The following is a 260,695-nucleotide window of genomic DNA, read 5'->3' as shown; positions in this document are numbered from 1 at the left end:
TGCTCTGTATCTGTCATCATCATAAAAAGTGATTTTTATCACATTTCTGGGTTACCATTCACATCAGAGCTATTTATAGCCCCATTTCATGTCAGAAATAAAGCTTCTACATTTAGGACTTTGTAGTTTAAACAGAGAATGGATTTATTTCCCCTAACAGCCTGTAAATTACCACTGTTACTTCCTTGTAGATACAGTGGACATAAAAAGTCTACACTGCGCTATATCCTATGGTTTAGTGAAATATAAAACAGACCATGATTAATTATTTCAACCATATTCTCATCTTAATTTTGAAATGTACAAAGTAATACATGGTATATATATATATATATATATATATATATATATATATATATGGATATACACACTGTAAAGTGTTTAGAAAAGGGTAAAAGGCTGCTATAGCCTGGTTGCAAAGGTGTAGACACCATTTTTGATTAGATTTCAACATTCAATCTTCTTTGTTAGTCTGACAGCGTCCCACATCTTGATTTGGCAATATTTGCTCACCCTGCCTTGCAGACATTGTTCAGATCGATTAGACTGAGAGTCTCTTTGAGTGACCCCGTCAGCTTTTGGTCTGAAATTTGGGGAGGTAATGCCGATACATTGGTTTTCTACTGGTAAAATCATCCTTTTGTTGGTTTTAACAAATGCTTTGACACACAGCACAGCTGAAAACTAAAATACGTCTTTATCTATGGCTTACTAACAGGGAACTGAAGGTTTTGGATCAGAAATGGACACGACTTTGAACCATCTATGATTTCATCCATCTTACAAAAAGTCTTGCTCTATCTCTGGAGAAGTAACCCCAGGGCATGATGCTGCCACCACCATGTTGCACTGGTGATCTTTTGGTGTGGTGTTTTTTTAAAAAAAAAAAAAACATTTCCACATTGTTCCATAACGTTTAGGTGGAATTTAGCCCGACCCGGATGTTTTCTTTGGAGGAAACTGATTCCGTTTTTCAATCCTACTCCCTAGTCCAGATAAATGTAGTAAGACGGAGGACTTTTGTCTCATGTGGAACACAACCAACCAGAATTTCCTGCAGCTTCTTCAGCGTTGCTATCTGGTTCCTAGCTACCTCACTGACCCGTTTCAGTCGTGTCTTTTTATCAGGTATGGAGAAACGGCCAGTTTTATCAGACTGCCACCGTTGTTCCATGTTTTCATTTCACTGTGCTGTGGTATATATATACTGTACAGAATGCTGTGGAGGTTCTTTGCACTCTTCTCCTGACTGATACCATCGTACAATCAGATCCCTTTAAGCTTTTGTGTCCTCACCGCAAACTATGGATTTAGCTAAAGGACAAAAATGAGCAATGTCCAAAAGGGTCGACTGGGACTGCTAACTTTATTAACGATTAATGAGATATACTATCACTGATGGCAGGCGAAGAGGACTGAACGATGAAAGAGAAAAGTATCAGAAAGTATCAGTTGAAATGTGTGCACACTTACACAACCAGATTCCTGCAGCTTTTTCATGTTTACACCCCCCCCCTCCCAAATTGGTTAGTTTGTTTTTCGTTTAAACAAAACAGAATATATGCCAGATTAAAGGCGGACAAAGCTCTGATGTGATTTGTTATGATCCTTTTTGATATGTCAAAAAAAAAAGCTGCCACTTTAGCAGTGGTGTGTAGACTTTTCTCACCAATATTCTTTATATGTCTGCCTTGGGGGAAAGGTTGCTCTACTCTCCAGAGACTGACCACCCTCCATAAATCAAAGGTCTGTAGACACATTTCATCTGCCCCCTGACCACTGGGGTCACCACCTGTGGGATTACATGAGTTGTAAGCTATTGATCAGCCGTTAGCGGCACTCCATAGATAACACCGAGAGCGCTGCCTCGTTGTTGCGTTAGCAGAGTTTTCTTGAAATCCGTTTCACTGTAATGAGAGAAGGTGGAAAAAGAGGTTATGGAAAGGTGTTTGAAGAGTCTGCAGGTAAAATCAGTATAAATATACTGTTGCGTGCATTAAACACCGCTGATAAAATGACAAAACCGTGCTGTGTAATGTTAACAGCAGTTCTGAGGGTCCCTTGGGGCCTTTTAGCAGATAAACGCGGAAAGCTTTTGATCCGTATCAGCAGCCTGAACAAAGCCACCCAAAGGCCAACTCGCCTGACCGTAGAGACGTAAGCCAAGTGGAAAAGGGTCAGAGTCTTCGCAGTCAATATCCTGTGCATACTTTATGAATCATCCCAATCATTATTGGAATCGTTTTGCCCCCCCATCAACGCCTGTGTCTTTCCTGACACCGATAAGATCTTGTCTCAGCCCCAAGCGCGGCTACGTGCAGTGATGGCAACATTTGCAAAGCAGAGTGCTCTGCTCTTCGCTCTGACAGCTTTCTCATCTGCTGCTGTTAATTAAAAAGGTCAATTTAGAGCAGCTGGCACAGCTGAGAGATGCCTCATAATCCTCTTTCAGGAAGATGGTTCAGCAACATGAGGCCCGACTTATTTCACCTCTACATTAAAAACAAACAACATCAATAAAACACACACACACATACATATACATATATATATATATATATATATATATATATATATATATAGAGAGAGAGAGAGAGAGAGAGAGAGAGAGAGAGAGAGAGAGAGAGAGAGAGAATACCAAGTATTTAATAAAATTAAACAGTTTTCTCTCTTTTTGCCAAAGCCAAAGAGTTCAGGTCATAAAGAAAGTTTTAATATCAGACAAGGACAGCCTGAGTATAGGCAGTTTTAAACTTCATTTATCAAGGGAAGAAAGATGAACAATGCTGAGGGAGAATGCAATGCACCGAGACAATGATCTGAATCACACTGGAAATACCAGCTTTAAATAGCCTTACAAAGTCTAAGTGAAAGTATTTGAGTGGCCTAATGAAGCTCTGGACTTAAATCTGATGGAGACAGTATAGTATGACCTTTGAAACTAGCTTAAAATTCTCCAATAATTCTCCCTTGCTATTTTTCCATAACACCTGGTTGTTTATGATAACCTGCTGAAATTTAAAAATCACATCAAATAAAATATGTAATTTTTCAATCTTTTAATCTCCATGTGAGATGATGCTACTTCTAAAAAAAAAAAAAAAAACGCGTAATTACTTTAAGGTTTTCCACATCTTTGCTAAAGTGCTGCCAAACAGGTAGCAGGCACTGCAAGTCTAGGATTGACCAGAAAGTAACGCGGCACACGTTTGACTACACTGAGCATCAGATTTCCTTCTTTGTTTTGGTTTATCTCAGACAACTAAAGCTAATCAGAGGTTATCCTAAAACTCTGAGTGAATCTCATCATTATCATCACCATCAGTACCCAGTCACATGTCAGCATTTACTAACGCCACAAGAGCAGCAAACAGTAAGTGATCCTGGCCTCTTGAGCTGACACACTTCTCACACTAATCCTTTTAGTGAGTTTAAATAGTCGCCTGCTCAGAGACCAATCACAGCTTGATGCATTCATCAACGGGACCAATCAGGATCTTTGAGGAAGACCCTAATCTCCGCCTTCATCAAAGCCATATGACTTTAGTTCTCCTTTATTATCTCCAGACCTGTTTACCACCGTCTGGTTTCAGGCTCTGTGTTGTTGCCCAACTGCATGCATGTGCTTCATACAGTCCCTTACTGTGGCCCGTCTGATTGGGGGATGTTTTTCTCACAGTTATGCAATGTTTCTGCTGGCACCCAGCTTCAATGCTTCATCAGCTATTGCTGTAGGCTAATCAGAAATATGAGAATAAAAGCAATCCAGCTGCCACGAACAAATAGATGTCTGTATTTTACCCTTATTGCTGGCACCCTTCCCATTCTCATTTATTGGAACATGTTACTGGGGTCATGCTCTGGCTTGCAAAAAAAAAAAAGAACTGGAATAGTTCTGCATTGCACTGAAGGCCCAATTTAACACTAGAAATGTGTCTTGTGTTACAACGGTCAGTGCAGGAGAGATAGTTTATTCTACAACTTCTTGTCTCACAGAAGTTAGTATTTCATAACATTTTTGGTTGGTCATTTGCAATTTTGACACAGACAATCTGGCTCCAGTAAAAAGGTAGCCGGGATCAAAACTGAAATAGTCGAACAGGGACAACAAACACGCGGCTTTATGCTGTTAATAAATAGTATCCTGGTTTCACGTGCAAAAAAAAAAAAGAAGTCAGCGGATGCCACAAGTTCTACAAAAAGCAGACATGAAACTCCCAAAACACTGAAAAGTAAGAAGGGAAAAAAATACAAAACCATTATGTAAAATAAAAACAACATTTGGCCGTTATAATTCTAAAGCTTTATGAAATCCAAAAATAAATTGCCAATGGCATTTTTTAACACTGTCATGTTTGTACTCAAAGCAACAAGATAAAAAGCAGAACCGAGCATTTCAGACCAACCAAACTGGGACTATATGTGTTTCGCTGTAGTACGTTGGTGGAGAAGTCTAAAGCAGGACTAGTTTATAAAACAGCCTCCCAAACGTTAAACACCTACCAAGATAAAGCCGTCCATCTAAACTGACAGGCACAGGAAGGGAAGCAGCCAAGAAGCCCTCTGCAACTCTGGGGGAGCTGCGGGGATCCAGAGTTTGGAAAGCAACTATTTGTTGTGTATTTCACAAATCTGGCCTTTATTCAAGAGTGGAAACAAAAAAAAAAGTCTTTATTGAAAAAAAAGCCATCAGAAGTCTGCCAAAAGCCATGCAGCAGACACCATAAACATGTGGAAGAAGCCACTCTGGTCGGCTGAAACCAAAACTGATCTTTTTCTGGCCTTTGTGTTAAAACGCTTGGTGGGGACACACTAAACCGTCAGCCTGATGGCTGCATCACGCTGTGGAGATCACGTTTGAGGTCGTAGTGTAACCAAACGTCAACACTCAAAGAGTTGGAATACTTTTGAAAGGCACGGCACATGTTTTTGGTCTGACCCCCAGTGACATGAAAACAAAAATAGCACATGGAGGTTTTAACCAAGCGTGTTTCTTTCTCTAACCAGCTGTCGCTTCGCGGGCCCCTTCTATTCTTCACCTAGGTGGTTTCTGTAACACTACTACCAGTTGTTTTAACTGTGAGTCGGTCATCCTGTGATTAAAAACACGTTTGTTTAGGATTGCCTTCGACTGTTCTAGTTAAACTGTTTTACTGAAACATTAGTTCCGCTTTGTGGTCCAACTGTTTTTAATGTTTGCTTTTAGTTTCTATTTATCCATGTTCTATTTCGTTTCTACATTTTATTCCTACTTGCTTTTATTCTGTTTTTTCCTGTATTTTAATCATGTAAAGCACTTTGCATTGTCTCTGTACTGAAATGTGCTATACAGATAAATTTGCCTTGCCTTGCCTTGCCTTGCCTTGCCTTGCCCTTACCAGCAGTGAAGCTTCCTTCTTTCACTAACAGCACATACTTGCACAGGTCACTGAGTTCTTTCTATAGTGGGTCTATGACCATTTGGGGCCAGACATGTTCTTTTTCTGCTCACAATTGGGAAATTCTGATTTTGATTCCTGAAGACATACACTGCCTCACATTTTGTCACGTTACAGCCACAATCTGCAATACATTTTAATAGTATTTATTGTGGATATGCCAACACAAAGTCCCACCCATTTGTGAAGTGAGGAGAAGAATGCTATATCCTCCTTAGTTGATGTAAAAATGATGAAAAATAAAAAATGAGAAAACTGTGCAATGGGTTTTCATTCAGCTCCCTTCACCCTGATAGACACTAAACAAACTCCACTGCACCCTACAGATGTCCCCATATCATTTAATCTGATGTAAGCATTTTAGTCCAAGTATAAATCTAGCTGTTCTGTGAAGGCCTCAGAGGCTTGTTAGGGATTAATGAGCAAACAGCATCGTGAAGACCAAGGAACACAGCAGACAGGTCTGGGATAAAGCGTAAAGCAGAGTTAGGCTCTAAAACAATAAACCACGCTTTGAACATGCCAGATAGCTCCGATCAAGCTATCATCCAAAACAGAAAAGGCTAATTCTGTCAAGACACCTAAACAGACATTTGGGGAAGTAGAGTTTTAAGAAGAGAAGCAGCAAAGAGACCTAGAGTAAACTTTGAGGAGATTCAGAGAACAACAGCAGGCCAACGGCCCAAATCTGTCCTGTTGCAAGAGGAAAGCTTTTCTTGAAGGAAAGCCATGGGATGGCATGAACATAGAGGTCTAAAATCTAACATAAATGAGTATAAAGGTTCAATAGGGTGAAACTCAGATATTATATAGATTTTTTATGCGTGGACTGGACTATTTGGGGCCTTCGTTTCTTGTCATTGTGATGATTATAGCTCACAGAAAATGAAAACCTAACATTCTCTGTCTCAGAAACTGTGACTAATAAATGACATCAATAAAAAGGATGCATCTAACTAATCCAGGAAGAAAAAGAAAAAAGAAGAAAGAATTTGGGTTGGTCCTCTGTACGGGTTCTTCTTTGTTGAAACCTTTCGTCTCTTCTCCAAAGAGACGTCGTCAATCTGAAACTCAGCCTTTTACAGTAAGCAGTACCTTTGCATAGTGGATGAACAAGTTTAACTGTAACAATCAAAACGTAATGTAAAAGTACGCCTCCACCAGTGTTGAACAACCAGTTCTGATTATTAAGCTGAGTTTACCTACAACTCTACAGACTGAAGAAGTTTCTATGAGAAGAAATGTTTCAACGAACGAAAACCCCCTCCAGAGGATCTACCCAATTTATTTCTATTTTGAATAAAATGCATACTTTATTTTAAGAATATATGATTTATTTAACGCCTGATATAGATTTACTAAATTAATTTATATGCACTCGGTTCTTGGTTGGGGCTCCTGTTGCATGACTTGTTGCATCGATGCGGCGTAGCATGGATGCAATCAGCCTGTGGTTCTGCTGAGGTGTTCAGGAAGCCCAGGTATTTTTCACTGCTGCCTTCAGGTCATCTTAACTGTTGGGTCTGGTGTCTCATCTTCCGGCTGACAATACTCCAGAAATCCTCTACAGGGTTCAGGTCAGAGCAGTTTGCTGGTGGATCAAGCACAGTAACACCATGATCACTGAACCCACTTCTGGTACCTTTGGAAGTGTGGCCTTCAGACTTCATTATCGTCTGAAAGAGGACTTTGGACCATGAGAAACAGTCCGGTTCTTTTTCTCCTCGACCCAGGTAAAACTTCTGACATCTCTAGTTCAGCAGTTTTTTTTAACAAGAGGAATGCGAGATTTGTAGCCCATGAGTAGGATTCATCTGTGCGTGGTCCACTCCTTGCAAAGCTCCCTCAAAAACTTGAACGGCCCTTTTCCTACAACACCTTTTCCTTCTGCTCAATTTTCTATGAAATGACTTGGATCCCACGCTCTGTGAACAATCAGCGTCTTCAGCAGGGACCTCCTGCGGCTTCCCCTCCTTGTGGAGGGAGTCAGCGACTGTCGTCTGGACATCTGTCCAGTCAGCGGTGTTCCCCATCATGAGGCCCTTTGGAGGCTCAGGACACTTTCTAAGGTGGTTCTGAGTTAATTAGCTGTTTGGAGTGTGACGCCATGAGTTTTCAATATTTAAGATTTTCACGATATTCTAATCTCTGAGACACAGTTTTCATTATCTGTGAACCACAATCATCAGGCTTACAAGAATCGAAGGCTTGAAATAGTTCACATAGTTCCTAGAATGAGTGACAAAAATAGTCAGCTTCTTTTCACAATATGCAACTTTTGTTTAGATGCACTGCACAGACAAGAACTACACTGGAATGGTCTGGATCAGAGCAAAGTTGATGGAGCCGAGTTAAATGATGTAGATCTAAATCCACCCAGTCACACTCACAAACCCACACACATTCATACACGGATGTGTAGGTTAAGTGCCTTGCCCTGAGGCACACTGACATGATGAAGGAGGAATCGATCCTTCCCGTTTCAGATAGAAAGAAGGCTACGCTTCCCACTGAGCCACAGTCAGTCACCGTTATGTCTCAGAATGGCCCGGTCAAGGTCCAGATCCTGATCCAACAGGGAATCTGTTAAAAAGGCCTGGAAACAGAAATCAATCGACTCTCAGAAATCCGATCTCTGTACGTTCACTGCTGGTAGAGGCATGCCCCGAAATTCTTGCCGCTGCAGTCGCAGAGAAACAGGTGTAACTATTTATTTGGGTGGGGTTGTACATTAACGTTGGTTGCTGCAGCGTGAAAGATGAAAGGGTCTAAAAACCCTTGCAAAAACACTCTTATTTCTACCAAGAAGCACCTAAACAGGAAACTCTCATCACTATTCCTTTATGGGCGACATCACGGTGAACATCGGGTGTCTAGCGGGTGATGAAGAAGCCTTTCTGCCGAGAGCTCTGCGCAGAAAACAGTTTTTGCTCTGGCAACTGGTGAGGTAACGCAGAGAAGCCTGACAATGTGTGAATTCATCTGAGGCGGACGAGCCTTCGCTCAGCGCTCGAGATAAAGAAGAACAGAGTCCCGTTGTCGTGTGTTTGGCTTCATGCGTGTGTGTGCGGAGGGTGGCTGTTTGTTGAGCGCCTAGCGGAGACAGCTAGCAGGCCCCATCTGAGCCGGGAGGACACGGCACAAGCCACGCTGGTTTCAATTACATCACAGGCAAGAGGCGGTGGTGGCAGAGAAACGGGGATTACGCCACTGGGTCACAGTCTGTCCACAGAGAGAGTCTGCTATCAGGGCTCTGCAGGCGTGATTGTGCTCTCTAAGCAAACAACGCGTCCTCACAAGCCTCTGTAAAGCCGTCCGCTGTTTGCGGCTGACAGCCTGCAGATAGCCGCCTCAACAGGTCTGCGACGGGCAGCGGTTTACACGCGGTTTGGTGTTCGCTTTGAAGTTTTATTTGAACAAAATGGCTCAGCCTCGACTAAAAGCACGACGTCGAATAGTCGGGGAACAATAATCACAGCAGCATTGCTGATGGGACGTACAGGAGAGCGTTCATCAGGGCTTTTAACACGGCTACTGTGTCACTACTAGTTTGTCTGTGGGGTTTTTTATAGTCACCCAGTGACTACAAAATTATTCTACTTTTTTTGTATTTGTTAATATTACCTTTATTTTTTCTTTTCTTTGAAGTGGGTTTACAAAATTCACCATTATTTCAGTTCAAAGAAACAAAGAGGAAGTTTTATCAGCGTGTCAAGCTAAGGGCGACTCAGCAAGATTAATATATAATTTTAGGAAATAAAGATTTTTAACAAAAACACTGGTGGCATAAACGTGGCTATGTAACTAAAACAAAATTAAAATTTGTTATTTACTAATTTATTTTACGTTTCTGGGAACTCTTGAACTTTGACATGATATCAGCAGTGAGCAGGTATCCAAACACTTACTGGTTTTGTGATCTATGCCAGGAGAACATCTTTTCTCTCCTATCATCATTATAACCAGGCGGCTTATGCCTAAACTGCTGGAAATGTCTGCTTTTGTGCAAATAAATAAAAACTGAACTCCTGCATCAAAAGCTTGAAGTGCGTTTGGCATGGAGCCAAGGATGAATCTGTGAGAAAAAAAAAAAACATCTGATGTTCACTGTGTAGCAGGGTACAGGATACAGGATGTTGAATCAAAAAAAAGAATTAATGAAAAGGCCTGTTTCTCTTCCAAAGGGCCTGGGGACTTTTTTGGGTTGCATGGCATCAAAAGCTTTTTAAAATACCAGCCGTGATATAAAATACAAATCCGGTGGACTCTACCAGGAAACTGAAAATAGGTTGTCAGGGGGTCTTTCAGCGGGATAATAATCCAAAGATATGACCAAATGAAAATAGAAATAGCTCACCGGATACAAGCTCTATCTTCTATGATCATCCCAGTCCTCAGGCCTAAAGCCAAGAGAGAACCTGTGGGGGGAGCTGAAGAGAAGAGAGCGTGATGGAGGATGTTTTCAATAATCTACTTTATAGAGGTTATAGTTTTTCAGCCTCATTATACCAAGCAGGCTCTGTCTTACGACTCGGTGCTGCATCCAGAATGTTTTGCAATGTTAAGCAGATCCTGTTGCTGCATTTCCAGTTTTCAGTGTAAATACCAACCTGATGCCAATTTCTGTAAGTCATACAATTAAACGTTTTTCCTCGTTTCGTTTGCCTTCAGATGTGTCCTGCTCTGAGAGGCGGTTAGCCAGACTCTGCCATGAAAATCCTCCTTTGACTGACTGAAATGACGCTCTCACTGTTCTGTGCCACCTGTGACGGAATGTCCACCGGTCCAGGGTGTACCCCGGCTTTCGCCGGTGTCCGCTGTAGATAGGCACCAGCCCCATCGGTGACCCCGCAAGGACAAGCAGGTGTAAGACAAAGGATGGATGTTGTGTGCTAGAGGTAACATACATACTACTGGTGTCCTCCCTTCAGACTCAGTTCCCAAAAATGACTGTAGAAACCAAGCTGTGGCCTCAAGACAAGCTAGGATGTTTCCCTGAATCTAGCTACTTACTGTTTATGTCTAAACATTGTTAAACACTTTTATGATTGTTGGTGCGTGTTTCTAGTAGTACATTATTGGTCCATGAGAGCGGCAAAGAAAAACCTGCGGCTCAGCACACAAATCCAGCGCACCTGTTCCACGACGGCTTCTAGACGCTCTGTTCTAGCAGCAGAATGTTCTGTTCTCTCGTCTTTAAACCAGTTTAGAGGGACCTGTTACATCCCGGCCTAACATGAGGGGGGGGGGGGGGTCAAAGGTGACACTGCCGACGGCAAGGGCTGTTTTGTCTTTGCTTCCTTTAATTATCGTACAATTTGGTTAAGCCGACAAAGATAAGACAGCTCGTCTGCAGGCGGGGGCAGACCGGCGCTGGCGCGGCTGATTTCATAAATAAGCACGCTGTAAGACAGGCAGGGCGTTTAGCCTAGAGAGCAGACAGATACCAGCAGCCTGTTTGACAGTAACGTCCTCTGTGACACCCAGCTGAAAGGAATGCTCGGTATGGGAGGAACTCAGCGGCGTGCCGTCTGAACCCTGTGCTGTCGGTCAGGCCGAGCTCAGACCTGAAGCCTGTGCACGGAGCCGGCGGGTCAGTTTCTGAAGACAGGTTTGCTGTGAAGGAAATGAAACGCCCATTAATATGACCTTCTGTTTAAACAAAGGCGAAGGCATGATCTCCTCCTGTTTTGCAAGGCAAATGGATCATATGCGTCATCACATGGGACGCGCTCAGCAACTATTACGGGATTAAAATACTTCTCATGGTTTGGGCCGACCGCTAAAAGAAGAGTCTCCCTTAAGGTTAGAGGACCAACTTGAGACAGAATTATTTTCCTTTGATAAATTGTGTTGCTTTAAGTATTCAGCCTCTGTAATCCTGACAATGTCACTTTGATGAAACAGAGGGCCTCTTTTGTCGCGCATTCCTCTTTACTTTCAGTCTGAACCACTTTCAGGGAATACAGGTCCGACCAGTAGGGTGGAAAGGTGCATTTTTTTCCCTTTAAGACTGACGTGACTAAGATCTTACTAACGTTCACTCGACTTACATAAGACCCGGTGACCTGCGGCAGGAATGGTGGTGTCACGTCTTGTCTCAACTTCTCTAAAGAATCTCTTTCATGGAAACGGTCTGATGTCAGTAAAGGAAGATATTTCCTGTTGGAGTGAAGTCTGTTCCACGGAGCGCCCTCTAGTTACTGACAGCAACAGATTTTATTGAAAGACATCTATACGAGCCACTAATAGGAAGATAAACTCTTTACGCTCGACGCCCTCCTATCTATGTTTGGTCTTTTATTTTGAAGATAGAATGGAAAAAGTATTTTTAGGTGCCCTATTGTGATGATGGACCAAACTTAGAATTATTACAGATACTACGCATTTCACCCCATTGCCATTTTGTACCTTGGTCGTTATGATGGATTCCTATCAAACTTCTTCCAGGTATAAAATTGAGCTTTCCTACCCTGGATGTTTCCCACTGCCCACGTATCATTTCTTGTCAGTATGGGGGATGTCTTGTGCCGGCTTTGACAACTGACAAGTTAATAAAGCACTTTTCTACGATTTGCTTACAGTATACAGGGTTACAGCCTGGCTCAAGGACTGTAACGAACAGAAGGAGACAACATGGTAGGGTTTTAAGAAAATAATTTACCTGAAGAATATGGTGCAAAACCAAAACCGAACATCAGAGGTGGCCACGTTGAAGAGCAGGGTGGGGCAGCTATTACGGGGCAGGAGCACACCAGGCCCGGGTACCTCTCATGCCACTGAGGGCAGCTCCAGACCTGGAAGGGGGAAAAAAAGAGCCTCCCAAGTGGCTGGGTCGCCGTATAAGATATATATCTGCAGGCTTTCCTCTCGCGGATATTTTGGTTTCCATCAAAGGTCGTAAAATTACTAATATAAGATGTCATATTTGATGACATTCAAACTAGATAATTTCCAAACACCTGCGAGATCTGGAAAACAGAAACATACCGTCTTTGATGCTGCTAAATTAAACACAAAATCCAGAAGTACTTTATTTTTTACGGTGAATGACGCGTGACGGTGGATCTGGTGGTTTGATACAATGCAAAAAACGGATCTAAAAATAAGTAAAATATTCTTAAAGTTAATGTATTTGTCCTTGATTTGAGCAGGTAAATATGATTATCTGCCAATGGTATGAATATTTTCGCCACCTGAAATAAGATAATTAGACATCCTGCACTTGAAATAAGATGATGGAGATGAGTTGTTCCTATTTTAAGGGCAAAACTCTTATTCCATTGGCAGATCATCTTATTTACCTGCTCAAAGGACAAATACACTCATTTTAAGAACATTTTACTTATTTTTAGTGCATTGTACAGGCCCAGCTAACATAACTTCACACAGAAACACAACATTGTGTTCAGCACCTAACTTTACACCAGTTCCCTGGGAAAATAGACGACCATTAGTTTCATTTATGAACATTTTCAGACTGAGTTGTTTTAAATTGGCGAGGAGACGGAGTACACCTGACCAGCTTGTTAGCTCCTAAAACCCTGAAAATGAAAACTTTTTCAACAAGCTTAAGTTGATGTGAGCTCTTTCTACGACTGATTAGCAAACTATTACACAGAATAACTTTCCATGAACCGCACTTGAATAAAAATGCACAGACGTATACAAAAGAGGGAAATTGACCTGGTGACAAAATTGCTCTTCAGCCTTGTTGGCTGAGAAAAACTGTTGAAAAAAAACCCGACAAAGCCCACAGCTTTGTTCAATAGTTTCTTTGGCGGCATCTGGCAGATAAAATGTGAATGATTTGTATGAACTTTAAGAATCTCCTTTCCTCCTCTCATGCTAGCTACCAATACAGAGGTTACACCTTCTGGATAATGGTCATTTTTCTCTGCAAGCTAAAATAAAAAGGACGGTATGCTTGAAATTTGAAGAACGATATACACTGCTCAAAAAAATAGAGGGAACACTAAAATGACACATCCTAGATCTGAATGAATGAAATGTTCTTGTTAAATACCTTGTTCTTTACATAGATGAATGTGCTGACCACAAAATCACAGAACAATCACCAATGGAAATCAAATGTATTAACCCATGGAGGGGTCAAGACCTCTCTCATTTCAGTCAGCTCTTTATTACCCACACAGGTTATGTCATCCACATGGAAGCAACTCTCCAGTAAAACCAGTCTGTTGGGTTTTTACGTCTGTCAGAAGTCCCAGAATTACCGAGGCCCATCGGTCGAGAGCAAATGACGCTGCATCTACAAGTAAACAGAGTCGTTTGCAGTCCCGACACAAAGCAGCGTGCTCACCAACATGTTTCTCCTCCGGCTGGAAGTCGGGCCACGAGACGTGCCGGGACACCCTGGCGGATCATATGACCTGAGATGTGTGGCTTTAAAACAGAATGACTTATTCATGACTGCCTGTCTGTCTCCTCACATGGACCGCGTTCAGCACCGCGCAGTGACCGTGTGCCTGTATCTCTGTGCGTCTTTGGTCAAAAGCTCTGACCACAAAACCCTCTATAAGCGTCTAGCTAGCGGGAAAGGCTTTATTGAAAGGCTCTCAAGAAATGTAATATTGATATTTATTCAAAATATTATGCAGTTATTGATCTCAGCTCAACAATAGTGCTAAACTAAGCACATTTTGGAGGAACTTAAAATGATAGAGTAAATTTGTTCTTGTGTGGTGATTCTACCAAATGTCTTCCTGCAGCACATAAAATCTAAAACAAAGAGCAGTAAAACACAGCCATCAGCTAAAGCGTAGCTAAAACTAGGCAGATTTCCTGCTCCACCATGACTCAAAGTCCATGAAAAGAACCATGTGTCGGCACAGATCGTCATGATCTCCATGTGCTTGCCTGTTGCTGTTACAGTGGCTTGCAAAAGCATTCGCGCCCCGTGAACGCTTCCACATTTTATCACATCACAGCCACAAAGATATGTTTTATTGGAATCTTATGTGAAAGAGCAACACACCGTGGTATACTAGTGTGAAGTAGAAAGAAAATATATGCATGATTACATTTATTTATTTATTTATTACAAATAAAAAGCTGAAAAGTGTGCAAAAGTATTCAGCCCCCTTTTCTCTGAGTGCAACCGGTTGCCTTCACTGGTGGCCCGATGACTGAATAGAGTCAACCTGTGTGTAATCTAATCTCAGCACAGATACAGATGCTCTGTGACGGCCTCACAGGTTGGTTAAGACAGAATTGGGGAGCAAACAGCAGCATGAAGTCCAAGGAACACACCAGACAGGTCAGGGATAAAGATGTATAGAAGTTTAAAGCAGGCTTAGGCATTCAAAAGATTTCCCAAGCGTTGAACATCTCACAGAGCGCTCACCCATCATCCGCAAATAAAAAGAGTTTGGCACAACCGTGAACCTACCAGGACAAGGCCGTCCACCTAAACTTACAGGCTGAACAAGGAGAGCACTGATCACAGATCCAGACCACGGTTACTCTGGACTAACTGCAGAGATCCACAGCTCAGGTGGGGGAATCTGTCCACAGGACAACTATTAGTCGTGCACAACTGTGGTCTTTATAGGCGAGTGGCAAAAAGAAAGCTGTAGTTAAAAGAAAGCCATAAGGAGTCCTGTTTGTAATTTGACCGAAGCCATGTTGGGGACACAGCAAACATGTGGAAGAAGGGGATTTGGTCCGAGGAGACCGAAATTGAACTTTTTTTGGCCAAAATGCAAAACACTGTGTGTGGCAGAGATCTGCCACGGCACATCACTGTGAACACACCATCCCCACGGTCAGACACGGTGGTGGCAGCATCATGCTCTGGGCGGGCTTCTCTTCAGCAGGGGCAGGGAAGATGGTCAGAGCTGATGGGAAGATGGATGGAGCCAAATACAGAGCAATGTGTTAAAAAAAGAAATCATGTGTGATTTTTCTTTCTTTTTCAAAATACTACTTTGTGTTGGTCTTTCACATCAAATCCCAATAATATACATTTATGTTTGTGGTTGTAATGAGACAAAATGTGGAACAGTCCAAGCCACTGTGTGTCTTTGAGGCATGCTTCCTTTATTTATTTGTTCATGCTTAGTATTCTTAGGTGTTTGAGTTTTTGGATTCCTCTAGGATTTTGCTTATTGCAGTTTTTATTATCCAGTTGCTCCCATTTTAGTTATTTCTATTACCATTTTGTAATAGTTCCTGTTAGATTTATTCTCTTTGTTTGGCTTCTGTTTATTACACTCATCACCTAAAGCTCCTCTGCTCTCATTAGTTTGAGCTGTTCCTCATTACGCTTGATTAGCTCTTTCTTTTGCCTCTTCATTTTCCCGCCGTATATGTTCTCTCTGATTCTCTTTGTCCCCCACTGGTTTCTTCATTGTCCTGCTTCTTTCTGAAGTTTTGAAATCTTTGCCTATTGTATGTTTGTCTGCATTTTGGTCCTGCAAAAAAGCTCCCAATTCATGACACAGATTTAAATCAATGCATATTGTTTCATGCAAAAATGTAGTTGTTCTCTTTGCTTTTGTTTTCCTGTAAAGCACTAACATTGTGTTTGGGACTTTGTGTTTCGATCCTTTTCTCGTTGTTTATTTATGTGCTAATGGATGTGCCATCTTCCTGTACTCTTTAACGGCAGAAAGGTTTTCTCATATTAGTTCATCCATCTGTGTTTAGTTTCTTAGTTCATTCCTGTGTTCTTTGTACGTTTTGATTTATTTCACTTAGATCTGCATCCCAGTCTCCAGTTATCTTTAGTCTGTCAGAAGCTTTCTTCCAGAATTCCCCGGTACTCAGCTCCATCCATCTTTGTCCAGCTTCCCTGTCTTTGCAGAAGACAAGCATCCCCACAGCATTATGCTGCCATCACCATGTTCACACATTAAAGTCTACACATTGCCCATATAAGTTGAATGTTTGGTCTCATCAGAGCAGAACACATTCTTCCCAGTGTTTCCTTTCCCCCCCTACATGGCTTGTGGCAAACTGGAAAAAACTGGGTGCTTTATGGCTCTCTTTTAAACCTGACCGTCTCATTTTCACTCTTGCATCCCTGACCTGTCTGGTTAGTTGCTTCACCTTTACAGTTCGATCAGTTTACTAATGTTCTCTAACAAGCCTCTGGGGCCTTCCCGGAACAGCTGGATTTACACACAGGTTATATTTTACATGCGAGGACTGTGATTTTTAATCAGACTTTCATCTAGAAGTATCAGTATCTGAAGGTGGGTATGTGTTATTGTGGCCCTCTCAACCTACTTCTCTCCTAACTGTCTCTCCTGACTCCAGGGCCACATCCTCCTCCTCGTCTCTGGACACATAATCCCCATAAGCCTCTGTAATGGACCCTGCACAGGGTGAGGAAGCGGTGAGGGGAAAGTTTGTACTTAATGACCTTGCGAGCTGATTATTACAGGCCAGCCGAGTTTAACGAGCAGCGCGGCGAGGCCTCGGTCTCAGCCTGGACAGGCAGATTGTGGCAGAAACTCGAGGCCATCATCAAGGTGCCTCTAGCCCAGGCTGAGAGTTGACACTGAAAAGGCTCCAGAGCAAGCCGCAAGTCCTCTTCTTTTCTTTTTCTCTAAAGAGATGTAAGACTTTTGCCACTAGAGGGCAGCACCGACATTTGGTAATTACACAACCGCCTGCAGGAGAAAGTGTGTTACTTGGCCGGTCCTCCCTGATGGGCTGAGAGGGCAATGACCTCACAGCAGAAAGCATCACATAGGTGGATTAGAAGGGAGCATTGCAAAGGATTAACAAAGGAGGTGTTCAGTCCAAGATCCGGCATCTTAGAATAATCAGGTGTCAAAAAAAAGTACAGCTCAGATTTTACCGCCTGTCAGGGCCAGGTTCATCTGTTTTTCCTTTATGACTAGATTCCAGCTCCAGCCACGATGAAGATCATTAGGTGTTTGTGTGTCGACTTTGAACTCCTGCTCAAGTTTAAAAAACAATCCTGCTTGTGTCGGCTAAGAAACTGCTTGAGTGGAGGGAAGGCTGCGGCTGAGACTGCTGCATCAGACGAGAAACCACAGCTCCACCACTCGCTTGAGACGCTCGCAATGGTCCGTTTCCCCCACGGCGCAGCTGGTGAGGCGAGCTGGGGAGATTCAGAGATAAAGCATGGCGACGTGTTGAGAGCTTCACGCCTCTGAAGAGAAATGCACATAGAAGTTTGATCGACCCTACGATCATGATTCCCAAATCCCTTTGGTCAAAGGAAAGCTCAAGCAGCAGACGTGGCCTGGTCCGGCCTGGTCCGGCCTGGTCCGGCCTGGTCCGGCCTGGTCCGGCCTGGCTGCGACACAGACGCATCTGACAGAGGAGTTTCTCAACACGGCCCCTTCTCAATTGGGGAACTCTGGATTTCTAAATGAAGAAGCTTTTAATCAGGACTAATCTCATGGCTGACTGAGAACGTCATGTACGGGTCTGAGCTCGCTCTCATTACGGTCCAGACAGAGTTTACCGTCTGCGGCTTTGAAAAGACAAGATGTAATGACAGGCTGGAGACGAGCCGCGTCTGAAAGAGAATGAAGAAACCGCTAAATGCCTTTAGTTTTTCTATTACCAAATGTTAGTAATAAAATATTTCAAATACTTTAAATGCAGCTTACATTTCATTTCATTTTGTACTGCAAAAACGTGTGATTTATACCTTTATTTGGCTTTTTTTTTTTAAATAGGCTACTAGAAGAAAACAACAAATCCATCTCCATGATGGGCATTAAAGCATTTTCAATTCAGTATAATTTGATCTGTCTTTCAACAATACCTCTGTGTTTTGTGTGAAGACATTTCAATGTAATTTTTATTTAATTTTTTGTCAGTTGTAGCGTTGCGTGAGTCGGATGCTCAGTTCTTGTGAAAAAAAAACCTGTGAGGAAGTTCAGTTTAGGGAACTTTTACTGTGAGTTCATGTCCTGTTTCTAACTACGTTTTCAGTTTCTGTCTCCCAAGAAGTTGCTCAACAGCAGAGACCAGACGACGAGACTTCCCTTGGTTTCTTGGATATTTCTCCCTGTCGTACTTCTATTTAATGCCAGTATCCTCCTACTAAATAAATACCAGTTTTTGCTGCAACAAAAAAAAAAAAAAACGCTTCATCAACATGATACATGTACTATAGGATTTTCACTTTATTAGTCACAAAGTAATGAAATCACGGGTATTTTTGGGCCTTGTGGACGCCCCGCTCAGTTCTTTTTGCAAATGCGGTTGTGGGCAGTACAGGCCAGGGTGGCGACCAGGAACACGAACTCCTGGAAGTCGACCTCGGCGTCCCCGTTGCTGTCCAGACTTTTCATCAACTTATCCACCGCCTCGGGGTTCTTTTCTGCCTGCACAACAGGGAAACCAAATGAGGCCTTCAGTGGCAAGTGGGCTTTCATCAAGCTCCTTTTAGAACCACATTTTGCATAGAAATTGGGTTCATTTGACATAAATTCAAGGTTTTTGGACACAGGAATCAACATGAGATGTAATCATTTTTACACAGTCCTGAACACGGTTCCATCAACTCAAAATGACATTTAGAAACAAGGTTGAGAATTAATAACACAAGATTTTACAGTGCTAGAGGAGCATCTTTCTGACTCTTTCCACCCCAATAAGCCCAGAAACTCCTCCCCTGGTGAGTGCCGTACCTTCAGCAGCCCGGGCAGCTCCTTCTCCATCAAAGTCTTCACCTCAGCTTTGCTCAGCGTGGCCTTCTTCCCATCAGCGCCGGCGTATTTATCGAAGGTCTGTATCAGGGTGGCCATGGCTATCTCCAGATGACTCATGGTCGCTGCTCGTGTCGGGCTTCGTTCGATTCGGAGGAGAATGGGAGAGGAGCACGGGTCCACAGGGGCGGTAGAGGCACAGGGTGTGGCCCTAAAATGAGATGGCCGCATTTATACCTTGTGGAGCATCGGATCCGGAGCGTTGATGCGGCTAGACTTAAACGGTTACGTAATGATGCTTGTGTACAATAGGTGGTGGCTCCTGCTGGGCAGACAAATCTATACTCCTACTCCACCCAATGTACATATCCACTAAAAGGCTGCTTCTGTGGTGTTCTAGTTGATTTAGGGAGAGGCCCTCTCATTAACCTAACCGCAAGGTGTATTGACAAGGGCGGGTTACGCCGGAGTTTAATTATTTTGTCATGCCAGCTTGAATCCAAACACAGTAGGTTGTTGTCTATTTCAGGATCAGCGTTTTAAAAACAGGTTTTAATCCACAATACCTACATTTACTGAGGTTAGCATACAGTTCTGCTGAGCGGCGGACACAAACAAATTTCGTGTACATACTGCCTGAGCTCGCTTGTGCTTCTTTTCTCTCTTCTGCTTCCCATTTCCTGTGAACAATCTTTATTTTTAGAGTTTCTGAAGTGATCCTACCAACCTGTCAGTCTCTTGCCGGCTCTTGTTGGACCGATTACATTAGATACAGGCTTGAAGAACCCAGGCTTTTGAACTTACTTCAGTGTAATACTGGATGACTGTAGAAAGTAAGCGCAGACTATACATTATTGCAGTGATGCGCAGTAAAATTACAGGTTGCTACCACTGATCTCCATTTATTCACTGGAGTGCTGATTCGCCGTTGGTAGTTCTAACACTATCAAGTACTGAGAACGTCAGGTGCTAAAATATTTTACATGTTATTTATATATATACAAACACACACACACACACACACACACATATATATATATATATATATATATATATATATATATATATATATATATATATATATATATATATATATATATATATATATATATATATGACATGCAAAAATATTAAGCACATTACTTTCTCAGTACTTGATAGTATTAGTACATCCACTGACTGTAGAATTACCTGTGAAACGTTTTCCCACTGCCAGAAAACTGCTTTGTTGTTGCAGCCTAATCCTATGGGATGCTGTGAGAGTAGGGAGTAGCAAGATGGCGGCCAGTGACTACACGTTTTCGGGCGAAGCAGCAATCCAGTGAATAAATAGAGATCATTGGCTGCTGCAATCCTATACATTGTTAACAAAGTGCAACACAAAATGGCCCAAAAAGCAAAGAAGTAGAAGTTGTATGCTGGCCGTATCATGAATGCTGTGGTTATTTCTGCACTTTTGTCAGTTGTTTCATTAGGATTTATTTATTCATTGCAGGCTACAAAATAAATTGCTCCTGGAGGAAAAATAACGCTTATCTTCTTGGACTGCATGATTCCCTCTGCTGGTGTTCCTTCTTTGTCACTCATTTTAAAATAATCAAACACATTTTTATATCAGCCAAAGATAATCTGAGTAAAAACAAAAGGCAGTTTTTAAGGAACGATTTCATTTATGAAAGGAAGAGGACACCTGAATCGGCCCTGTTTGAAAATGCAGCTGCCCCATAAACCCAATAATTGGCATCAAGCATTTGCAATATATGGCAATGCATCGTTCACAGCACTTTGGAGGAGTTTTGATTTATTCTTTTTTGCCCAATTGTTTAATTTCAGCCACATTGAAATCTTTTTCATGCCACAGCATCTCAGATGAATTTAAGTCAGGACTTTGACGAGGCCAATCCTAAACAAACTGGAAACCAGACAATCTCCTTCAGGATTTTCTCATACAGAGCCGAATTTATGGTTCCATCGGTGAAAGCAATTTGTCTGGGTCCTGAAGCAACAAATCAGCTCCACGCTCACCCTACCACCACTATGCTTCACTGTCAGTATGATCTTCTGGTTCTGAAGCATTATGTTTGTTTTGAGTCAGAAGTAGTCTTCAACTTCTACAATCTACTTTTGTCTTGGCAGTGCACAATATATTTTTATCATTAAGATGTTTTTTTTTTATGTTTATGCCTTTATGTTCATTTGAACAGCAGTAGTTTCATCTTGCTGTTTCTGCCCAGCTCTATTCTAATAGTTGAATCATGACCTGAGACTGTGAGGCCTGATGGGTTTTAGATTATTATTATTATTATTATTATTATTATTATTATTATTATTATTATTATTATTATTATTATTATTATTATTATTATTATTGTTATTTTAGTTTACATTTTTGTGACTACCTGGATGAGGTAATTAATCTCTTGGAGTAAAATTGGGAGGTGCTTGACAATCTGATTTAAGCATGAAAAAACTGAAGAAATATGTCAGGGGAGATTCTTTTTTTTTTTTTCACAACACCGTACTGTATGTGTAACTTGTTAAAAACAACCTACAGGGACACGGTGGAGGCCCAGGGGGAGAACACGGCACCCATGTGCTCAGTCCTCGGCACTGCTGTTCCAGTGCGAGCCTGTGGACCTTTGCTGCATGTCTTCCCTCTCTATCAGCCTACTGTCAAATAAAGGCCGCTAGAACCGCAAAAAAAAAAAAAAAGAGTTAGAGTTCAAGATGTGGTGAGTATGTTTGCAGTTGCTAAATGAAATAGTAAAGGGTTTTTGCACACAGAATAAACCAGGCCACAGTGAAGAGACGCTACAGTAGATGGTTAACACCTCATGCGGGTCCTTGCAGGGAGTAGTGGCTTAATGGTGAGCTGTTTTTATTCTGATGGGTGAAGGTGGGTTTCTTTGCTGCAGCTGACCCGAATTTTTAACCAGGTGAGAGACAACTGATCGGGTCAATTATATATACACATATAGAGAGATCTTTTTATTGGTTTACTTTCACTTTATCATGGACATGAACTTCCTGCATGAATTGGTTGGCTATACTGATTATATAGTATATAGCTGCAGTTTTGGCTTCAAAACAAAAACTGGATTCAACATTTTGAAATCAACATAGATTTTCTACACAGGGTCTAAATTGTACATATGGGCTCAACAAGAAACATAAACCACAACTAAAAGTTGGGTGGGTCTACTATAGGAAATTGCACCCTGACCACACACACAATCTCTATTTACTGTACACCAAATCCACCACCCTGGTGTACATAACGCCGTATACAATGCTAATTTATTCCAGCATTCTCATTCTCTGTACTCATCCCACTGTGGACATATATGTTTGTATGGTTATGTGCACCGGTACAGCACTCCCACCTTCCACATTTGCATGATAATAACAACAATGGAAATAATATTTACTCTTGCATTCTTTGCCCTCTGCTCATTGCACCATTGCATTATTGTCTGCCTGCTTGTTTCTAATGTGTTCATATGTGTTTTCTGTACGGCAGACTGTTTTGGATTTTTATTACATGCATTATTGTATTATTGTATAAGTAAACATATTGTGAACATTGTAAACTCCAGAGTCAAATTCCTGGTACGTGGACACTTACCTGTAAAATGAAGCCGATTCTGATTCTGATCAACAAGCTTCTAACAAAATTCTGGCAGGATGTCTGAGCACTCTTGTTGACGGTGTTGGTTTGTTTTGAGGTTTTGTTTTTACCAGAAATGGGCTACAGGGTTGAGCTCTGGGCTTTGGACACAGTGACAAGAAGCATATTTGAAAGAGTAAACGTGAGGCTTTCAAAACTTACACCACTGAACTGGTTTTCGAGTCCGGTGGTGGTAGCGTCATGCCGTGGGGCTGTTGTGCTGCTTGAGTTATTTGTGCATTGCACGCAAAGGATGCAATAAAGAATACATCTATGCTCTTCAGCTTGGAAACAACTGCTAGATGGTTGAGACACGGACACAGACCTGATGTTTCAATCCACAATGATACTGACGTCAAACCGTGTTTTGAAATAAATAAAGAAGGATCATCTCAACCTTTCTAGAACCCCAACCACAGTCCTGTGGGGAAAGTTGTTCACAAGTCCTGGAAGCCAGTTTACACCAGTTTTCTTTTGTATGATCATATCATTAGTAGGTCAAACCAATAATGGAAACTCCAAAATTAAAAGAACAATTTTGCCAAAAAGAAGATTAAGTAATGTTTCACTGCAACTGTAGGTCCGAAACCGTTTCTGAGCAGAATTGATTTCTGACCGATACAATAACTACAATTTATACCACCCTGGTTATTTCACATTCACTTTTCTCACTTACAAGATCAATTTTACATTTCTGTCATCTGAAAACAGTTTGTTTGCTATAATTCTGAAAAAGCAGGGAAATTACAGGAAAAGGCACAAAAAGACCCTGACCTTATATATATATATATATATATATATATATATATATATATATTTTTTTTTTATTTACTTTTTTTACTTTAAATGATTTTAAAGGCAGTTAGAATAAATTGTTTCACAGTATCATTTGGATTAGATAGAGCTGTAAATGCCTTTTTCTCATAGTCTTGAAATCTTTCTTTGTAGATCTGCGCTCAGACATTTGCTGCATTTCTTCATCAGCTTCTGCAGATTACCATCATCAAAGCACGTCCAAATGTAATTAGCAGAAGACTTTGTCTCCTATTCTGGGTCACCTTGTTCTTTGTGTTGATAATATTTCTATCTTGTACGTTGTACTCACACACAGGATGCTCGTTCCGGCACTTCGCTGCCTCTTCTTGGTCCACCATCGCAGATTAAACCGAACGCAGCTCTTTTTTTATGTTCAAAAAGTTCCTTGGGATTCTCCTCCAGAACCTCTGGAATCTGTTTTGCTCATCGCACTAATATCACCACTTGCAGATATACAGATGTTTCAAACATATCCATAGATTTATTTCTTTATATTAACAAATTACTTGAAGTTTGAGTGTTAGGGAAGAGGAAGAAAACCCTTCTTCTAAGCATCACCTATTAAAAGTTTTGTTTTTAAATATGGGAAACTTAGTGTGTTTAGTACAAATATTTAGTGGCAGAAGTTATGTTGGAGTAACAATAACTGAGCAGAGATCTCTACACAGGAGAGACACAGAGCTTTTAGTAGGAACAAGAAGGTTCACAGAAAGTACTTTCATTTTATCTATTTTTTTGTTTGTTTGTAACATTCTTCCATGTGACCTCTTAATTTGGCATGTAAACAATATTAAATTACCATTTAAGGCCAGAACACTTGTATGATACTAATGTTGCTGCTGGAACCATGAGCTTTTCAGCTCATTTCTCATCCATCCATCCATCCATCCATCCATCCATCCATCCATCCATCCACTTACCCAAGATAGGGTTGCTGGGGCAACAGGTCCAGGAGAGAAACCCAGACGTATCCTCCAGCTCATCCTAGGGGATCCCAAGGTGTTCCCTGACTAGATGAGATATATACAGTAGTCCTTCCAGTTTTGGGTTTTCCCCCGGGGTCTTCTTCCCGGGGGGATGTGCCCAGAAAACCCCCATAGGGAGGCACCTAAGGTACATCCTGATCAGATGCCCACACCACCTCAACCGACTCCTTTTGATGCGGAGAAGCAGTGACTCTACTTTGAGCTCCCTCCTTTGATAACCCCTCATCGTGTCTTTAAGGCTGAGGAAGCTCCTTTCTGCTGCTTGTATCCAGGATCTCGTTCTTTATGTCATAATGCATACCTCATCATTATAGGTGAGGTTCAGAACATAAACTGACCGGTAAATCAGGAACTTTGCTTGTTGGCTCAGCTCTTTCTTCAACACACCAGACTTGAACAGCGTCCTCTTTACTGCAGAAGTAGCCCCAATCTGTCTGTCCATCTCTCGTTCCATACCCCCGGGGCATTCCACCTTTTTACCATGGACTCACATTTAACTCGTAACAAAAAAATTAGCATTACCATCCGAAGTCCTTGATCCCTCTACTCTATCTCCCAATCTGCATTTTGTACTTCTGCTGTGAAGCATATGTAAATCTGGCCAATATAGCAGGATATATTATATATATTCATAGAGTATATTATTCATGTCAATCTTACATATACAGTATAAACACAGAGCAAAATATGCCCTGTTTTGATGACCGTGCCTAAGTGGTTTCACATACACCTACAACACCAGGGTAAGAAACAGTCCTTAACATTTAAACAAAAGTTTTCTTTATATAAAGCGTTGGTATGCACAGATGTTTGAATTGGTAATAAGGTAGAATTGAATCGTGGATCTGAGAATCTCTACAGATAAAGAAGCCACAAAAACTGTAAAACAAAACACAAAGACATTTCTAATTATCTGTAAGCTGCATTTAAAGGCTCTTTCCAATCCATTTTTTTTTTTTTATCAAGTGTCCACTAGCATCTTGATTCGGATAGCTAACTAGCTTGAAGAAGAAGCTTTAACTTCTTAGGAATCTATTTGTATAAAAGTATTTAACCTATAATTAGCTAACATTTTATGAAGAGGCTAGTCACTTTGTATAAACCTTTAGTTATGCTGTTTCAGAAAATAAGAACAAGCTGCAATTTCCTTACTACAGTATTTATATTGGTATATAGTATTAGGAATGCCTCTGCTAATCTGAATAGTAATTCAGAGTTCAGCAGGGCTGCGAGTGTTTTACTGGTAGGTGCATGGAAGTTCCAGTCAGTGATCATGCAATCAGCATTTAGCGTCGCCTGCATTTATTACTGAGAGTTTCAGACGATAACATCACTAAGACAACGATCAGAGCAAATCAATTCAAAGATGTATTTGTTTGGAGGACTCTAAAGGCTCATAGCCAGACTTTGACCGTCACTCGCGCTCTTTCCACTTCCTGCCTTTGACCTACTATGCTACAACGTGACAACACCACACTTTCCATTCGGGGTCCTCATTGTGAAACCACCCCCTCGGCTGTAGCGTTAGCATGTTTTAGCAGTGTGGACCACTGTGAGCAGTGTGGTTAAGTCACAATAAAGGTACATTTGATGCGTCTATCCTCATAAAAGTACATGCGTCATGTTTGTACATTTACACTCACCTTCAGTGAACTATAATCTGAGTTCTCATGAGGCTCGTTTGTCAGATTAAAAGCACCTTTTGAAAATAACACCCGTATGCAGATATCAAAGATACTTTTCTCTAAGCCCACATTTCTGTATTAAAATGTTTTAATATTCTAATCTTAAATGTTGTGTTTTCATTAGCTGTTAGTGGCAAGTCCTCACAACTAACAGCAATAAAGACTTGAACATTTCTACATAAGTTTCACACATGAGTTGAGTTACTGAAATAAATGACATTTTAAGTAATATTCAAATTTATTAAATATAACTGCATGCTTAACGGCAAAGTGAATACATGAAAAAGTCACGATGATTGATGAAGACACGGTCTATACAAAATATGTAATACTTACACACATCAAACGAGTAAATTTAGATAAAGGAACATATTATTTACAAAATGACAAGAAGGAATATATGGCAGGAGATCTTATCCACTCTTTTTGGTCTCCACTCGCTCAAAGTAATCCAAGGAATCGTACGTGGCCACGTCGCACTAAACGATGCAGAGAGAAACAAGATGTCAACACAACAAAGTTTAAGACGTTTAACAAAGACGTTTTCTTTCTTTTCTATTTGCGTATAAATAACTGATTAGATGCGAGTGACAGACACAAAATAGTTAAGTCAAATTTGGATGCTAAATTTAGTCTACATGCAGAAAGGCCAACCTGGTTAAAAGTAACAATTTTGGATGTTTTTTCAGAAACTAAAACAACTTCCACTCACCCACTGAATTGAGCCCTTGGAAGAATTGGTGCTGTGTATGTCCGTTTCTGAGTCGATGGAGTTGGTGTGGGGAACTTCATAGATCACTCTGACTGCTTGTCCTGACAGACACAAAGAGACAAATTAAAATTTTAAGCTTTGTGGAGATAGGGACAACACAACCAGCCCAAGAACCTGCACGGATAAGCGGTTATAGAAAATGGTGCTTTGGTGCCCTTTTTTACTAAAATTTAAACTTGTCATAAATGTACTTAAGCAACCTCAATGAAAATAATTCTTCTTATTTAAATATTGTTACCCCTGAATGGACTTTTAAGATATGAAGCAAATTGTTTTATGTGTGTCAAACTGAATCTTAGGAAAATGTGGCTGATTCCGAATGGTCCATTTAAGGTTTTTTTCTCAACATGTTTTGCCGTTTCTGAACGTTCATGCATGATAAATGCCACATAAATGCCCACTATTGATAGCTACAAAATATATCATGGTTCATAAAAACCGGGCGGACTTATATGCATTGGCGCCACATTAGTTGATGTTCAAAACTTGTTGACTACCATTGATATAACAACCACAATTTATCCCACCCTGGTTATTTCACATTCACTTATCTCACTTACAAGATCAATTTTACATTTGCGTCATCTGAAAACAGTTTTGTTTGCTAAAAATCTGAAACATTTTAACACTTTTCAGGTAATTTTTTTTATGTATTGGTGTCAGGTAAAACATTAATGGCAAAAACACTTGCAGTGATCACATTATTTTTAATACTGTTTTTGGCATACATTTTTCTAGTTGTTGCATTAATAATTAATAACTCAACTCTAAACGAGATAGTTGTAATAAGTAACTAACTAAATAAATAAAGGTTTTAGAAGAAGTGCTTTACCGAGTTTGGCTACACTAGCAAAACGGACATCTTCAGGTTCCCAACAAATACTTATCAGTCTTTTATTTCCTACCATTCTCAGAATTTCATACAGTCATTGTACTAGTGCACAATAAAAATCAGTGCATTCTGTGTAGCTCATTAAACACACAATCAAATAATAACAATCAAACTGCATACAATGCAATTTGCCATGTTAGGTATACCTGGTTGCAGGCATGTTATTGTTGCTTTATAAGTTAAATGGCACTTGGACCAAAACAGCAATAATTCATGAAAAAATTCCTTGCAGAAAGTTTTGATTATTCTCTGTCACAAAAAGGAAAATTAAGTTTAAAAAGGTTTAGGTTTTTGAAGCGTATACAACAATAGTACCACCTTCCATTTTGCACTACAGACCTCAGAACAATCTCTTTGTGTGAAAAGAATAATTGCAAACCTCTTTCGCACAATTGCTCCTCCAAAAACCCACAGAGATAAGCCCCTCTCTCAGCTTCCTCTGCGGATTCACAGATCGACAGTATACCGCACAAATGTGAGCCTTCGGAAACTAACCTAGCAAACTCGTACCAATAAGTCATGAAGTGGAACTCACATCAAATAGGATCAGTAAACTCATAAAGGGTTAAACACATCTGTGACCTGTCATGTCTTTTTGGTTCTGTTCTGTTTTTCAGACATAACTGTTACTGAGGGAGCTGTGCATGGCTGGAGTTTAGTTACGTGTTGTATTTCACCGCACATTAACCTGTCCAATGTGTGTTAATGGTGCATTAAAACAAATAGCACTGTGATAGTAACCTAACATTAGTGACCTAAATGTTCTATCTATTTAATTGTACATGCTGTTGATAATCACTTGGCAGCATTTAAACCAAAACGCCTGATTCATGCTTACACAGGTCTGCAGTGACTACCTTGTTTGGTGAGTCAGTGGAGGGACGACTTCAACCCCTCTAATTTTACCCCTCCTAAAACACACAACTGCTAAAAAAGGTGACATAATATCACTGCAAAGTGTTTTGGTGAAGGTGCTACAGACTTCTATGTTGAGTTATGGAGGGAAGTTTCTGCATGTCCATCTTCTGCAAATGTTATGCAAATTAAATGTCCTGGAAATTTTAGGCTTCAAATTATTTGTCTGAACCCTTCTTTAACCATTGGGGACTGGCTGTACAACACAGAAGTCCAATATATTTTAAAAACAGCAACAAGGTGCACTAAGTTGATATATATATATATATATATATATATATATATATATATATATATATATATATATATATATATATATATATATATAGATAGATAGATAGATAGATAGATAGATAGATAGATAGATAGATAGATAGATAGATGCAAAGAATCTATCTGATGCTTGGGTAAATGTGCCTTACCAAAGGGGCACTTCCAACATACTATTTTAGCAATGAATTCCATAATTTTGGCTGGATATTTAACTTCTTCTTGTTAACATTATAAAATTTGTAGAATTTATTTAAACTGGTTGGTTTCCTGGCTCTGACCTAACTTTAGTCTTTTGTCCATAAAGATGAATCAGAGTGGAGGTTACAGCTTTGAGAAGTTGATTTATCAATTCCAAAACAGGTTTTGATGTTGCAGCCAACATGTAACTTGCTAAGAAAAGTTGAATTATGTATTGGAGAAGAAATTGTAAAAAAAATAATGGTGGTAGTTTGTTGTACATAATTCTTTATATGAGTAAAAATTAAAATACGACATTCAAACAGATGATGAGTGTAAAAAAAACCTTGAACTGCAAACTATAAAAACAAGCAGGATAGTGAAATTGAATAGCACTTCAAGGTGATTAGCGGCAACCTAGTTTAGTTCTGGCCCTGAGCAAGAGGGTTGTTTTATTAAAGGGAAGGGAGTTGTCTCCTACAAGGGCAATAAGACACTGTCCTCTCATAACTTCTGAAAAAAAATTATTCAAAAAGAAAATCTGAACCAATCTGTTTCTAGTTTTACCTATTAAAAAACAGGACTTATTTTAAAATCTGTTCTTTGAAAGGTTATTGCAGGGTGACAAGAATAAGACAGGTTTACGTATTTGTTAGGCTATGGCTCACTCCTCGAAAACTCTGTAAATAAGAAGTTTTTATTCTGTACTTTGTATGGCCTCTGACAGTAAAAAGCCAGTTTTATAAAGTCAAAAAACAATTTTTTCCTTTAAAACAGATCATCTGCTCTTCATGTCTGTGATGAAGAGCAGGTAGAATCAATATCTATATGCTATAATCTATATTTAGATAGATTAGTTCCCATAACTATGCAGATGATACACAGTTCTACATCACTATGGTAAATGATTTGTACTTGTACAGCGCTTTAACTAGTCTTGACGACCTCCAAAGCTCTTTACACTACAGTCTTAGTCATTCACCCATTTTCACACACATTCACACCCTGACGGTGGTGAGCTATGTTAGTAGCCACAGCTGCCCTGGGGCAGGCTGACAGAGGCGAGGCTGCCATACACCGGTGCCACAGGGCCGTCTACCACACCCAGCAGGCAATGCGGGTGAAGTGTCTTGCCCAAGGACACAACGACAGAGACAGGATTGAACCAGCAACACGCCAATTGCAGGACAAACTCCCTAACTCTGCACCACTGTCGCCACTAGGTGATTCTGAACCCATCCATGCACTAAACGGCTGCTTAGAACAAATCGATGCATGGATGAACTAAAACTCTCTCCAGCTGGACAGAATCAAGACAGAAATTATTATCTTTGGACCTAAAGAGGAACAAACTTGGGTGAGTACGCAGCTCCAGTTATTACAACTACAAACTAGTGACCAGGCCTTAAATCTGGGTGTGGTGATGGACTCAGACCTGAAACTTAAAGGCCACATAAAGGCAGTTACAAAGTCGGTCTTCTGTCACCTGAAGAACATTTCTAGAATTAAAGGACTGATGTCCCAACGATATCTAGAGAAACTCATCCGTGCATTTATCTTTAGTCAAATTGATTACCACAACAATATCTGGTGCTCGCGTTCTCACTAAAATCAGGACTATAGAGCACATCACCCCAGTTCTAAAGTCCTTATAATGGCTACCTGTAGCTCAGAGAATATACTTTAAAATACTTCTGGTACTTCATAAATCACTGAACAGCTTAGCACCAAAATACATTAAAGACCTTTTGTTGATGCGTCAACCCTCCAGACCACCACATGTTGATTTTAAAGAGTAAACTATGGTTACAGATGTGTGGATGCAGAGCTGAATTCCTGTTATCTAAAGGCTGGTTGAAAAGAGTCACAGTGGTGATTAACCAAAAAAAAATATGAATAAATAAATAAATTAAGTTATAATATCTTGGAACTTTCTGAACCTCCTTGCATCTTTTTGTAGCTCTTAAAAACAAAACAGCTGTTGTTTTGACTGTGAACACGACTTTAACATAATTGTCAATACAGAAAAATAATTAGTGCATATCTATTAACTTCCGTTAAAATAAATTTGCAGTGGAAAATGAGCTCTTTCTGCAAAGTAAAAGTAAAATATATTTTTTCTTTGTCTGAGGGAACATTTTGCCTGTCTTCTTCTTACCTTCTTTCCTTCGCAGGGAGCAGAAGCAGACGACAGCGATGAGGAAGAGAGGGACCAGAACAGCCACGGCAATAATCACAGGAAGCGGTAGACTTGCACGTGTATTTGAATGATTTTCTTAATGTATAAAAAACAATAAGTACATATTTTATTAACAAGAATAAAAACTTTTTTTTCATAAAATTTTTCCGTTAAACACATCAAATATCTGATTTGATATTTGATGATTTTCTTTTATTTGTCTATGTGGTATATAGGCTTTACATTCAAAACAATGCACACAGTTGATCTATTAATGTAACACAGGTAGCTGCAATGTGAGTAGCAGCTATATAGTTACCTACTTTCTGTTGTGCCGTTAGTTGAGTTCTCTCCAGTTGTAACTCTGATGGCCGTACCATTTCCTTTAACTTCAGTTAAAGTTGGTATCTCCACAGCAACCTTGCAGATGTATTTTCCTGAATCTTTGGTTGTGAACTTTGGAAAGGTCAGAACTGAACATCTATTAACCTGCTCAGTCTGAGAAGCTGTTGGCTGGTTTATGACAGTCTCATTCTCTATTAATGTTTGGTTTTTAAACCATTTAATGCCAACTCTTTCTGCCTTCCCCTTCCAGCAGCAGGAGATGTTTCCTGTCTCTCCTTCTTTGAAAGAAACATCAGGACTCTGAGTAACAACAAGAAGGTCTGAAGAAACACCTGGAAAGAGAAATGATGGAGAATAATGTAAGATCACACAGCGCATTGATTTCAGAACTGAACCCAGAAACTGAGAGTGTTTTGGACTTAACCTTCAATAATTAAGTTGGCATGTAATAAGTTTACTGTGTTTTTCTTTTTTCAAGCTGTATGCAAACGAAATTTTGTTCTGTATGCACTTTGTGCTTACAAAATTACAAATAAAGTTGTCTAAGTCTAATAAAAGAAATTATGTAACAAAAACATACAGTACTGATCACAGCACTAATATCATATTAATGTTTGGTTTTGATTGAAAATCTAATCCATGCATTTAGTCGAATTGATTACTGCAACAGTTTTTTCACAGGTCTGCCTAAAAAGTGTATCGACAGCTGCAGCTGATCCAGAACGCTGCTGCCCGCGTCCTCACTAAGACTAAGAAAGTAGAGCACATAACCCCAGTTCTAAAGTCCTTACACTGGCTCCCTGTATCTCAGAGAATAGACTTTAAAATATTTCTGTTAGTCTATAAATCCCTGAATGGCTTAGCACCTAAATACATCACAGACTTGTTATCAGTGTATCAACCCTCCAGACCACTAAGGTCTTCTGGCTCCAGCCTGCTCTGCATACCTTGAACCAGAACTAAACAAGGAGAAGCAGCATTTAGTTCCTATGCTCCACTTATCTGGAACAAACTTCCAGAAAACTGTAAAAGTGTGGAAAGCCTGAGTTCTTTTAAATCAGGATTAAAAAACGTTTTCAATACAGTTGCCGTTGAATGTTAATGTTGAAGTTTGAGTCCATACTGTCTGCTGCTGCTACTATTATGTAATATTTTCCCTCTGTCTCTGTAAGATTTTCATTCTTCTATTTTTTTTGTTTTGTTTATGTACAGCACTTTGAATCGTCATGTTACTGAAAAGGTCTGTAATAAACTTGCCTTGCCTTGCCTTGTAGCACCATTATGTGTAATAAATGCACCCTAAGAAACATCTGTAAAATGACACACTGCAAATATAAGTTCATAAACAAGACCTTAATATTGCATCATGTACAAAGTTATGTCTGGAAATAAAAGTATTTAAAACTTTCAAATAAATGTAAAGGTCCTATGCTATATGGTTAAAAGACTTGAACCATAAAATAATCCAAACCATTGTATTCTGGTTGATATCATGCCATTAAAATGCCACCATTTACAGTAGGTTACAAGAGTAATGTAACCTGGTGTTGTCCCAAATTTAAACAGCTATATGCTCAAACGTGGAACTAAATGATAAGTCATGTTTTTTACTTACTCCAGGATGAGAGAGTGCAGAGAGAGCTAAGAAGCAAACTTCTCAGCAGGACCTTCATCTTTCCACTTCGATTCATTGCTGAAGACTGATATTCATCTGCTGTTGCTGCTCTAAGTACCACCCACCAACTTCTACACCCAACACGCACGCAACAGAAACGAAAAGATCTCTTTTTTTCAAACGGTCTGAACCCACAGATTGTGTTCCTTCCGTCTTCAGACAGACGGCAGTGTGAGAGATCGGTCACAGAAACTGCCACTAAGATTTACACCTCCTTTGTTTAGAACACAAGCACCGAAGATCCCTGAGTAAGAAATGCTGGGGACAGAAAACGTAAAAACAGGAAGTCGCAAAAGTAAAAAGAAATATGACAGGTCGGTCTTTGCGTAAAAGTCTGTCCAGTTATCAGTGTTAGTTGTGTACATGTATCCTTTGCAACAGTAGCATATCTGAAAGTTAACACAAAATGCAGATACAAACTCTTCACTAAACAGACTGAAAATAGTCTCTAATTTTTATATACTTTTTAAAGTGAAAAGCAGCCCAGTAGTCAGTAGTCAGTGAAAGCTTCACTCTTCAAAGAATGCCAGTCGCTTTATAGACGTCTGTAGCATACAGAGCCTTCCTGTCCATTTGGATTAGCTACACCAAAAAAAAGGGATATTTTCACTTTGTTTAAATAAAGTTTGAAAACCAAACCGCCTAAAGTTTTCAAGCTCTGTGGGGTTTGGTCGGGATCAAGGTACTCTAAATATTTAAAAAGTTATGAATTCAAAACCACTAAACATTTTTATCATACTGTTCCCACAGTATTAAAGCCCTGGATATTTCTTCCGCACTATGGAACATAGACTACATCTGAAGTGCCCCTCCCACACGTGTTTCTGCACACTGCTGGTCGGCTGGCTAAAACAAGGCTCCCACACCTTTAGCTAGTTTATAAAGACAGTTTAGAACATTTGGGAATGTTTCCAATTGCTAAAGAACTTGGATAGTCACAATTTGGGAATTTGAGGAGCTATTATCAATATACCCTCACTGTTGCTCTATAAATATTCAGATTGTCTATATCCTGCATCATAACAATCTGAAACCCTATACTAAATTTGGTGGGTGTTTATTCTATATGTAGACATTTTCTGAACAAATGAAATGCAATAATTATTATATTCGATTATTTCAGCACCAGTATGAATAATTGATGCCTTTCTTCTGTTAAATAAAAGCAATTAGGTCAGGGCCCCGTGTGGAACAGCTGTAGAGCAGGTTTACAGTATATAGTGCCTACAGTCCTCCTTGCTACTGTCCCTGTTTTGATAACATGCTTCTTATATTGTCCAGTCATCTATTATTTATGTCCACTTATCCGTGTATGGGTGTCAGGGGGGCTGGTGCCTTTCTTCAGTGGTCAGTGGGCAAGAGGAGGGTACACTCTGAACAGGTCGCCAGTCTAGCACAGGGTGACATAGAGACAAACAAATGATAAATGACCTGTACTTGTACAGTGCTTTATCAAGTCTGATGATCCCAAAGCGCTTCACACTACAGTCAGTCATTCACACATTCACACCCTGACGGAGGTGAGGAAGGTTAATAGCGCACTGACAGAAGACAGGCCCTACAATTGGCACCACCGGACCCTCTGACCACCGCCGGCAGGCAATGTGGGTAAAGCGTGTTGCCCAAGGGCACAATCACTGAGATGGTCAGAGCGAGGGATTGAACTGGCGGTTACAGGACAAGCTCCATAACTCTTGCGCCACCATCGCCCCAAATGCATTAATATATAATTATATAAGTGGAAGAAAAAGTCAGACTACCAGGCACACAATCACACACCTAAAAGCTATTTAGATACACCAATTAACCTAAAAGTCTTTTGTTTTATATTTTATATATATGTAGATTGATAGAGAGAGAGAGAGAGAGAGAGAGAGAGAGAGAGAGAGAGAGAGAGAGAGAGAGAGAGAGAGAGAGAGAGAGAGAGAGAGAGAGAGAGAGAGGTATTTCCTATGTGCTGAGTTAGTTTTCCTTAATGCTAGCTTACTCCTGTGGTTATCTGCCCTAGCTTCCTAGTGACCCTTCAGTCGATGAGAATACGGCTAACAGCATTACGTGTAGAAAGAGCTCCTGGATTTCAGTCTCACAGGACTTATCTAATGGCTCTGATAGTAGATTTAAATTGATAAATTGATTGTTTACTATATTCATTCTTGTTCAGCTCCTCTCTGTTCAACCCTTGTCTTGTTTACCTTCTTCTGTACCACCATATTTTTTCTGAATCATGTTTTCAAGTGAAGCTCATGGGAAGGAAGTCATTGGGGCCTAGATCAGAGGTGTGAATAGAAGGTCGCATCTAGGGAGTTTAGTTAATTCTTAGAAGATTGGTATGGTGACCAAGCAGACAATGAACTCTGTCCTTACTTCTACTAGACCTACATCTGATTAACCACACCTAATATTCTAGTGCAGTTTTATTTTAATTGAAAAGCCTTAAAACGTTTAGACCAAGGGCCACAATGTAGAAATACTGATCTAATATAGCTGACAAAGGGGGAAAAATAAGAGTTTATGTGAGTGTTGAAAGTAGCCGTTCACACAATTTTGGATTTGTTTTGGGTGTAAGCTCAGAAAATGGGTGATGGCTCAGGAAAGCTACAGACAGCTTTTGTCCAAGAGAGGGGAACTCTTTTGAGTGTGTATGGTTGCAAAAGCAGAGAAGGGATCATCTTTGTACAGCCCAAAAGAGAACTAAGAAACCCAGAGAATTCAGATAGGATTCAACACTAACATTTAGAGATAACGGAGTTCATTAGCACTTTTTGAACAGTTCCAAAAAGCTTTAACAAAACTCAAAGGTACAGAAAATCAGACCGTTGCAATTCTCTGGCAGAAGCCTTCCTGTAGCTCACGGATTCCTCACGTATCTAAACATGTACTGTCCGTGTGCAAAAGTAGCTCAGAGTGTGAGTAAGTGTGTGAACGACTCAATTTGTTATGCAGTGGTTTTGGGTCCTTGGACCTGATAAAGTGCTATACGATTCTAGGTCATTTTCATAGTGTTGCGACATCAAACAGAAGCTTTAAACCCAGAAACCCCATTAAACTCAGTCTTGCTACACAGCATGCTATCTTTTACGTTTCTTAAAGCACATTTATTGGGGTAACAATGAGCTGTGATTCTTGTTTTATTGAAAAGGGAAAGAGGAGGAGCCTACTGGTGCACCAGCGATTCTTACAGTTCTGCTTAGGTCATGATCAGACCCCGATAAAGCTTTCACTGGTACTGGGTGGGCCGTGTTAACCACATCCTCAGTTTGCTACCTCCCTCTAAAGGGCCCAGCTGTTCGTGAAACCTTCTTTCTCATCATGCTCTGTCTACTATTATTTAAGGCTTTCTCATGATTTTATTTCCCTGTGTGAGAGGCTCTATGGTCAATCATTGTCACAAGCCTTAATAACCCTCACTTTCAAACTATTGTTAGTTTGCTGAACTCCAGTAGGAATCATCTCCCCATTATGAACTGTTTGAATCTTTCTATCAATGTGGTCTATCAACCTTTCATATAATTATACATAATACATAAATAAATACATATACATAAATTATGTTGTCTGTTTGATCTACAGCGGTATGTGACAGCATTTTACATATCCACACATGTGGGATGTTGAGGGGACTTTAGCGTTTCCTGCTGGTCATAGGCTGTAACTACAAAACAATTACCACCAGTTATTCAAACATTGGCCATTTGTAAAGCACAAATAAAATTAAATATAATTTGCCACTTTTGAAAAATGTTTGTGCTAAAACAGAGACCAGTAAAGATACCTATAGACTTATACATTTAGCCCTGTATGACCCCAATTTTCTTCCTTAATTGTTTGAGATAGCAAAAGGGTTTTAACATGTTTCCTGCTGCTTTGTCAAGGTAGTGTGACTACCTTAATGTGATTGGGTTGTGTTTTTTTTTCTATTTTATTATTCAAGCAAGATCATTGTTTCTTACGGCCTTTACTAGAATAAAATGGTCTATTGCTGTTTAGTGGTGTTGGCAGCTTCTAGCAGGACTCTCTGACCTTGGTTCTTTTGTATAGTAAGACTTTTTACCTCTCAATTTAGCACAAGTTTCTTTAAAATATAGAAACAAGTTTTAGATGTTCTTGTGACTTTACATCTGACATTTCTTCTTCACAGACACGGGGACCTTCCAACTTCCTGCACCAGGAACACACAGCCCATTAGGAATGCCAGGAACTCTGCTACCATTCTCGTCTATTGTGTCAGCAGTATTTCAGGAATGGTCACATATGAAGAATTGTACATGTTGTTCAAGTTGGTTAGATGACTTTAAACAAACTGGCCAGACTAACAGGGAAAATCAATAAAACTCACATAACCCTCAGCAAAACAAAATGCAAGTCTGCTTTTCACTACGTTTTGCTTTTATCTTGTATAGCGTTATTTAATGATGACATTTACTCCAATAACAAATCAACTTCTGTATCCTCTGCTTGTGACTAAGAGACAGCATAACAGCTGCTAGCAATGCTGTGTTCAGTAGAACATTTTTAGTCTGATTAATATGCACAAAGAATGATGTGTTGTTCTTTTTTCAGTGTTTTTAATTCCTATTTGTTCTTCAAATGGGCCTTTACTTTTATTCTGTATGGCTCCAGAACATTTCCTAAACAATGTGTGGAGAACATAGGATTTCTGAAAGGTCAGCAACTAAAAACCACATGGAAGTGGTAGAGGACGACTGCAATGTGCAGATTTATTGCTTAACCTCCCACGCTATTGGGCCAGAATCTGCAAAATGGACACATCTAGTTTTGCTACTTGTGTCTGAGCTGACAATCCATTTATGTGACTATTTGTAAATACTGCCACATTTCAATAAATCTGAACACATTTCAGTAATTTGCATAAATAATTACTTGTCACAAATAATTTTTACAGAGTGATACATTTTGTGTTCATGTTTCTTAAAATTTGGATTTTGACAGTTTAAAATTAAAAAAATATTTGAAATAAAAATTCACGTCAATCAATATGATTTTTATAGATACGTGTCATGGCCATATTTTTGCCCACTGCTGACGTGACAGTTTAGCTGTTTGCTAAACAGCAGACAGCCACCCTCCAAAGCGATGGTGAGCATGGAATAAACAGCTGATCGTTCACAGAGTGCTGTGTGGAAGTAACCTGACTCTCGCCAGAGGGATTTCGTTCCAGAGAGCTCCACAGATGTTGACCCACGTGGAGCTCGGCAGAACTACATCCATGTGGCGAGAGTCAGCTTAGTGCAGTCACTTTATCACATATTTTATAATATGTGATACATTTTTTACATATTTTATAATATGTAAAAACATGTTTTATGTCTTTATGTTTTTTCTATTATAGTTTTTTTCTCCTTAACTCTACTTGATACATATGCACCTGACCTGACTGTGGCAGTTACCGGGATTTCTTCATGTAACTGTGGGATGACAATAAAAGCGTTTTGACTCTAATTATGAGATCATTGAACAAATGAAGGTGCTTATTATGAAGGGGAATAAAATCCAAACCCCCATAATAACATCATTTATGTCATGTTGTGACATGACATAAATGTCACAACATGACATAGCCACACCCACACCTCTCAATCAAGAAAACCCTTAAACAGGACCTACCTCACAAACTAGAGGAAACCAAGAGATCGACTAAAGCCAGACGTGATGCTGAAAAAGTAAGTGAGATCCATCAGTCTGGAAAAAGCTAAATTTCTAAAGATGTGGGGGGAGCGAACCGCAGCGTGAGCCGTTATACACATATGGATAAAACATGGAAACATGGTGAAGCTTACTGGGTGTTGCCAAACAAACCAATTACACCAAGATTGCCACAACAACTCATCCATTAAGGCCCCAGAACAACATACAAAGAGCTGCAGGTCCTACTTGTCTCAATAAAGTGAAAGCTCCTGACTCCACCATAAGGAGGCCGGGAAAAATACATTACAGAGCTCAAAGACAAAAACAAAGTCTGAGAAAAGGAACATAAAGGCCTTTTTTTTTCTTTTTTTTTGCCAGAAGACAACTTTATGAATGGCAAGACTTTGGGGGAATTGTCCTGTGGACTGTGGACAAAAGCAGAACTTTTTGGAAGCTCGTTACATCTGGCATTTAAGTAACCCAACATTTCAGAAACGGAGCATTACTACCAACAGCAAAATATGGTGGTGGTAAGAAATCCTCCTGAAGGTGAATGTCCAGTCATCTGTTCTTCACCTCATGCTGAACCACACTTTGGTTTTACAGCAGGACAAATATTCAAAACACACCAGCAAGTCCTCCTCTGAAGCCAAAGTCCTGACCTGAATCCAATAGAGACTCTGTGGTGTGACCTTAAAAGGTTCTATATGCTAGAAAACCTTCCAGCATGGCTGGATTACAGCTATTCTGCAGAGATCAGTGATATTCCTCCACAGCGCTGCAGAAGACTCATTGCCAGTTTTCACAAATGCTCAATTGCAGTTGTTGCTGCTAAGGGCGGCCAAAGCAGCACTAAGGTTTATGAAGCAAACACTTTTTGACAGAGGGCCATGCAGGTTTGGACTTATTTCTCCTTCACAAAAAACATATTTATTTAAATGCTGTGTTTTGTGTTGACTTCTGTTATTTTTATCCTATATTTAAAAACAAACATTCAAAAAAGAAAAATCTTTTTCACCACTACATCTGTTACTGCCGCTTTTCCTTTTTTTATCATATTCCAGCACTTTACTTGGCATAACAGTAATTGAGGGACATTAAACAAGTTGTTTAGACTAAAGACAAAGTCACATTTATGATTAAAATACATGTTTATCCCACCTGTAAACGTGCCTACACCAAGCTGGCATGGCAACATTCTGCCACCCTGAAATCATAATGAAATGATATTAAGAAAACAAATAAAAGAGTGGCTTTCAGGTTTAGAAGAACAACTTAACAGTAACTTTGAACATCTGATTCAGTAGGGCCTGTGTTAATAGAATGAGCTGCATGTAACAATCACTGATATGTGTAGCAAGAAATACATGTTTTATCATTAAAATGTAAAGAAAGATAGAAGGACATGGCTTACGTTTTAATTATTGAAGACAAGAGTTTGTGTGCCACCATCTCATCTGGAGGATGGAACAATATGTGCTTTTACACATTTGTTGTAAAATATCAAAACCCTCCCAATTGAGACCTGTCTGCATCTATTAACTGTGTTAGATGTCACAGACTGCGAGGACAGAGGTGTCAGTTCTCAGCGGTAAACCAAAGAGTAATGACGAAGTTTCTGCTGAGCTGTCTGCTGCTCTTTTGTGCCCACTTGTCTTGGAGTAAGTCACAATAAATTTTTTATTGCATTTATTTAGCAGAATGAAACTTTATAAAGAGTTTTTACTAACTTGGGTTTTTAAAATATATAAGTTATAGGCATACAGTAATTGATTTATACAAAGATTATTTGTGGGGAAAAATTAAAAAAGCCGTTTTCATACATAATGGCAGTCTATCCTGGAAGAAAATCACGCAGCTTTAAAGATACCAGTATTAAAAAGTCCAACATTTTTGAATACTGGAAAAAATTAAAAAAAAGTCCAACATTTGGTTGATTTCTTATCTCACACTGTAGTTAGATTACATACATGATATTACATCTTTTATTGTTGTGGATGTGTACAGAAACAGGTACAACTAACATTTACTATATTTCTACAAAAATTAGCAACAGAGATAAATAAAAAGGCACATTTCTGTGAACATTCTTACAGTTCATGAAATTTAAAACATTTTCAGGAAATAAACAATAAAATATGATTTGGACATTTATCAAAGTTACTTATTTGTCTGTTTTGTCTATCCGGCATCTTTCTTTGATTTTTAGGAAGTGAAAACGCTAAGTTTAAATCTTGGAGAATTTTTGTGATGTAAAAAATAAATTCTGTAAAATGAATTGGCGGCAAAGTTCAGCTGCAACACTTTAACAAACCACCTGCAACAGGAAGTGTTTGCGGGTGAAAAGCTGAACATTTGGTCTCGGTGTGCTCTTGCTGACCAGCAGGTTCTCAAAAAAACAACTAATCAGACCATTTTGACTTGACAGGCAGCGATGTTGTCTTCCAGTTATCATTTTGATAAATTTGCTTTAGTGGCTTTGTTTTATTTTTCCTCCTTAGCCTTTGGAAAGGGTTATTTTTTTATTGATCTGATCCAAATTATGTTTGAGTCAAAATCAGGATCGCTGTGAAAAGCTATCATAAGCCAGGCTACACTAATTTATTTTTTGTTGCTTTTTTGCTTCCTCATAGTCCTTATACATATGTATAAAATGATTGAAAAACGCATCATGACTTCTCTCTGACTGACAGTCTCACACATAATTTCTCTTTCCAGGTGTTTCTTCAGACCTTCTTGTTGTTACTCAGAGTCCTGATGTTTCTTTCCAAGAAGGAGAGACAGGAAACATCTCCTGCTGCTGGAAGTGGAAGGCAGGAAGAACTGGCATTAAATGGTTTAAAAACCAAACATTAATAGAGAATAAGACTGTCATAAATATGCCAACAGGCTCTCAGACTGAGCAGGTTAATAGCTGTTCAGTTCTGAACTTTCCAAAGTTCACAACCAAAGATTCAGGAAAATACATCTGCAAGGTTGCTGTGGAGATACCAACTTTAACTCTAGTTGAAGGAAACGGTACGACCATCAGAGTTACAGCGGCAGAGACCCCAGCTGTCACCACAGATCATCACGGTTTAAACGGTACGTAAGATATTCATGTTGTTTCTTTTTTCTATACGGTTGAAAACTAGATTTAATAGAAACACCACCTTTTTTCCTCAATCTGACCTTAAATTAGATGAAACTTTTCCTGTTTTAGGTCAGCTAGGATTATCAACATATTTTCTATTGGTCCAATAAAATATGATTTGGACCCTTCCTCCTGATAGAATTGATGTAACAGAGTCAAGTCCGAGGGCCGTCTTGCTTGCTGAAACATTTTAGCACTGAACACAATTTTTCAATAAAACTCCTATTGACTTTGTTGTCCTTAAGCTACTTTGTAGCTATAACGTGGATTTATACTTAGAGCCACTTTCTGTTTGGTAGACCCATCTTGATCCAAACTCTAACTTCCCGACTAATTTCGTTAAGATGGTGCAGTAAAATTTCCACTAAGGTTCTTTAATCCTGATGTCAGCTGATCTGAGAAGGGCACCTTGTCCCTCAGCAGAGAGAACACCAACACAGCATGATGCTGCCACTCCCGTACTTCACTGCTGGGAAGGTGTTGTCAAACTGGTCAAGCAGCCATGGAAGTGGGACCCAAACGGCAGTCAAAAACAAAACCAAAAAAGCAATGTGACATCTATGGAAGCTTCTTTTTATTTTGTAGCCAGCAGTGTAACCAACAGAACCACCAACACGTAACAATGAACAACAAATGACAAACGGCTTAAATACAAATGAACCTAAATTGGGAGAAATTATTAGGGTTACATTAAATGAAAATAGAAAATACAACACTATTCACACTAGACAAAGAACAAAAAAACATTTACAAACTAATACAAACTTAAAATATCTTAAACACATTCCAATTATTACTCAAAAATCTGTATCAACAGAAAAATCTGTTCTGACCAGTATCACCCCTCTTTAACCAATAAATTGTGTGCCAATCCCTGGGTACTGTTTTGTCTGCACAGAGTGACATACCAAGATGAGATCCCTCCACTGCAGGTGAAGACATGCCCAGAAAACAAACAAAAAGGAAAAACTGTTAATGTGTTGTTTAACTGTTTATCATTAATGCATCTCTAAAACAACTCTATTCAACATAACACGTAACATTGGCTCATCGTTACAGGAAGGTGTTGTCAGGCAAGAAAATAATTTAATGGATATGTGACCTGTTTTATTTGTAACTACCTCTCATTTTCTCAGCCCAGTTTAAATTACATGAATATTTATGTTATTACCTTTCCCAGAAAAAAAAAAAAAAAACGACAACTATTGAATGACCGCTAAACATTATTTAAAAGCAAGCAGGTCACTCAGAGGTGTTTTAGTTTTATCAGTGGCCATAATCTGAAGTCTTTCGAAAGTATTATACAACCAGGGAATATGTCAGAATCTGTTATTATTTTATGATTATCTCTGTCGTTCATCAAAAAACAAACTGCAAGGAAAGTAAAAGGATTTAAAATGGTTGAGAATATGGGTATGATTGTTTTTCAGTATGAAAAGGTACTCAAGGGTCCAAAATGGCTGTACAAAGTAGTGAAGAGGCAAACTGACCTGGGGCCATCTCACATTGTGAAATGTTAACTTTTCAGATGTGATGCAGATTGAATTATCGTTTCCACCCACAGCTTCTTGATAATCTGCTAAATTATGTAGCTGAGATGAGCAGAGGCCAGGCGTTTTACTGGTAATGTGCTAAAAACAATCATTGTACTGACTTTTTCAGAGTGTTTTTAATGAAGCTGCCTGAAACACTATGTGGTTGTTAAGTGAATAAAATTGAACTTATCAGATAAGTAGGAGCAATACATGCTGTGACCTTGTATCATTGAAGAAATGCAGCACGTTCAGGTTTTCTGTATCTGTAAAGATCAGGAAGGAAGAGTAGCAGCACAGGTTACACTCCTTATATGTGTGATTCACATCCGTTACAGACTTTAATGCACTACAGGGTCGCTAACAACCACTATTAATTTATTTATTTTTTTACTATTTACTATTTTCGGGACAAACAACACAATGACATTTTAATTGAATTCCCCTTTTGAAGTATTGATTTTTTATTTAAACTTTCTCTTTGTTTGGGCTGACTCATAAGCAGTGGCTGTGAATGCAAGTTTGTGTAGAACTGTTAAACTGAGAAAATAGATGAAAGATCTCTTATATATTTAATCTAGCATTAATAAATGTCAGTTAAGCATGGCAGTTCAGCAGCAGTACTTCTTGCAAAGGTTCTGGTGGTCTGTCCGTCCCCCATTTCATACCCAGTCGTCGCCATTTAGTCCCTTTTTGTGTTCCTGAGAACACACCATAAACCACATGTGTACTTACCCACTGTTAGAACTTCATTTCTCATGATAGCTGGGTGTTTTAAGTGAGTTTGAGATAATTGATAATAATTGATCAAACTGATAAAATCAATTTTGATAAAATCTTGCATCTAATTTAGTTTTGTTGTTATTTTTTTAGGAACTTGGCACGCTGTTTCCATTCATTGTGGTTCAACTCCTCTTTGGACCCGTTGATTCTTATGAAACATGACAGATCATGTCTAGCCTCTCGTGCTGAGACGTATTCATCTGTGACACATTGCGACATTTTAATAGAAATTATGAAGATGTTGTAAAAATTACCTAACTTAAACCCCCTGGTTGGTGAGAATTGACAGGTGGTCAGTCTGAAAACTCCAACAGCAGACAACTCCTTTTAGAACCTGATGTGTTGAGTTTAAAAAGTCTAAGAAACAAAATGACCAACAAGCTGTTCAGACATTTCCTTCCTCATATCTGATCTTCTGTCTCCATGAATCGAATCCAGATGTTCCCCAACAAGACGTTCTCCCCATGGTTCTGAGATGCCTGCCCATCTTGGCCCTCATCACAGCTTTCTTTGTTATTCACTGCTTATGGACTAAAGCTCAGAAGGACACAAGAGGTATTCCACAGCGTAGTAGCAGGATGTGTTCAGCACCACATTAGTTGCCATGAATCTGACTGCTGTTATGTTTCAGTTTCAGCTGCATCTGAACATGGAGCCACTTTGTCAGAAAGCAGAGATGAACAGCAGGAAACAGTGGAAGGACGTGATGGAATGAGAGAAGCGGCTGGAGAATGATGGAGAGACAATGGGATTAGAAAGGATGCAGAGCATGGTGCTCTGATCCTGGGATATTAGTTAATTTATTTCATACACAACTTAGAAAGAAAACAATGTAAAGTTGAAAGGTTGGTATGAAAAACTGATATTGTGTCCTGGGAAAGAGTTAAAACAAAACAGTCATAAAAAAGTCTAAAATTAAATGTTCAATGAGAGCACAGATTATAATGCAATGGCAATGACAAAGGACAAAGCAACCAGAACATCAACATACCCACTTTCAGATAGGTTCTTATTTGGTGTTTGTTGTGATTTTAGCTGCATTTTGTCTTTGATCCAGTTACATGTATGTTATTGGTTCTGGGTTTAAGGAAAGATTATCTTGGTTCTGTTTGGTTCTGTATGTTCAGTCTTCCATTCATTCTTTATAAACACAGAACGTATAGTGCAGAGAGGATGTCAGAAACTAGTAAGGCTACTTATAGGGTTATATATTTAGCCCTGTATGATCCCCATTTTGTTTCCAAAATTGTGCAACATTGTTTGAGATGGCAAAAGTGTTTTTCATTTGTTTCTTGCAGCTTTTTTTTAATTTATTTTTTTTTATAAATTTTGACTTTTTCAGCTGGTAGTTCTTTATCACGGGTCGACACTAGGAGCTATCAACTTCCTGTATCAGGAACATGCTCCCTGTTGGAAATGCTAAGAGCTCTGCTACCACTCTGTTCTTCAGGCTTTTCAGGAATGTTCATGGAAAGCTACTAAAGTAGCTGGTGATGTCATCAGGTGTTTACTTTCATCTCACATAGAAAGTATTCCTGGATTACTGCTTTTTTTTTTTTTTTTTTGCTCTGTCTTGTCTGGTCCCCGGTGGATCGTAGCAGATGTCTGCTCAGTCTGAGTCTGGTACTGCTGGAGTTTTCCTCTCCACTGTCGCATCATACATGCTCTAAAAGAGGGATAGCTGTAAAGTCAACGAAACATTGCAAGCGACTGTCTAATGTGGCAAGGTTAGGAGGAGTGAATGCTGCTAGTCAATGACACAATGAAATTTGCTGAGTTTCCTTAGAAAACTTTTCAACGTGTCTGTATGATTTGATAAAAATGACTTAGTTAAGTGCCTTTAGATGACATGTGTTGTGACTTTGCGCTATATAAATAAACTGAATTAAACTGAATTGAATTCAATTAATGCAGATAAAAAACAGACAGATTGTATTTGTCACTCCCAACTTTATCACACTGACACTCCAAAAAGCATTGTGGGTCAGTTTTTACTGCAAAGGGAACTAAACTACAGTTGCTTATAACTAACTTAAAACCAACAGGAAATTCTAATTATTAACAATCCTGACTGTGCAAGGAAGGCTGTGATTGAAAGCAATGCAGGAATGTCTAAAAAGGTGTGCAATACCACAGTGATGAGAAATATTTCTGTCCCGTTTGTAATTTCTTGTTCTTTTGTATTTTAGTCATGTATAAATATTTGACCAATGTAACACAAGTAAAGATAAAATAAAGTTTGTAAATGAAGGCCGTTTAACTGTTTGTTACTCAAACTTCTGTTATTTGAGTTGGGTCACTGCCGCCCAGCTCTTTATGCTGTTCTTTACAGAGTTCCGAAATATGAAAAACATTTTATCAGCGATTTTTCAGACCTCTTGGTTGGGATTATACCAAAGTACGATCATGTTTTAATTATTGGTGATATTAACATTGTGTGTGTGCTTCTCCTACCAAGCCATTGGGTAAATGTTTTCTTATTCTTTTAGACTCTTTTAATCTTGTTCAGTCTGTCCAACACCAGAACATAGTCACACCCTGGACCTTGTGTTGTGTTTTGGCTTACTGGTTTTAAACATTGAAGAATGTGAGGTTGTTTTCTGATCACTGTCCTTTTGTGTTTGAAACCTTTTTTCACATTTGTGATGTTAAACCCTTGATTCCGATACATTGTCGTGTTTTTCATATATATGCTGTTGAATAGGCTAATGCTACTTTTAATGAGGTTTTAGAGTCTCCTGCTGGACGTGCTGATGAAGAAATCGCCTCTAAGTTTTATCATAAATGTCAAATGGTTCTTGGTGTGGTTGCTCCTTTTAAGACTAAGACCTAAACCAAAGTCTGAACCTTGGTTAAATGATACTACTCGCTCCGCCAGACAAAAATGTAGGAAAGCTGAATGGAAATGGAGAAAAGATAAATAAAGTGTCTCTTGTTATATTATTATAGAGCCTGTGGACATATGAAAATATTAAGGCTGAAAATGCCCAAAAATTTTTTTGGTATAACTGTGAATAATTTTCACAATCCATGGGTTCTTTTTTCCACCATTAACTCTCTTCTAAACACTCCATCTTTATGTCTGACATAAAGATGGAGTGGGTCTGTTGGGTCTGACATCTTAGAGATTTTTAATAGCAGTCTCAACTCAGGCGTTGTTCTAGTTTGTTTTAAAGGTATATAACCACATTATATGCTTTAAACAAAGACCAAAAACCGTTTGATCATGATAAAATAAGGTTGTATACACCAAGCCTCCATCCTAATAATGTTTGATGGTCCTTCTTGTGGATAAATATGGCCCAAGCACCGGGTGTGATTAGCAGATGTAAACAGACAGTATCGCAGAACTATCATAACGCTGGTTTGCTTAATTGATAGATAAAAATTAAACAATACCAGTCTAAGCCTGACACAGTAAAGCGGAAGCTCAGGGTGATCGAAGACCAACCGTTATTAATTAAATAAAACGATCTGACAGCAACTTTAAGAGACTCATACCAGAACATACGTCAATCAACTCTGTGGTGACATCTGAGCAATCAGCAGGTTTAGCGTTCGCTTGAGCAAACACCAACAGTCATACTGTATTCCCAGCGACATTACAGTCTTTTCCATCTTGGATTCATATATATATATATATTTTTATTAGATCTTGGAATATTCTTAATCGTTTCACCTGGAGACGCTAATAGTCATTAGCCACCTCCTTGTTTTAACACCTGCTGCGCAATAAATAGGTGCGTAAATAAACATGCAGGGCTTTATTTAATAACAAATTGAGCAAAAACCTGAGTCCGAAGTCCGAGAGCAGCTCCAGAGCAGGGTGATCAGAGTCAGGGCACAGAAACAAATCAGAGATCCAGACAGCACAACAATCAGGTCCAACAGGGTTTAGGCAGGCTCAGAGAATCAGGAGGCAGAAACAGGTCAGGTAACAGGCAGGCAGGAATGCTGGATTAAACTCACCAGTGGTTCATAATAATCTGGCACCAATGACTGGTCTGAAAGCTGGTTATATAGTCAGATTGCAGGTGGATCTGCTGAAGGCTGATGAGAACGGGGCGAAGCAGCAGGCGTGTCAAATGGTGAATCAGACCAGCACTAGTGCCAAGATCATGACAGAAACTTGACAGGAATGGCAGGTTTATTGCTGTGTTGTAGGTTTTCGAACGTGGAAACCTGAGCCCCCCTCCTTTGTTTAAAATAGTTTTTTTCTTGCTGTACATAAATGGCTTCCTTTATCCCTCTCTCAAACCATGTGTCTTCTCTGTCCAAAAAGTGAACATTTTTGGTCCTCAAAACCCCCATTCGAATATGCAAAGCCCAGGAGCTGTTGTAGATGTCTTGCCTCAACCTGTAGAGGCACTATATAAACAACATTACTTTTTTTGTTAATTTACAACAGTAATGCTGTTTACTATATTTCAACAAAATTGAGCAAAAGGAAGATTAAACCACACATTTCAATGAATATATATTTATAAACGACAATGACATTTCTAATAATTTCAGCAATTTTCATTGTCTGTAATTCAAAATCAACTAAATTAAAAGAAACAAAGGCTTGGAATATATCAGTCTATGTGTAATAATTTTATATAGAATACAAGTATAATTTTTCTGAGATAACTGGCAAAAAATGTTGCATTGTTACGCAATATTCAAATTTTTTGAGATGTACTAGTATAAAATGATAAAATAGGACATTGTGAATATTCTCTGACTGAATAACACACATTATTTCTCTTTTCAGGCATTTCTTCAGACCTTCCTGTAGTCACTCAGAGTCCTGATGTTTCAGGAAACATCTCCTGCTGCTGGATTTGCTGAATTAATAAAAAGCTGTTTAGTATATAAAATGAAAATTAAATAACTTTTATATACTTACACACATACATATCACAAACACTTCAATAGACATACACGCATATATAACCATGAAAAAGTGAGAGGGCCCTTCAATCAGGGGGTAGAGACTGAAGAAAAATAGAAGAATGTTAGGAAGGAAGGCAAAATGTTCGGCAAATGTGAACTTTATTGGAGTTAGCGTTTAGTGAATATCTAATCTTCTCTAATTCTAAAAAAAGAGACGGTGTCATTGGGCCACTCAGTGCTGGAGGGAGCTTTAGTTGCCATCCAGAGAAAAAGAAGATGGTATCTTGAAAGTAAGTAAGTGAAAACATCTAATTGATTAGAAGTAAACTGGTTGTGGTCAGCTGGGAGTCCAAATATAGCAACATGGGGGGAGGGGGAGGGCTTTAACAATAACTGAAGGCCTCTCTGACATTGTATCAAAATAATTCTGCCAAAAGCAAATGAGTAGCCAACAACAGTAAAACAAATTGGTTAAATTGCCGAATGGAGCATCACATTTGTTGTAATTGTCAGTGACACTGGAACAGATTTGTAACGGTCAAGTCTTCGAGAAACGGACTCTGAACAGAGTTAAAGCCAAGCGCAGATTGAACACACTGTCCCACCAGTCCTCTCCCCAGTTTAGACCCAATTTACATTCTTAAAATGCCTTGACCTTAATACTGAGTGAGGAAGGACATAACGCAGAAGCTGAGGCAAATTTGAAGTGCCTCCTAAACCGATACCAAATTTTCTATGTAAAGTGAACTACTGGGTTATACGTGAAGTCAGAGGGTTGCATGGACTGAAAGAAGCGAGTAACATGTTCAGAGGGAATGAGAAACAAGACAGTGCCTCTAGAATGCATCATGAACATCCATCCATCCATCCATTTTCTGACCCGCTTAATCCCTCCTGGGGTCGCGGGGGGTTGCTGGTGCCTATCTCCAGCGTTCACTGGGCGAGAGGCAGGGTACACCCTGAACAGGTCACCAGTCTGTCGCAGTGCATCATGACCAATTAAACCAAAATTAGGTTTTGTCTGGGCTGTCTGACAGCGCAGACGTGTAGTGGATGCCTTCCTGGTATTTTTACTGATTTGCATACATTTTTAGGGGTGGGGACAGGGTGGCCCAAAATACACATGAACATAAACATTATTTAACACGCATCCGGAATTATCACGTCAACTTTGCTGTGAGACATCTGAGCACTGTTTTATACATCTGATGGTCTTTGTGCGTCGCAAGTTTAAAAATGTTTCATCACAAACAACGCTTTATGTGAAAGCTACGCTCTCTTTTATGCACCGATTCTTTATGCACTATTTTCGTGGTAAGTCAAAATTTTGCACTCTTTCATGCAACATTTGTTTTTATACATCCTGAGTTGTGTGTTAAACAGTGTACCTCAAGTTGTTTGCTGATTGGTAATTTTCTCTATTTTTTGGATTTTCTGTTGTGCTACCCTGTGTTGTCTGTTCCCTGCATTTTGTAAGTTATCTTTTGATTAATCTTCTCTCGAATTCCTGTCTGCATTTTAGCCCAGAAATTGATTCATTGAACATGACAGCCACCCTATAATGATAATGGTAAGAAAACAAACAAAAGAGTATGGATGGAACAATCTGTGCTTTTATATATCTGTTGTAAAATATCAAAACCCCCCCAATGGAGAACCCTCTGCATTTTTAACTGTGTTAGATGTCACAGGTGGTGAAGACAGAGGTGTCAGTTCTCAGTGGTAAACCAAAGCGTAATGACGAAGTTTCTGCTGAGCTGTCTGCTGCTGCTCTGTGCCCGCTTGTCTTGGAGTGAGTAGGAATAAATTAATATATTACATTTACTTTGCAGAATGAAACTTTATAAAGTGGTACAAATTTCAACTGTTTACACTAACTTGGATTTTTTTAACTACATAATTTACATGCATACAATACTTCATTTACAAAATGTACATTTGTGTGAAAAAATTAAGAAAGATATGTTTTAATAAATAACGGCAGTCTGTCCTGGAAGAAAATCACAGTTTTAAAGATAAAACTAATCAAAAGCCCAACATTTTGTTATCTCACACTGTAGCTGGATTATATAATCGATACAAAATTATACTTGTTGTTGACATGTAAGAAAACAGGTACAACATAAATCCTGTGTTTACTATATTTCTACAAAATTAGCAAGGGGTAAACGTTGAAAAAAAATGTAAGTATACTTATAAACAATGACATTTCACATCCATCCATCCATCCATCCATTTTCTGTCACGCTCATCCCTCATGGGGTCGCGAGGATTACCGGTGCCTATCTCCAGCATTTAATAGGCGAGAGGCATGGAACACCCTGGACAGGTCGCCGGTCTGTCGCAGGGTGAAATTTCACATATTTTATCAAATAAACAATTGGAAATGATTTTGACATTCTTCAAACTTATTTGTCTGTTTTATCTACCAGACACTTTTTCACACTCTTTGATCTTTAGGAAGTGAAAACGCAAAGTATAAATCTTGAAGACTTTATGTGACATAAAAAAAATAAATTCTGTTAACTGAATTGGCAGCAAAGTTCAGCTGCAACGCTTCATTTACACCACCTGCAGCAGGAAGTTTGTGTGGGTGAGAATCTGAACATTTGTCTCGGTGTGCTCTTGCTGACCAGCAGGTTCTCAACAAACAATCTAATCTGACCTCCTTGTCTTGACAGGCAGCGATGTTGTCTTCCATTTATCACTTTGACAAATCTGTGTTAGTGGCTTTGTTTCATCATTTCTACCTCCTCAGCCGTTTAAAACTGTGCCAGATAGTTTTTTTTATTTTATTTGGTCTGAAGTAAATGATGAACCAAAGTCAGGAACACAGTGAAAGGCTATCATGAGCCAAGTTAATTCAATGCAATTCAATTTTATTTATATAGCGGCAATTCATGAAACATGTCATCTCGAGGCACTTTACAAAGTCAGAATTAGTTAGAAGTTAGACTTTTTGATTTGCTTCCTCAGAGTCCTTTTATATGTATATAAAAATTATAAAATAGGACATTGTTAAAGTTTTCTGACTGCCGGTCTAACACACATAATTTCTCTTTCCAGGTGTTTCTTCAGACCTTCTTGTTGTTACTCAGAGTCCTGATGTTTCTTTCCAAGAAGGAGAGACAGGAAACATCTCCTGCTGCTGGAAGGGAAAGGCCATAAGAGTTGGCATTCAATGGCTGAAAAACCAAATATCAATAAATCATGAGACTTTCATACATCAGTCAACAGTTTCTCAGACTGAGCAGGTAAATCACTGTTCGGTTCTGACCTTTCCAAACTTCACAACCAAAGATTCAGGAAAATACATCTGCAGGGTTACTGTGGAGATACCAACTTTAGCTGTAGTTGAAGGAAACGGTACGACCATCAGAGTTACAGCGGCACAGACCCCAGCTGTCACCACAGATCATCACGGTTTAAACGGTACGTAAGATACTCATGTTGTTTCTTTCTCTATACGGTTGAAATTAATTGTTTACATACACTGGAAAAAAAAGACACACACTTTTTTCTCAATCTGACCTTGCTTGTTTTAGGTCAGTAAGGATTACCAACATATTTTCTATTGATCCAATGCAAGAATAAAAGGAGACACATTTTTCAAATCTTTCTTTACATTTAAAAGTTTATATACATTTCTTTAGTATTTGGTAAAATAGCTTTTTAATCTGAATACCTTGGGTAAAATATTCCAGGTTTCTTTCTACAAGTTTCTAACAACAGCTGGAATAAGCTGGAGTTTTGTCTCCTACCTCCTGAGAGAAATGTTGTAACTGAGTCAGAATTGAGGGCCATTTTGCTTACTGAAACATTTTAGTTATGCACAAACATTTTCTATAAAACTCAGCTCAGGGTTCTGTTATGACCTCTAAAACATTTTGACTTTCTCGTCCTTAAGCCACTTTGTAACTAATGTGGCTTTATGCTTAGAGCCGTTTTCTGTTTGGTAGACCCATCTGGTTCCAAACTCTAACTTCCTGGCTGATGTGTTGAGATGGTGCAGCAAAATTTCCACTAAGGTTCTTTAATCCTGATGCCGCCTGATCTGAGAAGGGCACCTGTCCCTCAGCAGAGAGAACACCAACACAGCATGATGCTGCCACTCCCGTACTTCACTGCTGGGAAGGTGTTGTCAGGCAAGAAGTTAGATTGATGGATAACTATTTTTATTATTAAATTGTAGTATAAAACAATTTTGTACAATTTGGTAAGATTATCAAACAATTGATAAACATAATATACAAGCAAGGAGGTCACTTGCGGAGATAGATGATGAAATGCTCAAACCTTTTTTTAAATTCAGTTTTACTGTATTTCATATTCTAAGGACGTAGTGTAAAGTACTGCTGGTGGACCCGATATTAAGGCAGACTCAATTTTACGATTTAAAAAGTTTATTGAAGGGAATTAGTTTTGCCAGCTGCTGTAGGCAAGCAGAACCAGACTTGACAGAATGAATAATGGCAGATGGAGCAGGCAGGCAGCGATGAGCAGGAGACCAGAAGATGCAGGTAGTGACAGACCAGAACAGCGAAGTGGACCAAGGGGAACCACCAGAAGGGGCAGAGTAAGCGGCTGGAGAAACAGGCAGAATTGCAGCATGCAGACACAGTCAACTAATAACAGAAGAGTCCAGCTGGCTGAGAACAAAGGAACTGATAAAAGCAGGGCACATCACACTAGATAAGATAAGATGAGATGTTCTGGTAGGGACGAGTTGGCTGAAGCAGGTATATATGAACAGGAAAACAGGTGAGCAGAGTTGGAAGTAATTACTGGCAGCAGGGAGAGCTGATCTGGGCCAATTGACAGGTGACTGAGTGGCTGATTCAAGAAAAGTCCAAAACAAAACAAACAAAAACATAAATCATGACAGGAAAGTCTGAAAACTCAAACAGTAGACCACTTTTTTAAAATCTGATGAGGTTGAGTTTGGGTTAAACGTCTAAGGAACAAAATTCCCTGAGACCTGGTCAGACATGTTGTCACAATAACCTGACTAATAAAGCCAACTTCCTCATTTCTGATCTTCTATCTCTGTGAAGGGATTTCAGATGTTCCCCAACAAGACGTTCTCACTATGGTCCTAAGATGCCTGCCCATCCTGGTCCTCATCACAGCTTTCTTTTGGATCCACTGGTTAGGAACTAAAGCTCAGAGAGATACAAGAGGTATTCTGAAAGCTCTTCCACAGTGTAACAGCAGGCTTTGTACAGCACCATATTAGCTGTTGTGAATCTGATTGCTGTTATGTTTCAGTTTCAGCTGCATCTGAAAATGAAGCCGACTCATCGAAAAGTAGAGAGGAACAGCAGGACACAAAGGAAGGACATGATGGAATGAGAGAAGCAGCAGGAGATTGATGAAGAGAGAATGGGATCAGAAAGGACACATATAAATGAAATGTTCATTGAGAACACTGATTAGATGGCAGTGGCAATGACACAGGACAAAGCAACCAGACACCTGTCCTGTGACACCTGAGGACAGGTGTCACAGGAGACTTACTCCAATAGGGGAAACCAGGTTTTTGGAGTTTCTGTATTCCCCAACAAGATGCTTTGTATGTTGACTTGCTGCTGACCTAAAACACAGTGATGGGTGATGAGGTTATGAAGCCAATGAGCTTCATTGAAACTCTTCTGTAGTTTGAGACAGTTCTAACTGCTCAAATCTTTCTATACATATTTTAACTCACCTCACTCCTCTCTAAATACTTGCAGACTCAAGGTATGAACATTTTGTCAGCTCAAAGGCTTGTGGAGGGGACAGAGCTGAACCGTATAAGAGACATTGAGCCAGTAAAAACAGCAGCTGTCATGTTTCTCAACTTGACTGATGAAAAGCTTCAGGAAGTGGAAATTTGTGAGCCTGTGGTACAGGATGTGCTTCCAGAGAGGCAGGTGAGAAAACAGGAAAGGGTGTCAGGAGAACTTTTAGAGGATGAGCCAGTAGCCTCACCTGAGGCTAGTTTTTGGGTGAATGTCTATGATGTCCTTCTAGACACTGTGGCAAGTAGCATACATTTGAGATTTGCAGGACAGAGCCATATTGTCCATCATCCGAGTGAGATAGGCTAAGGCAGTCCTCTACGGAAGATTTCACTGTCGGGAAAAGTACTGAGATTGCTTGGAGGGCTCAGATGAACCTGAGACAGAACTTGAGAGCAAGGCTTTCTCTACTTGCAGAAACTGTTTTTTCTGTGTTTACCATATACTGACTTAATAACATTATCACTGTTACCTACCTGGTTATTGGGCTGGCATGCAACCCTTTTATTGTCTCAGGTCACATGTGAGATAGATTTCTGTAGTCTCAAGCTCATCAAGAATAAGCTACAAAGCACACTCCATCAATAGAATTTGGAGGCATTTATATCTCCACCTCTCCATCCTCCATAGCCACCACCCAAGCGCTATGGCAGGAATGATTCATACACCGGCTTGGTTGAACATCCGCCTTCATGTACACCAAATTCCCATGTTTGTGTACCAGCACACATCCGACTTTGTTCATAGCATTCCCGTCTACGGACTTAACAAAGTATAACGTGGAAAAATATTTTTCCTTGTTGTAACATCAGGCCATTTCATCATATTACCCTCCCAATTCAATATTGTAGCAGGGTGAGGAATTGATAATCCACCTTTTATGAGACCTAAATGAGAACGCACCAATTTTATAGCCATCGCCAGCAAATGTAAATAAACGCTGACCTTACTCAACCGGAAATAACTAGCAGAAATAGCTGAATTGCGGAAGTGAACTGGAAATGTTTACTTCTATGTTTACTTCATTATGTAAAAAAGGGATACTTGGAGAGTGTGGTATATCAATTCTAGTTTCTTTAATCTATCAATATAGTCCCCAAATCTCTATCCATTTGCAATTAAACATTCTTTTGAATCATTAACATTTGGTTTATTTACCAGACATCCCTGATCTTCCATCTATCTCCATCCTCTTCACAATCTTTTCCCAAGTTACTTCTTTGAGTCCTAACATTTTTTCAGGTCCACTTATTATTTTCTCCATCTTATGCTTGGCTCGGTCGGTGCAGTTGAGGACATACACTATGAATAAAATGAGTTTATCCAGTGTTGGAGTGAGGTTTTCTCCTGTTTCTACTTTGTTTTGGAACTTGATTCTCAACCTGATTTATTTATCTTGTCCTTTGTCCTTGAACTCTCCTTACTGCTTCTGCATAGTATATATTTTTTGTAATTTTAATTTTTTGTATTTCCACTGCTTTTTTTCTCACCTTACATCCTCCATAGTTAACTCTATGCTGGCCTACACAGTTGAAACACCTTTCTTTTGCTTCTTCCTTGTGGCACCCCACACAATTTTATGTAATTATTTGCTTCACATAAAGTCAACTCAAAATGAGTTAACATGGTATCATGCTTGCTACCAGAGGGCGCACAGTATGCAACTGATAGAAAGTAGAGCTGTGCACCAGAAGAATAAATCCTCTCATTGTGACCTTCTCATTAGCTCAACATATGTGCTGTCTTTATGTCTTTATTCTTTATCACAGATCATATATGCCCTCTGAGTTGAGCCTTGGAGGAGCAACAATTTGGGGGCTCGTCCGGGATTAGCGCCACCTGCTGGTTCGACATTAATCATCCAAGAACCAAGGAAGTCTGATCACCTGTTCCTGAGCCAATGACCCAAGCCCCTTTGGACAACTAGAGATGTCTGATCTACCCAACCTGCTGTGAGAGATCCAGCAACAGCTTTACTTGCTCACCAGTGCCAGCAAACGAGACCTGCTCTTCAAGCTTGTGGAATCCGTGGAAGATACATCAGCAGAAGAAATGCCAGGAGTTGAATCAACCAAAGTGGAACTCTTCGACTTTGTTGTTTACTATCTCAGAAATCCACAACTAAAGATCCTGGACCAAGGGATGTCTCGCCTTCTTGCTCTTCATCACCTCATCAATGAACTTCAATCAGCATCAGTAGCTGAGGAGAAGGATGCTGTACCGTCACCAGATAGCGAATCGGTCATAGTAGCGCTTGTAACCATGGAGACTGCTGTGTTCTCAGTGGAAGAGCAAAGTGAGGACAGTCTAAAATTGACACCAGTGAGTGTGTACCTGTCACGACCCCCCGTTGGTCTAGGGAAGTGGGGTCATAAACATATAGGAAGAAACCGGTATGTTCTTATAAAATGATAATATATTTGGTAACAAGAGGTGCAAGCAATAAACAAACAAAAGGAGGGTGGATGAGGGTGCTTAGAAAATAACAAACCAAATTAAATATAAGAGATCCTCAAAAGGAGGATTGTGCCTAACTATACATTTAAACAGAGGAGATTCTTACTAAAAAACACGGAGAGCACAGCACCCACTACACCTAATGAGACTAATATAGAAAAACTCAGTGTGGCAGTCAGTGAGAACTCTGGCTCTAATTCCACCATCTTACTGGCCTCAAGGTAATAAATGCACATAAATCAAACACAACAAAAGATACTGGCACAGGCTACTAAACACAAACCAAAATGGTTAACCATAAACTTAAATGAGCCACTCCACTAAGCACAAATACATCAGCTAACTAACAATTTCTCATTCACACGAGGCACACAAGTCAACTGGCTGTGACAAGCTGCCCCAATCAACTGGTGGGCTCTCCTTATGAGCAGGAGGTGATTGTAGGTGGTGACGAGCCACTGGTTAAGGTGGAAATGAGGGAACCACTGGACGGGATTGAGGTCAGCACTCTAGAAAGCAGGAAGTAGGCGGGTCTTTCCACAGGAACATGCAGCCTACTTAGAAGTGAGAAAGAAAGAAAAAGGGAAACACAAATATGACGGCGACAGCCGTGACACTCCCCCCCATAAACACAAACTCCCCAGTTTGTAAATTTGAGAAGTCTAGACTTAACCACCCCTTTTTTTTATTCATGAGTGCAGTCTAGATAAGGCATCTGCAATAATGTTTTCTGAACCTTTCTTATGATGCATCTCTAGATTGTATTCTTGTACAATTAACACCCACCTCATGAGCCTCTGATTATGTTTATACATTCGAGATAAAAACACAAGTGGGCTGTGGTCTGTGTAAACTACCACTGGCAAAGAACTGGAACCGACATAGACCTCAAAATGCTGTAAGGCCACCAACAGCGCAAGGGTTTCTTTTTCGATGGTCGAATAGTTAAGCTAATGGTGGTTATACTTCTTTGAGAAGTAACATACAGGATGGTCTATACCCTCTACATCTTCCTGCAAAAGCACGGCACCAGCTCCTACGGCACTGGCATCCACTTCCAGCTTAAAGTGCTTGGAAAGGTCTGGGGCAGCCAGGACAGAAGCGTGACAGAGGAGAGACTTAGCACTATCGAATGCGATTTGACATTCCGGGGTCCACACAAAGTTGGTTTTATGGCTAAGCAACCTGGTTAACGGTTCGACCACAGACGAGAAGTTCCTACAAAACGCTCTGTAGTAACCTGCCAGACCGAGAAATGAGCACAATGCTTTACAAGTGGTTGGAACTGGACTTGAAGTAATAGCTTCTACTTTTGCCTCAACTGGACGAACTTGACCTTGACCGACTTGACTGCCTAGATAGGTCAAAGTGGCTTTCCCAAACTTACATTTAGCTAGGTTTATAGTAAGGTTGGCTTGATCAAGGCAAGAAAATACTTCAGAGAGGGAAGACATGTGACTCTCCCAAGTATCTTAGTAAACAATGAGGTCATCTAGGTAAGCATTACAGTTTTTAACACCAGCAAATATTGTGTTAACTAACCTCTGGAAAGTAGCCGGAGGGTTGCACATTCCAAAGGGCATTACAGTGTACTGCAAGAAATCATCAGAAGTCACAAAGGCTGAGACTTCAGAAGCACGCTCAGTAAGAGCGACTTGCTAGTACCCTTTTAAGAGCTCTAGTTTGCTCACAAACACTGCTGTACCGAGGGTATCAACGCAATCTTCCATCCGCAGCAGAGGATATGAATCACGCACAGTGACAGCATTAACTTTTCTAGAGTCTGTGATAAATCTTGGTGAACCGTCAGTCTTGCTTTCTACAAGACATGGTGAACTCCATGGACTAGAGCTATGTTTGGCAAGGCCATGTTGAAGGAGGTACTCTACTTCTCCTTTCATTACCTCACGCTTCATTGAATTTGCGTGGTAAGGGTGCTGCTTAATGGGTCGAGGGTTGGTAAGTTCAACATCGTGTTTTTAAACTTTGGTTCTCCTTGGAACATCACTGAATAAACTCGGGAACTGAGTAACTAAACCTATCACTTCTTGCCTTTGAGCAGGGGATAGATGTGGTAAGCAGGTAGGTATCGCCTCTGAGTTAGGAGAGACGAGTACCTGGGTAGATGGGGCAACGCGACCGCAAGTCATCGGCATCTGATACAGGCAGAGTCTCAGTTGCAACTGCCGCTACTATTCCGGACCGAGGCTTTGCACCAATTGGGTCCGGTTTGAACCCCACAACAGAACCCTGGGAGTTTGAGTCATTACAGTTACAGTTACATTGGATTCTGATTTGAGTTACAGCAATTTGTGTAAACAGATTGAGGAAGGTGTCAATGAAGGATTTAAAGAGGCTGAGGTTGTTATAACAGTGTTAAAGATTATCAAACCTGGCACCTTTAAAGACATGCTTGTTACCAGCCATACTTTAGCTGAACTGAAAGGTTTCTTAAAAGTACACCTGCAAGACAAGAGCTGTACTGAATTATTTCAGGAACTGAGCAATGCCAAACCACATGATAAAGAAACACCACAACAGTTCATTTATAGTCGAATGGGGCTAAAACAACATGTGTTATTTGCATCCAAACAAACAAGTGGTTTGTATTACGACAGGAAACTTGTGTAGAGTCTTTGAATAAAAGTTTGTAGAAAGCACTTTTACCTGTTGTGAACACAGTAACTGAAAATCCTTGTCCAACCTTACCCCTTTCCAAACAAGCAATTTTGAAAAACGAGGTTAAAGGGAAGTGCCAACAATGTGTATCACAAGGAACTGAGCATTGCACACTCCCATTGTGGGAAAGAAGGACACAGAGCTATAGGCTGCCTGCAGAAAACCAATATGTTGGGAAACAGGAGGAGGACATTGGGGAGGGACCACCAGTGACCGAACTGCCTGCAAGGTGTCACACCACAAAAAGACTTCATCAAGAGAAAACTTGAACTACAGAAAGCGAGTAGCACAGCTAATTGGGGGTGGGTGTATGATCACTTGTCATCTAAATGGAACAAAACTACAAATGTTACTGGACAGTGGAGCACAGGTGAGTATTGTGGAAAAGTCATGGGTACAAACAGCTTTGCCTTATGTAAAAATACAGCCACTCAAAAGCCTATTCCCAGATCACCCACTTAATTTTACTGCAGCTAGCAGGACAGCTGTTTCCTTTGAGGGGTGGATAGAGGTTTTACTCGAGATCACCAGTTAACAACATGGTTCTCTATTTCTGTATGTCCCAATGCTTATCAGTCAACAGAGTTTAAGCAGTCAACTGTTAGGGTTTAATATTATCCAAGAGAGTATCATGGGAAACAAAGACCAATTTAAGTTTTGCAGATTTGCTCGCAGAAATGCTATGTTGAAACTCCTATTTCTGTAGTCAGTGCAAAGTTACCTGATCATGAAACAGGACGTCCGACTGTGAGAGTTGGAAAAAAAAAGGACTGACAGTACTGTTTATCCCAATATGCATCAGAGCTTTTGAGGGAACAACGTTGTTTAAACCATCTTTAATATGTAACCTGCCCAATGGATTGGAGTTATTCCCAGCTGCTGTGCAATCGCCATGTGGGATAAAGCAGACTGAGTTCAATCCACATGAAGCATGAGACTTTTACAGGCCCTCAGGGGACTGCCTCTCACATCAGGGGGCTCTCTGTATAAAGACTACCTAGGTTTATCACCCTTTTCTTCCTCTGTGGAGTGGAGGATCCGGCTGGAGTTCAGAGAACCGCAGGCCGGATTGAAACTAAGTCTGTCTAACCAGACGCCGGAGTAAATAATCTGTCGATGCCAACACCAGCCTTGTGATTTTTCTCAACTGTTGCAGGAAAGCTGAGTACACTTCAGCCTGCAGCGAACGAACACAGCCACGACAGGAAAGGCTGTTCAGAGGTCCAACGCTAGAAAAGCCCAGGCAGGGAAAGTCAAATGGTTTATTTAAAATGGTTGTACTGTTTTGTTTGTAGGTCTTACTTAGTAAAAAGCCCTGAAGCTTACAGGCTAGCTTCTGCTAGCATTATGGAAACCAAGCTTTGCTGATGTGTTTTTACGGTTATGACAGACTTTATTTCCATAAGGGTTTTATACACAGATGGCATGTTAATGTTTGTGTTGTCTGGTTTGCTTATTACGATCAAATGGAGCTTAAGGTCTTTTTTAATTAGTGGAAAATTTCCACTAGCATAACACCATTAACTTCCCGGATAACGGTAGTGTTACCACCGAGTCAAAGCAACTACGGTTAATTTTAAACATAATTCTTGTATTCATTTCACTCCGCCATCGTTCGTTATTAGAGCATTAATATGGAACATTAACATACCTCTCAACTTTTGACGACAGTTGAGAGTGAGATTGTGGTCCGGGGGGGGGGAGATGCTGTTGGTGGATTCAAGACGGTCCGACGGCGGGGGGGGGGGGGGGGGGGGGGCGTTTCAAGAGTGCGATTTTGATTGCAAGATTGAGATTTTCAAAGTAATGCGTGTGAGCGTGTGCAATTGATGAAATGCGTGTGTCACACGGTCAATGCGTGAGAGTTGAGAGCTATGAACATTAATGTCGATTTAAGGGTGTGTTGCCCTGCGACAGACTGGCGACCTGTCAGGGTGTACCCCGCCTCTCGCCCGGTGAACGCTGGAGATAGGCACCAGCAACCTCCGCGACCCCATGAGGGATTAAGCGGGTCAGAAAATGGATGGATGGATGGATGGATGGATGTGTAACGTTAGGATTAAGCGCAAGCTAATGTAAACATTGCCCACAGGAAGTGATTTTCACTGAGCATTTCATTCTTTAAAATATTATTTTCTTAAATAATGTTTTGTTAGACTCAGTATTTGTATTGCGGCTGGTGGCTTCAAAGCAACTCGTTCTAACAGCGGGCGATTAGCACTCCAGTGTATTATATAGCTCAGTGGTTGAAACACATATCAAATGTTGTTCTAAATTAGTTAAGCTAATTTGATCTCATTTCATGTTTTTTAGATGAACTTTAGTTCTCTAATTTGGATCTGCAGTGAATCAGCTCATTCATCCAAGATTTTTCCCAACTAGCAAGACCCTTGGTTTGAACTTCTTCAGACCCCTACTGAAAAAAACAGCACCACTATATCAGTCACTAAAAACAGAAAAGTTGGTCAAACTGAAAAAGAGACAAGAAAAACAACACTCTTCTTGTAAACCCATAATATGGACTAGTGAGCATCAGGAGGTCAAAAGTTTGTGGACATCCTAACAAACCCTTCCATCCTAGCTTATACCCATTCTGACCTCCCATTTGTACTGCATACAGATGTGCCAAACAAAGGCCGGGGAGCTGTACTATATCAAAGACTAGACAACAAACTACAAGTGATTGGCTATGGATCCAAGGCTCTCACACCTGCTGAAAAAAATACCAGATATATTCTGCTAAACTTGAGTTCTTGGCATTCAAATGGGCCACTTGTGACAAATTTCACAGTTATCTGTACTACGCTCCTACCTTTACGTCTATACAGATGACAACCCCCTAACCTATGTACTGAGTTCAGCCAGATTAAATGCAATGGGTAATAGGTGGGTTGGGGAGTTAGCTGACTTCCATTTTTATATAAAGTATAGGCCGGGTAGGAGAAACACAGATGCAGACATGTTGTCAAGACAACCATTAGATCTACAAAAACAAATGGACGAGTAAAAAGATACAATGTCAACAGAAGTAGTGTTTGCAGTGTAGCAAGGGAGTAAGGCCGCTCAAAACAATGATGTGCCTTGGATAGCTGCATTACAGCTAATCCTCCAAGATTATAATTTCCCCACAGACAATGTTTTGAGCATGACACCAAAGAACATTAGGGATCCTCAACAGAAAGACCAATCTATCAAAGACTTGGTGTCACTGAAGCAAAAAGCTTGGATGCCAAAAGGAAAAGATAAATGAACAACGTAAAAAAAAAAAAAAAGAAAAACATTACTCTATAACGTTGGAGATTGACAATGGACTGTTGTACAGAAAAAACTAATACAATAAACAACTGGTCTTTCCTGAACAGTTAAGGCCCATGGTGCTAAAGTGTTTATATGATGACTTAGTGTCATGGTGCGGCTTTGGCTGCTGCACATTGGACATTTTCCAGCACTTTCCTCCTCCCACAGACTCCAGTCTCCACTCTACCCTTGATCAGTTCCACCCGTCATCCCTAAGCAAGCCCAGACTCAGCACACCTGTCATCACTCCTACATAAACCTCCCTCAGTCTGTTCTTCCCCGCCAAATCGGCTGCTCATTATTGCTCACGTCTGCCCACGTCAACTCACGACTGCTATCGGCTGCTCTCTACACTTTCCGTCCTGCTGCTGCTCTGCATGCACCAGTCTTCATCCCTCGTCGCCTTCCTCGTGCCTGCCTGCAACTCTCCCTGCTGTGCTGCTGGCTCATCCTCTACCCCAGGGCTCTCCCGCCTTCTCAGGAGGTTACCTGCCTCCCAGCTTCTGCCCGGCTCCACAGCACTGCACCCGCAGGTCTCCAGCTCCCGTCCGTCCTCCTGCTCCTACCATCACCACCCTCCTGCTCCAGCCTGGTATAAACTATTGGTCACATCCTCCACAACCCTCAACCTTCAATAAAAGCTCTTGAACTAACCTCTGTGTGTGGCTGTGTTCAGGTTCGTCACACAACTCATGACACTTAGGCCATGTAGGTTGTGAAAAAGTGACTCAACTGGCCCCTGAGCATTTTTATTGGCCATATGTGCAACAAGACATTGAAAGTTAGGCAACTATGAAATGATCCTTGGAGGAGCAACACTTGCACTCCTAGAGTCTGTGTTCCTCACCACATTTTCAGCACCTTTGCTGTCCTCTCCAAACGCCACATACCCATAGCGCTGACACTGAGCATCTGAGTGGAGGCAGAATGAAAGGCCTGACTGGGAAACTCATGTATCCGATTTTAACTTTCAGTTTTGCAAATAACCAAAAAATGTCCATCTCTCAACACTTTTACCATTTCAGCTACTCCAATCTTCTTTTTTATTTCTCTGGAAATCATAATGGAGGTCATGTTACCCTATTCCTCCTAATTTCTGAATCCATTATTTCAAAAATCCTTCTCTCACTACCTTCCTACGAACAACTCTTTTTTTATCATCCGAACTGCTTTCCTCTTATTCCCGTTTACTTCCTTGACTGTCAAACCAACTCCTATCCTTTTATCTCCTCCTCAAGCTCTACCTCTTCCTTTCTCATTCAAAACTGTTGTCAATTCCTACTCTTCCTCATCTACCAGAGTTGCCACTCTGTTCCATTCACATATCCCAGGAAAGTTGTTGCTTTTGGGGAAATTCATTAATTTACTCTGCACGGCTTCTCTGCTGTCTCAACTCCCTCAGTCTCCAAGCGGACCGACCGCGCAATGCTGCCCTTCCTCTCTGTAATTATTCCTTGCTCAATCCGAATAACCTTATGGAACAAGGACTGTTTTGACAAAGCAGAAGTGCATCAACAGTCGCCATAATAAGTGCTGTCCGAATAGTGCAGTCAGTAAGGAAGGAGGTAGGAAAAGTAGCCTGTATGCTCCTTGGTGCATTGGTCCATACACAGCTAGTTTTGCTAAGGAACCCCGCAGAGTCCCTTAACGGTGCTAAGAACCCTTTAGGTATCCCATAATTCTTTGCTTGACGTGACGTATCAGCACAGCCCCTTCACGGAAATCAACAAAAATGTCAAGAGAGAAGAGATTGCACACTTTGTAGTTCGTGTTTGGAAGGCTGTCAGCCCAGATTTGACACGGATCATGCATTTGCGTCACGTCACGTAATGACATCGGAGTTGAAAACTGTCCGAATTTAGCACAGCAGTCCGAATCCGAATAACAAAGAACCCCCCAATCTTATCCTAATCCAAGCAACCCATGAGCCCATCCACCCAGACAGGCCAGAAGCATAGGCTGGTTCGATCCCTAGCTCTGACTTTCTCAGTAGTTGTGTCCTTGGGCAAGACACTTCACCTAAATTGCCTGATGGTGGTGGTGCAGACGTATGGCTGCCTTCCCTCTGTCAGCCTGCCCCAGGGCTGCTGTGGCTCACCACCATCAGGGTGTGAATGTGTGTGTGAATGATTGTAGTGTAAAGCGCTTTGGGGTTGAAAGGACTAGATAAAGCGCCATACAAGTACCTTTGTATCAATTCATCATCGGCAACAAAATACTTTTCTGTTACAATGTGTTACTGCTGCTTTTCCTTCTTTTATCATATTCCAGCATTTAATTTGGCTTAAAAATAATTTGGTAGACATGAAAAAAAGTTGGTTAAGCTGAAGAAAAAAATCTGAATAATGATTAAAATACATTTATACCACACCCGTAAACATGCCTTCACCAAGTTGGCATGGCAACATTCTGCCACCCTATACTGATAATGTTAAAAAACAAAAACAAAATAGTTGCTTTCAGATTTAGAAGAACAGCATAATAGTAAATGATTCAGCAGGGCCTGTGTTAATAGAATGAGCTGCATGCAACAATCGCTGATGAGTAGAGAGAAATACACATTTTATTATTAAAATGTAAAGAAAGGAGCTTAGTTCCAGGTACTTAGAGATTCACTTCCATACAGCAAACATCTATTTTTATCTTCAGCTGCCACACTATGCCTGTTGTATTAAATAATACTGCATATACTTCAGTGATGGTATCAAGGTGTTACTTTATTGTCTCTGTAATACTGTATATGTTGGTTGTACTGTTCTTTTTACATCTCTCTTTGCAGGTGATGAAGCAGACTGAAGACGCTTTATGATTCTCTCCCTTTTATCTCCTCTTTCATTCACCTTTTCTCCCTTTTTTATTTTATTGTTCTTTTCCTCTTCTACTTTCTCATTGTGGTGTCCATATAACATGAAATACTCCCTGCATGAATTATAATAAAATTATTTACATGATATTTACATAGAATATCAAAAGCCTCCCAATGGAGAACCATTTGTATCTATTAACTGTGTTAGATGTCACAGGCGTTGAAGACTGAGTATCAGTTCTCAGCGGTAAACCAAAGAGTAATGACGAAGTTTCTACTGAGCTGTCTGCTGCTGCTCTGTGCCCGCTTGTCTTTGAGTAAGTAATAATACATTTATATATTACATTTACTTTGCAGAATGAAACTTTATAAAGTGGTAGAAATATCAGGTGTTACTGCAAACTTGGATTTTTTTAAACACATAATTTCATGCATGCAATAGTTCATTTACAAAAAGTACTTTTAGTGAGAAAATTTAAAAAGCTATGTTTTAATAAATAATGACAGTCCTGGAAGAAAAATCGCACAAACCTAAATATTAAAGTGATCAAAAGTCCAACATGTTGTTGATTTCTTAACTGACTCTGTAGTTGGAATACATAAATCATATTACATTTTACTTTTTGTTGATGTGTACGGGAACAGGCACAACAGAAAACCTACATTTACTATGTTTCTACAGAAATAACAATAGAGAAAAATGGAAACAAATTTAAACTTTTTTATAATGAGTATAAGTATTACTTACTAATTACTTACACTGTGAAAACCTACCATAGGGCAGGTTAATAAAATATTTAGATTTGCTTCCTCACAGTTCTTACATAGAAATGTAAAAAAGGATTAAATAAGACATCGTGTCTTCTCTCTGACTGCCGGTCTAACACACATAATTTTTCGTTCCAGGTGTTTCTTCAGACCTTCTTGTTGTTACTCAGAGTCCTGATGTTTCTTTCCAAGAAGGAGAGACAGGAAACATCTCCTGCTGCTGGAAGGGGAAGGCAGAAAGAGTTGGCATTAAATGGTTTAAAAACCAAACATTAATAGAGAATAAGACTTTCATGCATCAATCAACAGGCTCTCAGACTAAGCAGGTTAATAGCTGTTCAGTTCTTAACTTTCCAAAGTTCACAACCAAAGATTCAGGAAAATACATCTGCAAGGTTATTGTGGAGATACCAACTTTAAATGTAGTTGAAGGAAACGGTACGACCATCAGAGTTACAGCGGCAGAGACCCCAGCTGTCACCACAGATCATCACGGTACGTAAGATACTCATGTTGTTTCTTTTTTCTATACGGTTGAAAACAAACGTTTACATACACTTGAGAAAAAGACACACAACCATTTTTTCCACAATCTGACATTAAATTAGACCAAACATTTCCTGTTAGAATTACCAGCATATTTTTTATTGATGCAATGCAAGAATAAACAAAGAGACATTTTTCCAAACTTTCTTCATATTCCAAAGTTTATGCGGATTTCCTTAGTTTTTGGTAGAATCATCTTTTGTAACTGAGTCAGGTTTGACAGCCATTTAGCTTGCTAAACCATTTTATTTCTGCACACATTTTCTATGAAACTCAGCTCAGGGTTCTGTTATGACCTCTAAAACATTTTGACTTTCTCGTCCTTAAGCCACTTTGTAGCTAATGTGGCTTTATGCTTAGAGCCATTTTCTCTTTGATAGACGCATCTGGTTCCAAACTCTAACTTCCTGGCTGATGTGTTGAGATGGTCAGTAAAATTTCCACTAAGGTTATTTAATCCTGATGACGCCTGATCTGAGAAGGGCACCTGTCCCTCAGCAGAGAGAACACCAACACAGCCTGATGCTGCCACTCCCGTAGGTCACTGCTGGGAAGGTGTTGTCAGGCAAGAAGATAGATTGATGTAAAACTGGCTGATTTCATTTGTAGCTGTGTTTTATTTAATCAGACAAAACGCTTTAAGTAAATAAAAATTTCTGATAAATGTAGCTATGAATTTATAAAACACTTTATAAATTTGTATAAAGTTTACAAAACCATTATTACGTACTCATAAACATTATATACCAGCCAGGATGTCACTAAAAGGTATTTTAGTTTGATCAGTGGTTATGATCACTATTATCAGGTATTCAAAAAATAATATATATTTAATATATTTAAAAATAATATTTAGTTTTTTATGGTTATCTCCATAGTTTATGGAAACTGCACGGACAATAAAAGAGTCTAAAAGATTTTAGAACATGGGTATGAAATGGTTTGTAGTCAGACAAGAAGAGGTACGCAAGGGTCCAGAAGGGCTGTTCATGGCATTAAAGAGGCAACATTAGGCTAGTCTTACATTGTAAAATGCTAACTCTTCAGACAAGATGTAGGTTGAATTATGGTTTCCACACATATATTCTTGGTCTGTGTGGATCTATCTAGTGAACAGCATGTTCATGTTTAGTGAATCTATAAAGATCAGGAAGGAAGGAGCAGCAGCACAGCCTCCACCATGCATATATGTGATTCACATCCGTTACAGAGTCTATGGTCTGTGATGTGGTCGCTAACAGCCAGCGTAGAGACTTTTTGTTTTTTATTAATTTACTATTTTTCAGGACAAACAGCAACATTTATTCTAAATTGAAATCCCTGGTCGAAATTATGATTTTGTTGAACTTTTTCTTCTTCTTTTTTCCCTTACTTATAAGCAATGAACCTTTAAACTTCAAAAATAGACAAGAAATATCTCAATATTGAACTTTTTAGATATATTTTCCCATTCATCTAGTATAGAGAAACTTCAGTTATACATGGCAGTACAGCAGCAACACTTCTTGTAAAGGTTCTGGTGGTCTGTCCATCCCACTGCCAATGCGTAGCCCCCCATTTCATACCCAGTTGTCGCCATTTTGTTCCTTCTGTCTCGTTCCTGAGAACACACCATAAACCACTTGTGTCATGATTTGAGTTTGGTTATGTTTTTTGTTTGTTATTTGATCAATTACTTCATTCTCCTGCCTTAAGTTCAGTTTCTATTTTAGGTTCTGTCTTAGTGTTTTGATTTTGTTTTAGGTTATAAGTTTATCCGGCCTGCTCAGACCATTTCTGTCACCAGTCTAAGCTCAGTTCACCTGCCAGCATTCTTTTGTCTTCCTGTCACTCCCCTTCACCAGTCACCATCCAATCGGCTTCAGTTTACTCCCAAGCACTTCCCTGTTCCTGATTAGCTCCACCCATGTCAGTAATTAGTTTCACTCCATTCACCTGATCACTCCCTTACTTATACCTGCCTCTGCCCCCTGCAATCTGCCACATCATTGTTTGTTTTTGCCATGTCCATGGGTGAGTTTTGCCAGCATTCCCTGCCTTATCTGATTGCCTGTTTTTTTGCCTTGGACTGTTTTTTACCACAAGCTTTGTTTTTGTCCTGCCCTTCATTTTTGCCTGCCTGTCTTGGTTTCTGCTCACATCTGTTTTTGAAAAATAAACCTTCTTAAAACGTACCTCTGCTTGTCTGGTTGAATACTGGGTCCATCTGTCTCTGGTTCATGACAACTTGTGTACTTACCCACTGTTAGAACTTCACTTCTTTTTCTCCTGCATTGTTAACATTTCAATTAATTATTTTTTAATAACTGCTGCACTTTATACTGTAATTTACAAGCTGTATGCAACAAAATTTAGTTCTGTATGCACTCTGTACATACAAAATGACAAATAAAGTTGTCTAAGTCTTAGTCTAAAGCTAAGTCAAAGTCTTCTTTTGACGGCTTGGTATTTTCAATAAGTTACGGAGATAAATTATGCAAATTTTCAAATCTGGTATAAAATTCAACTCAATTGCATCTTATTTTCTAAGGATTCTCTTCACACCCTGTTTTCATCGATTGTAGTTCTACCCCTCATTGGACGCGTTGATTCTTATGAAACATGACGACTATTTAAAACCTCTCCAGCTGAGATGTATTTATTTGTGAAACATGATCATATTTTAATAGAAATTATGAGCATATCATAAGAAATTACTTAGAACAATACATTTTAATGTGGGTGTGAAAATCCCCCTGGTTGGTGAGAATTGACAGATGGTCAGTCTGAAATGTCCAACAGCAAACAACTCCTTTTATAATCACCAACGTGGTCAAACATTTTTCTACAATAACATTGATTAAAAAAGCTAACTTTTGCATATCTTATCTTCTATCTATGTGAAGGGAATCCAGATGTTCCCCAACATGATGTTCTCACCATGGTTCTGAGATGCCTGCCCATCCTGGTCCTCATCACAGCTTTCTTTTGGCTCTACTGGTTGGGAACTAAAGCTCAGAGAGACACAAGAGGTATTCTGAAAGCTCTTCCACAGTGTAATAGCAGGTTATGCACAGCACCATATTAGCTGTTGTGAATCTGATTGTTGTTATGTTTCAGTTTCAGCTGCATCTGAAAAAGAAGCCGATTCATCTCAAAGCGGAGATGAACAGCAAGACACAAAGGAAGAACATGATGGAATGAGAGAAGCAGCAGGAGAATGATGGAGAGACAATGGGGTTGGAAAGGATGCAGAGCATGGTGGTCTGATCCTGCAATATTAGTTTATTTCATACACAACTAAGAAGGAAAACCATGTTAAGTTCAAAGACTGGAAGAAAAACTGAAAAAAAAACATGATCATGATAAAATAAGGTTATATACACCAAGCCTCCATCCTGATAATGTTTTGATGGTCGGTCTTGTGAATAAATATGACCCCAGCACCAGACGCGATGACCAGATATAAACAGACATGGTGTCATCTACCGGCAGTATCGCAGAACTATCTTATTGCCGGGTGCTTAATAATATAACAGTATTAAATAATGCCGGACAGAGGCTGACCCTTTGTAAATGCCTCGCAATACAGCAGCAGCTTAGCGTGATCAAAGACCAACCATAATTATTTAAGTACATCACTCTACAACAATTTTAAGAGCCTAATTTATTCACGCCATTCAACTCTGCTGTCACATCAGCTTTAGCGTCCGCTTCAGTGAACACCAACATTCATACTGTATTCCCAACGACATTTCAGTTTTTTCCTCTTGGAATCGTTTTCTTTTTTTTCTGCTGTCTCTTGGACCATTCTGCATTGTTTCGCTGGCATATGCTAATAGCTGCTAGCCGCTAGCTGCGCACTCAGTGTTGTACTTCCTCTGTTATTAAAAATAAACACGTAAGGCTTTATTTACTAACAGACTGAGCAAAAACAAAGCGTAAAACACCAAACATAACTAATAACATGGCAATGCACCTTTAAGCTCTTTCACCCAGTTACATTGATGTATGTTATTGGTTCTGGGTTTAGTTTTGGGAAGATTATCTTCTTTGTGTTTGGTTTGCTTTTTGTTTTTCACTAATAGGACATTTCTAAAATTACATCAAATTACTAGATTTAGAACAGTGCAGTGTGCATGCATCGCGGCCATCTTTGGGTCGTACAAACAGAGTGATAGTAATAGTGAAAAGTTTACTTGTATGAGTCAAATAGTGAACAGATCTGTCTTATATATCTCTTGAATAGACATAACATGGCAACAACAAAACACCACTGTGTTGGTATCTGCCACAGTGACTCACAATATGACGATCGCGACCATATGAAGGGAGTTTTTTCATTGATTTTCCAAAACCCAGAAGAATTTCAGAGAAAGATAGAGTTAGATAGATTGTAACTGAGAGGACTTTACTGTGTAATCTGACAAAAGACACCTATGTGCTTTCTACATTTCCTCAGAGGTTAAGAGCCAACATTTGAATGTCCAAACCTGATAATGGCAACTGCAACATCTGTGCAGGTGGGCTACGTTTATTTGGCTTTTTCTCAGCGGAAAAAAAACATCATCATACAACGCATGAGTGGTGTTCATGTGAGCTCTGACTGAACGCTTTTTTTATGGTTGTCCCGCCGTGCAATAAGAGCTAAATGTTTTTAAGTCTATTTTTTCATACTAGCTCTTGTTGCTCTGCATGATAACCAGAAAAAGACGTTCCATCAGAAAAAAGCAAAGCCCAGAAAAACAACTTTGTGTTCAAAAACAAACCCAAGAAACCACAACTGCCACTTTATGGAAGTTACAAGTGACCTTAGAGGGAAAAAAAGCCCAAAGTCTCTAATAATCAATGGATTATGCCACTCTGAAATTCACATAGACACCCTCATGGATTGTATAATGTCTTCATTTCACTGAGAAAAGACCAAATAGATGTGATCAACAGTGGTGCATGAGTTAGGGAGTTCGTCCAGGAATTGGTGGGTTAATGGTTTGATCTCCAGCTCCAACTGTCTAAGTTGTTGTGTCCTTGGGCAAGACCCCCGAATTGCCAGCTGATGTATGGCAGCCTCGCCTCTGTCAGTCTGCTCCAGGGCAGCTGCGGCTACTAACATAGCTCACCACCGTCAGGGTGTGACTGTGTGTGAATGGGTGAACATGGCCGCAATAGTAATTTGATGTGAATGGAGAAATGTCCTATTCCACACTGTATGTTCAGCTCTTTTTCTGGTTCTCTTCTCGTCTAATTCACTAGGTCTTTGGGTGAATATTGGTGGATTATAGGATACATGATCAACTCTACAGAATAGCAAGTATTCTGGTAGTTTTATTCTATCAGTAATGTGTAAGCAGTTTATAAAAATCCATGATCTGTTCCAAAATTAAAATAATTTTAGATGCGATTTGTATCTCCATTCGTGATAGTGCAGGATTTCTGTGATGCAGACATGTCACACTCTGACAAAGACTGTTGAAAAGGCCTCCATGGTGTCATTACAACAAGCTGAAATTATCTTTTATTGCACAGACTATGGAATAAAGTCCAAATGTAAAATATTTAGTCAAAAATAGTTTTTTATGTAGAACAAACTAATATGTTATACTGTTTATTTTTTATGAAAATACTCACTCAAGCCATTACGTAGCGAGAAGCAGGCTGAACCTTTGAGTCTTTGAGGTGAGCAACACCACGAGCTAGCTTGATGCTGGTCACAGCAGGATGATGAAACACCGTGACAGGCAATAAGGAGGTGACCAAAGCAGAGCACAGTTCAGAAATAGTGAGTAGTTTGGTCGTGTCTGACTTTATGCACGGAGTGAGAAGCGGCAAACAAAACGTGGCAGTGTCCTCTCACTACCGGAAGTCCATAATTGTGACTATCAATAATAGTAACAAAAAGTAAAAACATTATAGTGACCCTGTGATAGACTGGTGACCTGTCCAGGGTGTACCCGCCACTCACCTATTGACAGCTGGAGATAGGCACCAGCACCCCTCGAGACCCCAACAGGGATTAGCATGACAGAAAATGGATGGATGGATTATAGTGACCGTAGATTTTACATAATTATTATTGTTAATACAATGAGCTGGATGTCACAATTGCTGATAAGAGTAGAAAGAAATACACGTTCTATCATTAAAATGTAAAGACAGATAGGACATGCTTATGTTTTAATTATTTAAGAGTTTGTATGCCTCCAACTCATCTGGAGGATAATCTGTGCTTTTACACATTTGTTGTTCAATATCAAAACCCTCCCAATGGAGACCCGTCTGCATCTATTAGCCGTGTTAGATGTCACAGGCTGTGAAGACAAAGGTATCAGTCCTCAGCGGTAAACCAAAGAGTAATGAGGAAGTTTCTGCTGAGCTGTCTGCTGCTGCTCTGTGCTCGCTTGTCTTGGAGTAAGTAAGAATAAATTAATATATTACATTTACTTTGCAGAATAAAACTTTATAAAGTGGTACACATTTCAGGTATTATTACTAACATGGATTTTTTAAATACTTATTTTACATGCATACAATACCTAATTACAAAAAGTACTTTTAAGGGAGAAAATTTAAAATCATGAGTCAGGTTAATTAAATGTTTTGGTTTGCTTCCTCACAGTTCTAATATAGAAATATAAAAAATTATTAAATAAGACATTGTGACTTCTCTCTGACTAACACAGATCATTTCTCTTTCCAGGTGTTTCTTCAGACCTTCTTGTTGTTATTCAGAGTCCCGATGTTTCTTTCCAAGAAGGAGAGACAGGAAACATCTCCTGCTGCTGGAAGGGGAAGGCAGAAAGGGTTGGCATTAAATGGTTTAAAAACCAAACATTAATAGAGCATGAGACTGTCATAAATATGCCAACAGGCTCTCAGACTGAGCAGGTTAATAGCTGTTCAGTTCTGAACTTTCCAAAGTTCACAACCAAAGATTCAGGAAAATACATCTGCAAGGCTGCTGTGGAGATACCAACTTTAACTGTAGTTAAAGGACACGGTACGACCATCAGAGTTACAGCGGCAGAGACCCCAGCTGTCACCACAGATCATCACGGTACGTAAGATATTCATGTTGTTTCTTTTTTTCTATACGGTTGAAAACAAAAATTTACATACACTTGAGAAAAAGACACACAACTGTTTTTTTTCCTCAATCTGACATTAAATCAGACAAAACATTTCCTATTAGAATTACCAGCATATTTTTTATTGGTCCAATGCAAGAATAAACAAAGACACATTTTCCAAACCTTCCTTATCTTCAAAGGTTTATGTAGATTTCCTTAGTTTTTGGTAGAATAGTCTTTTGTAACCGAGTCAGGTTTGAGGGCCATTTTGCTTGCTAAACCATTTTAGTTCTGCACACATTTTCTATGAAAGTGAGCTCAGGGTTCTGTTATGACCTCTAAAACATTTTGACTTTCTCGTCCTTAAGCCACTTTGTAGCTAATGTGGCTTTATGCTTAGAGCCGTTTTCTGTTTAGTAGACCCATCTGGTTCCAAACTCTAACTTCCTGGCTGATGTGTTGAGATGGTGCAGCAAAGTTTCCACTAAGGTTCTTTAATCCTGATGCTGCCTGATCTGAGAAGGGCACCTGTCCCTCAGCAGAGAGAACACCAACACAGCCTGATGCTGCCACTCCCGTACTTCACTGCTGGGAAGGTGTTGTCAGGCAATAAGATAGATTGATAGATAACTGGCTGATTTCATTTGTAGCTGTCTTTTATTTAATCAGACAAAATGACCAAGCAATTAAATTAAAATTTTAATTTAAAAGTAAATGAAAATTTCTGATAAATGTAGCTATAAATTTATAAAACACTTTCTACCATTATTACGTACTCATAAACATTATATACTAGCAAGGATGTCACTAAAAGGTATTATAGTTTGATCAGTGGTCATGATCACCATTATCAAGTATTCAGAAAATAAAATACAATCATGTTACATGTGAGATTATTTTTAATTTCATTTTATGGTTATCTCCACAGTTTATGGAAACTGCACGAACAATAAAAGAGTCTAAAAGATTTTAGAACATGGGTATGAAATGGTTTGTTTTCAGACAAGAAGAGGTACGCAATGGTCCAGAAGGGCTGTATATGGTATTAAAGAGGCAAACTATCATCTATCTATCTATCTCTCTCTCTCTCTCTATACCTATCTATCTATCTATCTATCTATCTATCTATCGAACAGCATGTTCATGTTTTCTGAACCTGTAAAGATCAGGAAGGAAGGAGTAGCAGCACAGCCTCCACCATGCATATATGTGATTCACATCCGTTACAGAGTTTATGGTCTGTGATGTGGTCGCTAACAGCCAGCGTAGAGCCTTTTTGTTTTTTATTAATTTACAATTTTTCAGGACAAACAGCAACATTTATTCTAAATTGAAATACCTGGTCAAAATTATCATGTTGTTGAACTTTTTCTTTTTTTCCTTACTTATCAGCAGTGAGTCTGAAGGCAGGTTTGCACAGAACCTTTAAACTTCAAAAATACACAAAAGTCTCTCACTTAATTGTTTGTTTTGTCCTTTATTGATGTCCATCATCATGTTCACCAGGGTCTTCATTCTGTAGTCCAATGTCTCGATCATCAGCATAGATTTACCCATTCCCAACCACGAGAACAGTGAAAGTCCTATTTTATTCGTAGTGCTCCAGTGCTTATATTCGGAGGGAACGTTGGAATCCCATATGGGATCATGGGGTTGGAACACTGAGCTGGAGCTGAGTTCTCTTTTCCTCCTATTAGAGAAATGATGGTCCTTCACAGCCTGAGCTGAGATGACGGTGTGGTCAGAAACAAACACAGGTGCACAGGTGCCTGACCAGTTTACAGGCAATGACGGATAGATGCTGTCTCCTCCACACAGGAACCAGCCACACTCTGTAGGAAAGTTGACCCTTGCATACGTTTCCCATAGGTTGTCAACATGGTGGTTTGGGATATAACCCAGCCAAATCTTTACTGCATTTGAATGGATGAATCTTTTTCCTCTCTCACTCAGTGGGTAACATTTTAACGGGTATTTTTTTATCCGCGGCCTGTATTGTGATTTAAGAACAATTTTGACTGGTTCTACAGTTGTCAATGGTCCTACATCAGTTGGTCCTGTGGACCACAGGGCATTTGGGACATCTCTTTAATCATTTTCATCACATTGTGACAGCAAAGAATGCTGGGTTATTTTGTCTCATGGTAAATATTGGACGTAGGGTTCTGCATCGAACAGAATTTTGTAAGGCTGTTTCCATAGTTCTGTGCTAGGGCTACAGAGCCAGTCTGTTTTGTGTAGACTGGAAATCAGACACACTTTCTGCAGCTTTTAAACACGGGCCTGTGTCTCGCCACTGTGCTTCACTGGTCTTTAACAATGACAAATAGGGACTTTTCGGGCTCTTTTTTATTTTTTTTTATTTCCTGTTTTTGTACTCGCGCTTGTTTCTAGCCAGCACACACCGTTTTTCCACTGATCTACTTTTAAACGTACCATCTACTTTATACTTTTCCTTTCACTTCTGCAAGTATTTTAAATTACTTGGATCAATCTGATAAATAAACTTTTCATCCCCTCTGGGATCTCCCTTTTAAAGGTATACTATGCAACCGGGGTTGATTTTCCAGCCAGGCTCCCCCCAGAGGGCGAAAGTAAAGTGCACTGTTGTAAAGATGCTCAGCTGTTCTGGTTTCTCCGTCAAGCCAGGCGCGGTTGTTTTGAGCTTAGCAGACAGGCGAACGCAACGAAAAGTGGAAAAAACGGCAGTACAAACAATGACTAACAGTGAAGGTATGAACATCAGGGTTTCCCGCAGCGCTATCTTGGCGAGGCGGCCGCCGTCGCCGCCTCGCCAAGCTGCCGCCGCCGCCTTGCCAGTTTTATTATTATTATTATTATTTTTTTTATTTTTTTTATGTTGGCGAGACGCTTCCGCCACCGTCTCGCCAAGCCGCTGCCGCCTCTCCGCGGCCGCCGCGGTAGCGTCTCGCCAACATAAAAAAAAAAAAATAATAATAATAATAATAATAAAACTCGATATGCTTGCATGTTTATTTGAGGTTAACACGCGGTTCTTTGTTGCTTTCGCGCGTGCATATAGTGAATGGCAGGGCAAAAATACATGGAGTTCTCGCCGTAAAGCAAGACTTCTCTGTGTGCGGGCCGTGAGCTCTTGCAATTGCAAGTACGGTATTTCCCCCACAGACCCCCAGTGTGGCCGAGAAAACCTTTGTTCGACCTGAAATGACTCATTTAATCATCCAAAAGGGTATGGAACACATTAATTAACTGAAAAATGTTGCATAGTATGCCTTTAACTTTGTCCTAAACCCATCCTGCTTACTTTTGCATCTACCTTTTTTTTTTAACACGTGCGCGGAGGACTTTTAACCATCCGTCTACCTTTGCAGTGGACTTTAACCACCCGTCTTAACAATTACTTTTGGTTGGTTGGTTCTGTTCTGTCACATCCGGAACCCGTCAATCCCTCGTTGGCGAAAGGAGGTAACCTATGACGCTGACCCAGAGAGGAAATTACTTTCCCGTCAGGTCCTAGACTCTGACCACCGGTGGTTTTCAGCGCATTGCTTCTCTCGTCAGCGAGGGGGTATATTGGGATCCAAGTCACGGCACCAGGCTCTTAGGGTTATAATAATAACCCCTTATTGTCCTAGGAAGAAACCAACTGTTACGCCCCAACTCGTCTAGGGGAGGGGGAAGTAGCATTTAAATATCACAACCAGCAGGTTTTTTTTAAAAAAAAAAAGGTAATTTATTGTCCAGTTTGGGGTATGAACAAAAAAGGTTGAAACGATAAATACACCCCCAAGGGACACAACACAAATGACAAAAGAAAAACCCACAATGACTTAAGGCCACAAAACCTAGTCCTGATGCTGCAAACAGCATCAAGGCTTAAGCAAAATAAAAAAGGGCAAAAGCCAAAATAAACAAAGCCTACACAAAGCCTTCAAGAGACAGCTACGAATAAGACCTTGTAGCACAACCGTCAGCAGGTTCACAAAGTATCACATACAAACAATATTGTTCTGACAGTCAACAGGCTAAACCACCCAGCAAAGAGGCAAGCTGCTCTAAAACACAGCTGCCCTGTCTGTGTGGGAGAGCTGGGTTTAAATAAAAAGGTCTCTCCACAGATTGGTGGGGCAATCAGGTCACGTCCAATCCAGATGAGGATATTTGCAATAGGGAGTGGCTGAAGGCAGACCAGGAAGCGACACATGAAGGTTGGAGGTCTGAAGGTTCCCACAGTGGCACCAGCTGGCAGGAAGATGCACCTACACCTGCAAACTTGCACCAAGAAAGAAACACAAAACAAAACAGACAAAGGCCACTGGCCGTAACACCAACACAGAACACAAGTTTAGACTTTTCTGCAGAGAAGGGCAGAAGAACCAGACGGAGAATAGCACTCCCTGAACGTCTGGGCTCATCTCTGCCTTTCTGCTTTTATTAAAGAAGGGTCAGGAATTTATAAGGAGGGGTCTGGAGTTAACACAAGGATGTCAACCAACTTCAACCACACAGCGGCATAAGCAATAAATTCCTTATCTGGGAGAACCATTTGTTCTCCCTGTTTGAAGCTGAAACAACAGAACATTCCTACAAGCCAGGGGCGCGCTTGTGACGCAGCGGGTAGGGCGACCTATATATGGAGGCCTTAGTCCTTGACGCGGTTGAATCCGACCCGTGGTCCTCCATAAAATGATGAGATTTAAATTTTTCTAACACTATGTATAACCTATCCTGCTGAGATGTATTTATTTGTGATACATGATCATATTTTAATAGAAATTATGAGCATATCATAAAAAATGGGGGGGGGGGGGGCAAACTTGGTCAAACATTTTTCTACAATAGCCATGGTTAAAAAAGCTAACTTTTACATATCTTATCTTCTATCTCTGTGAAGGGAATCCAGATGTTCCCCAACAAGATGTTCTCACCATGGTTCTGAGATGCCTGCCCATCCTGGTCCTCATCACAGCTTTCTTTTGGCTCTACTGGTTAGGAACTAAAGCTCAGAGAGACACTACAGGTATTCTGAAAGCTCTTCCACAGTGTAATAGCAGGCTGTGTACAGCACCATATTAGCTGTTGTGAATCTGATTGCTGTTATGTTTCAGTTTCAGCTGCATCTGAAAATGAAGCCGATTCATCTCAAAGCAGAGATGAACAGCAGGACACAAAGGAAGAACACGATGGAATGAGAGAAGCAGCAGGAGAATGATGAAGAGACAATGGGGTTAGAAACGATGCAGAGCATGGTGCTCTGATCCTGCAATATTAGTTTATTTCATACACAACTAAGAAGGAAAACCATGTTAAGTTCAAAGACTGGTAGAAAACTGAATAAAAGTTCTGGGACAGACTTAATGAAAAACTCAAAAATGTCAGAAAATGATACTCTCACTGAGAACACAGTTTTTAATGCAATTGCAAAGGACAATGCAACCAGAACATCAAAATCCTTCAGATAGGTTCTTGTTTTATATGGAGTTTATTTTGGTGTTTGTTTGTTGTTTTAAAGGTATATGGCCAAAAAAAAGGAAAAAAAAGGCATATGGCCACATTATATGTTTATAAAAAAGACCAAAAACCATGATCATGATAAAATAAGGTTATATACTACAAGCCTCCATCCTGATAATGTTTTGATGGTCCTTCTTGTGAATAAATATGACCCCAGCACCAGACGCCATGACCAGATATAAACAGACGTGGTGTCATCTACCGGCAGTATCGCAGAACTATCATATTGCCGGGTGCTTAAATAATAAAACAGTATTAAATAATGCCGAACGAGGCTGACCCTCTGCAAACGCCTCGCAATACAGCAGCAGCTTAGCGTGATCAAAGACCAACCATTATTAATTAGGTACACCACTCTACAACAATTTAAAGGAGCCTCATATCAGAACATTTATTCACGTCAATCACCTCAGCGGTCACATCTGCGCTCGGCAGGTTTAGCGTCTGCTTCAGTGAACACCAACATTCATACTATATTCCCAGCAACATTTCAGTTTTTTCCTCTTGGAATCTTTTTTTTTCCTACTGTCTGTTGGACCATTCTGCATTGTTTTGTTGGGAGATGCTACTAGCTGTTAGCCGCTTCCTTGTTTTATCCCCTGCTGCGCACGCATTGTTGTACTTCCTCTGTTTTTAAAAATAAACAGGCTTTATTTACTAACAAATTGAGCAAAAACAAAGCCAAAAACAAGAACATAACAACTAATACGCCAGCAGGGTGTGATAATCATTCATAAAAACTTTGTATGCAACCATAGTGATCTACTGACATATGAATAAAAGAAAAAATGTCAAATAACGTGGCAATGCACCTTTAAGCTCTTTCACCCAGTTACATTGACGTATGTTATTGATTCTGGGTTTAGTTTTGGGAAGATTATCTTCTTTGTGTTTGGTTTGCTTTTTGTTTTTCACTAATAGGACATTTCTAAAATTACATCAAATTACTAGATTTAGAACAGTGCAGTGCACATGCATCGCGGCCATCTTTGGGTCGAACAAACAGAGTGATAGTAATAGTGAAAAGTTTACTTGTATGAGTCAAATAGTGAACAGATCTGTCTTATACATCTCCTGAATAGACATATCATGGCAACAACAAAACACCACTGTGTTGGTATCTGCCACAGTGACTCACAATATGAAGGGAGTTTTTTTCATTGATTTTCCACTCTGAAACTCACATAAACACCCTCATGGATTGTATGATGTGTTCATTTCACTGAGAAAAGACCAAATAAACGTGATCAACAGTGGTGCATGAGTTAGGGAGTTCGTCCAGGAATTGGTGGGTTAATGGTTTGATCTCCAGCTCCAACTGTCTAAGTTGTTGTGTCCTTGGGCAAGACCCCCGAATTGCCAGCTGATGTATGGCAGCCTCGCCTCTGTCAGTCTGCTCCAGGGCAGCTGTGGCTACTAACATAGCTCACCACCGTCAGGGTGTGACAGTGTATGAATGGGTGAACATGGCCGCAATAGTAATTTGAGAAATGTCCTATTCCACACTGTATGTCCAACTCTTTTTCTGGTTCTCTTCTAGTCTAATTCACTAGGTCTTTGGGTAAATATTGGTGGATTATAAGATATTTGATTTACTCTACAGAAAAGCAAGTATTCTAGTAGTTTTATTCTATCAGAAATGCGTGAGCAGTTTATAAAAATCCATGATCTGTTCCAAAATCTAAATAATTTTAGGGGTGACTTGTATCTCCATTCATGATAGTGCAGGATTTCTGTGATGCAGACATGTCACACTCTGACAAAGACTGTTGAAAAGGCCTCCATGGTGTCATTACATCAAGCTGAAATTATATTTTATCGCACAGACTATGGAATAAAGTCTAAATGTAAAATATTTAGTCAAAAATAGTTTTTTATGTAGAACAAACTACTGTTATACTGTTTATTTTTTATGAAAATACTTACTCAAGCCATTATGTAGCGAGAAGCAGGCTGAAGCTTTGAGTCTTTGAGGTGAGCAACACCACGAGCTAGCTTGATGCTGGTCACAGCAGCATGATGAAACACCGTGACAAGCAACAGCCAAAACGTGGCAGTGTCCTCTCACTACAGGAAGTCCATAATTGTGACTATCAATAATAGTAACAAAAAGTAAAAACATTATAGTGACCCTGTGATAGACTGGTGACCTGTCCAGGGTGTACCCGCCACTCACCCACTGACAGCTAGAGATAGACACCAGCACCCCTTGAGACCCCACAAGGGATAAGCATGACAGAAAATGGATGGATGGATTATAGTGACCATAGATTTTACATAATTTATATTGTTAATACAATGAGCTGCATGTCACAATTGCTGATAAGAGTAGAAAGAAATACACGTTCTATCATTAAAATGTAAAGACAGATAGGACATGCTTATGTTTTAATTATTTAAGAGTTTGTATGCCTCCAACTCATCTGGAGGATAATCTGTGCTTTTACACATTTGTTGTACAATATCAAAACCCTCCCAATGGAGACCCGTCTGCATCTATTGAACCCACAAGGGATAGACGTGTTAGAAAATGGATGGATGGATTATAGTGATCGTAGATCTCCAGTGGTAGGGATAAAATAGATATTTGATCAAAGAAACTTCAGTAATATATAGAACTGTTTTTTGAATAGAAGAAAGACCTGGTTTTAAAAATTAGACATTATATAACGTGTTGCAAATTGTAAAGTGTAACATTGTTTCATAAAATATTGGTCATTCTAAAATGAAGCACCCTCACTGAAAGATATACCTCAAAGATAAGAGGCTTAGTATGTGTTGATATAAATCACCAGTCGTTGAGACCAGTATGCTAAAGTATGTTTGCTATATGTAATAAAGGATTGGTTGGATCTTATGGTTGCATTTTCACTTATATTAATTATATGGTTTTGTGATCAAAATGATTCCAATGTTATTAAGAATGTTTCTACTGTTACTGTGTTAAATTCAGCTGATCCAACTATCACTCAGGCTTTTAAGACACCTCATTTGCATCGAGTGGTAAAACGACATGTTATTGATCATTATGGCGTGACTGGCAATCTTGGGTGGCAATTGGCAGCTACTACTGCTAAAGGCTACAAATAGTAGTTGTTATGTTTGCACCCGCTTGCCTCATGCAACTCACAGGTCAACTTTATTCCAACCATGGCCAGTTAACATGTTATCATTTTTTTCTTTCTGTACAGCAGCGCCCCGTAACAGGTCCCGTACCCTTGAGGATTCTAGACCCCTGAAAGATTTTCCCTGGGCAATTCAGTTCTCTCATCATTCTGTGCAGTTTCCTTATGGTTTCTCAAATGCTACAAATGTTAGTGTTGCAGGTTCTGTTATGACCCATTCAGTGTCGTCACATATGCGGTCAGCACCCCTGTGTTTTGGTCTTCCCTGCGCCGGATCCAGCTTCAATTTGGGGAACGCAGCTAACTGTGATAATACTATGCCAGCATCTTGTGCGCTTGGAGATGATAGACCTTTTTGTGCAAACGACCTATTGAAATCATGGCTAAGAGTGTTTAATTTGACCAAATGTGGTTAAAGGGGTGGTGTTTTTTCTTCCCTCCAGGTGTATACTCCATCTCCTGATGGCTATCCGTGTCCTACTAATATGTTATGGGTTTGTGGTCATCGTTCCTACATGTATCTCCCACGTAATTGGTACGGTTCCTGTTATTTGGCTTATCTCATTCCTTCTGTTAGGATTGTGGCATCTATACCAGTGGGTGCCCAGCATCGCAGAAAGAGGGGGACCAGGCTATCAGTGGGACGAGAGGTTGCCTTAGGAATTCTTCCCTGGTATGGTGCTGTTAATAATGTTGAGGCCATTAACAGGTTAGCTGCAGATCTAGAGAACTTGACAGCTTTAGTAGATAAGGGATTTCAAAGCTACACCCCGGAATTGAAGGCTTTAAGATTAACTTGCTTAAGATTAATGCTGATCATTAGTAAAAGTTCCAGCACACTGGGACACTTTTGGAGTCCCACATCATGATTTGTAACTGTTATGGGTCCTTTGTGTTGTATTCGCATTTTCATGTGACGAGTCATCTTGTTTTTCCTGTTTTTGGGTGATTGCATAGATAAAACATCATCTATATGATCAAAAGGGTGGAGTGTTGTGAGATTCTTATCCCACAGTCACTGTGACCGGCTGCCTCTCAGACACAGGGTTCTGGAGACATGATGGCTGTGTATGTAACCCACTGTTTGCTGATTGCAAGGTCAATGCTTGCTTGTTACTATGCAGAATACTGAATGTCTAGGATAGACTGGCTCTGGGCTGCTGTGGGGTATTGAGAAGGGATGCTAGAATGAAGATATTCAGAGACAGGGCAGACGGGAGGCTGCAGACGGGAGGCTGCAGCCGTGAGGTGCGATTACTTTCATCCATGTAATCTCTGCTCTGTTTCTCAATAAAGTGCTGGAACTTCATCACTCCACCGTCTCCTTATTCAATATCTCTGGGAAGTCCGTTATTGTTTAGAATTCCAACCACACGCCTCCACAACCTCATATGTCTCTGTTACTATGCAGTTTCCTTCAAATCATCGCACTCCGCAGTTATTTCGAATGAACTGTAGCAACTTTGTACAGTCTCTATTTTCGAGCTGGTAACTTTATGATCAATCTTATCTTGTAGGTAGTTTCCCAAAGTGTCTACATCTAGCTCAGGTGTAAGATTTGTGGCGAAAACACTCACCAGCTTTGTCTTTATAGTCTGAATACTGCTTCTAGGGCCGTTATCCAACAATCCCACTGAGTTGCCCTCTCCGTCCTGGGCTTGGGTCTGACGGGGACTGCAGTTGCCAGGAACCCTCGCCTTCCACGCTTAGCCACACCCCTTCACACCTGCAGAGGTATGGCAGTAAGTGATCCAGGGTATCCAGAGCTTTGTAGACTGGTGCCAGCAGAACCACATCTTGACTAATCCAGGGAAAACAAAGGAGCTGGTGGTGGTTAACACTGGTTAACATCAAGTGAACTGTACTCTTCTAATAACCTGTGTGTTCACCTGAACAATAAACTGGACTGATAACATTGATGCCCTTCAGAGAGAGGGTCAGAGCAGAGTCTACCTGCTGAGGACAATGAGGTCTTTTGGAGTACAAGAGGCACTCCTGAAGATCTTCTTTGACTTTTTGGTGGTATCAGCCGTCTTCAATGGTGTGTTTTGTTGGAGAATCAGCTTATCTGTAGCTAAGAGGAAATGGCTGGATAAATTCATTAGGAGGACCAGCTCTGTCCTGGGATGCCCCCTGGACTCAGTGCAGGTGGTGGGAGACAGAAGGACTGTGAGGAAAATAACTTCCCTGGACAATGTTTCCCACCCCATGCATGGAGCTGCTGCAGAGCTGGAGAGCTCCTTTAGTGATAGACTGCTGCTTCCTAGATGCTCAAAGGAGCACCTCCACAGGTCCTTCTTTGCTTTAGAATCTGTGTTGCTCCCAACAAACTCAATAAGTGTCTACAAACATGTTAATGGTTGCACAGGTTCTTGATCTGATTAAGAACTACAGTATTTTCATTGTCTCAGATGCTAATGTGCATTTGCACACATTTTAGATTCTCTGAGAGTGTCTGTTTCTACAGTCATGAATAGTGCAAAGGTTTCTTACATCATTCTGTAAATCAGCTGCTGTCTTTGTCCTATTTTAACTTGAACACTGCATTTTACCTCTCTTTGCCGTATGATGAATTATAATTGCAAAAAAATGTTTCCTCTTTCGGAGGGTTTTATTCTCTTTTGCTTTACAACTTAACATTAATTGAGATTTTTTTAATCTATATTACTTAATGACAAGTAACAGTGTGGTGAATCCTGTCATGCCAGAGTTGCCCCACTGTGGGACAATAAAGGTATTTATATTATATTATATTATATTATATTATTGTAACGTTCTGTTGTGGTTCAGGTTATTTTCTTTCAGTTCAGCCACTTTTCTGTCTTAGGTTTTATTTCTGTTTTCTTGTTTTGTATTGGATTTATCCTTAGTCGGTTTTAGTCTTTATTAGTTTTTATTTCAGCTAGTGTCTGTTCAGTCTTTGTCTTGCTTTGTACCTTAGGTTTATTAGTCTGTGTGCTCCTTTTATCATTTCCACCTGTTTTGGTTAATTAGTCCCGCCCTGCTCTCCTGTTCCGTTTATTTAAGCCCGCTTTAGTTTTCTGTTTGTTGCCAGGACGTCTCGTGTTATCCTCACGTGCAAGTTCCCCGGTAAGAGTACTTCACCCTTGACTGTTTTAGTTTAGCCTGCCTGCCCGTTTTGCCCGTTTAGCTTTCTGCTCGTCTGTTTTTGGAGTTTGCTCTTTTGTTTTGCCTGAAGCCAGTTCTTTTGTCTCCTGGACCTTTTTGTTAATAAACCCCTTTTTTTTAAGCTTCAGCTCTGTGTCCGGCTAACATTTGGGTTCTCCATATACAAATCATTACATTACGTCCTGGCCAGACATGAACCCAAAGTCGACACGTTCTCTCCTTTCTGGAGGAGCTAAGCTCACTCAGACTGGCGCACCACTCACCTCCCACACTCTAAGCAGTTGTTTACTGGACTTACGCAGTCAGTCCACCTCATCGCCGTTCATCCCGGATCCGGGCTTTTTTCTGGAGGTCGATGCCGAGATGATCTGGGAGCTCCGTCCCGACTTATTCCCAGAGTCGGTCCCGTTTCCCCCTCCTGACGCGGAGGCGAATGAATCTTCGCTGGCGGTTCCGTCCCGTCGGGAGGAATCGGCATCCCTGCTAGGCCCGCCGTCCCGCCGCCGGAGAAGAAGACGGCGGCTTGTTGACAAGTCCTCCAGCTGTTCTGAGCAGCGATCAGCCGAGCCAGTTCAGCCTCGATCGGCCGTTTTGCCTCAGTCCTCTTCCTGGTCGGCCGCTCCCACCCTTCCTATTGCTACTTCCTGTTCAGTAGATCGGGGTTCTCCACTTCCTGCTTCTGACTCACCTATAGCTCCACCTACTGACGCCTCAGATGCTGGCTATAAGTCACTGGAAGATAAGTTGAAGACTTATGCTCCCTTAATTAAACGTCTTAGGGAGGCCCTTTTCAGCCACTATTCGGCTGATCTGGAGGCCAAATTAAAGGAGGTGGAGGGTCATTATAGAACTGCACTACAGGCTTTCTACAGCCGACCCGAGTCTGTCCCCGAGGGTCTGGCCGACGCCTCGGCTCCTGAGTCTGTCTCCGAGGGTCCGGCCAACGCCTCGGCTCCTGAGTCTGTCTCCGAGGGTCCGGCCGACGCCTCGGTTCCTGAGTCTGTCCCCGAGGGTCTGGCCGACGCCTCGGCTTCCGTCAAGCCCAAGTCCAGAGAGTTGGTCCAGGAGGACTTGGCTTCACCCAAGTCACAGGAGGGGGTCCAGGAAGACCTGCTGCCGCCGACGTCCGACGTGGGAACCCAGAAGGGCCCGTCGCAGACGTCCGACGTGGGAACCCAGAGGGGCCCGTCGCAGACGTCCGACGTGGGAACCCAGAGGGGTCCGTCGCAGACGTCCGACGTGGGAACCCAGAGGGGTCCATCGTTGACCTGTGAAGAGGGGACTCAGGTGGATCCTTCGTTCTTCGGACACCCCGGGCCTCCGAAGAGGATGCAACAACTGTGGTCCCCTGGAGACTTTGAGCCTCTCGATGTCGTGTTTAAGCCCAGACCCCTTATTGCCCTCATGGACAGCCAACTCTGGGAGAGACTTTATTGGATGTCTCTTTCTGAGACCCTCCAGGAGCTGATCCTGAGACTCCTGGTGGCTAAGGGTCTGACTTTGGCTCCTGAAGCCTGTAGCCCAGGGCCTCCTGAAACCTGTAGCCCGGGGCCTCCTGAAGCCTGTAGCCCGGGGCCTCCTGAAGCCTGTAGCCCGGGGCCTCCTGAAACCTGTAGCCCGGTGCCTCCTGAAACCTGTAGCCCGGGGTCTCCTGAAGCCTGCAGCCCGGGGTCTCCTGTAGTCTGTAGCCCTGTGGCCTCTGTAGCCCTGTGGCCTCTGTAGTCTGTAGCCCTGTGGCCTCTGTAGTCTGTAGTCCTGTGGCCTCTGTAGTCAGTAGTCCTGTGGCCTCTGTAGTCTGTAGTCCTGTGGCCTTTGTAGTCTGTAGTCCTGTGGCCTCTGTAGCCTGTAGCCAGGCTCCCTCTTTAGTTGTCTGTAGCCAGGCTCCCGCCTTAGCAGCCTGTTGCCAGGCTCCCACCTTAGCTGCCTGTAGCCAGGCTCCCCCTTCAGTCGTCTGTAGCCAGGCTCCTTCGTTAGTCGCCTGTACCCAGCCTCCTTCGTTAGTCACCTGTAGCCAGGCTCCTTCGTTAGTCACCTGTAGCCAGGCTTCCCCTTCAGTCGCCTGTAGCCAGGCTCCCCCTTCAGTCGCCTGTAGCCAGGCTCCTTCGTTAGTCGCCTGTAGCCAGGCTCCTTCGTTAGTCGCCTGTAGCCAGGCTCCTTCGTCAGTCGCCTGTAGCCAGGCTCCCCCTTCAGTCGCCTGTGGCCAGGTTCCCCCTTCAGTCGCCTGTGGCCAGGCTCCCCCTTCAGTCGCCTGTAGCCAGGCTCCCCCTTCAGTCGCCTGTAGCCAGGCTCCCTCTTCAGTCGCCTGTAGCCAGGCTCCCTCTTTAGTCGCCTGCAGCCAGGCTCCCTCTTTAGTCGCCTGCAGCCAGGCTCCTTCTTTAGTCCCCTGTAGCCAGGCTCCTTCTTCGGTCGCCTGTAGCCAGGCTCCATTTTCAGTCGCCTGTAGCCAGGCTCCTTCTTTAGTCGCCGGTAGCCAGGCTCCCTCTTCGGTCGCCTGTAGCCAGGCGCCGCCGTCTGTAGCCAGTGACCAGGCGCCGCCGCCTGTAGTCAGTAACCAGGCGCCGCCTCCCCCAGCCGGTAGTCCGGCGTCTTCCTTGGCCTGTAGTCCGGCGTCCTCCTCAGCCTGTAGTCCGGCGCCTTCCGTACCCTGTAGTCTGGCGCCTTCCGTACACTGTAGTCCGCCGCCAGGTTCTATTCTCTCCCTCTTCAGGCCCCGCCAATGGTCTCTGAGGGTCCTGCCGTGCCGCCGGCCTCCGAGATTCCTGCTCCTCCGCCGGCCTCCGGTCGCCCTGCTCCGCCGCCGGCCTCCTGTCGCCCAGTTCCACCAACGGCCTCCGGAGAACCTGTCACGCCGGGGCCGTCCGCCGGAGAACCTGTCACGCCGGGGCCGTCCGCCGGAGAACCTGTCACGCCGGGGCCGTCCGCCGGAGAACCTGTCACGCCGGGGCCGTCCGCCGGAGAACCTGTCACGCCGGGGCCGTCCGCCGGAGAACCTGTCACGTCTGGTCTGTCCGCCGGGACGACCGCCGGAGAACCTGTCACGTCTGGGCCGTCCGCCGGGATGTCCGCTGGAGAACCTGTCACGCCGGTGCCGCCCTCCGGGAAGTCCATCAGACTCTTGTTTTTTGCTGAGAGACTGTTTGTTATGATCCGCCCTTTGAGGGTTGTTTTCTGTTGTGGGACTTGTATTTTTGATATTGCTTTTCTTTTTCAGATTCTGACCCTCCAGCCTGTAGCCCCCTCCACCCACCCAGTCGGACTTTCCTTTTGTTTTCTTTGTACTTTTAGATGGTTAAGGGCGTCTAGAATCCGCCCTTGAGGGAGGGGCTCTGTAACGTTCTGTTGTGGTTCAGGTTATTTTCTTCAAGTTCAGCCACTTTTCTGTCTTAGGTTTTATTTCTGTTTTCTTGTTTTGTATTGGATTTATCCTTAGTCGGTTTTAGTCTTTATTAGTTTTTATTTCAGCTAGTGTCTGTTCAGTCTTTGTCTTGCTTTGTACCTTAGGTTTATTAGTCTGTGTGCTCCTTTTATCATTTCCACCTGTTTTGGTTAATTAGTCCCGCCCTGCTCTCCTGTTCCGTTTATTTAAGCCCGCTTTAGTTTTCTGTTTGTTGCCAGGACGTCTCGTGTTATCCTCACGTGCAAGTTCCCCGGTAAGAGTACTTCACCCTTGACTGTTTTAGTTTAGCCTGCCTGCCCGTTTTGCCCGTTTAGCTTTCTGCTCGTCTGTTTTTGGAGTTTGCTCTTTTGTTTTGCCTGAAGCCAGTTCTTTTGTCTCCTGGACCTTTTTGTTAATAAACCCATTTTTTTTTAAGCTTCAGCTCTGTGTCCGGCTAACATTTGGGTTCTCCATATACAAATCATTACAATTATATTATATTATATTATATTATATTATATTATATTATATTATATTATATTATATTATATTATATTTAAATTTGTTTGATGATCTGAAGCATAGGCCGGTTCGATCCCTAGCTCCGACTTTCTCAGTAGTTGTGTCCTTGGGCAAGACACTTCACCTAAATTGCCTGCTGGTGGTGGTGCAGATGTATGGCTGCCTTCCCTCTGTCTGCTGCTGTGGCTCACCACCATCAGGGTGTGAATGTGTGTGTGTGTGAATGATTGTAGTGTAAAGCGCTTTGGGGTTGAAAGGACTATATAAAGCGCTATATAAGTACTTTTGTATCAATTCATCATCTGCAACAAAATACATTTCTATTACAATGTGTTACTGCTGCTTTTCATTCTTTCATCATATTCCAAAATACATTTCAATCGCACCTGTAAACATGCCTTCACCAAGTTGGCATGGCAACATTGTGCCACCCTATAATGATAATGTTAAAAAACAAAAACAAAATTGTGGCTTTCAGATTTAGAAGAACAGCATAACAGTAACTTTAAATGTATTGTTCAGTAGGGCCTTTGTTAATAAAATGAGCAGCATGTAACAATCACTAATAAGAGTAGAAAGAAAGAAATGTTTTTAATCATTAAAATGTAAAGAAAGACAGAAGGACATGGCTTATGTTTTATTTACTGAAGACAAGAGTTTGTGCAGCTCCAACTCATCTGAACGATGGAACAATATGTGGTTTTACACATTTGTTTGTAAGCTATCAAAACCCTCCTAGTGGAGAACCGTCTGCATCTATTAAAAGTGTTAGTTCTCACAGGCGGTGAAGACAAAGTTATCAGTTCTCAGAAGTAAACCAAAGCGTAATGAGGATGTTTGTACTGTGTGTTCTGCTGCTTTTTGTCCGCTTGTGTTGGGGTAAGTAACAATAAATTTATATATTACATTTACTTTGCAGACTGAAACTTCATAAAGTGGTACAAATTTCAGGTGTTTTGTTTATGTGTATGGAAACAGGTGCAACAGAATTCCTGCATTTAGTATGCTTCTACAAAAATTTGCAATAAGTAACAGTAGAAACAAATTTAAATGAGTATACTTATTACTTACTAATTACTTACACTGGGAAAACCTATCATGAGGCAGGTTAAGCCAATGTTTTGGTTTGCTTCCTCTCAGTTCTAAAAAATTATTAAATAGGACATTGTGTCTTCTCTCTGACTGACAGTCTAAAACAGATAATTTCCCTTCTCAGGTGTTTCTTCAGACCTTCTTGTTGTTACTCAGAGTCCTGATGTTTCTTTCCAAGAAGGAGAGACAGGAAACATCTCCTGCTGCTGGAAGGGAGAGGCAGAAAGAGTTCGTATTCAATGGCTGAAAAACCAAACATTAATACAGCTTAAGACTGTCATACATCAGTCAACAGGCTCTCAGACCGAGCAGGTTAATCGATGTTCAGTTCTGAACTTTCCAAACTTCACAATCAGTGATTCAGGAAAATACATCTGCAGGGTTATTGTGGAGATACCAGTGTTAGCTCTAATTGAAGGAAACGGTACGACCATCAGAGTTACAGCGGCAGAGACCCCAGCTGTCACCACAGATCATCACGGTACGTAAGATACTCATGTTGTTTCTTTTTTCTATACGGTTGAAACCAAAGGTTTACATACATAGGAAAAAAAGACCCACAACCCGTTTTTCATTAATTTGACACTAAATCAGACCAAAACGTTCCTGTTCTTAACTCAGGTAGGATTACCAACATATTTTCCGCACTTCACTGTTGCGAAGGTGTGGTCAGACAAGAAAATTGTTATTGACAAATAACTGGCTGATTTTATCTGTAGGTGTCTTTCGTTTCATCAGCCAAAACAGTTTAAGTAAATTGAAAATTATGTTATTAAATTTTGCTCTAAAGTAATAAAACATTCATAAAAACTATATACCAACAAGGTTGTCACTAAGAGGTATTAAAGTTTGATCAGTGGTCATGATCACTATTATCAAGTATTCAGAAAATAATATACAATCATGTTACATGTGTATACATACATACATACAGACAGACAGACAGACAGACAGACAGACAGACAGACATACATACATATAAATAAATAAAATCACTGAGTGAACAAACAAGCATGCAGCATGTTCATGTTTTCAAGATGAGGAAGGAAGGAGTAGCAGCACAGCCTCCATCATGCATATATGTGATTCACATCCGTTACAGAGTTTATGGTCTGTGATGTGGTTGCTAACAGCCAGCGTAGAGACTTTTCAGGACAAACAGCAAATTCTATTTTAAATTGAAATCCCCGGTGATCATTATCATTTTGTGGAAAAAAACATTTTTTTCCTTACTTATAATCAGCGAGTCTGAAGTTTGCACAGAACCTTTCAACTTCAGAAATAGCTCTCAATAATGAACTGCTAATTTCCATTCAGTTATACATGGCAGTCCAGCAGCAACACTTCTTGTGAAGGTTCTGGTGGTCTGTCCGTCCCACTGCCAATGCGTAGCCCCCCATTTCATACCTAGTTGTCGCCATTTTGTTCCTTCTGTGTCTTCTGTCCTGAGAACACACCATAAACCACTTGTGTACTTACCCACTGTTACAACTTCGCTTCTTTTGATGGCTGGGTATTTTCAATAAGTTATCCAGATAAATGATTAAAAAAATTTCAAATCTTGCATAAAATTCGGTTGAATTGTATCTTATTTTCTAAAGACATTCTACGACACCCCGTTTCCATCGATTGTAGGTCTACCCCTCTTTGGACCCGTTGATTCTTATGAAACAGGATGTATAACCTTTTCTGCTGAGATGTATTTATTTGTGACACATGACCACATTTTAATAGAGATTATTAGCATATTATAAAAAAATTACCTTGAAAAGTACATTTTTGAAAGTTGTTGGGGGTGTGCAAAAAAAAAAAAGCAACCTGGCCAGACATGTTGCTACAATAACCTGACTAATAAAGCTAGCTTCCTTATTTCTGATCTTCTATCTCTGTGAAGGGAATCCAGATGTTCCTCAACAAGATGTTCTCACCATGGTTCTGAGATGCCTGCCCATCCTGGTCTTCATCGCAGCTTTCTTTTGACTATACTGGTTTGGGACTAAAGCCCAGAGAGACACTACAGGTATTCCAGAAGCTTTTCTACACTGTTGGTGTACTGGCTGTGTACAACTCCACATTAGTTGCTGTGAATCTGATTGCTGTTATGTTTCAGTTTCAGCTGCATCTGAAAATGAAGCCAATTCATCGCAAAGCAGAGATGAACAGCAGGACACAAAGGAAGAACATGATGGAATGAGAGAAGCAGCAGGAGAATGATGGAGAGACAATGGGGTTGGAAAGGATGCAGAGTATGGTGCTCTGATCCTGCAATATTAGTTTATTTCATATACAACCTATAAGGAAAACAATGTTAATTTGAAAATAAGTGAAAATGTGTCCTGGGGCTGAAATTCAAAAGAAAACATTAAAATGTCAGAAAATTATACCGTCACTGAGAACACAGTTTATAATACAAAGGATAATGCAACCAGAACATAAAAATTCAGATAGGTTCTTGTTTTATATGGAGTCTTCTTTTGTGCTTGATATGTTTTAAGCTCTTTGACCCAGTGACTTATGTTATTGGTTTTTGTTAGATTATTTTGGTTCTGTTTGTTTTTTTGTATTTCACTAATAGAACATTTCTCAAATGATGTCAAATTACTAGATTAAGAACAACACAGTGCGCATGCATCGCAGCCATCTTGGGGTCGTACAGAGCGGTAACGCTTGAATAGTTTAATATTTATTCAAATAGTGAACAGATCTGTCCTGAATATCTCCTCAACAGACATAACAACAAAACACTGCTGCGTTGGTACTGTATGTGTCAGAGTAACTCCCGATATGATGATCGTGACCATATGAAGGGAGTTTGTTCATTGATTTTCCAAAACCCAGAATGATTGCCGAGAAATGTCAGTGTTGAATACTGTCATGGTTTTGAGGCTTTTGGCCCACATGCAGTACACACCCAGGAGATCGGAAACAGGTTTAACAACGTTTATTGAAGGAAAGCAGAACGTGAGGGCTGCGGAGGTTGACGGGGTCGACAGAGTAGGAAGACCCCCGAGGACCGCAGGAGACGTGGAAACGCAGGCTGACTGCGGAGCAGAGAGCGAGAGTTTAGACACCAAGAACACGGAGGTAAGATATCTACGGGACGAGGAGCTTACCATGGGAACGTAAAGAATCTGCCAGGGGGGAAGGAGGCGAGAGGATCCAGCTGGGCGGACAGCATGAGGTGGTTAGGCGGGGCAGCGGCGGAGAAGGTGGCCAGAAGGCAGGGAGACCGGGCGATGGAGGGTGAGCGGGATCCGATGGTGAGGCTTGGGAAGAGGGACCGGTCGGCTGCCAACTGGAGAACTGAGGGAGCTTTCGACGGGACAGGGCTTGGGTCTTGCTTGGAGACGAGGAAGTGCTACGGAGCGGGATCCGGAGCAAAGTAACCTGGTGCACAGGAGAAAACAGTTAGACGAGGGAGTGAGGGAGTCGTAAAGACGAAGGCCGACAGAGTCATACCACATAAGGTTAACACTCTGGCGGTGTTGTGCTGGCAGCCTTCCGCTTATGTGCTCCCCACCAGAGCCGTGTAATGCGGATCACCTGCAGGCCCACGCATCATCATACAATGCATGAGAGGTGTTCATGTGAGCTCTGACTGGTTTCCTGGTTATCACGCCGCCAACAAGAGCGAATAGTAATATTTTTTAAGAAAATAAAAGACTTAAAAACAAATTTTCTAAGGTTGCAAAGTCAATCGTAATCAGACACTCAGATCCCATCTCACCTTGACACACATACATACACCCCTACACAGACACACACATAGAAGAATGCTGTGAGAGAAACAATCGACTTGATCCATGAAAACCACCACACATGGGGGGTGTGGGATGGGTGGCTTAGCCCTTTTTGTGCATCACAATAACCAGAAAAAAGTAGAGTACAGAAAAACTACTTCACGTTCAAAAAACAAGCCCAAAAAACCAAAAGAGCCACGTCACAAAAGTTACAAGTGACTTTGGACAAAAACAAGCCCAATGTTGCTTATAATTAGAGGACTATGCAACTCTGAAGCTCATGGATGGTATGATGTTTTCATCCTGCTGAGAAAAAGCTACATAAATGTAGCCTACCTGCACAGACATTGGAGTGACATTAAAGTGTTGGCTCCTTACCACAGAGGAAACGTAGAAAGCAGATAGGTGTATTTCATCAGATTCCACAGTAAACGCATCTCAGTTACAAGGTCGTATCCAACACTGACATTTCTCGGCAATCCTTCTGGGTTTTGAAAAAAAAAAAAACTCCATATGGTCACGATCATCATATCAAGAGTCACTCTGGCAGACACCAATGCAGCAGTATTTTGTTGTTGCCATATTATGTCTGTTAACGATATTCAAGACGGATCTGTTCAGTATTTGACTTACAATTAAACTATTCAAGCGTTACCACTCTGTACGACTCCAAGATGGCTGCGATGCATGCGCACTGTGCTGTTCTAAGTCTAGTAATTTGACATCATTGTCACTGTCTGTTTGTACAACCACAAAACGACCACGATGCAGGCGCACTACACTGTAATAAATTTGACGTCATTTGAGAAATGTCATATACCACACTGTGTCCAACTCTGTTTCTTGTTCTCTTCTAGTCTAATTCATTAGGTCCTTGGGTGAATGTTGGTGGATTGTAGGATACTTGATTAACTCTACAGAAGGGCAAATGTTCTGGTTGTTTTATTTTGTCAGTACTGCGTGAGTAATTTTAAAAACCAATGGACTGTTCCACAATTTAAATAATTTTAGGGGCGACTTGTATCTCCATTCATGATAGTGCAGGATTTCTGTAAAGCAGACATGTCACACTCTGACAAAGACTGTTGGCGAAGCCTCCATGGTGTCATTACATCAAGCTGAAATTATCTTTTATCGCACAGACTGTGGAATAAAGTTAAAATGTAAAATATTTTGTCTAAAATAGTTTTTATGTGTAATATTCTGAGTTCTGTTATGGTTTGTTAGTGTTAGTTTTCCTTCTCTTTCATGTCTTTTGTTATCTGGCTGTTTTGAGTTCTGTCTGGTTTGGATTCTTGTTTAGGTTTGTGCTTACTGTTTTAGTTATGTCTTCAGATGCGTCTTAGTTTAGGTTTTGTATTTGTGATCTGTTCCTGTGTTGAGCCTCGGCACTGATGTCTGGTCTAATTACTTACTCTGCACACCTGCCTAACTCCACCCCTGCTGCAATCACCTCTCACCGGTTTCACCTGATTCCACCTTCATATAAACTGCTGAGACCAGACATCAGTGCCAGGTTGTCCTGTTGAGTATGGGTGAGTCTCCTGCAATTCTGTATGTTAGTTTGTGTTTTGGATTTTTGACCCCTTTTCCTACAGAACAACCTGGCCAGTTTTAGGACCTATCGCCAGATCAGCACGTTTCATTTTTTTTTGCTTTTTCCCTCCTCTATTTTTTATTTTTTCTCAACATGAGCCTGCTGCGACCCCGGAGCTCTGTCCCCGGCCGAGCTGAAGACCAGGGGGCATCCTTTGAGGGTTCCAGGCTGGTGCTCTGCCCCCCCGGGTACGGTACAGGACGCCACCTCCTACGGCGGAGCGCATTGCCGCAGCTGTCCCGCCGCCGCAGACGTCGTCGAGTGGTTGAAGCCTCTATCCCTGAGGGTCCGCCGCCAGCAAGCGACGTGGAGACCCCAGAGGTTTTACCGCCAGCGGGCGATGTGGAGGTCCAGGAGGGTCCGCCGTCAGCGGGTGACCAGGGGGAGTATGTGGCCCTGGAGAATAAAATAAGAACTTTTGCCCCCATAATTAAGCGTCTCAGGGAGGCCCTATTCGCCCAATTTTCGGAGGATCTGGAGCAGAAATTAAAGGAGGTGGAGGAGCATTACAGGTCAGCCCTCCAAGCATTCTACAGCCGACCGAAATCTGCTCCTGAGGGTCCGGCCGACGCCTCGGCCCCTGAATCTGTGCCCGAGGGTCCGGCCGACGCCTCGGCCCCCGAATCTGTCCCCGAGGGTCTGATTGACGCCTCGGCCCCCGAATCTGTCCCCGAGGGTCCGGCCGACGCCTCGGCCCCCGAATCTGTCCCCGAGGGTCCGGCCGACGCCTCGGCCCCCGAATCTGTGCCCGAGGGTCCGGCCGACGCCTCGGCCCCTGAATCTGTCCCCGAGGGTCCGGCCGACGCCTCGGCCCCTGAATCTGTCCCCGAGGGTCCGGCCGACGCCTCGGCCCCTGAATCTGTCCCCGAGGGTCCGGTCGACGCCTCGGCTCCTGACAAGCCCAACGAGGGGGTCCAGGAGGACCTGCCTCTGCTCAAGCCCAACGAGGGGGTCCAGGAGGACCTGCCTCTGCTCAAGCCCAACGAGGGGGTCCAGGAGGACCTGCCTCTGCTCAAGCCCAACGAGGGGGTCCAGGAGGACCGGCCTCTGCTCAAGCCCCGAGGGGGGGCCCAGAAGGACACATCTCCGTCTGAGCCCCAAGAAGGGGTCTTGGAGACTTGCAACGCGGAGACCCAGGAGGGTCCGTCGCCGTCCCGCGATGCTGGAACCCAGGAGGGTCCGTCGCCGTCCTGCGACGTTGGAACCCAGGTGGGTCCGTTGCCGTCCTGCGACGTTGGAACCCAGGAGGGTCCGTTGCCGTCCTGCGACGTTGGAACCCAGGAGGGTCCGTTGCCGTCCTGCGACGTTGGAACCCAGGAGGGTCCGTTGCCGTCCTGCGACGTTGGAACCCAGAGGGGTCCGTCGCCGAACTGTGAAGTGGGAACCCAGGGGGGGTTACCACTGGTCCAGGAGGTGGAAACCCAGGTGGACGCTTCATCCTTCGGGTACCCCGGGCCTTGGGAGAGGGCCCAACACCCGGGCCCCCCTAGAGATTTTGATCCTCTCAACGCCTTTCTGAAGCCTCAGTCCCTGGTTGCTCTGGTTGACAGCCAGCTCTGCGAGAGGCGTTACTGGCTGTCACTCCCGGACCCTCTCCAAAGACTAATCACAAGACTCTTTTTGTTCAAGGGACTGACAGCAGCCTGCAGCCAGGCCTCATCAGCAGCCTGCAGCCAGGCCTCATCAGCAGCCTGCAGCCAGGCCTCATCAGCAGCCTGCAGCCAGGCCTCATCAGCAGCCTGCAGCCAGGCCTCATCAGCAGCCTGCAGCCAGGCCTCATCAGCAGCCTGCAGCCAGGCTCCCACCATAGCAGCCTGCAGCCAGGCTCCCACCATAGCAGCCTGTAGCCAGGCTCCCACCATAGCAGCCTGTAGCCAGGCTCCCACCATAGCAGCCTGTAGCCAGGCTCCCACCATAGCAGCCTGTAGCCAGGCTCCCACCATAGCAGCCTGTAGCCAGGCTCCCACCATAGCAGTCTGTAGCCAGGCTCCCACCATAGCAGCCTGTAGCCAGGCTCTTTCTGTAGTCGCCTGTAGCCAGGCTCTTTCTGTAGTCGCCTGTAGCCAGGCTCTTTCTGTAGTCGCCGGTAGCCAGGCACCGCTGTCCTTAGTCTGTAGCCCGGCGCCTCCCTTAGTCGGTAACCAGGCGCCGACTCTCTTAGCCTGTAGTCCGGCGCCTCTCTTAGCCTGTAGTTTGGCGCCGGGTTCTGTTTTCTCCCTCTGCAGGAGTTGGGGTCCGAGGTTCCTGCTCCGCCGATGGCCTCCTGTCACCCTGCTCCGCCGGCGGCCACCTGAAATCCTGTCTCACCTGGGTCATCTGCCGGGCCGCCCGCCGGAGAACCTGTCACGCCGGGGCCGCCCGCCGGAGAACCTGTCACGCCGGGGCCTCCCGCCGGAGAACCTGTCACGCCGGGGCCGCCCGCCGGAGAACCTGTCACGCCGGGGCCGCCCGCCGGAGAACCTGTCACGCCGGGGCCGCCCGCCGGAGAACCTGTCACGCCGGGGCCGCCCGCCGGAGAACCTGTCACGCCGGGGCCGCCCGCCGGAGAACCTGTCACGCCGGGGCCGCCCGCCAGGACGACCGCCGGACGTCCTGATTCACTGGGGTCGTCCGCCGGGACGCCCACTAGACTCTGTGTTTAGGAACCTGTTTTTGAAATTTTTCAGTTAGTCTGGATTCGCCCTATATGGGTTGTTTTTTGTTTGGACTTTTTTTTTTGGACTTTATTAACCGTTTTTTGTTTCAGACCCTGACCCTCCGTCCTGGAACCCCCTCCTCCCACCCGGGCTTATTTATTTTTGTTCTGTTTTGGACTTTCATACACGTGGAGGGCGTCTGGAATCCGCCCTTGAGGGGGGGGGCTCTGTAATATTCTGAGTTCTGTTATGGTTTGTTAGTGTTAGTTTTCCTTCTCTTTCATGTCTTTTGTTATCTGGCTGTTTTGAGTTCTGTCTGGTTTGGATTCTTGTTTAGGTTTGTGCTTACTGTTTTAGTTATGTCTTCAGATGCTTCTTAGTTTAGGTTTTGTATTTGTGATCTGTTCCTGTGTTGAGCCTCGGCACTGATGTCTGGTCTAATTACTTACTCTGCACACCTGCCTAACTCCACCCCTGCTGCAATCACCTCTCACCGGTTTCACCTGATTCCACCTTCATATAAACTGCTGAGACCAGACATCAGTGCCAGGTTGTCCTGTTGAGTATGGGTGAGTCTCCTGCAATTCTGTATGTTAGTTTGTGTTTTGGATTTTTGACCCCTTTTCCTCCAGAAACCTGTGCCAGTCTGTCCGGTCTGTTCCTGCCTTGTCTGCCCTGCTTGTTAGTTTATTTTTTGTCATCTTTTTGTTCTACAATCTGTTTGGATTTTTCCCCATTTTTTGAGTTGGTAATTAAAGAGCTTTTTTTAAGAAACCTCTGCTGGTCTGGCTGAATTCTGGGTCCTTTTCCTCAATCATTACATTATGTGGAGGAAAATACTATGTTATACTGTTTATTTTCTATGAAAATACCCCCTCAAGCTGTTACGCAACAAGAAGCGGGCTAAAGCTTTGAGTCTTTGAGGTGAGCAACACCACGAGCTAGCTTGATGCTGGTCACAGCATCAAGACTCTATAACAACAGGCCATCATCAAGAGTGATGGCCTGTTGCTACCAAGCTCCATTACAGCGAGAGTGAACCCTAGTCCTAGGCTGCTGTCAAAGCTGGAGCTGAAGCTGTTGAAGCCAAGAACTAGTAGCATAGGGATAGCTAGAGGAACCAGGTTGCCAGGAGTCATGTCCCCTAGCCCTCTGCTTTGTTCCCAAAAAGGCTGACAACTTTTGCATCTTACCCCACAGTAATGGTGATAGGGAACACATCAACAACAATTCATCCTATTCCAGTTAATAAAATGTTATGTTGTAGCCCACCTGAGCCATTATAAGGAATGGTTATCTGATAGAAGGCAACCATCAGACTGCAATGTCCTCACTTTTTTTTTTTGCAAGTTTCCATTCTTTATGTAAAAAATAAATAAATAAATAAATAACAATCAAGAATAAACTTCTTGTCACTGGTGGCCTTCATTTCACAGAAATCTGACAGGAAATGGGGTAAAGCAGAATACATGCAGCTAAAGTCTAGGGGCCAGGACTCAAACTCGGGACGGCTGCGTCGAGAGATGAGGCCTTTGATCCTGGGTGGCGTGGTCTACCCCTGTACCACAGCAGCGGCCAAAAAAAAGCACCAGAAACTGACTGAAATGATTGTTGTGTGACTAGACTAGCAGTGTTTGCTGGAGGTTCTCCTCCCTGTTAAAGGGGAGTTTTCCTCTCCACTGTCGCTTCATGCATGCCCAGTATGAGGGATTGCTGCAAAGCCATGGACAATGCAGACGACTGTCACTGTGGCTCTACGCTCTTTCAGGAGGACTGAATGCTGCTTGTTAAGACTTGATGCAACCTGCTGGGTTTCCTTAGATATGAAACTTTTTGTCCAATCTGTCTCTAGGATTTGATTGAATTTGACTTTGTAAAGTGCCTTGACATGACGTGTGTTGGGAATTGGCGCTATATAAATAAAATTAAAATTGAATTGAAATAAAATTTAAATGGTTTGGAGTTTGTGAGCAGTTTCAACTTTGACCAAAAGTCGGCTTACAAGGACAAAAAAACACTTTGTTCAAATGATTATTTTCAGGACTGAAACTTGTGGCTTGGTTCCATCATGTTTTCACAGGGTCAAAAGTTCTAAATAGTGACACAAGTGTTGTTGTGCGAATTCACAGGTTTTTATTTTTGACTGAATATGAAAGGTGTTAAAAAGCACCTTCTCTAAGACAGCGCTGAGGCAGGCTTCACTGTACCAGTAATCGTCTTCAAGATTGTAAGCACTAATTTTAGGTCCGGTTTCAAAGAAGAACAACCGTTCCATTTTGAGATTCGCAAAGCAGATTACGATAGAGACCCAGTTGTTCACAAGCTATGTACAGTCCACCCAGTCCCTTGTTCTACTTTATTAGGTCTGCTTAACGGAAATGGCCTCATGCTCTGCTTTGGACTGTCAGTGAGATGATAGAGACAAACAGGAAGACAAACCACAAACCTCATAAACACACAGCTGCCACAGCCCTGCACGACAAGATACACTAAGCCTCAATAGATGACAGCTATGTAACTTAACAAAAAGGCTACAAGGATCTCCACTTGACCTTGTCCCTTTGGTTACTTTCCATCATCACATCATAGTTGGGTATAAACAGATTTTTAATGCCATCATTAGATTAGATCAGAACAGTGTCTCTGTGTTGTCTGCACATCTTCATATTTACACAATACAATGTTAATGTGTCACATCAGATAAAAAATTTCTATGCATCGTGCTGCAATTTTAAACCTAAAGATTGTACAAATGAAATAAAAATGTTCATTTGCATGTCTATTAACTGCTCCACAGATATGTTGGCCTTTATCTCTGCATATTAGGCCGAAATACTGGTTTAATAATTTAATAACTCAGCTGATTTACCCTGACGAAGGCCACAAGCCTAAATGGTCTGTTAACACAGTGGGCTCCTTTTACACTACCAGTCCAAAGTTTGGGCTCACCTTCTAATTTAGCAGTGTGTCTTTATTTTTATCACTACCTCTGGGAACGCCTTCAAGACGGTTGGAAAACCATTCGACCAACCTCATGAAGCTCATCGGGAGATTTCTGAATCTCTTTGCTTCATTTGAATTATCTGGTGGTGCTGGTGACTCACTTTGCTGAACAAAAAGATGTAGACGTGACCTTTCCAGCTGCTGCTCTCAACAGATATTAGCTGTGGAAAAAAGTGCTATAAGAGATGATCCGTTATTTTAATGACTCAGACCTCAGGATAAATGATGACACTTCCCCTCCTACCACTTCCTTCAGTGCTTCTCACGCTCAGGCTGCTCTGCTGGAAGACGGTGCTAGAGGAAGAAACTCTCTTGCATTCTGTAATGTCAGAAGGATTTTATTTTGGATGACGTTTTGGGGTGTTTTGATCTCCTTTTTGCATTGTAATTCCTAATGTTGGTTTACTGTTAAACTGGAGATCTTCAATCTTCAGGGTGCTGTGTAACCAAGGGGTGCACAGCAGCGCCCCCTGCTGTCTATCAGCTACTATCTGAAACAGTGTAAGCGTTCTCCACGATATCTCTGAATATGTAGTACGGTATCAACTATGAAACCGCAAAGTCCACATTAAAGTCTGTTTGTCTAAATCATGTCAAACCGAGAACAGTGTGGGAAATTAATATTCGCTCCTCTGCTGGTTTTCATAGTCTGGTCAGTTACAAACAAAACCGCTGTCTTTAATTTTGATGATAGTTTCTCTTTAATGACGTTACCAAGTTCAAAGTCAGGCTTTGATCAAATGCTTCATTACCTCAATCATTATGCAACCCAATCTACTTTCCTTTGTGTTGATATTCTATCCCTTTACATTAAAATGACTACCTTCTGTGTGTAAAACAGTTTACGTCTTTGTCAATAAAAACTGGATGCAAATGCTACAGCTGTTGAAACAGTGAGTGTTTGAAGGAACGACTGAGACAGGCGCCGTTTAAAGAACCAAGGTTGAAAATTAGCCTTTGCCTGGGACCACCCATTAGAAGCAGCATAAAGAAAAAGATTTTAAAAATTAGGACATTCTGAAGGCCCTTTGCTGCTGATAAGACGCTGACACCTCAGAATCCCTCCATGGAACCCCACAGTGTTTTTGTCTGAGATAAAATGTGAACTTCGAGTCACAAGTAGAGCAAGACCTTGATTGGAAAAACATCTTTTGCTGCCACCTGGTGCAGATTTGAACTTTCTGCCCATGTTTCCGAGCACCCAAGCAGTTAAGAGTCACAACAGCAGCTTTGACCACTTGTCATGACAACACCGGGTGCTGCCATGCCCCCTGGCTGCGGTTGAGCTCTCACTGCTTCACTCGCTAACAGCGCTTGTAGTGGCTCTTCATACTTTCCGTGAACACAGCACCTAAAAAAAAAACACTGTGTTTTGTTGGGGTTTTTTCACTGAAGAGGAAATGGTTGCATCAATCAAAAGGCCAAACCTGAGAGTCAAAAAGAAAAGAGGCAGGAATACAAACCGAAAGCTGTCAGCAAGGAAGAATGAAAAGTATCCCTTGCTTTATCTGGTGATGCATCACAACGGGATGGTGCAAAGGCTCCGGTTTTGTGTTTTGACTTCAGAGATCTGAATCAGCAGCTAACTGTCTGACGGAGCATAGCTTGAAAGACTGAAGTGTGGCATGTCAAACCAGGTTGTCAGCGGCACATTTACATCACAGGGGACTTTACTCTCCCCGGTCGTTTTCACTTTGTTCACCTCAGATATCTAGAAAACAGTCCTGTCGTCTGCAGAAACACTCAGACGACTCTGCAGCCGCCTTGTGCATCCGAGATAGACAATGAGTTGAGTACAGAAAGCGGGTTGATCACTTTGTGTCACATTTCATTTTAACAAAACAAGTTAGATGATTCTAGCTTTCTGCAGAAACAGGACAATTTCACACAGGGTAGCCGTCTTGGGCGTAAAAAGCAGAGATGGTTGAGGCATATTACGTAAATATCTCTGCGTTCACCTGGACGCAGCAGCGAAGTTGACTACAAGCAGCTTCTTCAGGAAGCTTAGCTCTTTCGGTGGTTCCAGCGAGATGCAGCATATCTTGTGTAAATCTGTAGCGGAGAGTGTTATCTCCTCTGTCATCTTCAGTCGAGGTAGCAGCAACAGAGCAAGTGACCTGAAAGAGCTCAACAAGATGACGGAGAAGGCTCTGTTCTGCAAAGATCTATGTTCTGGAGCCTCTAGAGTTGATGTGCATCACAGACATGGATTATTCAGTCAGAGGCTTCTTCCGATCTGCTGCAATACTGACCGCTGCAGGACATCTTTCCTGCCGACAGCCATCAGCATCTAGAAAGACTCTTTGTGGAAATTTGGATAGTTTGGGTTTTTAGTGACATTCATTTTCCCTTTGTGAATAATTAAATATTTTTCATTGAATTTAAATAATTGAAAGATATTAACTCTAAAGTGAAATGTCAAGTCAATATCACCTATGTATTAAAGAGTTTAGGAGACCAAACGTAAAAAAAAAAATAAAAAACACCATGAGAGCCACATGTGAATGTGTTCAACAAAAACATATGGAGCCTTATCACCTACTCCTTCAGAGTCAGCTTCAGCACTGCAACAAAGACAAAGCAACGGGTCCAAGTAACCTAAGGGATAGCTAGCAGGATCAGCAAGAACAGAAATCAGCCGTCACATCCAGACTGTACTGGTCTGTTTCCCCTGTTTCCAACAGGGGGCGCAGAACACCTCTAGTCTGAGCAACACTGAAGGACAAAGCTTGATTCAAATATCTGAAAAAATAGTTGAAGCCTCCAGGGCTTGTTTTTCTAGCCATCACTGAAAAAAAAAAAAAATAGGAATATATTTATAAATGAACAATCAGTTTTTAATCCGAGGCCAATGCAATTATCAGATAAACACTAATGTTGTAATTTAACGTCAGAAACCATGCAGTATGTTTTAAAATTAATCAAATACAAATTTAAAAGAAGCACTTTATAGTTTCAGTATGCTCCATATAAGGCTAGAGGTAAACCTTAAAGTGGTTCACCACTCAGAGTGGATGACGCAGAACTGCTGTCAGTTTCCTGGACATGACCTTTCCCTCTTTAGAACAGGGCTGAAAGGTCTGGAGGAAGGTTTGTGCACCTCTTGTATTAGTTTTTAAAATACAGTTAGCACTAGAATACTTCTGGCTTAAACTATTTTATGATCATTATCTTGTAGAAACAAAGAGAAACCGTCATACATGGCAAACAAACAAGAGCACGGATGTGCTGAATTGTCTAAATATGTTTAAATGTGGTCCAAATGACTGACTAATGGCTGATGAAAGAGAAGCTGTTTGTACTTTCTGAATGTGGAAAAAAGAGGCTTTAAAGCTCTTCTTTTCTATCTTATTTTGGTACTAGATAAACAGATAATGATTCTTTATGAGCTTGTTTAAGGACCACAGTACTAACTGTGGTTTGTCTCTGTGTTAATCTCATGAAATTACATTCTATTCAATGCTGTGTGAGTTGTTCCGTGGCCTTTATACTTTTGTCCATTTTTTGCCGTGTTGCAACCACAAACAAACACAAATGCTTGCATCACCCTGAAGCGGAAAGAAACTGGTGTGGTTTTCTGAAATGTTATACAAATGAAAACGTGAAACAATGCAGCTGTTCTGTGAAGGCCTCACACATTAATTAGTGAACATTAGTTTACAGATAACATAGGGGTCCGGGGAATTTTTATTAATCACAATTTATTTTAAAAAACACCCATACCATGTAGTATATAAAAGAACAAAAAGACAAAAAATTTAAAATATACAGTAGATATAAAGAACAAAACACCAGACAGACAGGTCAGGCATCAAGTAATGGAGACGTTTAAAGCAGGGTTGGAATGTAAAATAATATCCCAAGCTTCAAAAACCTCATAGAGCTTCTGTTGTTTCATCGTCCCCACAGTGTTCACAATTCCCTGTATTATGCTTTTGTAGTTTAAAGGATATAATTAATTAGAATAAGTCCTGTAAGTCAAAATCATTGTCTTGTCAGTCTTTCCTCCTTTCTGCTCCTTCTTCCAGTTATCGTTTCTCCTGCTGCCTTTTTGTTTCTATAAAACCATCCTCCTTTTCCTCCCACATATCAACTTTTCTGCCATTCTTTGTTAACTTTTTTTTATTGATGAGACTCTTTTTCTCTGACATGCTTTCATGTACTCTGAGCATGCATTCACACCAGCCCTGTTTAGTCCGCTTTAATCAGACTCTAGTTAATTTGTTCAGAAAGTTCGGTTCGTTTGTCGAGCTGTGACTGTGCAATCAAACTCTGATGCGGACCAAAAAAGCAAACTCACGTTCGCCTCAAAACCTCGGTCTGGGCTCGGTTGAACTGAACTCTGGAGCGGTTCCAATACATATGGGAATGCTAAGTGGACCAGAGTCCCCTCCAAAAGCAGGAAGCAGACTACAGTGTAGAACAGTCTAGAGAAATACAACTGTAATTGAGCAATAATAGTAATGAAGTAAGTCATATATTGTAAATACCTTGCTTGACATCTGTGTAAGCGTGACATCAGTTTGCACATTGTATGCAAGCCTGCTCGCAGGCAGCCACCTCATATGGAGCCGTCTCACCCGCCTTGTGTAAAATTGAACAGTCTCAGGGGGTCCTCTGCCTCGTCCTCCACTCATGCCGAGCCCAGTGTTGAATTGTGCTTGTCTGGCACACTTGACAAAAACAGCATTGCAATAACACAATAACACTTTTGATAACGTCCAGATTCTAATATGACTATCATTAGTTTACTACCAAGAGATTGTTGTTGTTGAGTAATAAACCCTTTTTCATTTTTATCTGCATTTTGTAGTGTAGACTTGATATTATTTTAAAAAAATTGTAGAATATTAGAGTCTCACTTATCCCCCCTACTTTTGTGTTTGCTGTGAGATAAAGAAGATCATGATCTTGGGATGTTTTCTAGCAAACAGCAAATACTTATTTTCTGCTGTACGGAACTTGTTATATCCACAGCATATCTTGTTGGTAAATAGATGTTTGTTTGTTTTTTTCCAAATATTTTGAACAGTCCAGTGAGCTGCAGAAATGAAACACATCTCTGTTGTATTCAGATATAATTTGGGTTGTGTTCATGAAACATCAACATCGCCTGCTGAGTTTGTAACCGACCATAATGACCTCAATGCCTCCAGTGTGTTCGTCTTTAAATAAAGGCTGAAAGACACTTGGGTTTTACAATCACACTTGACCTACAATCAACCCAACTGTGACACTGAAGTTCTTTACAGGCAAACAAGCAAATGTATTTTAACAGTGGCTGGTAATTTTGCTTTCATTGTTCAACAAAGAAATTCACCTTTTGTAAAACTAGAATTCTGACGCATTCTGTTGTAGCAACTGCAGGATTGTCCAGATTTTAAAAATGTTTTCTCCTTTGTTTTAATTGACCATAATTACCCTGTATTTTTTTATAAAGTATGCATAAACAGAAACACTTTTTTCTTTTACACAATAATCGTGTTCTGGTCTTCTTACCGGCATCAATGTTGGAAGTCAGGCACCAGCCACCCCCATATCCTGGTATTGCCATGGATTTATTTTGATAATATATGAAAAATGTAATTCTAACTGAATACTCAGAATAAGAACAGATTGGCTCACAAATCAGCTAGAGACCCAAATCGGGCCCTGCCCTGGTGATCGCCCCATTGGAAACTCAAAATTTAATACACCATGTGTGAGCACATTCAAATAATTATCGATAACAACAATCTTTGGTGTGGATGCTGTTACCGAGTGAAGGTTTAAAGCCCCCTATACGCATTAGTGAGTTTTTTAGAGAAAGTCATAGATGTAAATATTTATAAATAAACTATATTTTCAAAGAAACACTGAGACAAATTTGCTGCTCAGTCAGGTGGAGAGCGAGAGGCAGTGAGACCTTCAGTGGATAACAGGGAGGTTGAATGAGGTAGGAGCAAATTTGCACTTTTTTCCCCCTTTTGATCTTTCAATCTCTGTTACACAAGATTCTGGATTTGGAAACATTTGCAGCCTTTTGGGAATCTCAAGTTAAAACGTGATCATTTTAAGGTTCATACTTTAAGGAATACCCCCGGAGGCTGCTATGTTAGTAATACTAACCTTGTTCATCTCAGTTCACAGTGTACATTTCTTCATCTGCAATTTTAACCTTTTGGCAGCAAACATTATCTTTCATAGAAGTGTTTCTATGACTTCTTCAGCATAGTTAGTGATTTCCTCAAAAACAATGCTGTATCCTGTAGGTATGTTGGGAAATACACTGGACACTTTCATCTAAAGGGCAGGACATTGCCTCTGCTCCTAATGTGCACATTGGATGACCAGTCACTGTAAGAGGATTAAATGTTGTGAACACTGTTAATTTTTTTAATATTGTGGTTTTTAAAGAGAAGTTGGAATCAGACCGTAAGTCAAAGTTTTACCAAAAAAATGGAAGTCAAAATCAGCCACAAAAGTCTAATCCTGTTTTAATCATTTAATTGTGTTTCCATCTGCAGTTTGCATTTTCTCCGCATGTGTTTGTGGCTTTTGTCCAGGTACACCAACGTCTTTCCACATTTCAAAATCCCTGCATGCTAGTCTGATTGGAGACTTTGGTGTGTTTGAATAATTGGTAACTTGTTTAGGGTGTAATGGGCTCCAACCCTTCATTACTAGAGATAGGCTCCAGCTGCCATGGGGCCCTGCAGGTAGGATAATTAAATACGTAAATAAATTAACTTATAACAACATCTACAGTAGGGTAAGACAGTCCAGTCCACATTTCTTCCTGGTTGAACAGGATGACCACTAGACAGCCAATTGTTGCCTCATTCCTTTTGTTCTTCTCTTGCTTCCTCTGTCACATTCTCTTCTTTCTTCTCTTCTTCTTGGTCTTCCTCTATGTTTTGTTGTGAGGCGGCTTTGTCCTCAGGAACGGCTGAAGCTAAAAGGGAATATCAGTCAACTCTACAGCTAATATAACGTGTTTACACATGCAATTTTGACATGATGTAATGACTTCTCCAGTACCTGCTTTGGCTTTCTGAGCTTTCATCCCCAAGTAGTAGAGCCAAAAGAAGGATGTGATGAGGACGAGGATGGGCAGGGACCTCAGGATAAAAGTGAACACTTCCAGCTGGGAAGCGTCTGACTTTCCTTCAAAAAGACATCAGATAAAATATTCACAAGTTGTCATGATGTTGGTATGAGATGTTTAACTAGACAACTGGAAGATTAAGAGTCCTGAAGGAAGTTTTTTTGTTTATACCGAGTGCTCAGTTTATGTTGTGCAATGCATCTTGTTTTCTGCTCTTGCTCATTCCTGCACTCAATGTTATTTATTAGACAGCTGAACGAAAACGAGAGGTCTGAGGGTTCAATTCTCTTCCACATCAGTTGAATTGTGTTTTAAATGGGGGCAAGTCTGAGTGCATCAGAAGCTTAAACTGCACCCTGCCATTCAGGAGTGGTCAGAAAAACAACAGTCCTAATGCCAGATTTTTATTTTTTTTATGTTTGGATGTTATGTTTGAGACAAGAACGGTGGAAACAGAAGCCTGAACGTTTTTGAGCATCTTGAGTAAAAGGCAACAGAACAACAAAACATAGGATAGAGGAATAAGTCGTCCATGGCCACATTCTGTTTTTAATGCATCGATGCGTTTAACCACAAATCAAAAATGAACACGTCTTTTATTTTTGGAAACTTACAAAGTTTTCTTCTTTTTTTGACATATGACAATATATTTTTCCATTGTTTATCATACAACGACATAAGCCTAGTTCGTAAATTGTGTGTTGATATGTGGCTGCATTATATAATTTCCATATTTTATTATGACGATCATTAGTTTAGTACCAAGAAGTTATTCTGGTCTGGTAATAAACCCTTTTTCACATTTCTCTGCATTTTGTGGTGTAGACTTATTATTTTTATTTTTGTATTAAAATATTAGTGTCTCACCTTGCCACCCTACTTGTGTGTTTGTTGTGAGATAAAGAAGACCATTATGTTGGGATATTTTCTAGCAAACACTTATTTTCTACTGTACGAAACTTATTCAAACCACATCTCTCATCGGTAAGTAGTTGTATATATTTTTCTTTTTTACAGTTGTTTTTAACAGTGCGAATTAGCAGTAGCTATTGCACTATGACGCCAACATGGTGCTCAGTTTGTCTATGTCGATGTGTGTCTGTCCCTACCAAATAAACTTTGAAATGAAAATGAAAGGTGAAGAAATCTGACATCTCTGTTGTGTACAGATTTTTTTTGGGTTGTGTGCAAAGACTTGGCAGTGTAACATACTATTCATTAAAGCAGATGGATATTATTTTACTTACCATGAGCAGTGTGTAGATTTGTATCATCTTGTGCATTTTCTCCCAATTTGCTTCCTCTTTCCTTTTTATCTTCAACAAAATCAGAAAACATTTCTTGTGTGTCTTGGTTAAGGCTCTATTTGACAACACGACAACAAAATAGACCGTGCAGCTGTATCTATAGCAGGTATACCCATCAAATGTCACTTACCATCAGCTACGGCATTAATTGCCCTGTCAGCTGTTTTCCCTTTGTGTATGACTTCTCTTCTTTTCTCTTTTTCTGCTACTGGAATGGAAGGAAGTTGTAGGACAAACATTTCCCAGATTTTAGAAAACAACACGTTAAGCAGTCCATAGGTGTACTTTGAGGAACATCAGACCTCTGGTGTTTTGCTACCTACCGTCTACAATGTGGGTGTTACTGTTGTCGTCTCTTTTGCCTTCATCTACTCCGTCTATTTTCTTTTCCTCTTCTAAATAAACAAATGCATATTCCTGTGTGTTTTTAGGGTGTTTTCATTTATCTTGATAAACTTAACATAGATATAAACCCAGAAGAGTTTTACTGGTTACCGTTAACTTGTGGGCGCTCTGTGCTGTCAGGCGGGTTCTCTGTGGCTGTAACTGCGATGCTCGTACCATTCCCTTTGAATTCAGCCAAAACTGGTATCTCTACAGAAACCTGGCACACGTATATCCCCGCGTCGCTTCTTTTGATTTCTGTAATCACCAGAACGGCACACTTCTTTTTCTGCTCTTTGGAGGATTCCTCGGACTGATTCACGTAGGTCTTATTCTGGATTGCGATTTGGTTTTTCAGCCATTTGAGGCCAACTCGTTCAGCTCTTTTATCCCAGCAGCACGTGATCTCCACCGTCTCCCCCTCCAGGACAGAGACATCCGCACTCTGACTCACGGTAAGCGAGTGGAATAAGACACCTGTTGAGGAACACAGCTGAATATGAGACGTCTCGTCTGACAAAATGCTTGTAAAGTGCACGGTTTAAGGAACTCAGATGAAAGCGAAGAGTTCTGCGTTTTATGTGAAACACAAAAAATGGAATCACCTTAAAAGTATTTATTAAGTTGTTTTTATATATGCTCCTGATCAATAACTTTCAATATGTGTTCCAGTGACACTCAATTATCAGATTAAAACTACCTATTGAAGATAACAAACTATATTAAACATATTTTTCATCCAGTCCACATGTTTGTACTAAACATGTGATTTTATGGTCTGGAGTCATATTCTAATCCTAAATCTTGTTTTTCACTAACCGTAAGCAGAAAACCGGCATCAATAACAAAAATAAAGGCTTGAAAACATCAATCTGTGTAATTAATCTATATAATGTGTTTCACTTAATAAGAATGAAGTTACTGGAATAATCTATCTTTTGAATAATATTCTAATTAATTGAGTATGAATGTAAATATCCCTGCGATCCTGCACGGGTAAGCAGGTATAGATAACGGATGGATGAATGTATGCATGTAGGATAAGCTTACAAGAACATTAATGTTAAGTTTAACAATGGTTGTGTATACTGTTCATATATTAACCCACAATGCAATTATCAAGCTCATAGTAACATTTATCTAACATATTTTTGGTTAATTCTGTCTTAACGCTCTGGAGAGTTCAAACATTTTCATTTAAATAAATCTTTAGTGCAAAAGATTGTAATAACCATTTTGTGAATACGAAATAATTACATGGTGTGAATTTGGCATAGAAGTACATTTTTTCAAAAGGCGTCAATTCTTCTTTTCTTACTTACTCCAAGATGAATCGGGACCAGCACACAGGAGTAGAAAGGACAGTAGGAGGGTCATCCTTTTATCCCGATCCACCCCAGATTACCACAACGCAACTGCCTACAGTCTCTGACATGTAACACAGCTGATAGATGGCAGGCATCATCTACACTTAACGGTGTTCTCAAAAAACAGAAACCTTAGAAACCACAGGCGGTCTGCTTTCCTCTAAATGAGTTAAAAAAGAGCCACACCTTCATTTCTCACATAGCTCTTCTCTGTCCTCAGTCTGTGGGTTTGTTGTCATGATCACTGTCTCCTTCTTAACTCTTTAGCTGGTAAAAAAATAAATAGATTAGCAGAAATAGAAAGTCAATGAGTGTACACAAACACACACGCGTATATAGAAACTGTCATGAGTGCCAAACCTGTTCAAACAGATCACACATTGTGGATCTATTATAAAATATCTTTACCTGGAAGAATCTCTAAGGTGCTACACAATCTGGGGTCCAAAACAAAATTCCTGTGCTTGAGTGTAAGCTACTATATAAATGTAACATAGATTGAGTCTATATTAATGACAAAAACATGGAACGGTAAAATAACCACGAAAGTAATGGTTTAAATCACTATGGATCTATACAGATTCATTTAAATTTACTTTAGACATTAAAATGTTTCCTTTCTGCTGATCCCTTTTTTTAATGTGCAATAACATATATTGCTGTGAGTTTATCTGTCAGTTCTGATGCCTTTTTGATTGTCGCGCTATGGACTGTTTTTTGTTTGCTCAAGCTTTTTAAATATCCCTTAAAGGTGAATAACCTAACCGTTATTTTCATAGAACTGCTGTCCTTCTTTATGTCTGTTGCAGGTTTAAAACTCATTTGCAGCTGCATTGATTACTTAGAGAACTGCCTTTCAGTCCAGGACTTTATCTCCTCGCTGTAGCAGAAACAACAGCAAGACGCTTCAGTCTCAGACCTGCAAAGCCGATTGTCTTTGAAGAACTGAGTTGACTCCCCCCTGCATTGACGCTCCAAAACATCTTTCTTTTGGGTCTGCTTAACGGAAATGGCTGCACTCTGCTTCGGACCGTTGAGCAGGAAGAAGCTCAACCACAAACCTCACAGACTCATAACACAGGCCACTACCCGGCCCTGTCTGAGACATGCAACTTCCAACCTCATGAACAAAGACAAAAACAACCAATTATTTCTGTATGTGTCCATCTCCGTTGTTTAAAGCGCTGCAACGACTCTCATACTCGCCCAGCCTTCAATCACCTGCAACACATTTGTGATTGTAGAAGAATCTGAACCTTTACTTGTGCATCGGGTCATTGCAGAAAACATCGTCATGTTTAGGGAAAGGTTGGGCTCCTGCTAAAAACAGGATGTTTAAAACAAAGGTAACTGTTTGTCAGTCAATTGTTTAACAAGGAGGGTTCAGATGTTTGAATATGTTGAGTTTCAAACATATGTACAGTTTGCCATTGCACCTGATGCCCTCCCATGGCATCTCTATGGGTAATGTTGTGTATGATACACTATGTCAAACAAAATAATGTTCAAGCAGATAACTGGGAGTAGCACATGGCAACGTTTATTTTTGCGAACAGCCGCTTCTCTTCTTCTGCCCAGTTCCAGCTCACCTGTCTTGTGCACAGCAACAGCGCCACCAACAGCGAACTGTTATATTTCCTTTACTTACAGATTTTACAACTAAAATAGCCTCTAACACATAGGAGCATAATCAGACCAAAGGTGTCTAACAATCTTAAACCTATAGAGGTTCAATTATTTCTTTGTCTGGATCACCACAGATAACAGTATTTTTTTATTCATTTCACTCAGACTTCAGAATTATCTGTAGGAAACTCAGATATGTTCTTAAGAACTAAAATAAGAAATATTGGAGAAATAATTCAGAGAAACAATTTTACAACTTCTCAAGTCATGTCAGGTTCTGAGAATTGCCTTTTAAACTACACTAAGACTCAGCTTTAGATAACACTTTTGGTTTCCTTCCACAAGTTTGCGTGAATTATGACCCATTCCCCTTAGAGAACCGGGGTTACAGGGTCAGGTTTGTTCTGTGAGTCACCTTGCTTGCACACACATTTTCTATGGGACTGACAACAGGGCTGTGTGACAGCAACCTCACATCAACATTGACCTTTTTGTCCTTTAGCCTCCTTGTAACTAATCTGTCAATATCCTTAGACACACTGTTCATTTTGGGAGACCTATTTTCACCCAAACTTCAGCTTCCTGCCTGATGAGGTGAGATGCAGCCGCGATGTTCAACACAATGTTCTTTCCCCACCAATGCCATCTATTTTTAGAAAGGAAGCTGCAACAAAACACCAGCCCAGCATGACGCTGCCACCCCCATACTTTCCAGCTGGGAGGGTGTTCAGCGACCTCAACAACAAACACCGTGGCCAAACACTTCACTTTTAGTTTCATCAGACCACAGAACGTGTCTATAAAATGTGACGTCTGTGTCCCAGAGTGCATTTTCAAACTCATTTCTCAGAAATGGTTGCTTTTTCTCTGAGCAGCCCTTCAGCCCATGTGGGTAAGGGACTCGTTTCACTCTGGATGATGATGCTCACTAACCAGCAGCTTCTTAAGGTCTTTTCTTTTGTTCTGAGGTTGATACCAAAACTCATTAATCTCTTGAACACCTGTGTTCAAACAAATGAAAGTGGTACCTTCAGGCGTCCGTATGTCACACAAGGAAGCAGGGGGCTGGAAGTGTTGCTCTAAGATGCATTGGCAGGTTATGAATTAACCACAAGCACAGAAAGTCGTGGCATCATCACTTGAGCTCTCCAAAATTCAAAAGGTGCTGTAGTCTTAGTGTGTGGAAAAGTCTGACTTTGAATAAAGTCCTAAATCTAAAGTTTGGTATAGTTATATGTCTCTTAATACAGTGTCTGTAAATATCTGGTTGCAACGGTAGATTAGGAACAGAGTTGGTCGTTGCAAAGACTTTTCTTCTTTTTTTGTCTCTGTAAAATAAGAAATACAATATGCATGACGCCTATTAGACATATTAACGTTCAGTAAACTAACCTCACTGTTTTCAACTCAACGCCAATCTAAGCTGTTGTGTGGATTCAGCAAAGCTTTGCACCCACTTGAAAGGTATGAGAATCAAAGGGGTCTGTGGTTCACATGATTTGGGATGCTTTTGTTTCTGTGTAAATGTTTTATTTTAGAATACAGCTCAATAGCGCCACCTGCTGTCAGGTAGCATTATTCTGTACAGTGTAGAAAAACTATCTGCAGAGAATACAATTTTCTATGACAGACTGGCAACCTGTCAGGGTGTACCCCGTCTCTCGCCCGGTGAACGCTGGAGATAGGCACCAGCACCCCCCGTGACCCCATGAGGGATTAAGCGGGTCAGAAAATGGATGGATGGAATGACATTTTTATTTAGCTTGCGGTTTAACTGAAGTACAGGGCAGATTAGAATAAAGTGCATAATTTTTTCTCCTTCTATCGCCTGTGCTCTGTGGGCAACCCACTGGCTACGTGTAAGTATGTTACATGATCACAGACTGCAGGGGATCAAAGTTTTTATCACTTACAACCAACATCTAACATTTGTCAAACTTTAAGCATGTCATGATCCAGAATAAAATGTGCATGCTTTATTAAAACCGCTTCCGCTTGCAGTTTAGAAACACACCTTTCCATGGCAATCTGGCCAGGGAAATACAAGGATGCCAGACAAAAAGGAACTGAAAACTCTTGTTTGGAATATTCAGGAAATATTATTTGTTTAGTAGACGTCTGCAGCATCTGGATAAAAACTTTAAACTGACTTGGTGTCGCTTCTTAAGACATTTCTAGAGATAAAGGGCAATGGCAGAAACCTAAATTGGACACCAGTAATCTCGAAAGGTTAAAAATAAAATAACTGGACTTCTATTCTGAAGCTGAGGACGATTCACTTCCCATCCAGGAAGCTTTCTCAATTCAAAATGTCTGGATTAGTGTGGAGTTCCAAGCTTTATAGACCTGCTGGCAATCCCTCGTTAGACCTTAGATTAACATGTAAATTCACCTGGAACTGATCGCCCCTACAATGGAGAGTCGTTAGGCTCTGTATTAAGTTCTCTGCACAGTTCTTAATGCAATTCTGCATGAACATAACCAACTAAAATACCAGAAGTTAACCTTGGGAAATCATGTCAATAACAACTCCAATTAACCAGCCACTCCTGAACGATTTCTGAGTAGAGGAAATCCTACTTTAAAGTTGTCCGCCTATTCTGACTCCTCATCACTGAGGGACCAGGGATAGATAAATCATGCTGAAAATCATTTAAGTAGCTGCTTACACCAGCAGAGGGCGCAAGTAAGCAACAATTTGATTGTGAGTTTCACTCTAAGATTCCACTAAGTTCAATAAACAGTAAGATTTAGAAGGAAATATGGATGCCCTCAGCTGTCCGTTTCTACACCATTACTCAGGCGGAGAGATGGCTCTGTGCAATTGGCTGGGCTTCCTTGTTAACACAACGTTTTACCAGTTGCCATTATAATTCAACTGTGATCAAATTAGAAATGCACTGTACTAGACTGGTTTGATCACCATCATCATCACATCGTCGATCACTTCCCGTTCCTAGGAACCATCCGTTCTCTGGACCTGAGATGGTCCTACTTTGTGTGAAAACTAAAGAATAACCTGGAGCTGCTGGCTGGTCATTGTACACACAACCATTTTCCAGCCTGCCATGTGTCCGTCCATCACTGTGTGGTTTGGCTCAGTCCCAAAACAGGACAGGTGCAAACTGCAACGGTTAGGTCTGTACAGAGGATCATCAGGGCTGACTTGCTCTCCGTTGGGACTACAGAGCCCCAGTGAACATAAACATTTACCCTGTCCTTTATTTCACACCAAACTTGTATATTATATTTAAAATGTCTGTACAATGAGAGCAAAGTGGAACGGAAGTCACACTCCTTGTTTATGTGCACAAACGCTGCCAATTCAGTGGATTCTGATTTCTCTGATTTTGCTTTTTCCTAGTCTACAAAGGCATCTGGGAAGGCCAGCCAACAATGTGGTCCAGGACAACTAAAATATAACCTTAAGGTTCAAAAGATCAACTCTACCCGCTGAAAATATTTCACTAAGGGCCTATCACATGGATGACATCCTTCTAACCTCCAAGACCTGCCAGCTCCTCAGGGGCTTTTTATCCTGCTTTAGATTTCTGGTTTCTTGTGCCACCCCGCAGAGAGGGGGTGCTATCATGGGCTATGCTTTCTGTCTTTTGTTTTTGTTTTATGAAGGCCAATTTTGTTCTCACTGTGTATGTTTTTTTTAATCGTTTTTATTTTAGTTATTCAGTGCTTTTGGTTCCGTTTAATTCATATTTCTCTCTATACATGTGATGAATGGTGTGGTGAAGAACCCAGAATTCAGCCAAACACTGTAGAAATGCTTTTGACGGTGTTTTAATGGAGGGAAGGTGAGGAGAGGGAATCAAAACAGGCAAACAGAACAGGGTCCAAAAAGGGTAAGGCAGACATCCAGACAACTTGACTTTGAACCGGCAAACAGAACTGGGCAGAACAAAACAGATCAGGTTACAGACAGGCTCAATGTGCTGGGAGCTCTTACCAACGGACGCATGGGTGACAAGTGACAAACCGACAGGGAGCAGAGAACTAAGGAAGGCTTAAATAACCGGACGAACAGGTGAGCAGAGTTAAACTAATTAATCACGGACAGGTGGAAGCGATTGAGGGAGCTGACAGAAACCTGGGGTCCGTTCTTCGTACGTCGCTAACTCAGTTAGCAGGATTTCATTGTTGACAATTTGGCATGATCTTGGATCGTTTGGTTCTTCGAAAGACATCCTGCACTTGTTGTCATAGCAACATGTGCGCCAGCTTAAGCCTGCTCGAGAACAGGCTCATTTCATGTAAACAGGATTATATCACGGCTGTATAAGCGGAGGAGATAGGGAACTCTGTCCTAGCCATGTCCATTTTTACGACAGCAACCTGTTGCGGAAGGTGCAAGAATAATTTGCAGAGTTTTTCGAATTAATCACGTATTGCGCAATAGACAGGATCCTTTAGCGCAGCGCGACAGTGTAATTGTAGAGAGATTTTTCTTGGTGGCTGTTATAAACAGACAAACATCATTTAACAGTGGCTTTTAAAGAGGAAAAAGTGGTGTTGGAGCCATAAATCTAAAATATTTAAGTTATTTGTATGATAGTTTGCTTTTTATTTTTATCATATTCAGTAAGAAGATTTGTTCAGGCCATTTTATTGTGAAGTTTAGTTTACTTTGAAAGGCTTGCTTCCTGTCGAGCCGTATATTGTATTAGAAAAAACTATGGATGGATTATCTAGCCACGGAGCAATACAGTTTTACCGTGTAAACTGTGGATGACTTGGAAAAGGAAGATTTTCATTTTTTATAGATAAAGATTTTTTTTTTTTTGTTAAAATTCCCAGTTTGCACGTGTCCTTTACTTCCCGTGTCTAAGGAATGACACTGAAATTTGGATCTCTTGACATAACAAGTGCCTTTTTAAAATAAAGTATAATAATTAAAGGCTACCATTTTGTAGAATATTCTTGTATTTCACTTTTACTTGTCCCCATGTTCTAGTGGGTCCCGTGGAGGCTCTGATATAAAAGAACAAAGTACATATGAAATTATTAAAATGCAAAAATTCATGCTGTAGAAAGTGATAGAAACATCTACCATGGACAGTATTTACGCATTAATTTGTCTGCTGCTTTTTGCCAGCCCTCTCTCCTGGCTTTAACAGATTTTGAGGTGTTTTAATTAATGACTCAAATTCGGCATAACCTTCCAAGCTCTGGTTCTGCTTGGGAGAAAAACTGTGCGCGTTCTTTGCTGAACAGCCAATAGCAGCGCTGCTGATCATTGTTTCTACTGTCGATACATTTCCCCTTTTAAACAAACGCATGAACACGCAGTTGTCTCAGATAACTCAATCCAGCCATACTAATCGTAAACAACAGGTGTTGGAAGAACCCAATTAGCCGGATCATGATTAGCCGGATTAAATCATCTTGGATGTCTCATTTGATCTCGGATGTTTTAAGCAACGTACGAAGAACGGACCCCTGATCATAAAATCTAAGACTGAACAAAACACATAATAGAAAACAGAGCTAATAAAGATAACTGAAATAGTAAACAGACTAAATATGAATCTAAAACCAGACAGAACCTACTGCAGAAATAAACCCAGAGGCAGGAGAGAACTAGCCTACCCAAACAATAAACCCAAACCAAAACAGAACATTACAATACACTCCCAATACTTTAGTTGCACTTTAACAGTTTGTAAACTTTTTTGTGTCCTTTTAATTTGATCAAATTATTTTATTATTATTTTGACTGTAAGTACTAACATGTTGGAATAGCCCAGCATTAGGCTGGACTTTATTTGATTTGTTGAGGGAGCTAAAGATCAACCTGATGCCAGGGAAGCTTTCAAGCCTTAAAGACTTGGAGCTCTTTAACAAATATAGAGGAAATTGTCAAAAACCTGTTCAGCAATTAAAAAATGGGCTTCATTTCTGTAATGCTAACACAGATTTTTTCCAGTGATCACTCAAAAGGTTCTAAACAATTTTTGACATGCTTTTTTTGTATAAAATGTAAATGAAACCATTTTTCCAACATATTCCCTGTAGATTGCTTTATTTTTGAGACATGCCTGTAAATGCAGTGTAAGTGTAAATCTGCCAAGCTAATGAATAATCTGGGGCTTAAACTTGAATATAAATATTCTTTTATTTATCCACAAACTTTGAAGGATTTGTTCACTCTCAGTTTAATTCAGCCCCTCGCTGCCATCTTTGTTCTCTTAATCCCTAACAGTGAAGAATGCCCCGGCGTTAACACAATATCTTCACTCAAACTAACCCTTCTCAATAATTTATTTGGCAAGTTTATTTTCTGATTAGGACATTTTTAATTTCTCTGTTTTGCCTCGAGGTTTTGAGGAATGTGTAGCAGCTGCATTCTTTCCTTTCACACTGGTACAATGTAATTTTTTTCTCAGAAATATTTATCATAAACAAGGTCTTCAAGAATCTTTTTAAATAGTTCTGAACGTGGCAGTGGTTTGACAAACTGGAATGAAGCATCCGTCCGTATTCTCTATCAGGTCATTAGACAAACTGCTGACCTTCACTTATGACATGATAAAAACGTGATGTGAGATAAAAATGGACTTGTGATCATTTCCACACTTCTTTCGGGATGCATCATTCTGAATGTGACTTCTTAAAATCACACAGCAGCTCCGAGATTCTGTACACAAATTGCTGTCTGTGTGAACTTGTGGCGTCGCTGAGGAAATCAAGCTGAGTCAGAGAACCATTAGTTCACAAATGGGCGAAATGACTTTTAGCAGAGAAGGATTTCAGCTGATACGCGTATTGTGGGATATACTTGATTAATGACGGTAAATGGCCTGCACTTATATAGCACTTTATCAAGTCCTGAGTCACCCATTCACTCACTTATAGTGGTAAGCTTTTCTTAAGCTTTTTATTGCAAAAATTAATTTTAAAGATTGCAATTATAAACAGGTAGAACAAAAAAACAAAGTCATCCCATTTACATAAAGAAAATAATCCAACATCAATTAAAAAACATGTGCTTCCTTCCCTGGAGGTTCTTCAACACCCTAATGGAAGAAACTAAAAAAACACAAACAAAACAGGTATACTTATTTCTCTTCAGTAAAGTCCAGCTTCTCAAATTCTTGACATTTTTGTGGAACAATCCCGGTCAAGACACTCAGCAAGCATGTTCTGTGGAGGTTTTTTAAAGCCAAGCTAAAGACCCACAAGTTAATTTTATCTCATGCGGCTTAATTCATCGGTCTCTGCCGACATGTTTCCTCATTCCCTGCTTATAAAAGTGCACTGTACTTTCAAAAGCACAATTGTAGCCAAAGCTGCCCTGGGCCAGACTGACAGAAGGAAGGCTGCAATACAGTTGGTGCCACCAGGCCCTCTGACCACCAGCAGCAGGCAAAGCAGGTGGATGAAATAAAGCAAGTAAGGACGTAATGAATGTCGGTTGTTGACGGTTGGAGCGGAGGTTCGACGAACTCCTTAGCTGGCGCATGAGCAACAGTGATGTTGCTTTATTTATTCAACCAGAGGATTAATGAATCAGATTGAATTAATGTTTCAAGGGGCGGCACAACACTGCAGTAAGATAAATATTAACTGTTATCTATCCCCCCTCATGCCAGCAAGGTCCAATCTCACTCAAATAAATCTGGCACTCCAAAGACATTGCAGTGCAGGCGCTCTCTGTGCTGGGGGGTTTGGACAGCAAGACCACTTAGAGGGATATCGTGTAACCATAGGTTTGGGTCACTGAAGGACACAGTTTTGGATTAACTAGGGGGACTTGGTCAGACATAGCGGAGAAACGGTGCGGCATTAGTTATATTAGTTCTGCACAATATTGTGCTAGACAGTAAAAGTAAATTTGACCTGCAGTATTATTTCCAGGGTTATCTGTGCATTTTTTCAGGGCACAAAAACTTAGATTTTCTTTCACAAACATTAAAGCCATTGGAAAAGTTTTTCTAATCTGTTGTTGTCCAATGTGGTTGCTTTTGCGTATTGTATTGTTCTTCCTCATTCTGATGAGGAACTTGAGTAAATAGTTTAACCAACGTTTTTAGGCCTGAGTTGCGGCCTCGTGATTGGCTGTTTCCTTATTTGCAATAACAAGCAACTGAACAGGTTTTCCAGCGGCTGCTGAGTGTATTTCCATGAGAACCGCCAGTTTTCCATGAATTAAAAAGATTAGCTGTGATACAATATTTAAATATGAGGGTTAATGCTTTTACCGTAGTAATTCAAATGAGCTTATTTATATGGCGCCAATTCACAACACTTGTTATCTCAAAGCACGACAGAGTCAGTACCATTAAATCACCCAGGCAATTTGGTTAAATCCTTTTCTATCTAAAGAAACCCAGCAGACCTCATTGAGTCCCTGACTTGCTGCATTCACACCTCCTGGATGAGCTTGTAGCCACCGTGGATAATCCCTTGCATTATGTCGATGACTTTGCAGCAATCCCTCATACCGAGCATGCATATAGGGACAGTAGACAGAAAAACTCTCCTTTAACAGGAATAAATCTCAATGTTAGCGAACATCAGCTACAACCAACAGGGAATACACACAAAAGGAACACAGCAGCAGTACAGCAAAAAGGAATGATAGTTAAGCAATCTTTTTTTACAAGGCAGCTGGGTTTTGAACCGTTTTCAGCAAGATCAAGTGGAGCATCCATGCATACTGTGCCAGGCTGATAAATCAGCTCCAGCACTGCACTGTCTGTGGAGCTCTGGCCTCACGGTCTATTGCTGCTACTGGCTGCACCAGCAGGGAAGACAGAACACCAGGAGTTTTAGTTGCATGATGGAAACCGTTTATCCTGTGAGTTTTTCTTTTCAGATCGAGTATATTTAGTGTAAAGCTCTGCGCTGTCATAAGTCAATCCAAAAACTATCATCATCGCCATCATCTTTATTGGTGCTACAGAGTTTCCAGGGTTCAGCAAATAGCAGCATCTTTATTTTTAGCAACAACAACTAAAAAAAACTTGCCTGAGAAGGAAAAACGGGCTAATTGTTAAAAAATGTTATAGCCATTATAAATATTTGTTATTACAGAGTTTTTTATAGTCCAATGAGATTTGTTCTCTGTATTTAACCCATTCCTTAGAGAGCCGCAGCCTGCCACCGTGTGGTGCTCAGGGAGCATTCTGGGGTTAAGGGTCTTGCTCAGGACCCCAGAGTGGCAGTCTGTGGGAGTCAAACCGGGAACCTTGCAGCCTCTCCAGGACACAAACACCCTGCTCTCTAATCACTATGCTACCCCCCCTTAAATGTTGGAATATATGATAGCAGGTAGATTGTCGGTATGATAGAACATTTGATTAGTTACCAACAAGTGTTTTTGAAATATCCAACCTAAGTGTCTCTGTCATACTATTCATAATAATAATAATAATTGAACTTTACTGATCTCACAATGGAGAAATTCACCTCTGCTTTTAACCCATCCCCTTTGGGGAGCAGTGGGCTGCCACAGTGGGGCGCCCGGGGAGCAATCAGGGGTTAAAGGTCTTGCTCAGGGACCCTGAGTGCAGGCAGTTGGGATCCATTCGAAGTATGAACTACTATACGAGGAGGCTGACAAAAGGTACATTTGATGCGTGGGACCTCTCAATGTCCTCTGGTTATGGATGTGTTTTATTCTTGTTGAAAAAATCGGCTCACCAAGGAAGATATTGTTCACTAGCTAAATTGTAATTAATAAATACACACACACACACACACACACACACACACACACACACACACACACACACACACATATATATATATATATATATATATATATATATATATATATATATATATATATATATATATACATATTTTATATATATATATATATATATATATATATATATGTGTGTGTGTGTGTGTGTGTGTATTTATTAATTACAATTTAGCTAGTGAACAATATCAATATATTTATAAAAAATATATATATACATATATATTGCCCCCGCCTACCTCAAAGAACTTATCAACCCACAGAAGACAACCAGATCCCTTCGCTCCACTCACTCAAACCTCCTCCACATTCCCAGAACCACACTCAGGACAATGGGAGATGGGGCATTTTGTGCTGCTGCCCCGCATCTGTGGAATGCCCTCCCTGACACCTTGAGGGCACCTCAGTCCACTGAGTGTTTTAAAAAAGGCCTTAAATCATTTCTTTTTAGCAAAGCTTTTGGTCCCTTTTATATGTTTTATTTTTATTTATTTTTTTCTCTCTCTCTTCTAAAAAAGCTTTTTTTATGCTTTTTTTCTTTTTTACCTGTAGCACTTGGAGATCTTTTGATGGAAAGTGCAGTATAAATTAAATGTATTATTATTATTATTATTATTATTATTATTATTATTATTATTATTATTATTATTATTATTATTATTATTATTATATGAATGTATTTACATCAATGGTTATGTTTGGGTGAAGCTTTGGATCACTTATGTTACCTTATTTTCACCTACCTGTGGTTATGGGTGGTGTTGTGTGACTTTCCAGCCACGATAGCATCCGTAGCTGGATCTCTGGAGTACCTCTGAAGGAATAAAGAGTGTGCTCACCAATATTTTGGGTTGTGACGCTGAATAATTTCATTTCGTAGTGCAGTGACCAAAATGTCTGAAGCGCAAAGTACGGAAGCCCCGAGCTTTCGTTTTTTTTTTTTTTTTTTTTGTCTCCTGTGACGCCTCACACCCAGCTTTGATCAAACCGCTTCTCCTCACCTGGCTGATGTAACGCAGTAACGCGCGTGCAGGTGTGGAACGTCATGTTCTCGTGCAGCCTGTGTGTCTGCCCAACCGGAAATTATTAGGGGGAGGAGTTAGCGGTCACCGCCGCTGCTTTAATGGATATTAGACTGCCGCAGTCTCTTCGCCACGTGCGTAGCTAATATTAGGGTTTGTAGTTTGATTTCCTACTCGGTCATATCGGACCGTGTAGACCGCAAACAGCTCGCTATGGGCGGGGGGAACGATATAAAAAGCCAGTGACGCGAACAAGCCAAGGTGAGTCAGACTCTCCGGCATCATGTTAGCTAAAAGTGTTGTTGGGGGGGGAAACGAGCTGCTGCTGCTGCTGCTAAACCTGTGAATTTAAACTAGAAATATCAAGTACGTTGTTGGATTTGTAAAAAATATTTAGTCCACTGCGGTCTGGGTGATGAAACATCTCGCGGTTTAAGCTTCCTCTTCTGTATGAAACGCCTTAGTGTGACTTTAAACTAGTCTAAATCGTTATAAATGGTAGATAGCGGCATGTTTGGGGTGAATCAACGTCAGAGATATTTGTTTTGTAGCCGGCGGTGGTGCCTGGCTCCCGGGTAGCCGAGCAGGTGCACTTCCCATGGGAACCACGTGTCCCTGGACGTAAAGCTCAGTGTTCGGCTCTCATGCTGCTCAATGGGTTTAGCTTCTCTTGCCGCAGAGGGAGTTTCTGACGGTGAGATGCTGCAAATGTCTGGGATCCATCATCAGATGCTGGCCAGCGTTACTCAGGAGCTCCAGAGCTCATCCTACAGTCCGTGTGGCTTCCTTTATAGGAGCAGCATGGCCGCTCTATCATAGCTGCGCCATCTGCGTCTCTTGGTTCTCATCCAGATGTGGGCGAAGCCTTTCATCAAACTGAATGGTGACACATGAATGGGCTCTGAAAGTTTTTTTTTTTCTCCTCCGGCTGTGTTTTCCGGCTTCTGTCCTGACATGAGCTAAATGCATCACAAATATTATAATTTTGCCTAAACTACACAGGTGTAATTGGAGATCTGAGATGGTAGATGATTCAGATCTGATCCATTTTTTTATGGTTGGGTGGTGTGACGATGAATGCGACAGATCTGAAGGACGTGGTTTGCCACGATCAGCTGTTTGGTTTTCTTTCACCACAGGTTTGATTGATGAAAGGAAAACCTTGTCTGTTTTTTTTCTCTCTCTGAGTGTGTGTGTTGTTGATAATTGGGATGTGATTTACAGGTCAGCGTCTCCAAAGAGTAACAGTGCCTTACTTAAACCCCCTAAGCAGACAGGCTAAACTGCACATTTTCAAATATCCAGGGTGTAAATATGGAGGACCAATCAAAGCAGTCGATTGCCTCGTTTAAAGCTTGAAATGATGCAGTCAGCAACTGGAAACTGAAGAAGATCCCGATTTATTAAGGTAGCGCTGTTTCAGAACTAACTTACATCTGGTAAGCAGCTGTCTAGACACGGGTCCTGATGAGATTCTCTCGCTGTGATCATCCATCCATCCGTGGATGGTGGGGTTTAGGTGCCCATCTCGAGCAGTCATTGGGCCAGGGGCGGGGTACGCCTGTCCATCAGACTGCGTGATGACCTTGAGTAACAATGACCCGATTGCACGATATCGCAGTACTCATGGGTACATTTAAAGTGACACGTATAGGATAGTTAAATGAAAATAACTGAAAATACCAATTAAACACTTTTACTAATGCTGCAAAAATTAGTTTGAATCAGCCAATACAGAAATGTTATCTTAACGATTCCTTTATTAGACTCATCCTGCAAATAGCTTTAGTTGTAGTTGTCAAGTGAGTGACGTGTAAGATGTTCTTTTTGTTCAGTTATTCTACTTTTCTTAAAGTAACATGTGAATTATAGCAGGTTGTATACGCGGGCTGTCTGCTTGCGTAACCAGCCAACCGTCGTCTGCTTTCCAGATATGCTGGTTGGAGCCTGCTACACTTTTCAAATGCCTTTGCCCCAATGAGTAATAAGCGCTGCTTCTTTATTCCCATACTGCAACCGTCCGTCTTTTTCAAGGCCAGAAGTATTTCCGAACAGTTAAAAAATATTAATAATTTCAGCCAGCTGACAGGCAGTGTGTTTGGCCCTGTCCATTGTGCAGGGGACCACTACGCAGTTGTCCCTTCACTTCCTCTGGTGTCCTAGGACTATAAATGCCCCTGTGATGGACTGATGGCCTGTCCAGGGTGTGCCCCGCCTCTCGCCCAATAATCACCTGAGACAGGTTCCCATGCAGGGCTAAGCGGGTGTAGATAATACATAGAATTATCTTTTAATGGAAGTTTTTTAAAGGTTTTGAACCCGTAACTCTGAAACCTCAGTTTGTCCTTCTGCCAGTAACCAGCTCACGTCTACAGCCGGCTACCTGAGCTGATAGCCCGACTAATTAACCTGCCGCTGTGGACACGTTTGACATAAAACTGGGCGCAATAAAAACAGGCAATAAAGGTAATAATCGTCAATAGATTGTTTCAGCAGCAGTGGGAATGACTGCATGCATGCACCGACGCGTTCATGGGACAAATGCAAGAAGCCTAGCGTGTGTGGTCCCAAGTCCTCAGTCAAACCCTAAATGTTAGCCTCTACGTATGAGATATTATGGTTATGTTATCCCTGTTGGGTAGTTACAGATTTCTGCATCATTTGAGCTGAAATGCAAAGGCGGGTCTCTCAGAACAAGCTGCAGACTTCTGTACGCCCTGGCTTGATGAGACGAGCTGTGTTGGCACTCAAACAAGCTGCTGCTTGTTCTGGGTGGCGGTTTTGCGTTGACGTGGGAGGATCTCGTACAGATTTAGTCGGTAAAGGAACACGTTGCTCTTTTAGTCTAATTTACTGTATGTGGCGCCCAGACTGGACCGGACCGGGCCACAGTCGAGGATCTGAAGGCTGAGAGCAAGACGAGCTCAGGTAACGTGTTGCTGCTGTTGCCACGAGTAGAAACAACCGTTCTCTGTTCCTCATCTCCGTCTTCGGCGTTCTCCTCAGAACATTGGGGTTAAACAAGGATCGCCTGCCAAGAGGAGAGGTTCCCACACTCGCTGAATGTTCAGCAGAATCCTCAAGTCGGCCCGTTTATTTTGTTTCTAAAACTCGGGGGGAGGAGAGAATACCCTCTCTGCAAGATAATGAGCTGCAGGGCTTGGAAACAAGCGGCTCCATGTGTTTCCTACCCTGGTATTACCTCAGCAAACGCACTTCTCTTTGTCTCCAGTGGGTGTAATGACGCCGCTGGAAAAAATGCAGCGTGTGAAAGCTGTCCTTAGAAAAAAACCAAAACAAGATCTTTTAGTTTTTGCACCGCGGAGAAAGAACATCTGTGTGATTGAGGAAGAACAGAGCGTTTAAATCTGGATAGCATGGAGAGCAGTGATGAAACAGAACTGCTCTGGTTTGACGGGGAACCACCTCAGGAACAGTAACGTGGGTCAGAACCAGGCTCATTGTGGGTTTTCAGCAGCTTCCTTCAGACAGTGCTCCGGTTCAAACGGGACGGTGTAACGCTGATCCTGTGGTGGAACCGGGCCTACCTGTTGTCCTGACCTTGGGTCCAGAAGGACAAAGCTTAGGGGAACATTAAAGCCCCAGGCAGCCAGTTCTCATCAGCTGTGAAGCACACAGCCCCCCCCTCTGAGCTTTATCTCCACGTCTCATCAGAACACTTGTTGGGACCTTTTCCTGTTGCTGTTCTAATCTCTGGTCCATGATTTACAAGCACGCTGAAATGAGTTCTGCCCGGCTTCCTTTTATCCGCTTTGGATGACCGTGTCTGACTGCTGGCTGAACCCATTTACCGTTTTACTCAGCCACGCCCGGTCACAGCAAAGTTACTGTAAGTTACACCGCTGACCTTGTTCTTGGCAAAAGGAACGTGTTCTTCATTAATACGGCCGCAGGAAGTGTGTGTTCTGGTGCTGAATGAGAACACGTTTTGCTCATTTTACTAGTAAAGGGAGGACTTTTTGTTGGTCCTCACTTTTTTTCTGGGCTAGGTTTAGGCCATAGGCTTGAAGATGAATGGAAGTGAAGGCACGCTCCTCTGTGTGTGTTTTGTGCTGCGTTGTGTTCTTTTGAATAACACAGTGGTGTGTGTTTAGGTTTCCATGGTGCGCGTGCGTCATCCTCCGATGAGTTTTGTGTAGGGATAAACAATTAGTCGCATTTTCAATATAATCGTTGATTTAAAATAACACAATTTCCAAATCGCAGTCTGCAATTTTTGGCTATGTAACAATTAGGGAATTAGACGCGTCCATTAGGTGTCAGTAAAATGTTTGAAGTGGGTTTGCCTCCACATGGAAGGGAAGACAGTTGCAGCAGTGAGATAATCTACTTTTACTACTTGCTTTAGAGTTTATATAATCCTACATAGCATTAAGTACAGGTCAATCAGTTTAATACATAGACTTGCTTGTTGGTTGCACTTTATGTTCAACAAGGATTGATGTCCAATTAAATTAAAAGCTGTTCTCTTGAATAATATTCTGATCAATAGAAACATTAAAATAGTCCTTGTTTACAAACATCTTTATTTAGAGGCCATTTTTGTGGCTTGTAATTAATGCAGAGAAAAGTCAATTTTAATTTAAATATATTGTAGGCAGAACACAATCATTACTGCACCGAGTTTAGATGCTGCGGGTCTTTTAGCAACTAATCCACATGGCGAGGAAACAAATTGATTTATTGTTTGTATATATTTTGAAACACATGATAAATTAAACTGGGGGAAAAAAAATCGCATTAAATCACAATATTAAGAAAAGAAATCGCAATTAGATTATTTTACAAAATCGTTCAGCCCTAGCTTTGTGTTCCCGAGGAACCCGCTCAGACCGCTGATGTTGAAGTGCAGCTCTGTTACGCTCAGCACGAGCTAAGCCGCAGAAGACCGGGCCGTGCCGCAGCTTTTCCAGCTAACGGGCCAGCCTTCCCAGCCTTGGAGCGTCGGAACACAAACAGGAAGTCATTGAGCCCTCCTCCATCTGTTGGGTCTGCCAACAGGAGGATGTGTACACTCAGCCAATAGCGGGACTCTGCTCATAGTCAATAAATCCGTCTAGGGCACTTTCCATGCAGTCACATCTAATAATGTTTTGCAGACGGTGGAAACAAGCGTGCAAACAACCACAGCAGGGAATACTCTGCTAGATCCATAAAATGGTGCTAATAACGTTGTTTTTAAGTGGTGAGGATCAAACATCTGAGGACACATCACAGCAGTAAACAGGGAAACACCACAGGTGGATGGAGATAATGTTTAACATTTTAAGACATGTTCTTTACTCTGACCATTGGAGGAATGCAGAAAACATAATGTTGCCATTTTATCTATGATATCTTTAATGCTGGTAAAAAGTAAATCAAAGTATTGAGTACTATTTAAGGCATTAAATGCAGCAACCAGAGTTATGAGCATCAAATGTGACGGACTAAGTACCAAAAATAATGTCTGGAAATAGACCAAATTGCTGCAGTTGAAGGAAAAGCCGGCCTTAAATATTTCAGCAGCAGCCGTCTCAGATACGCAGAGGTGAGGAGCTTGATGAGTAACAGTGCTCCCTTAGACTTCCTCATTTATTGCCTTTTATTACACTTAAAAGGTTCCAATAATCCACGGAGATAACCAGAATAAATATCTAAAGCAGTTTCTAAATGATGGGTTTTCATTTATTAAGGCAAAGGGCTATCTGACCAGCCGGGCGTGACATGAGGACAGAAGCCCTTTGCTTTTTAAACCACAAACCAGCTGCTGTTTACCCAGCTGTTGACTCTGTCAGAATGGAAAGGTAACGCTGTTCTCCACAGCAGCGACAGGAGCTGATGTTTGTTTGTCTCCTGTCTGCCTGCAGCTTCAGCAGAGACTCCATCGTCAGTATGACCGGCCGGCCAGACGCTCCGCAGGACCGGTGAGCTCACTTCCACCTGTCTGCTCTCCACCACCAAACCCACACACACTTTGGCTCTCGACCACGAGCCGATTCTGAAACTGCTGCTTTTACATCCACCTCTCTCTCTCTCTCTGTCTCTCGTTTCTCTGTCTCCCCCTCCGACCCCTAGGGGCTGTGTCGTGGGAACCATCTTCTTCATCCTGGGCCTGGGAACGCTGCTGCCATGGAATTTCTTCATGACGGCCTCGCTGGTAAAAACTTGGCTCGGCTCCGGCGTAGCGACAGCTTGACGGCGTAGTTGACCCGGCGCGGGGTTTGTGTGTGGAGGCTGATGCAGGGTTCAGGTTCCCCCGGGGCTCTGAGGGTCACTGCGGGTCACTGCTGCCGCTCTCGGCTGTTTCCAGCTGCTTAGCTGGAGGGAGGGGGGTGATCTGATCAGGTCACTGCATTGATAAACCTGGAAGGGTTTTCTAGGTCTACCTGGAAGCTGCCAGTCCCTAATGAGAGCAGAATAAATGGTTGTAGTAATGAAGGCTTTCCTTCTGGAAACTGGCCATCAGGATCTGGTTGAGATGAGAGCCTGAATCAGAAGCAGCAGCAGGAGACCCGCTAAGAGGGAAAGCAGTGGCACTAAATGACTGAGAGGAAGAGGAGAGGAAAAGCTACAAAAGTAAGGATGAATGTGTTGCTATAGCGACGCTATCAGGGTTCTTTGATGGTGTGACTGGGCTGTGGACAAAGCAGCAAATGGCTTTGGAAAGTAACTCCCATGACTTGAGGTGGGGCCTTGATTTGCTCCGTTGTATCAAAGCACAGGATGGTGACGCATGTGTGGTCACATTAAAGACTTCAAACGTGTTGCTGACCTGCTGACTCCCGGATGCTGAACCAAAGGTTTCAGCTTAGAAAAGCATCACACATCTTTATCTTATCAGCCTCTGCTGACTGAGCTCTTAATCATCAAGTGGAAGGATACAGGATTTAGTCGCTTAACTAGTAAATAGTCCACATGAACATAATGTAATCTCTGTATAAGTCCAGCTGCTCTGTGTCCGGCCCCAGAGCTTCTGTAGAGAACAAACGGCATCGTGAAGACCAAGGAGCACAGTGGACGGGTTGGGAGAGGCCTCTGAGGGCGTTTAATGAGGGCTGAGGTTCTAAAACCATAGCCAAGCTGTCGTCTGAACAGTAAACGCATAAAGCACAGCGAGACATGGGCGACCCTGACCACAACAGGCCTACTGAGAGGAAGAGAGGTGGGGGCAGCATCATGCTGCAGGGATGCTTTGCTTCAGCCTGATGGGAGCTGAACACAGGGCTGTAGTGGAGGAAGACTTTAGTTAGAGGTCAATAAAGACTTGAGTTTGGACCAGAGGACAGCAACGCTGACAACAGCCAGAGCTACTCCAGACCGCTTTAGATCAGAGTTTATCTACAGTGGGTACGGAAAGTATTCAGACCCCTTTTTAAATCTTTCACTCTTTGTGTCATTGCAGTCATTTTCCAAAAATCTAAAAAGTTCATTTTATTTCTCAGTAATGTACACTCAGCACCCCATCTTGACAGAAAAAACAGAAATGTAGAAATTTTTGCAAATTTATTAAAAAATAAAAACTGAAATATCACATGGTTATAAGTATGCAGACCCTTTCCTGTGACACTCATATTTAACTCAGGTGCTGTCTTTCTTGTCATTGCAGCCATTTTTATTTATTTTTTTTTTTTTTGGAAAATGGCTGCAATGACACAAAGAGTGAAAAATTTAAAGGGTTCTGAATACTTTCCGTACTCACAACGTAAGTCTATCTGTATGATGTTAGGTCGGCTCGGTGAAAGTCCAGCAGTGACCTGATGATGACGGCGAATATCATTTCACTCAGAAATGAAGCTGCTGATCTGCCTGCAGCCGGCTGCTAACCTCTGTCCTGTTTTCTGTTGCAGTACTTCCAAGGTCGCCTCAACAGCACCGAGCTGAGCAACGGCACGGCCGAGCAGAAAGAGTATTACTTCAACAACTGGATGACCTTCCTGTCCCAGCTGCCCCTGCTGCTCTTCACCTTCCTCAACTCCTTCCTCTACCAGAGGTCAGTGAAGCGGGGCGGTGCTCCTGGACGGCGGCGCGTTGCCGCTCTGACTCGCTGTGACGTCCGCGTGTGTTGACCGCTTGTGTTTCAGGATCTCAGGGACCATCCGTATTGCCGGCAGCCTCGTCTTCATCCTGCTGCTCTTCATCCTCACAGCGGTGCTGGTGAAGGTGGATATGGACCAGGATCTCTTCTTCTCAGTCACCATGGCGACTATCTGGTTCATCAACTGTAAGTCACTTCCACTCCATGCGTGTAAGGCGGCGTAAAAGTGGGCGGCACCAGCTTTGTTCCTGTTCTAACCCTCCTCCTCTTTCTCCTCCTCCTCCTCCTCCTCCTCTTCCTCCTGGTGTCGCGGCTGCAGCGTTCGGCGCCGTCCTGCAGGGCAGCCTGTTCGGCCTGGTGGGGCTGCTGCCTCTCAAGTACAGCGCCGTCTTCATGAGCGGCCAGGGCCTCGCGGGGACATTCGCTGCCATCGCCATGCTGCTGTCCTTAGCCAGTGAGCCCCCCCCACCCCCGCATGCACACAAAACGCCATCAGTTGCCTAGTAACAGAGCTCCTGATGAGACTGTTAAACCAGTACAGAGATCTTCCTCTCTCTCTCTCTAAGGATGTATGTCATGCTGAGTCCCGTTCAGCGCTTTGTCTTCTGCTCCTCCTGTTCTACAGGTGACGTGGACTCAGAGTCTGCAGCTCTGGGGTACTTCATCACACCCTGCGTGGGGACCCTCATCACTCTGTTCAGCTACCTGCTGCTGCCACGCCTGGTCAGTCACCGCCCATCTTCATAATAACCCCCGTCCTCCTGACAGTCCCACACCAGCTCCCTCTGCTAGATCAAGCTGGATCTGAACCCCCAGAACTTAACCTTAGATGCCACTACACGTTAGAAAAGTAAAACTTGCCATTCGACCGTTTAGAGTGGTTGTCTTTAGGGCTGAACGATTTTGGAAAATAATCCAATTTGCGATTTTTTTTTTTTTCTTAATATTGCAATTTAATGCAAAAAATTGCAATTTTGACTTTTCTCTGCATTTACCACAAGCAACAAAAATGGCCTCTAAATAAAGATGTTATTAAAAGTTCTTGTTTTAAATAGTCGTTGTTTACAGTTTCTATTAATTAGAATATTATTCAAGAGAACAGCTTTTAGTTGATTTGGACATCAATCCTTGTTGAACATAAAGTCCAACCAACAAGCAAGTCTATGTATTAAACTGATTGATCTGTACTTAATGCTATGTATGATTATACAAACTCTAAAACAAGTAATAAAATTAGATAATCTCACTGCTGCAACTGTCTTCCCTTCCATGTGGAGGCAAACCCACTTTAAACATTTTACTGACACCTAATGGACGTGTCTAATTCCCTAATTGTTACATAGCCAAAAATTGCAGACTCTGCGATTTGGAAATTGCGTTTTTTTTTAAATCGCGATTATATTGAAAATGCAATTAATTGTTCAGCCCTAGTTGTCTTTACTTGTTCCAGATTCCATCTGCATTTATCACCTCTGGTGTTTCCCCGCAGGAGTTTGCTCAGTATTACCTGAACAGAAGCGGCAAATACGAGGAGGGCACCACAGACAAGCTGCTGAACGGTAAGACTTGAAGGGCGGCTACGTTAAACTGTCGCTCCCCCCCGCTCTGTTTAATGTGACTGGGCTCTAACCTGAGCACGGCTGACACAGTCTAACGTTTGTCTGTAAATGTTTAACTGTGTAAATGTGTGCTCTCCACTGAGACCCCCGATTCTTTGCTTCACAGTCCCACTGAATCAAATCTATTCAGTGGGACATTATCTCGTTAGGTTTGTTGACCCTCCATTTAGCCAATTACAGGCTCCGTCCAGACAAAGATGGGGCTGTTGCATTTCTGTCCCTCTCTCTCTGATTTTCCATTACGCTTGAAGCCCCCGAGGTGCATCCACTGACGTTGACTGTTTAGCTAGACGCTTTATTTAAAGCTGTTCCTTTGACAGTAGATGCTTTACTCGCACAGTGCTTTGGGAAAAGCTGAGAACTTTTTCTCTTTTTCTCCTCATTACAACCTTAAACTGCATTAGAGCCACGTTCAGTGTGACAGGCCATCATACAGTGGTGCATATTTATGAAAGATTTGTGGTCAAACAAATTAAAACCCAAATGGGTGCAGTGTGCATCTGTATTCAGCCCCCAGAGTCAGTGTGCTGTGGACGCAGCTTTTGCTGCTGTGAGGTCAATGCCAGCTCTCCTCACCCAGAAACCAACATTTTGTTAGTCATGAAGGACTTCTAGAAACATCAGCCTTCAGGGCTTGCCACAGATTCCCAGTTGACTCGTGGTTTTTATTTCATGTTTGTCACAGACGATGGATTAACCAGAGTTCTGGGAGATGTTCAGATATTTTCTAACCTAACCCTGCTCTAAACTTCTCACTGTTCTCCATGAACTCCATGCTGCGTTCATTGGTCTTAACGATGGCGTCATATGCTCTAATGTTCTCTACCAATCCTCTGAGGCATTTACAGATTTATACAGAGACTAAATCACACACAGATGGACTAGGTTTAGTATTCAGGAGGAGTTGGTTGCACTAGATTTTAATAAGCAGTGTGGGACTAAAGTGGACCCGCTGTTTGGTAATGATGGCAAGATGAAGTTTCTTGAAGCGCTGCAGCTTCACGATGCTTAATTTGGTCTACTGTGCCATCAAGTGGACAATAAATCAATCAAAATAAAGTAAAACAAGGCGGATTATAATGGCAATGCAGGCGGGTGAAGCTTTAAATTGAATAAATAAATGAATGGTGTCTGCGATGCCAATAAACTCTGGATATGATGTCAGAGAAAGTGGAAACAAACAGATGATTGTGACATGAATGTGCTTGTCACTTTGTAACCATGCCTAGGAACAACCTCTTACATTTATTATGTGCTGGCCTTTAGGCAGTTCCTCTTTTTGCGATGAGTTCACCTGCTTTAGAAAACATGCTTTTACAGGGCAGAGTTAAAGCGGGGAGCCGGAAAAGCAACAGTAAGTGTATAAAAGTTGGGATAAACCCTTCTTTCCATTCCCTTTACTCTATGGTAGAGGTGCTGATGTGCAGTCCTCAGTCTGAGAGGCCTCTGATGATGAGGCTGAGGAGATGAAATGTTTCCAGAGGAGGGATGACCTCCGTTGGACACCAGTACCATCTAATAGATTAATGCATGCAATAGAAAAAGCAATGTTTTGCTGCTCCTTGTATCTTGTATCTTCTCAAAAAATCGGCCTGGATCACTCACCACGTGCTTCAAAGCATCGGCACACAGGACACACACCCCTACTTGGGTCCAGAATGTGAAAATGTTAAAGGGGAATGAAGACTTTAACGAGGTTCTGTACGTAGGTTGTTCATTGCACTGGTTTAAATTGCAGATGGGACCCCCGTGGAGACCCTGAAGCTAAACGGCCACGCTAACGGCTCGCTAACGGATGTAAAGCCTGGCAGTGAGGCCGAGGGGGAAGCCTGTCCAGGAGGGACTAGGCAGGCGCGGGATCCTGCAGGAAAGGCCTCCGTGTTGGAGGTCTTTAAGAAGGTGAGGTTGTAGAAATGGAGATCAGATGTTTTGTCAGTGAATTCTGGTTTGAGGAGCTCCTATTTTCTCCCTTTAGATTCTCTGAACTTATCAATCGTTTGTTTTTCAGATTTGGGTGATGGCGTTCTGTGTGACGTTTGTCTTCTCCGTCACTCTGTCCGTGTTCCCCGCCATCACCGTAGACGTCCAAACGTCCTTCCCAGGAAAATGGGGTAAGAGTGAGCATCCCCCCCATTTACAGAAGACCTGGGCCGCACTCGACAGGAAGTAGCTAACCTGTCGCATTTTCCTCAGAGCGCTACTTCATCGCTGTGTGTTGCTTCTTGGTTTTCAACATCAACGACTGGTTGGGCCGGACCGTCACCACCCTGATCCACTGGGTGAGCCTTCAACACACTTCAGCCGTTAGTCACTGGAAGACAATGAGCCTAAGAACATCCTACTGAGCCTGTTCCAGCACTTTGCTTCAACCTTTTACACCTTTAGTTTCTTCTTTTGTATTAAAGCCCAAACAGATGCTACCGCTGCAGCATGCTGGATCAGTCATCTTTGCTGCCCACTGAGCTCTTAGACTGCTGATAGGATTCTAGAGGACTGACTTAACAAATGTCGCTTTGGTCAGTCGGTCCGACCTACTCCCCTGTACCCGGTGGCGGCGTAGCCACAGCATGATGCTGCCACCATGTTTCTCTGTGCCGATGTTCAGAGTGCTCTCATCTAATCAGGGCTCCTTGTGTGCTGGTTCACACGGCAGGATAATTAGCCTGATTTTGCCCCGGTCTCGCCGTGTCTCTTAAGATAATCTTCAGAGACATTCCTGCCGTGTGTGGTGTGAGCTGGTCCACTTGGTAGAATGTCAGACCGCTCTGACCTCAAATTGGGGATATTCAACATGCTGGATTGTTTTGTCTCTATATTCTAGCGGGTGTGGTGTCCCCTGAGGACAAATGATTGAATGTGAACGTGTAGCCAATCAGAAAGCGAGGTGAGGGAAACCCCGAGGGCAAAAAAAGCTCACCCCCATGTCACATTCAGAGCTCCCCGTTTACACTATCTCCACTCCTGTAATCAACACTTTTCCTTTTTATTATGCTTTTTCTCTGTTAAAATCAGTCCATAAACTAGGGCTGTAGCATTTTGCCAAAAATCTAAATTGTGATATATTTCAGACATAATTACGATTTAAATTTGACTTTCTGTTTACAACACCCTAAATTTGACTGCATTAACCACAAGCCACGAAAATGCCCTGTAGATAAAGATGTTTGTAGACAATGACTATTTAAAACAAGAAATTTAGCTGTTTTTATTGATCAGAATATTATTATTCAAGAGAATAGCTATTTGAGTTGGACATCAATCCTTGTTGAACATAAAGTGCAACCAACAAGCAAGTCTATGTCTCAAACAGTTTGACCGGTACATAATGCTGCGGTGAGATTCCTGAAAGTTTCTGGTTATATGTATGATTATATAAACTCTCTAAACTAAGTAATAAAAGTAGATTATCTCACCGATGCAACTCTCTTCTCTTCCATGTGGAGGCAAACCCACTTTAAAAATATAACCGATACCTAAAGGACGTGTTTTAGCCCGTCTACAGACTATCGCCTGGTCGTCCATTTTTATTTACTCTGAACTCACGTTTGATCTCAAGAGGAATCACAGGATTTCCCATCTGAATGATGCCGAGTGAAATCTGTTTCTGTGTGTTGTGTTTACCGTCTGACATGACAGCACGGGCTGTACGAGATCCATCTACCATCTTTTTATGGTTATGTGTGGCGTCTCTCAAATCTCTGAAAATCCACTGTTTGCAAATCCTGCCGAGTGAACCGGCCCTAACTGAGTCTCCATTGTGACTCGAGAACAGCAGCTCCAGAGTGTTGCTTGTTTTTAGCTGGTAATGGTGCACACCTCCTACCTTACCTCTACTCTGCTGTCAGCTTTGTTAATGCTGGGTGAGAACCTGTGATCTGGGAGACCTGGAGTAAAACTGCTGAGAGAGAATGAGTAATGACATTACCCATCATTAAGCGTCTTTCTCATGCTTGATTTAAACACTTCAAGCCAACTTGTGATTGGATTAAAGTTCCCAATGTGCATTTAGGGTCATGACCCAGAGGGGCCTGCAGCACCAGCTCCAGCGCTCCTTGTTCTGGTCAATGGAGGGATCGGTTACTGACACCGTTCCCTCGAAGCTGTGCAGAATCACACACCGCATCTGGATTCAGCGCAAACAGCAAATCTATGCAGCGCAGAAAATAAAATACAGGCTAGTAAACCAAGTTATTTTGTACCATTTAGCAGTTGTGGTGAGACGGCGTCACACGGTCCCACTCTGTGTGCGCCAGGTGCTGATCGGAGCGCATCACTGGTTAACATGTGGAGCAGGTGGCGGTGTGCGTCTTTGTTTCTCCTGCTGCATGTCAGCTGTTTGTGTTTTTGGCATTTGTTTATCTGGGATCGTAGAGGCCGTTTTTCAATCAATTAGGTTGTTTTTTTTAAGCGCTACACCTGCTGTTTGTTCCTGGAGCGCTGTTGCTCTGTTGCTCTGTTGCTCTGCTGGCATTAGCAGCTGCAGTTGGAGTCCTTTGCCGTGCTGCTGGTTTCTGACCAGCCTTCTTCTTCTACCTGTTTTTGAAAAGCAGCTCTGTTTATACGTTTCTATATGAGTGCAGGCCTGAAGACTACAGCAATATATAGATGGCTTGTGCTTGTACAGCGCTTTATCAAGTCCGACGAGCCCAAAGCGCTTCACACTGGTCAGTCATTCACCCATTCACCCCCTGATGGTGGTGAGCTACATTGTAGCCTCAGCTGCCCTGGAGCAGACTGAGAAGAGAGGCTGACCAGAACCACATGCTTGTGCTAAATGTCACTGCACAACATCTGAATAATTTTATGGTAATAAAAATTGATATACATGTCCCTCAGTTCTTCCTCAGCAGGACCCCTACTCTGACATAAACACGCTATACAGCACATTAAAAAAATCTAACAATTTTTTTGTCTTTTTCATGTAATCGGCTTAAACCAGTTGTATGTAAACTAAGTAATCTAAAAGTAAATTATTGCTGTCATTTGATTCTTTTAGTAAACCATGTATTGACGTTATGGTGGGCTTGTGTCCGGCCCCCTGTCACGGTCCTGGTCCGTGTCGTCTTCCGGTGCGGGTTTCACCTGGGGGGTGGGGTTTGGGATGGCTCGTGCGGGCTGGCTGGCCGGGGTCCCCCATCCTATTAATTTATTTAATTAATTATATATTATTATTATTATTATTATTATTATTATTATTATTATTATTATTAACAATTTTTTTTTTTTTTTTTTTTTTTTTTTTTTTTTGGGGGGGGGGTTAAATACAGTAGGCATGGGGGGCGGGCTGGGGGAGGTAGAGGTGTTGGTCCTGGTGGGTGGTTGGCTGGCGGGCCCTGCGGCCTCTCCCTGGCCCCCGGGCTACGGTGGTGCCGCTGGCGAGGCCCCCTTCTCTGGGTGGGGCTTTCGGGGAGCGGGGGTGCCTATTGGAGTCAGTAGGGGAGCTGGCTCCCTGGGTTGGCTTCCCAGTCATTTGCTCCCCATCCCCGGACTCCTCCCTCTGCCTGCTCCATCACGCCGCCACACATGTAGGTCATGAGGGAGGGGGCGTTACTGGAGGTTGCCACTTTCTGGTGACGCCCCTCTCCCCAATTTTATCATGCATCTTAGACACTTTCACTTCAAACATTTTTTCACATCGCACACTCATATAGGCCATGGTAGGGGGGAGTGGGGGGAAGACGTCTGGGGGGGGGCTTATGTTGTGTGGGCCTCACCTCGGACGGCTCCCTTCACCTCCTCTCCCACTTAGACATTGAGGGTTCTGGGCAGTCACACGGAGGGGGTGCGCTGGCAACAGCTACCTTCCGAAAGGGGGGTGGGCTGTGCCGTGCATCCCCTTCGGCGCTCCCAGTTTTTAAACGCACTTGAGAACAACATGCAACAACACAACATTTGAGCAGGCGTAGGGAGGGTCGGGGTCTTCTGCACACCCCCGTTCTCCGATGGCGGCAAGGAGTCTGGGGCCTGGAGGAGGTGCGGGCCACTGTGTCCGGGGTCTTGGCGGGGGGCTGCGGTGTGCAGTCAGCAGCTTGCCAGGTCTGGGGCTGATGCCTCTGCTCCCCCCAGGGGGCGGGGGGCAGGGATGGCAAGGGTAAGGTGGGGGGAGGGAGGGGGTTTATTAGGTACTTAGGGGGAGGGGGGGCTCTGGCCGGGTGGCTCGTGCGGGTCGTGTTGGCCCGCCCTCTTGGGGGGGGCCCGGTCCGGGGGGCGTCTGGTCTGGGGCCGGGGCCCGGGGTCGGGCACAGGCAGTCGTATAGTCGATTTGGGGTGACCCCCCCCCCCTTTGGTCAGTGTTGGATGTGAGTGTTATGTGGGAATGTGTGTACAGCGTCTTTTTTTTTTTTTTTTTTTTTTTTTTTGTGTGTGGTGAGTGGGGCACAAGGGAGGGATGGGGTGAATGAGGTTTTTTTTTTTTTTTTTTTTTTTTTTCAGGTATGGGTGTGGTCCGCTCCCTCTCCCAAGAACATCTCAAGTCTCCGCTAGGTGCGGAGCCCATCCCCCCACGTCCTGCCCTCCTCCACTTCGTTGGCGGGCGCCTTGGCCCCCTGGCGCATTGGTTGGGTTCGGGTTTGGGGCGGGTTCCCGGGCGTGCGCCGACCCACTCCCGGCGGCCTCTTCGCGGGGCCTGGCCCCCCGGGGGGCGGCCGGGGCCCTCGTCGCGGGGGCGGGGCGCCCCTGGGGCCTCTGGCCCTCAGGGCCCATGGCCGGGACCACTTCAGCGGGGCTAGCTGCCGGCGGAGCCCACGGGCTCGTCTCCGCGGCTCTTGAGGGCGTCGGCATTGCGGTGGCTGGGGGATTTCCTCGGGGTCGTCTCTGCTCCTCCCCTTGGGGGGAGGGGTTGCAGATATCCTGTGTCGGCCCCTCCTGGGCGACCTGCTTTAGGGACCCCTTTGGGAGTCCGGGGTTACGGGTCCCCTGACGCCTGCCTCTGTGCTCGGGGAAGGTGGGTCTTCGGTTCTCCACAATCACTATCAAGCTATTTCTGGATAATCTTCACCTAAACTAGTGCACTTTCACATCTCCCACTGGTGCTGGGTCCCAGGTATTAAGTGTTCACTTATATACAGTAATCTTATAATTTATTTATTTATTTATTTATGTTTTTTCACTTTCTTTTTTCAAATATCACATTACACATGTCAGCTTACATAATAATATATATGATTTAGTAATGGCATCTAGGTGTTATTCGAGTGTATCTGTTGCTTTATGTCTGTTGGTTGTGCTGTTCTTTTTGTGTCTCTTTCCAGGTGATGGAGCAGACAGAGGACGTTTTATCATTCTCTTCCTTTTATCTCCTCTTTCTTTCACCTCTACTCTTTTTTTTTTTTTTTCTTTTCTTTCACTTTTTGTTCTTCCTTTACTCTCCCATTGTCATGTCCATATAATTTGAAATTCTCCTTGCAGGAATCATAATAAAGCTATTTACAAGCATAAATCAAGTGGAGCACTATGGCGAAAGCTGTTTGCCCCACTTGTAAAAGCAAAATCTGTCGAGCTCTACCTGGCATTGAGATATCAATTCCTATTGCCATATTGCTAGACAGGACACTGGGAGAAAAAAAAAAAAAAATGTGCCAGAGGATGCTCCCTGACGCTTCTGTAGGACGTGCTCTGTAATGAACATGACCCCACAGACCCGTGTCCCTGACAGGAATCAGCCTCATTTAAACCTTAACGCTGGGAGCAGGCTGGCTCCCGCTCCAGTCGATCAGTGGGAGGTGAGGGACCCATCTGTGATGGTGCTGTTGGGCCAGATGGTCTCATCTCCTCCCCACTGCTCCGTGTCCTCACGCCGACGCATTTAAATCCCTCCTGTGGTCCACAGTCAGTCAGGACAGCCACTGTCACTCCAGCTTAGGTGGGTCAGGTGGAACTTTTAGAGCAAAGTCAGTCTTTCATAATAAAGGGAGCGCGCGCTGGCTTGGCTTTACCGTTTGCTCTCCCGCTGCTGTGCATTAACCCCCGTCTGCCGCTCTCCCCACAGCCTGGCAAAGACTCCCGTCTGTTCCCGCTGCTGGTGGTCTCCAGGGTGGTCTTCGTCCCTCTGCTGATGCTCTGCAACGTCCAGAAGCGCTCCTACCTTCCTGTTTGGTTCTCCCACGACGCCGCCTTCACCGTCATCATGGCGCTCTTCTCTGTGTCCAGCGGTTACTTTGTGTGCCTCTCCATGTCCTACGCCCCACAGTGAGTAGAAGGGAGGAAGGGTCTCATGCTGCGGTCCTCACTCCGCAGTCTGCCCCACGAAATGACATGCAGTGTTCACAACTGTACCAGCCGTCGTAGGGTTTGTGCCCTGATATTCTGACGTTAAAGCGGTTTAAATGAACGAGCTGTTGAGATAAAAACATCTTAGTATGCAGAAACACTAGAAGGAGTCGGTGCATTGCAGATGTGTCCTGTAGCCAGAAGGGTATTTGCTAAAGATGCAAACCTGAAGTCCACAAGTCTCCTATAAAAAAAGATGATAACCTTATAGAACTGCAGTATTTGGTTAAATATGAGTGCATTACTCACCAAAAATCATTCCCCATGAAGGTTTCAAGTACTTTATTTCCAGATTATGTGAGTTTCACTTCCATCCAGAAGTCCTTCTGTCGCCGTCCAGGCGGATGCTGAGTCCAGGCTGCTTGTTGTGTAACACTGGATCAGTGTGAGCTGCGTCTGCTGTCTCATCCACCATAACAGAGACAACCAGCCTTTTATGAACCGTTCGTCTGATCTCTCTTCCCATCCCTTCAAACACCTTTGGTGCATAGGTGCTAATGTAAATCCTTGTTGCTCTCAGCAATCAGGGAAAGAAGCTCTGCTTTTGGATCCAGCGCCAAAATGTCTCCTAAATGAAAGTTCCTGCTGGCCCCCCAAAACAACAGTCTACCTGTCTTTTTCACATTTCTCCGGTTTTCTGCACCTTTCCGTTGTGGAGATTGTTTTCCCTGCACACCTTGCTCACTCAGTTGCAGATCCACTCTAGTTTCCCCACAGGATTTGGGAAGCGCCGTCCCTTGTCATAGTCCGACGCGGTTCTGGTGCGCCGTTGCTGCCTTGGTTAGACCGGTCAGATTCACAGACACCGTGGCAGCCAGAGGCAAACAGCGACCGCTCCCAGCAATAGTTCTCCTCAGATCCTGTGAGCCGGGACACCACTGGTAGACAGTGGAGTGACAGTAGCGCACAAATCCTTTTCCTGGTCCTGACGGGCTTGTTGTTCCCAAGTATCCTGACCTCACTTAACGATGTCCTGCTTTACCTAAAAGATCCGTCCAGAAACAAGCTGTGACAGCAAGCCTGCAGCCAAATCCACGTCCTCTCCCCCGTCAGCATCTGTGGGTTGATGAAACGGCTCTAAAATCATAACGGCTGTCTTGTTGCTCATGGAGCTTGCCACCAGCATGCTGGTTCTGACTATCCAATCAAAGGGTGTACATATGTTGACCTTACCCAGGCCTGCTTGAGGGCCTTGGTGTGATGAACTCAAGAGTCTGATTGGTTGAATCAGCAGTGGGATCGACGCCTACTTTATGCTACAGGACCTGCACTGATTGTAAAAGCCTCCGTGCAGATCAGTTTGGCCCTGACGGCTGAAATGTACCTGGTCAAAAGCTTTAATATGAAATGACACATCTGGATGCAGCAACCAGCAGCTAAGCTACCAGAGGAGGCAGACGGACCGTTGGAAAGGATTTTAAAAACTGCCACGTTGTCGTAGCATACTGTGAAATAGCATTTGCTCTGTTTTTGCTTTTTGTTGTTGCACTTAAATGTTTGAGCTCTTCAAACACACGCTGCTGTCAAAGACAACCTGACCAAATACTAAAGGCAGTGTCATCTTTTAAGGCGTGAAAAGCTCCCTAGTCCCGTGCCGGGTTGCTAGTTGGCAGTCTGGCAACAGTCTTTGACAGTTTCCCGCCCAAACGCAGCGTAAACCCTGCCTTCTACGTTAAAAGCGTAGAACGCACAACTAAGAACACACCATTAGCGTACAACTGCACTACTTCCAGGCTCCCCACAAAATGATATCAGGAAACCAGAGGGGCTAACCTGGACACAAAGGTCACATCCCTAATCATGGCGTGATGACAACTGTAACAAGTTATGAGTAGCCTACCAACATAGGTTGTTGAACTAACTAAACACAAAATAACACTTTTTCTATATAGATCAATGAAACATTTCTTGTTCTCACACAGCATTAAAATAGTTTGATCAGTTGAGGTCCTGACCCATTTAGGACGTTGACCAATCCCCTTTGATTAATGACTGTTAGTTAGAGCTGTGAGAAGTTTATTTCCTGCTCAGCAGTGCTGCCAGCATTGTGTCTCCTGCTGCGGGTCCCGGAGGTCTCTGAGGAAGACCCAGCCTGTATGGTTAGGTTTAAGGAGCGCGGCAGAACACAAACGGAGAAACGCAAAGAAGAGGTGAACTTTACTTGGCTTAGGGTTGCCACAGCGTTTGATCCGAGCTTTGAAGAGCTCAAGTGTCTGAGGAGACCAGGAAAGGTTGAGGTGTGGCGCCTGACCCGTGGTTTGCTGAAGGAGGGACAAAGGCCGGCACAGCAGGACCAGGATGCGTCTGAGCCACCCAGGAAAAAGGGCAGATGTCACGCTGGTCCCGGAGTCTCCATGTGATCAGGAGGATGAGTACTGGACACAGCCACCTCCATGTGTGGAGGACTGTCCCCAGCAGCGTGGAGGAGCACACAGGGAGATGGCCCACCCTGCGAGGAAGGACTGGGACGCCTCTGCCACATGTGGGCCGCTCCAGAAGCTGCTCTCCCTGCCTGGGATTGTTGTCAGTACGAAGCCAGCAGCTCTCACAGCAGAAAGTAGTTTGTTTGAACAGCTGGTTCAGTGTAAATAAATCAATAGTGGCTGGAGCCTAGAAGTCAGCACCTGTTTATTGTGAGGAATGTGTGCACGGTGTCCTCTTTAAATAATAATAAACCATTGTGTAAAGACCAGTTTTGCCCCATTTCATAACGAGAATTCTGGCACGTTCACACCGAACGCGGTTGAGGCGGTCTGAGCGGAGGTAGGCATATTATCCCTGTGCAAAAGGCACGGTCAGGAGCGCTGAAGTGGTGCCATCCACACGGTTAGATGGAGCCGTGACTTTAGCTGGAGTTCACAAACCTGAACTTTTAGCCCTAGCTGGAGGATACTTCAATAACAATATATATCAATCGATAGACGTTTATTGATGATAGAAAAAAGGGTCAATAAAAAGTTCAACAGAATAAAAGTTTTCTTTCCTTATGCATTCTAGCCATGTAGGTTAATACCACAGTCATTACTTCCTCCCAACCAATCACAAACACCCAGGAAATGCTCTGTCACCAAGCTCCGCCCCCTTCTATTTTATTGGTGTTTTTTTCTATATCATCCAGCCCTAGTCAGAGCGCGGCAGCAGCCAGCCAGGGACTGGTTGTTGTGACGCACGGTGAAGGAGCGCATTCATCAACCGTCGTCCTCTCATAGGACCAGGTCAGCCGCTCCGCTGCTCTGTCAGTCTCTGGCTCTGCTTTCTCGCCGTCCTCCAGCTTTCCCCGTTAAATGCAGCACCGTGACTCGCTCGCTAAAATCCGGGTCCGCCCTGTTGGCTTGAACAGGGCAGTGAAGGTGGCGTGTGAAATGCACCGCGGCAAACAGCGCACGGTGCGGCCGGACATTTCCCACACACCGCGTTTGGTGTGAACGCACCATAAGAAAGGCTGGAGATCTGATTTAATAGAGATTAATTGCAGGCAGTTTATGAGATTAAGCTCAATTAACTATTTCAAACGCATGACAGCCCTGCTATTAATCACTGATATGATCAGGTTCAACAGAATCCAGACATTTCAAAACAAAGGGAACGGTATTTTGTTAAAGTGTGAACTTGTTTTTTACTTTTCTGCCACATCATTGCTATTTTGATAGAATTTCCCTATGAAAACTCGCTAAAATTTTTTTTGAGAAAAGCAGTCCAAAGTTTAACAATTTGCCCAAAGCTTCTTTTTTTTTTGCCCATGGTGTTCAGAAGAAGCCCAGTTAGGCACTGGTCCAGAAATAACTTCCCCCTAGACCCAGTAGCTGGTTGTGCCATCGTTAAAATCTGCTAATGACGTTAAGTTGGAGTATTTTCTGGAGTTTGTTTGATCACAGACATGTTTCAGGACAGTGTTCTTTTTAGTTGGCTGGGATTTGGGTCTTGGACCCCCCCCCCCCCCCCCCCCCCCCCCCCTGGCAGCCGTTTTGCCCATTCGCTTTCTTTTTTAGAGTTTGGTCATACTGACAGTAGGTGAGGCTTGCAGTGCTTTAGCGGTTCTGGGTGATTTTAGTACTTCCTGGATGAGTCACCTACAGAGTATGTTGTTATTCAGGCAGCTCCTGTGAAAGTGCACCACTGTGGGCTGTTTTCTGCTTTTGTTCATAAAGGCTCTCCCTGACGGATGTGAAACGTCGTTTCTCGCCGCTTCTTTACACCTGAGAATCAGGTGTTGCATTGTCTAAAAATGAAATAAAAAAAAATAAAAAAATGGAGCCAACTTCATGTGGTCAGACAGGTTCTGTTTGGGATTTCTTGATTCTACAAGTTTCCTGATAGTCGTGACTGGAGGCGAAACTACAGGTTCTACAAAAATGTGAACCTGACAGTTGCGTCATGTTTTCCCTTAGATAAATGAAATGATTTAAAATCTCTTTCTATTTACTCTAAATCTAAAACTCTACAGGAACAAATGGTGTAGATCGCGTGACAATGGAATCAAGTCAAATTATATTGTTAAATGTTTTTTAACCTCATTTATGAGGTTAAATGAAAACAGTCTTTGTTTTTCTCTGGGTTTTTTTGTGTATATTTTTCATTAATGTTCTGTTTGTCTGCATGTGCAGATTAAATACTCTAGCCTTCAGCATCAACAGCCCATGTTATAGGATGTTTTAGAATGTGAGGATGTGTAATGAATCCCACTGATGTATTCTGAATCAAACCAGGACACACCCTACATAAAAATATATTTTTGGCGGTCTAGCATATTAATTACAATACAAAGAAAATTTGAAAATCTGACTCAACCAAAATGTTTCTTTTTTTTAAAACGCATGAAGTTTGCTCAGGATCAGCTGTGTTGGGCTTTAAAGGGCAGACGGTGATGGCGTGCGTTGGAAGCTGCTGACTGACAGCACCTTGTCGTGGCCTGTTTCCTCAGATTGGTGGAGCCTAAAGATGCAGAGACTGCAGGAGCCCTGATGACCTTCTTCCTGGCGCTGGGCCTGTCCATCGGAGGCGCCCTGTCCTTCCCCCTGCGGAGGCTGGTGTAGAACCACCAGAACGGACCCTGGGACGGCGCCACCCTCTCCAGAGAGGAGGACCCTGTCTGATCGTGGGCTCAGCATCCGTCTGTTCTCCCTCCCCACCCATCAGTCGGATGCTGCCTTAACTAAGAGCCTGATCCCCCCCCCCCCGGGCATGAAATAGTTCCTGTCTTGGCAGCAAATAGCAGCGAGGCGTCTGCATGTTACTGTGAAGAGTTGTTTACCTGCTGCAGACGGGCTGGAAAAAGATCTGGTCTAGGAGGCGTTTTTAAGCTTTTTATCGTTGGTTAAACTGACTCAGCTCAGCGTGTAGCGTAGGGGACTTTAGGTCGTTTCTGACGCAGTAAGGCCTTTCAGTGGAGAAGTCTTTGTTTTTGTTACTGATACTTTTCTATTTGTACCTCACGTGACACATTTTGTACTGAACGGCGTTGTGTTTGCCTGGCGGTGCGTCGCTGGACCGGCTTCAGCAGCACGAACGGACCCAAGATCAAAGTGAACAAATGTTTTTATTTAAATCAGAAAGCGTCAGATGGTGACTTTCATGGCCAGGAGAGCCAAACGCTAAATCCAGCAGGGCTGCTCAACCTGCTGGATTCATGGAGTCTCTCCACTAAGGCGCATACTGCCACCTACTGGTCAAAAGGTGTTGTCTCAGTCTAGTTTTAGTTCTTACCGGTGAGGTGGTGGGGTTACAGTCCAGACAACCATGACTACATGCTGTCCCAGCCTGCAGGACGGGGCTCCTAAACAGTTTGCATTTAAGAACGCCAGGCACAGATCTCCACATTTTATTGAGTTTTTATGTCTAATAGCAAAAATATGAAAAGCAATTGGGTTTTATTCACTGTCGATTCCTCGGTTTGTGGAAGAAAATGGGCCCACTGGACCTGGCTCCTCATAAAGGACCATTCCAGTCTACATTGGCTCTGTTTAAACTGCATTATTTACAGCATGGTTTGGCATTTTAGCCAGAACCGACGTAGGAAGCACAGGTTTCAATACATTTGGAAAAAGGCCAGCAGAAGTATTGGAATGAGTGTGTATTTGGTCAATATAATACAATATGGAATAGAAAGTCTGGAAAAGGCCGTGATTACTTCCACCTGAGTTGTTTTTCCAGACTTTAGAGACGCTGTAGGAGCTGGGTGAACGCTCAGAGATGCTGCATCCTGGTGTTAACGCAACCATACGGACAAATCTACAGCAGTGTTTTTTTTTCTGTAAAACCATTTAAGGTGTTTATGTTCACATTACAGTTGACAGCGTCTGCTTCAGTGTGGTTTTTCCAAAATAAACTTGTGTATTATCTGATTTTGGTGATTTCTGCCGTTACATCCATTCAACGTGAAATGGACCAGCAGTTAGACCTCAGAGCGGCCCTAAAGTTGATGAACTGGAAGCATGTAACCCAGCTAAACAGACTCCTGTTGTTCTGGAGGAGGTTTACGGTTCTGCCTGGCTCCATGCATGACCCATGAAGGTTTTGGCTGCCCCTCTCCTGTACGTCGTCTCTGCTCCTGCTGCACCAGTGTCCACATCAACCCAACGCATGGGGCTGGTTGCAGGCAAAGGAGTGACCCGCTGACCCGTGGCAGCCGTGTCTCTGTACCCATGAGTGCCAATAAATGGATCCCAGCACCTCTGTGTCATGTGGTTTTTAAAGTTAAGCCCAAAGTCACAGAAGAGGTGGTGTGTGCAAAGATCCTTTCTGTAATTCTAACATTTAAAGAGAAATGAGGCTTTCCTTTAAAACGTATAAGTGTCTCTTTCACCAGAAAAGCTGTATGTATACTGTAGTTCCTCCTCAGTACGATAAATTCAGGTAATTTCTTCCTGTTCATTTTGGACAGGAAACCCAAATTTAATTTCCTCCTGCTAGAATATTACATAAGACCAAAGGAAATGCTTGGAGGTTGCCTTTTCTAATATTCAGGCTATCTGCAGGCTGTAAGCCAGAAATGTGTTGAATCTAAGTTCACCTTTGAATGATGTTACTTTAATGGAATTCAATGTGACAAAGAAAAATCCTGTCCTGGCTTTGAACAGAACAGCAAGAAAATGTGAGATTATAGAATCAAAGTTGTTGAGTGCAGCTCCAGGTGACTTAAGGTCCAGTTGAGTTGTTTCGATGGAAGGAAGACGCAGAACGTCGGGTTTATTCCCTTTTATTATGTACTGAAAACCCAGCGGTCATTAATACCTGTGGTGTCTGTACAGGCGGGGGAGGAAGGACATGGTAAACTAACGCTGCCGTCATTCTGTTGTCAAGAAAGAAAAAAATATATATAAAGATATGCTACAGAACGACAGTGTCTTATTCAAACACATGCTTTTAAAAATGTTACATAGATGCAGGGGGGGGGGGGCAAAGCTTTGAGAAAGAAGGAGAATACAACAGCAGTTCAAGAGATTAAATGAAAGGAGAAAAAAAGGTTTCAGGGTGTTTTATTTAAAAACGGGTCTTCGGTTTCCTTCTCTGCCAAGTGTTGTTTTTTCTTATTTAATGTTGTGAAAAGCCAAAAGGAGACAATCGTATCATCTCGTCCACTTTCCGTCCGTCCGTCTGTCTGTCTTCATCGTTTCTTTGGAGGTTGGGCTGTGCGGGGAGGAGTGACGGGCCGGCCGGAGTTCATCCCTCCGTACTGGTACTTGGCCTTCTTCTCAGACGGCTTCAGGATCTGGGAGCAGACAGGAAGAGGAACAATGGGCTCGGTTATCACAGGTGGACCTGACTGCTGCCCGTCCATAATTCTGTGTGCTCACTACTCAGACACTGGGGTACAAGCCGGCATAATGAACGCTCTGCACCCTGACACCAGATGAACTTCCTAACATCTATTATGGAAGAGTGATGTTGCCTTTTCTGCTGCAGCTTCAGGCAGCCCTAGGAAATGGACTGAAGTCATCCGGGATGTGAAAGAGTTCAACAGGTAAGAATACTTTTGCGAGACACTACTTTACACACAACTGTTGATTTAAAAAAAGGAAAACCTATTAAAACTGCTATGGACTCATTACATTATTCTAGATTAACACCAGGGACATTTTTAATCTGTTAGGCATCTGGAGAAAAATAACTGATGGTGATTTTAAACCACTAAAAGCTGCAGAGGTTTCAGGATGTGAATCACTCTGCACCCCCCCCCCCCCCTTCAGATCAAGCAAAATGAAAAGCTGGAAGTATTTTCATAAACAGCTCCTGTTTCCTGCATGGAGCTCCTGGCAGAACTGAACAGTGATCGGTCTGCTTCCTCACTAATGGTGTAGCTCCACGGTTCGGCTGACCAAACTAAAACAGTGAGGAGGGTCACTGTGAAGTCCCACCTGGAAGGAGCACATCAGGGTTTCGTCCACGCTCATCATGCCGCCGGCGTTGTCGAACTCTCCGCAGTAGTTGGGAGCTGAGAACAGGGTCACCAGCTGCCGCTTGGCAAAGAACTCATAGCCGTCTTCTACCACCTGGGGGCGTCAGATACACAGGGGTGAAGCCAGAGCTTTGTAGAGAAACCTACCAGCACCTTTCATGGGGGGAGGGGGGGGGGGGGGGTACCTGGTGGGCTCTGCAGATGAGGTCCAAATCGTGACGGTTGAGGAACTTGCTGACCACGTCGGCTCCGAAAGTGAAGGAGACGCCGCGGTCGTTCTCCCCCCAGCCCTGCACGTCCTTATCTGGGTCGGACCACAGCAGATCGCAGAGAAGGCCTGCGGGGGAAACGTTCCAGTAAAACATCGCTCCATCGTGTTCAGTGTTGCCAGGGAAGCAGAGAGCTCAGGTAGTGGCTGACAGGAGGTCATGACATTAAAGCCCCCGGGTCCCATACTTGTTCGTACAGCTACAGGAAGTCATGCTTAGAGCGACATGTACACAGGAGTGAGGATGCGAGGTCCACAGGCGGAGACATCATGAAGACCATAAGAGGATCTGAGAGACGGCGACTGCGTGGGTCTGAACACCAGCAGCCTTATAAGGCCAGGAGCAGGCAGCTTTATGAGGAGGGGGAGCAGACAGACACACAGGCTCCACTTCCTCTGTCCACTTGGCTTAGATGTGGCTGAATAACACTGATGCCACTGTGTCACGTTCTCACCTTGGACCACAGAGCAGATAGCAGAGAAACAAGTCCAGAAAAAGCTACGTCTATTTTACTTCAGGATGACGCGCCTAACCCTCACACTCCTGCTGCTGCGCTTTCACACTTAAAGGTTTTAGATCAGACGTTAGACCAGGGTCACCTGACTTAATACAAAAACAAAAAAAACTTCTCTTTACTGAAAGAAAGCTCTATTCAGATCAAGGTAGCATTATGGGGCCCGTTTCCACCCAGAAAGCTGCCCTGCTCCAGCCGTGGCTCCCTTAGCTAGAACTTTCCACACCGCTCGGTGTTAAAAGGCTTCGTTTCTGCTCTGTTCCTGAAATTTGTCAGATGGGTCCATGACTTGTTTAGTTACATTTCTTGTGGTCAGACAGGTTTGGTTTAACCAGCTTGGTGTTTCCACAGCGCAGCTTGTCTTTACCGTCTGTGGATGAATTTTAGCTCACTCTACAGAAGGCTTCAGCCACATTGAGGTGCTTAGAAACAGCTTTTTGTATTTACTCAGCTTATATGGTGTAACACTTTCATTTGCTTGACGATGTGAAACATTAAGTTGAGAACAAGCAGGAAAAGTGTCTTGTTTAACAGCAGCTGAATCAGAGCAGCTGCTTTCTCCTACAGGTAGGAGATGAGCTCCACAGCAGGGACAATCATCTGACGCTGAATAAGTGGCAGGTCATGTCTAAACTGTCCTCCTCCTCCTCCTCCTCGGCCCGCAGGGCAGCGGGGCTGCTGTGGGGGCGTGTGTACGCTGAGCTACCTGTGTCTGGTACGTCCGTGGGTCTCATGATGCGTCTGATCTGCTCCATGGACTGCAGGTCTGGAGACAGGCCTGAGGGAGACACGATGATTTAGTGTTTCTCCCTACAGCACATCCCACGCCTCTTCAGCCCCGCCCCGCTGATGAATACCTCCATGACAGCAGAAGATCTTCTCGTCCACTATGGCGGCGATGGGCAGGCAGTTGAAGCAGTCGGTGAAGGTCTTCCACAGCTTGATGTTGAACCTGCGTTTACCTGCGGGGGAGCAACGACAGCGCTGGTGAGGAGAGGCTGCCTTATACTTAATAAGCAGTCCCCTGCATGAGGCGAGCCTCACATGCTCCCATGCAGGACAGCAGATGTGGGTTTCTCCGTCCCCATGGCATAATGCTGCCATCACCATGTCCCATTATTATTCCTACTTGCTTTTATTCTGTTTTATTTTGCTAGATTTTAAATCATGTAAAGCACTTTGCATTGTCTTTGTACTGAATTGAGCTATATAAATAAATTTGCCTTGCCTAGAGGCTAAAACCTAGTCGTTGCAGAAACCCTGACTCTCTTCTTGCCAGGAGCTGTGGACCTCTGCAGCTCCTCCAGAGGTGCCATGGCCCTCCTGGCTGCTGCACCCATTATTTCCCTGAGTCCAGCCTGTCAGATCAGGGGGACGGCCAGCTACCTGTAGGTCAGCACGCCTTCCATATCCAGGAGACAGAGCAGTGCTGCATGTGCGTCGTTCACAGCATGTTCTCTGCCCTAAACCTCCCCGACCCGTCTGCTGCGTGGCCCCTTGTTCACCAACGTTTCCACACAACCAGCCGAGGCCATGGCTCAACAGCTGGATGAAATCACACACAGCTGGACCCTGGTCACCCCTATAAACAAAACGCTTGCACTGGATTTTATTTAGGCCAGGGCTGACCGACATGCGGCCCGAGGGCCATTTGTGGCCCTTGGAATGAATTTGTGCGGTCCCCTGCAACGACTGAAGAAAGCCCAAATTCAGCCGCCCTGAACAGGAAGTTGATGGACACGCTGTCCACATGTTTAGGGCAGAGGTTTTGTCTAACAGATTAAGCATTTAATGGAAAATGTTAGATAAAACGTCTTTTTAATCATTCCTCTGATTTTATCAGAGTAACAAACACTGAGTGAGGTTTGCTCAGGTCATTAAACCAGGAAGAGTAAAGCAGGCGGATAAAGAGCGAGCAGAAATCAGGTTTTTGTGCAACATCGCTCATTGTGGTTTCTACGAAGCAGAAACTAATCAGCCCCACACACGGAGCCATTTCTACGCCTTTTTAGGTAAACCTGCAGGATCCTGCTTATGGTTTGGATCTACTATCATGGACAGATCCGTTTTCAACAAAAACATTCTTACTTTGACTAAACTTAATTAAGCTCCAGTAACATACTGCAGGCTTAGTTGATCATTTAGCAGGAAAAAAAAAAACAGAAAAAACCCAAATCAGAAGAAAACCTCTGCCTACGTGTAACCTGAATGGCAGAAAGTCTGGACAGCCCTGATGACTCGACACGTCAAATCCCCGTAAAGCTCAGGAAGGTTTGACTGAAATCTGACCCAACAGGTTGGTGAAAACTTAGTCTGGTCAATGTTCCTTCCCCCTTACAGAACTGACCAGGGTTCCCACACCTTGGTGAACATCAAATTCAAGGACCTTTCAAGGGCTTTCCAGGACCAATTTCCTCAAATTCAAGGACCACACGTGGCGGCATTTACCTACTGTGACCGCTGAATAAGTTATGATATTTTAATAAAATGCAAATTCAATAAAAGACTAAACGGCATAGAAGTTGTTGGGTCAGAAGCAATGCAAGAAAGACTTAATTTATAGCCTACATTGATATTGATCATATTCATAGCCTACATATATATCCACAGTACATGGCTATGCCACACTACATTACATATAAGATGTACATTAACCTACCGCTTCATGGAATTTTATGGGAAAAAGTGCAGCATTGAGATGTTCAGAATTATATCAATTTGTTTCACTTACTTTCATCTTTGATTAAGCTAGTTTTTGACTTTGACTCTGAAAAGTTGCTAAATATAGCGACAAAGTCGCTGAGTTGGCAACACTGCGTGAATGTAACCTATTGGACGCAAGTAGGCCTAAACCGTAGCCTACCAACTAACAAAGAAGAGCAAATTAAAAGTCTGCAGAATCAACATAATTTTAAAAGATCGTGTGGTAGTAAAATAATGACACATGAGTCGTCATCCGTGTGAACTTTCAACCCCACAAAAAAAATTCAAGGACTTTCAAGGACAAGGTGTTTTTTTGGCTGTTTTCAAGAACTTTCAGCAAGCGGCGCTGAGGATCAGGGCGCTTACACTCGTCGTAGAAGCCGTAGATGCGGTTGATGGAGGCACACTCGTGGTTGCCCCGGAGCAGGAAGAAGTTCTCGGGGTATTTGATCTTGTACGCCAGCAGCAGGCAGATGGTCTCCAGAGACTGCTTCCCTCTGTCCACGTAGTCTCCGAGGAACAGGTAGTTGGCCTCCGGAGGGAAGCCGCCGTACTCAAAGAGCCTCAGCAGGTCTGTGTACTGTCCGTGGATGTCACCTGAGGAGGAGAGAGCAGGCTCGGTTAACCCCTGGAGGAAACGCTCCCACCGGCGGTCAGGGAGGGAGGCGGCGGGACTGACCGCAGATTTTGAGAGGAGCCTCCAGCTCCAGAAGGATGGGCTGACTCAGGAAGATTTCCCGGGACTTGATGCAGAGGCCGCGCACCTCCGCCTCCGTCATCTGGACGATCTTGCCTGGACGGCATCCTCGCACTGGTGGAAGGGAAGGGAGAGAGGGAGAGGTTAAAGCAAGGAGAGGAAAACGGCTCCAGGGAAGCGACTGGCTGCGTTTCTCAGCGCGCTGTTAATCGGCGCCGTCACATGAGCCCTGCCGGCCCGGCCCGGCCCGGCTCTGTCGCTGAACTTGAAGCTAAATATGGGGGACAGGATTTAGTAAACAGGAAGACAGAAATAGCCCGTGTGGGTACCGATGGTGGCGCTGGGGAGGGACACTTGTTGTGCAACACATTTTTTCTTTTAAGAGAAGAAGGTCTGTTAACTTCTGCAGCAGCGTGAGGACCTCTCAGCCCAGGCTGCTGCTTTTTTACCTGATAAATTAACTTTCTTAATGTCTAGATTATTTATTTTTCATCTTCTTTGTATACATCATTTATTTTAATGAGCTTTCATTTTCTCTGTTAGTGCTGCAGGTAGTTTGTTTAGGTCTGTCCATCAGCTGCTCTAATCAGATCCAGCCTGCGGTGCCATTAAGTTCAGAAAGTCAATTATGCAACATGAGGAAGATCCAACTCTGCTCCTTTTGGCAGCGCTAACCTGATGCGGCGCTGTACGGCAGCCAGGCCGTGACAGAACACACCACAGCAGAGCTTTGGAGTATTTCCACATACCAAACTTTATTACTCACTGAAAAGGCAGCTTTTAGTGGAACTTACAATTACTTTACAATTACCAGCTAGTTTCCCTGGCAGAAAGAAACTGGATATTTGATTTTAAAGACAAAAAAACAACACAGCTAATAAATCCTTTCTGCGTTTCCAAACTGGTGACTTCCTTTATTTTCTCCCATCATCTGTTCTCAAAAAAAGATGTTGGTGGCAGCGAGTAACAGGACATGTTGAAGTGCCCTTTAGCAAACGCACCGATCAACTGGCAAAACTGGACAACTCTGACCAGAACAACAGATTTTTCACATTCATTAAATGCATGAAAACTAGGAAATATCCTCATTCTTGTCTCTATAGACTGAAGGTTAGAGACATGTGACCTGATGTTGAGGTATTTATAGAGATTTTCTTGCTATTCCTTCATTTTGTGAAGATGATTGAAAACTATTAACACCTCAAAAATGTTTCGGCACTATAGGAAGAAGAAGAAAATATGAGACGACTCAACATCAGAACGTGTCAAAGAAAAGCTGTAAATACTGTCAGCAGGGAAAAGTCCGATTGGTGCCTCTAGTTAAAACACTGAACCCCTTATTTTATATCCCTGCTGTGTTTCTCACATCTTTGACCCGTTTAACGCTTTCCTCCGTCAGAAGGGCTGCAGCGGTCCCAGGTTCTTCCTGCTGTGTTTACACAAAGGACACGTCCAACCCTTCTGACAGCTCTGCCTCTCCTCCTAGCTGGGGAACCACAGAAGTGGGTCAGAAGTGGGTCAGAGCGCTGCTCTCCGATGACACCAGCAGGGATGGGAACCAAGCAGCAGCGTTTAATACGCGGGGCAGTTCTGGAGGGACGCTTTGCTTTGAGCAGAACGACGTCCTGGCTTTGTTAGAAGACAGGATCGTGTGCAGGAGGAGCCCGGCGGATCGGCGCCGTGTTTCTGCCTGGAGACGGTACCGGCCTCCTCAGCTCGCCTCCCGGACCGCGTTCAACAACCGTGTTCACACCTTCTCTGACTGAAAGGTGACACGGGCCTATATTTAGAGGGTCCAGGAGGAGGGAGAGATCAGGGCAACAATCAGACAACCCGAGTAGAGAATCTGCTGTTCAAACGGAGAAACAGGAGCCCACATGGTTCAACAACGACACCCAACCAGGGACTGCCTGTGTGTTGACTGCTGAGTGACTTTACACCCCGCCTCTCAGCTCTGAGATGACGGGACGGCGCTCAGTCAGCTGGTGGGGGGGGGCGACAGAGACGTGGAACCAGCGGCAGGCGGTGCTGCTCCTGTGAACGGATCTCCTCTGGGCAGGCGGCTCCATCCCAGCTCCACTCGTGCACAAACTGCCGGTGACCTTGACTTCGGATCGTACCACTCAGAGCTGACGGGCGCGGAGGTGTCCCGGCATCCCCCGGAGGAGGCCGTACCGACATCTGATCACCATGGCAACATAGAGAGACCAATTGTCAGCCTTCAAGGTGCTGTCTGAATGGAGCGACTACTGCAGCTCAGAGAAAAGGGATCCCCAGACGAAGTAGAGCCTCTAGGCACACCTACCCCGCATCCTGAAGCGTGCCGCATCACAGAGCAGGCGACCCCCACACAACGTGGAGGGGAGAGAAACACACTGAATGATTGAATTTTAGATTTCCACCATTAGAAAGCTCTCAGCTACCTGGGTAAATACGTTATAGGATCAGCTTCAGCTGCAAGTCTTCTGGTTGGTCTCTAGGACAGGACATCATTGCCCAGGACTAGATCTTCTGACCCCCCCCGGGACCTCTGATCTGAGCCAGTCCACTGCATCACTAGCTCAGCATCGCCATGTTTACTGCCGTCCTGCAGGAAGATGAACACCCCCCCCCCCCAGTGATGGTGTTTCTACCGGTATTTAGCTCCATCCATCTCCACTGTTCTGGACCACAGAGCCACGAGCACCAGGCATGAGCAGCTGAAGATATGGACAACTGGATGAGCAAGAATAGCTTGTTTTTTCTTGGTTTTCCCATCATGTTTGAGGAATGCTGTTCCTGCTGTGTGTTAATATGCAGACTTTGTGCAGAATCCTGTAAGAACTATACCATTTTCCATTTCCATGTCAAAAATACTCAGGCTTTCTATGTTCCAACGTTTTAGCTAAAAAGGCGTACTGAAAAGATAATTTACCCAGAATTTAGACCTATTTTTGTATTGCATTCAATCAGTGCGATCTCATTCATATTTGACCAAATTCTTAAGCTTTTTGGTAAATACAGAGGTGGTACTGTGTATATATAATTGTTACTTTAAAATGCTAAACTTTGACTACATTTTAGTTTGTGGTAGGCAAAAAATGTAAAGGTTTTGGTAAAAAAAAAAAAAAAGTGCTTTTGTTTGGAGTAAAATAGTTGTTAAGTTACTATGATCACAAAATAGAACTTAAAAAGTTTACTGTGATAAAAAAGGGATGGCGTGGCTGTGAAACAAGTCTATGCAGCACCAATGATGCTCTGCTCTGTTGATCCATCAAAAGCTTTACACTATATTGACTTTTGCCTCATTGACAACGTGTGAAAAACAAAGAGGCTGCGCTGCAGTTATGAATCAGTGGGAATGTCAGCATGACTCTCTAGGCTGGTCTCTCTGGCCAAACACCTCCACATACAAATTGTCACGTTATCCTTGGCTTCAAATGGGCCACAGTGTCCTGTAGCGGTTCAACGTGGTCCTGCTGCTGGCTTCTTCTCCGTCTTGCCAAGTTAAACAGCAAATATAGGCAAAGGGGTTCCAATTTCTAAGTTAGAATAAACCAAAAAGAAAAAAAGGACAAGCAGGGTCTGTTGATTGGTCCCCCAGAGTCTGGACTTCAACATTACTGCTGCTCTGCTGGAGCATCTGGTGTCTCTGCCAGAAGTGATCTTAAAGCCCAGGGAGGTCATCATGGTTTTTTACACCTTGAGAATTAAGACGTTGATGTTAAGATCTCTTGTTAAATGAAAGCTTTTCAGTTTTAGTCCCGCTGTGATCCCATAAAAGCTTCCTGTGGTGGGTTGAAGGAACTGATGGGATCCCGGTGCCGCCGTCACCTTAGCATCTATGTGACAAAAACCTTAGACGGGGCTCTCCTCCCCAGCAGCTGGAATCCTGGGTCCTCCTCCATCTGCACCTTCACAGTAAACTACCATGACGTGAGCAGAAAGCTGTGCCTCACACCCCCTCCCCCTCCTCCGCGGCTAAATCTGCATTCCAGGCAGCTTCACACAGCGCTCAGACCTGAGCAGCTCCACCTGGACCGGGGCTTTGCTGCCACGGAGAAAAAGAAAAAAAAAAACATTCCTCAGCTTTCATCATCACGCACCTGAGGAGTTCACCATTTAAAGACGCCTCTTACTGAAACACATCCTGGCTTTGACTCACATCAAATCATCACGTATGTCCGCGGGTGTCTCATCGTCACAAAGCCTGATCCTTCCAGCTACAAACAAGCCCAGTGTGCCCTGAGCTAAATGCAGCTTCCTAGGAATGAGCAAGGTGAGTCCTAACATCTGGGCTGAACCGTACCACAGGAACACCCAGCACCCGCTGGGAGAGAGAGGATGGGACCTGTCCGATCACTTCCACCGCTAGATTAGTGTCCTCTGCCACATGAGGTCAGGAGTCTAGTGTCCAGGAAAGAAAGGCAGCCTTAGAGCAGCAAGAGCAGGTGAGGTGGTTCAAACGTCAGCGGGATAAAGAGAACTGCTCTCAGATCTGACGGTGGCTCTAGGAGCTAAAGAATAAGCCCAGACACGGTGAAATGATAATTTTGCCATATATGGGCATGGGTGAGGAGTGGAAGGAGGAAGTAGGCTGTCAGGACAAAGAAGGAGTGCTCTGTGGGATGGAGAGAAGCAGCGCAGCAAGCAGGCCTCTCTGCAACAATGCAGGACGGAGTGAGCTCATGATGGAGCTTCCAGCTGATGCTCCGTCTGTCCGTTCCACCTTAACCGTCCCGTGTTTGAGAACCGTCCAGCCGGCAAAGCAAAGACCACACAGCTTCATTTCTATCCTAGAAGTCAACCGACTGCGTTCTGACTGGCAGCTCTAATCTTTCTGGACCGCTTTAAATGAACAGGCTCTGCATCATCCACTCACATCCAGCCAGCTGATCCTTTTCAGTAGGAGGCTCTCCGTAACACAGCACTTTAAAAAGAATATTATCTCCCCGCATTGTAATTCAACGTCACAGCTTCCTTTATGCAGTCTTAAATGATCTTTATTATCTTTGAGGTTTGTATTGAAGAAGTCAAGTTGAAAAGTTCAGAGAGAACAGCTTTGCTATGGCTCATCTCTAGCGCTGACAGAATGTGATCGTTTTAAGCAGCAGGATTCTCAGAGCTTACTGAATAATTAGCTTTGGTCCTTGATGCAATAGATCATTTATCAAAGTGAGCATGACGTCGTCTTGTAATGTTGACCCTCGGCTACTACAGCCATGTTTACCAGTCACACAAAGACACCCTCAAAGGCTTCAAATGCCTTAGAGGGGCACTGGAAGCATCTTGAAATAAGGCTCTGGGATGACATCACTGTGTTCACATGAGATTTGAAAAAGTTACACCGAGTAAAACAAAGACAAGAATTTTCTTTGTTTCTATATTAAACCATTCTTTAAATACTAAATGGATAAACGAGAAGGGGTTCATTTTATTAACCTTCAGCCTGTTGTGTTTCCATTAAGCGGTTGTTTGTGAGACAGAGCTGCTTTACTGACGGTGAGAAGCAGAAGTTATTCATTCAAAGATGTGAGAATATAAACTGATTTAGCTCAATTCTATTTTTACAGTTTCTAATCTGCGTTACTCTTCCATCACATGGTTACAGAGCAAACCTGTGAGATGGGATGTGAAGCACCGTGACGGCTAACCATCAGCACCAACAGCGCTGGAGGCTTCAAAGCAAAGCTATACAGGACGGGCTTTATTTACACGTATCTGGTTAGAAAACTACATAAATTAAGATTCCACTATTCCATCAGTAAAAACCAAAAAGACAGGACTGCCACCGTTTATCAAAGTTGATTTAATTAGGCTCCGCCATGCTTAGACGTATCAGAACAGAGTGCAGCGGTGCTACGAGGCCGTGTGAAGTGTCCCAGCTTCCCAACAGCAACCGGTCATACGGCCATAAATCCATTACCCATGAGTCACTCTGCTCACGGCGGACCGCCTCAGACAGACCGTGGTCAAACTGGTTGAACTCGGGTGAAGGATTGTTCACATTCCTACCTGCAACAGCAGCAGCAGCAGCAGCAGAAGGTGCAGCTGGTAAAGTCAACCATGTCCTGTTTAGGCCACGCTCACGTTTCTCTCTCTGAATTAAACCTGTGGCCACGCGTCATCAGCTGCTCCCGCGTTAAAATATGCTAAAAATAGATCTTATTTTTACTGGGGAGAAAAACAGACCTTCCCCCCCCCCCTTTTTTTTTTCACCCATCCTCCCCGTGTGAATCTGAAGGAGCATGACTGAGCACGTTACAGTCCAAGCTGCTTCTCGCTCCACCGCAGAGGAAAACAAAAAATGCCCCGTCAGGCGTTTTTTTTAAGCTAGCCGCCTCCGTTCTCTCCCGCTGGGAGCCACGCCAGCATCCCCCCCCCCCCCTCTGACCCGCTCCCACACAGGGCCAGATGGAAAACAGTGACCCTCAGTGAGCGAGGAACGGCGAGCAGCTCTGGCGCGGGGGAGTAAGGGCCACTCCTGAGGAACAAGTGCCGACTGCAGGGGGCCGCTCCGCGCAGGCCTCGCATTTTCACGGGGGACGCTTTGTCCGCCTCTAAGGGGTCTGCGGAGAATGGCGGCCTTTGTGGCGCCGGAGAACGTCTGAAACTGAGAGGAGAGGCTGAGGGGAAAACAGACAGACAAAGTGGGAGAACTGGAGTGGAGTAGAAAAGCAGCATGAAAGCGGAGTAGACTGCAGAGAGAGCGGTGAATATAGGGGGGGGGTTTAGTGAAAGGCCTGGTGAGCTCTGGCTGCCACGCTCGGTGCCAGGGGGCGAGCGCGCCCCGCCGTACAGGCTCCACCATTGTTTCCTCAACACATTGCCACGCCAGCAGCCTGAAGCCATCCTCGCGCTCCAACAACACCAGCAGGGAGACGAAGACTGTACGAGTAGATTTGTTAAAACGGAGACAAACGTGGGGCTTTTTCCTGGCTACCATGGAAGACAGAAAAGTGCTGCAGCATTAACTTAATTTATGGATCAAAGAGGGCGTCTCCAACATCGACGCGTTTACAGACTGAACGCGGTCAGAGGTCTTCGCTTTGAGGCTATTGATGCATGCCAGAAAAACGACAAACAAAACATTTTCAGCACTGATCCCAGATCAGAGTCGATGAAGGGAAAATTGGCAGCCTGATTGGTTCCAGTTCAGACAACAGCAACCAGAGCACTTCTGGGAGCCGTTTCAATTCAACAGGGCAAGTTGGCACAACTACTCGCCAAAAACACAAGCTGAGAGAAACGAAAATGATGAAGGAGGAGGAGAGTGGGCGTGATTTAGTGGCCGCCCTCTGCTGATGCGGGACACGGTGGAGGTTTTGGTGGCGCTCTAAGCCACCTGTGCTGGGCGGTAGACAGAGAGGCTGTTGTTGCTGAAGCTTGGAGCTCCGGGGGGGTTTCAGCATGGGCACGCAGCAAAGGCCGGCGTGTTGCTGGATCACAGCGCATGTACGCAGCTCTGGGAGGAACCAATTAGGAGGGAGAGGAACGGGGCGGGGAGAAGGCAGAGTAGAAGAGCAGAAGGCAGCTTTGCTAGACCCGACTCGCCCAGCAGTGACCTGGTGCAGACACCCTGCAGCTTCAGTGTGTTGCCTGACTGATTTCCCGCTGTGGCCCATAATGCCTTTTCTCACAGCAATAAGCAGAAATCACATCCTCCAGATTAGACCTACTCTTCCACGCACACTTGCCCTTCCTTGGCCACTCAGGACCGGCCCGGGACAGTGTTCATGCAGGACGCAGATGTAAGCTGCTGCCTCGGCTGATAGCGCTGCTGTCAGTCTGGCAGGTTGTGTCTGTCCACTGAGCGACACCTCTCACACCGCCTTGGGTCGATCCACGAGGAACACGCTTGGTGTGAGCACAGGTCGTAAAATGGCACCATCAATCATTCCTCTTAGCTCATGTCAGAACAGATTTCTCATCAGAATCGTGGTTCCAGCTCATTATAAAGCAAAAAAAAAAAAAAAAAAGATAAATAACTTACTGCACATTTCCCCGTTCAAAGGTGCAGACTTGACAGACTGAAACCTCTGGAGTTATTGGTCAATCTCTTGGTCGTCGTTCTTGTGAACACAAAGGTTGCTTTTTTTTTGCATTTTAAAAGAAACATCTAGCAATAAATGATATAAGTGGAAGCTCATGGTGTCAGAACCAAACCAACATTGTAGATGACTTGAAGCTGCTGTCAGAGTAACCTGGGCTTCCTGAACACCTGTGGTCTGAGATGTAGAATTTGGGATTTCCATCGTCTGTGAGCCATAATCCTTAAAATTACAAGCTAAAGGCTTTACCTATTTGATCCTATGTAACGTGTATATACCACTCTAACCTTGTTGACAGGGTTCTAAATTTTTTAGACGTCCCTGTGGATACTTCCACAGTGGTCTGGGCCTAAACAGGGAACTGGTACCAACCATAGACCATCGGCACACATGGAGCACTGGGCGGATGAACCTTTAGTCAGACTCATGCCTGCAGGGCTTTGCCGGGCGGTGTTCTCAAGTCTTTCCCAGTGTAAACAAAGCCCGCCTGGGCTCCCTGGTAAACCAAGCCAGACTCACACACTGAGTCCAGGGAAGCCTTCACCGCATTCAGAGAAGTCGCCAGATTACTGCAGGCATGAGTGCATCACTGAAGAACGGGAATTCATGTCGCTCTCCAGATACAAATCTTATCAGATCACTTTTCTGTGTGCATCCTACGCCGGTGTCTGCAGTCACCATGGTAACGCGTAATGACAATAAAGATGGCTGGTTGTTGAATGAAGGGGACTGCCCCACAGCTGGATTGTCTCATGGTTTCAGTGATACGTTATGCAGAATGGAAGTTTTTTTTTTTTTTTTTTTTTGTTTTTTTTATAAAAAATAAATAAAATAATTTCCCTCTGGGATTATTAAAGTATTTGTGACTGATTTGGTTTTGATACTTGGTTTGGCAGATCCAGGTTAACTCATGTTGTATTTATCAGAGATGGCTAAAGATGGCCGCCATTCTACATGTGGTGGGAGCAGCCTAATATGAAGAACAATTAATGTCGATTAAAAGAGCAAATGGTCTGGTTATTCTCCAGAGATTTTAAGAATTATAAAAGAGTGTCTAATTCTATTTTAAATAGTGCTTATTCAAATACTTGTACACTGTTCAAATTAGCACTGAAAACGTTATTTAAAGGGAAATATTAGCTAGCTAAAAATGGATTAGCTTGTTCCTTTACCTTGCCTGTAAGGTGACTAAATAAGGTATTCAGCTAAATGCTGTAAGGGGGATAAAAAGTATAATTATTTACACTGATTTGAAATTGTAAACTGAAAACGAGGGCAGCCAACTGTATGACTGTATGTCTGAGTAAGTCCACTAAAAGTAGAGCGTTCATGTCAACCAGAGACAGCGGCTGACATTTAGGAGGACATGTTGGTCAGGGAGCAGATGAGTATTTAGGTTCCTAATCTGCAGCAGTGCGTGCTGAAGGAGGCAGAGAAGCAGCACGCAGTCACTCCCATCTGCAGGTAACTGCCTGGAAAAAGCCACGCCGCTGCCTCTGACAGCAGCTGCAGATGTAACCCGCTTAGGTAAACCGAGACGAGCGGCATCGGGACTTCAGCAGCGGCGGAAAGCTTAGGAGAAGTCTTTGTGCCGCTGAAAGGTCAGGGCTTAAAATAAAATCTGGCTCCGGGTGAATACAAACTGATACGCAAGAGACAATTTAAGCTTTTGGCTCCGTTTAGTACTTTCCGTGTAAGTTCGTCTCTTAGGGTCACCGTTACTGCTGTGGGGATGTCGGATAGATGGCACGGTTGATATTTTGAAGGGACGTTTCAGTGCAGCCTCTGACAGGTTTTTTTTTTTTTTTTTTTACCAAAAATGATTCCAAACGAGCAACAACATGCGCCTTCTATGCTGCAGATGTTAGTTTCCTTAATGCAGCATGAAATGAACCCAGCAGGCACCAAGCTGTTGCAAACAGCAGATGCGTACAGTGACACTAAGCTAAGTGGCGCTGACAGCGAGGGGTCGGCGCCACAAAGGCCGCTGTGTTTGATCCATGGTGACCGCCGCTGGATTCATAAACATCTGGAGCACCACTTCAAAGTTTTACAGGGGAAAAACACACCTTATCGTCTTCCCATCAACGTTAACTGCAATGAGAAAGACTTCCTACTTTAGTTAGTAGTTTTTACTATTAGTGAAACTAAAAAAATTCTTTCTTAATAGAATCATCTGTGGAAGGAATGCTTGGCTCTTCTACCGCCAATGCATGCAGAGCAGCCGATGAGGTTTAGTGTATTTATCACATCAATGGGCAGTAAAGGGCTGATGGGACTTAGTTGAACAAGTAGCTTCTTCTTCTTCTGTAACCATCTATCTGGTGGTGGTCAGCCCAGGATGAGACATTCCTCCACCTGCAGTAAACTGCTTTTATCCAACCAGGGTTCCCACACCTTGGTGAACATCAAATTCAAGGACCTTTCAAGGACTTTCCAGGACCAATTTCCTCAAATTCAAGGACCACACGTGGCGGCATTTACCTACTGTGACCGCTGAATAGGTTATCATATTTTAATACAATGCAAATTCAATAAAAGACTAAACGGCATAGAAGTTGTTGGGTCAGAAGCAATGCAAGAAAGTGGACTTAATTTATAGCCTACATTGATATTGATCATATTCATAGCCTACATTTATTACATACATTCATTACATATAAGATGTACATTAGTCTACCGTTTCATGGAATTTTATGGGAAAAAGTGCAGCATTGAGATGTTCAGAATTATATCAATTTGTTTCACTTACTTTCATCTTTGATTAAGCTAGTTTCTGACTTTGACTCTAAAAGTTGGTAAATATAGGGACAAAGTCGCTGAGTTGGCAACACTGCGTGAATGTAACCTATTGGACGCACGTCGGCCTAAACCGTAGCCTACCAACCAACGAAGAAGAGCGAACGTACTTTTGCAAATTAAAAGTCTGCGGAATCAACATAATTTTAAAAGATTGTGTGGTAGTGTGGCGGACCACTAGGGGGCTCCACTCTCACTCAGTGGAGAAGTTTTAGCGATGAGAAATATTACCGCTCGCTGGCTGAGGAAGCTGATCGCATCCTCCTGGCTTCCAGGACCTTCACGGTCCAGTCGCTGGCCAAGGAACCTACAGCTTCGTCTTCTGAGCCTTTGCAGTCTTCAGCGGTCGATCAGCCATCGGTGATGGCAGCGATCGCCACCAGGAAACGCCAGAAGCCGGCTTTTTGTTTCTACCATCAGCGCTTCGGCGTCAGGGCGCGGCGCTGCCTCCCGCCCTGCAGCTTCAAGCCGCCGGGAAACGACCAAGCCGACGCCTGCTAGCAGCCGCGGCCGTCGGCGATAAGGAGAGGTTGCTCTTTATTGAGGATTCGCGATCGGGGAGACATTTTCTGGTGGATTCAGGTTCGCAGAAGAGCCTCGTTCCCCCGTCGGGCCCCGACAGGCTTGCTGAAGGCTGCGGTCCCCAGCTGACCGCCGCTAACGGTTCTCCCATCAGAACATTCGGAGAAAGGTTGGTGACTGTTTCAATGGACGCGACTTCCAGTGGAACTTTGTAGTAGCAGCGAGCTCTGTCCCCATCATAGGGGCTGATTTCCTCTGTGCTCACGGCCTGCTTGTGGACGTTGCAAACCGGCGTTTAATTGACGCTGTGTCTTTTTCTTCACTGCCTTGTATAACGCGAGGAGCTGGGCCGTTAGTACACACTAATTTTTTAGCTTCAGGGGACGCGTTCCAGCGTTTATTGTCAGATTTTCCCTCTCTGACTCTCCCCAATTTTTCAAACACAGACACAAAGCACGGGATAGAGCATTATATCCCCACAACTGGCGCTCCAGTGTTTGCGCGCGCGCGCCGCCTTGACGCGGCAAAGCTGGCTGTTGCGCGGGAGGAGTTTGCCAACATGGAGCGTTTAGGGATCGTGAGGCGCTCCAACAGCCCCTGGGCGTCACCGTTGCACATGGTGCCCAAGTCGGACGGCCAGTGGCGGCCTTGTGGGGATTTCCATCGTCTAAATAACGTGACAGAGAACGACCGTTATCCTATCCCCCACATCCAGGATTTCTCTGCCCATCTCTCCGGGACATCCATTTTTTCTAAAGTGGATTTGGTGCGGGGTTATCACCAGGTTCCTGTGAGAGCTGAGGACATCCCTAAAACCGCGGTGATCACTCCGTTTGGCCTGTTTGAGTTTTTACGCATGCCATTCGGCCTTAAAGGTGCAGCTCAAACATTTCAGCGGTTGATGGATTCCGTTCTGCGTGGGTTGTCCTTCGTTTTTGTATATTTGGACGACATCCTTGTGGCCAGCAGCTCGGCCAACAGCACATGTCCCACCTACGTCAGGTTTTTCAACGTTTGGCAGCACATGGCCTGATTGTCAACCCTGCAAAATGCCAATTTGGGTTGCCGGTCATTGATTTTTTGGGCCACCGCATTTCTGCCAGTGGTGCGGTCCCATTGCCACAGAAAGTTCAGGCGGTGGCCGATTTTCCCCGCCCCCAGACGGTTAAAGCCCTGCAGGAGTTCTTGGGGATGGTTAATTTTTACAACCGCTTTATCCCCAATGCAGCACAACTTCTGCAGCCGCTTTACGGCGCGCTCAAACAACGAAAAGCCACCGACAGCATCGACTGGGTCCCTGAACGCCTCCAGGCGTTTGGTGGCGCTAAGTCTGCTTTGGCCGACGCTGCTCTTCTGGCCCACCCTTCCCAGTCAGCACAGATCGCTCTGACAACTGATGCATCTGACGTGGCTGTGGGGGCGGTTTTAGAGCAGCGTGTCTCTGGTGTTTGGCAGCCACTTGCCTTTTTCAGCCGTACTTTGCGGGACAATGAACGGAAATACAGCGTTTTTGATAGAGAGTTGCTTGCTCTCTACCTGGCTACACGCCATTTTAGATATTTTCTGGAGGGCCGCTCATTTACTGCCTTTGTGGACCACAAGCCCCTCATCTTTGCCATGTCCAAAACATCCGACCCCTGGTCCGCACGACAGCAGCGCCACCTTGCCGCCATTTCCGAATTCACGACTGACATTCAGCATGTTGCTGGCAAGTCCAACTTAGTGGCTGACTGTCTGTCTCGTGCGCTGATTTCCCCAGTTTATGTCGGGATCGATTTTTCTGCTATGGCTGCAGACCAGCGCAGTGATGCAGACATCCTTGCGCTACAGTCTGGGTCCACGGGCCTCCAGCTGGAGGAAAGACAGATGCAGGAAGGTGGTCCTCCTCTGATCTGTGATGTTTCTACTGGCTGTCCCCGCCCTCTGGTTCCTGTTTCGTGGCGCCGCCGGGTTTTTGACACGTTACACTCCCTCTCGCATCCCGGCATTAGGGCCTCCGTCAAACTGCTCAGTTCTAAATTCGTTTGGACTGGACTGCGCAAAACAGTTAGAGAATGGGCTGCAGCCTGTGTCCAGTGCCAGCGTGCTAAGGTCCAGAGGCACACTAAAGCACCTTTGGAACCGTTTCCCATCCCTGACAAGCGGTTTGATCATGTGCATGTAGACCTTGTGGGTCCCCTTCCTCCATCACAGGGTTTCACACATCTCCTGACCATGATCGATCGTACAACCCGGTGGCCAGAAGTGGTTCCGCTGTCATCTACAACGTCAGCAGCGGTGGCCCGGGCTTTTCTGTCCACCTGGGTTGCACGTTTTGGCCCCCCCTCTGACATTACCTCTGACAGAGGCCCACAGTTCGTTTCAGAGCTTTGGTCTGCCATGGCTGATGGTCTGGGGATCAAGATCCACCGCACCACTGCGTACAATCCGCAGGCTAATGGGTTGTGTGAGCGGTTCCACAGGTCTTTGAAAGCTGCGCTCCGTGCTTCTTTAACTGATGGAAACTGGGTTGACCGCCTTCCATGGGTCATGCTTGGTTTGCGTTCAGCCGTTAAAGAGGACCTTGGTGCTTCCACAGCTGAACTGGTTTTCGGTCAGCCCCTGCGTGTACCTGGGGCGTTTTTACCTGATTCCCCTGCGCCACAGTTCGGTCCACTTGGGCAACGTTTTTTCCCTCAGGGAGACTCCTTTCAGGTTCCCACCCCTGTTCACCATTGTTTGCCCCAGTCCTTTGTTCCTGAGAACTTAGAGACCTCTAAATTTGTTTTCGTTCGACACGATGCGCACAGAACACCCCTACGACCTTTGTATGATGGCCCTTTCAGAGTCCTTGAACCAGGGCCTAAACATTTTCTTTTGGATTTGGGAGGGCGTAAGGAAACTATCTGTGTTGACAGGCTCAAACCCGCTCATGTCTTGGCGGACGATCAGGTGGTAACGGCCCCAAGCTCCTCGCAGGGGAAGACCCCCCTCCACTGTTTTAATGGACCGTTGTTCTTCCTCCAGAGATCCTCATTTATCGGAGCTCAACCCCCCTGCAGCCCCTCCATGTCGCCCTCGTCCTCAGGCACGGATGTCCCAGGATCATCCTACAGGGTCCAAGTTCAGCCGTTTTGGACGTTTGTTGAAACGCACGAATCTGGATTAGTTTGTTATTTTACCCTACTGAGTGTTCGGGGGGGGCATATGTGGCGGACCACTAGGGGGCTCCACTCTCACTCAGTGGAGAAGTTTTAGCGATGAGGAATATGTTTGTTCGTTGGTGTATATATATATGGTTTTCTGTACAGTTGCTCTCAGTTGGAGTCGAGTAAAGAGCTGTTCAAACCTACATCCTTTGTGTCGTCATTTTCACTCCTCCACAGTAGTAAAATAATGACATGAGTCGTCATCCGTGTGAACTTTCAACCCCACAAAAAAAATTCAAGGACTTTTTTTTTTTTTTTTGCGGCTCTAGTGGCTCGCTTTTTCCGTAAGTAGGCTGACAGGAAGGAGGGTAGAAGAGGGGGAGAGACATTCGGCAAAGGACCGCGGGTCGGACTCGAACCCGGGTCGGCCGCGTTGAGGACTGAGGCCTCTGTATATGGATCCCGCTGCGCCACATGCGCGCCCAAAATTCAAGGACTTTTAAGGACAAGGTGTTTTTTTTGGCTGTTTTCAAGAACTTTCAAGGGCCTTGAATTAATTTTTTCAGATTCACAAACTTTCAAGGATTTCAAGGACCCGTGGGAACCCTGTCCAACAGAATGACAGCTTTCTGGGCTGATTTGCTTAGGACCGCTGGCAGAAACAGCATTTGTCTTAGCTGGCCCTTCCTGCTTTCTATGTTCCGGTCGTCTTGAGGAAAGAGAACAGGTTTTGCATTTAGGTGTGGGGCGGATCTTCCCAAAACGTCCTCTCCTTTTGCTGATGGCCGCATCGCACCAAGCGCAGCCAGGAACACCTGAGGAATGAAAGCTAAACCGTAGCTGGCCCTGAGAAGCGACTACCGAGGCCAACTGCGGGGATGCTGTCCTGATATTTCCCGGGCTAAAGAGTCAGCGCTGAGGTACTGGAGCGTGAGACCCCCCCATGAAAGGAAGACTGAAGACTTTATTATGGACCAGTGGGCTCAGGGTGACCTTTGAGGATAAGGAAGCTACTCGGATGACTTGCCCCCGCCTTCCCTTCTTCACCCTTAAGCAGACGGTTTGCTGCTTATGCGTCTTGTCAGTAAATACCTGTAAAATATAGACTTGTTTGATTCAGGATTCAGGAGACATCTCCTTTTCCAGGTCTTTTTAAATGTACAATTATTCAGTATTCAACGGGCAAGAGAGACAAGCCCAAATGGCTAATAATTGAATTGTTTAAATTATAATTATGAAATATAATAACTATGGTTATTGTCGGCTGTGCAGTGTTATTTAGTTTGTTTGCAGAAATCAGCACAGCGACTGCTGACCACCGTCCTTAAGGGACTGACTGATAGTTTTACAATTTTCTAAAGGTTGATTTCATGACGTCATCAATAAATAGATAAATTAGTAAATCCAAAGGTATGACTGACTGCTCTGACTGTGGGCCGTTTATTGAACATGTCACTGATGATCCTGAAGAAGCTTTTTTTCCCACATTAGCTGTTTTTTAGAGCAGTATTTATGTTTGTGGTCACAGCCAGTCAGACTAAAATGAAGTCAGGAACAGTTTATGGTAACTTTTATTGTTGTTGTAATAAATACCACTAAACTTTGTTTTACAGTTTTAACGTCATAGACCCATCCCAAAGCGCGGCAGCTGGACTACCCAAAAAACAGCAAAGCAAGTCTTTCCACACGCTTTTATTAAATAAATGAAATAACTGGCAGACGACCTTATTGTGGGAGTCATATTAGCTGAGAAAATGCTTCAAATTTAAATGATCCCTCACCTTCTTCCCTTCTGCATGAAAATGAGTTTTTGACAGCTGGGGGTTATTTGCACATGGCCATGTATAAATAAACTCCTAGAATGGTGTTAAAGCTGCAACAGCTTTAAGTTTGGACCGAAACAGGAGCCATGTCACAACTCACTCATGAGCATAAGCATCTCTAGCTTTTACTAGTTTGGGCCTTTTTCCTCCTGCAACGAACTTTAAACTTCTTTACACCTATTGATGCTAAACTTGTGAGGCTTGCTCAAAGAAACAGGTACTTTTGTGCTACAGAAGCTTCCAACGATGATCAAAACGCCTCTTTATGTGAACGAGCGCAGGGCCTAGTGAGGAAAACCGTCTCCACTCGTTAGGTTCTGCTAAACCAGGAAAATATAAAACAAACAGTTCTGCACACTCCAGTCCCACATGAGAGACTAAAAGCTCGTTTTAGCCTCGGGCTTTCGTCTAGATCTGTGTTCACCGTTTGCTGGCACGCAGCAGTTTGGGTTGTGTTTTTCAGGCCTCCCCAGTGATCTGCACCTCCACCCTTTTTGCTCAGAGCAGAGTCACTGGATTAGCCCAGCTGACACAGACACAGCAGGAATCTGGACTCCAGCGTAAAGTGTGGAGGACTTTGGTTCAAACTAACTGCACCTTTGACAGGTCTGCAGCTACCGTCATGGAGAGCAGAGGCTCAGGTGGCTGCACTTCCTCTTCCTCTGATGATCCAAAGTGACAGAGCAGCACTGATTCAATTAGCTTCTCCAAATGCAATTGAACCCATCAACCTGTCCCACCTTAACTAGTGAGTGAAAACAGCCTCCTTTCCTCCGTCTGCAGGGTTAAAACACACCAGTGACCTCTGTCTGGCTGCGTACAGGAGTTTGAAGGATCTAGCTCCCCCCCCCTCACCAGTGGGAATTGTCATATTTATGTCGCACACAGAAAATCCCAAAAACACAGTAAACCAGAATTAATCATCGATCCATGATCTGCTCCCATCTCAAACGGACCAAAAAAGCGGTGTGGGCCAATCACGTTGCAGTATTATGGTTTAAGGTGGGAAATACCAGCTGTGCTGAAAGTGAGAGATGCTAGTAGGCCTGTCAGGATAACACATTTGGCTGGACGATAAATTTCTAAAACTTATTGTGATAAACCATATTATTGTCATTTGAAGACCTTTTTCAATTAATATGATAACGACCTAGAAACTCATGTATATCTTCTCGACCTGCTGGCTGAGACAAATGAAGCGGGTGTCGTCGTTTGGTTTAAATTCCAAGAACTCCCACCCTGCAGCGGCCGTGTTTGGCTTTGACACCGTGATTGGCTAAAAGCAGCCGTTGGTAGGCGGGCACTAGGTGTCGCTTCGCCCAATCAGCTCGGAGAGTTCTGCTGAACGGCCCTCCTATCCCGGAACGGACTGAATGGCAGCAGATTGACAGTGAGCAGAACGTGGAGAGCTACTGGCCGACCAGGTCAGAAATCTAATTAGCCCAGCATGATTTGGTGCAAAACGTGTAATGAACATGTTTTCTCTAGCCCATAGACACATCCTAAATGTTTAAAAGGGAGCAGAGTGGGTCACCTTTAGCACTACTGTGTTACCAAACAGTGTGTTTAGTGCCACTAAAGCTTTATTTTCCTATAGGAAGGCTGAATATTACAGAGGAGCAAAACCGGCAGAATTACAGAAATATGTAAATTGCCCAGCAAATAAACCGATACACTTAAGTAATATCTGGTTAAAAAATGAGAAGTAATGTAATCTTGTTGGTTATAAACATTTTACTTTACCACGTTATCTAATTAACCTCCACATGTTTTTTTTCTCTATTTCCAGCAAATTTATTGAAGCATTTTTAAATCACTAAGAGTAACCTTGAAGCGATACATTTAGAAGGCTATTTATATATTCCTGCTTTTATTTTTAATTCTGTCAGTTTCAATTCTCAATAGTATGTCCGCCTACATTTTGCCCTAATCAAGAAAAATGAAAGTTATGTTTGTCATTTGTAAATAATCATTTGTCACCATTATTAGTGAGTATTTTTTACGAGTTAGAAATTTTAGTACTAATCCTGGATTCCAGATCTTATCGAGCGTGTCTATAACTCTATGTGCGTACCACCTTTATTAATGAACGGTGACTTGAAGGCCCAAACCTAACACCCTGAATCCTGACCGGGCCTCTCTGCTCAGCAAAACTAAAAACAACCAAGCCTCATGCATGAAGCTGGATAGAAAAAAAGCAAAGTGATTGAAGGGATATGCTTAAAGCTCACATCTGGAAGTCTTTAGGGTCGGACCCCCACACCTCCCCTTACCGAGCTCTCCTACTAGTTGAGACCTCAGTAAGGGGAGAAAGCAGACAAACACGAAGGGTGATCTGGAGACACTGAAGCCCTCATGGCTCCAGCTCCCATACAGAGCAAACAAACAATAAGCAATCGCTCTTTATCAACTCTGCGGTTTTTTGGCTTAAACTCCATGTAAATGCATAGGATGTGGATTTGCATCTGCTGACAAACCGTGTGCATTCATACAGCCCATTATATCGGCGCGTACACGTGAGGCAACCCTCCCCACCTGTTCACCACCAGCTCCTGTGTTCACTGCACACAGACGGGTCCAAAAGACGGGCTGGCTGACCTGTGCCAGGATCCCTTATTTAGCTCAAAACGTCGTGCAACACATAACACAGATGTAGAAACAGCGGCGGCCTTTTCTTCGAAGGCAGCTCACATCCATGGCTGACCAGCTCAAAGCAGCATCAGTGAAAGGAACAAACGGCTCAGCATCATTTAGATCGCTGTTTAACCAGGAACGCTTCATTAACCACGTGTGTTCAGTAGGGATGCAGCCATCCACGAGGTCTTACTTCCCATCCTGGTACCACAGTTTGGATGTCTGCAGATATCGATACTAGTCTGATACCAGACCTCTGTTTGCCTCAATGTTGTTTCAATTGTTGATTTTTTTAAGAGGCTGTAATAAACTCCCATTACCAGGCTACTATGATATGTAGGCATGTATATCACAAAAGGCAACTTGAGATACGTTTAAGGCCAGAAAAGCCAAAACAGTAAACTGTGTTTACAGGAAAAAAAGCCTTCCTGAAAACAACTGTGAGGTTTCAATGACTGTATTTATTAAATCCAAGTCAGACAGAAATAAAAGCCAAACTTCCCTGCTGTTTACAGGATTTTTATTAGATGCACTTTACTCTCATTTAATTCTACTTTACTTTCTGACACTTAACTGCAGGAATTTGAGGCATGTAAACCAGATGTAACGGGTATTAGAAATAACGTTATTATTATCTCTATTATTATTCTATAACACTACCTCTCTTCTACAAAAGGATCACTTCGTGTGCTCAGCACAAATTAGACAAATTAGACAAAGCAGAGGTGGCTCAGCGGTCGCCATGGTAACCGCTGTCTGACCAGTGCAGTCGGTGAGTAAGGAGCGATGTCCCTTACCGGCACCAAGGAGCTATAAGGAATCCCACAATTCTTTGCGTGACATGACGTATAAGCACAGCCCACCTCAAGGAAATTAACAAAAGTGTCCTTCGGGCAAAGAGCGCACTTTGCAGCTGATTTTAAGGCTGTAGGCCCGGGTTTGACTAGAACCATCTATGAGCGTATCTGTTACCTAATGACGTCACAACTGAAGGCTGTCTGAAACCGGCACAGCAGTCTGAAGCTCCTTTCCTGCCCAGGATAATGTTCCTGCTGCTGACCCCATGAAACGCTGAGGAACAGAAGGTGGGAGCTATATTTAAGGGTATTCGGATGGAGTCTAGGCATGCTGGCTCGGCAACAAAAAAAGTGCAATAAGCGTAAACATGCAGTGGTCCCTCTAGCTGTCCCACTGTCTGGTGAAAGTTTACTGTGTGCTTGGAATGACTCCAGAGGTCAGTCCTGCCGCCTTCTACTTAAAGTCCCCCGCATAGTCGCACGTTCTCCAGTCTGTGGGCATGTGCTGGACATGTAAGCTACACTTTTCCTCATATTAAACATTGAACTGCTAGATATGTGACAGCCAGCGTCACAGGCGCCGTACTGACAGGCGTGCCTGGTGGAGCAGAAACAGCCCCAGGCGCCCAACGAGCTCATCAACCTTGCTGACATCCACCCCGCTTCGCTCCACCAGCACAAACTGTGGCAAATGTAGCAATCTGTCACAAGAAATGCAGGCAATTGGTACGGTGGACTATGAAGTCTGCAGACAGTCCACGCGGCTCCCAGTAGGCCCACAGAGTCTGCCCTCTGGCTAAAACACCCCGTGCTCTTTTCAGAGGTTTGTTTAGGTTCATTGTAATGTAGAGCTTCCTCCTCAATGTTTACCACAGCTTTGTAAACATCGTACGTTGCCGTCAGGCTCTGCGGTGCTTGTAGTGTAAAATATTTCCACCCAGCCAGCCTGTTGTGTTAATTGTTGGCTAGCCACAGTGTTAGGCCCAACGCGCCTCAGCTAGCTAACTGCTAGCTGTGAAACGGTTTTTCTGAGCGCCAGCGGGTCTCATCATGAAGGCGGGGGGAACTCTGCTCCGTTCTGGAAATCTAGATGGTAGAGAATCCAGCTGGACAGTCTTATCCGAGATCAGAATTTAGTGACATCATGACGTGACTCATGTGCGTCGTTGCTCACAGATCTAACCCACTAACACACAGACACACACACCCTCTATAGGAGAGTACAGATGAGCTCATCATCACCATCATCATCATCATCGTCACTACTGCAGGTCTAAACTCACTCAGGAACAGCTGATTTAAAACTCACTGGTTCAGCACCATGACGAATAGTTACAAAACAGCAAAATAAGAAAAAAAAGAAAAGTACACTTGGCTACCCTTATCAGAGATCAGCTGATCAGAAACTAGAAGACGCTGCAAGGAAGGAAATAGTTTTTTCTAAGGAGGCAGGTTGGTAGTACATAACCAGACTGCTCCTTAGCTTAAACAGGGAAACCATCACTGGGCCTAATATTAACACAATTCTGGGTCGCCCTCAGAAAACCTGCTAAACCCAGTGCTAGTTCCCGCTAGGGCGGCCCACCGCGTTTTTGTTTAAAAATAATAATAATTAAATATGACAATTGTAAGACATAATTGAAAAAACACCAACTATGTAATCTTACAAATGGGGACAATTAAATTAAATATGAGTTTTTAAGCACTTGAGTTGAATCCTAATTCAGTAACCAGCCAGTGGATTTTAAAACTAGGTAAAGCCTGGCAGGCTATAATAACCCAGGCCAATGATACAGTGGGGGAAACCCTGCTATTAATGCCACCACAGCCCTCCTCTGGCTGCAAAACAGTAGAACCAACACACAACCCAACACCTCTGACGGTACAGGAAAAATTGTTATTGTTTGATGTGCATTTTAAATGGCTGTTGAAAGAAAAAAAAATCTTATTTTGTCTCCTTTATTCTGAGTGTTTGTTTGTTTGTTTTTTTCAACAACAAAAAATGTAACACGGGTCTGCTGTCATTTTAAGAAGATGCTTCTGTCCCTAAACCTGGATGATTCTAACATGATCGGAGAGGGGGGAAAAAGCTGGCTTGGTTTTAAGGGTTCCTGGTTAGGAAATGCTTCGGAGGCCATGTTTGCCTGCAGGTTTCGTCTCAAAGGAGGGAGAGAGAGAGAGAGAGAGAGAGAGAGAGAGAGAGAGAGCAGGCCTGTGGAGGAAAACACTCCCATTCACGCAGAACCAAAACACTGCCGTGTCCAGCTCACCCCCGGGCCCCAGACCGCAGCAGAGAACGGCTTCTCTTCGCCACAGAAGCAGGAAAACTACGTTACGCCGTAGCTGCTCGGTTACGTCCAAGTTTTTTTTTTTTTTTTTTCTTTCACCAAAACTTTCCGTTTACTTTAGAAGGATATCCAAGTTTGTAACTGACGACGCTTAGAAGCAGAGTCCCGGTTGCTGGTTGGGATCCAGACTGGGTGACGTTAGGCTGCTAATTATTAAGTATGTGACCGGCAACAGGCCGAGGAGGCAGCGCTGATACCGCCACAAGAAGGCGGGCTGGCATTAATAGTCAGGCGGCTGAGGGGGGCTGACGTTACCCTCCATACTGGACCGGCCCGGCCACAAACAGTCCGAACCAACGGCTCAACGGGGAACCAGGCGACATTCACCGGCAGAAAAAGAAAAAAACAAAACGGTGTTCTTAAAATAAACCGAGTCGGCATCAGTCTGGCCTCAAGCAGCCATGAGAGGTGTAACAGTAGCTGGCTAAGAGGTGTGCCTGTGTTCTTGGACAGAAAGACTAGTACTTGTACTCCCGAGCCGCCCGGACGTTAAGCTAGCCGCCCAATTACAGCGAGTTCGCCCGCGTCCCCCAAGTCAAAAAATTCAACCGAGTTCAAAACCACGTTCAAACCAAAACCAAAGGCGAACAAACGTTGACGGGAACTCACCCTCCAGAAGCCTGGAAATCAACGAGTCCACATCCAGCTCCCCCTCCGCCATTTCTGTAACGTAGAGCTCTCCGCCTGGCGCTGCCGCCGCAGTCTAGAGCAGAGGCAGGCAGGCACCGCCTCGACTCGCAGCAACTGCCCGCTAGCTCCTCCCATTGGTGGACTGTCGTTGCATTAAGGGACGCTCGGAAATGTTACTTTCCAGCTGAAGGAAAGGGAAAAAAAACGCGTTTGCCTCAAAAAAAAATTTTTCTTATGACAAAACATGATAAGTGGTTGAAAATACATCAAAATTCTCATGAAAAGAAAATGGCGTATATTTACCAAAAACACTGACCATATACTCAGTAAAAGTTTTAGGGCAAATTTGTTTAAAGCGTCGAATTCACTAAAAATAGTGAAATATCCTACCAACTCCAAATGCACCATCACCAGTTGCCTCTAATCTAGCCTGTATAAACCGGGGGTGTCCAAACTTTTCGGCATGAGTCGAAATTGTAAAGTCAAATGTACTCCAGGGCCAAAAAATGAATAAAAAAAGATAACCAAAAATTTGTTGTCATTTTTTTTTTTTTTATCTGCTGTGCACAATTACTACGACAGCAGGATTTAGGTCAGCATTTCTTTGAAAACACTTGCTACATTAAGTTTTAATAAATTATTTCAAAGCAGATTTTAATGCATGGGAGTAAAAGTCGTCACAGAGATGTGGTCCTATTTACCATGAAACTAAAAAGAATCTAAAAGGAGTGGTTATTAAAAGGCAAATGGCTGGTGAAGATACTCAGTCATCCAGGTCATGGTCATTCCAAAAAAGTAAAAAAACAAAACAACTGGACTTTTTTCCGAAGTTTGAAGAAGTTTCGCTTCCCATCCAGAAAGCTCAAATTAAACTGTGTATACAATACAATACATTTTGAATTGAGAAAGCTTTCTGGGAAGGAAGAGAAACGTCTTCAAACTTTGGAAAAAGTTTTTTTTTCCTTTTCTTTTTTTTTTCTTTTTACTTTTTTTTGGAAAGTAAATGGCTAATGCCTTGTGTTCTACCTCCCATTTTTGATTATAATATTTTATCTTGCCTGAAATGATTTTGACCTAACTAAAGATAAATAATAAACAGATTTCCATCTGGGACAACCACCTTTGCTGGTGGGTCAAATCTGTCTTGAAATGCAGTTTGGGGGCCGCAAGAAGCTGTACAGGTGCCACATATGGCCTGGGGGCCATGTGCGTTCGAGTCACCTTTCTGGGTTTTCCTCAAAGTTATATCTGGACAAAACTGCCCTTTGTGTTTATTTTCCATTCAGCTTTTTTAACTAGCCTGTTTTAAATTTGTCTGTTTTGGTGCTTATTTGGCAACTTAACCTTGAATTTTCTTTACTTTAGACATTAAAAATATACACCCCTCTCAAAACCTCTGTGTCAATGAAGTGAAATACGTTTTGAACAATCATTTTATGAATGAAACAAACTTTTGTACACTTTAATGAAGAAAGATACAACACAAAAAACTACATCAAGTGTGAAAACAGACTTTAAAAACACACAAGAACTATATTAAAACAAACACACAGACGAGGAAAAGAAAAGATGGATGCAACAATCTCCTTTAAAGGATGAGGGACTTGTGAAACTCAACTCTATAGCGACAAAATACCGGTGAATAATATGTTTTTCATAATACAACTTTAAAAACATTGCTTTTATAATAATGAAAAAAAAAATCAGTAGCAAACATAGAAACACAGATAAAAACATTTTTCATAAAATATTTACAAAACACATCAATCCAATCAGAAAGATGATCATGTAGATCATAAAGTAGTGCATCACAATAATCAATTTAGGAAGTTGTAAGGGTATGTAACATGTTTGACAATGTTTTCCAGATGATAGTTTGGCTGTTTTTATAAAAAATTGAATGTGATTTGTGAAACTGGTAAACAATTCATCTATAAAAGTATATACTATTAAAATGATATTCATCTATAAAAAACGACTAAACTATTATTTTTTTTATAAACAGTTTATTGTCAGTTTTTGCGAGTTTGGGGTCCAAGGTCTTGTCACAAAAAGAAAGAAAGAGAGAAAATAAAGATTTTGATCATTTTATTCTTTCCAATGTAATGACTTGTTTACTCGGTATGTCTGGTGTTCAGTCGGAGAATACCCTACAAATGATGTTTAACATTTAAGCTTTTAAATGGATTTACATTGGGGGTCTTTCTACTGGTTTTCAAATAAAATAAAATCTGATGTTTTATTACACTGTTGTCATATATTTATAGGGACTGTATTCTTAACTGATTTTTGCAAAAAAATATATACTTGTCAGTTATTTATAGAGATAGTAATTGCCCCACCTAGTGAACAAACTGCTTTGTAAGATTATAATTATGAAATAATTGGAACAAACAAAAATAAAAAGGTCTAAAAAAAAAAATATCGTTTTGTTGGCCTACAGCACCCCCTGCTGGCCAGGGTGTTATAGGTGTGTGTTGTGAGGGTAACCAAAATCCCCCTGATCAAGGGACAACAAATAGTAACTAATACTTTGTAGAGAGCTGGAGCACATCTGTAAAGATCTGGGAGACGTTTCTGCCAGTGCAATGGAAGTGGATGCGGATCAGGAAGCTTTCACCTAAAGGCGGTCAAATCTTGGTGGATCTTCTACTTTTAGTGAGGGTTGAAACCTTCTAACGGAGGTGGATACAGCTCTGTTTCTCCCTCTCTTGTTATTGCCTCTCCCACACACAACTTATTTTTCTGCTCCTTTTAAGTGCGTCATCTGGGTATTTCCGCACCGTTTTGAGTGGGCGGCGGTGCGCAGTACAGAGAAGGGAAATCAGAGCTGCAGCGCCAAGTCAAGTCACACATGAGACGGCGCCGGAAACTCGCCCATTTACTTTTCAAAATAAAACGCTTCAATAATAATTAGACCAAATACGGTTCTTTACTTGTAAATTTTTTTTTAATAATAACTTTCCCAGCACTACAATTACTCTTCATTGATTGCTTATATAAACTCCCAACACAATACAGTGACCTTTGTGGTTGTAAGGTGGCAAAATGTAGAAAACTTGAAGGGGTGTGAATATTTTTGCGAGTCCCTTATATCCACAATCCCTCCTCTACACTTTTTAGACTTCAAAGCTGGTTGTCTGATGATCCTCAACATGTCCATATTGGTCAGGCTCGTTGAAAACTCATCTTCAGGGTCTTCCTCTGTCTTGTTGCTGCCATCGTCTTTAAACCGTACATCAGATCAGGTCTCGGCGCCATCTTGTAGCAACTCTTGCAGCTATCCTTCTGTCATAAATACTCCCCATCCACCTCTCCCTGACTGTGTAATGCCTGTTATTTGGACTGGTTGACCCCACGCTTACACTCATCCAATTTCTGTACCTCTATTCTTTGGAATCCACTGTCCCCAGTCTCCAGCTCATTCCCACCCACGCGTTTGTTTTCTTGCTTGTACTGACTTTTGTCCCTCCTTACGGCTAAGGGCAACTCCACCTCTTTAGGCTCTCCTCCAACCGCTCTGTACTCTCACTACCGGTTGTCATTTACAAATATTACAGCCCATGGGGATGTCGTCTCTGACCTCATCTGCCTATCACCATTGCAAACAAGAACAAACTCAGAGCTGACTCCTCATCTAACATTCAGTGGTGGAGCCAGTGGTGGAGCTAGGCTTTTCAATCTGGGGGGACAAGGGGGAGAGGGGGGGGGGGGGGGTTCCTCTATATGCCACCCCCCCTTCCCACCAGATTATTAGTAAATCACAATAACAGGTCACTACTGTACAGTAGTTGCTGCTATGTAACACAAGCGGTTGCAATCCTACCAACCAGAGGAAGAACTATACAGTACAGAAAAGTAAATTAGAGAATAAACAAAGTATCAATCAAAAACTGAAGAAAGAATTGCAGAAAAGATGAGATGTGGAAGAACAGTGAGATGGTTATAGGATTAAAAAGGCAGGGAACAGGAAAGATTTGAGCCTGATTGTAACTATATTTCATTATACTTTTTAAAGTACCAAAGTATGTATAATACAGGGGTCTGTGTCTACTGTGGGGAGGATGAAACAGTAGAACTTGTTATCTTGGTATGTCTGGAATGTAAGCATGAAAGACTTCGGCTAGAATTTGATTAGATTAGATAAAAGTTTAATACGATAGGCACATTGTAAATTAACTTATAGATCAAACATAGAATTCACTGAAAAGGATTCATAGAATTTAGTTTTTATAGTATGTGTATATAAAGATAATTTGAGGGACATATGTGGAATGTGATGTCAGGAAATGAACGGTAGAAATTCGACATGTTAAAACAATCAATTAGATAAACTATCCAGAGGCAGTGAAGAGGGTTGAAAAAAAAAATCAATGACAGAACTTATCATAAACCACCAAAAGTTTGGACAGATTTTTACAGGCAGGCCTATTGACTTGGGATATATAATAGTTGAATTTGGGACTGAAAATTTCTCCCCGGGCGCCACACATGGCAGCCCACTGCTCCCCAAGGGTGATGGGTTAAAAGCAGAGAACAAATTTCGTTATAAAGTATGTTTCAATGTATGTTTTAATGACAATAAAGATGATATTACTATATTATTACTATTAAATGGAAAAATACATTTTCTAAACAGACCTGCAACTTTTCATTTAAAAGTCACTCTGCATTTCTCTTCAATGCTATGATTGGCAGGTGTGATTAAAATACTAATCCAGTCATACATGACTATCTGCATGGCTTGACCGATACAAATGGCGGGCACACAAAAAGCACACATTGTATGTTGTTGAGCAAGGCTTCACAAGTGTTGCATAAAAAGCAGCTGGAACTATTTCAGTCGCCATGTCGACCCTCTGACGGCGGGACATTGCGCAAAAGCTCAAACAAGAAGTTGGTGCTCTTTGTTGTCCGACACAGGCATGCCGCTATGCTGCTGGCTGCTGTTCCTGGGCTCCTTCCACCGGAAGTCGAGTGAGCGCCTGCAGTCAGCGTCCCGGCGCTTCACACATATAGGTGGGGCGAAGGAGGCGACAGCACGGCTCAGTCAAGAAGTTTGTCGACTTCACATTGTGGCGCTTGCAGCTTTTTTTTTTTTTTTTTTTTTCTTAAGAAAGATCCCCGAAAACTACAGGGGACAGGTGGCGCGAGCTAAGGTGGTGTGTTAAAAGGAGCGCGAGGCGGGGACGGACGCGGCCATGGACGGTAAGTGGAGCGGCTTGTTGCTGGCTCGGCTACTTGGCAGGAGGTGAAACTGAACGGGGAGTTGTTTTGCGGAGAGGGGAAGCCCCGCTGTCGCTGGGTTTGCTCTAACAGGAGGAGCGAACTCCTCCCGAATGGTTCACTAAACTCCAACCTAAAGTTCACGTTTTGCGTTAGTAAACTCCTGAAAGCCACGGATCTGTTGATCTGGACGCGGCATCGACGGAGCCGTGTAGCCCGCGCGCGGCTCACTCACCTGGCTTCGAACCTGTCGCTCTGCCAGGAAGGGCCTGCTGGATCTCTCCTGGAGGATTCACTACCGCACTCCCTTCAGAAATCATCCACTTTAAGGTTTTCCCAGCATTTCCAAGCAAATGCAAGCTATGAATCATAGTTTAATAAACTTGTCTGACATTTTCTTCCCCTCCCCTTCCACTCGGCGTACATTTGAATGACCATTTTTGGCTGTTTTATTTAAAAAAAAAAAAAAACGTCTTCTTCTGGCCGCCAACCGGATTTTAGGAAAGCCCAAAACATTGAACCTGTATGCAGTAGCGGTGAAACGACAGGCTGTCATTAAACAACAGCGTCTCCTCACGGTTTATTTCCATCCTTGTGAGTTGTAAAGACCCGCTTCCTTTTTCCAGATCGTTTTATTTCACTGATAAATAGAAACCGGACAAGATGCGTGTGTCTCTGTGTGTGGCTGGAATCAAAACCCTGCAACACAACAAACCCATATAATATTTCTGATCGTATCGTAGCATCTGTGTGGGGGCAGTTAAAGTGAAAACGGCACCCAGCGCCCCCCCCCCCCCCCCCAAAAAAAAAAAAAAAAGCTTCAGCTGTGTTATGATGTTACTGCGTTGGATGCTGAGAGTGCAGCAACTGGAAGACATTAACTTTCACTTTCAAGTCACCCAGTAAAAGCAGAGCTATTGTCCAATACGTTTAATGATCTAACTGGAAATGTACATTTATTTGAAATGAGTTCAGCAGCAGCGTTCTGTTAAGTTCCTTTGCTTTTTAGCAGGGGAAAAAATATATAAATTTTTCTCCACCTCATGTGGATTTATGTAAGCCTTAGAAAGCAGACATGTCCCAGCTTGGAAAGCATCCCACTCATGGCTCTGAACTGAATGACTTATTTTAGCTGCAGGGTGGAGCTTTGGGCCACCTGATCTTGTCACCCCCCCCCACCCCCACTCTCTCTCTCTCTCTTCTTTTCTCTCCCAGGGAAAACTTCTAGTAACGAATCTGGTAACGCGACACCGGTGCTGCAGCCTCCCCACTGCTTTTCCCTCGCTCCTGCGCCTCCTAGATGTTGGCAGGCAGCTTTATGAGCGCTAATTATATCCAGTCGGGACGCCCGTCTATCTCTGCGGCCTTCTGACCTCGCTGGTCGCTCTGCCGTCTGGTAGATTTCCACTCTGGCCGCGGCGCAAATGACAAAGTCGTACTAAAACCACAAATATGCGCTGGATCTTGTTTGTTTTATTCCAGTCACTTGCGCGGCGGTTTGCGTCGCGTGCGTCACGCAATCTAGACGATTAACAGTTACTTGTGCTGGGAGCTTTCCCTGCTCAGATATTAAACTCTTTCTCTCTCTCTCTGTTGTCCCAGGTGTGTACGGATGGGGCATGACCCCTCTCAACCCAGGTAAGAGACTATTTTTCACTCGCAGCTCATCTTGCGTGCCGGTGCTGCTCTGATGGTTCCAGTGTCTGAGTCTCTGTGTTCTCTTCGTCTCTCTCCCGTCAGTCCAACCAGCGACCCCTTACATAGAGATCATCGAGCAGCCGAAGCAGAGGGGCATGAGGTTTCGGTACAAATGCGAGGGCCGCTCGGCCGGCAGCATTCCTGGAGAGAAGAGCAACGACACCACTAAGACCTACCCAGCCATCAAGGTCGGTCAAATGCACGCTTTTTCTCGCATCGATCAAGCGCAGGGTGCACATGCTTCTGAAAGGGGCGTCAAATCCGAATCGATGCGTTAAGGTTTGTGGGTGCCGTGCGAGCGCACGTGACAATTTAAGAGGTTCCTCCCTGCAAACGCATGCAGACCATAGGGGCTGCAGAGTCTCACGTGGTGCGATGTGACGGCACGTGACAGCAGTAGTAACTTCTGATGCTTTCGCCTGTTGCATCAGATAAGGTGAGTTATCTAGGGTAGCATGTCGGCTCAGTTAATTGTTACTTCTGTCACTCACCTACAAGATATACAGAAGTGAGAGACCGTTCTCTGTGGATCCTCAGGCTAAGTAAAAAAAAAACGCTTAAAAACCACCAAATATGTGTGAAAACGTGTTGTTTATTTATTTATTTTTCTTTCTAACGAGAGCAGAGGAGATGAGAAGCACACAATGCAAGTGATGCTGGGAGGAGAAAATTAGAGAACGTATGGAGGTTTAAAGGGGAATGACACCTGGTGTCTATCTGGCAACAGAAGAGGACACGATGTGTTCTGACCTGAGGTGGGCAGAGTAGACAAAAACTGGACTCGAGTAATAGTAGCACTATTTCAACATATTTTTACTCAAGTAAAAAGTGCTTTTTACTCTTACTCAAGAGCAAAAAACAACAACAACAAAACTGGTAGGACGGCGACTCAAGTACTGAGTAACTAATCATAACATCTCATTTAATATCTGAAAGTGATGTAATGGGACAGACTAAAATATAAAGTATACATTCTGGTATTTTAAAGACTAAAATAAAAAAAATACACAAAAAATAACATGACAAATTCAAACAAGAGAATCAGTGTTCTGAATTTTTTTTTTCAACATAACACCAATGAAACCAAAACGAAATACAGCAGTTACTATGTATAAATAGCATTAGCATTATAGAATAGAGCAAAGTACTGCCAATCACAATGTCTACTGTCTACTGTATGCTCATTTGAGCTTTTCTTCCATGTTCAATGAAAACTGCTTGGTCTCCGTCGCAGTCCTTCACCCCACGTCGCAGCCACAGACAGTTCCTAATTGGTTGTTGCAACGCGACAAGACGCAAAAAACCCACGCAGGTTTTGTGTTGCTCTGGCTTCGCTTTAATCGCCAAAATTGTGCGTTTTGCGTTGCTAGAACCGCCTCTGTGGCTTCGTGTAGCTTGGCTTGCCGTCACATCGCTCCCGTGTTGCACCTGTGCGTAGGGATATCATGTAAAGTTACTCGGGGGTGGGGAGAGTTGCCAGACTGAAGAGTAGCGATATATATTTTTTTAAATATTACTTAAGCAAAGGTAAAAAGTGCCGTAAAACTAAGTACATTTTGTTCAAATAGTTACTCAAATGTAACTAGCTAAATGTAACTAGTTAGTAGGCACCTGTGGTTCAGACGGCCTTTTCCGCTGAATACAACCTTTATTTTCTAAAGAAGGAGCCGACGGTTTGGCTTCTTGAATTATTAACAGAGCGCACGAGGAAAGACCTGATGAAAGACGAGTGCTGTGGAAATGTTCTCGTTCAGAGCATCACGGAGGCCCTAGTGTTTTTTGCTTGTTTTTTTTTTTTTTTTAAAGCAAGAAAAAGCAACAACCTGGCCGTCTTCCATTGGTTTATGAAGGATAGCCCATCACAAAAAGTCCACAAGAAGCCAGGAGGTGTGATTGAGCTTCCCATGTACCGTCTGTAGGGAACTGTGTGTGTGTGTGTGTGTGTGTGTGTTGTGTGTGTGTGTCATTATGTTAATGACCAAGCCAGGAGCCAGGGTAGGAAAGGATTGTGGTTTCCACCTTTTCAAGCGTGGAAACCACAACAAAAGTGTCCATATTTGTCCTGAAAGGGTGACCTGACCTTATTGCATATACATACATGTGCAGAATTATTATTTTTTTCAATATATTGTCACCGATCAACCATAATCGTCTTATATTAAATGTGATGGACCCTCACAGACTGGTGCGTGATTAGTCTGGAGTCTTTTGCAGCGTCTAACCAGTCGTCTTCAAGCATTGATGGGTTTGGCTCCATCCATCAACCCTCCCCAGCTTCCTCGTGCTTTCTGGAAGAAAAGAATTAAACGAAGCCCACAGCATGATGCTGCCACCACCATTTTTTTGATTTGGGAGGGGTATCCGGATTCAATTGGTTGCACTGAATTTCATTTAAGGGCATCAGGGGCTGCCACCGTCTTCTGACTTTTATTCTTTTCCTTCGTCTTTATAATAAAGTTGTGGTTTGTTGCTCTGTCACTTAAAGTCCATCCCGATACGGTGATGTCTGTGGTGGAAAAATGAGAACATTGGTTTCCTACTCCATGTATTCTGTCCAGGCAGGAAACTGAAATTACTTCCTGGTTATCGGACAGATGTCTGTTGAATATAGATGGGGAGAGCTGGGTGTCTTACCTCAGGACCAACAGGCTGGTAGAGAAGCAGCACATAAAAAAAAATAGTCCTTTTACCATTTCGCATTAATATTTTCTCCCAGCGTTGCGTGAAACGAAGCCGTCTCTTACCATAGACAGAACGCGACTAGTTCTGGCCATGTTACTCACCTTGGGAAGAGCTGCTGCATGCTGGGAAACCGGCTGGCCAGCCGTTAGCTGCTGGAAGCATTAAGAGATTTTCTTTTCTAGTTTTATGGGGGGCCAAATCTGGTCTGCTGTCTCTATCCTGCCACTTCCATCTCAGCGTAACCAAAGGATAAATGGCTTTTAAAAACTGGAGTGCTGGTATTGTCCTTAGTTACATTTAGATTGCATTCCTATTAAGCATCAGATTTATAGCACTGGTAAAATGGGCCACGAGGGTCGACGCAACACACTTCTTTAAATTTAGGCTTTGAATGTCTTTGTTAGTCAAATAGGGGCTCTGAGATTCAAACGGGTGTGGTTTATTTTCAGGCACAGCTCTGAATATTAGTGCTACATAACAGAAAATAATCCAGTGGCAATATTAATGGCGCTCTGAAGACCAACAAACTCATATAATACTGCTTTGTTTGCTACTTTCTTCGTCTTCTGTGTTTTTTTTAAGGAAATCTGATGCCTGCGCATGTCAGAGTTCTTCTATTCTGAATAAACCTAGGTGCATAGAAACGCACATTATGACCGGCTTAATTGATTGTGTGCCCATTTAAACGGTACAATCCAATTATTGTTGTTGTTTAATCCTAATAATTTCAATCGGATGGTGAAATTTTGTGCATGTAAACATGGCTACTAAAGGTAGCCTTTTCCTTGGTGGGAAGAAACTAGCATCTAGTGTATTAAAACCGATCAGCCTTCTAACCTTGTTGTTTGTCTGACAGATTCACAACTACAACGGCCCCCTGCGGGTGCGCATCTCTCTGGTGACCAAGAACCCGCCGTACAAGCCTCACCCCCACGAGCTGGTCGGGAAAGACTGCAAACACGGCTACTACGAGGCCGACCTGCAGGAGAGACGCATTCACAGGTGGGTTTGTTTTTGTGGCGGAGGAGGACGGCCCCGTTGCGGTCACGGCACAGAATGAACCCAAAGCTCTAAAGCGCGATTTCAGCAGCTGATGCATGGGGCCGCTTTGGGACAGATTTCAAAGCAAAGGCCTAGAAAAGCGTGTCAGGGCAAGTAAGACAGGAAAAACCAGCTTGTATTTACTCAGAATATGCCTGCAAAAAAAAAAAAAGTGCCAGCGTCACTTATCAAAACAATCTCTGTGACTGTAATGGCCTCCACTACTTCATCTGCTGCCTCGGTAAATCTAGTCACCGACTCCATCTTGCGCGTGGACTTGAGTAAAACATTAACTGGACACACAAACTGCTGAACTTCCTCTCCGGGGTCTGGTTTCCTGATTAAAACGGTTCTGGCCAAAGCGGGAGGCAGCGCCCTTTCAGGTCGTAATGGTCTGGCTCCAACTATGTGACGCGTTGCATAAGGACAGCAGCCTGAAACGGTGAAGAAACCCTAACAAACGGCGTGTACCGTCAGCACCGTGACGCAGTCTGAGCAAACCTGCAGGGTACATTAGTCACTTGTTTTTAAAACAAAGAGGCAGTGGGTTGAAAGTAAGCCTGATTAAAAGCATCCAGACGCTGAGCTTTGTGGGGATTTTATTTAGATCCAACAGGAACTTGGACATGAACGATTTCTATATTTGCTGACCCCTTATTGTTCCCACGAAGTCTTGCGAATGATGGGATTTTTTTTCCTCCCCCTTTTTTTTGTGTGTATCTGGATGAGTATGAGGGGGAGTTTCCTAAGTATTTTTTCTTTTTTTCTGAAACAAAATAAAAGTGAATTTCTGCAAATATTCACGTGTGAAAGATGACACCCTGAAGTGGCGCCAGGCGAGTCGATGCACAGTTAGGCTCAGAGTAGTCACACCCCTGGCAGCTTGAGGATTCATTTTCATTCAGCCGTGAAGTTTAATTCTGATAGGAACTGACACAGCAATCTCCCAGAAGGAGGCAATTTACAAGGAATATTAGCTTTGAAAAAAAAAAACATGTTTTTAGTCTTGTGAGGTTGGAAGACCTCTTTGCCATCACCCTAATCTTTAGCTCCCTCCACAGATTTTCTTTCCGTCAAGTCTGAACTCTGACTGTCCCAGTCTCAAACTTGAATAATTTAAAACATTTAATTAGGGTTGCACGATATAAAAATTTAGGCCGAAATCGATATCCAATATTAATATTGTGTGTGTGCGCATGCACACGCGCACAAACATTTCCGTTTCTGTGAGGGTCAAATCTTGTAAAAGTTTGTCGCCACTGAAAACTTTGCTAACTGAATCTTTGAATTTTGGTTATAATCTAGACTTCACCGTCCAATGACCGAACAAAAACCCCATGACCAGCCCCCTGCCTTCCCTCTCTTGAAACGCAGGCAGGGAAACTAGATGGAAAAAAACCTCGGTTGTTAATATCGACCCAGTTTTACTTATCGGACGGAGATGTTAAAAAATGACTACCGTTGGTCGATGCCGATATATCGCTCATCCCTACTTTTCAGTTTTATGGTCCTGTGCCAGGAGAAGTATCAGAAGGAAATGCTTGCAAAAACGCTAAAAGTGTCAAAAATAAAGCCGAGCAGAACGTGTGATTGATTTACTGACCGAACGCGGTGTGTTTGCCGTTCAGCTTTCAGAACCTGGGCATTCAGTGCGTGAAGAAGAAGGATGTAAACGAGGCCATCACTTGTAGGCTGCAGACCAGCAACAACCCCTTCAACAGTAAGTGGCTTCAGTGCCGTGTCACAAAGTTTACTTTGAGGTTCTGCGTTGCTGGCCTTTCAGCTGAAGGGAAATCTGATCAGCCAAGTAGGCTGGGAAAGTGAATCAGGGATGTTTTCTTATATATGAATAGAGCTCCTATCATTGATTGGCTTTAAAGTGATGTTTGAAATGCAAATCAAAATTACAGTAACTTTCTAGTTGTTGTTGTTGTTTTTTCTTTTTTAAAAAAGAAAAACATTTAAAATAACACTAAAGTGTAACAAAGATTATTTAATTTTTTTTAACATAGCACTTTGACTCGACAGGATGCAGTGCTTAGTCAGTGTGCTGTGCAGTCATTACCCTCCCCACCCTTTCCTCTCTCTGTTTTTGATTGCAGTTCCTGAGCCCAAGGTGTGGGAGGAGGAGTTTGACCTGAATTCTGTGCGGCTCTGCTTCCAGGCCTCCATCACCCTGCCCACTGGGGATCTGTTTCCTCTGGAGCCCGTCGTCTCCCAGCCCATCTTTGACAATAGTGAGTCGGTAATGCGGCACTGAGCCGTTTGCGTGCCACTATGGGCGGATTAAAGCAAGAAGAAAAATGCAATTAGCTGAATTGATCAGTTCAGTTGGACACTCCTAATTTACTGGATGCCTCAGCACAAATAGGCTGGTGTAACGGCTCCATGCTGCGCGCACACATCTAGATGAGGCCTCGTTTGTATCAGTAGGTTGTTCAAAACGTGGACGGAAACACGGTGGATGTAAAAATGCATTTAAACGGAAACTGTTTTCCACAAAGGCATGTTGAAACATGCCTGCGGTTCATTCCGGCCGTGAGAGAGAGGAAGACTTTGAGTGGGTAACAGGAAGGCTGAGCTAAGCGCGATAAATCTGCTCTGTTTGAGCCTCTTCAGTCTTCAGCGCTTCTCGTGAACCATACTGGGTTGGGAAATGTTTTCAGCCGTGTGGAAAGGAAGGCATCAAGATGAGGAATACACTCAGAGACTGCCGTTTTTAATTGGCTAGCCATGCTAACCTTGCTAACTGCTAGCATAAGATGCTAAAGCCAGGTTAAAATGTCAACTTGGCAATTATTTAGTTTTAAAATAGTAAAACCCCGCTTTCCAGCACATGTGGCCTGATCTTGGCTCTGCCCCTTTTCTGATTTTTCTGATTCTGATTGGTGCAGCTCTAATAAAAACAACTCCACCATGTCTTTCATCTCTGAAGTTGAACTGCCTTCTACTACGCTGGGCCGCTGTTAACCGCTGCTCACCACAGGGTTTGTTTAAACGTGGCCTAACAGAAGGTTTTGGTTTTATGTAAAACCGATTTTTATGCAGGCACTTAAAAAATACCACCGCTAACGGCACAGACAGAACTGTGTCAAAGGCCAGCCTTTGTGTGTTGGAGAAGTTAAGTCAATTTGGCGTTATTTGTGAAAGCCTTCGATATGTTTACTTTTTCTCTAAGTGAAAGAAAAACAATTATTTTGTTGTGATAGAATATAACATAAGATAAGCGGTTTAGGACAAAGCTTTGAAATGTTCTTTCAGAGAGGCACATTTCCTATGTGCCTGTTCTCCATGAATGCATTATGTGCAAACAGCACAAAACTGGCCGCAGCGGGCGTGGAGAGGAGCGTAGGACAGGATTAGTCTAAACCGACGTTCTTTGGTTACGGATGAGCAGCGTGCAGCGAAGGTGTTCTGATAGCAATCTCCCTAATCTGAAAATAACGCACAAGATGGTGAAATATTCCGACAGATAAACCTGACTTTATTATGCTCCCCTCTACAGCCTCACAGTCGTTGTTCCTCTTCTCTTACTAACTTTTCTCATCAGCCTGAAGGTATTTACTAGAATTGATCTCGAGACTGGCCACATCCTTTTTCTGCCTCGCATTCCCATACAGTGAACTCAGATCAGTCTCTGCAGCAAAACCTGGTAGTGGTCACTTGAAAGTTAACAATTCGATTATAACTTCTTCTTCTTTTTTTTTTTCTTTCAGGAGCACCCAACACAGCCGAGTTAAAAATCTGCAGAGTGAACCGCAACTCTGGGAGCTGCAAAGGAGGGGATGAAATCTTCCTCCTCTGTGATAAAGTGCAAAAAGGTGCCTTTGCTGTGCGACGTCTGAATGCTGCCACACGCGTCTTGAACTTGCACTTTCATACTGAGCCGTCCGTAAATAGAAGCCAGAAGTGACTCAGCAGAAACGTGGCTTGTGATGCCGCTCTCGCGCTGAAGGTGGAAACTGTTTCCACCCACAGGAAATCAGGATCTGTGGGCTGGTTTTGAGACGAGGGAAGTCAATATAAAATACACACTGGTCTGAAAAGGTGTTTGCTGTCTTTAACACGTTTAATCTGATTTAGCTTTTAAACGTATTTGTTGATGATCTGAAACATTTAGTTGCTTGATGCACATAAATGTTTCAGATCATCAAAAAGTATTAGATTTTGGACTAAGACAAGCAAATTACATCCAAAAAGCTTTTTTTTTAAATGATTATTTTAAAGATTATTTAACTTGTTGAGTGTAAAATCTACCCATACCAATCTGGGCTTATGTGAAAACATATTTGCCTCAACATGTTGAATCATGACTTGCCTCTGATCAGCCAAATTTCTTTTTGTTAAAAAAAAAAAACGTGCGACAGAAGCCTGATTACTGCCAGACCTATTGATTCCACAATTCACTTGCATTGAACCTTCCTGACAACATTGAGAAGGCTGAATTAAAAAAAAAATCTCAAAGATCAGCATTGAGCTTCAGCAGTTCAGGAACAGACGGGGAAAAGATGTTATTGACATCTATTGGTCTGGAAAGAATAACAATAGCATTTTCGAGGCTTTGGGACTCCAGATAACCAGTTGGAGCTGCTACTGAGAAACGGAGAGCCGTCTAGTCTCCAGTTTGACATCAAAATTAGACACAGCCACTGAAAGATGCACTTAATGTTTCATCGTTGTAACAGTGGCAGCTACAGCATCTCATCTGAAGTGACAGTGAGTCAGACCTGGTTAATGTTGCCAAATATGACACGAGACGTTTAACTTTCACACTCAAGCTTGTGGTCCTTTTATGGTAACCACCGTGGAGAAATTCAGCATTTCTGTTAGTGTCTATATCAGCTCCTCATACTGTACATCTATAAGGCCCTGCCTGCCATTTATTGGCCTCCAGTATATTTCATTTTACCATTTATTAACCAGATTGCCTCAGATGATTGAAAATCTTACCATTTTTCAGTATGATGCCAAGATGTTGGGAAGAGCAGTTTAGATTTTGGACGGTGTCATTTCTATCTGGGCCCCCAGATGGCAGTACTTTAGGCACAGTGGTCCTTTAAATGACAAACGTCAGCCTGATAATCATGTGCTTTAGCTTCTTTCAGTCAGTTGATTTTGTTGTTTTTTTTCCTGAGAAAAGGACTACTTCAGTTTGAATAAAAGCTACTACCAGAGAAACGGTAGCTGCTTTGAGGGAAAATAAAGCTGCATTTAACCCACAGAGCAACATGTAAATCTGCAACTCGCTTATAAGCAAAGTGAACATTCTAAGACAATGAGTTCGGTCTCAGATTCAGAGATTTGCTTAAAAAAAAAAAGGAGTTGACTAAATTTTATCTATCAACTTGTTCCCTTTGTTTGGCTCTTACTCTAAATGAGCTGCAACAGGGACTCTCTTTGTCCCAAAACGGCAGCATGATGGTCCCATGCAGGCCAAATCGACGGGATGTGGCCCACCAGCGCTGAGCTTGCCGCGTGTTATCTAGCAGTCTGATCGGTTTCTCTTATTTGCCGTGACCGAAGCCGTACGGACGCGTGACTGAACACCAGACTTATCTGGAGAACCCGGAACGAGCCGTGGCTGCAGCTCGCTGCGACTGTCGAGTTGTGGTCCAGTCAGCAGTCATGAGACGAGGTGGGTTCTTCAGCTCAGCAGTCTATCACCAGAAATAACCTTACGCAGCATCAAGCATCCGTTCGACAAGACTACTGGTTTCAGATGACGTCATGCTGCGTCTGCGGGGTTTTGTTTTCCTGTTAGGCAAGGCAAATTTATTCATATAGCACAATTCAGTACAGAGACAATGCAAAGTGCTTTGTGTTGCCATTGGTTCAGAGCCCACGGCAAAACAGAAACTCTGTCCCCATACATGGGTTCAATTAAGCATGGGATTTTTTTTTTTTTTTTACTTTTCCACATTTCATTAACTAAAACAAAAGTTGTAAAATTTGTGGTTTTAACATAAAATGACCTGTGAAGGCTTTTGCAGGACTCTGTAATGGAAGAGATGCTCTAGCTTTGCAGGCTACTTTCAAATACATCTACTACTCGACCCCTGCTTCAGTTTGGTTCCTGAATCTCACTGGTTTCCCTCTCCCCCCCTGCAGAGGACATCGAGGTGCGCTTCTTCCAGGACTCGTGGGAGGGGAAGGGCACGTTCTCCCAGGCTGACGTCCACAGGCAGGTGGCCATTGTGTTCCGCACGCCCCCCTATCGCGACACTAACCTCAGCGAGCCCGTTAAGGTGAAGATGCAGCTCAGGCGGCCCTCCGACCGTGAAGTCAGCGAGCCCATGGACTTCCAGTTCCTACCTGCAGACCCAGGTAGTAGACGGCAGCGTTTATTTATTTAGGGCTTCTCAAAATCCCTGGAATAAATGACACGGCGTGTATTTAAAATAATAATTTCCATTTGAACGATCCGCTCTGCAGATGAATACCGGCTGAGTGAGAAGAGAAAGCGTACCGGAGACATGTTCCAGAGCTTGAAGCTGGGATCCATGCTGTCAACCGGTACGTTGACCTGGCCGCCGTCTTTTCATCTCCAGCGACGTTTACGACGAAGCGCCACTAAAACGCATGTTTCTTCCTCTATTGTAGTGCCCGTTCCACAAGACAGACGGCACATAAACGTCCCGGCACGCAGAACGGCCACACCTAAACTGCCTTTAATGAGCTTACAAGCAGGTAAGTGGCCTCATCCCATTGGTTGGAACGTGTTTTAATTTCACTATTCACTTGATCAGCGACAACAGATAAAACAGCGTTACAGTTAAAAAATCAACTGTTGTCCTGCCAATGGCCCGTCTAGCTAAAGGCTAATTCGCTGGCCCAGCCCCCGGTTAGGCTTTCAGAGTTAACCATTTACTACAGACACAGAATCCTCTTTATAACTAGTGACTAATAAGGCAGAGATTTAGGGATTTGGTAAAGTGTTTCCTTGACCTCTCGTGTTTTGTCATCTTATACCCACAAGCTTATTAATTTTTGGCAAAAATTTAATGTAATGTACCAGGGATTGCCAAAGTGGGGGTTCAGGAGATGGTCCAAATTTCTTAATTTAATATATTAGAGATATACTATTTTAATATAGCAATTGTATGCCTTTTAGTGTGGAAATTTTATATAATATGAAAAATTTGAATATCCAAGTTTTTTTTTTTTTATCACAAATATGTGTAGGAGTGGAAATGTACTCCTCTGTGGCCAATAATTTATTTTCTTTTAATCTACAATTGCCATAATCAATGTTTTTGGTGAAAATTGGAACAACAAAGTCAAAATATTACGAGAACCAAGTCACAGTCGTTTGCACAATCGTTTTAAAGCACTGACACCTGTTTGATGCTGATAAATTAAAATGATTTCCTTATTGTGAAACGGATACCAAAGTATAACTTTACAAGATGCTCAACATTCCTAGTTTTAAAACGGGGGGGGCAGACGTTGTTTTGTAAGAGTCATCACGAAATTACTGCTGTGTTCTCGTAATTTCCAAATACAAGAAAATAACCCTCATCTCCTTGCCTAAAGGGGGTCCCAGCCTGAGAATTTTGGCAACCGCTGTAATACACAATCACAAAGTAGTACATGAAAATCAAGAGGTCGTTTTTATAGAAAAGCCACATGTTCTGTTGGCATCATAGACACAGAGCAAAGGTGTGAGGGGAAAGTACTCTGGTGAGATGAGCCCAAAACTGAACTTTTTGCCCTACATTTGAAACACTAAGCAGTGAAAAGCTACCGTTGTGCATAAACCCTGAACACACCATCCCAGCGGCGGTGGCAGGTTTACCCTACAGCGGGTAGAGGGAAGCTGGTCAGGAATGCTGGGCAGGTTAGCAGGTTAGGAAGCTAACATTGGATGTTAGCTTCCACCAGGACAGTGAGCCTGAACATGGCAGAGCTGCAACAGAAGGGCTTACACTAAAGAGTATTCATGTGTTGAAAGTCGTTTGGAAAGTGGATGTTTACGGATCTCTCCAACCTTGGAAGGTGATGTTTTTCCTAGTTGTTGGAAGGATGCCTAACTAACTCTGAACTGTTATATTAGTCATTGCTGCATGTAAAGGTACCTGGGAATTTACCGTTGTTCTCCCAGGGGGCTACAACTAATCGGTTTCTCTTTCTCCCAGCAGCCGAGGCGCCCCCTTCTGCCGGTGGGTTGAAGCCCCAGCCTACCTACGCCTACAACCAACCAGGCCATCTTTTCTCGGTCCAGCCCAAGGTTGAGGCCTCCTCCTCCATCTCTACGGCCACCACAAGCCAGACGTGGAAGATCATGGAGAGTCTGAAGCTGGGGCCCCAGCCCAAAGCCAACCCCGAGCCCACTTTTACCATGTCTGCATCAGTCCCTTCCTCCACCTCCACCAACACCTCCGCGGCCACCCAGGACTACTCCACTGTCAACCTGTCCGACCTGCACGAATTCTTCCCCAACATCTCCTCGGCCATGTCCCAGGAGTCCGCAGCTCCCCAGGGAAACCCAGCACCCCCCTCTCAAAGGGATGCCATCTCCTTCCCCATGCAGGACCCCCAGTTCAGAGTGGACCACTCGCTCGTGGACGACGAAATCCCGGAGTTCCCCAGCTTTTCCGACGCCCATGTGCCAGGCACCCTGGACAGCCTGAACATGGAGGACTTTGCGGACCTTCTGAACCCCCGCCTCATGAACGAGGGCGGACCCGGCGCGTCCATGCTGACCTCCTCCCAACAAGGGGGCCCCTCCGGCTCCGCCGGCCAGAGCAGCGCGGCGTCCCAGAACGCCCCGGAGCCCGCCAACAACCCGGGCAGCACCTACATGAATTACCCCAACAGCATCGCTAACCTGCTGCGCAGCGAGGACATGATCGTCCTGTCGCCCGGCAACAACCAGCAGCCCACCGTGCTCGACGACTTCGACGTGCTGATGTCCGGGGACGAAGAGCGCTTCATTTCCATCTTTAACAGCGGGAACCAAGCCGGCTTTGTGTCAGGACACCCAACTTAAAGGGTTTTTGTTTTGTTTTTTCCCCCACAGACATTTTGTATATCCCTTCTTAAAGACTCACTTTTGAATGCACAGAATCAAGGAGGCAGGACTCAAAGGTAGCAGAAGTTCTAGACGTGCACGGACTTATAGAAATACTATAACCAAATGAGAGACCACAGACGTGAATGTATTTAGATTTCATCCGGCTCATTTAAAAAAAAACAAAAAAACAACGTAACCATTGTTGACAATGACTCACCGGTTTGTAAAGCCTGGGTATGAGCCATCATGGTGTTACTACGATTTTACAATACCACAGTGTCATGGTATTACCGTGATTTCAAACTCAAAAAAAAAAAAATTTTGTTCAGTTTTTATCTAAAACTGCCAGCCAGCTCCTCGCCTTTCTGGAAGTGTGCAGCAACATGCGGGGGAGGGGCAGCACTGCATTACTCAATTGTGAACCTGGAGGAAACCCGGGGTCACTCCAGCACTTTCACCCAACATCTCGCTAAAGGAACCATGCCTGGTGAGGTGGTTCTGAACATGTTTAGCATGTTTGATCTATTTTAGGAAGCTGCCCTTTCTTCTCACCACAGGCAAGGCACATTTATTTGTATAGCACATTTCAGTATAAGGACAAGGCAAAGGGGCTGGTACTTATATAATATATATAATCCCACCAAGATGGAAGCCTATGCAAATCGTTTTCCTTTTCTCCACCCCTTCGGATTATTTAGGATTATAATTATAGATGCAGCGATACAATATTATACATGATACCCATCATGTTACCCTAATTTTAATGCTCTCTGAAGGCTGTAAGTTGCCATCTGACCGTGGTAAACCAAATGAAGTCTACTTGTAAATAACCTGAAGAACATACTAAGAGGATTCATTCTGCCGGTAATGTCCTCATGGGTCAGTTTTTTTATTACATTTATGCAGCTGCGGTGAAAGTTAGTTTCTGGCCTATAGGACAGCTGTAGCAATGTTTTATTCAAGTGTAATTCTGACCTTTTTCTTTGTTTTTGTTTTTTAACATATGGTATTAAATGTATCAGATGATGATGCAGCTTGTAATGAATGACTAACCCCTGTTCAGATTCAAAGCAGTCTCTTCAATAAAAACCACAACCGTGTAAGGAAAAAGGCTCGTCCACTGTGTGTTTATTTGTCAACGCCACAGCATGCAGTGCTGAACACAACTTAACGCTCAACAGAAAAGCTTCTTTGTGATGCGAGGGGGTCGGCGTCTCCTGAAACGGCTCATAAATCAAACATTCATCAGACACTGGAGTCACTGGTGGTTTCTGATTACAATCGATCTCCTGAAGGCAATGCAATATTTCCAAAGCAACATCCTGTTGAACTTAGAAAAATAGGCCATAAAAAAAACATGACTTTTTTTTTTTTAAGAAATGGAAGAACTTGACATCAGAAGTGTTTTTTTTTTGTTGTTTTTCTTTTATCTGACTGCACAGTCCCAGCACAGACTAGGTCACCTCCAGATTGGTGACCTTGTTGATGATGTGGGAGCGCCTGGGAACGCACTCCAGGTCGAACTTGCTCTCGTAGATGGTGGGACAGAGCTTCCAGCGGTTGTTCCTGTAGATCCCCAGGTAGGTGTACACGTCCGGCTTGTAGGACAGGGGGCATTTGACGCCCGTGGCCCGGATCACGGAGTCCAGCCGCACCACGTCGCCCTCGTCCGTGAAGTTCTGGTTGTACACGCAGATCACCTGCCTGCCCTCCGTCTTGGGGTTGTACGGGCTCACTTTGACCGAGGAGATCTTGCCCTCTAAGGTGGCCCTGGCCACGCACTCCCACGCGTGGTCCACCTTGAAGCCGGAGTCCAGGTGCATGAGCCACTTCCCGGACAGCACGCCGTGGTTGAGCGCCAGCTCCCTCACAGTCTGGAAGCTGACGGGCCGGCCGCTGGCCAGCAGCTGCTCCCAGCTCTCCTGCAGGCCCGCCACGTCCCCCGCGCCGGGGCCGTGGCTGGGGCCCACCACGGAGATCCAGCCCACCCGACCCACGCCGCCTTCCTCGTCCCCGAAGCGCTGCACCCGCGACGGTCTGTTGCTCTCCAGCCAGCCGTCGAACTCCGACCGGGGGGTTTTCCTGGAGTCGAACACGATCCAGGGGTCCATGTCCGCCGCCATGGCCTCGGCGGCGTAGGTCTCCGCGGAGAAGGCCGCCTCCGCCTCGCCTTCCGCGGGGGCTTCCTCCTCCATGACGCCGTCGGTGTCCGGCCGAGACCGAGGGACGGATCCGGATCCGGGGGACGAATCTGCGGCGAAAGAGAGAAAGAAGTGTTCGGTTACGCCATTTACCGCTGGCTAGCATTCAGCGGTCCCCTCCACTACAACACCAACAACAGCGTCCGGACCGAACCTCTCTGGCCGGTCCAACCCCATCTCCAGCCCGCCTCTTACCGCACGCGGCTCAAGTTTAAGAAGGAACAACAAACGAAGCCATTACCTCCAGCTGCAGCTAGCCCACTACGCTAGCCGCCCTCCCAGCGCTCACAAACTTCACTTTCTGTCCGGTTCCGAAGGACCAGCTCACGCTGACGGCGAACCTTTGACCGCGACAGGCCGTAAAAGACGCGAGCAAGTCATCAGACATGGTCCATAAATGCAGCCGGTCTACCTGCTGGAGCTCAGGCTCTTAGCACGCGGGGCTCTTCCGCTCAGGAACACAGGATGGTGAAGTTAGCCTCTGATTTGGAGCGCTGATCACAAGATCTGACAGACTAGTCCAACCTGGCGTCGCGGATGCGTCAGAGCGTCCGCCATGTTGAATGTGGCAAATCTGCAGTTAGTCACTTAAACAGTATGAGAGGGAGTTTAATCTCAGAACATACTATATATTTGTAATATGTTTTATTTTTGTAATATTACGAGTTTATTTCAGTCTCCTGACTGTATACTCATAAAGAATAAAAATAATTAAAATAATCTAACCTGGCCCTATTACTCCAGGACTGAAATAGTTCTGCAAACTGTGACTATTCTGGAAAAGTCCCCCCCCCCCCCTTAATTCTCAAAATATGACGTTTTTCTCATAATATTACCACTTGTCTTTTTTTTTTTTTTACTTTACTGTCCTACCACTTTTTTTTGTCATATTAGTAACTTTCTCTTTAATACTCCCCCGAAACGTTTGTTCCTAATCTGTGACTATACCACAACATGTGACACGGTTTTATGAAATATGGAAGACCACAATGTTTAGATTTAACCAATTGACACACACACACACACACACACACACTGATCACACATAACAGATTAACAAATATATACACTCTACAGAGTAGGCTCATTGCAAAGTGCTGAAGGAGACTGATTGAGCCAAATCAATTCACCAAGAAAGATGGGAAAAACTATTGATTCTTTGATAAAAAAACAAAACAACTAAATTGTCATTTGATTGCTAACAGTTTATGAGTTATGATAGATTTCTGCATTTGTAACACATTCAAAACTTAGAACCCATATTACACACATTTCATTACCAAAACAAAACATGAATAATTATCGCTATCTTACCTCTACTTATAAATGAAGTCCATGCGCTGCTCTTTCTGCACAAAAATATCGGTCACTTTCCGGTAAAAGTTCTCTTTATCTTTCTTGAGTTTTAAAAGTCTCTCAGTCTCAATGGAGATCACTGCCAGGGAGGAAAGCCTTCCTTCATCAGTCCTCTTCTGGTTGTATGCTTTGAGTCTTTTTAGCGCTGAGAATGAGCGCTCCACTGACTCTGTAGTAGCTGGCACCGTGAGCACGAGCTGGAGCAACTTTGTTGCCTCAGGAACAGTTGTGATGAGACCCTTATTGTCCAAAAAGTTGAGAAGCTGTCCAGGGGACTTACATTCATCCCTCACCGTAGTTGAGCTATACAGTCCAATGAGATCGGCCTTTAATCTGTCAAAGTCAAAGAACTTGCCGTACTTCGACAAGCTCCGCAGTCCCGCGTCGTCAAAATGCTCCGACATTTCTCTGAATTTTGCGCAATCCACCAAACCGAGGAACGAGAGTTCGCCGAAACGATCGAACCTGGCCTTCATCTGATCGCTTACGTCATCGAAAATGTCAGAGAACACGCGCTCCTGCTCGCCCCTGTCGCCACAGTCCGTCAAACCGAGCGCGTCGCATTTCTGCTCGCACTGGTGACGGAAACCCTCAAAGTCCCGTCGCATGCGCTCGACGGCGGAAACCGTGTCACGGACGCGCGCCAGACAGCGCCCGATGTCCGCCGTCGCTTCGTTTTGCAGCACTCTGAAAAGTGCGTCCGTCACGTCGAACACCGCCTCATAAACGGTGAGGAGGAAGCACGTGGACGCTTTTGACAGCCACCGGTCGTATCCCGCTGCCATCATCAGCGTGTCGTTATCCCAGCCATCGGGATTATCCGTGATGATGCCAAAAAAGGCACGCAGGTCACTGTGGCGCGCGCTTATTGTCTGAATGAGCCGCGACTTAGAGTTCCACCTCGTAGGCGCTGCTGTCGGTAAACGCCGCTGGACCACCTCGTCCAACAAGTCAGAGCGCTTGGTGGACTCTCTGAAAAACGTCCCCAGGCCCTCAGCTGTCTGAAAAAAGACGCGACAGCTAGGCAGGCGCTTAGCCGAATGCGCTAGCACCAGGTTCAGCTTGTGTGCGTAGCAGTGGGTAAACATGGCCGCGGGAACCTTTTCTTTAATTCTCGCTTGCACCTCGTTAAGCTCTGACGCCTTTACGGCTGCTCCGTCGTATGTCTGCGCTACCAGCTTATCCGCACAGCCATATTTCTCCAACACTCCCAGGACGTACTCCGCTACTGCAGGGGCGCGTCCGTCCGCGCTCGCGTCCTCAAATCCCGAAAATGCTTCCTTCGCCTGACAGCCGGTCTCAGTTTTAGCCACGTAGCGCAGTATCGCGGAGATCTGGGCTTTGCCCGTCACGTCTGTGGTCTCGTCAACCTCCACGGCAACAAATCTGGCCGCGCTGACGTCATTTTTAATGTCGCTTCTAACGACGTCTGCAATTGCTTCGATCAAGTCGATCTGTATGCTGTTCAACAGGCCGGAAAACGTAGCGGATGTCTCCAGATGTTTAGCTAGCCTCTCGTCTTTCTCGGCGATGACGTGCAACAGTTCAACGTAGTTGCCGCGGTTGGCGGGACCCGCGCGCTCGTCGTTTCCGCGAAACGCTAGCCGCTGTTTAGCCAGGAAACAGGTCGCGTTGATTAGGTCCTTCAGGATCTCTCTGTTTTCCTTCACCCTGGCATTATGCACGCTGACGTTCAGCCTCAGCTGTTCGTCCAAAGCCGTGTCTATCCGGGACTTTCCGAACGTTTTCAGTGCGATTTGGCTTTGAATGTGAATGGAGGAGCACTCATGTTTGCAGATGCTCCTTTGCAAGTTCTTCAAGTCGCCGAATCCCACCCGAGTCCACACGGAGCTGTGGGTTGAAAAAAGCAGGCAAGGGAAGCAGAAAAGTCTTTTTCTGATGGGACATCCACAAAGCCAGTCTTTTCTCGTGTACCACTCTGTCTGAAAAGAGCGGGTCCTTCCCTCGGTCTGTAGCACCCAGCCTTTCAGGTCTGGAGTTAGTCTTCCTTTCGTTATTATATTCTGCTTCGACTGAAAGTCCATGTTGGAAAACTGTTTAAGAGTAAATATGTAGTCATCCATGTTAAAAAAATAAATAAATAGGATAGACGAGAGAAGAAAAATATGTTTATCGCTGCACTTGTCTCGCTTACTTGTTAAGCATAACTCGCTAATAATACATTCATAACTTGCTGTCACTGTACAGTTTTGGCATCACGAGCATTGCTCCTTGAGCGCCCCCTGCCTACAGGCCAAGGAACTGCCGGCCTCACCTACAACCCGTTCTTTGCTGTTTATGATCGTCCAGCAACAATTCGTAATCCACACACATTAAATTATGGAAAATCAGTTCATAACTGTTTGAACAACTGAATTTATGATCTAGAGACAGGAAGATGCATTCACAGAATGGAAACCAGCTCAGTTAACAATGGGATTGCGCAATCCCAGGGGAGGCCATGCTCGCTGCGGCCTCACCGGTTTACTATCAAGCGCCACCAAGGATCTACATGAAAAATAGCGAAGATTCTGCGATTTTGAAGAGGATATGATCAAAAATTAGGAAATTAGATGAAAAATTAACTCTTCATTACAAACGAATGCGTGAATCACGTTTGATATTATGTTATCATCATTATATATTTTCTATCTTTCCATGCTGGCCTTACTTGCCTCCCCTGACTGCACGTCACAGCTGCAGCTAGCCCGCTACGCTAGCCGCCCTCCCAGCGCTCACAAACTCCACTTTCTGTCCGGTTCCGAAGGACCAGCTCACGCTGACGGCGAACCTTTAACCGCGACAGGCCGTAAAAGACGCGAACAAGTCATCAGACATGGTCCATAAATGCAGCCGGTCTACCTGCTGGAGCTCAGGCTCTTAGCATGCGGGGCTCTTCCGCTCAGGCCGCCGGATGGTGAAGTTAGCCTCTGATTTGGAGCGTTGATCTCAAGATCTTACAGACTAGTCCAACCTGGCGTCGTCTATGCTCCACAGTGCCTACAAATAGAAATAACCCTTTATCATCCCTGAAATGGGGAAATACACATCTTAACGGCAAAGTGAATATACACATAAAGGTTCAAACAGAATAAATAAATAAATAAATAAATACAGTACACATAAAAGACAGACAAAGAAACAGGCAATGAACAAGGGTTACAGTGTTTTTTTTTTCTCATTATAACGTTCAAAATATTAAAAAATTAAAAAGATGACTCAAACATTTGTATGAACTAGTTGTCCTTCATGAGTCACAGATAACAAATAATGAGGTAATATGTATAGTATGTATATTTAAACTCAAACACCAACAAACTATTTACTGGAATGCAAATGACTGTAAAAAAAAAAAAAAAAAAACCTGCAGAGATTATAAACGTGAGTTGGTTGGGAGCAGTGGTGGTTGTAAAGAGCTGCACTTGAATTAAAGTGCTCTGCATGTCAAAAACAGAGAAAAATAACAACAACAAAAAAGATTTTAAGATCAAACTTTGAATATTGGATATATCATTTTTACTTAGTTTACCACAATCAGTCAATGTTTGATTTGTTCTGTAGACGAGGGCAACACAGAGTAACCCGACTCTCGCCAGACGGATGTCATTCTGCAAAAACGTATGGAACGACAGCGTCAGGTTAAACATAAAGTGCTTCGCATAAAAGAAGAACTGGGGTCAAACAAGGAAAACTACCAATGAGACTGAAGTTCAGAACAAGTTTGAGAAAGCAAAGCATTGTGGTTTTTAATATTACATCAGACTCAGTCAAATGCAGTCGAATTCTTGACACAGGCCATAGATCTAGTATTTTTAGATTTTGTGAAGAGACAAACTGTTGAGAGTGTAGGATTTAAAGGAATTTGCGAGTTTTCTCTGTAAAAATGCTGCGAACAATCTTCATAGTTTGGCTGGTGTGTGACCATAGTTACAGCACGGTGCTCTGAGTTTAATCTTTGGGTTTGAACACAGTTCGATCATGAGTGCATCTCAGCACATAAGAACAAATAATCCATGACTGCTCCAAGCTTAGCCAGTGACATTTACTGACCCCAGCAAAACGTTGACAGTGGCTGCTTAGGTTTGGCGCTGTCTCCAGGTGCTCTCTCCGTAGTCTGTGGCCCTGGGACGGACTGTCGAGGTGGTCAGAGGGGTCCAGGTCTGTGTGAAGCCAGTGAACTGGCCCTTTAAGCAGGTGAGATTCAGATGCCAACTTCAGCTCGCTGACACAGCCCCCAAAATAAGGTGCGCCCCTCTTTCAGTGATCAACAGAACATTCTCCCAGAAAATGTCCTGCCATATCAACTGCTTTATTGCAATAAAATAAAAATAAATAAAACATAAACAAATATATAACCGTGGTGTTTTCTTGACCCAGAAGCAACACAGTGGGTTTCTCCATGAAGGTTAGAAGTTTCCGCATAGAAAAACAACAACAACGACTAGTTAAACGCACCGCTGAACGCTCTCTTTTAAGTCTCCTCCAAAAGTCATTATTGCTGCTATTTCTGACTGCCGTGACGTAAAGCGACACCGAGAAGAAGCGCAGTCAGCGGGATTTTTTCCGCGGAGAGATGCGGAACGGAGCGTTTGTTTGAGGCAGACCGGCGCTGGGACCCTGCGGAAGCCCGCCGACACGGCTGCTGCTGACGACAACGTGCTAAGGAGTTAGCCTGGGACAGGAGGAGGAGGACTGTTTATGGTATAGGCTTATAACCCCCCAGCGTTTTCCTCTTTTTATTTTACTTTAGCCACACGCTTTATTTAATTATGCCCAGCAAGAAGAAGAAATACAACGCCAGGTTCCCTCCGGTGAGTCGAGGCTTTCCTTTCTGCCGGCGTCAACACTAGCTAACTTTAGCTAACTGCTGGCTGAGAAGCTGCCTGCCGGAGCTAAACTTGAGTGGCTTTGAGGGGGGGGTCTTTGGCTGCCGAGGGAGCCCCGAAAACAGACACAAATCCTAACGGGAACTTTTATTTGCTCAAAACATTCACACTGCATTACGGATAAGCAGTGGGTTCCTTTGAATCGGCTAGCCAGGTGACGCTCCTGCCCCAAGTTAGCTAGCAAGGAGTCGTTGTTTTTAGCATGTGCAGCTAACCCCGGCTGAATCTGAGAAATGCCTCCTCCGTGCACGCGCACAGCCGCCGCCCGCGGAGGTGCCCACACCCGGCATCCTCTGCGTGAGACCCGCCGGGAGCCGATCTGCACCGGTCCGTGCAGCTCGTCAGCGGGCCGGGGGGCAGACGGGGCAGCCCGGGGGGGTGTTGGCAGCTGGCCGCCAGTTCCCATGGCAATAACACCTCTGCCTCTGCTCTTCTTTTCAGGCCAGGATCAAGAAGATCATGCAGACAGACGAAGAGATAGGCAAAGTGGCTGCAGCGGTTCCTGTTATTATCTGTATCCTTCACCACAGCTTCATGTCATGTTTGCCTCCCAACACGTTTGGTCATGTTCTTCAATATTAAAACGTGAGGACTGCGTTTAGTGCAGGGCTTTGGACCCCCCCCCCCCAGCAGCAGGCCGGCTCTGTGAGCTCGTTTGCAGATGCCATGCCACCGGGATGCTCTCAGAAGTAATGTTTTGTTAAAGATCAGAGCCCCCGCAGACGGTATGTAAATGTCCTTAAGCGAACGCCTCAGCCAGAGCTCTTGAGCTTTTCCTGGAGTCGCTGCTCACCAAGGCCTGCCACGTCACCCAGTCGAGGAACGCCAAGACCATGACGACGTCGCACCTGTGAGTTCCTGCGTCTGGGCTGTGTTTTGACACCTTTCAGCCGAACCACTGACCACGAGCATCTAGAGGAGCCGAACACTCCCTAACGAGTGTCCGCTGCAACTTTTGTACTCTTGACAACTGGGCAGACTAAGCCTACAAGCAGCGACACTTGTTTTATGTCCATATTTGGCCCATATATCTATTTTTTCTTTAAAAAGCATTTTAGGAGTGTTCACACAAAGTTGTTAGTACGTTTGTTTTGGTTGGGTTTCTGTTTCTGCTCAGCTCACGGTGCAGGTGACGCAGGTCGGGGTGGGGGGGGTGGAAGGCCGACGCTTTAAAGCCGCTTGCATCTATGTTGCAGAAAGCAATGCATCGAGCTGGAGCAGCAGTTTGACTTCTTAAAAGACCTGGTGGCAGCGGTCCCGGACATGCAAGGCGAGGGGGAGGAGAACCACACCGAGGGGGGAGGAGAAAAAGTCCCGCGCAGGTAGTTCAGACACATGAGAGCGGACATCAGCATGACCCGAGGCAAAAGGGTCGACTCGATCAGTGTCAACATACAAACTGTTCAGGAGCAGGATTGTTTTCTTTTTTTTTTTTTTTTTTTTTTTTTTAACCCAATCCAACCATTTAGCAATTTCAGATAAAAAAAATGGCTTTATTTAAATAAAATAGTGAAATGTAACGAATAAAAGCTCGTCTGCCTGCTCAGTTAAAAGATTCGGCAAATCCAGCTTACATATTTTCCAAGTGTTTGCCAAGTTTGGGTTGAAAAATGTTTTATAGAGTCAAATCAGGCAATTTCCATCAATTATGACAACATCAATTGGTTTTAGAAATGAGGTAAATCCACCTGCGCATGATCAATAAATATGTCATATCACACAGCGGCCTGCAAGTGTTTATGTAACGTGTTCGCAGTCTGTCACTTTACATGTGCTGCTTGGAGTTGGCCCATCATTTAAAAAAAAAAAAATCTAATTATAGAGGACTGGGATGCTGCAGTAAACATGTGGAGGAAGGAGCTCCAGTCAAATGGGGTCAAAACTGAAGTTTTTAGGCACCCTGCCGTATGCCAGATGAAAACTAACGCTGGGCATCACCCTGGATGCTCCTTCCCCACAGTGAGGCATGGCAGCGGCACCGTCGTGCTGCGGGGATGCTGTGCCATAGCAGGGACAGGGAAGCTGGATTGATTTGAATCCAGGCCAATCCTGGAAGAAATCCTGTCAGTGCCGGCACAGACGGACTGGAGCCAGGCGGAGGGTCACCTTCCAGCCTTAGAAGTATGCTAAAGAAACAGCCAGAGCTGCAACGCAGTGGTTTACATCCAGGCATGGTCACGTGTTAGAAGGGCCCAGGGAAGGTCCAGATGTTGATGCAATACAAAAACATGTGTTACAGCTGTAATATCAGCTGGCACTTTTGGGACGGTACCGTTAGCCAGCCAATGGCTTCGGCTTGTTTAGCAGGACCTTGTCGTCCTCGGCTCGGCCACAAAGTCCTTGCTGAAGCTCGGCTCACGCAGGGTCAACATGAAAACACGACGGGGATCTCAGTACCAGCAGATCTGCAGCAGAGATCCAACCAGCCAGAACTCAGGGCACCGTGCCGTTCATCATTCACTGTGATCTGAAGCAGAGGGACAGCCTCTGTGTGTGACAGTGTGTGTGTTCTTGTGCTTGCAGCTGAGCGAGAACATTTTTTTGCTCGTTTTACTAGCAAAGTGAGGACTTTGATGTAAAGTGAGGACCTTGTTTTGGTCCTCACCGTTTTTTGGGCTAGGTTTAGGACTACGGTTTAGGTTAGGTACAAACCGGTAAAGGTTAGGGCTAGGCCATAAAAAGGCTTGAAAACAAGTGGAAGTCTAGGCACGGTACTCACTTTGTATATTAAACAAGGATGGCCGTGTGTGTGTGTGTGTGCATGTATGTCTATCGTTGTGCAGACAAAAACTTGACAGTGTGAACAATTGGCAATGCGAGGACATTTAGCAAGGTCCATGCAATGCACACTGGGCTAAAGTTCAGGGCTAAGGTGTGAATTGAGATTAGGTTCAGTTTAGGGCATAGAAAGCAGAAAAATGAATGGAAGGTCCACACAGTGATGTACATACCAACGTGTGTGTGTGTCAGACTAAGGCCTTGACTCTGGCTTACACTCATTTTCATGTTCCTGAAGTGAAAGAATCACATGAATACAAATTAATTTAATTCAGCAAAATTACATTTTTCAACATAGTGTTTACAGGTTTTTTAATATTTTTATTTAATTCATTGACATGTTATTGCAAAGCCCCTCAGAGTTTAAATGGTTTTCTTCCTGAACACTTGTCATGTTTAATGTAAATGTGAACATCTCATGACTTGTTGTAACCTGTGTGTGTGTTTTTTTTTGTTTTTTTTTTTTTTAGGCTGTAGAAATCTCCCGTGCTGCGGGTATTTTTCTAAAGCCCTGTAGATAAAAGCGGAGCCTGTGCTTCCAGTCGAGTATTCTCACTTTCCAACGTAGCCTAAAAGAAGTTCCCGCTGGGTTATTTCCAGTCAAAGTATCTGCTGGGCACAAGAAACCACTATCACATAGGGCTGGACGATATAGAGAAAAGCACTTTGAATCAAATAGAAATCATATTGATCGATATTGATAATTATCAAAAGAAATTAAAAACCTATATTTTAAATACAGCCCAGGCCGGTTTATGATGTTGCGTAACAACCTATTCAAACTCAAGCCTTTATTCAACCAACTTTTTACCAAAGATTCAAAAAGAACAACTGAACTTTTTGAAGGGGGCGGAGCTTGCTGACTGAACGTTCCTGGGCCTGTGGTTGTGATTGGTTGGCAAGATGTAGCGACTGTAGTATTAACCTGCATGATAGGATAGAACGCAAAAGGAAGGAAAATTGTTCTTCTATTGAACGTTGTACTCACCCTTTTGTTCTCCGCCACACTTCTATCGATCAATACATATTGTTACTGGATTATCGCCCAGCCCTAATGTCAAACCATGTTACAACACGTGTTCCATTCTGTTCCTCATCTTTTTTCCTGTAGGGGTCGAAAGCCAGGATCTGGTCGCAAGAACGGGGGAGCCGGCTCCAAAGGCAAGGACAAGAAGCTGTCGGGAACAGAGTCGGAGCAGGAGGTGGGCCATTGGTCTGCACAGGGAGGCCTTAAGGTGGATTCATGGAGGCTTTGGCTCCGTGCGTTTGCATAAAAAAAGAAAAGAAAAAGCTCGCTTGTGTGTGTGTTTTTTTTTTTTTTGTCTATGTCGGTGAAAGCAGGAAGACTCCGAAGACAGCGAGACAGACGGGGACGAGGACGACGGCTCCCAGTCAAGCACAAACCAGCAGGCTGCGTCCATGTTCCACAGGTGGGGAGACAGACAGCGTGGGTCTGAAAGCTGCTTAGCCGTTCTAACGCTCGGGATGTGTAAAATATGAAGAACAGATGGAGGCAGAATACCTGCAGCTTTTTTAATATAGAATAGTGGGGTAATGCCATCCGTTTGGACGTTGGCTGCTCTGTCTGTATTCAGGTTTCATTCTTTTAAAGATGATTTATTTGAGATTGGGTGCAACTAAAATCAGGTTTCTATGGTTACTAAAAGCCCTCCATTAGCATTACCATTTTAGACGAAGGGATGGATATTTTGAGAAGTTTGTGCAGTGGCTTTATTATCCCAAACCAGTAGAGGGCGCTGCTTTTCCACCGCCATCAATAAAAACACATTTCTGTTTAGATGTAAGGATCTTTATAGTAGGAAGAGATAAAAACAAAAACAAAAGGACACTCGTCCATCTACAGGGGGTTGTAAAAGTATTCATACCTCAGTTTGGTTTGAATACATTTAGGATGTTCTGTGACAGGCCACCACAAGGTATCAAACTGGTGGAGGTAAAATTAGGTTTTCAGCTTTTTTACTAAAAAAATGACAACAAAGAAAGGTGTGGTGTTGTATTCAGCTTCTTTTTCACTAATATCTCTAATATCAGATTTAATGCCACCTAAGCTGAGACAGTTTGGGTTTCCTGGTACACAGCCCATGGGTCAGGGACAGAGTTATGGGATAGTTTGGTCCAGAGTAGGGATATAAGACAACATCTCACTAAGCTCTGCTCACAGGCCGGACAAGGAGAGCCTCAAGCTGAGGACATGTCCAGGTGGCCCTAAGTAACTCTGCACTGCAAAAACGGATCTAAAAATAAGCAAAATGTCCTTAAACATAGTGTATTACTCCTTTATTTGAGCAGGTAAATAAGATCATCTGCCAATGGAATGAGTATTTTGACCCCTAAAATAAGATAATTAGACATCCTACACTTGAAATAAGATGATGGAGATGAATTGTTCCTATTATAAGTGCAAAAATCTTATTCTATTGGCAGATCATCTTATTTACCTGCTTAAATCAAGGACAGATACACTCATTTTCAGAAAATTTTACTTATTTTTCGTTTGGTTTTTGCAGTGTGGAGGAGCTGCAGAAATCCACTGCTTAGGTGGGAGAGTCTGTCAGCAGGACGGTAGCCAGGAGCTCCACACATTTAGGCCTTTTTAGAAGGACGCCAGAACAAAATCAGATTGAAAACGAATCCCGTTGATAATCTCTGGCAGGACCTGAAAAGCGATCTTCACTGATGCTCTCCATCCACCCGGCCCCACTGAGCTCGAGCTCTTCAGCAAAGAGCGGGCAAACGTTTCAGTCTCTGGAGCCGGCAGAGGCAGACCCCCGTAGAGCCGCAGCAGGAAACGTCACAAAAAGTGGCCCCTGAAGGCTTCGCCTCAGGAGGCCGGACGCAAACACACCCCACACCTTTACATTTTAGTAGACGTCACCGTTTTTTCACGTCACAATGACCCACTAACTAGTGTCGCTTGGCGACGCCCTGAAGCACGAGACGTGAAGAACCGTGAATGCGTCAAGTATATGCAGCAGTGAAGAATGCGTGTATGCCGCCACTCCAGGCTCTGACCCCTGGGTGACCTCTGCGCTTGTGTCCCCCTCCCAGCTCCAACGCCCCCTCCCAGGTGGTGCACATGGGCAACATGGTGTCGGCAGCCACCCTGCCTCCAGCTCAGGCCCTGGGCACCATCGCCTTCGCTCCTCATCCCTCCATGGTGAGCATCGCGCCACCTCCCCCAGCGCCCGCACCGCACAAAAACGAGGAGGAGGACGACGACGACGAAGACTATGACTCTTAGCTCCCCCGACATCCTCTCTTTACGTCTCTCACACACACACACACACACACACACACACACACACCTTTCAGCATTATTTTCAGGTTCTTAGGTTGACCCTTTGGTGGGGCGGCTCCAGCAGCGAAGAGGAACATTCTTCATCACGGCCCACTGACAGAAAAGCTGTAAGAGACAGAACTCGTTGTACATTAGGTGTTTTAATTTTTTTTTTAAAAAGCTTTTATTTTAAGGTAGAGATGGAGGATGTTTTTTAGCTGTTTCTTTGTTGTTCAGCTTATTTTAATTTTTTTCCCCCGTGACTAGTAAAGATGGCAGTGCTATGAGCCCCAGTAGAAAGGATAGGTGTGGTTTATTTCGCCTCACAGCTTTAGGTTGTTTTGGTTTTGTTTTATGCGCGTTTTTTTTTAGTTTTTTTTTTTGTGGCACTTTTCTAATTTCTCTTTATCAGACATTGTTAAAAAAAAAACAACCAAACACGGTTCCCCCGACCGTCAGCTTGGCTGGAAAAATCCAATTAGTGGTAGCTAAAGCCTCGTTCCTGCTTTTTAATGCTCGGACTGAGCGAACTAGGGGAGACGAGTTCAGGGCAATGGTTTCTGGGGGATTTTTTTTGAACGCGGAGGCACATGTTAAAGGGAAAGGAGGTCAGCGGAGCGTTCTGCCTCCACGTCGTCCTTCAGCTGATCGATGCTGCAGTTAAGGTTGCATCTTTTTACTCGGTCCAGATATGAGTCAACTAAAAAGAAAGCAGGTGATTTATTTAATTTTTTTCGTCATTTGTTTCGCAACCAGTGGTTTGTTTTTGTTTCAAATTTAGTCACTACTTTTATTTGATGATTTTTATCAAGGAAGCCGTAACCCTCCACAACCACAGCCCTGATGTCAACCAGGTTAATGATTCTTCTCATTTCAGTTCTGATTTTGATCCTGCCACCTGTTAGTGTTTCTATTCTTTTACATGCTCAGAAATTTCCCCTTATATGCCTGTAAATACAGGGACTGTTTGTCCAGGTCTTTGTTTTTAAAGTTTTTTTTTTTTGCCCTTCTTGCCCCAGCCGCAGTCGTCCCTCCTCCATCGTTAACGTTCGTTCTCCTTCTTTTAGATTCGTTTTAAATGAACGCAGAGTCGGGACTCCCAGCTTCTTACGAAATGGTTCCAAGCGGTTTACTCTGTATTGTAAACTTTTAATGTTTATTTTTATTTTGTATGGGTGAAATAAAATTCACATTTCAATTTGAAAGCGACGGCTCTTGTTGTTTTCTTCTCCCGAAGCCGAAGCTTTTTAGCTGATGTGTTTAAAATGGTCGTCGTGGTTACAGCCAAAGAGAATCCCGCGTTAGACGAGGGCCGCTCAGAACGTCGCAGCTGGAAGAACGGTTTTCTGGATCATCAAGCACAACAAAACAGGTCCATAGATGTGCCACGATGTCTCCTGCTGAGCCGTGCCGCTGTAGGATCCGGCTGCCAACGACGCAGAGGCGGCCCAGCGTTTGCAGCGGGGCCTGAGTGTATGCACATGCCCTGTGAAGTGAAGTCTTTGGACAATGTGCTTATTGATGTTTTCCCACTTTGTCAGGGTGCAACCGTGGACTTCTGTGTATTTTACTGGGAGTTAGCATAATACACCGCCACAAAGTGGTGCCTTGCATTTAGGAAAAGCAACACACAGGGAATTTAAGAAGTGTGGCATGAATTTGTATCTAGTTTATGAGAGTGAAAACCTTGGAGAGCCACCGCTATGCAGATCTTTCAGCACATGTCGCTACTGGATTTGTAAATTTGAAATTGTACCAATTTGTCCTTTATTTGCAAATTGGTTCCAGCTCCTTCAGATTGGATGGGGAGCTTCTGTGAACAGGTATTTTCCATGTCTTACTGCTGATTATTGGATAGTTTTAGGTCTGGACTTTGACTAGGCCATTCTAACACATCTTTAATGTAAACCTGGCTTTAAAGGAGACATGTCATGCTTCTAAGTTCTTCCCTTTCACATTGAAATCATTCAGTTGTAGTCTATATAAAGTCCAACTGCAATGCTTTGGTCTGAATTTTTCATTGTTACTGCATAGACCCTCTTTTACCCGTATTCTGAAGTGTGTCTGAGAGCAGCTCGTTTTGGTCTCTTTAAATCTAAAGGAGGGACTTCACACCCCTACGCCCTGCAGGTCGCAGAGTGATGGACTTCATTCTGTGTTTTTTGAGTATGTTAGGGGACAGTGTAATTAATTGTGTGTTAATGCACCCACCAAACAAACCTTTTCAATTATCCACATTTAGTTTTGGCATCCTTGAGCATGGACTATGGAAAGTTGCTCAGAGAAATAAAAATGGCAGATTTGTGAGACTAATAAGCTGAAAGTCCATGACTTAGTTTGCCAGCTACGCATCAAATACTGTGACGTCATTTTTCTAAAACATAATGCCAAAGTGATCGGCTTGAAAATATATGACCCAAGCAGAGAATAAAGATATGTACATAGCTGCTGGACAGACTACATCCACTTTTTCTGCACTCCCAGGGACTCCAACAGCATGTATTTGTAGGCTAAAAACTATATTTTTGCATGATATATCCCCTTTAAGGTCGTTGTCTTGCTGGAAGTTGAAACTCTGCTTCAGTCTTGAGTTCTCTTTCAGGATTGTCCTGTATCCAGCAGTGACTGGCATCCCCACAGCCTGATGCTGCCACCACAACATTTCACTGTGGAAAGCACATTTCAATTCAATTCAAAAATACTTCTATTTATCCCAAAGGGAAATTAAATGTTGATGTAACTCATTTTGTCAGAGTTATCACAGGTGGTGATGGCTGTGGGCAGGAAAGATCGCTCCGTTTTACAATCAATCTGAAGAAGCCTTTGACAGAAGAGGCTCTGTTTTCCAAGACAATGTCATGAAGAGGATGTTCAGGATTGCCCACCATTTTCTTGATTGTATGCAAAATCCTTCTTTGCATTATCGTCTCCAGAGGTTCCACGGTCCTTGAAGGACCTTAGCTTCCTCCAGAAGTACTTTCTTTTAGACGGCTTCCCTGTTGCGTCTCCAGTCCAGTCTGTTGTCCAGATGAACACTGAGGTATTTATATTCCTCAACCACCTCCACTTCTTCTCCCATGATGGAAATATGTTTGAGCTAACCCTGTTTGTCCTGAAATCTACAATCATCATCATTGTTTTGTTCACATCCAAGATGAGATGATTGTTCCCACACCATGCCACAAAACTATCCACTAGACTTCTCTACTCAACTTCTTGTCCATCTCTGATGAACCCGACAGCTGCAGAATCCTCTGAGTAATTTCTGTTGATGACTGAAGTCAGGATGGATGTCTGACGTGTACAGAGTGAGAAGGAACAGTGAGAGTACAGTCCCCTGTGGTGCTCCTGTGCTGCTGACCACCTGGTTAGATACAGTCCTTCACTCTCACAAACTGTGGTCTGTTTGTCAGATAGTCATTGATCTATAGGGCCATGCACTGGAGAAATCAAAGAGCATTATCCTCACAGCGCTCCCTGCTTTGTCCAGACGGCAGTTTGTTGAAGCAGCTGTATGAGGGCGTCTTCAACTGCTACTCTATTTGGAGGGATTTACATGGTTAGTTTTGGCCGTGCTGGCCATGACACTCAGTTTTGGCCTCGTTTGACCCACACCGTCTCCCACATGACTGTAGCGAAACTGAGCTAACTCCCAATTTTACTGAAGAACACCAAATGAATGAGGAGTAAACAGCGGTGCCAATCCGTGTATTTTCCAGTACGATGGAGCAATCTGCAACACTGCAAAAACGGAACTAGAAATAAGTAAAATGTTCTTAAAATGTGTGTATTTGTCCTTGATTTGAGCAGGTAAATAAGATGATTTGCCAATGGAATAATAATTTTGCACTTAAAATAGGAACAATTCATCTCAATCATCTTATTTCAAGTGCAGGATGTCTAATTATCTTATTTTAAGGGGTCAAAATACTCATTCCATTGGCAAATAATCTTATTTACCTGCTCAAATCAAGGATAAATACTAGTGTTGCGCCGATGCCATTTTTTGACCCCGATACCGATACCCGATACCTGGCTGTGCAGTATCGGCCGATACCGATACCATACCGATACCATTACTTTGAAATTTATGTGTCTGTATAGTAAGAACTGCATACTACTTGGATGTAAAATAATTGGTATCATGGCTTTGTCAAGCTGCTACCTTATTAAAGCAGGAAAAAGACAAATACAAAGTGAATCCAGTAGAACTACTGAGTGTCGGGAGAGAGAAGGCTGCGTTCAAGTGACATACAAACATAAAAATGGTATCTGTGACCTATTTGTTGGTACTTGCCGATACCGATACCACCATTTTAGTGTGGTATCGGCGCCCCGGCCGATACTGGTATCGGTATCGGTGCAACACTAATAAATACACTAACTTTAAGAACATTTTACTTATTTTTAGATCATTTTTTGCAGTGAAAAGGTTATCACGATGAAGTGGTTTTAAAGAACAGAAGTTGAAGTTCTGATCCAAAGACAAGAAAACTACCCAGATCTGAACCCATTTGGAGCCGGTGTTCATTTGACACCAGGTGAGATAAGCAGAAAGTAACTTTGGAACATGTTTTTTTTTTTATCTCATGATTCTATAAATATGTTTAGCCATGATTTTCCCCCCCTGTTGGTAAAGAAACAACAAACACAAGCAGGGGTGTCTGTCTTTAGGTACGGTCATTCTTTCAACAACTGGAAGTAGAAAACTGAAATCCCGTGGCATCAGCTTTTGGCGCAGTTGTCGAACGGCTTCCTCCTTCGTTTCACAGTTTCACAACCGCACATCACATGATTTGTGGCCATTTTGTGCCTCCTTTTGATGTGCCTCCTCTCCTAATTTTGCAACACGGAGAGAAAAGTTCCCATGGATGCAGCTCATGTCGACGGGCTGTCTGTGACTCAGGCGGCCCGAAAAGACAACGGCTAGTGTTCGTCTGCAGCCTCCCTCGCTGGTATTTCAATCAGATAAGTGCAAGACGGCACAGGTCGGAGGAGAGCTGTTGTGCTGGTTGTCACCTTTGAAACGCTGAACCCACCCAGCCCCTTGGAGTGTCTTCAGGCCATTTCCTCTTCCCGCTGGCCGTATTTATTTTGTTAACCCATGCTTTTTATCACCCAACCAAAGAGGCGACTTGGATCTGGTGCCACAAAAACAACTGCATCCTTCCTGCCCAAGAGTTGACTCAGCGGACTGGGAGGAGGGTGGAGCTTCTGTGTGTGTGTGTGTGTGTGTGTGTGTGTGTGTGTGTGTGTGTGTGTGTGTGTGTGTGTGTGTGTGTGTGTGTGTGTTTGGGACAGAGGAGGGTGGGGATCGGGGGTTTGGGTTGGTTGACTTTAGGATTGGTGTTCAAACAAAGAGGAGCAAGGGGGAGGGAAGGGAGGGCAGCGAGCAGAAGGAAGCACACTGTTTCCACACGGCAGCCAACAGGGGCCAAAGGTGGCCCCTCTGATTCCCATCCGCTCCCATCAAGCTACTGTCTTTTAGGCTGTCTGCAGCAGTTTTTGAAAACAAGGGGAAATTTAGGGGGGGGGGGGGATTCCCTGGTGTTTTGCTTGAGTGAGATGCACTTTGTGCTAAACCTGCCTTGTATGCAGCCTCTAATTAGAGGTGTGTTGTATTATGTCCTCATTCCATCAGATCAAGTTGGATGGTTTGGTTGATTGCAGGTTTATGTGGACTTTTATGAAAAGTTCCCTTAAAGGTTGACACAGCCATACATGAAAGGAATGGAAACGAGGTATTATTGCACATGTACCCACATGTGTCGCACTTTAAATTTGTCATACGTGCGTGCTCGTTTGAGGTTTCTGGGTGATTACAGTGGCTTTAAAAATGTTTCCACTTTGAACCTATTCAGCTTTTGTCACGTTTTAACTAGAATGTGAAAATATTTTACTGGGATTTTTTTGTGTGACGGAATCAAAACAAAGCAGGGTATATCAAACGAGAATGGTGGTTTCATAATTGGTGTAAGGAAAAGCATGAATGGAGTTGAAAGTTAGACAGAAATTGTTTTAAAGGTGTGGCATGCTTGTTCAGTCGTGTTTTTTTTAGACCTGCCATTTGTTGACAACACAGCTGTAAGACCTTTAGGGGATGGCTCAATTGGATATAGGTCTAGACTGACCGGGCCATTTTGACACATGGGAAAATCTTACATTTACCCCCATTTAATAGTGTATGTTCAAAGTCACTGAACCTCCATCCCGGTCTCAATTCGTTTGAAGCTTCTATTTGATTTTGTCCTGCAGGGCTGCCCTGATTTTAGCTCCACACATCTTGCCATCTTCTCTGGCCAGCTTTCCTGCAAAAGAAAATCCCACAGCATGATGCTGCCATGACCTTGTTTCACCTGGAGGATGGTTTGTTAAGGTGGATCTGTATTGTTAACCCACTCCTACAGGTTTTTTTTGCCAGTAAGTTCAGTTTGAATGACACCTGACCAGAGCTTTCTGCGGACCACTGCTTCCCAAAGGCCAGATTTGTAGAGCCTCATACCTAATATTTACTGTCAGCAAACTCTCCAACATGAGCTGTGGATGCCAGCAGCTCCTCCAGAGTCACCATGACCTTCCGGGCTGCTTTTCCAACCAGCTTGAAATACTGTTTGTAACCCCAAACCATTTTAACTTCTTTCTTTTTTTTTGCCATGCTTAATTGATTAAAATTGTCAAGCCCCTGTTTATCTTCAAGAATGATAACTGGAGTAAACACAGAATGCATTTTTGTGAAGACTTTTCTTAAGAAGGTGAAAAAACCCGTCCAAACCAATTAGACCCTGTCTGAAAATATAATTGTTGGAGTAGAAAAAAAATTATTACTCTTTCGAAATGCTTTTTTTTTTATACCAACATAAATCTTTCAATGAGTCCATCGTTGTGGTAGATTTTTTTCTGTTTTTTGTAAATGGCTTACTCAGTCTCCAGCAGGGGATATGAGGCAAGTCCAGCAAACTAGAGAAACACGAACTGAAGTGATGCCTTTCAAAATAAAAGCTATTTTTTAAGAACTATAGATTTAGTTTTGTAACTTTTTGATTGATAATTGCTTTGTGTCTTCACACTAAACAGAAACACTCCTTTCTATACAAAAGTACCCAGACCACCAACACATCACATTTTGCAACTATGTAATTATTTGGACACACCAAGAAAAGTATATTCTTTGATAAGTAATATTTAGATTAGATTCAAAGATTATTTATTGTCACCGTGTTGGCCACTCTGGCTAAGAGTACACATAGTAAAGACAACCAAACAAGCAGGCAGTGAACAAAGGTTACAGTTTTATTCCCATTATGGTGTCCAAAAGTTTAAAAAATGAAACATTTAAAAGTTTGCATTGACTAGTTGTCCTTCATGAGTCACAGATACAATTAAAGAGGTAGTATGGCGCTTTTGTACAATGATGATTTGAGGCTTCATTTACAGCAATGTGCATTTACATATTCTGAGATGATAGTGAGCTAGTAGGCAGTAGCATTAAGGTGATTGTAACGTATGATGGGCTCGTAACAGTGGGGGGATTTTAAAGCGTTGGGCTGCAGTCTCCCATCAGGGGGCGATTGCCCTCACAGCTCTTGGGAAGAAGCTGTTTCTAAGTTTATTTGTTTTGCATTTGAGGCTTCTGAAGCATTTACCTGGGGAGAGGGGCAAAGAGCACATTACCTGGGTGGGTGGAGATGCATCTGGCCCTTCTTTGAGTCCAGATTCTGCAGACAGCATCCCACAATCCCCTGCTCTGTTCTCACCACCCGTGCTAGGTCCTTCCTCTCCTGAACTGTGCAGCTCCCATACTATACAGTTATGCTGATACATAAAACACTATCTATGGTAGCTCTATAGAATTTCTTAATCAGTTTGGTGGGAAGTCCAGACCTTTTCAATTTCCAGAGGAAGAAGAGCCGTTGTTGGGCCTTCTTCATCAGGTGGGAAGTGTTCGCAGTCCAAGAAAGGTCAGAGGAGATGTGAATGCCCAGGAACCTTATGCTGTCCATGTGCTCCACCACCTCCCCCTGTATGTGGAGAGGAGCATGTTCAGTCCTCCTGGACCTCCTGTAGTCTGTTATTACCTCCTAAGTCTTACTGGTGTTCAGGATCAGGTTGTTCGTGGAGCACCTCTGTATGAGATTACTGACCTCATCCCTGTAGTGGTACTCCTCATTGTTGGAGATGAGACCCACTACAGTGGTGCCGTCCGCAAACTTCACCACTGTGTTTGTGGGGTGGACAGTAGAACAGTCCTGGGTGAAAAGGGTGAAGAGAGCAGGGCTTAGGACACAACCCTGTGTCGTTCCTGTGTTGAGGATCAGTGGAGCAGATGTGAGTTTCCCTATCCTCACCACCTGGGGCCTGTTGGTGAGGATGTCACTGATCCAGGAGCAGAGAAGTATAGATATTTTCACAAACATATTCAGTAAAATAGTTGCACTAACAAACTCATAAATAACAGAAAAATCCAAAAACTAATACTGCAAATATTTCTTTTAGTGGGAGCCATCTTCCTTAAAGAAATAAAATGAATAGATAGATAAAAATATGTTCAGTGCTCTTTCTCACATTGTATTAACAAGTAGCATCAAATCATTCTCATTATTATTTAATTTTACAATAACCTACTGCTGCTGCTACTACTAGTAATATTTTTAAATATTTTTTTTAGTATACTATTTTTACTAATATGAATACATATTCAGGTCAACATCTGAAAGGATCCCACACTTGCTGCTTTCAGCCATCACACCTGCTGCCTAATTTAGATTTACTGGCACAGTAAATCTAAATTAAGAAGTACATTTACTGAACAGGTTTGGGAGGTTTTCATTGGTATGTCAGTGGCAATAACACCCCAGTCCGTCGTCTTTTTTAAAATTCCTTTTATTCTCAGTCATCACTATTATCATCGGGACAATTCCTACAATACACTTATCATTTGCAGAAAACCTTTATGAAAACTAATTGGACGCATTCTGTTCTTTTATTCGGTTTCCAACCGTGGTTCGACTCGTTTCCGAAAAAAAACTTGCCACTCACAAGATGGCGGACGCGCTCAGGCTTTTCGGTTTGTTTGGGGGCCCGTCTAATCGCACTTTTATTTTGAAACCGGAAGTCCAGCGTGCATCTCCGTCGCGATTGGCCGCGGCGTGTCAGCTGACCGCGTTTCCTGTTGGGAGAGGAAAAGTTTTGAAACCCCACCCTCCGCCGCGGCTGTAAGCAGCGACGTTGGAGTGGTCCGAGGAGCTGGCCGCGGAAGACTGACCGAGGAAGAGGAACGGAGCAAGAACTTCTCACGGAGCGGTCCCACTGTCCGGATATCGTCTTCACGAAGCGGAGCACCGAAGCTCCCCGGGCCCGGCGCTGAACTCCCAACAGGAACTAAAAGTTAACGGGGATACTTTGTTTTCACCCCGCACCCCCCCTCCTCTCAGGACAGTGAAGCCGAGCAGGTTTGGAGAGCTCTTCCTGTTCCCAGAGTCGGCGCTTCGCAGTCTGTGCGCGCGCGCTCGCTCCTTCATAATACAGCCAGCATGGATGCTGTGGCGCACGGGAATGCGGGATTTCCTGTGTGGCCGCCGCGGGGTTGCGTTCAGGCGCACTTTCTGGATCCTCGGGCTTAAATAATGAACGCTGGTCAACGCTTGAAACTTGTCGTAAAACACTGGTTGGCTGGACTGAATGCTCCTTTTCCTGCTATTCTTCTCCTCGTCGGCGCTTCCTGCTTGTGGCGGCCACTGCTCCTAATGGCTAAAAATACATAAAAAGGAAAAAAAAAAAACTGGACGTGGGCAGCCAAGTGTGTGGGAAATGTTGATCTGGAGGCTCACTTATGAGTTAGGAGTATTTTGATTCCCAAACCTGAACTTTAACTCTTAAGACTTGGAGCTCAACAGGTGGTGGTGGTGGTTGTGAATGAAGGAGGGGAAAGTAGGACCATAATGACTTGATTCCAGAGCTCTTTAAACACAGCCTTGATGAGATGATAATAGACTCAAACCGAGAGCAGAGAAACCACACACCACATCTTACTGAGATCTGAGATCTCAACCAGCGTCACTAACAAGCCAGACCCCTGCAATGACAAGATTTGAGTTTGCGGATGCAAGACGCCTGGCTTTCACCTGTCCCCGAATCCTCTCCTAGGGCCCACCTGCTGCTTTGACCTTTGACCCCGATGAGACAACAAGACGGGCAGGAAAGGGAGCAAGGTGTCATAAAGTACTCCTTCGTACTTTATTCTCAGACCCCTGGAGTGCGCAGCCGGCCCCGGCCCGGCCACCCGGCGCAGGCTCCATGGAGCCGCTGAAGAACATATTCAGTCGCAGCTCGCTGACGAACTGGAAGAACCTGGACCAGGCCCAGAAGGGCAACTTCGTCAACCCCGTGTGGACGGCCCTGTTCGACTACGAGGCCTCCTGCAAGGATGAGCTCACCTTGCGTAAGGGCGACCTGGTGGAGGTCCTCTCTCAGGACTCGGAGATCTCTGGGGACGAGGGCTGGTGGGCGGGTAAGGTCAACAACAAGGTGGGCATCTTCCCGTCCAACTACGGCTCCTTCAAGCCCAGCGGCTACGCCAAGCTCCCGGCCGCCAGCGTGGTGGAGGAGCTCAACCACGCCGTGGTGGGCAGCGTCGACCCCGAGGAGGTGGACTTCCGGGAGCTGAGCCTGGAGGAGGTGATCGGCGTGGGGGGCTTCGGCAAGGTGTACCGCGGCACGTGGCGGGGCGAGCTGGTGGCGGTCAAGGCGGCCCGGCAAGACCCGGACGAGGACATCAGCGTGACGGCGCAGAACGTGAGGCAGGAGGCCCACCTGTTCGCCATGCTCACCCACCGGAACATCATCGCCCTGAAGGGCGTCTGCCTGCAGGAGCCCAACCTGTGCCTCATCATGGAGTACGCGTCGGGCGGGGCGCTGAGCCGGGCGCTGGCCGGCCGCCGCATCCCGCCGCACATCCTGGTCAACTGGGCCGTGCAGATCGCCAGGGGGATGCTGTACCTGCACAACGAGGCCATCGTCCCCGTCATCCACCGGGACCTCAAGTCCAACAACAGTAAGTGCTTCTGGGTCTTCAGGTGTTCTGTCCACCCGGGTCCGCCGCTGGGTGCCAGGATATAGATCTACCCACAGCTTCTAAAACCTCTTTAGGTGTATAAGGTTGCATTGGTATTAGCGTGGGACTGTTGTGCAACAACAACAAAAAAGAGTAACACAGCTCTGCCCCTCCCCCACCTGTTGCTGTGCATTGCCGACCAGGTGTCTGAAAAAGGGAGGGTAATCCGGTTTGCCCCCACCGCTTCTGGTTGATCATTTCTGTGCCGTCATGCCTTAAGCCCAGACCTCTGCGGCCATGATGGCCTCAGGCACTGGGGGAGAACTGGCCAGCAAGACGAAACTTCAACCCTGATCCGAAGGGAGCTTCAGACTGAGACTGAGACGGGGGGTGGGGGGTCCAACTCCAGGCCTCAGCGGTGTCCCGCGTGTCTGTGGAAGCGTGAGCGCCGCAGCGCTGCGGTCCCTCCTCAGCACATCACGGAGTTCTAGTTCTCCTCATTGGTTTGATTCCTGCTGGTGGAACCAGGGAAGCTAAAACCTGCAGGACACCAGAGGTGGAGGCTGGACCTGGACCCCCTGCTGGGGGAGAAATGCAGCGAGCAGCTGTAGATTATTAGGGGAATAGGGCTGTTTTTTTTTTATCCATTAGAAGCTGGTTTAGTCTTAAATGAAAGGAATTTGATCTCCTGATGCTGTTTGGTTTTCAGGTGTCCAGAAAATACAGTGAGGCTGTGGTCTCCTCTAGGCTCAGAGCTCAACGGTAGATTAAAGGTGGCCTTTCTAAACGCCTGCTCTGAGATTATGTGGCGCGTTTAGCAACATCAGTGCTCTGCTAGCACTTCCTTGTGGATATCAAATCACATGACCTAAATGCTGACAAAGTAGGCCTCGGTCCCAGAGAAGGGAAGGCCTTCAGACAGGCCGTCGAGCGAAAACGAGTCCCCTTTGAGCAAAGGCGGGGGACTCGGGCGGCGTCAGCACCTTTTTGGGGGCTCATCCTTGTGGAGCCGGGTCGGTCCAGGGGCCGGCGGGGTAGCGGCCCTTTGCCTGGTAGGAGCGTCCTGCTCCTCCAGTTGCCTCCAAGCCAAAAACACACAGCCAGCTGTAGCTCACAGCCGTCTCCTCTCTGCTATTATCATTCCTCGCCGGCTACCAGAACCCACAGGGCCGGCGGCTCTGCCTGAGAGGAGGCGAACCCGCTTGACCCCAGGCTGGTTGACCGCAGCACGTTCTCCCCCCCCCCCCCCCCCCCCTCCTCCGTACGTGTCGGGTCCCCACCGTGGACACGCTTGCCATGGCAGGCGTCTTCCCCCCGGCTTATCTGGGCCTCCCCTGTCAGATTACCCCCCCCCCCCCACCCCCCTCCTCTGTTCCCGGTGCAGACGTGTCTGCTGCGGTGCCAAAAGCAGGAGTCCTGTTAACTGTTTGTATGTGTGGCAGGCCGGCCTGAACACAATCCCTCTCTCTGTGCGCTGCCAGATCGTATCTGCCTCCTGCCTCCTGCTGCCCCTTGCCTTTTTTTTTTCTTTTTTCTTTTTGAAATTCTTCTCTGGAGCTTTGTCCCCGGCCTGCCTCTACATGTCTCCCTGCAGTCGTGGCCCTGTTGTGTCACCGGGCAACATCCTGTTGTGCTGGAGGAAGGATAGAAGAGAAGGATTGGGGGGGGGGGGGTCACAGAGACATTGTGTCTGTGATTGGCCGGACGAACAGGTGCAGAAGCATCAGGGAAGGGTGCCTGAGAGATCGGCCTGCGGTGTCACTTCCTCACCACGTCCGTCCAAGTTCTTCTTTCTCGAGGTGCCATTTTATGTTTTCATATCTGCACCCCCCCCCCCCCCCCGATCGAGCCTTATTTTCAGTGTGCTCTTTCGTTTTTTTGTTTTTTTCTGACCGGGGGTCAATCGGAACCCTTCGGCTGGAAAAAAAGCGCCGAGCGCGGCGTAAAAAGATGACTCCGGGTAATTGGGCTCATCTGTCGCAGTGACGGATGGATCGCCGGCGCGGAGTCATTATCCTCGCAGGGCTCATAAACAACAGCCACGAGTTGCTGCTGGAGCTAATGACCAGCAGAAGATGCTGATTAGACAGGTGCATTGTGGGGGCGCTTGGGCGGAAGCCAGAGGCCATAACTGGAATTCCAGCGAACGTGGCCAGAGAGCGGAGAGTGGAGGATCCTGTCTGGAGGGGTGGAGGGGTGCTGTTTTGGTGGTTTTCATTGCTGTTTCCTGTTTGTTTTTTTGTTTTTCTGCATGAGCTGAGCACTGCCAATCAGATGGCCTGAAAAAGGCTGCATGAATCATCTCCTGCCTACAAGCAAGACGACTGCAGCTCTTTTTGAAGCGCACCGTGAGAGCCCAGCGCCTATTCAGTTGTGAACTGATTGTATCGATGAATTATGAATTAGAATTTGCAATTCTTAAAGATCAAATTTTTGCTAAATTGAATTTTTTTTTTTACCAATGCACTCTCTTGGGCTCCCATGAAACTGCATTACAGCAGTCCTGAAAGGGGAAATAGTTTGGCTAATAGCATGCAATGTTGAATATATGTTTAGGAAATGATGCTGTCAAAATACTCTAAAAAGGAAACCGTTTCATCCTAATTTTTTTAGATGGATTCATAAACATTTTGTGTTCTATTTTCATTATTTGCTACGGCGGGGCCTACAATGTTGGTTTTGGCACGTTTCAAAGCTTACAGTTAGTTGTGCTTTGAATTCAGGTCCACTTCCAGATGAGATGTTGTTCAAAATAATTTAGTTTTGAGTGAAATGAAATGTAAATCAAATAAATAATTGGATCAGGTAAAATAAGATCAGAGGTTGTTGTTCTAAGCCATATGGCCCAGGCCCGCGTGGTACCTAGCCTGAGCGAGGACAGGATGATGGAGGGCGGGAACAACTTCCTTTGAACAAAGGGAAGTTTCCAGCAGCACCTCGGCTTCATGTGGGAAAGAAAAGAAGAAAAATTATTATAGGGAGAAAGGGTTGAGCGTAAACGCTGAAAATAAAGATGGCAAAGATAGCAGAGAGTGACTATCGCCACAGGTAACCACCGTACGGAGCACGGTGTTTAGTTTAAGCTGCAGTTTAACAGGTTTACTCACCGTCTCCTTTTCATTGTAACGGCCGACTGCTTTGGATCCGTTGGAGACGTTCCAGTGACGTTTTCAGGACATCATATAGAGAGTAACCCTTGTCCTACATGCACTAGTTGTTCATTTTTATCCACTCTACATAGACAACCTTTTAGCCCACAGGTCTCAAACACTAGATGGATAAAACTCTCAAACTCTTTTTGTGTATCCAGATTATCAGTAGCTTTTCCATCTTTTTAGTTACGGACAATCCCTCAGGTTACGCTGTGTTTATTTTTCCAAAGCAGCTACGCAGCAGCAGATGACGTGAAACTCCGCCGAGGCTTTAGTTAGACGCGGCGGGGGAAGGCCCCGCGCCGCGCCCTCCCCGGGGCTGCTGCTTACAGGCGTCTCTCTCAGGAAGAAGCCACAGATAGATCTGGGATCAACGTGCCCTTTTTTTTTTTTTTGCTGCGAGTGGACAAACATCTGATGCATCTGCATCTCTTTACCAGCATGTTTTCATTCAGGGCCCCTGGTGTCCCGCCGTGTTGTGCATTAAAAAAACACATCCCAGGATGTGTTCGCGTGGGGGACTGCTGTTCATTTAACATGTCACATCCCTCCTATAGCCGCTACGTTAATGTTACCGTGCAATTTTTTTTTTACCTTTTTATGTGAACTAATTTTGCCGTATTTCTTAAAAAACGTGCTGCCCCCTATGGGTTGAATGGTTGCTATTGCACCTGAATTTTCCTAATTGTTCAAACCCTTTCGTCTCCCTAGTACCCAGGAGTCGGACTTGTGAGTCTTGCCAGCATTGATCATAGTGTTAAAAGGGAATCGTTTTATTTTTTTATCGACCACATGCTTTACTTCAGATAATTTAAATGTAAACTTTGAGAAAGTTTGTTTCTGCTTTGAATATTAACACATGTCGGCTGTGATGCTGCTAACATGGCACCACCACCTGGCAGCGTTGGCTTCAGGCCAGAATACCCCCCCCCCCTCCTGTTGTGGCAAGGGGGGGGGGGGGGGGGGTATCATGAGTAACCAGCGTCACTCAGGCTTTCCCCCACTGTAACACCTGACTAAGCGTTTTTTAAATTTATTTTAAATGTTTTTTATACATCAGTAACAGTGATTCCAAAGACAGTAGGGTCTGACAAAATAATCGATGCGTCGGTGTTTGATAGCAGCAATAATCGCTAAAGCTGTCTGAGACAGTTTAGTAGTAAACCTCCCAGACAACACAAGCTGCTATTAGCTGTTTGTTTCAGCCATTCTTCCATGAGTGAATAATAATCGTTGAATTAAGAGCAGACGGCACACGATGCCACTGTTTGAAACTACCTCTGCTGTATAACGGTGTCCTATTCGTTGAGAACAAATGATTGTGCAACATTGTAAACTAGCTTTAGCATTGTTGTCTAAGCAGTTAGTGGGGTTAGCGTGGCTAAAGTTACAGAAGCATCAGTCTCCCTGTGTATTATAATAATAATAATAATAATAATAATAATAATAATAATAATTAATAATAATAAATGCTAACCTTACCTAGGAGATTCCAAGCAGCAACAAACGGAAGAAGCCCACTTTGCTCCGTCCGGCCTTCCTGTTATCAGCTGATGGTCTCGCTCTCACTCGCTGCCTTATTGAACTCCTTCAACATGTTGGAGGAATCCGTTTTCCTTTCTAAACGGCAAACGTCGTCGTCCTTCCCCTGATTCCATTTTAACACAAAAACGGGTGGAAGTCTAGTTTATCTTAGTTTGCTTGACTGTTGGTCGTCCAATGAGGGGATGATTCGTGTCCCTTTAGTTTTGAACCAAAGACTTTTTTAAAACGTTCTGTTGTTGAATATTTAGTGCCGATCCTATTAAACTGTATTGATTAGAACCGTACGGGTTCAGGTGAAACGGTCAGCCTAAAACCCTCCTGCGTTGTCTTTGTCCGTCTGCCTGCTGAATCACATGCATGAGGAACAAGGAGCTCATAGAGTTGTAAATGTCGGGTGTTGCTTTGATGGGAACTGACCCGTTCAAGCACACAGGCTGACTAACGACCCTGATTCACATTTCTGCTCAGGCTGATCACCCGACAACGCACAGGAAAATAACCCCCCCCCCGTTCCTAAGTACCTGCTTAGAGTTTGGTTCATTTTAATGGAGCCACCTGACCCTCATGTTAACAGACGGCAGAGAAAGATGTTCATTAGCCCTCCTGTTGACTCAGTGTTTTTAAAGGGGGTTTCATAAGCAAGGGTGCAAAATATACACAGCACGCAGATTCACATGAGAAAACCAATTTTGGGATCAAATGACATTTTTTCCTTTTTTTTTTAAGAGGACAAATGACTTCTAAACCAACCTAGGCCTTAGCCTCACTGGAGGATTTTTTTTTTTTTTTTACAGCCGCTTAATTTCAATTGGATTTAATTTGAACTAGGCCACTCCAAAATGTTCATCTTTTTAAAAAACTTTTTCAGCTGTTCAGAGATGGACTAGTTGTTTTGCTCCGTGGTCAGGATTCCTGGTCTCATCAGTTTTGGGCGAGGCTTCCAGGTCCTGGAGCAGCAGCGCAGCCCCACACCAAGACGCCACTGCGCCTCCCTGTTGGCTCTTGACAGCTGAAGGATCATTTACCCTTAAAGCCTCGGGGATCATCAAAGCCTGCGGTACTTTAGATGTTCTGCTGGGTTCTTTCTGTGACGAGTTGTCGATGAGCTCTTGGTGTGATGATGGTGCCAGCGCTCCTTCCTAGGAGTGTCCACTGGATTTTCAAACCTACTGAAGTAGTTTAGCAGCCTTTTCCAGGCTGTCAGATGGCAATCATTCAGTTGTTTTATCTGTCTTGGACATCTTCTTATCAGGGCCTCATGCGTTGCTGTTTAAGGTCTCTTAAGCCTACTTCGTGTTGTCAGACAGGTTCTGTTTGTTTGTCGTTTTCTCTACAGGTCTGGTGGTAATCAGGCTAGAGAAATTAAATTTAGGAATAACTTGGCTAAATCAAGTTATTCAAAAACATTTTTATAAAGAGGGGCAAATATATTGCTGGGATGGCTTATTTCATTTAAAATTAAAGATACAAAATCATTTTAGATAAATGTCTTTCTCCTTCTTGCTGACAAAAATGTTTAATGGTTGGAAGCTTTCTGTTCATTTCCATTCAAAATGGCTATTAATCCCTAAAGTAAATAAAATTTAATACCATCTAATTTTTTATTTTTAAGATGCATTTTAATGTAACATAAACACAAAAATGAAGCTAAATCTGTAAGGGCAGATACTTTTCTTTCCTATCCTCTTCAACACTGAAACCGTTTCCACATGCTGGCTTCTTTCTCACACTTCAGTCTTTGCTGAGGAGCCGGCGCTGGTCCGATGCCGCCCTGCTGTTGGATTTACGCTTTACGTGCTCCCATTATAGAGCCCAGCCGGGTTGTCATGCAGCTTCTGTCTCCATCTTGCCTCTGGGATTTTTACTCAGTCCTCCAGGCTGAACTCCTGCATGTTTTTTGCTTGTGAACAGCGATCTTCAAGTCTAACCGCAGGTTCTCAATTGTATGAGGTCTGGACTTTGACTAGGCCATTCCGACGCATTTAAATCTTTCCCTTCAAACCACCTTGGTAGCAGTCTGCTTCGGGTCATTGTCCTGCTGGACGATGAACCTCTGTCCTGGTGTATTCCTCATCATCCGCTTCTCAGCCCCTGCTAAATCACTTGCCTGTAAAAAAAAAAAAGAAAAGACTTCTTATCTCTGTTAGCTAGCAGGAGAGAAGCCTCAGAGTGGTGAATGGCTGCACACGTTTAGCCGACTTCAGCGTCCAAGACGGCGTGCTCCTGAGTTTTCCGGGTCTCATACATGTCTGACAGAGATTCTGACTGAGGATCAGCCGCTGAGGCCGCATCCGTCTGAATTATCTTCTCCAACAGGCTCAGTGTTAATGTAGGAAGCTTCCACAGCCTGGCCTCAGACAGCCTCAGCCGACCCCTCAAGGTGTTGGAGTTACAGGACGGTAGCCCGGCGGGGTTTGCTCATTGTGCTCATTGACCAGGCTAATAATAGCTGTTAGCAAAACATGCTGACGCTGCATTCCTCTGCGTTTCACACAGGAACATGTTCAGTCATCTAGCTTGTACTCCACTATATGCTAATCACATGCATTGCATCTAAGCTGAACAGTTTATTTCTGCAGCGTCCTCCAGCTTCTGTCTGCACAGCAGCCCCGCTGGGCTTTAAACTCCAGGCTGCTTAGAAGCTCGTCAACCTGAAATTCTGTCGTTAGAAAGTTTCTCCGTTTTTCAGATTCTGCTCCCGGAAATTCAGGCTTCCGGGTTCAGAGCGTAAAATGTCCAGTTTTGGGACCGCATCAAGTACGCGGTGTAAAATTCAGCTTATTGGGATCGGACTCCAGTTCAAGAACCGCACTCGGCTCAGGTTGAAAAGCGGCTTGTAAAATGAGACGTTTGGGGAACGTTTTTCATTTGCTTTTTGTTGGTGCGTTGGATTTATTTTTAATCTTGTGTAGATTTTTCCTAAATCAGCTTTTTATTGCTGGATTTCTTCAATCTTTGACATGGTAGCTTTCTCTGCCACATCTTCCCTAATTGGATGAAATCAGATTTGAAGCATTGCGTTCATTGTGTGAGGATATAGAATAAAACCAAATACATATGAGAGCCTTAAGTTGATCCAGGGGAGGTCTGAGCTTAATTCAGTTAGATGTACATCTTTTGTCTTTTAAATGTATTTCATGTTCTGATGATTCTTGTTTTTTTGTGTTTTTTCCTTTATGGTAACTATTTAACTTAATTGTGCAGCTTTGTAGCCCCTTGAAAAGGAGGTTTTCTACCTGAACAGAATGTTCTTGCTGAAATAAAGGAACCCATAAATAAAAAATATAAGTAAAAGGCCCGGATGGAATCTGTGAGGATTTTCATTTAACAAAGTAGAAAAGAGAATTATTTTCCTCCCCTCGTCCTGAAGCCGGGTAAAATATAATTGGCCGTCAGCGCTCATGTGACCCAACCTGGTGGATACCAGACGCTCCACCACGCTGACGCCACTCAGAGACTACGGATGGTAGTCTTGGACCTTTCATCCATCTACGCCTGCCTGATCCAGGTCGGGGTGACGGCTCACTGGAAGGAAGTGGGCTGCACCATAGCCAGGTCCACCATCATGATACGGAAAGATGGACAACGACGCGTGCATTAACCTCTGTGCTGCTTTTATAGGACAAACGAAGGCTTCTAGACGGCAAAACCTGGCATGAAACCTTCAGTTCACTTTTCTTTAAGTGCAGCGTCCAGGCAGGACCAGTGAGGCGTCTGCCATTGTGTCGCTAAGATAGCTAAAATGCGTATTTTCCAGCACGGCAACATTTTGATGGTTTTAAATACTCCGACGCTGCCGAGCGTCCGTAACAGCTCTCCGGCCACCGATCCCATAGCGTGCGAGTCCCTGGAGACGTGTGGCGGGCTGGCGGTGCGTGGCCCTGCGTGTTCATGTGTTGCAAACTGGAATTCCCAGAAGATGCACTTCCTTAAGTTGCACAACCACTCAGAGGGAGACTTTGCTCTCGCCCTTGTGAATCTAAATCCCTCTGATACATCAGAGCATCGGCTCCAGTCCTGGTCACCGCCTGGCTCTCAGGTCAAGCCAGCGACGGGCCCCTTTGTGAGTTTGTTACACTTCAACACCGGAGCTGTGGGGCTGGTTAATAAATGACCGCCTCCACACAGACTTTCACCTGGACCAGCCAATCATTTATAACCCCCCTCACAGTGGTACAGCGGCTACCCAGAAACAACCCTTCTTTGTCTGTGGTGTTTTTGGTGTGTGTGTATGGGGGGGTTCTGCTGTTCTATCTAAGCCATGTCTTCAGTGCTGTAAGGCTTCATCACTGAGGATCAGGATTGTCACGTAGGAAAGGCGTCACTGTTGTTGGCCGTCTGACCCGCCCAGCTTTAAGGACGCGCTTTATTGTTGCTGATGGAGAACCCATGACTGGGCCGGTTAATCATGAAGCCAGGTCTGCGTTCAACGTAAGCTCCAGCTGTTTCTGCGCTGTTAAAAAAAAAAACCTGTCAGTAGGGCGATTCATAAAACCAAAGGTCGATTTTAAACGAAACAAAAACATTTTCCACTGAATTTCTGGCTCACGCTCCACTCTAGGATGTCATATTTTTAATAATGCCTCCAGGTTGGTGTCCAAATAGCAGCGGTGGATTTCTCTGGTGTCTGTTGTCTAGCCTGGATCTGTTTGGGGATTCTGACCCACAACGTGTTTGGGAGACATTCAGGGAGCGGGTTCTGTCCTTACATTAACGACCATTACTTTATTCATTTGTCGTTGGATGTTAGTATGATACTAGCATCAATGTGTTGCATAACTGCACAGCTGAAAAACTTCAGATCGGTTCGAAAAGAATCGCTTCTAAATCTTGAGAATGGGAATCAGAATGGATGTTTGAAATCTGAGTCGATACTCAGCCCTTCTCGTCAGGTTTGCTTTCTTGTTCTCATTTACAGACAGTTTGAGATTTGGCTCAAAAAAAACCCACACGGCTTCATCTCTGATTTAAATGCTGGCTGGTCGCTTGGTTTAAAAAGTTTCCTGTTCTATTTTAACGTGTTCCAGTGCACTACACAGCAGGAAGTGGTTTCTGCTGTAGAGATCTTGGTATTCTGAGAAATTCTCTTCCTAAAGGTTGGCACGTTTAGCCGGCTGATTTTTCTTCTCGTCTGTAGCTTTCTTGTCCATTTGTAAGCGTGCTAACTAGTAATCATTCCCCTCTATAAGTGAAACCTTCTCTTTCTGACGGGTTGCAACTCAAGTGACCATCCTGAGACTCCTCCATGGAGGTGTTTGAATGAAACTCTCTCTGGATGTCTGGACCCAAGGGTCGGGCTTCTTCAGTCGACACATTCCCAGTTCTGGTGCTCAGGTTGAGGAGGGCAAGAGAGTTGTCTTTCCTCCTTTTTCTTTTAAACACTCTTTGGGACGCGTTCCTCACTAAACCTCATAACCTCGCTAACTAGCAATTTCCTACAACACGCCATCTCTGCCTTCCTCGTCACGAGCTCCTCTGCTCTCCCAGGCTGTCCGCCAGAACTGGCTTCAGTCCGGTCAAAGAGGGACGAACAGGAAACGAGATGTTTCTTCCTCCCTTTGAGAACGCAGGACAGATGTTCTAGTAACCATCCAACTCAGGGATTTTAGAGATTCTTGGACTCTACTTAAAAAGGAGGAAGATCAGGTGGACTCTAAAGTCTTCTGGTTATTTTTAAGTCCCCCCTCAGCACTTAGTGGAGCTAAGCTGTGAGCTGACATCTCCTGAGCTATGATTACGTCTCATAGGCTCTCCTTTCCTTCCTTCCCTCTCACTCGCTCCCTCCCCGCCTGGTCAGGGGTTGCCAGACTTTCTGTCAGCCTATGGCCTCGTCCCTCGTGGGACAATGCGGCCGTTCTTCCTGGGGAAAGCCCCCGCCCCGCTTGAATTCTCCCCTCGCCTACGAGGGCAGGACAGGGAGCGGGGAGAGAAGAAGAAGAAGAAGGTAGACAGAGATCCCGCGCAGCGACAACAGAATCCCGGCTCAACATGCTCTCACCGGCCGCTTTACTAGATTAGATTAGATTCAGCTACTAGCTACACCTTGCTGGTGCTGGGCTGGTTTGCCCTTCTGCCTTCACACTTCTGAGTCTGTGGCGCCTCTGGCATGATAAGTTAAGTTAAGCGGGGCACAAACACTCAGCACCTATTAGCAGCAGCTCATTTTTCTGTGATGCATACAACCTGACTTTGATCAATTTGAAATGAAACAGATAAGTCTGCATAAACCAACACACTAGAAATGCCATTCTGTATAAGCTAAATGTAGTTCCATTTTTATACATAACATTAGAAATAAAGGCTCATTGAGAATGTTCATTTATTGAGCAGAAAAGATTCACATCATCCTTCAGTGAGTCAGTCAGGACAACCAACACTAGATGGTCGCACACTATCCGGCAGACCGTAAACGTAACGTGAGCGTTTCCAGTGTTCTGATTGGACGATCCGAGCTTGGGGCCACGGCTGTCTACTGGGAGCGTGTTTGGCATGCGCACTGCCGTTTCAGATGTTCGTTATTTAAACAAACGTCGGTGGGCCGGCCCCTCAGGAGGATGTAGCCTACTGAGCGTGTCAGTTTTCTGGCTGACTTGGATGTATGGACACAAATGTTTCTGACAGAATTTTATTGGTAAGGGAATCGGCCTTTTTCCCAATACTACTCTAAGAACGATCATGTCCCACTGATTATTGTAAACATAGAGCTCCACGGCGACATCAGGGGGGCCTGGCCCCACATGCAGAGACGCCACAGGTGTCTTGGGTTCAACATGGCGTCCAGAAACATTCCTGGAGATTTTGGTCCGAGTTGACATGACGGCATCGTGGCATTTGCAGCTGCAGGTTAATGAAGAAGCTCAACAGCAATACTTGGGGAGGCTGTTGCATTCATACAAGGCTCATTTAGTGCCGAGGGGTCCAAAGTGTGCCAGGACGCCCCACCACCACCAGCCTGGACCAGTGACTCGAGTCTGGGTCTGATCTGACCCCACTTCCTGAATGTTGCTGCTGGAGTTTCCACTCTGGTGTTGTCCAGTTTTGGTGAGCCTCTGGGAGTTGTAGTCTAAGATTCCTAAGCTTAACTGGCCGGAGTGGCACATGGCGTGGGTTTTTTGTAGCCATTCTCTGTAAAATGTCATTTAATCCCCCATCTTCCCCATTCTGAGGCTTTATTAGAACCCACCTCCACATCTAGAGGCCTAAACGCTTTGAGCTGCTGCACGACTTGTTACCAAGCGAGAGGTGTACCTAATAAAGTGGCCGTCGAGTGAACATTTTTTCAAAGTACATATATATTTTTTGTCTCAGCCAAGCCTCCTGGAAAAATGAGGATTGAACTGCGCTGAGAGATGGAGATGCAGCTCCAGATGAAGCTCTCTCCGTAGAGGGAAGGTAATGAAGAAAGGTGCTGAGTGACGAGGCAGAGGCCTGACCTCTGGGGCCGAGAGGTTACCGCGTGTTCAGCACCAGCCGTGCTCTGCCACGGTGTCCTTGAGCAGCGCTGGGATCCCGTCAGCTTCTGTGCTGCTCTAGATGTTCTCCGAGCTAATGTTGCTACTTGGAATCAGCTGATTGAAGCAGGAAGTCTGCAGGGAACGAGACTAAACGCCTGATGTCTGTAAAAGTTTTGCTTCTCCTTATTGTGTATTTTGGTGATGCATCAAATTGGGAAAAAAAACCCTCCCTGCTCATTACGTATAATTGTTCAGCCAATCCCAGGAGTTTTACGTTTTTGTGTCAGCAGCTTTTATTTAGCATGCTTGGTTATGCCGTTTGAAACGTTTTCTTTCTTTATTATGTTCGTTCCTCCACAGCTTGTTTGTTGCTTGTGCACACAGTTTGGATGAGAACAGCTTGTTACAGGAGCTTTCTCCTTGTCTGGAGGCGCTTCTTCGTATAAAATACATGCGCGGCAAGCAGCCGTGAGATTTTGCAGATTTCAGCCGATTCTGATTTGTCTTTAAGAGCTAAAAATAAGAAAATGCTTCTTTTAGATACTTCCTGCATCAATTGAAAGTGTAACTGGGCAATATTTTTTATTTTGTTGCAATTTTCCTCAATAACTGTCCCCCCGAGTTAAAGAGCTGCCTCTTTCTGCAGCACCATAAAGCTACAAATGGACAGAAATATCCATAAATAAAACCCAGTTAAAAGATTTAAAGCACGCCTCCATTCCTTCTTTCCACAGCGGATTGCAAGTCAAAAAGCATTGTAATGCCGGTATTGCGACTTTACTTTCTTCAAAGTAATTAATTAAGTCAGCCTCTCTGTGATTGGATCACGGAGCAGAGACGGGGCTTCTCCTGGGAGATGGAGAGCAGTCAATCTTACACAGCTCTGCAGTTAAACAGGGTTTTACTCTACAATTAAAACAAAGACGACACAAACTGTCTGTAGCTTCTTACATGAGAGTTTCACATAGAAGGCGGACCTGCTGACGTTTGGGTACAGAGAAGAAAAGGATCACGCACCACACCGCAGCGCTGCTATAAGGTTCTTTAGCAACTGAAGGCTGAAATGCTTGCAAGCTGAATTTTCGCCGTATTTGTGCGTCCACGAACTCACGAGAATCCATCTGGCCCCGCTCCCGCCTCAACCGGACAGACGTAGAACGGGTCGGCCAATCACGTCGCAGTATTGTGGTGTAAGGCGGGACATACAGCTGTGACGAGCTGCTGTGCCCACAGACATCATATACGTAGACGCGTCATAGGGCGCAGGTTCGCACGTCAACGTCACCGCCATATTGTATGTGGCAGAAAAAAGTTGAGTTCTGTTATTGTGAACGTGAATCAGAAAAGATGCATCATTCCTGTGATGCATGGAAATGTATTCTGGCTGATTTCACTACTTGTATCTGCCTTCAAAATATATATAGAAGGCAGATACAAGATATATATATATATATATATATATATATATATATATATATATATATATATATATATATATATATATATATATATATATATATATATATATATATATTTGTGTGTATGTGTTATGAATATAAGGATCGATTTGTTAAATCTAAACATTGTGGTCTTCATTATTTCATAAAACCGTGTCACATGTGAACCTTTAGGAACAGACTTTTTGGGGGGGTATTAAAGAGATAAAATTAATAATATGAGAAAAAAAGTCCTAGGTCAGTAAAGTAAAAAATAAATAAAAAAAACACAAAAGCAATAATGTTATAAGAAAAACGTCATGAGAATTGAGAGGGAATATTTCCAGAATAGTCACAGTTTGCAGAATTATTTCATTCCTGGAGTAATAGGGCCAGGTTATTTATCTTAAATATTTTTAAGGAGAATAAATTCAGAATGAAGCTAAAGGGATACGAAAATAAACTTGTAATATTACAAAAACAAAAATACTACGAATACAAAGTATATTCAGAGATTAAAGTCCCTCTGATACTGTTTAAGTGACTGAGTAACTGCAGATTTGCCTCATTTAAGATGGCGGACGCTCTGACGCATCGCAGCATAGGCAGAACCCACCCAATGACGCATCTATGTGTATAATGTCTATGGCTGTGCCCACAGCGGAACCATAATGAACACAGCGGGGCAGGAAGACACGTGCATTGGTTGCTGCTTCTCACACGTGTTTTCAGAACCCACGATTGTCACCAGTGTCTATCCAAATAAGCTCGCCTTGACCAGTTTAATTTGTTGTGGTTTCTCATGGCGCCTGCTGCTCAACACATTTTCGTTTGATACCGGCTAAAACCGAGCTTTGGTGGGCGGGCTCTAGGACAGTTCTGCTTAATGTCCCACCTTTCCCTGAACGCTTTCTACGGGAACCGTTCAAGGAAGGACAGACGGGTTTCAAATTTCTATCAAACGCATCTGGTATCCAGCAGACACGTGTGCCTTTAAAGGAGGGCTGCACGATATTAGGAAAGCCTGTGACAATGCTGGGGAATTTGCTGTTGACACTATTCCCTGTGATTACACACGGTTACCGTCTCTCTGCTTTGGGCTCGTAGCAAACAGAGGCCACATAATGAGTCGTCATCATAAGGGTTCATTGGAAGCGTTGCTAACAGCAGTGAAACAGCATTTCTGTTTCTTGGTAACGTGACTGACCACCTCACCGGCGCTTTACTTCCTAAAACGGTAAACAAGCGGCACAGACGGTCATGGTGCTCGCAGCGATCTCGAATTCAGAATACGTTTTTTTTTTTGTGTCCTATGTAGAGGATTAAGGCCTCCATACATGGGTCGCGCTACCCGCTGCACCACCAGCGCGCCCAGATTACGTTGTGCAACCCTATTCAGGAAGTTATCAAAGCAAAACCGTGAAAAAAAAAACGTCCTTGAATCGTTAGATTAACTGCATTCTTATTTCAAAATGGCCTCCAACCATGAGGCCATACCAGATGTTAAATGGTGATACAGGATATAGAACACCGGGGCAAAGCGTGGCAGCGTGCCCTGTGGCTAACCTAAAGCGATCAAACACTAGTTCAACATAAAATAAATAAAAGCCGACTGTCGGCCGCTTCGTTCTCTGCTTTAAACAACAAGGTTTACGCAGCGAGTGGCAATTAGGGCCTTTGTTAGGTTGAACGGTTCAAGGGACATTGCACAACACGGGCCAAACAAAACCCAAAACCACTCAGCACCTCCAGTTGACTCAGATGCACGCAGATAAAAGGGCTGTGGTTAGAAAATGCGGCTGCATGAGTTGAAAAGGGGTTGGGGAGTTGACGTTTATGATCTAACGGTGAATGCGTACAGAAAAAGAAAAAAACATTAAAAAAAAAACACACTCATCCTCTTGTTCTAGTGAGCAGAGGTGCAGAAGCAGTTATTTGTGCATGCTTCGGGTCCTCAGCACAAATTACGCAAGAGCCTGTGAAGGAAAAACAAGAAGCCGTGACCCGCCTAAGCATGTCGCCTGACTTGAAACGGAATACCTCCGCTGTTGTTCAGTGAAAGAGAAAGAAAGGCCGGTAAAAAAATCCCCTCTCAGCAAGGCACGGCTCAAAAAAAATGTGGCGCCGTGAAAACAGCAGGACTGGAAATTTTAGCCAAACTTGTACGTGAAAGATCGGCGCGTGCTGTAACCTTTTTCTACGTTTCTGACATGGATCTGGTGTTCTGTGGGCCGAATTACAGCATATCTGAGGCCCCGCTTCGTCAGCCGGGTCGGCTCACCTCTACCCAGCGAGGCTGCGACATCTCTGACTCAGGGATTTTTTTATAATTTTTTTTTTTCGTCCACAGTCTTGTCTGCAACTGATGCTCCCTTGTTTCCGTGCTGCAAACAGAAGCAAACAGAGGCCCGTCGCCGTGGAGATGGTGTCACGGTGTTTTTGTGGTGACATTGTTGCTTTCTCCTCTCAATCAGGACGATGTTCTGTCTGGGCAGGACTGATCTGCTGATGATCCCCCCCCCCCCTCCCCCCCTCTTTGAAGAAGCGCTGGGCTCCCGTCTCTGTTTACCACCCTGGTCGACGCAGCCCTCGCCAGACGGAAGAAGGAATGTGGGCGATAACGCAGCATGCAGGAGGAAACCCTCATAGGGCACGCAGCAGTCTAATATTGGACACATCATCTGAAACGCTCAACTCCTTTCTGAGTAGTTGAGATCGCCCGTGCAGAGTTCAGGATGTCAGCGCCGCTTCGTTTTCTGTGGGGTCGGTGGCCGATTTGGTCACCGCGTGCTGCCCCACGCCGTGCAGTAAGCGGGCGACTAAACGCGGATGGCAGCCACCATCACATGGATGGGGTGCGGGCGAACAGTGGCTGAACTGTGGATGCCCTCTCTCTCTCTCTCTCTCTCTCTCTCTCTCGCTCTCTCCCCCCCCTCGGCTCAGGAAGCGGAGGAAGAATGTGGCGTGTGTGTGCGCGCGCTGAGATTGCAGAAACGCCTCGGCGTGTGTCTGCTTCTCCTCTCGGTCGCACGCGCCGGGTTGCAGAAGCTTGCGTGCCAGTTCAGCGTGCAGGTAGGCCGCACGCTTCCTGCAGTTGGGGTCGCTGCTGATGCGTTGGGATTACTTGCGCCAAACGACCCGATTGCGCCAAACGACTGTCGAGAGACTTTGTGTGATTGGGCTTTGGACCTACAGCTACCATGACTGGCTGACTGGCGTTTTTGATCCCTCCGCTACCAAACCCTCACCCATGCACCTCTGGACTTGGGTCTCAACACTTGTTTTCATCCTTTTTTTGCCGTTCCCCTTCAGCTGCACCCTTTCCTCCCCCGTTTTCTGTTCGGCCACTTGTACGCAGCGGTCTAGAAGTGATCGTCGCACGTAAACGGGTTAATGGGTCAGCGGCCCCGGCTCTTATTTTAGGCTGTGTTCACACTGACTGACTAATGTGACAGTGTTCAGCATCTTCCCATACCTGGAGCGAGACTCTGTCAGTGCCTTTTGCTCTGCTGTGACCTGCTCAACATGTCCGCTCTCTCCCTAGACTCAGCCCCTCAATCACTTTAAGTGGGCGTAGAGGTGGAGAGTCAACTCTGCAGTTCAGCAGCACGGAGCGGTTAAAGCGTCCGTGCACCAAGCGGCTCATATACGCAGCCGTGCAAAAGCAGTGTCTCTGAAATTAAAAACAATAATCTTTTATTTTTTTGGCATTTCAGGTGGCACTCCAAGTCAGTAGTGTGCAAAACCTTTGACACCCTGGGGCCCAACAGTTGCATTGAGCCAAAGATACTCACCGGATACAAAAATCTACTTTTTTTTTTTTTTTTTTTTTTTTTTTTAAATCTGACTGTACGATCTAATAGTTAAAAAAAAATGAAGGAGTCAGCGTTTTGTGGGAAAGGGAAGTATAAATGGTTGTAGATCAAAAACACATACAGGGGTTTGAGCGTTTGCTTCGTTAAAGGAGAAGTCTCCAATAAGCCAATATATTTTGGGGGGGTTGACTGTTCTCCGTTTTCAGCAACAAAAACGGGATTTGGGGCACTCTGTTCTCTTTTTGTTTCTTTTTCAGAATGCTTGCTGAACTTAAAAAGGTTGAATAAAATGTGTCAGAAAGACGTGGGTGCACTTAAGGCTGCTTTTGAGTAAAAGTCACTGGGTAGATCCGGTCTCTGCTTGCTAGGATCAAAGCACGGTTAGTAAAAGGGGAATGCTTCGTGTTATAGCCTTTAACGTTCAGAGGAGGTTTTAGCTGCTCAGTGAACGTCTCCACCTGCATCTAGCGGTCGGACATCCCTGCTCCGAGTCAATGTAGCCAAAGCGCCATCCTTTTGATAAAACAGCATCATGTTGATGAAAGCTGCTCAGAGGTAACATTTAGGCGGATAAAGCTAATTTTCCTATCATTGCTGCTTCAGCAAGCTGATATACATGTTAGGCTATTGGTCAGTCTTATGATGCGTTTGAGTCTCTAACGTGTAGAATAACTAGCAATGCACCGATCCGATACCCGGCTCGAATATCGGCTCCGATGTCGACTGATCAGCTGGTTCCGATATCGGAGGAATATCGCCGATCCAGCATTACGATCCAGTTATTTCTTCTTTTTTTTTAATTAATATCATATAGCAATACAGTTACAGCGATCTAGTCACTTCAGTTGTATGTTTGCAACGTGGAGCAAGCGGCGGACCGAGTCAATTCTGCTGTTTGGAAACATTTCAAACTCGATAGGCCTGCAGGTCTGACTGCAACATGCAGCATCTGCAGTGTGATAATTGTGAGGGGTGGTGATAAAGTTGGTCAACTTAAATTAGCCCCTCCAAACGTGTCACGCTATAGAAAATGCAGAACTTTTTAACAATGTTTGTTTCAAGCCTGATAACGTCACTCACATGTATACGGTTCACTCATTCACCAGCAGGATCAGGCATCGGCATCGGTCGATATACGCTCGGCCCAGGTATGGGATTGGATCGGAAACAATTGGACCGGTGCATCTCTCAGAATAACCCAAAACCCTCTTTAATCCCTGACTGTGTAGCACTTTGCCTTTTTGTCCGTCTTCTTTTGAAACGGGACAGTGCTCAGAAACAGCGGACCACTCTATCTGTGGCGCGCCTTGTTGCAGATGTTCGTTTAACATCTTTCTCCCTCATTTCTACACTCGTGTTGGTGAAGGATGAGTCAGGGCTCTGCATCCGTTCGTTGCTCAAGTAACATCCCTGGGGTACGCCGTTTCAACGAAGAGAAGTAGATCTGGCTGAGGTCTGGCTATGTTGCTGTGAGGAGAACTCATTTATTTTACTCCAGGGTTTGTTCTCCTCTCTTTTGTTTGGGGTTCATAATGTCCCTAAACAACCTTTCATCCTCCTCCATCACACCCAGAGTAGATGGAGGTTGTGTGACCCCGAATTTTTGTCCCTCATTAAATATAGTGACTGGGGGATGGTGTTCAATCACCTGAAGTAAACAAAAGGTGGACTCAGAGATTTCCCCTGTTATTTGACTTTTTCAAAATTTCTACGTCAGTAGCTCACTCTGGTTGCAGAAAAAGTTTTTAGGATTATAACGTCCTGCTGGCGTATTAGTTGTTGTTTTTGTTAGTAAATAAAGCCTTTTGTGTTTCATGATTTTAATGCTAGTACGTACTGCCCATGCTCAGCAGGAGTTAAAACAAGGAAGCGGCTAATGGCTATTAGCATCTCCAGGCGAAACAATGTAGAATGGTCAAAGATCTAGTGTGAAAATGCAAAAAATATGATTCCAAGAGGGAAAATTAACGTTGGTGTTCACTGAAGCAGACGCTAAACCTGCCGAGGTTCAGATGTGATCGCTGAGGTGATTGACGTGAGTGATTGTTCTGAAATGAGGCGCTTAAAAGTTGATTTTTTTGTTTTATTAATAACGGTTGGTCTTTGATCACACTGAGCTGCTGCTTTACTGAGGCATTGCAGAGTGTCAGGCTTGGTCATTATTTAATTTGTATTTATTAATTAAGCAAACCGGCCTTATGATAGTTCTGTGAAACTGTTGCTAGATGGCTCCACGTCTGTTTATATCTGCTAATAGCGCCCGGTGCTGGGGTCATATTTATCCACAAGAAGGACCATCAAAACACTATCAGGATGGAGGCTTGATGTATATAACCTTATTTTATCATGATCAAACGTTTTTTGGTCTTTTTTAAGCATATAATGTGGCTATATATCTTTTAAGGTTTGTCGCTTTTAACGTGAGGAAAAAGGTGAAATGGTGGGAAAACGTTTGCATGGGATCGTTGGTTTAATTTACCGTTCAGTAGATCTGGGAGTTTCCGACTCCAAACTCAACAACAACACTTTATTAAGTCCAGCTTTCTGGTTGTTTCTTTCTGTCAGAGCACCTCCGAGCCATCTTTATGGTGTCCAAAGATGCGTCTTTTTTTTTCTGTCCGGATGCTGCTGATGTGAGGAAACGCAACACTTGGCTCAGTCTTTAACATCCTGACGTGTCCCCGTGGGACTCGCTGGACGCCGGCGACCGGTCTTAACCTGGGTTTACCTAAATAACATAACTCACTTTGTGCTCAGTGTGCACAGAAATGAAATAAAACAAAAAAAAGCCTTTCAAAATAAAATTCATTTAGTTTTTTCATGATCGCTGAGGCCTCTCTAATTGGCCAAAATCAATGTGACTTCCTGGAAGTAGGGTCACAGCTCAGCAAGCGAGGGTCTGGGTGGAAGCGGCGCTCCTATCCTCTCAACTCAAACAATAGCCCACAGAACCCATGACTCAGGCGTCAAGGGGAGTTAGACGGATATTAAACCATCAGAAGCTTTTTTTTTTTTCTGTCCCCCTGAAGATCTTGGATCTATTAAGACCAATCAGCAACATCACCGTCGGATGGTTTCTACCATGTTTGCAAAGATGAATAATATGAGATCATTGCCGTCATGCAAAGTATCCTGTGTGGCCATAGGAGTACGGTGAGACTATTAGATAGGTGAATGGAAATCCTTCATTAATCTTGTGGCTTTGCAGAACTGCGTGCACAAGTTGGCATTGAAAAGATCATGAAAGAGCCAAGTCTCTTCTTCCCCCTCAGAGCTCCCACAAATACAGCAGACAACACAACTTCTTGTGATGCATTCCTTTGTGACGTCAAAGTCCCTGCCCCTGGGCTACGAGGCGCAGCACAGGATGTCTGAACGAGGGAGACAAAGGGAGTCCGAGAACCGCAGCGAAAAAAGATGAAACCCATATCAATGTGCAAAGAGAGTCTGGTCAAAATAGACTTTTTTTTTCTTCTTCTTCCCCCTAAGGTCTGAAGGGGGAAGAAAGGAAAGCGGGGAAAAGGCGGCAAGTGCAGAAAGTTGGAAAGTGACTCCAAATAGCAGGAGTCTTACTTCCCCATCGTGAGTGAGACGTTTCTTTGCTGCTTCTCCTCTGCGGGTGTGTCAGGGAGTCGGGCCCTGAACGATGACCAGCCTGTCGGCGAAGAGGAAGAAAGACGCCGCCGCCTCCCGTTCTCAGACATGTGAGCCAGAGTCACTGGGAAGCGCCATCCTCGCCGCTAGACCCCGTTTCCACTGAGAGTCACCCTGTCAGGATAACACATCGGTTACCTGCGCATCAGGAGGAGAGTCCACCACCTGGACTGCTCTGTCTTTGTCCTGTTTTCTGTCAGACATCCACATGTGACTAATGTTCACGTTTGGAACGACAAACAGGTTTTATTCAGGTCTGGTTTATTGATGGTGGTTGAAGTTACTTCCATCCACCGAATATTACTCATATGGAGCCAAATGATAACTAGCTTCTCTGGTATATTATCTTCTCACCTTATAATGACCGTGGATAAAAACACATTTTCATCGTCTTTAGGAGAAGTTTATAGAAATGATAAAAGTGATCATTTTGCTTTCTTTTCAAGCAAAGCTGCTAAAATAGAAGGTTAATTATCACAAGTAAATGAATGTTTAGTATAACTTTCTATTTTGACTTTTTTACTCAGATCTAAGCAGACAAAAAGAGTGAACACCTGCTGCCTTTAGTTGTGCTTTTCAATCTGACATGATTTTCCTCTTCTGCTCTTTCTGCACTGGGAGTAATAAAAAACTCCAAATTAGTTGGTTAGTTTATCAAGCTAGGTGCTAACGGCACTGTAAGAGACCTGGCCTTAGCTCATCGCTAGCAGCAAACCTTTTGTTATATTTTCATTGTTGACAACAGCAGGGCAGCCATCTTGGTTCACAGCTTGTATTTAGTTGCACTTTTAATTCTGGTCAACTCCCAGACAAAATGCTTGGCATACAAGCACGTTTTTAAAATAAAATGATGACTGTGATAAAAAGTCCCAACTGGGACAGTATCATACCCGTCTGCAACCATTTTCCAGAGTCGGTGAAGAAAATTACCGCTAGCTATCAATTTACAGAGGAACATCTGATTGGCTGTTCTTTTGCTTTTAGTAACAAAACTTGTAAACATGCAGGCGCTCAGACAGAAAACACAGAATCAAGCTCGGTTTCCCCACATATAGTGTCTTAAATGTGTTTTTGAACTGAACTAAACTCAGTTTATATATTTTTTTCTTTTTCACTTCATACCTCTGCCCAGTGTGACGGGTTGACGTTGAAGCAGATTTTAGGGACTGGCGATATCACATCCTGCACCAAACACAGCAACAAAATAAACCCCCAAAAACCAATAGAGGCACCAAATTCTGTCATCTTGACCTGGAATGTTTTTTTTTTTTTTTGCACAAATTATTAGTTTTGAACAAGAAGGAATTTCAAGATTAATGCATCATAGTATAGAAGCATAATGTTATGTAAAACTAAAAAAACAGAGCGCATCATAGTGGTGTTGGTGGATGCTCTAGTAGAACGTAAATGGTGAGAAGTCTTAGTTCTGAGGCATTTAATGAATGAATGGAGGGTGGGGTAGCTCTGATTCCTTTCAGTGTTGTATCCGCCTGTCAGAATGGATCAGGGGACGGTTTCTCAATTTCCCCGTGTGGCTGATTGGTGTTTTTTCTCCATCTTTTTTATATGAACAATTTTTCCACGGAGAGTTTTAGTAAATGTGGTTTGTTCAGAAAGGCCAGTCCTATCATCATGTACTGTCAACTGCACTTGTGTAGCAGGTGGCGGGAAGTAGTCTGCTTTTCTAATGGTTAATAAAGTAAATTTTTTATTTTTCTGGAGCTTTCTTGGGCTCATATTAAGATGCTTATTTTTATTCCTAAGGGTTTGAATGATCTTCCGCTGACGAGCTTCTTTTCAAACTCTTCCTGAAGCCCTCTTTTCTTCTTCGGCTGTCAGCATCAGCGACACTTAGTTTGACCTTGTTGATCTTTCTTTGCAATTCAATTCAGTTTTATGTATATAGCGCCAGTTCACCACGCATCATCTCAAAGCAGTTTACAAAGTCCAATTCAATCAAATCCTCCAGACAGATGGTCAAAAAGTTTCCAATCTAAGGGATTTTCACGTATGTTTGCAGTTTTGTGCAGCAGATTTTGTTTCAGCTGTGGCTGTTTAACGCGCTTTAGAAATAAAGTTGGTCTGGTTAAGGTTTATTTTCAGAGCAATATTTGGGTTTTATAAGGTTCTGATTGTATGCAATCATAAATTTATAGCCAAAGAGGGATCGTAACGACTCGGCTTTTATGGCCAGCGCAATACTTACCACAAGGTCCTGTGATTTATTTTAAAATCCATATTGTCCATCCTCGGCTATTATTATGAAGTCATCCAATTTACTGGTGACATAATGGATTTATGGGCAGCTTATCTTTACAGTTCAGCTGCCATCCAATAATCTTACACACTGGAATAGCCTTTTTTTTCTCCTGTGTTGGATGGTCTAACGGGTGATCAGAGCCACAGTCCGCCCCCTGTTCTAACGCAGACTGGAGCTGGAGACAGTTACAGTTTTTATTCAAGCAGGAGTGGTGGAGTCCATCACCCCATCCAAGGTGCACGAAGGCTTTCAAACCAGTCCTTTTCATCCGTTTTCTGACATTTTCTTTCCTTTTTACAGCTTTCTCTGCCCATTTTCTTCATCATTTAAATGTGTGGACCCCAGTCTCTACTATGGTAGAGACACAATTAACCCAAACCAAATGGAAACGCAGACCCTCACATCAACACTGGTTGAGCTGATAGGAATTAAAATACAATATCTTGTTCGTTTTGCTCCGTTTCGTGTTCCCTCTTCCCAGGATGCCTTCCCCAGCGCCGTATTGTCAAAGCGCCACGTTTGTTTGTCGTACGCAGGGCCGCCGATGGTTCTGGTGGGCCAAGAGGAATATATTTAAAATAGTTGCTTCAGGAAAGTGATGCGTGACGCAGAAACGTGTGTGTGTGTGTTTTGTTTATAGTGGCCTGATTTTTTTTAAAAAAAAGGGGAAGAGGAAGTGAGAAAGAAACTGAGAATCTTTACACTGAAGGATGAGTCCAGACACGCTTGCTTTTATCTTCGGTTACGGGCCCACGTCGGTCTCAAGCCATCGGTTTCATGGAGACGTGATACGTTCCTCCGCCGGCCGGCAAACTCTTGACGTTCTTTTTTTTTTTTCTTTCTTTCTTCCCGCAGTTCTGTTGGCCCAGCCCATAGAGAACGAGTGCATGGAGGGTCTGACCTTGAAGATCACAGACTTCGGCCTGGCGAGAGAGTGGCACAAGACCACCAAGATGAGCACGGCTGGCACCTACGCCTGGATGGCTCCCGAGGTCATCAAGTCCTCCACCTTCTCCAAGGGCAGCGACGTGTGGAGGTGAGTGCAGGAGGAGGCTGCCAGCCGGTGGTGGCAGCATGATGCTGAGGGCCTCTCTTACCGCACTGCTGGTAAGCAGGGGGGGGGGAAATGGAAAAAAACGAGAACTACCTCCGAATTCAGTTTAAACTTGAACACAGTCTTTCACGTCACTCTCCAACTACAAGTCCACACCCCGTAGTAGTCTTTTTAAAACAAAACTTAATTGAACACTTGTAGAAACAGCCACCTCACAAAAAATATAATCATTTCAGCAAAAAATCTAAATTGAGCATCAAGACCTGCAGTGTGAACATAGCCAGAGTCAGCCCTGTGTTTGATCTTTATTATTAAGTTAAGCTTATCATCCTTTGGCTTTGTGACTAAAGGCCTTGTCTGGGTCACTTTCAGTAGTTTTCCTCATTTAAGATTAACCAAAAATATTGACATCCTAACTGTTTTAGAGCTTATTTGCAAAATGTGAGTGAAGTTCTAGTTCCATGTTTCCAGATTGTGGTAAAAGCACGTGCTGAGACATAGTTCACAGTAACAGTGATGCAGTGTTTTTGGTTTAGCTGCTGTCTGGAGCAGCACAGCGCACCGGTCCCGCTGATGGAGAAACCAGATCAGGGAAATTACCATTAGCCGCGGTTTTAATTTCACTAATCTGCCTTGATGGGAATGCAACTAGCCTTCGTGCTGGAATAATCCTTCAGCTCCTTGGGAAAAAGCCTCCAGGCATGTAGCATCTGGGTTCTAGGCAGTAAATCGTACCTTTTCACACGACTTAGCTTAAAAAAAAATCAAATTTGCCAGTAAACGTTAAGTAAAACTTGATTTTCAAGTTTACTAAATATGACAGATTTGCATCCTCAATTGGGCCGATCAGCCAGTAGCAGCGGGAGACGATGCTGAGCGTCTGACAGAATGAATGTGGTACCAGATAAACCATCGATGGAGATGTGCAATGGGCGCGAGCAAGGACAGATGTTGTGGGGCTTTATCGGCCGTCTGCGGTATCATGGGTAGCAGCTTCAGTAGGGAGGCCCAGACGTCCCTCTCCCCAGCCACTTGGGTCAGCTCCTCTGGGGGAATCCCAAGGTGTTCCTAGGCCAGCCGGGAGACATAATCCCTCCAGCGTGTCCTGGGTCTTCCAAATAAAACTCTTAACATTAACCTGTAGCGTAAAAATAGGTTTTGCTTCCTAATGTGTTTCAAAAGGAGCTAACGTTCACTCATACCAAAGACACACCGGAAGAAGAATTAGCAGTTTTTAAGCACGGACCCCAGAGAGGACACGCGCTCCAGGCCGTGGGCAGATGCTGGCGGACCGCTTTGGGGTTTAGGGAGCGGTTGTCGTGTTTGTAATACTTAAGGGCTGCGGTCCATCTGCAGATAGCGCCGGTGGCTTTGCAGCCGCTGCTGCTGCAGCAGCTCCACTACTCAATACCTTTTAGAGGCTTCTTGTCAGGATGGAGCTCAATGAGGGTCCAGTGCGCGGTTAATGGGCAAGTTTTAGCCACAACATTTTTTAAAAGATGTTTTCTAAACACATTAGTAGGGATGCAAATGCAATGATATGAGGCCTTTATAAGAGAATCAGAGCCACAGCATCACAGGTCAACCTCCGTGCTCTGCAGTCACGAGCTGTTTCATACTCACCCTCTGTGTCAGCCTACTGTTGTCATCATTCATTTGGCATTTTCTGCAACTAAAAAATGAAAGACAACATTTTTCAATGCCTGTTTTATTTAGCCCTTTTAGACGTCGTAGGGCTCCTAGGGACTTTATTTATCAACGTACACTTTGTTGGAAAGAAATGAGAGGAGAAAATGTCAATACAGCGGAGCCACATGTTTGGATGTGTTTTGTGTTACTGTGCAGCGTGACCTGAAGTGTCTCACAGAACTGAACTTACTGAACACACATTTTGTCCAGTTACAGGTGAGCTCTGCTTTGAATTCAGCTGGTTGCACCTGAACGTTATATTTCATAAAAGGAGCTGGACATATATGCTCAACGCGCCTTTCAGGCTTTTCTTTTTCTTTGAAGTTTGTGGTTGTAAGCGTTCAAAGGGTTTGAAGACTTCTCCGTTAACCTGAGAGTCTGCGGTCTGCACGTCTTCCCCTGCGCGCAGCAGCAGCAGCGTCTGCTCACCAGCAGAAAGAAGCAGGAGCCGTAAGTGCAGACTCGTTGACGAAGCGAAGGAGAGACGGGGCGACGGACTGGGGCAAGGCCGCGGCGGTGGCCATGTGACGGCGCCTCTTCAAAGAGCTGCTCTGTGCTTTGTTGTGAGACATGTGTGCTGCACACTGTCCCATTGTCTCGGCTAGAGACGGGCAAGGAGGCCGCGCACCAGACCTGACCACAGCCCTCTCTCTGGTGAGCGGCGCCGTGCGCATCGAAGCGCGTCCATGCGTTAGCAAGGAATCCCCTAATCAGGGGTTTAGGCTTTGTCGTAATGACTGTGAGATTTGCTGAAGTGGACTTCTGGTGGCCTTTAAGTGCAGTTTTAGCCGCGGGATGCGGATGGGCGCACTCAGAAAGGTTCAGCGTTTGCAAATAGCAGAAAGATTTGTAGTCCTAAAACCATGACTCATTCTCACGTTTGCTTTATTGAGATTAAAGCAGCTGCTGTCAAATGATTGGCTTCAGTTGTAAATCAGTGGAAAACGCTCCCCAAGAACGTCAAAAAGGGATCTTGATGCTGGAGCTGCTCTGGGATGTTTTTACCGTATAAGAAAAAAACCCTAATTAGTCCAAGTCCTACTTGAATTAACCCAGAGAGCTTCTCAGGGTTTCTTCTGGCCTCCGCGGTCCAGCTCTAACAGCGGGACAACGGGGCGAGCTCATTCTCAGCGTTCCCGGGGCAAAAGCAGGCAGCCTTCCTCTGACAAATGAAGGCCCATCTTTGTTCTGGGATTCCTTCTCATCCGTCCTCTGCTGCTCGCCTCCAAATCTGCAGAGCGGAAACCTACGGCGGCCCCTGGACGAGCCGGCGGCGACTTTCTGCGCAGTCACAGCGCGTGGAAGATGTAATTAAGGAACTAAAATAAAAACGCTTGAAGGCGGCGGCCTGTCGTCTCTGCGAGCCTCCGGCGCGCTCTCGGCCGGGGCCGGGCGAGGGCTAATTGGCGGTGTGGGGGATCCAAGTCCTTCGCCACGCTTCATCTTCTGAAGACTCGGCTTCCACAAGGCTTTGTGTGTTGCTCCAGAGCCGAGGCTGTTTGTCCGTGCTGAGCGCGCCTGCCTTCTCAGCGCTCCGTAAGCACGCGCTTCATCTGGCTCCACACTGCGTTGCATCAGTTTGTCGTGACGGGGTTGGATCACAGTTGCACAAGACCAAGCCCAGCGACTGAAATGGATAAAGTCATAGGCTGCACCACAGCAGGGAGCTGATGGCTGGAAGGCTACCTGTCCTGCATATGGGGGCCGACGCACCGCTTCACTGCAGTTTTGCTTCAGAGTCTTTGGCCCTGCGTGGAATCAGGGAAGCATTTACCTGGGAAACTCCTGAAAGTTACATTTTTCTTTTCTTTTCCATTACGCAATACCCTCGCCGCCATATTAGCTCCGCCAGGGGAAGTATACTACGGTACCTCGTAAAATTAGTGACAAACTTTGACACGTTTTTGTACAACCGAAATTGTTTTGAGGTTGCGGAGTATAATAGACAAGCTGCTTCCTCCTGTCAGCCTATTGGTTTATTGGAGTCGTCCTAAGTCTGCCAGTCTCCTCCTCCCTGTGTCCACCGTGGACTACAACGGCACTTCCTGTTTCTGCCGTAGCGTCTGATGACGCGAAGGGCCCCACGGTCTGGCAGATGGATCAGACGGTCTCTCCCTGGAAGGCCCTGTTCGTTAGCAGGATAATACGGGGAAACGTAGAGAACTGATTTGCTAAAAATGGAAATTAATTCTGAAAAGCTGACTAACGTGTAAGATGAAATATTTATTATTTGTCTAAATGAGTCATTTAGCCTTGAGGTTGTTTTCCTCACACTTATGCTTGTATCGTTTCCTAATCTTTCACTTGGACTTTCTGATGTTCTGTGTGCTCTCTGGAAATGCTGGTCAGCATTTTAAAAGCACAAATCTAACTTGTTTGCTGGCCAATCCAGCTCCTTCCAAAAGTCTTCATACCTTGTGGATTAATTTACGTTTGGCATTTTGTCACACTGCAAGCGTTAGCCTCGATCTGTTTTACTGGGGTTGTTGGTGATGGACTAACAGAGAGCAGGGTGAAAGTCAAGTGAAAGGAAAATGGTGAAAGGCGTTTTCCATTTTTTTTTTTACTAATTAAAATCTTAAAAGTGTGGTGTGCATTTGTACACAGTCCCCCATGGATCAATGCTTTTGGCCTTTTAATACAACCACAGCATCAATTCTTTTGAACTTTGCACACTTGTTGACTGAAATGGTTGCACGTATTCTTTAAGATGGGGAATGTTTAAATGTAATTTTCCAAGACTTCCCACAGATGTCCAATCTGATCTGGTTCTGTACTTTGACTGGGCCATTCTACCATATGAATGTGCTTCGATCTTAACCATTAACCAGTGTGAAGTATTTCTGCAGCATCCAGCAGCTTCTCTTCTAATATTGCCTTTTTTTTTTTTAAATCTCCTTCCTTTCCAACAAGTTTGACCATCTGTGTCTGTCCCTTGATCCGCCCCGGCTAAAGATTAACATCCCCAAAGCACGATGCTTCCCCCACCATGTGTCACTGTGGAGAAAGTGTGTTCTGGGGTATTTGCAGTATTAGTTTCTCGTATTTAATCAACAGAAGTTTCCCCAGTTTTATTTTTTGATTTAGGTGACTTCTGAAGGGAAGCATCAGAGTTAGGGGGGTTAAAAGAAATGCCACTGTTTTAATTTTCATCTCCAAAGAAATGTGGAAAACCATTTATCCCCAACCTTTCACTTCACAACTATACAGCTGTATTCCTCTGTGTCAGTCCCTGACTTAAAATCCCAATGAAATGCGCTGAATGTTTGTAGTCTTAACGTGATAACATGAGGCGCTTCAGAAGGTATGAACAGTTTAGCCAAGCACTGATTACTTCCGATATGGTTTCCCTCTGGTTCTCCACATCTCCTTTCCCACGCGCCGCCTTCGTCTTCACAACAAAACATGACCTCATCAGGTGCAAAATCCAAGTCGGGCTGTAACTCCCACAGTTGCTCCGCAGTTATCCCGCTTTAGCTATTTAAATGCTCTTTGCTGCTGGAATTTTAATCTCCGTGAAGGATTTTTCATGAGGGATCAATAAAGTTTGTCTGTCGGTCCGTCCAGCCAGCCGCTCTCGGCCTGCGGGTGTTTTTAAGTAGCGTGGGGACTCATCGGGGCAGCAGTGCATGTAGTAACTATATATAGCCATAACCTGGAAGATGAGGGTTTAGCACCTGAGAACCTGATCAGAACGAGGCGAGTTGGCATTTTAAAGTGAAAAATATGAAAACTTTTCCATTTGAGCTTCAGGGTATGTCCTTGGTCCAACTTTTGTTCTGAGCACACTGTGTCTGTTTCTTTAAATTTTATTTCCAGCTATGGTGTCCTGCTGTGGGAGCTGCTAACGGGGGAGGCCCCCTACAGAGGGATCGATGGTCTTGCCGTTGCCTACGGAGTCGCTGTCAACAAGCTCACCCTGCCCATCCCTTCCACCTGCCCCGAACCCTTCGCCCAGCTCATGTCAGGTGGGATTTTCTAATTAGATTTTTTTTTTCTCTCCCTCCCCTCATTTGGTGACAGTTCAGTGGCTCGAGATCGATTCATCACTGTAGCCATCATCACATGATTTTTTTTCCCCATTTCCACAAAGCTGCAGTGAAACGGAGAAGAAGGAAAAAAAGCTTCATCTCTGCGGTTATTAAGGAAGGGAGGAAGTGCGTTGTTCTGGATCTAGCTTGTGCAATGTGTTTGTCTAAAAGAAACAATACCCAGATACTTTGCTGAAACAGACAATGTTCTGGAGTTTGTGCCTCTATTCGTCATCTTCCTTGATTCAATAAAAAAAATAAATATATATAAACGACCCGGCGGCCCCTTGATGATGACTTAATTAATGCGTTGGTTTTTGATCTGCTTATTATGCTCAAAGTTTTGCAGCAAATTACGCAGATCTCCCCATAGCAGGTTAATTAGGCAGAACCCTTTCAACAAGAGATCAGCTTATCTGTGGAATCGGCTGAAACGTGTAAATAAGAGTCACAGGCATTGCAGGATATTCATTAAGCATTCTGTGGTGCAGAAGCATCCTTTTGAGTGAGTCATTTGGTCTAATTTAGCACCTAAGATCCGATCTGACAGCTTCGGAGTCGAAGTATGCTTAATGAGCGAGCGACTTCCTGGTTTCAGAACGAAAAAGAAGTGAAACTGTACTGGGAACTACTCAATCTGTTGGATTCTTTTTTACCATTTTAAGGAAACAGCTGCACAAGCAAAGATTAAGTATATAAAGATATATGTCCTGCAGTTTAATGCTGGTTACCATCAGTAATTTGCCCATCTTTTTAACAGCCCCTTGCATTAAGGCGCAGCACATGATCACAGATCACAACATGTTGCCTGTCTCTGTGTGTGTGTGTGTGGCAGAATGCTGGGACCAGGACCCTCACCGGAGACCTGACTTTTGCTCCATCCTGACGCAGCTGACGGCCCTGGAGCAGCAGGTGAAGGAGGAGATGCCGCAGGACTCCTTTCACTCGCTGCAGGACGACTGGAAGCTGGAGATCCAGGACATGTTTGATGAGCTGCGGGCCAAAGAGAAGGTAGGAGGCGTGCAACCTCGACCCACACCGTAAGGGAAGCCTTCTGGCCGCCTGCTGACCAGTCGCAGTTAGGCCCAAATGTTTTGCCTGCTGCCTCACAAGTAAACTGCAAAGACGGCAAAAGAAGTTTACTCTCTAAAGCAGCTACGGGTCTGTGCTACGTTATTATAGGCAACAGGTTTTCTTCCACTCAACTTTCCATTTACATGGCAAAAATCTGCTTCTTTAGCAATGAGCTTGGTGGCTTAAAATCAGCTTTTTGTTTAGCAATAAACTAAAGTGTGGGAAACCCCAGTGGGACCAGATCCCTCTCTAAATAACAATAATCCTCTGGATTCCTTCATATAAAGGTGGTTTTCACACACACTGTGGGTTGATCTGTCGTGTCAAGCCTTTAGTTTAACATTTTAGCCATCTGCATATTGGTTTTTGTGTTAATGCCTGACACCTGCTTTATCCTGTGCTCACACGGTTTGTAGGGGGCGTGGTTTGTCGTTTCGTCTGGTTGTGCACATCGCCATTTTGTAACAGTGCACACACCGCAGTTAACAGTCGGCAAACACGGAGAACGACAAAGGAGTTGTTTTTATAAGTATGCATGAAGCTTATACATGACTCAACGTTAACACAGGCGTATATATTGCCAGGCTGTATGTAGATTAGTAAAAACAGGGAAAATGTAACATTTATAAAGCAAAATTTGTATTTTCTTTAAGTGGAGCCGATTTTGCCTGCCGTGCCATCTACTGTTTAAAATCAGGCCAGCAGCAAATACCATGCACCTCAAGTGAAACTAAACAAACCAAAGAGGCATTCATCACATCTGAACGGTCTGGAGTCGTGGCTTTAGAAACCACAGATCATGTATGTTGCAGCTTATGACACAGGTTCCTGTGCATCAGGTGATGCAACAGGTTGCGCACTACTCACAGGATGAGCTTTTTTTAGTCCGCTTTCCTCAAGTGTTGAAGTGCCTTTAGACAAAAAGACAAACCGGCAAATTTATGTCAACAGCAACTAAAACTTCATGCTTGTTGGAAGCCAGAGAGATGCATGATCTTTTATCTGAATCTGTGGAATGGCAGGTTTTGGGAATCGCCTCGTTTTGGCGGGAAAAGTCTCCCAGGTTGATGGAAGGATATCGAGGAAGAAGTTGAAATACTGATCCAGACTCGTTTAGAAGATTAGAAAAGAATCTGACTGCCTAAAAGGGAAAAAAAACACAGAAAAGATATCTTTAGATGTATGGATATTACTGCAGAGTGCCTCTTAAAGTGGTTGTAGGTGTTGTTGTTTAAGCATTTACAGTGCATTAGTTTATTTAATAAGCTCTGTGAATAAATGAATAATTTTATTTGACACTTTAACCCAAGTTCTAATGCATTTATATTTCATTTGGCACAGTTATGTACGTTTGCCTCTTTAAAAGCTTTAAAATGCCCACTGATGAACTCTCGTGAAGCTGGTGCTGAAATTACGCATGATTGGTTAATCTTGCGGGATCTCGCAAAGGTGGTAGAAGTCGCTCAGACTGTTAACACAGACACATGCAGCGCTGTTTTGTTGTTGATGAAGTGAAGCTGAATGAGGCTGAGGCCAACGAGGCATATGGTTGGTTTGTCTTTTCTTTATCACAGCTGGATGGTGGTTTGGCCCATAGCCTTCATGTTACTCTTTACATTTTGTTAGTATGTGTTTTTGTATTCTGTATATCTTACAGCGGTGTGGGGTGTGATGTCCCATGATGCTATGGTATGATGATGATGGCAGGAAGATGCAGCTTATGAATGCAGCTCGTGAACAAACGCTCGCTTCAAAGAATCGACCTGTGTCTGTGATGGTGTGAAGAGAGCTACAGTCTTCATACCTCTACTTTTTTTTTCCACAACCCTGCCTCAAACCTCAATGTATTTTATTGAAATTTGACACCATCACAAACTAGTTCATAACTGCAAAATGGAAGAAAACGATTACACAGTATTAGGGTTGTCACGATGCTAAAATCTCAAACTCAAAACGGACAGGAAGAAAAAATTGATTCATAAGATTTTTGATACGACGGCAACATTTTTGAATGGACAGGGTTCTTTCTACCTAGGAGCAAAGATTAATCATGTTTAATTACAATATCACAACATGGAGGTTTTGAAAAAATAAATAAAATTTAAAACGGTCACTTTCCTGTTTAGCTAAACAATAGATACGATGACACTAATAGTACAAGTGTTAATATCCTTTCTCAGATCCTTTATGTACCTAGAATTCAGTCATGCAATTATTTAGTTTTATTATATTGGCTTATCGTTAGTGTGCAACTCTGTGCTTCCATTTGCCTGTCAATTTAGTGACGATGCAATTAAATGTTACTACTGCGGGACAAATAAAGGATCGTACTATGCTAAAATAAATTGTGTAGCCATAAATCTGATCCGTGCAAATGTGTTCAGTAGGAGCCCTGTACATATTCAGCTTTTTTTGGGTAAGTTAGCCTAACATTTTATTTTGTGATCCACTCCAGCAGCAGGGTTGGTTGCTACAGGTTTCTGTTGTATTTGTCAGCCTCAGCCTGGCTCCACTATATCCTGTGTTATTATTAGCCACATTAGCCTCCAGAGGCTTTGCACCACGACGGGATAGCTCAGTTCAACAGAACCCTGTTATTGGGCTGTCCGTCAACCTCATTTAAACAGCTAGTGTTAGCTTATGTCGTCCGGGAGGTTTACTACTCTGCTGTTGCAGATCCAGGAGCTTTACTGACCACATTCATTTGTTCTCAAGCATTGTTGTAGCGTTAGCTTGTAGCATTAGCACAGCTAGGATGTGGCAGCATTTGGTTTTTCCTACTTGTCTGCCTCATTGGGAAAGTACTCCCGAACAATGCTTTGTTCGGAGAGAGTAGCATTTTTTATTTTTTTTTTAATAGCTGGATGTCTTTGACTTGTTGCAGAGTTCATAGCTTCCAGCAGCAGCTCATTGTTTTGGTCAGGTGGGGCTGGAGGGAGTGGAGGGGCCGAGCATCAGTTGTTTCTGCACTGCTGCTAGAAGATATGCCACCATTTAGACAAATGTAAAAGGATTAGTTTGTATTGATTTTGACGCAATTAAGTATCTTTGAATTAATTATCTTGCATTGGTTTTACGGAGATATCAATTATTTTTGATACCCCTACATGGTTTTAACTTTTTACAGAGGAAAAAAATCAGTCTGCTGAGTTCCTTGGTGTTCATGATGCTGTTTGTTCCCAAATGCCTTCGTAATACAGCCAGATTTCTACTGAGATAAATTACATACAGGTAGACTTTGTGAGCTATTCAAGTGACCTCTGATGTCAGTTTAAAGGGGGGTGAATGAAAAAAGGAAGAAACTGCATTACTTTGTATTGATCTATCCTGTAAAGTTCTAAATACATGAAAGTCTGGTTAGCATGTGATATAGATTGTTAATTTTTGCGTAGAAGTATAGGGTATGTGGATGAGAAATAATGTTTTTAGACACTGTGAATTAAGGATGTGCAATATATCGCAATATCAGTGAATATGGAGACCAGGATGAACAGCCTGGACTGGAATTAAAGGCAGCTTATAGTTTATATATCAAGAATTTAGGCTGTCTGTGCCTGTAATATCTTTGGTGAAATTTGTGGTTTAATGCGTCATAAAACCTTTTAGAAGGAATAGAGCAACTTTTTCAATAAAACATGGAAACATTTTTTTCATGGAAACGTTTTTGACATGGAAACATAAACATCTGGGCTGTGTATTAGCTATGAAATGAACCCAGATAAGTTTAAAAATATATAGTACAAAAATGCAGTTTGTTTCCATTATTATGTATATGTATTCATGGAACTTGTAATGCTTGATTTGGCTGTAAAGCAGGAATGTCTTTTTTGTTTTACTGTAAATGTAGTTTCACAAACAAGACTATTCTGTCATGAAGACAACTTCAAATTGATTAAATCAGCATTGTTTTGTAACTGTTTCCTGCTGTTAATGTTTTTTTATATATAAAGTCTGTATGTGTGTTTTGTTGTAAACTGGTTAAAAAACTATTTGAATGTAAATATTAAAAATAGGACAGAAACACACTCAAATCTTCAAACTAAATCTAGAAAAGTAATTTCGATAATGAGCCATGACAGAAACTTCTGGCTTTGTCTTGATTATATCCCATTTAGGGATGTAAGTTGTTGATTAATGAGTTGATCTAAAGTTGATTGATCTTACCGATCGACTAACGATTAATTGATGTGTGGCCATTTTTAAAAAACCCTAGCTTTCTCTTGTATAAAGAGGGTCTTTCTTTAACACGAAAGGCTGAATTTTAAGAGGCACATTATTATATTGTAACGGACTGAATAGACAAACATTTTGGTTTTTCCCACACATTATTAAACATAGACATATTTATAAAATGTAACATAACAGGAAACTATTAGGTTACTGAACAGAAACCAGCTCAATAGAATAGAATATATCAAACACTAAAAATATTCACGTAATCCCTCACCATCAACCGTGGTTTTGGCATGTTTTTTTCTGTCAAGACAAAAATGGCTGCCAAATTACAGATTACATATCAAGCTCTTCTTTTATTTTCTGCATTCCCTTCTTTTTAGCTCCATTTTTCCTTCCTATACAGATGTTTTGATTCTTCCCACCTCTCTGGCAAAGCAGCGTGATCATCTCTTGATGGATGTGTCGGGCATTTGTTATATCTGGGGTAGAGAACATCAAATGAAACCTAAGATTGTTGCCTTTGTGTGGGCTCTCGGACTGCCATTTAGCAGGCCTTGCCTTGAATGTTTACAGCAGAACGGCGCATATTTCTGCTCCGCTGAGCCGGCATTTTAATGTGAACTCTGTCAAGCTAAAAGCGAAGCTTTGGTACAAGCCGGTAATAATGTTGCAGGGCTGGTTGAAGAACACGCACAACCTCTGGATATATTAGAAGCTATAAAGCTGTTGTTTATTGTGAGCACAGGTTGTTTTTCAGGCTGCTCCTCTGAAAGTAGTTCAGAAGGGGAGCGGCAAAGGGCTTTAAAAGCTTTATTGTTTGCTTTTTTTATAGTCTGAGAAGGAGTACTGATAGAAAGGTAGGCAACATTACAAAGCCATCCTTTTAGTTTATCCAAATTCAACCTATTTCCATGATTTTTGTAAAGTAAACGTGTTTCAGTGGAGGTACAGCATGTGTAACGTAAGAGCCTTGAAGCAGATCGTTTTAACATCATGAAATAAATCTTTCTAAACTCAGTCAAGCGTGAAAAAGTGCCTTCAATAAATACCTTCTTCACAGTAGTCTCAAACTTCACTGAGATTTTATGTGATATATCAACAAAAATGGAACATAAATGTGAAGTAAAAGGAAAATGATACATGACTTTGTGTGGCATGCATTCCGTCCCTTTTGCACCGATACCCCTAAATAAAATCCGACGTGACTGATTGCCTCCTATTCCTAGTCCTCCTTTATGCAAATGGGTGTGTAGTTGGAAACCAGTATAAGAGCAGCTGTTCTGTAAAGGTCCCAGATGTTTGATAGAGAACATCAGTGATCAAACCTCATCATGAAGACCAAGGAACGCAGCCGACGGGTCAGGGGAGGTGGCTGTAGACGCTTTTAAAGCAATGTTGGGTAAAACAAGATCCCGGGCTTTGTTCATCTGGCAGAGCACTGTTCAATCCATCAGCTGGTGGTAGAAAATGTATGGCGCAAAAGAAAAGCTAGGAAAAAAGGCTTTTCACCCTAAACTGATTTTTCTGTCAGGGAGCGCATTAGTCATAAGAGCTGAGAGGCAGGAGCAATGGAGATCCAATTTCGGGTAGGAGACTTTGTTGACATGACAGATATCTGTTGTGCACTCTGCAAATTTAGTCTTTATGGAAGAATGGCAAGAAAAGGAGACAACTGTTTAAAGAAAGCCATAAAATGTCCCATTTGCAGTTCACCATAAGGCATGTAGGGGGGCACAGCGAACCTGTGGAAGAAGGTGCTCTGGTCGGATGAGGCCAAAACGCAGCATATGACCCTGAACAAACCCGTCCCGCAGTGAAACATAGTGGTGGCAGCGTCATGTGTTTGTCTT

The 260,695-nt window shown here is 43.5% G+C and overlaps 8 protein-coding genes and 2 long non-coding RNA genes across 19 annotated transcripts in view; 5 read left to right on the top strand and 5 right to left on the bottom strand.

The window, feature by feature from the left end:
* Window positions 1-18,547: 18,547 nt before the first annotated feature.
* Window positions 18,548-19,327, bottom strand: LOC105925519 (protein S100-P). Its single transcript, XM_012861404.3, has 2 exons — window positions 19,082-19,327; window positions 18,548-18,775 (listed from the first exon to the last, which is right to left on the bottom strand). The coding sequence occupies exons 1-2, from the start codon at window positions 19,217-19,219 to the stop codon at window positions 18,632-18,634; spliced, it is 282 nt and encodes a 93-aa protein (XP_012716858.3). The 5' UTR covers window positions 19,220-19,327; the 3' UTR covers window positions 18,548-18,631.
* Window positions 19,328-26,476: 7,149 nt separating this feature from the next.
* On the bottom strand, window positions 26,477-31,554 carry LOC118565650. Its single transcript, XR_004932502.1, has 3 exons — window positions 31,441-31,554; window positions 26,966-27,066; window positions 26,477-26,732 (listed from the first exon to the last, which is right to left on the bottom strand). It is a non-coding gene; the product is annotated as an uncharacterized LOC118565650 (long non-coding RNA).
* Window positions 31,555-91,695: 60,141 nt separating this feature from the next.
* On the top strand, window positions 91,696-93,867 carry LOC110368469. Its single transcript, XR_002428098.2, has 4 exons — window positions 91,696-91,800; window positions 91,953-92,053; window positions 93,467-93,592; window positions 93,683-93,867. It is a non-coding gene; the product is annotated as an uncharacterized LOC110368469 (long non-coding RNA).
* A 13,699-nt stretch (window positions 93,868-107,566) lies between these two features.
* On the bottom strand, window positions 107,567-125,131 carry LOC105925528. The gene is made up of 8 exons (XM_036146240.1): window positions 125,042-125,131; window positions 124,784-124,854; window positions 111,438-111,803; window positions 111,266-111,337; window positions 111,073-111,150; window positions 110,883-110,951; window positions 109,569-109,694; window positions 107,567-109,482 (listed from the first exon to the last, which is right to left on the bottom strand). Exons 2-8 carry the CDS (start codon window positions 124,827-124,829, stop codon window positions 109,367-109,369), a joined length of 873 nt encoding a protein of 290 aa, XP_036002133.1. The 5' UTR covers window positions 124,830-124,854; window positions 125,042-125,131; the 3' UTR covers window positions 107,567-109,366.
* LOC105925568 (equilibrative nucleoside transporter 2) lies at window positions 118,284-149,655 on the top strand. Of its 2 annotated transcripts, none has more exons than XM_036146238.1 (13): window positions 118,284-118,358; window positions 130,933-130,989; window positions 131,141-131,222; window positions 132,913-133,055; window positions 133,147-133,286; window positions 133,420-133,554; window positions 133,726-133,823; window positions 134,590-134,659; window positions 136,458-136,618; window positions 136,728-136,830; window positions 136,913-136,998; window positions 142,707-142,906; window positions 147,909-149,655. In XM_036146238.1, the coding sequence occupies exons 2-13, from the start codon at window positions 130,958-130,960 to the stop codon at window positions 148,018-148,020; spliced, it is 1,362 nt and encodes a 453-aa protein (XP_036002131.1). In that variant the 5' UTR covers window positions 118,284-118,358; window positions 130,933-130,957; the 3' UTR covers window positions 148,021-149,655. The 2 variants fall into 2 exon arrangements, with proteins under 2 accessions (XP_036002131.1, XP_036002130.1); XM_036146237.1 differs by lacking the exon at window positions 118,284-118,358 and adding an exon at window positions 125,131-125,323.
* Window positions 149,656-150,166: 511 nt separating this feature from the next.
* On the bottom strand, window positions 150,167-178,392 carry LOC105925566 (serine/threonine-protein phosphatase PP1-beta catalytic subunit). Its single transcript, XM_012861484.3, has 8 exons — window positions 178,256-178,392; window positions 155,548-155,679; window positions 155,235-155,465; window positions 153,023-153,127; window positions 152,872-152,943; window positions 151,568-151,719; window positions 151,342-151,476; window positions 150,167-150,695 (listed from the first exon to the last, which is right to left on the bottom strand). The coding sequence occupies exons 1-8, from the start codon at window positions 178,305-178,307 to the stop codon at window positions 150,591-150,593; spliced, it is 984 nt and encodes a 327-aa protein (XP_012716938.1). The 5' UTR covers window positions 178,308-178,392; the 3' UTR covers window positions 150,167-150,590.
* Window positions 178,393-183,235: 4,843 nt separating this feature from the next.
* Window positions 183,236-199,047, top strand: rela (v-rel avian reticuloendotheliosis viral oncogene homolog A). 2 transcript variants are annotated; one of them, XM_012861461.3, is made up of 11 exons: window positions 183,236-183,484; window positions 185,105-185,140; window positions 185,243-185,388; window positions 188,739-188,884; window positions 190,552-190,643; window positions 191,026-191,160; window positions 192,640-192,744; window positions 195,032-195,247; window positions 195,356-195,436; window positions 195,524-195,610; window positions 197,059-199,047. In XM_012861461.3, the coding sequence occupies exons 1-11, from the start codon at window positions 183,478-183,480 to the stop codon at window positions 197,910-197,912; spliced, it is 1,905 nt and encodes a 634-aa protein (XP_012716915.3). In that variant the 5' UTR covers window positions 183,236-183,477; the 3' UTR covers window positions 197,913-199,047. The 2 variants fall into 2 exon arrangements, with proteins under 2 accessions (XP_012716915.3, XP_036002123.1); XM_036146230.1 differs by having other exon boundaries at window positions 183,241-183,484; window positions 197,062-199,047.
* On the bottom strand, window positions 199,037-204,467 carry c14h11orf68 (chromosome 14 C11orf68 homolog). 5 transcript variants are annotated; one of them, XM_036146231.1, is made up of 2 exons: window positions 204,356-204,467; window positions 199,037-200,187 (listed from the first exon to the last, which is right to left on the bottom strand). In XM_036146231.1, the coding sequence occupies exon 2, from the start codon at window positions 200,129-200,131 to the stop codon at window positions 199,391-199,393; it is 741 nt and encodes a 246-aa protein (XP_036002124.1). In that variant the 5' UTR covers window positions 200,132-200,187; window positions 204,356-204,467; the 3' UTR covers window positions 199,037-199,390. The 5 variants fall into 5 exon arrangements, with proteins under 5 accessions (XP_036002124.1, XP_036002125.1, XP_021171570.2 ...); XM_036146232.1 differs by lacking the exon at window positions 204,356-204,467 and adding an exon at window positions 201,452-201,499; XM_021315895.2 differs by lacking the exon at window positions 204,356-204,467 and adding an exon at window positions 200,550-200,689.
* Window positions 204,468-206,139: 1,672 nt separating this feature from the next.
* On the top strand, window positions 206,140-213,660 carry drap1 (DR1-associated protein 1 (negative cofactor 2 alpha)). 4 transcript variants are annotated; one of them, XM_012859883.3, is made up of 7 exons: window positions 206,141-206,304; window positions 206,821-206,893; window positions 207,136-207,229; window positions 207,576-207,701; window positions 210,269-210,359; window positions 210,499-210,587; window positions 212,227-213,660. In XM_012859883.3, exons 1-7 carry the CDS (start codon window positions 206,263-206,265, stop codon window positions 212,417-212,419), a joined length of 708 nt encoding a protein of 235 aa, XP_012715337.2. In that variant the 5' UTR covers window positions 206,141-206,262; the 3' UTR covers window positions 212,420-213,660. The 4 variants fall into 4 exon arrangements, with proteins under 4 accessions (XP_036002128.1, XP_012715337.2, XP_036002127.1 ...); XM_036146234.1 differs by having other exon boundaries at window positions 210,496-210,587; XM_036146235.1 differs by lacking the exon at window positions 207,576-207,701 and having other exon boundaries at window positions 206,140-206,304; window positions 210,496-210,587.
* An 8,865-nt stretch (window positions 213,661-222,525) lies between these two features.
* The window catches only part of LOC118565915 (mitogen-activated protein kinase kinase kinase 11-like), a 39,184-nt gene continuing 1,014 nt past the window's right edge, over window positions 222,526-260,695 (top strand). The window contains exons 1-4 of the mRNA XM_036146995.1: window positions 222,526-223,505; window positions 247,677-247,857; window positions 253,384-253,532; window positions 254,431-254,606. Coding sequence (XP_036002888.1) covers window positions 222,749-223,505; window positions 247,677-247,857; window positions 253,384-253,532; window positions 254,431-254,606 — 1,263 coding nt within the window. The 5' untranslated portion in view covers window positions 222,526-222,748. The remainder of the gene's footprint in view (window positions 223,506-247,676; window positions 247,858-253,383; window positions 253,533-254,430; window positions 254,607-260,695) is intronic.

Source organism: Fundulus heteroclitus, chromosome 14 (genome assembly GCF_011125445.2).
Source record: "Fundulus heteroclitus isolate FHET01 chromosome 14, MU-UCD_Fhet_4.1, whole genome shotgun sequence".
Taxonomy (NCBI): Eukaryota; Metazoa; Chordata; class Actinopteri; order Cyprinodontiformes; family Fundulidae; genus Fundulus; species Fundulus heteroclitus.
The sequence above is the reverse complement of the archived record's forward strand: the minus strand, read 5'-3'. Positions and strand labels throughout refer to the sequence as shown.

Coding starts and splice junctions, on each gene's coding strand:
- c14h11orf68 (XM_036146231.1), bottom strand. CDS start 200,131: ATGGAGGAGGAAGCCCCCGCGGAAGGCGAGGCGGAGGCGGCCTTCTCC.
- LOC105925519 (XM_012861404.3), bottom strand. CDS start 19,219: ATGAGTCATCTGGAGATAGCCATGGCCACCCTGATACAGACCTTCGAT. Junction 18,776..19,081: donor AGCTGCCCGGGCTGCTGAAG/GTACGGCACTCA, acceptor CCTGTTGTGCAG/GCAGAAAAGAACCCCGAGGC.
- drap1 (XM_036146234.1), top strand. CDS start 206,263: ATGCCCAGCAAGAAGAAGAAATACAACGCCAGGTTCCCTCCG. Junction 210,360..210,495: donor GAACAGAGTCGGAGCAGGAG/GTGGGCCATTGG, acceptor TGTCGGTGAAAG/CAGGAAGACTCCGAAGACAG. Junction 210,588..212,226: donor GCTGCGTCCATGTTCCACAG/GTGGGGAGACAG, acceptor TCCCCCTCCCAG/CTCCAACGCCCCCTCCCAGG.
- LOC105925528 (XM_036146240.1), bottom strand. CDS start 124,829: ATGCTATCGTGGCTGGAAAGTCACACAACACCACCCATAACCACAG. Junction 111,338..111,437: donor AGAGCGCCCACAAGTTAACG/GTAACCAGTAAA, acceptor TTGTTTATTTAG/AAGAGGAAAAGAAAATAGAC. Junction 110,952..111,072: donor AATTAATGCCGTAGCTGATG/GTAAGTGACATT, acceptor ATTTTGTTGAAG/ATAAAAAGGAAAGAGGAAGC.
- LOC105925568 (XM_036146238.1), top strand. CDS start 130,958: ATGACCGGCCGGCCAGACGCTCCGCAGGACCG. Junction 130,990..131,140: donor CCAGACGCTCCGCAGGACCG/GTGAGCTCACTT, acceptor TCCGACCCCTAG/GGGCTGTGTCGTGGGAACCA. Junction 131,223..132,912: donor TCTTCATGACGGCCTCGCTG/GTAAAAACTTGG, acceptor TTTCTGTTGCAG/TACTTCCAAGGTCGCCTCAA.
- rela (XM_012861461.3), top strand. Junction 188,885..190,551: donor CAGGAGAGACGCATTCACAG/GTGGGTTTGTTT, acceptor TTTGCCGTTCAG/CTTTCAGAACCTGGGCATTC. Junction 195,437..195,523: donor GGGATCCATGCTGTCAACCG/GTACGTTGACCT, acceptor CCTCTATTGTAG/TGCCCGTTCCACAAGACAGA.
- LOC105925566 (XM_012861484.3), bottom strand. CDS start 178,307: ATGGCGGAGGGGGAGCTGGATGTGGACTCGTTGATTTCCAGGCTTCTG. Junction 155,680..178,255: donor GATTTCCAGGCTTCTGGAGG/GTGAGTTCCCGT, acceptor CCCTTCCACCAG/TGCGAGGATGCCGTCCAGGC. Junction 151,477..151,567: donor TCATCTGCAGAGCCCACCAG/GTACCCCCCCCC, acceptor TGACGCCCCCAG/GTGGTAGAAGACGGCTATGA.